Genomic DNA, 288,358 nt, shown 5'->3' with positions numbered 1-288,358 from the left:
AGAGGGCACTTTTTACCATATGTGGTGGAATTGTAAAAAGATTAAGGAATTCTGGGAAATGATATATAATGAACTAAAAAAAATTTGTTTAAAATAACATTTGTCAAAAGACCAGGAGCTTTCCTTTTAGGAATTTTAGGTGCAGACATACAAAAGGACACAAGAAGACTATTCATGTACGCAACTACAGCTGCAAGGATGTTACTTGCCCAGTGATGGAAAGAGGAGAAGATGCCAACAAAAGCAGGCTGGCAGGTGAAACTATTAGACTATGCAGAGATGGCGAGATTGACCGGGAAAATCAGAACTTCAATAGGGAATGGGACAAATACAAAATGTATTTAAAGGAACACTGTAATCACTTGAGCCCTTTGGCGGGCTTTTAATAACTCCTGCAGTGTTACAGAGACTTTGGATATTTTGGAGGAATTTTTTATGTAGAGAAATTATAATATGCAGTTGACTTAGATATACTAGGGACCCACGGAGGGGAGGAGGGAAGTCCTAGGATTCAGAAGAATCTTGTTTAATTTCAGAATATCAGTGTGTTAAATCTGAGATTTATTTTGTAAAATGAATAAAAAATATTTTTTAAAAAATACGAATGGAATCTTCCATAAAAATAGCAGTGGGGAGGGGCATCACACCAATTAGGAACGTGGGAAGCTGCCTCGTACTGAGCCAGACCATTGGTCCGCTGAGCTCAGTACTGTCTCCAACGCAGGAGAAACTATTCTCTTCCCATTCCTAACTGAAGATGCTGGGGGCTGAAACAGGGACCTTCTGCATACAAGCAGGTGCTCTGCCACTGAGCTGCAGACGTTCCCTCGATATTATGCTGCTTCTATCTTTCAGGTGTTCAGATCTTGCATCACAGAGCCCTCCTTAATGATTGTGATCCTTTCTTCAAAGACTGACCCTGCATATCCAGCCATAAAAAGAAAAGCAAGAGAGCAGGCTGCTAAGCAATCCAGGCTCTGGAAATTGGAACCTCAGGCAAGCAAATATCAGGCATGTCATCTCCTTAATAGGTTGGTCTCACACTGCAGAAGGGCCCTAGTAGTAGTAGAGCATCTGCTTTGCATATAAGGTGAAAGCGTGACGCTCCACCGTTATTTTTGCTATTGGATGCTGCGTGTTGTTTAAGTAATCTTGTTACAGTATTGGGATGTGGTTTTTCGGTGTGTTGTTATATATGCTACTGTTCTGCTCTGTTATTATGAAATCATTGTTATTATTGTTTAGCTTTGTTATCACTTTTTTGCTATGTTATTGTTTTGGTATGTTATTATGAAGCTGTTTTTGTAATGTCTGCTTGAAATGATGCATCCCTGTTTCTTTCTTGTAAGCTGCTTTGAGTATGGTGTGGGTGTGGAAAAGCAGCATACCAATAAAATGATTGGAAGAATGAATACGGAAGGTCTCAAATTCAATCCTTGGCATCTCCAGGCTGAGCTGCCTGAAACCCTGGAGAGCTGCTGCCGTTCAGTGTAGACAATACTGAGCTAGATGGACCAATGGTCTGACTCAGTATAAAGTAGCTTCCTATGTTCCTAGCAAGAATTTCGCAGCCTTGGCTAACCATGTCTAAAATGTGGATAATAATAACTGAAAATAGTAACATTATTAAGATGACATAAAGCGCTGCTGAAATTTTAGAAGATAGGAGATCAATATCATTGTGCTTTTTAATTAGCAACAAATATTAAAAAGCCCTGATCTAGCTAAGGTTAATTGCAACTAGCCGCACATTCCTATACATGTCCACTCAGACATGTATGTGTCCAATGGGATTTACTCTCACATAACTGTGCATAGGATTAGGATTGCAACCTGAAACCCTATCTTTGCTTTTACGTCTGCACTGAATTTCTGCTGGAACTTTGGCAAGTGAAAGTGGCTGTATTTCATTTTTAACTATGTGTGTTTTTAGATGGTTTTACATCAATTTATATTAACTTCCATGTAGAAAACAAACAAGTGACTACATTCATGACCTTGTAGAGGCTAATCCAATATTTTGGAAGTGGAATATAGGGACACCAATTGCATAAATTTTTCCTATATGTAAAGCAATCCCAATAACAGGTAGAGCAATCCTACGTTTTCATTACGCAGGGGCCGGAGATTGTGCCACTGCTATGCTGGTGGAACTGCCACCACATCTAATGCAAGCTCAGCTGGAAGAGGAAGAGGACAAACATAAAATAAAATTAAAAACTGTAGGGGGTGGGAAAGGTAGACATTCCCCCAGTGCCCCTGGAAACATTGCTACAATTGTTGGAACTGCACTGGCAAGAAGGTTCACATGCCACCCACCCACAGAGGCAGCTAACGAATTCACTGCTAGGAGGAACAACCTTCCTACATCACCACCACACAAGATCATAGAATCATAAGAGTTGGAAGAGACCACAAGGGCCATCCAGTCCAACCCCCTGCCAAGCAGGAAACACCACCAAAGCATTCTTGACATATGCCTGTCAAGCCTCTGCTTAAAGACCTCCAAAGAAGGAGACTCCACCACACTCCTTGGTAGCAAATTCCACTGCCAAACAGCTCTTACTGTCAGGAAGTTCTTCCTAATGTTTAGGTGGAATCTTCTTTCTTGAAGTTTGAATCCATTGCTCCGTGTCTGCTTCTCTGGAGCAGCAGAAAACAATCTTTCTCCCTCCTCCATATGACATCCTTTCATATATTTGAACATGGCTATCATATCACCCCTTAACCTTCTCTTCTCCAGGCTAAACATACCCAGCTCCCTAAGCTGTTCCTCATAAGGCATCGTTTCCAGGCCTTTGACCATTTTTGTTGCCCTCTTCTGGACACGTTCCAGCTTGTCAGTATCCTTCTTGAACTGTGGTGCCCAGAACTGGACACAGTACTCCAGGTGAGGTCTGACCAGAGCAGAATACAGTGGTACTATTACTTCCCTTGATCTAGATGCTATACTCCTATTGATGCAGCCCAGAATTGCATTGGCTTTTTTAGCTGCTGCATCACACTGCTGACTCATGTCAAGTTTGTGGTTTACCAAGACTCCTAGATCCTTTTCACATGTACTGCTCTCAAGCCAGGTGTCACCCATCCTGTATTTGTGCCTTTCATTTTTTTGCCCAAGTGTAGTACCTTACATTTCTCCTTGTTAAAATTCATATTGTTTGCTTTGGCCCAGTTGTCTAATCTGTTAAGGTCATTTTGAAGTGTGATCCTGTCCTCTGGGGTATTAGCCACCCCTCCCAATTTGGTGTCGTCTGCAAACTTGCTCAGGATGCCCTCAAGCCCATCATCCAAGTCATTAATAAAGATGTTGAATAAGACTGGGCCCAAGACAGAACCCTGTGGCACCCCACTAGTCACTTCTCTCCAGGATGAGAGTACACTAGTCACTACTCTCCACGATGAGATCACACTGCGGCACCCCATTAGCTCTAGTGGCACTGCCAGCAGCTACACTGCTACAGCTGGTCCCCAAGCATATGTGGGCAGGGGTTTGAAATCCTCTTATGTCAGGGCCGGCCTAACCATGAGGACCGGTGATGCAACTGCCTCAGGCAGCATGGTCCACATGGGCATCAGATCTAAATGTAGAGCTTTATTCCACCCTTGTTGCTGATGTAGATCTTCACTCACCCCTTCTTCCCTAACCAGGGGGGGGTGGTGGGGTGGGGTGGTGGTGGTGAGGACACCATTTGGTGGTTCACCTCAGGTGCCAAAATGCCTTGACCCGGGCCTGCCTGATGTGGCTCACACAGCCATTGTTTTGGAACACAACGGACAAAGGGAAGGAAGAGCATCCCACATGGCATACCGTAGCACTCACATCATTCCCTAAGCAGGAGCTCTGCAAAGTGTGTGTGTTCCTGGGATAAAGGTTCAAGGCCCACCTAGAAAGGAAAGTGTCCTTTTGCTAAAGAAGGGCCCTAGGGCCCTGAGGCTAACTGAGACTTGCAGAGCAGAAGGCAGGGAGACGAACAGTAGGTGAAGCCAGAACCAATGACAGGCAGAGTCAGTTAATCCTAGTTTTGTCCCCATCCTCCTCCCTGTTGAGTTCTCTAAGGGGAACATCAGGACAAAGGACAGGGAAGTTGACAAGCAGTGATCCCAGTCCCAGTAAGCAGGCAGGCTGCTGGGAGCCACTTAAGGGCAGACTGAAGTTGGTGGGGCAGCGCCAGCCTAATGAACCAGCCTCCACCAGTTTGGGCACACTACTTGCCGTGACCCTGGGCTCTGACTCCCCATCATCAGGGGAAGAGGCTGTGGATTTAGATGACATATTGGATTGGGAGAAGAATTTGACCTCAGAGCCAACTTTGATATCCCTTCTTCTTCAGGAGTCCTAGCGCCAGAGGAGCCCATGATTCCAGCGCCTCTCCAGCCAGTCAAGCTAGCTGCTCAGAGGGAGCCCTCTTGTTTTCATAAGGCTCGAGCAACATCTAGGCCCTACTTGCAATACAAACTGGACAAGGAAGAATATTAACATATAGCAAAGACAGTTTCAGCAGTTATCCATTGCAGCATGTGCCGTCCCCGTCCCCCCTTACCTTGTTTATCTGCATGGGGTGGTCTGTCCTTGTAAGAAGGGAGTGGGGGTTGTTGTGGGGTTTTGCCTGGAATCCCAAGGCAAAGTACCTGCTAGGGTTCTAGGCAGAGAAGTGTTAGCAAGCTTTTCCTGTGTGTTGTTGGAGGTGGACCACTTTAGGGAAAAATAGCCTTTCTCCTTAATTCCATTCTCCCTTGGGATTTCAAAAGTGAGGGAGCGGGGACAGAGAGTGTGTGTCACACGCTCTGTTATCTGAGTCACAGTCTCCCTGTGTGGGCTTTATATAATGGTAATAGTGTCCTGTGAATGATTGGGTGCTGCATTGCACCATATTTTATGCAACACTGTCATGGCAGCATGGACAGGACAGTTACCATGTTTCTCCAAAAATAAGACACCGTTTTATATTTATTTTTCCTCAAAAAAACCCACGGTGGCTTATTTTCAGGGGATGTCTTTTTTATTATTATTAAGTATGGTAGTTTAACCTACAAGGTTAAACTGCCTATCACTATGGCTTATTTTCAGGGTATGGCTTATTTTCGGAGAAGCACGGGAGCAACTGTTTTTAAGTTCCGCCCCCTCCCAATTGAAGTCAATGGAAGGGAATTTCTTCTGCTCAGTCCAGGGCTGGTCTAAAATTGTGCTCTCAGCAGGAGTGTGACTGTGGTCTGGAGTGGCCTAGTGTACAATCTACATTCTCCTCCTCATACCACATTCTGTTGTCCACAATTACACCCCATGGGGTTTTCTGTTGTGACATCTGTGTGTATCTCACTCTGTTGGCATAGCTTCTGTCCAATACTGTGGCCCGCTCAGAGTCAGAACACCCCCAGATATGCTGGATTGCTTCAAATCATTTTCATTTCTTGGGGGGGGGGGGAAGAGAATAATGTGACAGACTGTTCCTTGATACAAATCACTACCTCCAGAGCACCAGGGCGCGCGATCTGCTCAAGACGGCCCTGTTGGAGTTATTGTCAGACGTTCAGGTCAGGTAAAATTAGGCATCACTAGCTCATGCCTTCATACCATTCTAGTAGAAACCTGGCCCGCCAAGGCTTGCCACATACAGCTACATGTAGCCTAGGCAGATATCCAACAGTCATGGGTTTAAGGAAAACTTTTTTAAATGATTAGAAAACATGATAAGCATGACATGTTTGCGGAAGCTTTTAATCTTTAAGAAATTAGCATATTCTAATATTTCTGTTGGAAGCCGCCCAGAGTGGCTGGGGAAACCCAGCCAGATGGGCGGGGTATAAATAAATATAATATAAATAAATATTAATATTATTTAGTCAGGGGATGGGGGCCTTAGGGTTCGACTACCATCGTTTAAAATGGTAGCTATGATTAATAATGAAAGATGAATGATGAAAAAAATGTCCACCATCCTGATATCTGAGGCCAACTTAAAATTTCTAAGCAACTTTAAATAAACTACAATATATTTATTTTTGTATTTTGATGAGTAATGGCCCGTTTCCTGACAGCTGTAGGCCTTAAAATGCAAAACCTGACATTATAGTGATGATGTATTTGTTTTTTTGCCAGCAAATAATGGTTCATTATTCAAGTGGGAAGTTTTGCCATTATTAATAGCAATCACTGTTAATAGTATTAATAATAGAAGTATAAGCAATTATGGAACATATTTTAAATAAAACCACTTCAACTTGAATTGGAAGTTAAGCCTGTGTATGCTGCTAACCTTGGTATTCTTCAGGATGCACTACCTTCATAAACTACCTTCTAGAACAGTAGTTTTAATTGCTTCTTCTGAATGTCTAATTTATTGTTTAGAGGCAATTTCACTCCACCTGGCAGTGCATTCTTAGCATGTGTCACAGGACCAAAGCCAACCAGCACTCACCTCCACCCCAAATGTTTTTTATCGGTAATATGGGCATGTGGTGAAGTTCTCCAGTCACAGAATTGTAAGTGTGCTTGGAGGCAGTGCTCTTCGAAGGAGTCACGCTGCAAAGGAACTCTTACAGAATCACAGTGTGCCATAGCCCCCATTTAAATGTAGAAGCAGTGAACAAACTATAATTAATAGGGCCGTTGCAAAGTGTTTTTGACACTGGATAAAGCCAGCTGATTAAACAGAGCTTCAGTGAGCTCATTTTTTCCAGGTTGTTCAACAGCCTCCGTGCACAACTAATCTTTTGACTGGAAGATTTGCTTTGCTGCTCTCACCTTGCCACACCCAAAGGAACCACTCATTGTGTCTATTTCATTAGCATACTGGAGACTATCAGCATACTTATGGCATCTCATCCCAAGAGTCTGGATGACGTCATTTGGCATCTTAATGCAGGTGTTGAACAGCAGGGAGTAATCCGAGGACAGGATTATGTTGCAAGGAGTGATATAGACATTATATCATAGGTATAGATGGGAAAGTGGTCTTTCGATGGCTATTTGACAAAAGAACTCCATGTTCGGAGGCAGTGTACCTCCATGCCGGATGTTGAAGATGGGTAAGAAGCAAGCCATTGCAATCATAATTTGGCCTGGGGGCTTCAGAGGCGCCTGACTAGCCATTGCTGGAAATAGAATATCCGACGAGGTGACCCTTGATCTGACCCAACAAGGCAATTCTTACGTTTTATGGCTTGTTTTTAGACTTGGCCTAAGTTATACTTCCATGAGTTAAAATATGAATCTTTCGGACTCAGAAGCATGCAAGCGCATACTCTTTGGACTGTGCTGTTCTGTGTATGCTAAAGGCACAGTACTGTAATGCAAATTTGCGATCTCTTTTTTACTGGATTTGCAATAGTGCAGGCTGGATGTCGCCAGTATATGAATAGGTACCTTGGGACTGCTCTGGGGATCATAGGTCAAAGTTTAGTGATGTATGTAGTTGTCTCACTAATGGGTCTTATTGATTATTATCCACAGAAACAACAAAGAGCTCTGACTCCTCCCTCTCCCAGCAGATGCCGGCAACCAAGAAAAACTACCTTGGCCTTTGAGCTCTGAACAATTTGTAGGACAGTCAAGCTCTCAGTGTAGATCGACACCAAGACAGTGTATAGATTGCTGCAACTGGGTAAGTGGGAAATGATAAATGGGTCTGATAAATATCTCCATAGCAATGATACCTGGGAGCAAAAATGCTAAAACAGAATAAATGTTTGGATAAAGTACAGTACTGAAGGGGAGCGAGGTAGAGCCTTGTGGGACTCCACCACATAGTTCAGCCGGCTGAAAACAAGACAGGAATACAATTGCAGAGGCTCTTCTCTCAGCTCTCTCAATGAAACTTTGATGTTACAATGTAAAGTGCTCCTTGCCTAAAACACTCTCCTAAAACAGTTTTGAAATGTCAGTAGCTGTGCTCAAACTTGCAGTTCTAAATTTCAGTGAATGCTTTCAGCAGCTGCTTGCAGGATGAACGCCCTGGTATTCTGCTTCATCTTATTGGTGTGGGCCAGGGGTCAGCAAGGTTTATCTTGCCTGGGGCAGATCGGTTCCACAGAGATCCCTTTGTGGGCTGGATTGTGTTTGTGTGTGTGTGTGTGTGTGTGTGTGAGAGAGAGAGAGAGAGAGAGAGAGAGAGAGAGAGAGAGAGAGAGAGAGAGAGAGTGCACACACCTGCAATTTTCGGCATAGATTTTCGGCGTAGGCGCAGATGCGATTTTTGGCACAGCGGAAGTGAGTCCCCACACCGCGCTGCGCCGGTTTAGCACAGCGCGCAAGTGGGCAGTTCAGTTCAGGGGTGGTTCATAGGCTGATCAAACAACCTCCGTGGGCCGCTTCCAGCCCATGGGCCTTAGTTTGCTGACCCCTGGTGTGGGCCATGCCTCAGACAGCAGTTGCTAAATTGTCCTCCAGAAAAACAAGATAGTGGCCAGGTATATTTCCGCTCCTCTAAATGTGCTTCCTTTAGATATTGAAGTCAGATCTACTCACTGCTTTTATAATTAAGGTGGCTGTGTGTCCTACTTTAGAGGACAGCCTTCCATTTTGAAGGTTTCTTCTGCTTAAGGATTGATTGTTTAAAGATTGATAATAATCAAGTCCTGTTTGAAAATCAGGAACACTAAAAAAAAAAAAAGCAGCAGCCTTGAAGTACCCACCAGTTGTTAGCAACACTCCATCACCAGACTGAGCAAGCACACAACTCATTTGGTGTCTTTTCTATTACGAGGAGCTATATCTTGTATTTCTATTTAAACTGAAGCACTGGTTTCTAAATTTGCACATATTGTATGCAAATTGGTGTCAACTCATCCTCTCTCTTTTTGATGATGCAAATCCTCTTTTTTGGCAATGCATGGCTGGCCATTCTGTTTATAACTGGCCAGGCAGATGCATGACTGACACTGTAATGATTACTTTAACCCAGGGGTCCACAGACTTACCGCGCAGCGGGCCGGTGCCCACCGCGCCGACCGCGCGGCGGGCCGGAGGTCAGGGGAGTGCGCACGCAGCGGGCCGGCCGGGGAAAAAATCGCCGAAAAACGCTTGTGCACATGCGTATGGGCCTCCCCCGACCCGGAAGTGCATCGGAAATGACCTCTTCTGGGTCGGGAGAGGCCCATACGCATGCGCACAAAGGATTTTCGGCGATTTTTTGCCGATTTTTAAGATCGTCGCCGAGCCGCGCGCCGTAAGAGTGGGCGGCGGCGGCAGGGGTCGTCGCGGGCCGGATTGGGAGGGCAATTGGGCCGCATCCGGCCCAGGGGCCGTAGTTTGGGGACCCCTGGTTTAACCCATGGAAATCAGCAAGACTCATTGGATCACAGCTAGCTTTCTGAGAGGCCCCCCACAGCCAAAGATCACTCCATCTGCATTTCCTTCCTCCTTTAATGTTCCAGCTAGCACTGATCCAGTTCCAGCAAAGCAGCCTTCCGAATGATTGGAATAGGTACAGTATGCTGTGGGAGGTTGTAGGTTCCTGTTCACCCCTTGCAAAGGAAGATCGCAACCCGTTTCAAAGGAAATTCAACAGTGACTAAGGTCAAGGTGTTAAAAGGTCCAGCATTGCTGAATACCGATTATAAGATCTATGCTAACATCATGGCGGAAAGGCTGAAGCAGGTTCTGAATAGAGTGATCGGTCAAAATCAACAGGGGTTTCTACCGAAAAGGAAAATGGCTAAAAATATAAGAGTACTTGTAAATATAATTGAATTTTTAGATTGGCACCCGGGGAAGAAAGCTGCATTTGCATTTTTGGATGCAGAAAAAGCTTTCGACAACCTGAGATGGGAGTTTATGTTGAAGGTACTGGGGAAAATAGGTATAAACGGGAGCTTTGCGAAAGGAATTGAGGCAATTTATAAAAAACAGGTAGCAAAATTAATAGTAAATGGAAATTTGTCTGAAGAATTTGAAATTGGTAAAGGGACTAGACAGGGGTGCCCACTCTCGCCTCTATTATTTATTATGTCAATAGAATGTTTAATTAAAGAAATTAAAGAGGAAGATGAGATTAAAGGAATCAGAATTAAAAAGTATACGCATAAGATAAAGGCATTTGCGGATGACATCATAGTAATGCTAGAGGATCCTATTGATTCGATAAGTAAAGTTAAACAAAAATTGAAAGAATATGGGGAAGTCTCAGGATTCAAGGTGAATGTTAACAAAACTAAACTAATGGTCAAAAATATAAGGAAGGAAGAGGCAGAGGAATTAGAAAAATTGGCAGGGTGGAGGATAACCAATAAAGTAAAATATTTAGGCATAAATGTAACTCCTAATAATATTAATTTATTTGATGACAATTATTCGAAATTATGGAAGGAGATAATTGAAGATTTAGAGAGATGGGGGAAACTAAATTTATCATTATCAGGGAGGATTGCGGCAATAAAAATGGCAATTTTGCCGAAGGTTCTATTCCTGTTCCAAATGCTCCCAATAATAGGCAAGAAAAGTACCTTTGAGGAATGGAGGAGAATTATAAGTAGATTTGTTTGGGCGGGGGGGAAACCCAGGATACAATACAGACTGCTAACAGAAGCAAGAGAAAGAGGAGGATGGGGGATTCCCGACCTAAGATTATATTATGTGGCGGCCAGCTTCTGCTGGATAAAAGATTGGCTGATTTTAAAAGACCAAGAACTCCTTGAACTGGAGGGATTCAGAAATATTAAAGGGTGGCACGCCTATCTGTTGTTGGAGAAGAAAGGCAGCCAAAGAGAATTTTCAGATCACATATTTAAAAAATCATTATACCAAACATGGATGGAATTTAAAGATTGGGTGGAACCACAAAGTGCTTGGTGGGCATCCCCAGTGGAAATGATGGCTACAGGTACTTGTGGAGGAAGGGGGAGGTGGCCAACTTATCAAGAATTATTAATAAAAGAAAATGATCAATGGCACTTGAAAACATATGATAAGATCAAAGAGTTCTGCCAAAGCTGGTTACACTATGGGCAGGTTCAAAGCATTTTTAAATTACATAAGGAAAATGGTTTCCCGGAGAGAGAGTCCAAGCTCCAAGAATTAATAATCAAAGACGGGGAGAAACCATTGGGGAAGATGTATAAATTCCTACTAGAAGAGGAATTAAAAGATGAATTGACCAAGAGTGTCATGATAAAATGGGCCATTGATGTGGGGAAAACGATTTCGGTAAACCAATGGGAGAAACTCTGGAGAGTGGACTCTAAATTCACAGCATGTATGTCTATTAGGGAAAATATATTAAAAATGTTCCACAGGTGGTATGCCACACCAGAAAAAATTGCCAAATTTTACAAAGTAGGGGATGGCAAATGTTGGAAATGTAAAAAGAAAATTGGAACTTTTTATCATTGCTGGTGGACCTGCCCAGAGGTGGCCAACTATTGGAACAAAATCTATGAAAAGATAAAAAAAATGCTAAAATGCACTTTTGAAAAGACCCCGGAAATATTTTTGTTAAGTCTCATTCCCTCCACTATACCCAAAGATAGAGTGAACATTCTTTTATATGCATGCGCCGCGGCTAGGATTCAATTGGCAATGAAATGGAAAGGAGATGCAATACCTACAATTCAGGAATGGCAGGAAAAATTACTCGAATATTTGAAGATGGCTAAATTGACAGCTATAATTAGAGACGTACCCAGGCAGAGAATTATGAACGAATGGAGATATGTACAGGAGTATATGGAGAAAGAGAATCTAGAATGTAATTTAATGATGTGCTTAGAGTAAAGAAATTGCAAGAGGAGAATTCAGGTTAGTATGTAATTATTAGTTATGTATTGTGCTTAGTTGTAATTTAGAATTCAGCAATGGACAAATAATATATCTAGAGACGCGTGTCACAAATAATAGGAAGCAATTTTTATTCATTTATCTTTATTTTTCTTTATATATTTTTTTTATTTCATTATTATTATTATTTTCTTTTCTTCTTCTTCTTTTTTGTTCTTTTTTCTTCTCTTCTCCTCTCCGTGCTTCAGAGTCTAGGCATTTTTATGTATAGGTTAGAAATAATTTTTCTTTTTCTTTTCCTTTTTACTTTTGATGTGTTTTGTACTTTGGAAATCTTTTGAATAAAGTTTTTTTTAAAAAAAAAGGTCCAGCAAAACTTGTGCCGGGGGGGGGGTATTACAGGTCAAGACTGATACCAATAGTACTTGGTTAGAATGTCCTTGCTCGAGATATGCTTTAAAGGACATATACACACAGCTTAATTGAAACAAGGTTTGGCTTTATTAATTTCCAACCCCTCCTCTTTTACGTCTCCTGCTGGTATTTCTCATTCCTCGCAGGGAAATATCCCTCTTCTCCTATTTTCCGTAGTTGACCGAAGAAGCTGCAGAAGTTGGAGATTTGGCACACACTTCCTAGATCCCTTTCCAGCTTGTCTAACTGAATTTTCGTATTAACAAGTGCAATGCCAAGCCTGCAGGCGCTTGCCAAGTTTCAGCCAGACAGGAATATTCACAACAGGGTAATAAACACCTTAAGATGAGATTTAAGATGAAAACATAGACAAAGCCCAAATATAATACTGATAGATAGATAGATAGATAGATAGATAGATAGATAGATAGATAGATAGACAGACAGACAGACACACACATTTCACAAGCCAGGAGAAGAAGAAAAAAGGCCCTGAGCCCATTGCAGGCTAAGGGCCTGTTCAAGTTATGGCCAAGGTACCAATTTCTCCAGCACCCCCCTTAACTTCGAAGCCCATTCGTATATTACTGTTCTCGGAGGCATGTCTTCTTCTTTTTCTCCCTAGGACAATAGCATTATACTGCAGTTCTGGATTCTGGAGTTGATTAAGCCCAGTCGCCTTCCCATCTGAAGAAATGGCACGGTAATCAGGACAGAGGGAAATATGTATATACTGTAAGCAAAGTTACAGACTTTAAAGCTCACAAGGCATGCTGTGTGTGGATAACAAGGAACAGCGGGCAAGTGTAAGCAAACAAAAACCTTTGGCACAGTTACAACCTAAGGGCCGTCTTCCCTGCTCAAAGGAGCAAGGCATGATTTCTTCACAAGTCCACAAGCTACAAAGATCGTCGGCCAGTCAGAAATTTCCTCTGGCATGTTCTCTTATCAGCCACCTATTCCAGACACATGCTTTTAAAATATGAAGCGTTATGCTTCCGGTGGTTAGCGCTACGACCCAATAGATTCTGTTGTACAGTGTGAAGAGAATGAATGGCGAGCTAAGGTTTTTCTGCTTCAAAACTGTTCTTTTAAAAACAGAAGCTGGATGACCATCTGTGAGGGATTCTTTAGCTGTGGTGGTTGGACTGGATGACCCTTTGGGTCCCATCCAACTCTACAATTCTATAATCTCTTTTCAGCCATTGCATCTTCACCTTCAGCCCTCCCACCTACCCTTTGCATCACTACATCATTGTGCACAGGGCCGGTGCTAGGGTTTTTGCGCCCTAGGTGAGATCACCTTCTGGCGCCCCCCCCCCCAGGCGTCTGCCTCCTCCCTGCAGGCCTGGACCAGCCTTCAACCCCTTCCCTTCTCAGCGCCCCTCCCACTTACCTGCGACGTCAACGGCTGGGTTGCTCTGGCCGCCCTCGGGCTTCAGCCACAGACCCCGGGGCGCAACAGCAGCTGCTCCCGCCTACCCAAGAAGTAGAGCGCGGCGCTGGCACCTGGAGCAGAAGGCCCGGCTCTGGCGCAGGCGCACCACGGGAAGGGGCTACTCTCGCCCCACATAGCCGGCGCCACTGCTGCACCGGCGCCACTGCTGCCGCCCGCCCTGGACACGGGTAGGTGGCATCAGGGCGCAGAGTGAGTCCTGTGAAGCCAGCAGCGCTCCCTGTCATGCCAGCGCCCCCTCCATTTTGGCGCCCTAGGCAACTGCCTAGTTTGCCTTAATGGACGTGCTGGCCCTGATTGTACATCATTCTGTGCCTGGGCATCTCCATGTCTGCTGCCCTGTGCACACCCAGCCAAGTAAGGCAAATAGCTGATAGTTAAATTTTTATTGACAAAAGCACGCATTTACAGCAGCTCCTGAGATGCACCAGATACACAAACACACATGCTTCTAGCTTTTATAGAGACGGCATTAACTTTTCCAGGTTTGTGCCTGGAGAAGCAGTTGAAGCAACAGTGGGACCAGCCACCCCTGCACCCCCCCCCCCAGCCTCCAGGGTTATGTACCCTCACCTGATGTTATGTGCATACACAACTTGAGACTTCTCCTGTATGGAAGTTGTCACTGCACTTCCCTCTTCAAGTCCCTCCTGGTTCTAGGATGCGGCAGGGCAGGGGACAGCGGGAATTCAACCAATTGACTGAACAGCTTCTTCCTCTGCTTCCGACACATTCTGTGCTCCCGCAGATGACTACTGAGACCCCCCTCCCTGACTCCTGCCTTGCAGGTGGCACCAAACCCCATAAATCACTGGCCTCTTCTCCTGGGTCAGTCTCCGGCCCCTCTGCCTCCGTCACACACCTGCAAGAGGCTCCAAATCTGCTTCATTTGCAAAGGATCTAACTTGAGCCACCGAAGTTAACTTCATGAACTCATTTTTAATTACAATTTGGGCCCAGTCAGGCCTCGCTATAAATTCAGGAATTAGAGAAAGGTTAGATCTGTCTTATGGGCTGGCTAATTAAGAGTTTCAGCAGCTCTGCTCTCTAAAACATTGATGCTCCCGGGCTCCCAAAGTGGCTCAGGCCTGACAGTGCATGTGTCTGACTTAGGCTTAATTGCACCTAATAAGCTTCCCGATAAGATATGTCAGATAACGAGAGTGCCTTGCAGGAGCATTTACATGTCATAAACTCTGACATGGAAGGTGACATTCAGCGTGGTTCTCTCACGGTTCTATGCACTTGGGCATTTACATTTGAATCCCATCTTGTTTTAACCCCAAACCTTAATCTAAGCACATGTGGGAACAGTAAAGATACATTGTTAGAACTTGGAGAACCCAATTTAGGAAAGAAAAGCTGTTCTTCTAATTGAGTGACAGGGAACCTTGGGCGTGGAAAGGACTGCCATTTCTTGTCAGGCCCGGCTCACCCATTGACTCTAGTGGCACGTTGCACCAGGGCGCCTGGGCAATCAGGGGATGCTGAGGGGCACTGAGGGGCGCCCCAGCAAGTGGGGGAGCTGCGCGGCGGCCTCCCTTTTCCCTCCACCAGCCGCACCGGGAGAACAGGGAGGTAAGCGAGCGGAACAGGGGCACTAGGACCCTGTTCCGCTCTGCAGCGCCAGGGTCATCCCTCACCCCGGCGCTGCATTTCATTGGTAGAGGCGACACCACATGGCAGCACCTCTACCAATGAAACGCAGTGCCCTGTTGGCAGGAAGGAAACGGCCGTGGACGCAGCAAGCGCCGGAGTCATGGGAGACGGCCAGGAAGGCCTGCTGGGAGAAGGGAGGAAGGCCGCGCAGAGCAGCGCCGCCCCCTCCCCCACTCAATCTGGCATCGGACAGGCAGGCGGCCTCCAACACAGCGCGGCCCCGCTGTGAGGCACGGGGGCCGCCGTGAGGCTCATCCCGCCGCCTGGCATGCCAGGCAAGAGCTTTCATTTTTTAAGGGGGGGGGCGCCCAAGGGATCCCTGCACCAGGGCGCCCGATGACCTTAAGACGGCCCTGTTTCTTGTTAAACCTACCCATCTATTTTGATCATCTTCAGAGGCCTCCTGTGTGTCCTAACGTCCCCTAGAAACAGCCTTAGTTGGGACCAGGGAGAAGGTCTCTCCAAGGGCTCTGCCTGGCCTTTGGATCTTCCTTCCAACAAAAGCCTGTCCAGTTGCCTTTGAAATCTGTCTAGGATAATAGTGTGTCTTCTGAGGTCCTTCCCTCACGACTAGAGGGGTTTGTGTGGGGTTTTTTTTTTACAGTACACAATCCATGCACCCAGGACTCCAGCCAGCCACCCTGGCTCTTAGCCAAGGTCCAACAAAACTCTCAGGTCATCACTGTTTTCAATTGGTTTGTGCTTTTTGGTCAGGTTTTGATACAGTACTAGGCACATTGTGCAAAGGCTGCAGTGCACTGCTAAGAGCCCACTTCCCCTGGCTGTGTTGGAAAGCACCTAGGATAGACGAGAGCTTCCATTCATAGGATGCTAATAGACAGCAGATTTCCAATTGATCTTCTGAATGAAAACTCTTCTGTGTTCACTATTGGCTGCTTCCACTTCATTCAAGCAGACTGCATGGATGCATGTGCAGTTTACAGGTGTTTTCATTTACAAATCCAAAAAGTAATAAAGAAGAATGGGGTTGTATCGCTGCCTTGTTTCTCCTCTGAAGGCCCAGAAGGGAAGGTGCCGTCCGCGCTCAGGCACAGTGCTGAGCCTTAATTGCTAATAGCAATTCTGCCTAATTAGATAATTAGATTAAGTAACCAATTAATGGAGATTGTTGTTAGACAAGAGCAGGTGGTGGCTCGAAGGTGATGGGAAAGTTGCTTCTTCTCTGTTTTATTGCACCTGAAGTCCCAGGCCCTTCTGTAACTTTTCACTTATGTCCTCTTCCTCGAGGATTCTTTTGTTATATACTCCAGGCAAAGAACTCCCATCTCAGAGTGGTCTCTCTACTCACCTCTGCCATCAGAGTACTACGGACTTCCTCAACTTGGTCTTGGACTAGAATTTCCACCACTCCCCTCCAGCATGGCCTCTCTCCATCTTACTGGTTCTTCATACATTCATAGAATTATAGAGTTGTAGAGCTGGAAGGGATCCCAAAGGCAGGGGCATAGGAAGATAGGGGCGGTTGGGGCAAGCCGCCCCGAGCAGCGGGCTCCAAGGGGCGCCATCGTGGGCGCCCGCCCCAAAACGCCCGCCCCACCCCCGGAATGCGTGGGTGAGGCGCACCACGCCCTGGAATACACGCTGCACCCCTCCGGGAGGTGCGCCCCAACCCCAGAACGGGCACCAGCCCCGCTCCCGGTGCCGGAGCATGAAGCTCCTCCACTGCCCAAAGGTCATCGAGTCCAATTCGCTGCTTGATTTATATAAAGCTTTTGACACAGTTTTTTTTATGAGCAAGTTAGTCTATTATTTTAGATAATGTGGTACTTTTTCATTGTGGCTGCCCAAAAGTGCCCTAAGTGTGCAAAAGGTATAAAACCCAAGGGTGTGCAACAAGGCTAGTTTATGCAGAGTAGATAGAGCAAGAAAGGAGAGCATGGTCCAGTTAGGTTGGAGGGAGCCCATACCATCTCGTGAGTCCCCCCGAATGTCTGCAGGGAGGGGTGGAGACAGCAATCTTACTAATATTCACAATGGCAGAGAATGGCACAATGCTGTGATTTGTAGATGGTGGTTACAAGCCACCCAGCGTTTCACATTTCCCACAATGCCTCAGTGTAATGCAGTGGTGAGGAACCACCAGCCTGCCTGCAGGCCTATTTTAGGACAGGCAGGAGTCCTAATTTGGCCAATGTGGTAGCTTTCCTTAAGCCACACCCACCTGCAGGTGAAGACACAGCTCCATGCCAGAAGTTTGTAGGCTGATCAAAGGTCCTTAAAAAACAACAACAACTATGCCTTTGCCTAAGCAGTTTGATTTCAAACCACCCTAGCAAAGGGAGTGGGATTTGCAGGCACCAGCAGTCAGTGGCTGCAAACCCTTGTTCCTGTGATGGTGTGCTCTGAAGAGCAGCTTTATGGGGTGGGACTTGGAGTCATGAAACTGCACAAGAGAAAGAATTCAGCCCTTCTTCCATAGCGCTGCAGCCCTGATCCAGAGGTGCATGTGTGTGGAGGGCCAGCTTATTGGTGTTTTCAAGGGGGGAAAGGAGACATGTCAAGAGAGCCAATGATGGCTAGCCGAGTTTGGCCCTTGTGATTATGGGCAGTGGTGTAGCGTAGGGGGAGCACAAGGGTGGTTGCCCCAGGCACAAATTTGTGAGGAGCACAAAATTTCAACACCAGGTTCTGTCTCAATACAGATGCGCACTTCCGTTGCTGGGCTCTGTTGAAAACGGCTTCTCCGTGCAAACCAGGAAGTGACCCCTCCAGACAATGGGATGACTCTTCTTCTCTTATTTCTGCAGCTGCTATCTCCTGGGTGAGGCAGGCACTGTTAGGCAGTTGAATGCGCACGCGTACTCTATTTCCCTTCCTCCCACCCACCCCTTCCATGTGGCTCTGGGTGCTGGCAACCCACGTTACACCACTGATTATGGGACGCAGAAAGGAGAGCGTCCTTAGCTTGCATTCATAAGGGTTCCAGGTCTGGTCCCCAGCACCCTTCATTTCAGAGGATCTCTGGCAACAAGCCTGAGAAAGGCTCCTGTGTGAAACCATGAACAGCCTCTGCTGCCTGCTGGACTGGATGAAGCCATGTGTCTGCTCATCTGCCTGTGTATAATTTCAGTTTGGATGCAAGTGCCACTCTGTTAAGATTACCACCGGCAACCCACCAAGTGCTAATGCCACGCAGCCCTCCTTCATTTAAATAGGTCTTGTGGGAGAAACTCTGCCCCCAGTAGAGTGTCTGGTGCTTTGCACCCCAAGCCACACTACAAGGCAATGAGCTGCGCAATATTCTCCCCACAGCCCACGCTCTTTATTCCTGTAAAAATAAACGCTAAGGAAGTCTGCTCAATCTGCAGGGATGAAATTTATTGCCCTTAAACAGGCAGGCATGTCCAAATCAATCTTTCCTGAGCTCTTGTGAGAGTGCTATTGAAATGAAAATGATAAAAAGCTATTTCCTTAAAGATTCTCTAAAAACGAACTATGAATAATGATCCATGTGACAAATTCATTGGCCATGTGTCCCCCCCCCCACCAAGCCCTTTCTTGTGAGGAAGCGCGCCGTGGTCGTCTCTTCCCAAACCATGAAAATCCTTTATGTTCGTTCTCAAGGCTAGAAGAGTCAGACAGGCTGACTCCTAAGCACCCCACCCTATCCCAAATGGGTGCAATGTGTTCTCAGATCTGCTTTACAGACACATTTTTTCCTCCTCCCAGCTGGAGCAGATTCAGACTACATTAGAAGAAGTCAAGGATGTAGCTGGAGCCTCTGGGCTAAGGAAAGGCACCGTCTGAATGTAGCTAATTGGTCCTTGCCAGCTAGAAAATATATATCTCTCTCCCCCCCAACACATCTACCTTTTAAACTTCTGCATTTTGCAGAAATTGTCAGCAATTGCCTTTTACTGACATGGTGGCCAAGAACGTTTGTTCGATTTGGGGTCAGTGTGTGCCTTTGTGATATCAGAAGTGCCCGGTTGCCCTTTTGAAAACCAGTAGAATCCTATGTATGGGTTGCACCAAAGTGATCAGTACTTAATTTGTGCTTTTAAATGGCTTAAGTTGCCCTCCTTCTTATTTCTTGCCTTCTCACCTGTATTCTATGCCCCTTGCTCTTTCTTTTTGCCTTTGTCTTTCCCCGTTCCCCACAAACTAGCAATTGCTGGTTCCCAAGTGCTCTCAGCAAAGCTTCTGGTTACTTTTGCCAAAGCTCCTACTTGATTCTCATTGTCCATATTGCGTCTGCCGCCTGAGATGCTGCCGCTGTCAACAATCTCTCTCTCCCTCTTCCTCTCCTTCTGGGATTCTTTGTTCTTGCCCTTATCTAACTCCTCCTTCCTCTCTTCTACATGCTGAGCTCAATCCTTGTGCCAGCTCCTGGAGCCCCTTACTCCATCTGCTCCTGTTCCAAACTTTTACCGCCTATCAAAAAGGATGGTGATTTTATCCCTCTTTGAGTTGAAATGTGAAGGCAGCTAAGCTCCTCAAATCAGATCAGGACTCTCACAAAGTCTTGCGTCACACACTTGCATTTTTTCTGCCATATCTTCATTTCTGTCCACTAGAGCCCTAAGTTTTTCCACCCGTATCTGGGTTCATGTGTTTGTTTGTTTTTAAAACAAACACAAGAAGTGAGGCTCTTTAAATGATGGCTGAGGAACACACAAGAGTTATGGGTGGTTTTTGTTATGTACTGAGCTGAATCCTAGAACAATAGGATCCAGAATGCAGCAGTCTGATTGGTCCGCAGGAGCCACACAATCCAGCTCCAGGTAGAAGTGAATCCGCAACCGGATTGGCCTGCAGGAGCAGCCAATCAGGCTGCTGGCAGAAGTCAATCCGCAACCTGATTGGCCCACAGGTGCAGCCCTGAAGTAGCCAATCATGCAAGGCCCATTGTGTAAATAATGTATATAAGCAGACATTTTGGGGGGGAAGAGCCATTCTTCTCTTCTTCCTCTATTGCTACTACAAGCTGAATAAACAGCATAAAATTCAATCTCGACTCTGAGTATATTTCAGTTTTGTTATTCTTAAAGCAGAACAGTTCAGGATTACACATACACACACACTCCAAAAAAACTTCCTTTGATTTTTGGTTTTTTAAAAGTATCTACTGTTGTGCTTCAAACTCCACCCCACCCGAGCCCTTCAGCATTCTGCAGGCAACATCCAGGACAGGAATGCCTTGTAATACCTATTGAAGGACATACCAACACAAACAAGTGCTGAGAAGCTAAACTGGTTGGTGCATTAAAAAAAGAATACAAGGAAGAATACACACTAGCTGGCCACCTCTAAATTGTTTTAAGATAAGAAGGAGACATATTCCCACTCTCTTCTCCTTCTTGAAATACTGTATGATACAAATATGGACTTTTGGAGTTTTAGTTGGCCTAGTAAAGGTATTGGCGTAATATGGATTAGGGATGAGAGTGAACCCTTCTTGCTTTCCCCTTCTTACTTTCCAATTTGGCAGGCTTAACCCATTCTGCAGGGGGCCTAGTGCCTGCAAATTCCGCCCATTTTTTCCAGAAGCCTTGCTGCAAGTTGGGAAGGGGGAGATTCCGCAAAGGCAACGCGCTTGCAAGGGGCAGCAGGAAACGGGAAGTGCCACTCCACTCTGCCGCACTGCCTCTGCTGCATGATCTCAGCAGAAATCAGCGCTGATTCCAGCACTGCTTCCGTGAGCAAGCAGGGCACCCGCAGAAACACTGTCTCGGGGATTTCCATCACTTGCTTCTCTGCACCTCACCATTGGGGCGTCCCCATTTGAGGTGTCATTCAGAATCTAGGAATTGGGTCATATATTCTCATTACAGTTCTAGAAAAAAATAAACCAAAAAAATGATTCTGGTTTTAGAGGAAACAGCTATTTTGGAAGGAAAATTTGATGCCATTCCATACATTTAAGACTGTCACGGTCCGGTCGGCGGGCGTCAGGACCAGAGGCAAGATGGTGGTGAAGAAGCAGGGTCGAAGGCAGAGGCGAAGGTCCACAGGGCACGAAGCAAGGCGAAGGCAAAGCGAGGGTCCAGGAACAAGAAGCAAGGCGAAGGTCCACGGGGCAGGAGCAAGGCGAAGGCGAAGCAATGGTCCAAGGAGCAAGGAGCAAGGCGAAGGATCCAGGAACAAGAAGCAAGGCGAAGGCGAGGCAGGGGGTCCAAGAAGCACAGCAGCAACAAGGCAAGGGTCCAAGGAACAGGAGGCCAGATGCAACCAGGCAGGGATAGCGTTGCTGTGGCAAAGAGCTGAAAGGAAATGCTGGGCTTTTATCCCTCCCAGCTCCTGCCACCAGGTGCAGTGAGATCTCAAGTGGCCTCACCTGTGTGGCCACGCCTTGCTTCTCCAGCACAAGCTGAGGCATGCCCCAGTCCTGCAAAGCACTACAGGCCCCAGAGCCTGACTCCTGCCCATACTCCTGACAGTGCTTCCCCCCATAGGGAAACGGGGTTCCACCCCCGGTCATGGCCCAGGCTTATCTGGGAACTTCCGATGGGAGGCCCGAACCTTGGCGGGTGCGTGCACGAAGTTAACTGGTTCCCAAGCTCGGTCCAGGGACAACTGAACCTTATCCCCAACCTGGAACGCAGGCCCCTGCCACCGCCGTCGATCCGCTTGTGCCTTATAGTCCGCTTCAGCCCTCTCTGGGTGCTGTACCAGGTCGGCTTGTGTCTCCTTGATGTGGGAGACCCGATCATTGGCGGAAGGCACGAGAGAAGCCGCGGGGGTGCAGGGATGATTGCGTGGGTGGTACTCTTGGAGGGCCCCAAGTTCAGGAGCCGACAAGTTCAGGGGGCGACGTCCGGTGCAGTGACGTTCCAGGGACAGCCGAGCCTTATCCTCCACCTGGAACGCAGGTCCTTGCCACCGCCGTCGATCCGCTTGCACCTTATAGTCCGCTTTGGCCCTCTCTAGGTGCTGTGCCAGGTCGGCTTGTGTCTCCTGGATGTGGGAGACCCGATCATTGGCGAGAGAAGCCGCGGGGGTGCAGGGATGATTGCGTGGGTGGTACCCTCGGAGGGCCCCAAGTGCAGGGGCCGACAAGGCATAAATGCGGCCAAAGGGTATCTCTGCTCCCGGCTGCAGATCAATGGGGCAATCATAAGTCCGATGGGGGGGGGCAAAGTCCCGGCCCCTTTCTTCTCAAACACGTCCACCAAGTCCCGGTAGGGCTCCGGGAGTATCCGGACATCCAGAGATGCTATTCCGTCAGGGGCAGTCCCCTGTAAGGTGGAAGAACTAAGGGCCGGCTGGTGAGGCGTCCCCGGCGCTGGTGGCAATGGAGGTAACACTGGGGGGTGAGCGCAGACATCCTGGCAGAAGGATGATGAAAAAGACAGTGTCCGCTGCGCCCATGAAATGGCGGGGTCATGCCGGATCAACCAGGGACTACCCAGGACCCCCGGGAAATTAGGCGTCTGGATCAGGTCAAAGTAATAGTTCCTGATGTCGGGGTGCCACTAACATGGCCAGCGGGCAGGTCTCATGGGTAACGGGGCCGGAAGCGAGGGGAGTTCCATCCAACCCAACCACTGGAACCGGCGAGGCTTTCGCCACTGACGGCACTTGGTATTTTTAAGCGAAATTTATGTCCATGAAAACGCCAGAGGCTCCAGAGTCGATCATCGCCTCCAGGGTCAGCGTGCCTCCCTGGGGAAGGAGGAAGCAAACAGGGAGCAGGAAGTGGGGTGCACGAAGGCTGGGTCCTGACTGAACCCCTCCTAGTTCAGCCGGGGCCTGACGTTTTCTCGGCGCGGACCTCTTCGCCGGGCACTCTGCTGCGAAATGGCTCCTTTCCCCACAATACAAGCATAGTCCAAGGATCCGCCTCCGACTCTTCTCTTGGCTAGAGAGGGGACAGCGGGCTGCGCCTAGTTGCATGGGCTCCTCTTCCAATCCCCCTGCAGCGCTAGCCCCCGGAGGGTCCCTGGACCCGCATTCAGAATCCCTTTCAGAAAGGCGGGTGTCAATATTAATACACAACGTGATAAAGTCTGCCAGGGCTACCGGGGAGGTCACCCGCGCCAGTTCGTCTTTGATGCGGGGATGAAGTCCCTGATGAAAATAGAACCGACGGGCTGCCTCATTCCACTGAGTGTCCGCAGCCCAGCGCTGGAACTCAGCGGCATATTCAGCTACCGGACGGGCCCCCTGCCGGAGTTTCTACAGGGCCATCTCCGCCGTCTGAGCACGATTCGGCTCCCCGAACATGCCTTCCAGGGCGGCAATAAAATTGTCCAAATGCCCCAGCAGAGGGTCATCGGCCTCAAGGTATGGTGTAACCCAAGCAAGGGCCGGGCCCGTGAGCAGACCCACCATAAAGCACACCTGGCTCCGTTGGGTTGGAAAGTCCGCAGCACAGGTGGCGAACAACAACCGGCACTGATTTACAAAACCCCACAGGGCGCCACGCTCTCCCCCGAACCTCTCTGGCGATGGGACGGGGGGAGCCCGTCGGGCTGGGGCTGCAGCAAGGGCCGCTCGAAGTCCTTGCACCTCCCCCTGAAGTGTAGCTACCTGCGTGTGGAGGTTCAGCAGCACAGCGGTGAGGTCTGTAGGCCAGGCTTCGTCCATCTTGCACCCTGGCCGGGACGGGGTTTGGCCACAGCAAACTGTCACGGTCCGGTCAGCGGGCGTCAGGACCAGAGGCAAGATGGTGGTGAAGAAGCAGGGTCGAAGGCAGAGGCGAAGGTCCACGGGGCATGAAGCAAGGCGAAGGCAAAGCGAGGGTCCAGGAACAAGAAGCAAGGCGAAGGTCCACGGGGCAGGAGCAAGGCGAAGGCGAAGCAATGGTCCAAGGAGCAAGGCGAAGGATCCAGGAACAAGAAGCAAGGCGAAGGTCCACGGGGCAGGAGCAAGGCGAAGGCGAGGCAGGGGTCCAAGAAGCACGGCAGCAACAAGGCAAGGGTCCAAGGAACAGGAGGCCAGATGCAACCAGGCAGGGATAGCGTTGCTGTGGCAAAGAGCTGAAGGGAAATGCTGGGCTTTTATCCCTCCCAGCTCCTGCCACCAGGTGCAGTGAGATCTCAAGTGGCCTCACCTGTGTGGCCACGCCTTGCTTCTCCAGCACAAGCTGAGGCATGCCCCAGTCCTGCAAAGCACTACAGGCCCCAGAGCCTGACTCCTGCCCATACTCCTGACAAAGGCACTCTTGTGCTACTTTAGCTGCTATGAGTCATCGTCCCCCGTCCCCCCACAGAGTCCTGAGAACTGTCCTTTGTTAAGGGTGCTGGGAATCACAGCTCTGTGAGGGGTCTCCTAAGAACTCTCAGCACCCTTAACAAACTATAGTTCCCAGGACTCTTTGCAGGAAGCCATGACATGCTTTATATTTAAATGCTTTAAATGCACATTGCGGATGTGACCCATATGTGAATCACTTTTGGTTTCCACTTTTGGTAGTGGAAAACGATTGTGCAATTTTTATAGAGACAAAGGAACTAGACTTATTTGTCCTTTCTAGGAAGTTCTCCAGAATAGTACGTGATAGCCTTCCTGGTCATTGACTCGCAAACTTTGTATTCACACTTCTGTAACATCGGTAAGCAACTTTCACAGAATTGTTAACGGGTGCTGGGGGGTTTAATCAGCATTTGTAAATCAATGAAAAACACATTGTTACAGTGAGCCTTTCTGTATTCTTACGTTTCCACTGTATGGAATAAAAAGAATTGTTTTGGAACATGCACGTCTGTGGACTATTAATAAACCTGAACGGACCTGAAAATAAAGACACATAAACCTAGTCCTAGATAAAAACAGCAAAATGAAGTATGAGGTAGCCAGATCATTTTCGCTTCCACTGGAATAGCCCCCATTTGCATACAGAATGCTATTAAAACAGAGCAAATCAAAGTAAGTCACTGGAACGCTGTACTGTATGTCGGTAAGGGGGGGGGTTGTAAAGCAGGTTACTCTGAAATTATCGCAGGAATACATTCAGTAGCAGTTGCATTCACTTATTTCCATTTTTCAAAGGCTGTATTAATAACGCGGTCATATTTTAATGGGCCAGATCCATCCTACTGTGTGGGGGGTGTTTTTTTCTGAGCAAGAGCGCCTGGAATTATTTTGACCCCTCGGGTGGCATATACAAATCCTGTTCACCGCAGACGCCTGCCACAACTTCCAAAGGTACATGCAGAGAATTTCTCTAGTTCCCTGCTGGCCTTGAAACCTAATTTCTAGCACGCTGCAGTTTTTTATTTTATTTTTATCCCCCTTCATTAATCATATTTGCTTAATAACCTTGTTGCATCTCAGCAGAGCAGGAAACTGACAGGGTCGCGTGAGGTAATTGTGAGGTGGCTCAGCTGGGGAGGAGAAGCGGTGGATGTGCTGTCACTCTCAGCCGCCGCATATGGAACAGATCCTTACTTGATTTGCTTTCCCGAGCTCGCCCAAGAAGCTATGTGGCAGGTTCCTGTTTCTAGCAGTGCCTCACTCTGCGCCCCGTATAATAGAGTTGCCAACAGTAATATGGGAGGTTTTTTGGGGGGGGGGGGTGATTGACAATTGGGGCTGAGCTGCGGTGTCTCACCAGGGATAATCAGGGTTGACACAGTAAGAAAAGATTACACATAGATCTCATCTATTCATTAGTTCATTGTAGGAGGAGGAGCTGCTCATTAAATGAAATCACAGCTGCTATCTATTTTCCCCGATATATCCCTGCAGGACGAATCCTGTCACCTCTGCTCTCTACAGGAGTCTCATGAGCGAACTCAGGTTATTCCAGATCCCTGCGTTTACACAGATGAGGATGGATTCTGCATTCCTTTTGTGTTCCCCCCCCCCATTTTGTGCTGTTTCTTTGCTCGAATGGCATCCTCCTTTCACTGTTCCATCTCTCTGGCTTCCTAGATTATCATTATTGCAGCACAGGCAGCATTATGCTTATAAATCTTTTTTAATTCATCTCGTTGCAGCATGATGCTCTGCGAATAAGGGCTGTAAAGTACTCTGCACAGTAAAAGTGTCACAGAAATAGCTGATAAATAATGCCACCTTGCGTGTTCTTTTCATTAACAGAAAGGGAATAATTAAGTGCAGCCACCTATGCGAATGCAATAAATAAGTAAAATTGCTGCCTTGTTGTTTCGATAAAGGCAAACCCGCACATAGATTCTGAGAAGGTTCAGCAATGCTGTTAATGTACTTCTAAACTTTTCTGCGCAATTGTGTGGAAATGCTGGTTCTTCACATATATCCCCAGAAATCCACACTACAGTGCACACATATATATATAGACTGTGTGGTCTGCATGGCCAACTTGTAAATTTAATTTCACTTACTTATTAGATTTATATCCTACCTCTCCTCCAAGGAGCCAAACCACCAAAGGTCTCTCCATCTGTTCTGCTGAAAGACCAGCAACTTTTGACTTATCCTCTTCTTGAAATCTTTCCATGCTGGCTGGTTATTACAAGAACTCTGGAAATGAGAAATAGTTTGCCCTGCCCTGCCCTGCCCTGCCCTCCTTCCCTCCCTTTTCCTTTTGTGTCATGGCTTTTAAACTGAAGGCCTGAGGGCTGGGCCTGTCTTTTCGTGACATTTGTGCACCACTTAGGCTGAAGAGCACGGTAAACATGCTTCAGATAGATAAATAAAATAAAACAACAGAAAGGGAACGAAGCATAAGGCCACCAATGCCAGAACTGTGCTGCAAAGCAGGTTGATCTGTCCAGCCAGCCATCTCCTGCAGACCAATCCATGCAAAGAGCTGCCTCATGCCGGATCACAACAGTGGTCCATTTAGTTCAAAATTGCCTACCCACTGACGGGCAGGAACTCTCTAGGGCTTCAGACAGGAGTCTTTCCCAGTCCTGCCTGGAGATGCCAGGCATTGAACCTGGAACCTTTTGCATGCAAACTGTGTGCTCTGCTGCTAAGCTATAGCTGCAATCACAGAGCAGGGAATGAGCACACCAAGGAGTGAGCTCCAAGGAGACTCCGGCAAGCGCACCAAACAGTAGGCTGCAGGAAAGTGTAGGAAGCAGGCTGGGGGTGTAGCATGAAGGCTAAGGGGTTGAGGGCAGTGCCACATATGGTGCTGAATGTACATTTACTAAAATGCAAGTAGCAGCTGCTGGAGGATGCTGATAATTGTCAGCATCACCTCAGCCAAGGAGGAAGAGTTTAATCTTTTCCTCCCCACCTGTGGTCCAGATGAAAATCTTTCTTTCAAAGTGGCTATTTGCAGTGGGAGGGGGTGGGTGGGAATCTCACTGGTGTCCATGGGGAATTCTTCCCAGGGCCAAACGAAAGAATAGGGTGTAACTACAAGCCTGCTCACTCATCTGCACTTGCTGTTTCCCCAACTCCATAAAATTAAACCGGATGAGAACTGTTTTGCATTTCACATTTTCCTGCTTAGGGACTTGGAATTATGGTTTTCAGAAAAGTATCTGAAGCGAAGCATCCTCAGCACCCTTAAAAACAACAGCAGCAACAATTCCAGGGTTCTGTGGAGACAGCTAGGTCAGAGAAACTGTTTTTGGGACCAGTTTTGTTTGTTTGTTTGTTTAGCAACCTTTATATGCCGCTTGATTGTAATAACACCTCAAAGTGGTTTCCAAAGAAACAAAAAAACTATAACATTATCAGTAATTTTAAAAAACCAGTTAAAAACAACTAATTAAAACATTCAAAAATAATTAAAATCAGCAATAAGCTAAAAAAACCCCAGATTAAAACACACTGGAATCATTCTATGCGTCTGTATCATAGATGTGACCTCAAGTACTATTTTGTACTTGTCCTACATAATAATTTTTTTATTTAAAAAAAACCCCAGCTCAGTAGCAAGAAATTGTGCCAGGCCTCTCAAAGGGGGATAAGTCATTCATCCGTTTCTCTGAAACAGCATATTATGATGGATGCAACTGCCAGGTTACAGCTAATGGATAATGTGATATAAAACATAATTACTTGAGTGTAACAAATTCTTCTAAAAAGCCTTGTGTCCATAGAAACCTTACCAAAGCCAGTGGATTTATTGCAAACATTCAGAGAGAGTGGGAAAGAAGAAGCACCGCTGTATCTTGTCAAAGAATAAAATAGTAAAGATATGTGCAAAGTATGTTATATGAAAAGCAATTAATATCTGTTCTAGTTCTCCTGGCAGGATGCAGAATCACAACAATTAAACCCAAATGTGTATGGGAATCTTAGAGCACCAGGCCAATGTCCTCAGGGTTAACCAATACATTGCATGCCAACAGATATGACTGTAGCCCAGCAGCCACTACTGAAGAAGAGTAGAACATAAGGGTATGGTAAGAAAAGCCCTGCAGGATGGGGCCATAAGCCCATCTAGTTCAACATCCTGTTGTCAGGCTGGCCAACCCCAGATGCTCATGGGAAGCCCGCAAAAAGGACCTGAGCTCAACAGCACTCTTGCACTTTGATTCCCACCAGCTAGAATTCAGAGGCATACTGCCTCGACCGTGGGCATCTTGCAATACACAGGTTTGCTATCGCTAAATAACTGGCCCTTGTGGGGCAGAACACCTGCCAAACGGTTATGTGAATCAGCCATTGGTTATGTAAGGCATGTTTTTGTGCTCTTCGGGGATCTAAAGGTCACAACTCAGACAGCCGTTTTTAGTTGGCAAGATGCAGGTTGAGTGAGTGCCGTTTGGGTCCCCCTCCTCCTGTACTGACCGGATTGCCTGAGCCACTCTGTGTACCAGTAGCTTCCAGCAAAATAGAAAAACACACACCAAAACATCAAACATTAAAAACTTCCTGATATAGGGCTTGCCTTTAAATGTCTTCTAACAGTTATACGGTTGTTTATCTCCTTGACATCTGATGGGAAGGCGTTCCACAGGACAGGCGTGACTACTGAGAAGGCCCTCTGCCTGGTTCCCTGTAACCTCGCAGTGACCTCGGCACTGAACGATGGGGGTGGAGACACTCCTTCGGGTATACTGGGCCGAGGCCGTTTAGGGCTTTAAAGGTCAGCACCAACACTTTGAATTGTGCTCAGAAACGTACTAGGAGCCAATGGTAGGTCTTTCAGGACCGGTGTTATATGGTCCCGGTGGCTACAGACATGCTGCAAATGCAGACCACTGCTAAGTTTCATACACAATGCACAGAAACATAGCATTTAATGCACATTCAGCATATCTATTTTACATGCTTCTCACTGTTTACCTTCCAAGTCTCGGACTGCAGAATCTGGGACCGGCAGCCGTGTGACACCGGAAGTTGCGTCAACGTAACTTCTGGTGTCGCTTTGCCCTTCTATGGGCACCAAAAATGGCCACCGCCGGCTTTGAAAGTCGCTTGTATGCATGTCAGGAAGTGCGTCACGCAACTTCCGGTGTCGCTCCGCCCATCTATGGGCACCAAAAATGGCCGCCGCCGACACCGGAAGTCACATCCATTCACTTCCTGACATGCGTAGATGTGACTTTTGAAGCCGCCGGTGGCCATTTTTGGTGCCCATAGAAGGGCAAATCAGAAAGAAAAAAATGGTCACCGGCAGGAGAAAATAACGGAGAAAAACGGGAGACAAAGTGATACGGGGGACCACCGGGAAAAGGTAAGTAAAAACAGGGGTTTCCCGGGGAAAACGGGGTACTTGGCAGCTATGCTTCTCACCTGCTTAGGGTAAGGTTACCAGATTTTTTTCAATGAAACCGGGGGCACATTAATTAATTAATTAATTAATTACTACACATTCGGGATGTTGATGCTGCATGCGATGGCAGTGGCAGAAGGGCAGCCGCCGCCTTGTCCTCAACCACCACTTTCCCCCTTCCTCCGAGGCTTCTATCTCCTTTTTTCTTGAGCCTGGGCAGCCCCTGAGTTGTTGGTTCTTCGGTGGTGGTGGTGGGGAAGCAGTGCGTGGTGGGTCAGGCAGAGAAGGAGGGCTGAGAGTGGCGACGGCTAGGCTCGGGCAGCGCGATGCCTCCCTTCCCACCAGAGCATCCCCAATCCCATTCCTACTTGCGTGCAAGCAGGAGGGGCAGTGAACCCCCAGCTGGAAAGGGAGGCTTCCCATTGCCTAACTGAGCGATCCCTGCCCCCTCCTGCTTGCACGCAAGCTCTGATAGGCAGCGTGAAGCCTCCCTTCACAGCTGAGAGATCCCCGCCTGTTCCTGCTTGCACGCAAATAGGAGTTGGGAGGCTGCTCCGATAGGCAGCATGGACCCTCCCTTCACAGCTTAGTTGCTGGGGTCAGGGAATGTGGAGGCAGCCCAGAAGCTGCATCTTAGAGCCCCTGCACCACCATCATATGTGGACTTCCGAGCAGCTCCTGAAGCCAGCCAGAGCCAACTGCTCTGGGCTGCTGAAACTGCCACTGCTGTGTTTCCCAGGGACATTAGATGAAAGCAGGGGACATTTCAGGGATGGAATTTGTCCAGGGACTTATTCACAAATCCGGGGACTGTCCCCGGGGAACGGGGACATCTGGGTAACCCTAGCTTAGGGAGCCTGGGTAGGAAACATTTAGTCTAGCCTATTTGCTTCTGTCCAGAAGGCTTTAAGTGCCCTCATGCCAGGCAGCTCATGAAAAGACTCCTGTAGGAACAGGAGAGCCTAGTGTGGTGATTTATTTAGATGAGGGCACTGTTAGAGCGCAAACTGATGCTCCTGCAGGCTGCAATTCTAAGCACACTTCCCAGGGACTAAGCCTCACATGGAACTTCGTTCTCAGTAGACAAAGTGATCCACGGCTTGTTGTGAACTGCTCTTGTGAACAGCTGGTGTTAATGGTGCAATTGTTGGTCCGTGACTATGCATAGATGGCTTAAAAAGTGGGGTTGGATAAATTCATGGAGGAAAGATCTACCACTGCCCCGTTTGTGAACTTCCCAAAGGGATCTCATGAGGAACAGGATCCTAAACTAGGTGGACCTTTGATCTAGCAAGGCACTTCTTTGTATCTGGTTTTCACTGGAGTGTAATATAGGTGCTTTTCTTGCCTACGCTCAACTCTTTCAAAATGTTTTAGATGCAGTTAGATTTTAAATGTTTTTATTTACTGAATGTTTTTAATTGTATAGTTCTGCTGCCCTGGGGTCCTTTGGGTAGAAGGGCTGGATAAAAATTTAAGAAATGAACGAACTGGCTGCATTGAATTGCCACATGTGTGTGATACAGAGAAAGCCTCTTATCAAGCTGTTTGGCAAATGGTTCTCTGCCAAATCCTTGGGCATCACTCTCCTCCCCCGGTCCCCAATTTGGTTGCTTCCTGGGCTACAAGTAGAGCAAAGCATCTCAATAAACAGTCTCAAGAACTTCTTGTGTTCTTGTGATTGTTTGCAGATGCCACAGATATGTTAGGAGCACTCTTTTTTAACAGTTTGAGCACACCACAATTAGATCTCAAAACACCCAGAAAGGCAGAACAGAGCGCTTCCATTCAATGCCAATTCTCACATTACAAAATTTCCCAGTACAGTTACAGCAGTTTATTCAAGTGTAACGAAATAAGCACATGTCATTTCTTCCAGCGGTATATGCTAAACTAGCTGAAAATGAACCAAAACCATACTTCTATGATCCATTTCTAGGACGTGCCTACCTTGCACACATTTAATAAAACCCATCTCACCCCTTTCAAAAGGGGGTGTTTCTCGAATTAAAGACATACTGCCATTCGGTTACTGCACTGTAAACTCCAATGTACATTGCAAATGGCATTTTAATTATAACGAGGCACGTGTTTTAATGAGGCAAATACCTTATGTAGAACCAAGGGGCTTAATTGAAGACTTTGAGGGAGCTGGAATGTAATTGCTCTTAATGGCTCATCACCAGCTACCTGTTGTAAGCTGTTCCCTTTGGTAGTGGCACATTTAGATTCCTTTAGATTTTGCAGGGAAAGAGAACCAGGAAGAAAAAGCTTTAGTAGACTGTTTCTTCCAGGGGAGCTGACTTGGGCCCCTTGTTATGGGTCCCCAGTGAGCATGACCTCATGCGCACCTTCAGATCTCGGCACCTGACTTCCAGTGGCACCAGAAGTCAGGTTCCGAGAACTCGCGAGACCTCAAAAAGCATCTCCGAGGCGAGGTCTCACGAGGTCTCAGACATGACTTCTGGTTCTTCACGAGGCACCAGAAGGGGGCCTGGTGCTCAGGCACCCAGAGCCCCCTGTAGTTGGCGTCCCTGGTTTCTTCAGTATGCTAGGCGATGTATAGAATGTCAAAGTGGCATGTTCCCTTTCTGCTGTAATAGTCAACATATGGACAGTGGCACACTTTTGCAGTTTTCATAAGGGTGCTCTCCCAAATTTCTCTGCGCAGCACCATAATATCTAGAGGTTTTCAACATGTGGGACATCATGTTCATGGCACAAGTGTCCGTGCAGCTGCCAAACAGTCCTCATTCAACACCAGCATTCAACATTTGACAATATTTGCTTTTTGATGTCAATACTTGGTATTTGATATTTGTCAGCATTGGACAGCTGATATTTATTTCACAATTGACATGTGACAGTATTCATTGTTTGATCGTTGATAAGCGATGGTATTTATTGTGCGGCAAAATGCTTTTGTTTTCAATTGAAAATAATAAAACAGTAAAAGTCACACCCTAGGAACACAATTCTTCTGAACTTAAGGAATTCTAAAGCCCATTGCATTCAAAGGGAGAAAGATAAGCGCCAGTTTCATTATCCTGTAGAAAGCAGTGGGGCTGAGATGTTCCTGAAATGGCTTGATCATACCCCAGTGTTTTAAAGATCAAGAATTCAAAACTCAGATTATGAACTCCACTGTGCCCATGTTCTTTTTGTTAGGGTATGGCAATCAAAAGGCAAACAAGAGCAAATGAGCAATATGGCAAAAAGAACAATAGGAAAGTTAACACTAGAACAATACCAGGATATGCCTGTTGCCTAAGAGTGGGCTGAGCATAATGGTCAGCCAAATGTCATGTGATCTCTGCCTCCAAGCAAGTAGAGATTGGGGAGGTATCTCTTAGTTTCACATTTTAATGCACTTCAGTCACATCTGTGCCTCTCCTTCTAATAAACTGGCCTTCACTGACCTGGCATCCTCCAGTGCTTTGGGCTCCAGCTTTCTTTGGCCCCAGCCAGCTGATGGAAGTCGTAGTCCAACACATCTGGAGGGCACCAGGGTTGGTAAAAGCTGCCATAAGCAAAGCAGACTGTGGCTATCTTTCAAAATTTGTATCTGGATTTTGTGGTGCAGTTCTTAATCCAAAACACATACCACAATAGAAATATTAGTGAAAGTAACTAAGTAAAAGAAGTATATTAATGCTTTAAAGGGGGGCAAGAAAATGGGGCCCTAGGCTATAGCTTGTTTAGCTTATACTGACTCCACCCATCTGTCTGGGTTGTTCCAGCCACTCTTAAGGTTAGAAACTTGAGGTTAGGAAAATGGGACAGGATGAGAGAATCTGAAAGTGGCAGACTTGTCCATCTCTACAAGGATGCGAACCAAAGATCTGCCATTTTTCTTCAGTTCCTAGGATCTAAAGTAACATGGCTGTTGAACTTAACTGCATTTACATCCATATCTTCCTCCACATACTGTAGCTCAGAGTGACATTTAAGCCTCAAACCAATCATTTAAGTCTTCAGTCCTGGGAAACAGGGTTAGGCTGATATGTCAAACTAGGTTTCCTCCTCCCGTACCAAAACATGCTAGCCGCAACACCATGCTAGTGTTCCCTAGACAGGAATAGACCTGTTTGTGCAAAATAGAGATACCAGCAACAGTTAGCTAGGATGCTTAAGGGAGTCTGGGCTAAAGCCCAGCATTTCCTTTCAATGCTAGGGCTTTGTACAGAGTATATGAAGTGAGACATTAATGTGTTTGCAATGATGCCTCCTGCTAAGGAATAACCTTCCTGTCTTCAACAGCACTTTTCCAGACATTGCTTGTATTGTACAGCGATTTTCCCTCCCCATCCATACTTATTCATAAAATCTGGTAGGAATTACCCATTCCCCATGCTAGCTTCAACAATATGTCTTTAAAATGTTTAAAGGCTTTGTTCTGGTGGCTCTTTGTGCATTCGCGTGTTCAGACCCAGAAACCTCCCCCCGAAATAAATTCACACATGACTCAAATTTTAGTTTTGGTTTTTGGCAGAATTTAGGCCACAACTTTATTGATTACAGAAAGTGAGTGGTTGCATAGGCTCTGTTTCGACTGGCTCCCTGCACCCTTGCAGGTAGCGCTGACCCAGGGCACCAGCATAGGTCAGCCAAGGGTGAACACCTGGATAGGCGGAAAGCTGGGGACATGCTATGTCCACCACCCAGATGTCCCCCTGGAGTCAGGCACAGGCACAACCCCCTCTCAGAACCATTTGAGTCCCTGGATTCCTTTAACGCAATACCCTTTCGCATAGGGATGACGAGAGCATTCCCCCATCCCTATCACCTGAACTAGAGCAACCTTACAAGTTGTGACAATTTGCTACGCGGCAGGCGAAACCCAAATGGCACCAGCCAATCAGCCAAGTGGGGAAAATTCCTGCCATGCCCCTGTCCCAACGACAGGCGACACACGACGGCATAGCAAGGTCAAGCGCAACAAAGCCCTAAAAGTAGGGAAAGGTGGGCGGGTGTTCTGAATGCACGTGCCAAAAGAGGAAGCTCTGGGTCAGGTGCATGGGTATATATAGGTCCCTCGATCCATTTGGACTGCACCCCATTGGCCAGATTGAACCCAACTGGCAAGAGCCAGTGTGGTGTAGTGGTTAAGAGCGGTAGACTCATAATCTAGAGAACCGGGTTCGCGTCTCCATTCCTCCACATGCAGCTGCTGGGTGACCTTGGGCTAGTCACACTTCTCTGAAGTCTCTCAGCCCCACCCACCTCACAGGGTGTTTGTTGTGGGGGAGGAAGGGAAAGGAGAATGTTAGCTACTTTGAGACTCCTTTGGGTAGTGATAAAGTGGGATATCAAACCCAAACTCGTATTCTTCCTCCTCCTCCTCCTCCTCTTCTTCTTCTTCTTCTTCTTCTTCTTCTTCTTCTTCTTCTTCTTCTTCTTCTTCTTCATTGAGGGACCTATCAGTCGGGTGTTGTGGCTGACCAATCTTACCCACCCACAAAACAGGAGGTCGGTTTCGAAGTCTCAGCACAACACATGCCCTCTTTTAGGGAGGACACGGTTTTCAGGGAGCACAAGAGAGGGCAAAGACAGTACTCCTGCCAGCACGTTTCCACTGTGCTGACTTTGCTGCTCCCTCTTTCCATCCTAGAATGCTACAGCGACTCAGCTGGATGGAGGTCACCATGCCATCTGCAGCTGGTCTCTCCCTCTCATCACTGGACCCCTGTGGTTGCCTGAAGGAAAGGAAATTTGGAAATGCAAACTATAACTAAGTCACAATGTGGTAATTAAAATCAGGCTGCAGTGCTAAAGATGGTTACTTAAAAGAGAAAATACATTTAGGGTGTGTGCATGTGTGTAGGTGATGTGCCAAAAATTTCTCCTGAGGTTTTTTGTTTTGTTTTGTGTGTGTGACCATTCTTCATTAATTAAGGAGGAAAAGGGAGAGAAAATGTTGGTAAAATTTGCACGAGTGTGGTGACAGGGTTTTTATGCATGCCTTTCAACGTTTTCCAATGCAAAACTGGGGTGCACATCTTCCAGGATGCGCTCCCAGGCATGTCACGTGACCTGCACCTCACTCTCACACACACACCCCAACAAAAGCACTTTGGGGAGGCAAGATCTCATGCAGGATTGTTGCCCCCAAAAAAGACTTTTCAGGGGGAGACCACAGTGTGCAAGCACACAAGATTACAGCACCCAAAATGGCCACCAAGATCTCACAATAAAAAAAATAGGATTCCCCACTTTTCCTAGGGCACTTGGATGGTATGTTTCATGCACTTAGCTGAAGGGGACTTGCGGGTGCCATTTCTTTCATTCCACAAATCATCTCTCCAGTGCCCTACCCCCTGCAGCCTTCCTGGGTGCCTGCACTTCGCTTTAAAGCCCAGAGGGAGACATCATGAGGTAACTCCTCCCATGGGCCTTTTTCAGAACAAGAAGTATGGACAGCCAGGGACATGGCAGAGTGCTGGATAAATGTTTACTGGGAAGAAACACACACTGACTACCTCACAGTGATAAGGTTAGCTCAAAACCTCACAGTCACCGAAATTCTGAGGACATTCTAAAGCGCCGTCAGATTGAGATTGAGAACATGCTTCTGACCACCAATTGCTGGAAACCACAGGAGGAGACAGTGCTCTTGTGCTCAAAATCCTACTTTGCAGGTTCCCCACAGTCTGGCCACTGTGAGAACAGGATGCTGATCTAGATGGGCCATTGGCCTGATTCAGTGTTACTCCATATACTCTTATATATTCATATAATGTTGCTTCCCTTTTCCTGAAAAAAGAAGCTCTCCCAGAAAACGCTGGCCTACTTTGCCCAGGAGTGTTTTGTCATGATGCCACCATCTTTAATCCCCGGCTCCAACCTCTTCTCTCCCATGTCCCTTCGCCTCACACACCCTAAGAGAGAAAAAGAGAACTCTAGGTTGGAGCCAGTTCTTGTCTCTTTCTTCCCCTGTCATTCCCTTTATTGCGCTGCTCGTGTCTGCTTGTTTGCTTGGAGAAGAAGGAGGGGGGTTGAGATTGTGCAAGCCGGAGTTGCTAAGCAGCTGCCTTTTTATTTTTTATGGCTGGAAGTCTATTGTCTCCTTTGTTTCCAGCGGTGCCAATGTGACCCAGGTGGCAACACACCTGCCACTCACGCCTGTCCAAAGCAGCCTGAAAGAATTCCAAAGGCAACGAGACTGAAAGTGACAATTGGGGGAGGGAGGAGAACTGCGGGGACTTCCCAGCTTGGAATATAAGCAGCACACCCCACAGAATCCCAATCCAATCCAGGGCTCTGGATGTGGAGAGAGCCGAAGATAAAATCCAGCATTATAACATTAGGTCTGGGTGGCCACAGTGAGAACAGGATGCTGGATTAGATGGGGCCATTGGCCTGATCCAGCAGGCTCTTCGGTTATTACGTTCTCAGTAGAGTGACCTCCCTGTGGAATGCCCTCCCTTCAGATGTCAAGGAGATAAAGAACTACAAACTTTTAGAAGACATCCGAAGGCAGCCCTGTATCGAAATTTTTTAAATGTTTGATGTTTTATTATGTTCTTATATATGCTGTAAGCAGGGCTGGTGCTAGGGCTTTTTGCGCCCTAGGCAAAATCGCCTCCTGGCACCCCTGCGTCCCCTCCATAGGCGGGCGGAGCGCAAGCCAAAAGGAGAGCTCAGCGCCCTCCCGCCTATGGAGGGCATGCTGTGAGCTCTTCAGCGGCGGCGGCAGCAGCAGCACCCATAGCTGAAGGCTTCAGCTACAGGCGCTGCCGCAGCCGCCACCACCACCGCTCGCTCGTTGCAGCCGCTGAGGAGCTCACAGTGTCCCCTCCATAGGCGGGAGGGCGCTGAGCTCTCCTTTTGGCTCGCGCTCCTCCCGCCTATGGAGGGCATGCTGTGAGCTCCTCAGTGGCGGCTGCCGCGAGTGAGCGGTGGTGGCGGCAGCAGCAGCACCCACAGCTGAAAGCTTCAGCTATGGGCGCCGCCGGCGCAGCTCGCTCATTGCAGCCACTGAGGAGCTCACAGTGTCCCCTCCATAGGCGGGAGGGCGCTGAGCTCTCCTTTTGGCTCGCGCTCCATAGGACCTCCATAGGCGGGAGGAGAGCGAGCACGCGCCGTGGGAGGGCGACGGTGGCGCGGCGGTTTTGCGCCCCCTCCATTTACGTGCTCTAGGCAACTGCCTAGTTCGCCTAAATGGACCCACCAGCATGAAGCTCCGCCACTGGATGTGGTTCAAGTTCTTTAATGTATCAATTTAATTTACTTCTGAAAGATTGTCTACTGTATTCCTATGGAGGCGAGAGACTCACAGCACATGCGCGCACACACCCCAAACACATGCACACACAGCTGTAGCTCTGGGAATCCTGCAGCCAGCCAGACACAGTAATATTCCCCCATGTTTCAATAAGCACCTTTCCCAAAATACCATTTAAGGACTAGAGACATAGGCTAAGATCCTCTACAGCTGATGGAGAGCTCAGAGGGTGAGGTTGGCCTGCTCCTTGGGCTTGTGGGGACCACTTCAGATTCCAACAAACATTGGCTCACTCTCCATGGTCAGGAGATTATGTGCCAAAGGCAAAAAGCTTGCAATGGTGGAGTGGCATTCAAAAAGTTATAAATGTAAGGGGTGATTGCACATATCGGGCTGGCTACAGGCAATGATAGGGCCAGGATGATGTGCAGCAATTTCAGACAGCCATCGCCGCCTCCCATGTGCAGTAAGAAGCTGCACTCAAACTCAAAGCCTGAGAGTTGTTTATGGATGTTTGAAGCACCCTGAAAATGACTCTACTCATCACCTGCATTTTGCTCTGAGGTGTTCTCCTGTACAGGCTGGTACTGCACTTCAAATTCCTCCTCCAATTGCAAGAAAGTTTTCCTTCCCTGCAAGAAAAAAAAAAGCTCCTGCTTTTCTGCTTCATTCTCAGGGCAATTTCTTTTATCATTTTGGTGGGTGTGAGGCTGAGCTTACCTTATCATGGCAAGATAGCCATGGGTGGCGTGTGTTTTCGCTTCCATTAAACATTTACCTAGCACTCCTGGCTGCCCGTACTTTCTGATCTGGGGGAGGGGGGGATGTGGGAGAACTTACCTTGTCAGGATGTCTTCCCCGGAGCAGTAACTAAAGCACAAGAATCTGGGGAGGCTGGCAACCAAGCACCTGAGATCATTTTGCTTTCTAATTTTTTTTAAAGGGAACTGTTTCCTTTTACCTTAAAAAAAAGCCTTAAAAAATAAAAACAAACAACAGTCAAGCACACATAGGCAGCCCCCTTGCTTTCCTGTTTACAGAAAAAAGCGCAGCCTAGGATGTTATAGATTTATCAAGAAGTGTTGACACCTGGGAAGGCTGCGGAATGCAAATCACCAGAGAGAGGACTTGTAGTGTGAAAGAAAGGACACTCACAAGGCTCGTCGGCCACCTCAGAAGTAAAAACTCTGCACCCCATCCATAAGGATTTCATTGAAATGTTCTTTACTCTTTGATAATGTTCAAAAACAATTTATTTTCCCATTAACCAATGGAGAATGGTTGGGGGTGGGGGTGGGAAGTGAGATGAAATTTGAGACATAGCATTAGTAAAGGCTAAGCTGAGGAGTTAACCATGTTGTGTGCTGGTCAGTGCTGTGCTTACTGGCAGTGAGTTAATTAACCAGGTCTGTTCTGTAAACTGAGGGGCTGAATTATGTCTCTACTAGGAAGAGAGATGACAGCTAGGCAACTAGGCAGCTAGGCAACTTGCCACAATTCAGTGTAAGAGATTCATAGCTGCCAAGTTTTCCCTTTTCTCGCGAGGAAGCCTATTCAGCATAAGGGAAAATCCCTTTAAAAAAGGGATAATTTGCAGCTATGAAGAGATTTGAATTTGTGGTCTGACCACAAATAACCCCACTCAGGTTCCTCCTCCTGGCCTTCCTCTCATTACTGTGGATGACTCTTTTCTTCACAACTGCTCCCCCTTGGCCTGCTTGTTAGAATTTAGCTTTCAAAAAAATCAATGAATGGGCGCCGCATATTGACACATTCTGGTTTGATGACTTCTGCTAAAATTGTAATCGTGAAAAACGGGTGAAGTATAAAAATGCCATCTATAAAAAAGAGCAAACAAGAAGAGGCCTGCTGGATCAGGCTAGAGCAGGCATAGGCAAACTCGGCCCTCCAGATGTTTTGAGACTACAGTTCCCATCATCCCTGACCACTAGTCCTGTTAGCTAGGAATGATGGGAGTTGTAGTCCCAAAACATCTGGAGGGCCGAGATTGCCTATGCCTGGGCTAGAGGTCCATAAACTCCAGCGTGCCTATTCCAATCAGGTGCCTCTCGGAAGCCCACAGGCCTGATCCCTGCCTCTTTCATTCTCAGCTTCTCTCCTGCTCTCTCACGTTCTTCTCTTTACCACCATTCCTATCGACATAATGGTATGTTGTGAATGACACCCTAGAACAGGCATCCCCTAACTTCGGCCCTCCATGTGTTTTGGACTACAATTCCCACCTTCCCCGACAACTGGTCCTGTTAGCTAGGAATCATGGGAGTTGTAGGCCAAAACATCTGGAGGGCCGAAGTTAGGGGATGCCTGCCCTAGAAGCTCAGAAAACAATTTAACCCCCACATACATAGGCAGGTGATTAATGGGAAGAGGGCGCCCCAGCTTTGAAATCCCCTCCCTGGTTCATTTAGCACCATCATTCATGCCACTTGGGCCCTTCGGTTCTGTTTCCCTAAGCTTTTCACTAAAAGCACCATGTACAAACTAAGGAAACTGTAGCTTTGCTCCCAACAAGCCAGGATCTGTAGCCAAGGTTTGTTCTCAGCTTACTGATGATGGTTTGTTGAGGCAAAACAAACCATATTTCCCAAGTTGCACATAATTCTAAGGTAGGCACAATGATTTGTTTCCTCCATGTATTAGCAAGGAGGTGCATTTTCAGAGGACCATCTACCAAGGTTTAGACAGCTCATTCAGAAAATGCAGCCAGACAGATTTGCTGGGGCCAAAAAGCTGGGGCCAAAAAAAAGGTAGCATTGTGTGATCCTTTCATTGATTAAATGTAACATCTCTAAGTTGGTCTGAGGCACTGGGGGGACAATTTGAGAGCTGCCTCTTTGGTGCTGTGGCAGTTGCCTTGTGAATATGCCACACAGGCAGGCTTCGTGCTATTTCTTTCACCGTTTTCTGTTCAGTCAACAAGCAAATTTTGCCATGGTAACCACTCTCGCATAAGAGACATTCACAGCAGTGCTCCACTCTGCTTGCGTGCATCTTCTTTGACTTGGCCGAATCTTTCCATTGGCTGCAAGAGAGACAGAGGCTTTTCTTTCTTTGCTTGCTCTTTCCTTTGCCTTTCTGGCCCTTTTCATTGGAGTGCACAGCTGGTGACGCTCAACTTTAATTTTGTGCTCACCCGTTTACACTCCCTAAGGCTGCAACCCCACTTATTTGGGAGTGGCGACAGCCAATTCTGTCAGTTTCAGTTTACTTCAGCTTCCCAGTCTTAAATTCAGTTCTCCATGTTCCTGGAGCAAATTGCAACTAACCCACCCCCCAAAAAAAATTCCCCATGAAAGTTCACCAGGATTTTAGTGTGTCTTTCTCATAATATGCACACTTTTTGTACGTTGTTTTGCATTATATGCATATTTTTTGCAAGCAATTCCCCTTAATATAACACATTTTTATTTCATAAAAAATTATACACTGCTTGATTGTAGGGGAAAAACCTCAAAGTGGTTTATTATTCTTACTAATGTAAGCATTTCTGTGCACATTTCACCCATAGATAGATAGATAGATAGATAGATAGATAGATAGATAGATAGTAAACAATGCTTGCTTGCAGAACCGCATCACAAAATTCAGAGAAGTGTGGATATTGAAGGATAATTGTGTTCCGGTTCTTGTATTGTTTCAAGAAGTGAAAATTAGGCTGTTTCTCATTAAAATGCAAACAAAAGTGACTCTCTCCCCCAACTCTATCTGGGAGTGAACTCCCACTTGGATAAATGCAGCTTACCTGTGAGCAGAGGTTAGAATTGAGCTGCAAAGCATTGCAACTCTGCTTGCTCCACTGGGGAGGAATGGTAGCAGAAGGAGCCCAGTCTGGAGGACCTGTTGCTGTAACAGGTTTGACAGCAGGCAGATGTAGCCTTGATTAATGTCCCAATGAGAGACTCCTCGGAACTGCACACTGCATAAACAAAGAGATGTAAATTAATATGAGTACTATAGAACTATTACCTGATTAAATGTCCTGGTCAATTAATTGGTTCAATCTTTGCCCATTTCAGCAGCAGCACCTTTGAAGGGGCATTCCTCATTCTCCTTTACACACTTGACTCTTGCAGTATTATTATTATTAATATTATTATTATTATTATGACTCTTGCAGTATTATTATGAGTATAGCATCTAGATCAAGGGAAGTAATAGTACCACTGTATTCTGCTCTGGTCAGACCTCACCTGGAATACTGTGTCCAGTTCTGGGCACCACAGTTCAAGAAGGATACTGACAAGCTGGAACGTGTCCAGAAGAGGGCAACCAAAATGGTCAAAGGTATGTTTAGCCTGGAGAAGAGAAGGTTAAGGGGTGATATGATAGCCATGTTCAAAAATATAAAAGGATGTCATATAGAGCAGGGAGAAAGGTTGTTTTCTGCTGCCCCAGAGAAGCGGACACGGAGCAATGGATTCAAGCTACAAGAAAGAAGATTCCACCTAAACATTAGGAAGAACTTTCTGACAGTAAAAGCTGTTCGGCAGTGGAACTTGCTACCAAGGAGTGTGGTGGAGTCTCCTTCTTTGGAGGTGTTTAAGCAGAGGCTTGACAGGCATATGTCAAGAATGCTTTGGTGGTGTTTCCTGCTTGGCAGGGGGTTGGACTGGATCAGGCATCCCCAAACTGCGGCCCTCCAGATGTTTTGGCCTACAACTCCCATGATCCCTAGCTAACAGGACCAGTGGTCGGGGAAGATGGGAATTGTAGTCCAAAACATCTGGAGGGCCGAAGTTTGGGGGTGCCTGGACTGGATGGCCCTTGTGGTCTCTTCCAACTCTATGATTCTATGATTCTATTAGTACTTCTTTTTTAAAAAAAATAATAATGAATGAATCTGCTGGCTATTGGGGGGGCTCCTTTTTGATATAATGTATTTAAATGAATTGGCAGTTAAATGTTGCAGCCCTAAATGGAATAAATGAGCAGAGCCTTACTGGACCAGACCAAAGGTCCTTTTAGTTCATCATCCTCTTCTCACAATCCTCACGGTGACTAACCAGCAGCCTATGGGAAGCCCTCAAACAGAAGCTGATAGCTTTGGAGTCCTTATGGTGGGAAATGGAGCAAACCTCAGTACACATTCTTGGCACCTTAAGAAACCTGGAACTGCTTCCCCCTCCCTCCCTCCCTCCCTCCCTCCCTCCCTCCCTCCCTCTCTTTTCACTGAGTGTGTGTGGTCAATTAAAGCAAAGCAGTCGCATGCCCAGATTAAGGTTACCAGATTTTTTTTTAATGAATCCGGGGACACTTTTCAACTTCCTACTAAATAGGTGGATTTTGTCAGGAAACGGATTTGTAAACCCGGGGACTGTCCCTGGGAAACGGGGGTGTCTGGTAACCTTAGTCCCAGGTCCTGGTTTTACATACCCGCAAAGCCTTCGAAAGTGCATAGAGAGATGGTGCAATGACATGTGGGCTCATTTAAAAATACAAATCTCTAGATAGAGTCTGGATGTGTTTTCAAGCAAACCTAGGAGTGCTTAACTAGAAAAATCAAGGCTGGGGGGTGGGGCAGAAGGCATCCTCTCACTACCAAGGAAATAAATAAAATGGTGTGGTTTTTTTTTTCAAAGGCCACCACCTGAGTTCTAAGGGATCACTCAGTGGTGTTGTTTTTCTGGGGATCAAAGAGAACTAGTGAGAACTTCAGCAAAATGCTGTTCTTCAGGACTCCTGCCATTCTACCACCCTCCTTCCCAAGTTTCTCTCCCTTCTCCTGCCACAGCCAGTCAGCATTCCATTGCCATTCAGCATACTCAGTATCTCACTGGGCTGTACCGTATTAGGTTGCTCCCCCTACCTTTTTTTTGTACCCCTGCAAAACCTGGGGTTCCCCTGAGCCTGTTGGTACTTTGTGGATAACTTGTGTGTGGATACTGCAGCCTCTCTATTGCCAGGCTTTTGGTCCTTGAAAAACCATCAATGGCCTTTTAAATGTGTTTGTGGGAGGAGGGGGCGGGTTCTCGGTTTGTTTCTGTGTTTGTTTTATTATGAATGTTGTGTTTTCATTTTGTAATTTCATGTTTGAACCGCCCTGTGATCTTCAGACACATTTAATAAATAATAATTAAAAATAATAATTTTGCTGCTTGCTCAAGCGATGGCACTCTCCTCTGAACATCAGAAACAGGAGGGAAGTAATTATTCTAGGATGATTTACCAATGGTTGGTGGACCATGAGAGTCTTAATCTCAGGGTCATGGGTTCAAGCCCCACGTTGGGCAAAAGATTCCTGAATTGCAAGGGGCTGGGCTAGATTACCTTTGTGGTTCCTTCCAACTCCAATGATTCTATAACTCTATTAAAACATGGCACCTGCAAGGTTTAAAGGGGGCCCATACCTGGAGCTGCATGCTGATGTTCTGATAGGTCGAAAAGGCTGTAACCCTGAAGACTTACCTGTGGGTACTCAGTGGTAAAGGAAAGGAGTTTACAACACGCCCAGCAGCTTTTAGTTCTCTGTTCTTAGACCACATGCTCAGTCTCTGGGAATCAAAAATTCTAAGCAGGTTCCAGGGCTCACCCGTGACAAGCTCCAACTCCAAATCAAGCCCCGCTGATAGCACTATTTGATTTGTCAAAAAGCAATATTTACTTGGGAATTATTGTACATACAGTCGAGCAGAGGCTATGTCAATATTAAGTTGTATGCAGCTGTAATAAGTACAATGGATTCTGGCTACTACTTTCTCACACCTTCTCCATTTTATTGACATTTACTGACACTTAACTCATTTACTCTGGGCATGAGGTCACAGTGGAGGGGCTGGCCATTTGTCTTCCAAATTCCATGCACTTTTAGCGCTGCCTCTCCACCTCTTCTCTAGCTCTGAAAGGACTTTTGCAAGACTCAAAACAAAACAAAAAGAGTAACAAGGAATCACAACCAGCCTGGCAAAGCGCCGTCTGCATGAAAAACAAAACACTTAAAAAAAAAACACCACCTGTGGACATTAACATGGCAAAAGTGTGAGGCTACCGCCTTTCTGTTTAGCAGGACCCTGTGCCTTTGGCAATTGCATACCTGCCAAGTTGCTGTCAGAGAAATAAGGGAACGGGCCGGAAATAGCAGACCGGAAGTAGCGCTGCCGCCATTTTGGAACTGGGCAGAGCAGCATCAAAACATAGCTGCCAAGTTTTCCCTTTTCTCGCGAGGAAGCCTATTCAGCATAAGGGAAAATCCCTTTAAAAAAGGGATAACTTGGCAGCTATGCATCAAAAGTCGCTTCTGAGCATGCTCCGCCCAGTTCCAAAATGGCCGCCGCGCCAGAATAAACCGGGGGGAAACAAAAAAATCCGTTTTTTCAGCTAGGAACAGCTGGAAAAACAGGGATTTCCCAGGGAAAACGGGAGACTCGGCAGCTATGCAATTGCATGACAGGCAAACAATCAGTGGGTGCTGCTTCCTCAGCACAAAGTTGCAGTGATGTGAAAGGTTTCACTTGTTCCTATGCAGCCGTGAACCCAGACAGAAAATGCACCAGTCTAAGTAGCTGCATCTTGCAAATAAATAATCTCTTCTGGCGTGTGCACCATAACACCGAATCTGATCACGGCCCTAATTCAACATTCGGCTGACTGCAGGCAGAAGATCTCAGGTGCAACCCAGGTAGAGAGGGAAATGCTCCCTCTTTTGACACCCTAAAGAGCTGCCTCTAGTCAGTATGGATAACAGTGTGTTAGACAGACCAATGGCCTGACTACAAGGCAGCTTCCTAGTCCTGTAGGAATTCCTTTTGTGCAGATCTCCTTGAAGCTCCGTCACTCCCATTCCTGCACAAGGAGAATTCTCAGCAGGTTGTTCCCATTTTGCTCTATCCAACTTGTGACTGAGCTGAGCTGTGGACCGACCTTTACCTTCACTCAGGAGGTTATTATGTGTGAGTATGTTGCCAGTGACTCATCCTTCTCCTTCCTCCGTGGAAGATAAAGGTCAACCACAAGCACAGTCATCATCATGTGTGCTCCATGAACATACGCTGTTGTTCACATACCTGCAGCCACAAAAGGACAACACCCCCCATTTGCTGACAATGCTGCTGGCAACAACCCCCTTTGGGTGTGCATCAATTTTCTTGGAGAAAATATTACGTTCCCCGTGTGTTTCAAACAAACTTCTTTGGGGGAATCCAGCAACAGAAACCACTGGGGTGGGGGGAAGAATTCTATAAACATGCATCTATCTTTGGCATACTTGGTTATCCTTGGAGGGCAAGCTGCACAGAATGAACTGAGACCTTGAAAGGGAGACTGAAACGTAACACTGCTGAATTACAACTCTGAATTACGCTGAATTACGATGCTTTGAATCAAGATAAAGGTGCTTTTAAAAATATCACACTACAGTGGTACCTCGGTTTATGAACACAATTGGTTCCGGAAGTCTGTTCATAAACTGAAGCGTTCATAAACTGAAGCGAATTTTCCCACTGAAAGTAATGGAAAGTGGAATAATCTGTTCCAGACGGTCCGCGGAGTACTTAAACTGAAGCGTTCATAAACTGAAGCGATCTTTCCCATTGAAAGTAATGGAAAGTGGATTAATCCGTTCTAGACGGGTCCGCGGAGTACTCAACCTGAAGCGTACTTAACCCGAAGTATGAGTGTCATTGGTTCCAGAAGTCTGTTCATAAACTGAAGCGTTCATAAACTGAAGCGAACTTTCCCATTGAAAGTAATGGAAAGTGAATTAATCCGTTCCAGATGGGTCCGCGGCGTTCGTAAACCGAAAATTCATAAACCAAGGTGTTCATAAACCGAGGTTCCACTGTACTTAGCTTTCCAGTGCCGGGATGTCTGTATTACCTGAATGGCAGCGGCATGCATTTTTTTTGTGGTTTTTGTGGTTTTTCATTTATTATATTTATTGTACTTTTATTGCATTGCTTTTCTTTTGTATCCATATTGTGGGGGTTTGGGGGGGGGCTTAGGCCAACAAGCCGTGTGTGCAATTGCATGGTTCCAGGAATGTAGTTAAAATGCACTAAAACCACTGTCCATTTATTTTTGGCTAAAATCTGAAACACCAACTTTGTAGGAGCAGTTTTGTGGTCTGAAATAGCCACACAGGGCTGGCCCCCCTGCCCCTAGCCAACCAGGCAGGGACAGCTGCTGCCATATACGCAGGGGCACTAGTGATCCTGCTTGCTTTGCACCATCGCCTGTTGGTCCAGTGGGTGTCTGACTCAGGGACTGTTTGCAAAATCTTTAAAAAGAGAAAAGTTCTTGAGCTATTTTTAGGGAACTTCGTCAAAATCTGCACTGCTGACACGAATTTCCCCCCAGATGTTTCAGTGATTTTCATCTGGACACAGTTTCCAACGGTCTAATCCTGCTTATGTCCAGAAAATTCAGGACGTATGGCAACCCTACTTCTTTTGTCCACCTATATCCTGCCTTTCTCCCATAATGGAACTTGAAGCAGAATACATGGGATTCCCAGCTGGTTTGCTGCCAAGCCACTGACCAGACTCAAACCTACTTCACTTCATCTCTTTTGCATATCTTAATCTAAATATAAGGAACAGGGAAAGAAAAACCCTAAGTGGCAACTACCGTACAATCTAAAAATGTCTTGGGTGTGTGTGGAGTTATTACTTTGGCAGATTTACTTTAGGAACAAAGCACCACAGCAGGAGACATTTCCCTTCTTATCACTTTGAGGGCCCATTCTGTTTGTGAAACGAGTACACAATGTAGCTCTTAGTGTTCCTCTTGACCTTCGAACTGTGGCCTTTTCACTTGACCTGCACTCTTGTAAATCCAAGTGGCAAACAAAGAGCCCGATTCTGGCTCCACCGCATCCGAGAAGACGGTGCTCGCTGTGAGTTCAACGGGGACAGGATCGGGCCTTGTACACAGGCCAGCTGGCAGAAAGCACGTCTGAACAAAGCTGTTGCCAGAAGTGTTTTGTCAGCCACCAAGGAAGAAGTACAAAGGGTGTGAACACATGGCAAAGCCTCTGTGGGTGACTTTAGCTGCATGCTTTTTTAAATAATAACAATAATAAGCCTTTAGCTGCCTACATGGCAAGCAGTGCTTTCAACTAACAAGGTGCCCAGGTGGATTTGACCAGAGGGCATTGCTTTTACTATTCTGCAAAAGTCGAGGTATATTGTTGCACACCACCCCAATCTTCAAGTGGCATGGCTGGAATTTTCCCCATTTGGCTGATTGGCTGGTGCCCATTTGGATTTCGCCTGCCGCGTAGCAGATCGTCACAACTTGTAAGGTTGCAGATAGGCTCTGGTTCAGGTGATGGGGTGGCAGGATGCCCTAGCCCTCCCTATGCGTTGGGTATTCCGAATCCACGGACTCGTGGTTGGTCTTCCCTGTGAGGGGTTGTGCCCGGAGCCTGAGTCCAGGGCACATCTGGGTGGAAGCCTAGCAGAGCTCCTGCTTGCCACTGTCCCAGCTGTTCACCCAAGGCTGACTTATGGTTGGTGCCCAGGGTCAGCACTACCTGCAAGGGTGCAGGGAGCTAGTAGAACCAGAGCCTATGCAACCACTCACTTGATTGTAATCAATAAAGTTGTGGCCTAAATTCTGCCAAAAACCAAACCTAAAATTTGAGTCTTGTCTGAATTTATTTCGGGGGGTGGTTAAAAGGTCTACACACGCAACTATCACTCAGCTGACTGCTGGACAGTAGAACAGCAGCCTTGTTGTTTTTCAAGGTTCGATCTGAAAGTTTACTGAATATTGGAAAGGATGTAGGCTTGTTTAGCTTGCTAGTGAGTTTATGTTTTCGCCACCATAAAGGTCAATCTTGCAATATTTCCAAGTGCACAGACCATAGTAAGGAACCATAGCTGAGTGATAAAGCAGCTGGTTTGCCTGCAGAAGGTCCTGGCATATCAATTCCTGGCCATAGCTGCCAAGTTATCCCTTTTTTAAAGGGAAATTCCCTTATGCTGAATAGGCTTGCTCGTGAGAAAAGGGAAAACTTGGCAGCTATGTTCCTGGCATCCCCAGTTGAAAAGACCAGATTGCAGCATGATAAACGTATATACCTTTAAATATATATAGGAACCTGCAGGTTCAGCTTTCCTCCTGGAGGCATGGATCTTCCTCTCTCCTAGTGCAGACCTGAGAGTTGAGTGCTGCAACTCCTCAGTTTTGACAGTGCATAACTGGCTACCCTAGTTGTGATCCTGAAAACAAATCCCGAGCCATGCATAGGGTTAGAGAGGCTGTCCCTGTCTCTCATTGCCATCCGTGGCCTAGCCATTTTTGTGTGCCTGGCTTTGGTTGATGGACCTTGGGGAGGGCCAGATCTGGGGGTGAGGGGGGCATGGAGGGAGGAGTGAGTCTGAGGGGATGTAACAGCTGGAGAGAGAAAGGTTTGCCCTTCCACTGGAGGAAATGGGAGAAACAAGCCAGAAAGCTTTCGCTTCCTGGCATTAGATTCCTAGCGTTAGATTCAAACCAACGGTTGTGCTCTTTTGTTTCCTAACATGCTTGCTAGCCAACTCGAAGCCATGGTTTGTTGTTGCCTTGATGGTGATCTTCCTCTTCCTCTTCTTCATTAAACTTCTATACCACCCTTTGCCCGAAGATCACAGGGCGGTTTACTATACAAAAACACATGATTACCTACCATAATCATGAACTACACCAATGGCACCCCCTTGTTAGGGAACAAAAACCTGGTTTGGATGTAACAGGAAGCCAAGGTTTCCTGGTTTGTTTTCCTAGCTCACACCAGTTGTGAAAGTGACTGGGGAGTGTGCAATAGCACACTCCTTGTTCCTGACAAAACATGGTAAACCAGAAAGTTTGGCTTATCATTATAAACAGACATGGCCAAAGTAGACAGTACTGAGCTGGAAGGAATGGCAGTCTTGACTTGCTGCAAGGCAGTTTCCTATCTAACACCCCCATCATTTACCACATCAAAACTGTCTGCAATTATGTATTCAAAGGGTGTTTTTAGAGACATGGAATAAACGTTTAATGAATCACAAAACTCAATGCTTTATGGGCTCGCTGCCGTTGTGCATTTCTCTGCATAAAATGCAACTTTATGCGCTATGTACTTTTCTTAGTCTTTACCCCCCACTCCAGAAAGTGGGATCCAAATTGTATCCTATTACAAATGCAATCACGCGAAGCCTTTTTATTAGTAATTCTATTTTCCCTCGAGCAAAGAGTAGAATGTGAATGAATTGTCAAAGATTGCTTTAAGTGCCTCTGATTGAGGAGATGATCTCCAAAGTGCAAGGAGACAGAAAAGAATAAAACTAACAGCTGCTATATTTAACATCAACTTGCCTCCGGTTCACACACGCTCGTTTGGGATGGCTGTTTTGCATTCATCAATCCATTTCATGTGTCACGTTTTGAAATGTGTGTACAATGTCTGTGCACAGGGCAGTCAGCACCCAGCCTCTTCCACAACTTCCTGAAATGTAGGGTTGCCAAAGGGCCAATAAAAAAAAGGCCTGCCTGTCCCTATAAAAGAAGTTGGAAGCGCAGCAATTAGCAGGCAAAGCTTGCTGGAGCTCAGTGAAACAGTAGCCCCGTTTGGACATTTTCCACGTGTAGAGGCTAAGCAATGGAGAAGGGAGCAGGGGACGACGCTGTGTGGCATTGGCCATACCTCCTGCGTGTTCACATGTACTGCCCGCAAGTGGGAAGCTTGTGCATGACCAGCTACTCACATAGAATCATAGAGTTGGAAGAGACCACAAGGGCCATCCAGTCCTACACCCTGCCAAGCAGGAAACACCATCAAAGCATTCTTGACATATGCCTGTCAAGCCTCTGCTTAAAGACTTCCACCACACTCCTTGGTAGCAAGTTCCACTGCCGAACAGCTCTTACTGTCAGGAAGTTCTTTCTAATGTTTAGGTGGAAGCTTCTTTCTTGTAGTTTGAATCCATTGCTCCATGTCTGCTTCTCTGGAGCAGCAGAAAACAACCTTTCTCCCTCCTCTATATCAGCGTTTCTCAACCGCTGTTCCGCGGCACACTAGTGTGCCGCGAGACGCTGGCTGGTGTGCCGCGACGTGCGGCGACGAGAAGGGCGATTTGCATTGTCACGTGCCTGGCGGCCGCCAATAACCAACGCTGACCCGCCGGAAAGCAATATTTCTCCTCCTCTTTCCCAAAGCTCAGTGCAAACGAGCCTGGCGGCCGCCAATACGCAACACTGACCCGCCGGAATGCAATATTTGGCAAGTGTTTCTTACAGTCATAATTATAATATAGGGCGGCACAGAGTTAAATTTTTTAACTTTTTTAATGGTGGTGTGCCTCATGATTTTTTTCACGGAACAAGTGTGCCGTGGCCCAAAAAAGGTTGAGAAACACTGCTCTATATGACATCCTTTTATATTTTTGAACACGGCTGTCATGGCTACCTTCTCTTCTCCAGGCTAAACATACCCAGCTCCCTAAGCCGTTCCTCATAAGGCATCGTTTCCAGGCCTTTGACCATTTTGGTTGCCCTCTTCTGGACACGTTCCAGCTTGTCAGTATCCTTGAACTGTGGTGCCCAGAACTGGACACAGTATTCCAGGTGAGGTCTGACCAGAGCAGAATACAGTGGTACTATTACTTCCCTTGATCTAGATGCTATACTCCTATTGATGCAGCCCAGAATTGCATTGGCTTTTTAAGCTGCTGCATCACACTGTTGACTCATGTCAAGTTTGTGGTCTACCAAGACTCCTAGATCCTTTTCACATGTACTGCTCTCAAGCCAGGTGTCTCCCATCCTGTATTTGTGCCTTTCATATATTTTTTTGCCCAAGTGTAGTACTTTACATTTCTCCTTGTTAAAATTCATCTTGTTTGCTTTGGCCCAGTTGTTTAATCTGTTCAGGTCATTTTGAAGTGTGATCCTGTCCTCTGGGGTATTAGCCACCCCTCCCAATTTGGTGTCATCTGCAAACTTGCTCAGGATGCCCTCAAGCCCATCATCCAAGTCATGGATAAAGATGTTGAATAAGAGACTTCCATGGGATAAGGATCCTTGGTCAGGCAAGGGTAATAAGCAGCTGCCCATGTACAGACTTTTCCTGTGCAGATTCATGGACATCTAGGAGGTAGGGACGGGGAAGAAATTTGATTCAGTTCACATTCAAAGGTGTATGTACCAAATTTTCACTTTCTGAAACAATAAGGGAACCTGAACAGCCGCCCTTCGCTGTTTGCACTTCTCCGAATTCTGCCATTGCAGTTCTCCATCCATGTGATGCGTACAAAATGCATGTACTCGGGTATTGTGTCCATACAAATGCACATATTAATGAAAATAATATGCCAAAAAGCATCGTATTGGGGGAAATTGCTTTGCAATGATGTGTACACCAGGCAAAATTGTGTGCAGTAATGTGTACATTAGGAGAAATTCACAGATGAATTTCCCAGAGGATAATAATAATAATCACAAACTGATGTGAAAAAGTGGGGAACTGAATTTAAGATTGAGGAAAAATGAGAAACTGAGAGAAACCGAAATTGATGCATTTGTCTATCCCTCTTAGGAAGTGGAGCCAGTAGTGTGACCTGCTGCCCCTTCTGCACATGCAGGGTGTACACGTGGAGAACACCTGCATAGGGCTTGTGTCATCCGCTCCTTACTGCTGTGAAAGAGTCAGCTTCAGGTGCCAGCTCACAGGTTTGCACCCTTGTTGTGGCATGGACCCATCTAAAGAAACCTATTTTCTAGCTTGAGGTGCAGGGTAATCTTAAGCCAAGACAGAATCAGAGATGAGCAGAGTGCATGTTATGTACTGAGCTAAATCCTAGAACAATAGGATCCAGGATGCAGCAGTCTGATTGGTCTGCAGGAGCCACCCAATCCAGCTCCAGGTGGAAGTGAATCAGCAACCTGATTGGCCTGCAGGAGCAGCCAATCAGGCTGCTGGCAGAAGTCAATCCGCAACCTGATTGGCCTGCAGGAGCAGACAATCAGGCTGCTGGCAGAGGTCAATCCGCAACCTGATTGGCCCACAGGTGCAGCCCTGAAGTAGCCAATCACGCAAGGCCCATTGTGTAAATAATGTATATAAGCAGACGTTTTGGGGGAAAGAGCCATTCTTCTCTTTTTCCTCTATTGCTACTACAAGCTGAATAAAGAGCATGAAATTCACTCTCGACTCAGAGTATATTTCAGTGCAGATGAGGATCGTCTGGCATGTCTCTGAGTGATTTCCATTTACAGTGGATCAGAAAGGCCTTCTCATATCCCAATCATTTAACAGTAGTAAGCATACAAAGGTTCTTCTTCTTCTCTAAATTGGGCTGCTAAAACAAAAGAGCTTGGCAAGAAACCAGGAATATGAGCTCCTTTCTGGTTAGGGTTGCCATGTGTCCTACTTTATAGAAAAGAAGGCAGTCTTCTATTTTTTGAAGGACTGTCTGTCCCCTGTTTGAAGGTGACCTCTATTTGAAGTCTGGTTTGAAGATAAGGAACCATAACAAGGGAGAGCAGGAGCCTTGAAGTTGTTCGCGAGGCATTAGCAGCACCTGGTCAGCAGACTGAGCCGATGCACAAGTCACCTGGTGTCTTCCCCAGTGTTTCTATTTAAATTATAGTAATCTTTTTTAAATTTGCTTGTCTGTACTGTACAGTATATAAATTGCCATTTGCGAATGGTTACAGCAATTGATGTCATCTTTTTGTTTTGGTGATGCAAATCGTCCTTTTTGGCAACGCTTAACTGGCCACCATCGTTCTGGTGTTGAAAATCTGAGCTGAGAATAAGCTCAGAGGCATACTCCTTCTTAATTTTAAATGTATTTTCTGCACACGCACAAGTCCTGCAGTCCTTATTCTGTACCTGGCACTTCTTGATGGACCTGGGACAGTGTTTTGGAGCCCATGGCAGGATGGTGTCCTGGGCCCCCTCTTACCTTGCCGACTGGATGGGCAACCAAAGTTGTGGCCACTATCTTGATATCCACCAAATGTAAAACATTCCATGTAATACACTAAAGCATTTTTTTAAAAAAAATAAAAAAAGCTTAGTTTAAAAGCACTTTCTAGAACCTCAAAGCAAATTACAGTGGTGTGGCACAGGCATCCTCCTGGACACCTCAACCAGAAGGACCAGCTCCAAGAAGGACCCCTTTGGCCCTTAATGAGCAAATAATGTATAAAACAAAAGTAGGACAGGGGGCAGATGGAAAACAAAGCAACACCCCAAGCAATCCCAGTGCCAACTCTGTTACCTGAGTTATTAACACTGAGGACATTAGTCTAAGCATATTAATTAAACATCAGGGACCTTAATTTAATGGAGCATCAAGCAGAATGTGTCAGACCCTCTTCCCAACTGGGGTTTCCCCTGCCTCAGAGGGAAACCTCTCTTGGCCTTGCTCATTTCCACAACCCCCCGCAAATTATACATACATATAGCAGGCGAGGGCTGGAATTCATATCAGAATGATACAACAAAGTGTTGGCCAGGGTAGGAAGCACATCTGAATTCTGCTTCAGGCAGCAAATTTTCTTGGGCTGCCGCTATACAGAAAAAAATGCTTTAGAAGGCTGCCTGGGTGGTAAGAAGAAAGAGCTGGGAGACTCTGAAGACCCAGCCCCAATTCAACCCCCTGCTGCAAGTGAAAGGAATCTAGTCACCACATTCCCACAGATCAGCATATGCAACCCAGACAGTTTTTACTGGTGTGAAGCTTCACTCCCATCTCGTAACACCCTGTCTCGACTCACATCAAAGCTCCAAGCCAGGAGGGCACAAACACCGCGCCCAAAGTTGCTTTAAATAAAAATAAAAATCATTACAAATAAACAAGACAGACATTTGAGAGACAGAAACAAACAATGACTTGCCTATTTGGCATCATTATGGTTCACAACTTAAGAAGAAGAAAAATGATGCAGAGTGGAGAAATGGTTATTGCAGAGAGATAGAAACAATGTGACGAATAATAAGATCATGATTCCGTGGAACCACAATGGAGTGTTCAGTAATAAGCCCTGGAATGAATTAAATCCAGAAACAAACACAAATTTAACCCTAACCCTAACCTGCCAGCCACAAGTTTGTCTTTTGACATAGGTCACAGATGGTTACCATGTAGCTGCTCAGACCATAGGTTTGGCCTTACCCCTGGAAACCCATAAATAATGAGTGCAGATATTACAATAGGTAATACTTCCTCAAACCAGGTATCGAGGGGAAAGGTCAAGTTAGTCCTCCATTCCTGGGCAGCGGCTAGTAGAGCGGCGACAAGCAGAATTGTCATCGGTGAAGATGGACAGCAAACAAACTGTGGATCTCAAGAGGCCACTGTGCCCACTTTATCTGTGGTTTCCTGCAAAACTTGCCTGGGACCCTGGAGGAGAACTACAGCCAGTCTGAGTAGGCAGTACTGGGCTACAAGGGCTAATATGGAGCTCCCATCTCCATTAATAACATTTAATACTTTGGGAGAAGTAGTTGCAACATCTCACAGGTGGCAAGTACAGGGACTCATAGAAAAAAAATTTCAGCCACAGGACCCCTGAGTTCAAAGCTTGTGAATCCGTTTTAAAAGTTGGGGTGGCCTGGGAAAAACTTTATGGGGTGTGTATATGTGTACGAGTGTGTGTAGGAGAGTGGGAGGAGGGAAGAATTAGAGCACACGTGTTGCCTAAACCTAGCATTTTAGAAATTGGTCATCATCATAACCCCCTCTATTGTCAATGGCTGGAGGTGCATGTGGGACCACACAAGAAGGGAGGTATCAGCAGGCGGTATCAAGTTTTGCAGGAAACCACAGATTAGAAAATGAGAGAGAGAGAGAGAGAGAGAGAGAGAGAGAGAGAGAGAGAGAGAGAGAGAGAGAGAGAGAGAGAGAGAGAGAGAGAGAACAATTCACATTAACAGATCCAAAATCAGCACTATTTCACCACTGCAAAATGGATTAAACACCCAATCATGCACTTAATCAGGTCTCCTGATACCTTATGGTTGTTCCTTTCTGTCTTCCCCCATGTCACAAACCAATCAAAGTGAAGCAATTCATATCCAGAGTGCATGATTCAATACCCAAAACACTTACCCTCTAGATACAGTGAAGAGAGGGCTGCAAAGACTTTCACATTTGTTGCAGCATTATTTATTGGCAACTCACTCTGGACTCAGCCATGGAAAGACTCTTAGAAGTTCACAGATTTAGCATTTAAATTGAGCGTGGCCTTCTCCAGAGGAATCATTTAAAAGATTAAGTAGGAGCAAGGCTTTGGGATGTGATTATTTACAGTTAGTCTATAGCCAAATTAAGGGACTACGGGGTTTTAGTGCCACTCTCAGAGTACTCACAACCACCCCAAAACACCCTCATGTAAGGCCCATCAAAGTAAATGGATTTTGGCACAAGAGAACAGATTGAGAATCAAGCTCTGTACCCTGCTGTAAATTACAAAGTGGATTCTTTTCCAGTGTAAATTGATACCAGGGATTTCAGCAACATTATGCCAGTTTGTCCTTGCTGAGGAAATAGGCCGTAATAAGCCTGTGCTTATTGTTGCAGTTGTCTTTCATCGCAATTACTGTCCTAAATCAGAGGTGCCCTTGATCATAGGGCACATATTACAGCAGTTTACCAGATATAAACATTTAACATCTATACTGAGCCACTGGGAGTGATCATTAGGAGATTTGAGATGAGCTGTCTGCGGTATGGTGCTGACACCCACCTCTGTTTCTCAGTAACATCTGAATCAGGAGAGGCTATGCATGACCTGAACCAGTGCCTGGATCATAGCTGCCAAGTCTCCCGTTTTCCGTATTTTAAACCGTTTCCCATTGGCAGCCCGGATTGAAAAAAATCCCGTAAATCCCCCAGATTTCCTACCTGCCAGGGAGGCTCCATTTTGGGTCCTGGCGCCGCCCGATTTCCAGTACCCAGACATGGGTAGCATGGCACCGGAAGTCACTTCTACGCATGTCCGGACATGCGTAGAAGTGACTTCCGGTGCCACTCCGCCCATACCTGGGCACCGAAAATCGGGCAGAGCGGCACCGGAAGTTGCTTCTACACAACTTCCGGACATGTGTAGAAGCGACTTCCGGTGCCGTGCTACCCATGTCTGGGCACCGGAAATCGGGCGCTGCCAGCACCAGAAGTTGCTATGCGTAGAAGCAACTTCCGGTGCCGCACCGCTGCTGATCCCGCATTTTTCAGCAGGAGACTTGGCAGCTATGGCCTGGATGCAATGAGGGGCTGGAGCAAAGTAAAGAATCCGAAACTGAACCCTGATAAGATGGAGACTCTGTGGGTAAATGATTCCCAGCTCTAGTAAACAAAGGTTTACTAAAAGGCTAGATACAAAAATAAAAAGTTCCACAACTATATTAAGAAACCTCTATCACATTTTTGTCTTGGCAGCACCTTTTGTGGCAATGGGACTAGTTTAGGGTTGCCATATTTAAAAAGTTGTTGAGCTTTAGGGGTGTGGGGGCAAAGCTGCTGAGCTATTGAAGTTTTTTAGCTATTTTAATGGAAAGACTTCAATTCCAACATGGGTTGCCATATGTCTGGGTTTCCCCACACATTTTGCCAATTTTTGGAGCGGAGGAAAAAACCTGGACACCATTTTCTACAGGCCTAGTCGAGTTTATCTGGAATTCTGACCACCATGTTGTTCACATCTACTTGCATCAAATTCCAGAAGGTGCTTTTGCTTTTAAATGAAACCGATTTCAAAGCTGCACCCAATACACATCCCAAGGATAACAAGAGCAAGCAACTAGAGGAACATTCTGGGGAGAAGCAAGTCTCATTCATTCTGAGACATCTCAGAAATCCAGCAAGGTGGACTGCACAGTCCACTTTAACCTGACTGCAAGTCCTGTGTGGAGTCACCTCTTGAGCCAGTTTTCCCCAACCCTCCAGGTGTTTAGGACTACAGTGTCCATCTACCCCAGAGAGGTTGAGCTGGCTGTGGCTTATGAGAGTTGTAATCCAAAACATCTATAGATAGACTATTGAGGACACAGAGCCCTGAAATAACAGCACACAATCAGTTAAGTTAGAGCTGTCTTGCTATGCCTCTGTTTATAAAGGAGCCTCAGAGATCGGGATCTGTTTTCTGTCCACTGCCACCTTCCACCGTTCTAGTTGCAGCTGCCATCTCTAGGTACATGCTCTCAAGATGAATCTGGTCACCTGAGTATCCCCCGCTTTTTTACTCAGTATCTTGCAGGTACTAAGTTTAGTTTAGTTATTGCTGGAGAACTAAAAAGTCCTCTGAAATTTTCTAGAGAGTGAATTAGCTGCCATTTATACTCCTGATGTTCTTTAGGTGGTCTCATCTCCCCACAGAAAGTAACCTTTCTTTTTCCAGCAGGCATTTCAAGTAAGCTGTATTATGTTTCTCTTCTTCTCTTTGTCAGTGGTTTCTTTTTATTATTGTTTTAGATGCCACATTTATTTGATCGCTGGGTTGTTTCATTGATTGCTCTGCAAACCACTTTGTGGTGGCCTTGCATGGTGAAAAGCGGCCTGTCAATATCAGAAATAAAAATACAGGGGACCCGGGTGCCCTCAGCAGGCCCTGGTTGCGGATGGAGCTGCTCTACTGCTGCCAACGTCTCTGCTGTCAGGCAGTGAAGCTCCAGCCAGTGCTCATATGTTCTTTGCTGCTCTTTCTCTCACATCCTCCCCTTGTGTTTTTCTCTGTGTAACAGTCGGCACAGGGAGATCCTTTCAGAGATCTGAAGTGCAGACAGCGTGGGTTGCTGCCTGCCTCCTTCCACATTCTCACGTGCGCCCACAGCTCTGGCTCTCTGCCACCTGGCAAAGGAGCATTTCGCTTCCTCGTTACTCAGCTTTTGCCCGCAGGGTTTCTCCTAGCCTTCTGCACAGACAGGGCCACCCTCCCTTCATGCTCTTACACCAAGAAACTCAGCTGTGCTCCATCCTGAAAGGTTGAGATCCTTCTCTCTTCGTTTGCTTTCAAGTTCTTTCCTTTCTGTGTTCAGCAGCATATGCTTCCAACATACTGGACGTCCTGTTATTTGTTCTAACTTTCAGAAATAACGTTTTTAAAATTGTGTTTATGTTTGTATCCTATGAAACCTCCCTGCTGAAGAGAATCTGGATGTGCTCAAATGTGGAGCAGCATGTTATACCACAGTTAGGGCATGGACTTCTAATGTGGAACAAGATTTCCTCTCCTCTCTCTGTGATCTTCCTTCCAAATCTGTTCTAGAAAGGTGGGGGGGACCCCCAAAACAGATTTTTTTTAATGGAGGTGAGGAAGTCCTGTAACACAGGCAGAGGTCCATATACTAATGGGGCACCTCTGTTGGATACAACCCTTGACTGCAAAATTCATCCTTGTCTTCTTTAACAACGAGCAGTGCACTCATTTGATGCTGTTTCCTCTGGTATATCTTACAATCTACTCCACTTGGACCAACTGAATTCTGCAAAATTTTCAGATCTTATTGCCCTCCCCAAAGTCACAAACTTGTTCACCTAAGTAGGCTTCATTGCCTACTTTTTACACAAGGTCATATGGATTCTGACTTTTTTACACACACACACACACACACACACACACACACACCAACTACTCTGGGATTTCCCACATCATAAGCTAACTATCATCCTAAGATGGCTATTTTTCTTCCCAAGTAGGGGCTTGGTTTTAATTTATGGATAGGTGAGTCTCAGCATTTAGCTAGCAGCGGGGTTTGCCCATCACACATGCACTTGCTAGGAAATGGAAGCAGGAGGTAGCAGGTATGGAAGTATCAAGTCAATGACAAATTATCACCTAAGCTCCAAGGTCCCTGTACCCATGTGGGGATGTCCTTATATGGATAAAATCCAGGGCTTTTCTTCAACTAGAACTTGTCAGCACCTCTCAGGTGCGTGCCAATGCCATTCTAAGAGAATAAGAGAGCTGTTCATGGCGAGTTCCAGCACCTCTTTTTCTAGATAAATTGCACTGCTAAAATCTATACATGTATATAGGGCTCAGGGAAGTATGAAAAGCAAGCTCTACTACAGAAACTCAGAGTGGAAAGTAGGGGAAATGGCATGAAATCACTCTGAAGAATATCCCAGCATATCCCCCCCCCCAACAAAAGCTGTCAACATTCTACACTTTTGACTATATTGAAAGGAATATGCCAAATGAGACAGGATAAGTATGGAGAGAGTTGGAGAAATCGGATCCTTTATGACTGGCTGGAGCATTTTATCCCGGGGATATATCATGGCTCAGAGCATATGCTTGCGATGGCAGGAATCCAGGTGCCTATGGGAAGCCTGTGAGCAGGGCCTGAGCACAACAGCACTTGCACCTCTTGTGGTTACCAGCCCCTAGTATTCAGAAGCATACTGCCTCCAGCTCTGGAGGATTCAACATAGCCAACATGGTTAGTGGCCTTCTCCTCCACGAATTTGCCTAATCCTCTTTTAAAGCTGTCTAGGTTGGTGGCTGTCACTGCCTCCTGCAGGAGCGAGTTCCATAGTTCAATTATGGAGGTAGGATAGCTTGAAAGTCAGGAACTTTCCCAAGGGCAAGTGAGCTTTGTGGCTGAGGCGAGATGTGAATTCGAGTTTCTTGCATCTTCAGAGCCCTACTCATTGTGGCACCCTAGCTCTCACGCAAACAGAACAGGATTGATCTATGCTGGGAACAGAACTTTCCTGAGGTTGTCCTTGTCTTCCAGGGCTGGCTAAACAATTGTGTGTGGTGCCAGGCATCATTGGTAGGGTCCTTTCCAATGGCTCAGATTTATCCTGGTGTCCCTGTGTGCTAAAGTCACTCCGCTGTGGATTGGCCACCATCACCCTTGCATTGTAGGAGCAACTCCTCCAGGTTCAGGAGGGCAAAGAGGGAAGCAAATTCAGCACCAGCACCTCCCTGCGTACCTCTGAAGCACGCAGGTAAACTTGAATTTTTGCATGAGGGTTCCCCCTTCCCCGCTTATTAACATGCAGCAAAACAAAGCTGTCTGCATCTTCCCCACATGAGCTGCCTAAAGAAGAAGAAGAAGAAGAATTGCACGAGGCTGAGGCTGATTTACAAGCATTGTAGTTATAGCAACAGGCGCTCGAGTTTATGCAAGAGAGCTCTGTGAGACAGTTACACAACCGCCAGCTTCACAAGAAGAAAAGGGAATGTGCTGGAGAAAGTATACAACCAGGAAGGTGACAGAAAACTCTGGCAAAGGGCAAGGCAAAGATTGCTGCTGGCAGGGAAGAAGTCCTTTTGAGACAGCCTGCCCTCCTTTGATTGGTCTCTGCATTAATTTCTTCCCTGATTTTATTGTGTGTGTGGTTTTTGTTTTGTTTTAGCGCAAGCGTCTAGCTTTTTTCCTCTCTCCAGGCTCAAACTTTCATGTCTCTCCCTCCCCACACCTATCCAAGCTCATTCATGCCCCTGAGTAGTGAAATAACCACTGCAGGGAAACGATGCAACCTTCCTACCTGTGCACTTGCGACTGAAAGCATCCTGCAAGTGTGTAACACGCACTCGTTTGGCAAGGCAAGGTGGCGTCCTTAAATTACACAGTGCTGACTTTCTCTTACTCACCGCAGGCAGTTGGGCTAAAGAGCAATTCTCCCTGCCTGCAACTCAGAGTCCCTGCTAGAAAATCAATAGTCATTTGGCAGCATCCTGGCAGTGAACCAGCCATATTGCAAAGTCTCCGGAGAAGCAGCTTTTAGTTCCACGTGGCAAAATAAAAAAAGCACGTTAACAAAAAACCACCTCAAGACCCGAAGAATCCTCAGCCAATTCCGGTCCTGCTCTCTGGTCCAATTTGCTTATTTCCCCCCCTGGGTTCTTGTAAGACAACCCAAAGCCCTGCAAAAGTTAAAGCCGCTTTTTGCTGACCATCACATGTTGGTGTTGGGCAGGCTGAGAAATTAATCCAAGTTCATTTCCTGCAATTTATCAGGGTATTTTTGTTTATTTAAACTGTGTTTTAAGAAATGTATATTCTGTTGGTGTAACCTGCCTTATGGCGAAGGGAAAATAAGAAATCTTATGAATAAATAAAGTAGACCTGAAAAAATTATGACCCACCCAAGCCAAATGCAGCTCATGAACCGCAGGCTTAATAAATAAATGCCATATTTTTACTGCTTCTCAAAACTTGGGGTACTGTTAATCAGCTAGAAGGGCAAAATGTGTCACTGGTGGTAAATTGTACAACCCTGACAGGTAATACTATTCCCTTGAGAATAGGACAATTGAAATTAATCAGAAATAGATCAGTAGGTAGATCAAGATCTAGCAAGAGATCAGCGAGGGTTTCCAAAGCCCAACTTATCAACAACAGCAACAACAAAATCCCCCCACCTAAATCAGGCTACTGAGATGTGGAAGGTCAACCAGGAGTGAACTTTTCTGTGAAACGACTGCAAGCTCAGTTCAGTCCCTTTTCCAGATGAGAGTATGCTCAGGGGTTTCCTGTTCTTTCGTTTTAACTTTGTGTCTAAGGACTCAGCTAGATTGGGAAAGAAAAAGCATGTTATATGTGTTGTATATGCAATTTTTTAAATATAACACTGTGACTCCAGAAGGCGCTGTGGAGTCCCGTCTTTCCCTACCAGATTTCCCTGTATGAGTTTACAACGCATTTAAATGAATTGCTTCTTTGATGTGTCTAGATCCAGCCTAACCGTAGCTGTTTTATACCTCACTCTGGTTGGTGGATCTTGGGGTTCTAGTTGGTAGCTCTTGGGTTATATTTTGGGGTTCTAGTAAAAAAAAGCCTTAAGTCTGCCCATTCCTTATATATGGCACATCTTTTGGTTGGGTTTTTTGGGGGGGGTTGGTTTTTTAAAGGCTTAGAAAAGAGTGCCAAATAATGAATGGCAATGTCAACACCAGAGGATCATCCTATTGCCTGCAATGAGTAATGCCTTCTTGGTGCTAAAATGTTAAGCCCAGATTCATAGTTGATGTTAATAACAACTTCTTCCTTGGAAAAATGCCGTATTGAAAGACAATTTCCTGTGTTGCTAATGGATTTGGAGTTCTTTAAATTCCCTTACGGTTCAACTCGCACGCTTAAAAACAGTACGGAAATAGTTACTTTTCCACACTACCCCGTAGAATGCACAACCAACACAAGTTTGCATCCCTAAAGCAGCTCTGTGCACACTTACAAGCAAATCTCAAATGGTGGTGGCAGCAGCAGGGAGAAAGGCACAACTCTTTCCCCCCAGGGTGTTGCTTGTGATAAGGGGGAATATTAAGACCTCTAATCTGTTTCCAATGTGGAGGTTACAGGGGGCCATTTGGGAAGGAAACCCTGCCAGGAAATGTATGGAGTCTCATTATCTTTTATCTTACTCATGCAGAAAGTTTGCAGAAATCGGCTGCTCAGCCACAAAGGAGCTTTCCCAAAGAATTATGCAGGCCGTGTGTGCATGCTTATCAGGGACTACAAGAGCAACTCTCCATCAGCCAGCTGTGGGGCCTTGCAGAGATAAAGCTATCCCTCTGCCCGGCGCTGACTTTGCGGATAAATCATCCTGTCCCCTCTGCGCCATTACGCCTAACCTCTGCTTGGCCCTCTCCAATTGTTAGACAATTTCGCTGCAAGAGCCAAAACAAATGAGCAAAGCATCTGCGCTTTTCTCACGTTTCTCCAGCCGTTACTGCAAGGGGGGGGAAGTGGAAGGGGGGAGAGAAAAAGCAGCTGCTTAGCTTTGAAGAACAAGGTAGCCCCGTTATAAATGGGCCTATGCAGCTTTTAATGCGAGGCAATCCTACACCTGCGCGCACACAGAGCCAAGGCAGGTGGGAAGGGAACATGAGACGAGCCTGGCAAGGAAAAGTGTGGGGTTCAGGTCTCCCGGATCCCAAGCAAGGTTCTTTTTCAAGGCGCAGAGCACACTCATAATATATCATGATTATCACAACCTTCAGAGACCAATTCATCAGCAGAGAATGCATATGCATTATTTCTGCGATAACACACGTACAAAGTTGCCGACTCTTGAAATAAGGTTTTTAAAAGCCAGGGTCTTTGGGGATCATAGATTAGCAGTTCCAGGAATTGGGGGCAGGGGTGTCAGGAGGCAAGGAAAGCTCTGCTCATCTAAGGCAGCCTTTCCTAACCTGGTTTCCCCCAGATGTTTTTGGATTGCAGATGCCATCCTCCCTGATCATTAACTCTGCTGGCTGGGACGGATGCGAGTCCAAAATATCTGGCACGTGCTAAACTACAGAAAACTAATCCAGGGCTGTTGTCTTTTTAAAATTCCACTTTCCTCCAAAAAAAAGCTCCTGTTGACTACATTGTTCTTCCCACCTGTGAGTTTGGAGCAGCCTGAGAAAGAGAGACTGGGGTCTCATCCACATTTCTGCTTGCCCCATATAGAAAGCATGGAGGATCCAAAGAGTGTCCCACTTGCTCCACTCCTTTCCCATGGAAAACCCGTTCTTTAGTGCTCAATCAGAGCAAACGTCAATCTGGAGAAAACCTGAATTGCCATTTACTCAAACTGAGAGCTACAATACAGACCTCATGGGCTGGAGGTTTCCCATTCCCATCTTAAAACTGAAGACACTGCTTGTGTTCCTCTTGCATGCTTCCAGAAGAATCTGGTTGGCCATTGTGAGGACAGGAGGCTGGACTAGATGGGCCATTGGCCAGATCCAGCAGGTTCTTCTTATGTTCTTATGAGGCTGAAAGCAAGGTCCTCCTCCTCTGGGAAGCTGTTGTCCAGTTCCAGCTCTAGGGTGATCATGGGGGGTGGGGGGTGGGAAGGTGGTGGAACATGACACATGGCTGGGAAATGGTAAAATTTTAGGGGTACATCTCTTTTTGCTACTCTGGTGTTCACACCTGAGTTATGCCAATTTATGCCCTGTTTTTCATATCACAATTGAAATTGAAATATTATTACTTGGCTAGGTATACAGCTTCATTTGTTACCTTAAAGCACAGCTGGCTCACCTGTAGCCTCAGCCAGCATGGCCAAGGGCCAAGGATGATGGGAGCTTTAGTCCAGCAACACCTGGAGGGCCGCAAGTAAATTACCCCTGCCTTAAAGAGATGACAAATGTGGTGAAGGAGAGCAGCCACAAATGCAGTTTATACTGCTGGTCAATCACATCAACAATGGGGATCCTGTGGCTCGCCCTCCAGATGTTGTTGGACTCCTACAGCCATCAGCCCCAGCCAGCATGGCCGTTGGTTAAGGGTGATGGCTGCTGTAGTCCAACAACATCCAGAGTGCCGCAGGTTCACTATCTCTAAACAGCACAATGTTCTGCCAAGTGGTAGGGAGAATGGTACCATTTCCAAATTTCTGATCAGGTGTGGATGTGTCACAAACGTAGCCTCACTAATTGCCAGGATCATAGAATCATAGAATTGTATCATTGGAAGGGGTTCTGAGGATCATCTAGTCCAACACCCTGCAATGCAGAAATATGCAGCTGTTCCATACGGGGATCGAATCTGTAACTTTGGCAATATCAGCACCATGTTCTAACCAACTGAGCTATCCAGGCTCTTGGTTATGGATATTGTGGATGAATGATCTGCCTAACAGCTGCATCTGCATGTGCACTTTGGGAAGTTTTCACTTGCTGAAATTATTATTATTATTATTATTATTATTATTACAGTGGCGCCTCGCAAGACGAATTTAATTCGTTCCACAAGTCAATTCGTTTTGAGAAAGAATCGTCTTGCGAATCGCAGTTTCCCACAGGAATGCACTGAAATTTCTTTTTCTTTTTTTTGCCCATAGGAATGCATGAATTAAATTTCAATGCATTCCTATGGGAAACCGCGATTCGCATGATGAATTTTTCACAAAATGAATTCGTCTTGCGAGTCACCATCAGATCGCAAGACACATTCGTCTTGCGAAAAATTCGTCTTGCGAGGTACCACTGTATTATTATTATTTATATACCGTCCTATACCCGCAGGTCTCAGGGCGGTTCACAGAAATTGCTGTCTGTATTGTGTTCCAGTCTTCTTAGCCATCCAGGTGAATTTTCCTGGCTTCCCAGAACAAAACACAGAAAAATATGTTCCAGTCAATAATTTAGCGTACCTAGGTGGCAACATAATTATGTTAGCACAGTGCTGTAGGCCTCTGTCTGGTAGCACAAGATGCTATGAGTTTCTTAACACGGGCTGTATTTAAACACATTGGATCAATTTGAATCAATTTGACATGTACACACTACAGGGCCTGGCTAGTTTCAAATCAATTAAAGTCCTTATGACTTTATGATTAGAACCCCAAGGTTATAAAACATTAATGTAAAACTCACAGTTTAAAGTGGAAACGTAAAATCCCAGAGTTATGCTTCGCAAAAAAAAAAAAAATCACAGGAATCATTATATAAGCTCTGCTGAACAAACAAGGTAAGGGCATTAGACTGTAAATTGTGTATAGTTGGATGTAGGCTTTTTTTTTTAATAAGGAGAGGCTATAATTAGGGTTTGCTGGACAGTTAAATGAAAATGAGGAAGTGCAGTTAACTAGAAGCCTTCAGCTGAAAGGCAGAAAGTGGAACAGAAGCTCCAAATCAGAATGTTAACAATGGGGTCGTTTGTACAAATAAACACAGACATTCTTGTTGGTTTTTACTAGAAAAGTATAATAGATTTGGGGTCATAGTCAGCACGGAAATAGTTTTCTTGAGTCCAAGTTGTGGTGCTGGGTGAGGTGTTGGGTTTGGACCAGGAAAACCTGGGCTCGTATCCTAGCTCAGCCATGAAGTTCATAACACACACACACACACACAATTTTTAACCTAACCTTACAGGATTGTCCTGAGGCTACCTTTGGAGATATACACTCCAAGGCATACAATCCAAAGCTCATAAAATCATAGATTACAGGTGGCCTGCAGGCAACATCTAGTCAATCTGCCCAGTGTTCCATGTGATCAAAACGATGGCAAGTATGGCCAGTGGTCAAGGATGATGGGACCAGTAGTTCAACAACATCTGGAAGGCTGAAGGTTCCTTACTCTTGCCATGTCACTTGGTTTGTTCATGGTTTGATCTCTTTTTTCAACTGGTAGCTTTCAGCAGTGGATCGGCACCCTGCTTTTGGTACTCTGGACTTCATTAAGCCTGTTGACCTAGGGAAGGGGAGAAATCCAGTTTTGCATCTTAATGGGAAACAACCTAATTCACACTTCTTTCCAATAAGTGAACCGAAACACCTATCCTTCAAAACTTCCCTCATCCAAATTTTATGAAGCAATTCTCCAACCAAAAAAAATCCATATATTAGGAAAGTGTGCATAAAAATGAATATGGTAGTGAAAAATGGCATACAAACATGCATTGTAATAGGGGGAATTGCTAGCAAACATGTGCTCATTACTCAAGACTGCATAAAATAATTGTTTATTGGGAGAAATTGCTGACCAATTTTCATGCGGATTTTTTTTTTAATCGCAAATTGTTGCAGAAATGTGGAGAGCTGCATTAAAGAATGGAAAAGTGAGAAACCGAGGGAACCAAAATTGAAAGATAAGTCCATCCATAAACTGACCTACGGCCTTTGGATGACACTTGGACCTACTTTGTTGGGTGGGTGGGTGTTAGAGCATAGGCTTGTACACATGTTACACTGAACACAGGGTACAAATTGTCTCTGGACATGTGCCTGCAAGTGTTTGTGTGAAAGTGTGCATACTTCTTGATTTGCACATCTCAACTATTTGCAAGCAACAGGTACACAGGCCATACACACATTGAACTTTACACGTGAACCATGCTCATGTAATCCGTTTTGTTCCAGTTGTGAGCCTATGAATGGAGAGTATTTGTGTGAAATTCACAAAATGGGCAAATCACAGCTAGGGATGCAACCTTTTTCAACCTGCCACTGTAGCTGAAACTTTGAAAACAGCCTGCTGTACAGACATTAGCAGGTGATAATGCTTCCTTCCATGCTAGGAAATGTTTAACCCACTGTGCTGAACAGGACACTGCAAGCCAGGCATGTTTTTCTGATAAGCCAGCAATCCGAAACACAACCAGGCTGCATTTAAACCATTCAATTGTATTTGTATCCTGCTCAAGCTTCGGGCAAGATCAGGCATCCCCAAACTTCGGCCCTCCAGATGTTTTGGACTACAATTCCCATCTTCCCCGACCACTGGTCCTGTTAGCTAGTAGGCCAAAACATCTGGAGGGCCGCAGTTTGGGGGTTCCTGGGCAAGACAGTGGGATTACACACACACACACACACACACCAGAATAGATGATGATGATGATGATGATGATGATGATGATACAGTGGTACCTCGGGTTACAGGCGCTTCAGGTTACAGACACTTCAGGTTACAGACTCCGCTAACCCAGAAATAGTACCTCGGGTTAAGAACTTTGCTTCAGAAATTGTGCAGCGGCAGCAGGAGGCCCCATTAGCTAAAGTGGTACCTCAGGTTAAGAACAGTTTCAGGTTAAGAACGGACCTCCAGAACGAATTAAGTTCTTGACCCAAGGTACCACTGTACTTCCCTTTACCTCTTGCCTGTTACTCTCCCTAAATGGCAAACCTCAAAACTGTCCTTCAGTGTATTTCCACTTTGCTGCTCCAAAGTACCGAGACAGTAAATCTTTAGAAGTGCTGCTGGAGAGACAGGGCCAAGAGTTATGCTCATGCACCTCTAAATGATTACAGTTCAATGTCTTCCTGGGATATGGTGAGTGGCAGAAGGGGAGGTTATTTGGTCAGTGCAGGTACAAGGGGGGTCATTAGTGTGCGAGAGCATGGCAGATAAATGGGTCAATTTGGATTTGCTACTCAGCCTGACAAGATGGAATTGCTGGTCTTATACTGCTGCCGATAATTAGCTCTTGCGACTGCCTTTTAGAGCATTGGCAGGCTATAGTTCCTCTGTTAGATGGTGATGGGTGTTTTTGTTTTAGACAGAAATTCTCCTTTTATGGATGGCCTCCTTTAACTCCATTAGCAGTCTGCTTACTATACTTACCCCCCCTCCCTTTAACAAAACTAAAGGAAAGCTACCTTCTCTTTTAGGTACACGGACATGGGCGTACCCAGGATCAAAACTAGGGGGGGCAAGGGGAGGGGCCAAGGCACGGAAGGGGAGGGAACAGCCCACAAAGTGGGCGGGAACAGCGAACTCGCGCTCCGCCGGGCTGTGCCCCTCCCTAGCAGCAGGGCTGGTGGGCGGAGGCGGAGCCCAGCCCAGCGGAGCGCGAGTTCAGCGTTCCTGCCCGCCGCGCCGCGCTCTCTGGTTCCCCGCCGCGCTTGGCCTTGCCAGAGGGCGCGCCGGGGAGCTGGAGGGAGGGTGCGGCGCGGTGCGGCGGGAATGGCGAACTCGCGCTCCGCCGGGCTGTGCTCCGCCTCTGCCCACCAGCCCTGCTTCTAGAGTAGGGCAGCTGCCCTAACTTGCCGCATGGTGGGTACGCCCATGTACACGGAGCTATTCATTTGGGAGTCTATACAATTCTATACGTGTCCACTCAGAAATAAGTCACACTGAGTTCAAAGGATCTTACTCTCAGGCAAAGGGCTCGTCCACACTTCTGCTTGTTCTGCTCCTTTCCCTCAGGAAATCCCGCTATTTACCAGAACAAATGCCCATGTGTTTCTCTGTGGATTGATGTGTGTTTGTTATGTACTGAGCTGAATCATAGAACAATAGGATCCAGAATCAGCAGTCTGATTGGTCCGCAGGAGCCACCCAATCCAACTCCAGGTGGAAGTGAATCCGCAACCTGATTGGCCTGCAGGAGCAGCCAATCAGGCTGCTGGCAGAAGTCAATCCACAAACTGATTGGCCCACAGGTGTAGCCCTGAAGTAGCCAATCACGCAAAGCCCATTGTGTAAATAATGTATATAAGCATATGGTTTCGGAAAAGGGCATTCTTCTCTTCTTCTCCTTGATGACTATGAGCTGAATAAAGAGCATGAAGTTCACTCTCGACTCCGAGTATATTTCAGTGTTCCAATTCAGCGGTACCTCACCCCAGTCTACTTGGACCTCCTGTGCTGCCTCTGGCATCCCCCCGAGGTCCATACAAGGGCACAACGTTTGAATATTGAATATGGGAGGGGTGGCCAAGCAGCACCATCAAGATATGGTTGAGCCCTAGCTCCCATCAGCCGCCCTCAACTAACATGGCCAGGGATTATGGGAGCTGGGAGTTTTCTTTTCTTTTTGCAGCAGGGCAAAAGAAAGATCGACCAGACCCGTGCCTACAAATCACAGGACAAGTGGAAGAAAACACAGGAAAAACAAAAAGTGTTTGTGAGCCTTCTATCTCTGTCGCCTTATACCTATTAAATGCACCAGAAAGCAGTTGGCAATATGGGCTGGGATATTAAGAATAAAACAGCAGCAGGTTTATCTCAGATGAACATTGTGTGTGTTTGTTGTCAAATGGGGAAATCGTGAATTTTATTTTGAAAAAAGTTGTGGAGAGAAGGTAGGAACTCGCCATCCCAACTGTAGCCGAAAACTACTCTTTTTTTTGTTAAAAATGCAACCCTTTTAGAGAAGTTAGTTGCAGAACAGATGGGCATATGTCTAAGAGGATTTAGTTGTTTCGAGGATCAACTCATTTCTAAGGTAACACCTGCCCTTTGGGGGGCAAGCTATAGCGCTTGGCATTTTAGGGAGTCTGCAATTCAGTCTTATATTGCTTCTGCCATATGGTTTTACTTCAAACAAAATGGCATCCGGTCCCTCCTTACTTCCTTTGTGTCTAATGCACAATTTACAACGCACTCTAGGGGAACAGGCCAGGCTTTCAACCAAGCTATCATATTGTAGAGGGAACCTGGAGTGCAGCACAAATGTTTTACAGAAGGCAAACAGCCAGCACACACGCACACACACACCCTCCCCCAGGATATATGGAATACATGCAAAATATTTTTAATTAAAAAACGAAGCAATTCTTGTTGAAGATAAACCAAACATCTGCTTCAGAACAAAAATAAAGTAGAACGTTGAAGGTTTTCTTCAGATTTGGCTATGAAATCTGAAATCTAGATGCCAAACTTCAACTTTTTGTTGTTACTTCCCCCCTTTCCCCCCCCCTCTTTGCAGCTAAGCAGAGCCCCACTGAAGCCTGGAAATGGTTTTACTTCTCTTCCAGTCCAAACATAACAGGGCTTCAGAAATCCCTGCACTGGACAACTCAGTTCTCTGTGTGTTGGCTACAAGCTGAGAAGGAAAAGTCAGGTCTATCGATTTTATTTACTGAAGCATATTCAAGGTGGCTCACAATAGCCCAATAATCACAAGTCATAAAGTTAAAAATAAAAAAATAAAAAGAACTTGCAGGTCGCATTACCTGGTTTCTTTAATAATCTACACATGAGGGTGTGCCATTTGTCACAGGCACTTTTTCACGGCAAGTGTGTACACTGGGAATGCTCACACTCCACCCACCTTGGCAACAGCTGCTGACCATCTTCAGGCTTCCTGACAGGGAAGGAAATGTCTGCATCACTGCCATCTTGGTGTTGCTCTCATCTTGCCTTTGCTAGGCAGAGGGCCTTCTCGGTAGTGGCACCCGCTCTGTGGAACGCCCTCCCATCAGATGTCAAGGAAATAAACAACTACCTGACTTTTAGAAGACATCTGAAGGCAGCCCTGCTTAGGGAAGTTTTTAATGTCTGATGTTTTATTTATTTATTCTGTTGGGAGCCGCCCAGAGTGGCTGGGGAAACCCAGCCAGATGGGCAGGTTATATTATATTATTATTATTATTATTATTATTATTATTATTATTATCATTACTGCAGCACTGTTGTTGTTGCTGCTGCTGCTGCTGGGGAAATTGTATTTTATTAAATCAAAAGATTTTTCAAAATCACCCTTCAGCCTCATAACTACCGGGGCAGTAAACTAAAATAATCATACCGAGATAAAATGCAACAATACCCAACACTTAAATTGCCCTGGGAGATAATAAAAAGATGTTTAGCCTGGTGCCAAAATGGATTGTCATAGAGTCATAGAATTGTAGAGTTGGAAGGGACCCAGAGGGTCATCTAGTCCAACTCCCTGCAATGCAGGAATCTCAAGAACTCATGAAAGATGGATGTCCAACCTCTGCTTTAAAACCTCCAAGAAAAGGGAGTCCACCAAGTCTCGTGGAAGGCCGTGCCACTGTCAAACAGCTCTTACTGTTTTTCCGAATGTTTAGTTGAAATCTCCTTTCTTGTAACTTGAAGCCATTGGTTTGGGTCCTACCCTCTGGAGCAGGAGAAAACAAGCTTGTTCCCCCTTCCATGTAACAGCCCTTGAGATATTTGACGATGGCTATCATATCTCCTCTCGGTCTCCTCTTTTCCAAGCTAAACAAACCCAGCTCCTTCAAGCGTTCCTCATAAGGCTTGGTTTCCAGACCTTTTATCATCTTGGTCACCCTCCTCTGCACATGTTCCAGCTTGTCTATATCCTCCTTAAGTGGTGGTGCCCAGAACTGGACAGAGTATTCCAGGTATGGACAAGACGTCATAGCTGCACTTTTCCCCTGCCTTATCTCAAGACATTGTGGTGCAGGGAACTGTGGGGTTGTTGGGGTAAGCAATGAAGGGCAGCTGAAATTAAGAGTTCTGAAATTTCACTATGGGTTGAGATGCTCATGCAACATAAACCTTTTTGCCCCTGTGCTTAAAGAAGTACACCCCCCAAGCCTTTTGTTGCAAACGATATGTGCAGAGGTGCTTTAAAGGGGGATGGAACATAATTCACAATGTAGACTTCTTTTTTAAAAAATAAATAAAAATAAAGCCTGATAAGTGAGAGAGGTTTTTGGTTAATGTACAGCTGAGCATGGCAAAGGAAGGAAGGCTGGAAACTGGAGAGGCTTGAGCAAATGTTTTTACAAGCTCCCTTCGAGTGGAGTTCATGAGAGATTCCTGAATCCTGGCTTGCTGCCAGCAAAACACTAGTATATTTATTAGGGAACCTGCTGGCTTACCAGGAAATTACAGACCAGTTAAATACTTTATACAGCTAAGTAGTTTATTAAGGAGCTATCAGAGATTATGAAAAAGGGAGGGTTCTGGAAAGCATAATATTGTGAGCCTAAAACCAGGAGGGCCTCAGAAGGAAGAGGGAACGACTCCACTCCTATACAGAAAAGGGAGGTTTTTCCAGTGAAGCCTGTGCCAAATGAAGGGGAACAGTCAATAATAAAGAATAATATGGGCAGGTGGAGAGTGGCTCAGATTAGTCCCATACCTTGGGCTAGCAGATGCCAAAAAGCCAATGCAGATAAATGACAAACAGTGAACCTTGAGCCTAGAAATGAAATGATTAAGCGCTGCCCGGGAGGAATGGAAGACCAGCCCGAAGAACAATCAAGGTTATTGCAGGGAGTAAAGTCACCGTGAGGGAAAATACATGTTTTGCTTTGTGGGCTTTGTGCGAGAGACGGTAACAATATACGGTACCTCATTTGCTTGTGATGTTCTTGCTTCAATTTCCCAGCCGCCCCCCCTTTTTTTTGCTACTCTCTCGGCAGTGTGGTGTTTATTTCTATGCCTTACCAGCAACTGGAAATACCTCCTGTGATTTGGATTCTCCCTACCAATCCACCCTTATATTTGCAGCAATTCTCTCTTGGTGAGCTGTACCTTGGTACAGCGGGATAACTATTTCCACACTGAGATTTCTTCTCACCTACCTGCCCCATTGCTGCAATTTGGCCAGGTGATCAGGGCCATTTCTGGCGGGTGGGGCAAGCTCAAAGGGAGCCTCAAATTTAGGCACTTGCTGTCTTATCTTGTTTTTGTGTTTGATAAGTTTTGCAACTTGCTTTTATGCCTGTCAGACCAGAATGTGACGCTCTTTTAGCTTGGGGCAGCAAATTGGTGCATTTGCCCTGAAAAATGCTAGAAAATGTGTGTGTGTGTGTGTGTGTGTGTGCGTGCGCGCTAAGAAATTCAGATAATTTCTCACCTTCCCACTACCCCATTGTGCCATATTTTGTTTTTATGTGTCTTCATATTTTTTTTAATTGTTAGGGGCCTCAAAACTTGAGGACTATGCTTTTATGATGCCTAGGGCCTCTGGGCCTCTGAGAAGGCATGTGTCTGAATCCACTAATAGGAGGAAATAACAGCTGAGCTGGGCTGAGGAACGTCATCCCCAGACTTGCTCAGCTTCGGCACTGTTAGCGTATCCATTCTTTACCACAATGCTTTTGTTCACCACGGGGATGTGGGATCGCATCCTTCCCAGTGTGGTGTAGTGCCAGTGTGGTGTAGTGGTTAAGAGTGGTAGACTTGTAATCTGGGGAACCGGGTTCGCGTCTCCGCTCCTCCACATGCAGCTGCTGGGTGACCTTGGGCTAGTCGCACTTCTTTGAAGTCTCTCAGCCCCACTCACCTCACAGAGTGTTTGTTGTGGGGGAGGAAGGGAAAGGAGATTGTTAGCCGCTTTGAGACTGCTTAGGGTAGTGATAAAGCAGGATATCAAATCCAAACTCTTCTTCTTCTTCCCAGAAAGAAAAGCAGAGGACGATACTGGGATAACCCATAGCTGCCAAGTCTCCCGTTTTTCGCGGGAAACCCCCTTTTTAAAGCCGTTTCCCGCTGGCAGCCTGGATTGAAAAAAATCCCCTGGATTTCCTACCTGCCAGGGAGGCTCCATTTTGGGTCCTGGCGCCACCCAATTTCCGGTGCCCAGACATGGGTAGCACGGCACCGCTGTTGATCCCGCATTTTTCAGCAGGAGACTTGGCAGCTATGGGATAACCTCTCCTGACTTCTTGGATCATGACCCCTTCACAAGCTATGGGCCTTTTACAAGCAGCTATGTTGACTACAAATTCTAATTTCTGTTGCGCCACACACTGCCTAACCACTTGGCAAGACGACAGGGATTACTAAGAAAATGCATGCCAGAGTGCTTACCCCAAGCCAGTTTGGTCAGCTGCGTGACCTCAACGTATACACACATGAAACTCTCAAGTACTTGATTTATTATTACACTGGGCGATTTCCAACTAAGTCATACTGAGAGCAGACCTATTAATGGACCTAAGTGGGTTTGTTATATTTTCATTTAAGATATTTTTTCAGGACAGAAACCTGTTCAGAAACCTGTTCAGTGTGCCTTGCAGTTTAAACAACAAAAGAGAAAGACAAGGATATAAAAATTTAAACTTAAAAACTGCAACTCAGCAGCTCAGAATTTTTTTAAAGAGGCCTAGATAAAATATGATTCAGTCCAGCCAGTACCCAGCTAATAAACATCACACCTAGAAACATCATGTCTTTGGGACCCTCCAAAATCCTGCAAAGCCTGCAGCACAGAAATGTGATGTGGATCTGATGGAAGGGAATTCCCTAGCCATGGAGCCATCATTGAGAAGCACCTCTCTCACACACATGGCCACTCACGCTATCAACTAAGTTACTTAAGTCTATTTCAGTGGTTCTAGTCTTAACTATTATTGAGTATCACCCATTAGCTTTAAATCCTGCCTTTCTTCCATGATGGAACTCAATGTGACATACACATAGGTTTCTCAGATAGTATCCCACTGGGATGGACAGATCCATCAGTCCATGCCAGTTCTACATATGCTAATTTAGAAGTCCTTTCCATCCTATTTCCACGTTGTTCTGCCCCCCCCCCCTTTAAGTGCAGAAATTCACATTTCTGGGTTGTGGTTTATTCCAAAATACACCCCTTTGTTTGCATTTCAATCGAAAATATGCATTCTTGTACTTACTTAAAAATGCACATTTTATATGCATTTTGGTTCTTCTTTTGAACTGAAAACTACATTGCAAAATTTGAAGAAGCATGAAAGCTGAAAAATAACTGCATTCCAATCCACAAATTAGTTACAGGAAGTGTGAATCAGATCGTTTTGCTTAAAAGTACTGACAAAACCAAACCTTCAGGCATCCATGGTCTCCTATCCAAACCCAAACATACTTAGGATATGTTTGCATGACTGCTTCCTCCGGATCCAGTGTGCTTCCACTGCAATTTTTTGAAGCTGCAATCACATCATGTTGGCCACAATCCATATTGACCCTGTAGTTTCTTGACAAATAAGTGTGTGTGTGTGTGAGAGAGAGAGAGAGAGAGAGAGAGAGAGAGAGCATAGAAAATATATATACAACACATCCCCCCAGAGAAGCTGATGCTGTTTGCCTTTGTTCATGTGAGGATGCAGCCAGCCAGTGGTGCAGAGAGTTTGCAAGCTGTTGTTATGGAATCCTCGAGCTGCTGAAGAAATCCTGTAGGGAGTTCATGCTGTCAAGAGTTTAAGTGGAACACAGGCCCCATTCTGGCCCCTCTGCACAGTAGGGAATATCACTCTGTGATAGTAGAATAAACAGAACTGCAAAGCATTCCTTTGTTAAACCTTCCTCTGGCGATAGTTTCCGAATGCGTGTACAATCCTTTCCAAAATATGTGTCGTGTATTTATTACTGCTGCACTAGGTAGGGGCACCACTATGCCAGAGGAATTCCTTCTTGCACACAGTTACCAGCCGTGCTCTCCTGAGATCAGCTTAGGGCTCGTCCCTCTTCCATTTGCCTCGCACGTTCCCCCAGGAAAACCCACTCTTTACTGTTGAATTGGAACAAACGGCAATTGGGTTTTCCGCAGATTGCTGTTTGTTCCGGTTCAGCAGTAAAGACCAGGTTTTTTCAAAGAAAGCTGCAGAGCAAATGAGAAACTGCTTGGATCTGTGCCTAGAATGCATGAGACCAGTGGAAAACCTCTCAACCCTGTGCTTTTTCAGGCACGGGTCAAGTGGAAGCATGAACGAGCCCTTGGTGTGGCTTGGTCATAAAAGATGTTAATCTACAGTTGCTCAAAGCAACAGGTCACCTCAGCCATCAGGTCACAACCTGTCAGTTGTTAAGAGGCTGAGAAACTTGTTTACTCCATCTTAGCTGTGGGTCAGGACATCAGGAAAGGAGAACTGGGCCAGAGAAATGGGTACATTTTGCAATGCCAGTCTCGTTCTGCAAACATGAGGGAGACATGGGGTGTTCCTGTGCAGGCTGTTCAGCACCTGCCTACCTTCTGTCCAGTGCCTGGTGTTTTGATAACAAAAACCAGTATGCAGATGTGGTGTGGAATTGTGACACTGACCAGTTGTGACAGTGACTGCTCTGTGCTGGTCACCAATGACAAAGTCTTTCAGCCTAAAGAAGCACGGTTCTTCACCCCCCCCCCTCCACACTACCTGATAACAGACAGGAGCCAGTAGAACAATGGCTAGGATAACAGACAATGTCAAATGTTTGCTTAAACTAGTACACTGAGTCAACAAAGATTGTATCTAGTTAAAGAGGTAACCTGTTCACGTTACAGCTTGACCGCGGAAAAACTATTTGGGAAAAGCAAACTTTCCCAAAGGTCATTTGAGGATGGTCATGGCACAGCATGGTGATGGTGTTGAATTAACATCTGGGTCACAAAAGAACTGCAAATCTTTCTAGACTCAACATGAGAGAGTTGTAAATATCTAAATGTCTCAACTGCTAAAGCTACTGCATTCCCTCACCCTCTGTTTTAAAGACTGGTTTTTAATTGGTGAGTGTTGGGTAGAAAAGAACAGGGTGATGGCAGGGTGCAGACTGGGGAAATGAGGTTTAAACCCCATTGCAGAGTGCGGAAATAAGGTTTACATAGGATGACCCAACTGCCAACATGTTTGCATCCCATTCGTTAGCTCAAGAGAAAGTGGGAGCAGCAAACACACTGACCTTTACAGAGGAAGCACAAGTATATGCTGATTTATTAATCCTGCATAGAGTAGCTTGTGCATGGAACACATGAACAGTATATATTTTTATGAGCAATATATTCCCCTCATTCCCTTTACATTTTTTTACTCTTGGTTAGGAACAGTTCTTCCTATCCCCATGAACATTGCAAAACCCATCAAGGAGGAAAGCCACCCACAAGTTGCCCCATATATAACCCAAGAGCAGCCCTAACAGGTGAGACTGAACCTTAATAATAATAATAATAATAATAATAATAATAATAATAATAATAATAATAATTTATTATTTATACCCTGCCCATCTGGCCGGGTCTCCCCAGCCACTCTGGGCAGCTTCCAACAGAAAAATACAACACAATAATCTATTCAACATCTAGTCCAGCCTCCTGTTTTGCATTGGGACCAATCAAATGTACCTGCGAAGCCCACAGGCAGGACTTGGAGGCAAACCCAGATTGGCCTCAGTGTAATGTGTGAATCCTGTGGTGGTATGGTGTCTGTACCTCTTTGGCTCAGCTTTTTCCTTCTACCCAAGGCTGCTGAAGGAGATGGAGTGCAAGTGAGCCTGGAGTGGAAGATGAAATCCACTTGATAAGATCCATAGATCCTTTTCTCTCCCTATTGAAGACTGCTGTGATTAAAAGGACATTTGGTTGGCTGTGTTGCCTCTGTTGGCATATCAGTTCAAAGGCCCCCCAGGCCAGCTAATTTTGTAAATATGAGTGTTGCACATTTCTTTTGAACAGATTGTGTGGTCACTTGCTGGGGTTCCCAATGAGAGACTGTCTAGAATGAGGTAATGGTATCCCTACTGGCATAAAGAAGTGTCTCACTTACTTTTTACTAATTTAGCATGAAAACCACTGTATAAAATAAGAGATTGCGCAGTGACTAAAACACAGTTGGCCTTGCTGCTTCACAGCTGTCAATTTCACTCTTGCTCCCCCTCCCCTCAAAAATCTGTCTGTTGCAGACAGAACGAGCTGTTCACCAGGGACAATTTCTACGGTAAGAGCTGCAAGTATTCTAAGGCTACTTCTTTTTCTAGAAAGAGACACATCTAATGAGACTCTTCCAAAGCCTGAAATGTTTCCAGCCACATCTGCACTCAGCCTTTATTGTAGGACATGGTGATTGTTCTTTTTAAGCCAGCTTTTATGGGTCATAAATTCTTATCTTGTGCTCTTGGATGTACTTTAATTCTTTGTCTGCACTTGGGTGCACAACAAGGTTGATCAAAGAGAGCTCTTCTAGCTGTATTCCTATGGTTTTGGAGGACCTGAAAGTGAAACATAGAGATCTTTATCCAAACAGAGAAGAGGAAGAAGAAGAAGAAGAAGAAGAAGAAGAAGAAGAAGAAGAAGAAGAAGAAGAAGAAGAAGAAGAAGAAGAAGAAGAAGAAGAAGAAGAGGCCGATAGGAAAGAGACATTTATTTGCACCCCATTCAGTATGCGAGAGACTGTTCTGAGCTAACCATAGTTAAAACATGCCACAATTTAGGGTACAGACAATACACCAAAATGAGGTTAATCTAAAATGGAATCAATCTTATCATGGCCACATCAGAGGAAAAGAGGGAAGTGGGAAGCAGATATGCTTAAGGCCAAGCTCATTCTTGTGTCACTGAACAGAAACATTGAAAGATCAGAGGTTCAAGGGGGAAAAAAATTATACACAAAAATCATTAACCCATGAAATTCACTGATAGGATAATGTCCACTATTGTTTTGTTATTGTTTTTAAATGGAGCAGGCAATAGTTAGTAGCTACTGTACTAGATATGCTTCCAAAAGTTTCATTTTCAATTACTGTCTTTTGCTCACTGATTACTAGAGTCCCTAAAACACAGGGCTGCATATATTCTGGAGCCCTTCCAACCTTGCCTCCAGATCCACTCTGCCCAGGTATGTCAATGCGGTTAGAATTGCTTGCTCCCTGCCTGTTTTGTCCATCACAAGACCATTTGACCCTTTGCTAGGAATGTTAGAAGCTGCCTTATATGGAGTCAGACCTTTTAGTCCATCTGGTGTAGTGCAGCCTACACAGGCTGACAGTGGCTCAGCAGAGTTTCAGGCAGGGGTCTCTCTCCCAGAACTACCTGAAGAAGCCAGGGGTTGAACCTGGGACCTTTCGTTACCTTTGTGCTGTAGCCCTCCCTGCTCCTACGCTAAACTCATATTTTCATTACCACAATTTGGATTAGTAGCTTGATGCTAGGAGAGGCGGAGAGGGAGTATGCGCCCATGGTGCACCCAGAGACTCTGCATGCTCATACATGCTTTGGTACAGTACGCATGCCCTTGTAAACTGGGTATGTGTCCCCAAGATTAAATCAAAAAGGAACCCCCTGTTTCCTGCAAGCAAAGAGCAAAAAGCAACTCAGAGCAACGCTTCCTTGTTCCAATATGCTGGCAATGAAATCTTAGGAGAAGTGCCTAAACCCTGAAGTCATGTCTGTCAGGAAAGCACCTGAGCATTCACATATACTGTGGAGTAATTGCTAAGGGGCTGGGCTATTTTTTTCCCTCTTGGTATTTTACAGCAGTACAAATAAGAACTAATTACACTGAACCCAAAAAGCAGTCTAACTGACAGGGACAGTTTAGCCTTTGAGGGTTGAATATAAAGCTCCCATCTATGGCATGAGAAACGCTTCGGCTCAAAGGGAGCTCTTCCTGCTACCAGAAGCCAGGCACCATGAGTGGCTGGCCCTGGCAGCCTGCAGTTGCCCCACGTGCCTGGCGTGTGTGTCTCTCTCTCTCTCTGCCTCACCTCATCTTCCCTCTTCTGCTTCCTTCCTTCCTCGTATTTCTCCCTGTGAAAAAGGCATTCTCCCCTTTACCTGTCATGGACCTCACTCTGTTATCGTGCAGCCTCCGACCCAAATTCCTGCTCCCTCTCCTTCATTGTGGATGCCTGGAGAGCCTAAACCAGGCATCCCCAAACTGTGGCCCTCCAGATGTTTTGGCCTACAACTCCCATGATCCCTAGCTAACAGGACCAGTGGTCGGGGAAGATGGGAATTGTAGTCCAAAACATCTGGAGGGCCGAAGTTTGGGGATGCCTGGCCTAAACAGCTTGCTTTGAGAGCCACAGAAATGGCAGCTCCACATTTAAGAAGGGAGTGTCTATTTGAGGGGAAGACAAACATGCAGAATGACATAACAGCATCACGGGATGCAATGCATCTTCTTGGATTCATCGCTGTCCTCTTCCTTGCCCAGCATCAGAGTTTCTCTGGTGAATGAACCAATGAGCTGCAAGGAAAGGAGCAGGCATGGCTTGTTAGCAGCTGCACAAGAGCAGTCCTAGGAAAGTCTGCCAGCCAAGTCCCATGGTCGCATCCAGTACTGAAAGATGTTAACAGCAACAACAGGGTGTAATTGCCTGTCAGGGCTGGAGTCAGACGCAGGTCGGCACAAAAGACGCAGGCTCGGTTGTCAGTGAAGTTAACTCTTTAATTCAAGGAAATGGCATACAACTCTGCAACACTTCCCAGTAGGTCTTGTCCCTATGGAGTAGTTGCCAGGACTGAAGGTCCCTGCCTTCCACCCTTTCTAAGGCTCCTCCTCTCCCAGATGTTTCCCAAGCAGTCTCAAACTGTGCCTGTACACCTCTGGCCTCTGTTCTGCTCTCTTCATTATTCTGCACATTCTTGGAGACCAGGAGGGAAGGGAGCTTGTCACAGCAGCAGCAGATTCTTCAGCAGCCTCTGCTTCCTCCTTGGAGTCTGAACTGCTCCCTGTCACAGGCTCTTCCTGCTCACTAAACCTTGCTGCCCCTTCAGCATCCAGCCCTCTCATCAGCGTCCCACCACCAATCCCCTGGCTCTGAGCCTTCCTCTTCTGAGGTTTCCCTTGAGGGTTCCCCGACTGGTGCCTCCCACCACTCCTCTTTATTCAGCCAGTTCCTGACATTGTCATTATCTTGGGAGGAATCCTCAAGCAAAGCTTCGTTTGCAGTGTTGAGGACATGCGTATGCTGAAAGTGGGAGCAGTGGGAACAACATCCTACAGAAGCCAGATGCATCTAAACCAAGAGGATGGTTAGTTTCTCAAGGACCTTCTAAAATGGGGCAACAGCTAGTGGAGAATTTCCTGGTTTCAGCGGGGTGGGCAGGTTGAGCAGGGGGTGAACAGCTGCAGATTAAATACCATCTATCAGCCTGCCCTCCCTGAGTATCATCCCAGCCAACAAGGAAGCCAGAGCTTGCCGGATGGCTTTTGCCAGCTAGGCTGGGCATGAGTCCATCTTACAGTGGTCGCTTGCCTGCTGCCATGTAGACATTCCCCGTCAGTTGGCGATACCAAATGTAGCCAAGCCAAACAAGAGAGAACAAGACTGGTACTCAAAGAAAAGAAAAAAACCTGGCTCTGCGTTTAAACTGAATGGCCCTAAATCAAGTTGAAAATGAGTAATTTTGTTTGCAGAACGGAAATGGGAGAGCTATTTGGTCTGAGCACTGCAAAATGTTAATGTTTCTGTTATGTTTAAGGCTTTGTAGATTTTCACAGAAGCTTGCTGGGCAAGCCTGGGCAAGCCTACCTGGAAATAAGGCCCATTGAGCTCAATTAGATAACGTGTGTGTGTGTGTGTGTGTGTGTGTGTGTGTGTGTGTTGCAGGATTACAGCCCTAAGAGCATTTTCACATAGCTTGAACCACACAAGGTTGGTCCCTCTCTTCCCAATCCACATGCTGTGCTTCTAAATCACGTTCCTCCACTGCTGTCCACACAACAGATCGAGGACAAGGATGTCTTCCCCTGATGATTCCCCCCCCCATGATGAATTCCTATTCTTTTACCTGCAAATGAGTCATCATCTGTGTCCATGCAAAAGCTGCTTGAATTGTTCGCACCCCAACAGAACTGCGGCTCTTAGTTTCAAACAGTATGGAAGCTGGCTTGAGAGAAGGCACATCAAAGAGGAGTATTTCTCTAAAAGTTACAGGATACAGATGGGTTTCAGCTAATGCCATTTGAAGCCAGCTTAGAAAACCAGTGGCAGGAGCACACAGGAGTCGCTGTGAACAGTAAAGTGAACACACTCTTAGTCTTTGTAATTCTGGCTGTTGAAATGTCCCGGGACAGTGTGGTGTTGTGGTTAAAGTGTCAAATTAGAACCGGGAGGACCCAATTTCAAATCCTGATTCAGCTGCAGAGTTCACTAGGTATTAGTGGGCCTATCTATCTATCTATCTATCTATCTATCTATCTATCTATTTTCTATTGCCTAATCTGAACATGTAGACACATTTGCCATGGGGCGCAAAGTAAACAGAATTAAAAATCAAATTCCACCAGCAAAGGTTCACATATTCACATATGTCTAATTATGGGTGCAATTCAACACTAGGCCTACTTGGAGGAGACATACTGAAAGTAGTGGACATGACTAAGGTTTATTAATTTAGACAGGTGTATTCTCAACAACAGCATCATCACCATCATCATCATCAACAACAACAACAAAAGTTAGTTGAATTCAACCCCGTGGGTATAGAACCAGAGTCAACTACTGTGGCACAGTGATTATTCTTATGTGGAGCGAGAAACATGATGCATCACATTAAAATAACTGGAAAAAGAAGTGTTTACAGTGGAAAATGCGCCCTCCAACCGAACTGTCATTAAGAGCAGGAGCTGGTGTGCTTTGGGTGGCAGAAAGAAGCAACTGCCACCAAAATCCTTCCTAGTTTACCAACAAGGCCCACATTTCCCCCCACCTTCTTTCTCACTCAGTTGTTCCCCTGCGCTGACAGCAAGCAGAATGTCTAATGGTGGGGTAACTTTTGTCTGCAGCTGCTATACCTAATTGTCCAGCAGCAAGCAAAATATAATGCTAAGGATTTAATTTCCTCCAAGTTGCTGTAATGTGATACATGGCATAGAAGGCATACTGGTTTGCGCCAATGGGAAAACATGAAGAAATCTCCCATAAGGGAAGGGGGATCACGTTTACATCACATTAGGGCAAAGTCTCAGTTGTTTAACGCTTTCTGAAACATGGAAAATTGTATTAAGGATGTGAAAATTCCCCTGAAGGGGAAAGAAATCTGTTATGGGTCTAAATTTGAATTGGGTTTTAGGTTCTTCCAAGCTGTTTCCCATCAGCCACCGATTTGTATTACGTGACTTTGAAGAGCAAGAGGAATGGTCTCATTCTGCAGAGACAACAATGCAACACAGGAGGAGACCTGGCTTCCATACCTGGCATCCTAAGATGGTGGCCAGGACCCCAGCAGGGCCTACCCTACCAGTACTTACCCCTGCCCCAGGCCCCAGCTACATTGGGTAGCTAAGCCTGGAAGTATCTGCTTTAATTTCACACAATGGCCCCAGAATGAAAAGACATTGGGCACTTTTGGGCATTGTGGAAAATTGAAATGGCAGCTCTCAGCCTGTGCCACTGTCAAATGCAGGGAGGGGGTAAGGAGAGAGACTTTGCTCAGGACCCCTCAAATCTGGATTCAGCCTGGATTCATGTGGAGAATAAGGCAGAAGGCAAGGGTCGCAAAGTGGGATGCTATGGGAAATAAAAAACGAAATCTCCACGGTCTGAGATTGTGTTGGATTCATCTGCACACAACATGAAAAAGTGTAAAAGTAGTGACTCTGATGCGAGAAGTCGGAGATAAAACAGTTAGTGGGCTGTGACTACTGATAATTTCAGAAACCCGCAAGCTCATGGCTTCTTAGTTAAGGCTAGTATTTCCTGTCTATCCACCTTGCTTCTTCTGACACATATCTCCCACATCAATGCTGTGGTCTCCATTCTGAAGGTGCTAATTTAAAAAGGCAGCAGCGCTTAACACTAAGAACCACAGCACTTGCCTCTCGCACAACTGTGCGCACTTGTGTACAAGTCCCCTGAGCACAAAATACGCATGCGTCAGATGCCACCTTGGTTGCAAAGGGCATGCGTGTGGCATGTTCAGGCACAGTGAATTAATTCTACGTTATCTCTTTAAGTGCAAGACAGCTTGTGCACTCCAGCCCCACCCCCCCCCAAAGTCTTTGGAGCCCCCTCTAGACAGCTGTATATAACCATGTTAATAACCCTGTTTCTTTGCCAACACTTGTGTGGAGCCAGTAGCTAAGAGACAACACATCTATTCACTGCTTGCCACTTTAAAATAGAAACCAGAATCTTATACTGTACAGTGGTACCTCTGGTTAAGAACTTAATTCGTTCCAGAGGTCCGTTCTTAAGCAACTGAGGCACACGTTCGCTAATGGGGCCTCCTGTTGCGTGCGCCTCTCCGACACGCAATTTTTGTTCGCATCCTGGGGGCAAAGTTCGCAACCAGGAGCAGCTACTTCCGGGTTAGCAGAGCTTGTAACCAGAGGTACCACTGTACCTGATAGAGATGATTCAGGAGCAGGGCAGAGCAAAAAAAAAAAGCCCTTGCATTTTTCAAAAGGCCTGAGGGAGGCCTGAAGGATATTGCTACTGCCTGAGTGCTGGAAGAAAGACCTGCTCCCTCCTTCAAAGGCCATTTCAACCTGACCTAGGGGGCAGGGCCCACAATTTGAGCAGCTAAAAGAGGCTCCTGGGAGGCCACTGGAACATTGCGTTGGGGCAACTGGATAAAATGTTTCAAAATGTTTTAAACCATTACTGTATAATTGTGGCTCCTCTGTTTCGTTTTTGTCAGGTTGGTGTTGGTTAAATGTTTAATAAGGGGTTGGCCGTTATTTTAATTTGGGTATATCTGTAAACTGTTGATTGTTATTGTTCCTATTGTTGCATCCTCATGAAATGTTGCACCATTGACTACACAGTGCATGATGGGCTGTATAAATATATCCATAGGATCTTGTTTGCGGAAACCAGCGGCAGAGAACCAGCAGCAAGAGCCTCTGTGCCTCAGACTCTAGTGTAGAGGAGTCGATACCATCCATGGCCCACTGTCTGAGTGTTTCCCAGAATCTCACATCTATCTGCAGAAAGGGGTACCCAATGATTTCAAAGAGTTATCATTAATTTTTTAAAAACCAAAACCAAAACAGGACATTAATGAAGTTAAAATTTCTCCCCCTAGGTAAGGGCAAATGTTGGAAATGTAAAGCAGCTCTATTCAGGAAGCTGTGCCTTCCACGCGTTCCTCATTTCTTGCTCTGTGTTCAGTGAAGTCACATGAGGATATCCCAGAATTATCTGCTCTGCATTTTGGAGAGGTCATAGTCCACCCTGGGAAAGGGGCAAGCAGGCTCTCCTGTGGTAATATGCAGCTGAAGGGCCTGCATTATGTTATAAGGCAAAGTCCACAGATTAGAGGTCTGCATGGCTATGTGCCACTGCAGGGAGATGAGGGAGAGCTAAGGCCTATGCTTTTATTGTGGTAGTGCTGGATCATGTAAATCGCAGATTCATAGAATTTTAGAGTTGGAAGGGACCCCCCCCCCCAGGAATCTCCGCTGAAACATCCATGACAGGTGCCCATCCAACCTCCAAGGAAGGAGAGTCCACAACCTCCCAAGGGCGTCTGTTCCACTGCCGTACAGCTCTTACTGTCAGAAAGTTATTCTGAGGTTTAGTCAGAATCTCTCTCTTTTTTTGTAACTTGAAGCCATTGGTTCGAGTCCTACCCTCCAGAGCAGAAGAAAACAAGCTTGTTCCCTCTTCCATGTGACAGCCCTTGGGGTATCTGAAGATGGCTATCATGTCTCCTCTCAGTCTCCCTTTATCTAGGTTAAACATACCCAGCTCCTTCAACCATTCCCCATAAGGCCTGGTTTCCATTCAGTGTGTCCCCCTCTCCTGCCTTCATCACTGCCCACCACTGCGGACCAAGAGATGCATGTACCAACCTCACTGCTACCACACCTGGGTAGCCAAGAATAGCACTTTTTCTTTCTCCTCACTGCCTCTCTGACCCCAGGGCCAGCCCACCTACAAGGCAAGGGGGCAGGATCCGCAGAAGCAGCAGATCCTAATGTAGATCTTTATGGTTTTATCTGAGCCAGGTAAATGCACTTTACCCCCAGGCCTGAGCTTCCCCACCCTCCTGGGTTAGGTGAACAGGATCAACACCTTCTCTGGAAAATGATATGATTAAAAAGAGAGAGATTTTATTATTGACCCATATGCAGTCTTTTGTTTTGGAGCTAGGCTAGGAAACAAGCAGTTAACAGTATGGTTGTGGTTCCGATTAGTTTTTAGATTTTCCAAGTATATTCTTGGAAACTTTTTTCTTATTTTGTGAGAAGAGTCATTTTGGTGGAGAAGGCGAAAGTGTGGCGGCCGGGGGGGGGGGTAGACTCTCATTTAAAAAAAGAAAAAGAATAGAGCAAGCTGCAGAAAATCCATCAGTTCAGCTGGCTGCTCCCCATATGTTCCATGGAAGTCAGCCAGTGTGTCAGATATTCATTCATTTTGGGCGCTAAATATCTTTTTCATTTCTGAGCAGCTTCAATTTTCTCCATGTCTCAGGGAATAGTTTATGAGGAAATAGGACCTTGAGGGTGGACAGATGGAGAAAAATCTCTTCTCCTCACACAGCTGATCGCTGCAATCTTTCATCCCCTCAGCGCAGACTCACCCCGCTAGCATACAACTCTTCCTTCTGAAATAGTCTCATATCTGAAGGGGGTGCAAATGGCTCCCCGTGATTGATTCAGAGTGTTTTTACCCAGGCTACAGTCAGTCAGCTCAGGCGGATCCAGGCTGTGACCCACAACACACAAAAGCCTCCTTGTGTGTTGCTCAGCTTACGTTTGCCACACCAGAACTGACGTTGGTCAGCCATACAGGATATGATCTCCGGGCTGCATGTTGGCAACTCACTAGGGACATTGCATGTGGGGCTGTTGAGGCAACCTTGCTCCTGTTTCATTTGCAAATTTGACAGTATCAGACTTGGACTCAACAGCAACTAGAGGTGGCTAGCTCACTTCAGAAGCCGCTTTTCTTTCTCTAGGCACTATTCATCTTGCTTTGACTCTTCATCAGTCGTTGGGCATGAGCTACACCCACTCAGTTTGGACCTTTTCCTCTTTTGCTGGGGTCAAACTTTCATTAGCTCCACATCCTAATCTTCTGCATGGTTTGGTTTCCGAACCCATCTCTTTCTCTCTTTTTCATAATAAAAAAAAAATCCCCCGTCTCTTCAGTTCTGTTTTTATTATCTGTGCACCTCTACTGATAGGTTACTACCATATGCATCGGACCAAAGTGGATTCTGGTCCATGAAAGTTTATGCCACAAACCAGTTGCTCCTCTGATGCCATGAGAATCTTCTATGTTTAACAGCAAATCACTTGGCAGGCTGACTCACTGAGATACATTGGACATTTAGAAACAGAGAACAGTGAAGAGCAGCAAGAAAGCTACACCAGGTGTACGATCACCACCCAGGGATCACCCTGGCCCACCCCAAAGACTGTCAGGTGACTGGATACCGTGTTTCTCATAAAATAAGACACCGTCTTATATTTATTTTACTCAAGAAAATAAGCCTATGGCTTATTTTCGGGGGGTGTCTTATTATTATTATTTTTACTAACCAGTAAGTTGTTGCTGCTGCTCAAATGCTGACAAAGCACCCAGCAGCGCGCGCCGCATGGAGCCCCGAGCCAGCGGGACCCACTGAAGCGCGGACAAAGCGCCCGGCAGCGCTGCGCAGAGCGCCCCGAGCCACAGGAGGAGGAGGATTCAAAGTGCTACAGAGCACTGCTGGGTCCCGCTGGCTCGGGGTGCTCCGCATGGCGCTGCTGGGTGCTTTGTCGGTGCTTCAGCGGGGCCCGCAGCACGCACCGCGTGGAGTCCCGAGCCAGCGGGACCCAGCAGTGCTCTGTAGCACTTTGAATCCTCCTCCTCCTCCTGCAGCTCTGTGCGCTCTGTGCAGCGCTGCCGGGCGCTTTGTCGGCGCTTCAGCTGGGTCCCGCTGGCTCGGGGCTCCACACGGCGCGTGCTGCGGACGTTGCTGGGTCCCGCTGGCTTGAGGCTCCACGCGGCGCACGCTGCTGGGTGTTTTTGCGAGGCCCTCCAGAACTGCACTTAGCACTACGGCTTATTTTCAGGGTATGTCTTATATTTTTTCAACGCATGAAAATCGTGCCATGGCTTATTTTATAGGCACGTCTTAAAATGTGAGAAACACGGTAGATACCACAGCACCAGCGAATGAAAAAATTGGAGCACAGTTGCTAACTGTCCATGAAAAACTGGCCTGGCCAGAGGGTTGTGGGCTTTAAAATAAAATAAAAAGTATCTGGGCCAATTGCCAGGAATTTAGTTTATTTTAAATGCCAGACAACTGGCCTGGCTGCGACATTTCTGAGTAAAGCCAGATTTTTGAAATCTGCCATCACTGTCATTTACACTTAGGCACGCTGTAAAAACTGTAGCCCACACATCTGCACTAGATTGCAAGGTTCTTGTGTGTCCTGGCCCAACCACGAGACAAAGCAAGGCAATAAAAGGATGCTAGACAATAGGAGGATCTTCTAATGCTCTCACTTGGGTGTCATGTGAATGAGAAGAAAGCTGTTTGCTGTTTCATGCCTCACTATTGCATGTTTGCTGCCAGGGAAGTGGAGCTTGCGGGATTTTCTGCATCAGGCGCCAAAAGAACTTGGCTGGCCTTGGGTACTGTGCCCTGATTTGGGTTGGAGAGGGGCGTTATTTGTTGCGTAGCCTCAAGGACCAACACGTCTTTGGCTGGCTCTGATTGTTGTGCTCAGTTCCAGTGTACCAATACTCATAGCTGGGGTCCCTCCATAACCGTCTGGATACAGGAAACAATATGGTGCCATGGGGACTGCTCTCATAGCTCCATGACGGATTCTGTCTGACTCTGTCTCCATCCATATTCTAGAACTTTTGACACTTTAAGCTTCCAACTCTGCTCACTGGTTCCTTTCTTATCCGTGATGCCTTCCTGCTATGGATAAGAAGCATGGCCTCCTCAGATCTATCTGCATGGCTTTCTGCAGCTCTGATTGCACAACATGTAACTGCCCCTGTTCCATTTTCATGACTTCTCCATCTTTGTGAATCTCTAGACATATTTTTTTTTTAAGTGGGTGAAGACAACAGCAAATGCCACACCTTCTGACTAAGCCCTGGGAGATTGTGGTTCAGATTTCAGTGCAGGCTATTGAAGTCATCCTTGATCCAGACCCCAAGGAAAATGGGAAAGGAATGTGCCAGACACAAAGAAGTAGGTTGGGGGGGGGGGAGAGATAAGCTCCAGTGCTGGATATAGATTCCTTCAAGTGAACAGAAGGTGTGATCACAAAACAAATGTTAGTGAATGTTAACAGCAACATACATATTTTCTTCAGATGCCTCCACCAGCATAATTTACCCCTGCCTGGTTCTGCTAGAAGGCCTGTGAAATCCATGTGAATTCTCACAGGGGTGCCCCAGCCATGCCCTCTCTTTCTTTAATGGTCCAATTTACTCCACAATTGCTACATCATCACACTGTTTGGGCTTTTATGGAGAGATGTGCTTTGATCCAATACAATGTGCTCCACTCTGCAAATATGTTGCACTACTGATGAACATTGATGCTCATTGGCCCTTCAGCTGAATTTTTAACAAATCTAAGCAATGTTAGCTTTGACCTACAAAGCCTGCTTAAACGGCTCAGGACCAGAATACCTCAAGGATTTCTTCTCGTCATATGAACCTACCTGGACCCTGAAATCATCATCTAAGGCCCTTCTTCGTGTTCCTCCTCCATGAGAGGTCCAGAGGGCGGCAACATGAGAAGCAGTCTTTTCTTCAGTGGCTCCCCATTTGTGGAATGAAACAATCCTTTTCAACCAAGCCTTTGGCTGATTAACATCCAATGCCCTTTTAAATGTGTTGTGGGAGGATGGGATTATTGGTCTTTGTTCTTGTTTTTATGATGTCTTTTGTGTTTCTGGTATTGTGTTTTTATGTTGTGAACAGCCCTGAGATCCGCGGATGAAGGGCGGTCTGCAAATTTAATAAACAATCATCCACAATGTTAACCAAGTTCATTCATTTAAGTCTTACGAACCTGAAAGATTTATCTTGTCTATGTCTGTCTTGAAAATGAATCTGGTGATGGCTGTGAGGTTTAAGGGAAGGGCTGTAGAGGGTTTTTGTCCAGAGATACAAACAGCAGGCGTCTTTATCCCCATTGTATACATGTCCAACCAGTTCCCCATTACCAGACTGAATTAAGTCCCCCGACTTCCAGCCACTCAAGCTTAGGAATGTCAGCTTCAAAGCTTGAGAGCAGCTATAAATCTCTCAGTTCAGTGGGAGTCATGGCAGCCTATGCCTTCTCCTGTCTGTTCCCTCTCTGGCCTTTTTTGTCCACCACCCTGTTCTCCTTTCCACCTGACATACCTGATCGATTGCAGTAGGTTGGGGAGATTAGTAGATGACAGGGCTGTGGCAGGAAGAAGCAGCAGAAGCAACAGTTGCCTGGGAGATTTAAAGCTATGTGTTCTCCAGCTTTGAATCTGGAAAGCCTGGTCAGTTTTCAGTGTTGTAAGAACACAGGAAGCTGCCCCATGCAGAATCAGTACATTGCTCCACCTAGTTCCATATTGTCAGCACGGACTGGTAGCAGCTTGCCAGGGTTTCAGAAGGGACATTCTCAGCCCTACCCAGAGATGCTGGGGATCGAACCCAGGAGCTTCTGCACGTGAAGCAGATGCTGTATCACTGAGCTACTACAACTCCCCTAATGTTGTGCCTTGCTGCCATGAGTTGATGCTTATCTTTGGCCTTGCTGCCTCAAAATGGGTCGGAAGCCCCCAGCCAGGGTAAGACAGATGCTGTGAACTAAACGGGTCCTGAAAATTTGAACTTGCTTCTGCTGGCTTGAAGTAAGCTGCTTATAACGACGGCTGCGAGAATGTTTCTAGCCCAGAGATGGAAGGAGGGAGAAGAGCCGAGCAGAGAAGAATGACAGACCAAGTTAATGGAATATGCAGAGATGGCGAGACTGACGGGAAAGATCAGGAACCAGGAAGATCAAGTATTTCTAAAAGACTGGAATAGTTTTTTTTATCATACTTAAAAGACCACTGTAAACAGTTAAAATCATTGGCAGGGATACAATGACACTTTTAAAGCGAAATGAACTTTGGAAACTATGAATATATAACAGATAACGGTAAAAGATGTAGAAAAAGAAAAAAGAATATATTTTATTTGGAAATGGAACCCAGGGAAGGGAGGGAAGGAAGTCCGAAGGTTGGAAATAACCTTTTTATTTTAATGTTTTGAAATGGTTGAAGTTAAATTGTATAAAATTAGTATGCAAAACTAAAAAAAAATGAAATAAGTTGCTTGTGCGAAGCAGAGAATAACTTGTTTGCTTTGAGAATAGGATGTCCCAAGCCAAAGACAACTGTTTGCTTTGTAGAAGTCCTGCATACATCCCTTGCTCTTACTATAAACAAATTGCTTGCTTTTTTACAGGCTCAGCACAGTGTTGATGGCATTTTTGTGCTGCTGCTGCTGCTACTACTACTATTTTATACCCCACCCATTATTATTATTATTAGTAGTAGTAGTAGTAGTAGTAGTAGTAGTAGTACTCTTAATGGCTGCTAAAAACGTGCTCTTTTTTTGACTCCTGCCTTAGAATAGTCTCCAGTGGCTCCTATTTAACAGACACAGGGCCTGTTTTCTCACTTGCCGGTGATGGAACAGACACTCCAAGCTGAGGGAAAACCAACAGAGTTTTATGCAACACTGAATATACAGTTTCTGGGGGGGATATCAATGTACCAATGCATGTGCTTCTTTGATATCCCTGATGTTTTCAATCTATAGCAGGGATTCCCAGACTTAGGCCTCCAGCTGCTGTTGGAGTACAACTCCCATCATCCCTAGCTAACAAGACCAATGGTCAGGGGAAAGTAGGAATCTGAGCTAAGTCCGTTGTATGCATGTAGGCTTTGTTTCATCTGGGGAGGAGGTTTTAGGGAAGAGTCAACATGGTTTCCTCCAGATGTTTGCTGCACAGCAACTTCCAGCAGCCCCAGATGGCATAGCCAATGGTCAGGAAAGGTGGGAGAATGACTCCGCCTATGTTCTGCAGGGCACTGCATTGGCAACTGCTGGCTTAAGTCCAAGGCTTCGTAGAAAAGGCAGCCTAGCAACCTGCACCTGCATAATGAACAGGGTTTTGCCATCTAGGCTGGGGCTCTGGTGCTACACTCAAAGAGGTTCACAGCATTAAAGGATAACCAACCTTTCAAGGAATCGACTGACATATTGCATGCAGTTTGCAGAACTGTAGATTCAGGTTTTACAGCCAGCAATTAGGAGCCAGCAAAAAAGGCTGGGGCCCTGAATCATTCCCTTTGCGACAAAGAGCAATGTGTATCTAATCTGTCTAGGCAGAGCATCCCATTTTCAGTCTTTTTAGCACAGCACTGAGAATACTATATTCAGCCTAACAGAAATTCAAAAGTTAAGTTTTCCCTGTTCAGAATATGACAGATTGCAGGGAGCAACAATGGAGTGATTGAGAGCCTCTACTAATCACATCAATTGATATAAATTACTTTGTCAGCTCCACCATGCAGCTGCCTGTAGGATTTACACCTCATTAAGCTTCCAAGTGCTAAATGAATCAATAGGGCTCAGTGCTACCATTTTTAATTAATTGTTCTAGTAATAGGGCGAAAGGAACACAGGGGGAAAAAATACAGTAATAACCAGAACTTTGCTTCCTATAACTCTGGATAAGTTTGTGGATGCTGAAATCCCCCCTCTATCAATTTAGAGAATATCCCCGGAGAATATCAAGCAGCAAATAATAAATGCAAATAATTGCTGCTCATTATTGGCAGAGGTCTTCTGAACATATAAAGTGCCAAGTAATCCCTGTATCATTTAGGGCCAGGCTATGGCCACGGGCAGCCATACCTAGAACCCGGTGGGTGGGTGTGCGCGCGCACGCGCGCACATGCCCCAGCCTATTGCCCCCACAATCAGGACAGAGAAGGACAGAAGGCTGTTGCGAGATGCATCCGCTGCTAGATTATTAGATTCAATTATTTCAGTGGGTTTACTCTGAAGAAAGCATACAACCCCTGTGCTCTTAATCTTCAGGGCTTGGCTAATCAATTGCAGGCGCCTTCTAGTTTTTAACTGCAGATCAACGTTTTGCAAAGAAAACCAGGGGCTGTTCGGTACAAGGAAGACAAATATCCCAGTAACTTTAGTGCTAGCACACACACACGCACACACCTCTGTCACGCTAGCAGGAATATTTGATGCAATCTACAAATTTGCTGCTGGAATGTTTGTGCTTGTCTGTGATTATCAGAAGCACCTAAATATCTGAAATAGAAGCCTCTGGGGAGTCCCTTCTCCTATACTTAGGTTTTTGGAAGTTACTTGCGGTCCTTCAGTGATGAAGTCATACCTCGGTTTAAGTACAAGTACACTTCGGTTTGAGTACTTTCAGTTTAAGTACTCCGTGGACCCGTCTGGAATGGATTAACCCACTTTCCATTACTTTCAATGGGAAAGTTCGCTTCAGGTTAAGTACAGACTTCTGGAACCGATTGTGTACTTAAACCGAGGTACCACTGTATTTGTATTGTTGGGGTGTGTCTAAAAGATCTTATGGGGACTCCTCTAATCCAGCAATTTCGATGGTAAGGTGAGCTCACTAAAATGGTCAGGCTGGTTGGACCAGTTTATCCTGGCAGGTTTTCTCACATTAGGGAGATAGCAGTGGCAGTTGTTGTTTCCAATAGCAGGAAGAGATTTGAATGGGCTAGAAAGCTAGGAAGATGACTCATCTGTTCATTCGTCCTCCACCTGAGCACCTGGATGGGTGAAAGAACGACACAGAGCCCTGAGTTCCTCCTTGTAGGAAAAGGTGCTGGTTGTGCCCCGCCCTCCAAGAAATCAGACGGAAAGCTGCCAACTCTGGGACTTTTCTTGGGATGCTTAATCTGATGAATCTCCATCTATGATCAGCTGCTATACCTGTGTAAATAAACCATATATGATAAAACACCACTAAACTGCTGGGGATCTCATTTCAAAAGTAAACAGCTTAGGTAAACTCTGCACTCTTGGCGTTTTTTCCACTGGAAGAATTGGGGTGTTTGTAGCAATATGTCCTAGAACAGGGGTAGGCAACCTTAGGCCCATGGGCCACAAGTGGTCCATGGGGGTTGTTTAACTGGCCCAAGAGTCGCCCCCGAACCGAGCCGCCCGCTTGGCGAGTCCCCGCATGTTGTGCTAAACCAGCACAGCACAGCGCAGCACGGGGACTCGCTTCCACAGTGCTGGAAATCGTGTCTGCGCAGACGCCGGAAATCATGTGCACGCTCACTCATGTGCACAATCTGGCCCACGAAGGGATCTCCACTGGAGTGAACCGGCCCAGGCAAGGTAAACCCTGCCAACCCCTGTCCTAGAACTAAAGGAGAGCCAGTAGTCTCACGGAAAGCTGCTTGCCTGATTCTTGTAATCATCTTCTGTGTGCCAGATGTTTGCCAAAGACTTCTCTGGGACTCATCTTCCCTTACTGGTAAAATAATAGCTGCAGCTGTCTAATATATATGTGTGTGTATATGTATATGTATATATAAAGATTTTGCATATCTTTATACTGAGTGCTTCTAAATCGGGAGGTTCGCGCACACAGCTTGAGTCATATTACAGAAGAATCAAATTGGGGTTCCGGTGTAAAGTTAACTAATTATTCAGACAATGCCAGTATAGTAACGAAAAGTATTCAGCAGTGGTTCCAATTTCCTACTAGCAGGGCTCACAAATGCAAGGGCTCACAGCTGCTTCTCCTGTTCAGTATTTGAGATCAACAGAGTCAGCTCAATCTTTCATCAGGACTATGTGAGAAATTGAACCTTAGGGCAAAACAAGCAAGTCCATCAGCACTAGCATTTCTTCTTGCCCAGGAGACTGGCTTCCTCTCTCCTTCCCCATGTGCCCTAACACCCCTTCTCTGAGCCAATTGGCAGCTGCAGAGGGGAGGAGACAGGCAAGTCCCATGGTGCTAGCTGGAGTTGTGTTGGCTCCCTCTTATGTTGATTATTATTATTTATTCATTACATTTATATATCACCTTTACTTTCCAAGGAACTGAAGGTGGTGTACATAGTTTTCCTCCTCACAACAACCCTGTGAGGCAGGCTAGGCTCAGAGATGGTGACTGGCCACCCAATGAGCTTCGTGGCTGAGTGGGGATTTGAACCCTTCTCACCCAGGTCATTGTCCAACACTCTTATCCATTATGTTACACTGGCTCTAGGGGAATAGCTTAGCCTTAGTTGAATCTGGCCCGCTATGCCAAAATTTTCCTTGCCATTACTCAGCTCACACATTGAATGCTTGCAGTAGCCTGTAAAATATAAAACCTTAAAGCCTTAAATGGCTCATGACCACAATACATCAAGGACCGCCTCTCTCCATATGAACTTACCAGGACCCTGAGATCATCACCCAAGGCCCTTCTTTCTGTGTTTCCTCTACAAGAGGTCTGGAGGGTGGAAAACGAGAACAAGCTTTTTCTGCAATGGCTCCCTGTCTGTGGAATGCTCTCCCCAGGGAAGTTCGCCTGGCACCTTCATTATACACCTTTAGGCGCCAAGCAAATACCAGGCCTCTATGGCTTATTGATATCTGATGCCCTTTTAAATGTGTTGTGGAAGGCGGGATTATTGGTTTGTTTCTGTTCTTATCACGTATTCTGATATTTTTATATTGCAATTTTATGTTGTGCACCGCCCTGAGATCTACGGGTATAGGGTGGTATACAGATCTGATAAATTAAATAAATTAGATGCCCAGGGAGTCCTTTTGCTCTGGGTATAGATTACCACAAGCAGTGGGGCAGAGAGGAACCCAACAACAAGGAAATGCCTTAGGGGGCTGCTGGGACTGTTGGGTGGTTTCCTCATCTATGAGTAACACCCTGACATTTGCGAACACGTTTGTGGCATTCATAGCTGACATTTCTAGGGGCACATAGAAAACATAGTATGGACTTAATGTGTATCCTAGACCTAGAGTATCAAACAGATTTTGCTGGACAGCGCTCTTTTTCCCCTGACCATTGGCCATGCTGGCTGGAACCATTAGTGCCTGGGGGTGTGTGCAAGGTTGTCCACACTTGGTCTGGCCCATCAGGACTCTTCTTGTTCAGTTCTTATGCAATCAGCCCCATCCTTCACTTTTTCCTTCCTTGTATCTACAGTGGTACCTCGGTTTATGAACACAATTGGTTCCGGAAGTCTGTTCATAAACTGAAGCGTTCATAAACTGAAGCAAACTTTCCCATTGAAAGTAATGGGAAGTGAATTAATCCGTTCCAGATGGGCCCGCTGCGTTCATAAACCGAAAATTCATAAACCGATGTGTTCATAAACCAAGGTTCCACTGTACATCGTAAGGCCTTGAAGAGTGATTAGTTCTTTGTCCTGTTGTGTGGGCAATTGATAATTGATCATCAGTAAAGGCCATCATAAAGTATGCATTATTGTTTAGCATATCTGCCTAACTCTGATATTGATTGCAATGTCTGCTTGTTTTGTGACCCTTAACTCACTGAATCCAGCTACCATCACAACAAAGGAGGCCGCTACCCAACCTCCTTTTTTAGGAAGATGGCAAGTTACCCAAGTTTTCACACGATGAACAAGCAAGGATTTGGACCATCATTTCCAAATCTACAATATGTATGGTTTTAGATATGGAATATATGCACCAACTCCATACCGATATCTAGTTCCTTGCAATGGGTGGGGAAAATATTTTGTTTTTGTTTCTTTTAACAGAGTTTATATAATGCTTGATCGTAATAAAATCTCAGAGAAGTTTTATTTAGAAAAAAATATATTAAAAGGATCAAGAATTATGCAGAAGTGGCTTTTATGTTTTGTGTGAAAGATCACATAAGACACGAAAATGGTCAGTTAATGAAACATAAGCACTGACTGAATGCAGCTTACAGTGACTGGCGAAAGGTCACTCAGTGAGCTCCACGGCAGATCACAACTTGAACCAGGGTCTCCCCAGTCCTAGGCCACTGCAATCACTATAAGAATCTGACTTCCATGGTGGTGCTAGTAGTGGTGAAAAGGTGCCCACACAACACCCAGTTTTACCTGCTCTTGAGAAAGTTAGAGACACTATCTGATGTTTTCCACACTACATCCAGGCCTGTAAGGACAAAGGCAGTAAAAACAAACATGCTTGACCCCGTTTTTTCTTTTTAAAAATGTTAACCTTAAACTGTTTTAGGCAAACGTTCATCCTTGCCAAAATGTCGCTAGTTTTCAGGTTAAATTATAGGTGGTTTTGCTTAAATACAATAAATAATGTTTGGCAGTATCGATTCCCCTTTGTAAATGTGGGTTTTAGAACATCACCCGCAGGGAGTAATAACACCCCCAAGAGAAAACCCCACCAGACCATCTCATAAACTCTAATGGCTTTGGAGTCTCCGATAACAGAATTCTGTGTGGCAACGCAAGCAAGGAACCTGACACTGAAGAGTATGAACGCCATGTTCTTCTGTGGAAAGTCACTTCACACCTCGATTACAGCTTCTGCCAACCACTTCAGATGTGAAGTATAATGTTTTCTCTGGCGAGAGGAGGCCATTAGCACAATAAGCAGTTATCACTGAGACTGCGAACTGAGCAGTACCAAGGGAAATCACCTCACAGTGTGGAGGCTCTGCAGATTTCTTGTTTTCATGCCACTCGGAGGAGCCATTTCAAGTGATTCAAACACATATGCAGATAAACCACCCCTGCTTTGGTTGGGTGCTGACTGGGAACAGCTGCTCAAAGATACTGTATGTGGGTGCCAAGTTAGGACATCAAGATGTAAAAAGGGAACTTCTTGGTAGTGGCAAACTAAACTGTGGAACTCCCCCACCCTCCCAAAATATATCCGTCTAAAACTGAGTGCGAGTGTTGTTTTATTTAGAAACCTTTCACTTAAGAGAGATATTCAGTTGTGGTTTTAAGATAATTTTGAGTTTAACTGTAAAGAGCTGCAAAGGGTTTCCCCCCCATCTCTCATATAGGCTTTATCTGTTTGCTTTGAAAGCCATTATCTTAAAGTGGGCTAGAGTTTTAACTGAAGTCCTGAAGTCACTTACTGTAATGCAAGTCCAGCTGAACTTAGTGGGATTTACTTCTGCATAAGGTGGCAGAGAAGACCAGTGGATATTATTTCAAGAGCTGCCCTTGCCCCATGCAATTGCATAGGGAGCTTCGTAACACAAGAGTTTTTCTGCTGTGCCAACCTCCCTTCAGTTAAGTTTTCAAGCAGTGACCGTGCCAGTGTCTGCATGTGTGAATCAGGCCTAAAGTGGTTAATAAGACAAAATATGAAAATGTATAGAATTGTGTCTAATGAAGTCACTCCATTAATGCAAGGACTTCCACCTATGCAATGGGACTTCCCTCCCCCAATTTGTTCTTGGATTCCCGCAACCCTTGGGAGATTGGTGGTGTATGCGAGTGTGCAGGAGGAGGCATTCCCATTGCACAGATAAATGTTATTTCACTAACAGGAAGATATCATTGGATACAGTGGTTGATTGATCTAAGGCTAGCATTAGTATTATCTAGAATACTGTAACACAGCATTTTAACTGTTTATTCTAAATGACAGAAGGGACAGATAACTGAATGTGATTACTAAGGCGCAGCATGGGTTTCTCAAAAACAAGTCATGCCAGACAAATCTCATGTCTTTCTTTTTTGATAAGAGTTACAAACTTGGTAGATCAGGGGAATGCTGTGGGCATAGTGTATCTTGATTTCAGTAAGGCTTTTGACAAAGTCCCCCCATGTTATTATTGTGGAGAACTGGCAAAGTGTGGGCTGGATGAGGTAGCTGATAGGTTACCACACCCAAAGAGGATTCACTAATGGTTCCTTGTCATCCTGAAAAAAAGTGACAAGTGGGGTGCTGCAGGGTTCTGTCCTGGGACCATTGTTACTCAGTGTCTTTATAAACAACTTGGATGAAGGAACTGAGGGGATGCTCATCAAATTTGCAGATGACACCAAACTCCACCTCAAGGGCAAACTACACACCATGCATGGTAATTTAAATGCCAGCATTTAATATTGTGGAAGGCAGCTGGGAAGCAGGTGGGGAAAAGGACAGTGGGGAATAGGACAAGGGGAGGACTGCTTTGCCCATTCCTCACCTGCAGTCTGTCTGCTAGTCCTCCTCTCCATGCCCCCCCCCCTAGTCATAGACTGTGTCAGTGCACAATCTCTGCTCTGCTCTTTTCATTTCTCTGCATGTTCTAGAAGACCAGGGGGGAAAGGAGCTGGTTACAGCAAGAGGGGGAGACGCCCTGGCTTCTTCAGCAGCCTGCCTCATCTCTGCCTCTTGGGCCCCCTCCTCTCCTCCTCCTGGTTCTGGACTGCTGTCTGTCACAGCCTCTTCCTACTCACAAAACCCTGTTGCCTCTTCAGCTTCTGACACCTCCCCCCCCCCAGTCTGCTCCCTCTTCTCCCTCTGACCACTCATCATCGTCCCACCACCAATCCCCTAGCTCTGAGCCTTCTTCCCTTGGGCTTCCCTTTCGGGCTCCCCAGCTGGAACCACCCACCTCTCCTCTGCATCCAGCCAGTCCATGGCAATCCCAGTTGCTGGAAACCCCAGGAGAGAAAAGTGCTATTTTCTTTGTGTCCTGCTTGTGGGCACCTGGGTGGCCCCTGTGAGAACAGGATGCTGGATGAGATGGGCCATTGGCCTGATCCAGCAGGCTTTCCTTATGTCACTGCATGGCAGCTGCTTCTCTTTGCTTGCCCAACCCCATTCCAGATGTATCTGCCATGGTACATCTGGACACACCTGAGAAAAGCAGCAGGTAAGTAACGCTCTCCCACCCTTTGCTGAAGAATCCCGCACCCCACAACAAAGCACCAAGTCTCAAAAACCCTATTAAAACCCCTGATTTTATTTCGTTTCCATTGTATCCCGGCTGTGCTAGTTCAACGTACGATGCTTCAATATGCTGTAATTATGCTCAAAGAGCAAAATTGACTTCCTTATATTTCTTTTGCTGGTAAAGCCCTCGCTGGAGGGACTCCCCTTCCCGGGGCACCTGTGCTGGATGCTATCCTCTCGCCTGGCCTCAGAGCCCACCCCCTTCCAGCTCTGCAGGAACAGATGGAACAATCATTGCACTCATTCCACAGTTTGCCCCCCTGCTGCTGCCTGTAAGCCTTCTGCAGTTGTAATACACATAATTAGGCAAGTCAATGGCCAGTGCAGCAGATTAGAGGGCGGAGCTGCAGCCAGCAAAGCAGGCAGGCCAATTTATCTACTGTAGTGAATGGGACAGTTTCCTCTCAAATTACTGGGGGAGGGGGGGAGAGTGTGGACAGGAGGCAGAAACCAATTATGCCACTCTTAAGCAGGGGCAGGAGGGTGTCTTTCTCCAGCCTTGGCCACTGCCAAGGAAATATTTAAGAGTGGAATTTATGGGATTAGTTCCTCGCTTGGCTCACCGGTGATTTATGCTTACAAGTCCCATTAACATTTATGACTCACTCACTGGAACCGTCTTGCTGCTCCTGCGTAATTAGATGGCACGTTGTTCCGTCTTATCCCGGTTACAGGTTGAACTGCACAACTCCTGCCTTCCTGGGAGCAACGTCAGCCTCACCAGGAAGGCTACGTCTTGGAGTTAATGCACGCGCAAGAATTGCAGCATCAAAGAGGTGGCTTGCTTGGCTGAAACACAATGGCCCAGAACACACAAAAGAGTGTGCAGTGCTTTTCAATATGCAATGGTTCAGTGCTTCTCAATGGGGTTCACACATCCAGAGAGCCAGTGTGGTGTAGTGGTTAAGAGCGGTAGACTCGTAATCTGGTGAACCGGGTTCGCGTCTCCGCTCCTCCACGTGCAGCTGCTGGGTGACCTTGGGCTCGTCACACTTCTCTGAAGTCTCTCAGCCTCACTCACTTCACAGAGTGTTTGTTGTGGGGGAGGAGGGGAAAGGAGATTTTTAGCCGCTTTGAGACTCCTTCGGGTAGTGATAAAGCGGGATATCAAATCCAAACTACTACTACTCTTCTTCTTCTTCTTCTTCTTCTTCTTCTTCTTCTTCTTCTTCTTCTTCTTCTTCTTCTTCTTCTTCTTCTTCTTCTTCTTCTTCTTCTTCTTCTTCTTCTGCGACACCAGCCATGACATGATGGGAATGGCTGGATCTGACAGAGGAGGAGGAGGAGGAGGACCCTGACACTGGAGGTGGGGACAGTTCAGGCAGTGATGGCGAATAGGGCCAGACATCCTGGCAAGGGAGGAGTTGGTTGAGTCAGTCCCTACCCCACCTCCAGAGAACAAGCTTCAAGGAGTAGCCAAAGAGCTGGCTGTCCAATCAGTGGAGCCAGCTGAACTGGAGATGGAGGGGTGGGATCAGGTCCCATTGTCAAGGACACACTATTACCTGTGCCAGCACAAGCCAACCCAGCACTCCCCCCCCCCAATCCCCATAGTTTGCTTGCAAGCTTGGTCTTTTTTGCGAAGTATCCTAGAATTCTGCTTATGGACTTTTGAGCCATGTACCCTCTATTCTGGGCTGATGCTGAGACTGTGTGCTGACTTCTTAATAATTTTATAACAATACTTTTATTATTTGGACCCCCCCCCATCTAACTGGGCTGCCCCAGGCACTTTGAGCTTTTGGTGTTTCCTGGAGTCCAAGAACTGCGTCCAAGTGTAGAAGCTGGGACAGCCAAGGCCTTGAGTGGTAAGTCATTGGATGATGTACACCCATCCCACTTTTCTCAGATTGAGTTTTGTACGGCTGCAATTTTGCTGTTGCTGTGAATGCCTCTCTCCTTTCTTTCTGCAAAGCTGTGAAACCTACAGTCCTGGAGGGTCCGGGGTCAATGTCTATACAGAAAGACAGACAAGAGCAATATTGAATAATAGATCATAATATACTAGGCTAAAATTGGTGAAGTGGGTGAATGGTGCTAGGAAAGAAATCAGCAGTGCTTCCACAGTGCAGAGTGCATTCTGTGATGCAATGTGAAATTCCAAAGGTTCAGGTTGTGCTGCTTTCCTGCTTCCAGTGTCCATTCACAGCAGGTGTGTGTGTGTACACACACACACACACACACACACACACACACACACACACGGGTAATAGGTTTTGAAGCTTTGCAGATCTCTCTCTCTCTCTCTCTCTCTCTCTCTCTCTCTCTCTCTCTCTCTCTCTCTCTCTCTCTCTGAGCCCCAGTTCCTATGACTATGATAACTCTGTTCTGTGGGAGAATAAAAATGTGGGGCGAGTATTGTGGTTGTGAAAAGGTGTTTTCCTAAAATCAGGGACATGCACTCGGGACTAGGGAAATGAGGAAAGTAGAAAGCAATCAGCATCTTTCAGAAGGCAGAGAATTGGGGTTGGGTTGGGGAGAAGCATGCTCAGCATCCTGGAAACTACATTAGCTGAAGGTCACATAATAAATAGTGGTGTTTTTGCATAGCTCTGATACGAGCACAAAGGATGCTTGGCAGAAATGTCAGTCTTGTAATATTAGAATTTCCTATTTTGGAGGTGCCATGACAAAACCACAAGTCACTCTCTCATGTTTTGAAATGGAAGCTGCCTGCAAGTCCAGCGCCCACCTAAGATAGGCTGTTGCCCGAAATGGAGCCCAGATGGTACATAGCCCCTTGCTAACGTCTAAAATGTTTTACAGACACTAAGTCCCGACTTCACCTACTCTCCTCTCATGGGGCCACTTGCTGCGTGTCAGAGCTGATTCTGATCAGTTTCTTGTTAGATTTGTGTGCTGCCTCTTCTTTCCTACTGTGACAAAGGCTTTGCTGATAATAATAATAATAATAATAATAATAATAATAATAATAATAATAATAATTTATTATTTATACCCCACCCATCTGGCTGGGTTTCCCCAGCCACTCTGGGCGGCTTCCAACAGAAAAATAAAATACAGTAATCTATTAAACATTAAAAGCCTCCCTAAACATATAAAGGCTGAACTTAACAGAATACTAACATGGATGTGCAGATGGCATCAAAATATATGTTACTGCAGGGAATGCCATCATGTGGCACAGTATTACCCTTAAGGTCTTCCCCTGGCACCAACAATTATTGTTATTATTTATTGAATAATATTGACTACCGCCCTATACCGTCTCAACAAAGCCTTGAGTCCTCTTGCACACTGCTGCTTGGTTGTGAGATGGTGAACGTGGTTACCTTTTCCTCCCTAGAAAGTACATAGAACTGAAGCTGGACGTTACAAGAGTGACACTCTTTCCCACTTCCACCTTCAGCTCTATATGCTTTCCCAGGCCCATATTAATACTACCGGATCCAGTTTTTACCCACATCCCCTACAAAAGCAACATGTGTGTGCTTTCTTTCTGTCTCCCCTGTGGGGGGGTCCAGGAGAGGGGAGTAGTACCAGAAGAGATCATAGCTGCAGTACTTGCTCAAAAATCCAAAGGTGCCCAAAGGCCTGTGTTGGTAACCTGTGTTAGTGACTGCAAAACTAAAAGACAAGCTTTAAACATACTAGTTACAGGTAGGTAGCCGTGTTGGTCTGACATAGTCAAAACAAAAAATAAAAAAAATTCCTTCCTTCAGATATCTGAAGAAGTGTGCTTGCACACGAAAGCTCACACCTATGACAAACTTAGTTGGTCTCTAAGGTGCTAATGGAAGGAATTTTTTTATTTTTTGTTTAAACATACTGTACTGTGAGATTTCAAACAATGAGCAGTGGCTTTAAAAAAAAAGCATCCACTGCTGTCTGAGGCTTAAACAGTAATTACCACCATCTTTTCTAGCTATTGGTTGGAATGGGCAGAAAGGGCAAAAAATGCTTGTTGCACGTTGACTCTCACAAGTTTCTGGGCTCCTCTAAATACATCTTATGGGGGCTTAGATTAATTTCTCCTGCTTAAGAGTAGTACAACCTACAGGTTAGTAAACTTTAGACTTTTACAGACATTTTAAGTTTTTACAATAGCCCCTGACCTATGCATAGTAAGGTTTAATGAGCTTATAATATACTACAAATCCCAGAAAGCCCAAAGAAAAACCTGATATGAATATCCCAACTCAGCATAGCTGCCAAGTTATCCCTTTTTTACAGGGATTTTCCCTTATGCTGAATAGGCTTCCTCGCGAGAAAAGGGAAAACTTGGCAGCTATGCAACTCAGTCAAGTTCCAAAATCAATTTTGAACATTGCTTTATACCAAGTATGACCATTGATCCAACTAGGATTGAAACTGGGACCTTCTGCATGCAAAGCAGATGCTCTCCCCCTGAACTATGGTCCCTAACTACCCATGCACAGCACTGGATCTTTGACCATTGAATTATCAGCTGAATCCTATGAACCATGAGGGGAGATCTGCTTGTCCAGTGTGGGATTTTCTGCCTCCTCCTTCCTACTGCAGCCTCCTCAAAGCTGCTCCCTAGGGTTTGGGAATCCCTCCAGAACTTCACCGGATGCAGCATAGGAGGTTGCCACTGGGTGATTTGGGGGGGAAATGGTCAGAAATCAGATTGTTTGATCCAATCCTTTCAAAGAACTGCAACAATTGTAAGAAAGAGCTACTGCCAACCACAGCAACCCAGCGCAACACAAAAATACTTCCCCATGTCATTCCATGAAGCACCCCCAACCCTGCGTGATGTGGCTGGGGAAAAAGTCTAGGGCATGGGTAGGCAAACTAAGGCCCGGGGTCGGGGTCCGGCCCAATCGCCTTCTAAATCCGGCCCGTGGACAGTCCAGGAATCAGCGTGTTTTTCCATGTCCTTTTATTTAAAATGCATCTCTGGGTTATTTGTGGGGCATAAGAATTCGTTCATTCCCTCCCCCCCAAAAAAAATATAGTCCGGCCCCCACAAGGTCTGAGGGACAGTGGACAGGCCCCCTGCTGAAAAAGTTTGCTGACCCCTGGTCTAGGGTGCTCTCACACACATTGCTTCCATGAATATGTGGAGAGGAAGCAAGCACCCCACAACATCCACATGTGAAGTTTGAAAAGGGTAGTCTACGCATGTTTCAGAGTGTGTGCCAAAGGTGTATACTATTTTGTAGACACATAACCCAAACTTTTCCTGGTGCAAATTCATTTTCCTTCCGACAGCAAAGCATCCAGCTAATGACACAATTCCACATTCGTTCCACTCTTCTGTCTTATCTTTTCGCTGCTCTGGAGAGCCTTCTGCCTTATCTCAGAAACAAATGGCGTCCAGGACAGCTTTAAGCAACAGAGCCATTTATCTGCCTGACATGTGTTTCCCTGTTTGTTTTCTCTAGCCTTGAGACACCAGCTTTGACAATATTTAGCTGTGTCAACCGTGGCAGGCTGCTGAGCCCACTCACTCCAGAGATATGAATCAAATTCTTTGGTACATTCATCATATACGGGAGTAAATAGAGGCTCATCAGTGGTTCCCTTATCTGATATAAAATGAACTCTACATATCTTTCAGGGAAAGGAGTCAAAGGTGGGAAGTTGTCTTTTTAAAATAAAAAAATAAAGTTTTGGTCAATCTACAGCAGGCATCCTCAAACTTCGCCCCTCCAGGTGTTTTGGACTACAATTCCCATCTTCCCAGACCACTGGTCCTGTTAGCTAGGGATCATGGGATTTGTAGGCCAAAACATCTGGAGGGCCGCAGTTTGGGGATGCCTGATCTACAGCATTACCCTTCAAGAGTTACCCTTCAAGAGTTACTAGGCACATGTCCTCCTGTCCTGTTCCCTTTATAAAGACTTAAGGAACGAGATCATTACTCCACTCCTTCTGACCATCCCAGGGCGCTCAACCATGGCCATAATGCATTTCCTTCTATCAGACCTAAATGACTAGACAACAGCTAAAGTTGCTAGCTTCATTGCTGGGGCAATTAGAATAAGGGCCACCAACTGACTGATAATTCAGAATTCTAATTTGTGCTTTTAACAAATCTTTTATTGTACACAATGTACCATTTTATTGTTGCTATGGCCTTTGGCTAATGTGAATAAAGTTTATTATTGTTATTACAGTATTAGGCAGAAAACTTTTCCTTCAGAATTTCAGTTCTGTCATGAACACACTGAGCGCATTTAAGTGAAAAACCTGTTGATTAACATGCTGATAATCAGAATACTGAAAACAATTATTCTGTTTACATTGTGTCACACTGATATACAGATGCTAAGATATCCTCCTTTTGAGGATTCATTAATTTGATCCTTTTGGGGACTTCCTGTTCAGTCTGACCAATTTTTTTCTATTTTCTGAACAGATCAAGCAGGTATGTGAACTAATTATGCGAATCAGCTAACATATACACAGATCACCAACCAAGGATAAGACAAACTGTACGGTTTGTTTTTTTGCTTTGGGCAGCTGATTGACAGTTTACAACATTCAAGCCCGGCAAAGAGTGGGAAACCTCCAATTATTCGGGTTAAAAGTAACCCACAGCATTCTGAAGTGGCTAACCACACTCCCTTAAAGTTTTTTTAATGCAAATTAGGAAACATTCATTTATTTAAATGTTTATTTGGTCACCTGATCACTTAGGTTTGGGGTAAAGAGCCATGAAATAAAGAATGGTATAAAGTGTCAGTTAGCATTTATTAACATGAGGCAGAGACCCTGACTGACTTAACCTGGGCTCCTAAAAGGCAGCTCAAAGATAAAAGCTCTTGCAATGTTTGCAAAAGATGCTGAGGTTCTGAAAAGCCTTCAGTTGGACAGATTCCAAGTAAAGGAAAAACCTCTCCAAATAAGCTTTGCTGTTTGAACACGGACAGCATGGTTAAAATAGGTCCAGATATTGTAACGGGACACACAGAAGGTGGTCACTTTCCGTATGGAACAGAACAGAGCATCTTCACGCTTCACACACAGGTCGCAGCAGAGCAGGCTTCTCCACAAAGCAGCGCAAAGAGATGCATCAGGAAGACACAGGTTTAGGTGCATGCATCCTCCTTCAAAGTTTGCAAGTTTTACTAAGGTAAACAACAGAGGAGCATACTGTAATGCATCAGCTATGGAAAGTATGCAGCTGTCCGAAGTGTATATATGAATTTGAGTACCTGAATGGATATTATTTATCTATCGTAGGAGTGATCTAAAATAGCATACTCCACTCCCTCACAAAGCAAAGCATGGGGAATGACAGTGTGAGGAAGATGCGTGAAGGGGACCCTTTTCGTTTCACAAATTTATACACTACTTACGAGTGCAAATGCAAAAGTGCAACAGCTTTCAAGTGTGACAGTTAAAGCACTGGGAGAGAGGGTGGCTGGCTGACCATAAAATAAAATAAAAAAACAAATACAGACGACTGAACTCAAAACACATCTGCAATAGATTATTGTAGCCACTGTTTTGGAAATAGTTGGGTCTTTTCCCTTGCTAGCTTTAGCTGGTGAAAGCACCACAGCAGCCAACCTTGCTTGTTCATTTGGCAGGTATAAAGATGGTTGAACAGAACAGGGCAGGAACAGAAACCTGCAAGATTAGAATGCCAGGAACAAAAATATCAGGAACACAGACTTCCCAATGGTAGTGGGGGGGGGAGGCAAATGTGAGGCACGGACTTCTAGCTGCTGGTGGGGGGTGTATCGAGGCATTTCCTCTTTCTTAACAATGTCAGAAGGTTGAAACACACACTACAGGCATCCTGTGAGTGCCACTGAAAGCTGCAACCCCACACAAAGGTCCCTCCCTTTCCTCTCACAACATTTAGAAACACTTTGCTGCTGTGTTGTAACATCACCACAGTCTTGTCCCGCTCCACATCGTTGGCTACCACTGACAGGAATGGAGGAATGCACGCAATGGTGTCATGGCACAGGGTTACGTGCTGGTCATTGTTGTGGGGGAACACACCTGACAGAGGGTGCTATTTTCAGAGGCAACCTTATGTCGTGCATCACCCAGGCGTATCACCCAGGCTGAATGGAAGGGTATCATTGCACACTAGTTCTTGCATTCCATGTATTCCCAACACTTAAAGGGGAAGCGGGATTTTATCTCCACCTACTGAAATTTCCTGAGCATTTGGTGGGCAGGGCGGAGAGAAGAAAAGGTGGAGAGGTCAGACTCCAACTCTGCCAGGATGAAGTTAGAATGGAGTAACCTACACAGGAGGCAAGACAATGCTTTGGACAGAATAAAGAGATTGCTTTCGCAAACATAGAAGCTGTCAGTTCTCAGAGAGAAACAGAGCTGTTCTGAGAACAGAACAGGCAGGCTCCCTCCCCAGCTGGCAGCCACAAAATGGAAGTGCAAGTGTGAAGAATGGGACACTATAAACTTTTGCAATATAGGTTTCTTCGGAGCGCCGCAGTGTTGGGATGTATGTATCATATACACAGACTTGTACTTCTTTTTCAAATCTCCACAACAATTCAAGCATGTGAAAATGTACTGGCATAGTCTGGAGAATTTATTCTGCCTCTGCCCACCACGGTGGCAACATATTGTCAAAGAAAGGATTCAGTGGGATTCAGGATGCAGAGCTCAAGAGATGTGCATACCGTTCGGACATGGATGCAGAAGACACATACAGCTCTGCCTACAGTTAGTTAATGAAGCTTAGCTACCCAAGAGCGAAGCAAGAGGGTAAGTTGGTAGTTCAGGCAAAAGTCTAAAAGGCAGAAAAACGCAATATATACTCAGCTCCATCGTTGAATGGTGGAGCATCTTTTGGTGATTAAGAGTTGCAGCTAAAAAGAATGTATTGCTCCTTTCGGACCAGCACCAACCACTAAACCCACCTTTCCTCCATCCCAATCACATATTAGCAGCGCAGCAGGAGTACAGATAACCTGAAATCAGATGTTCACACTTGAAAGGTAAAATATATTCTGACCATGTACATGTTCAAAAAAGAAAGAAAAAACACCATACACAGCCATGTATCACAGATTATTATTTTTTAAAAAAAGATGAGAGCAATCCCATGTACTCTTACCTGGCAATAAGTCCCAATAAGTTGTGAGAAAGTACAGGATCAGGCAGCACTGGCATTGATGATATCGCGCATGCAACTACTACTGAAGCACATCTTATTAGATGCGAGTGCCTGTGATGACCAAGCCTCGTGCTAGTTGCTGTACAATGGACACTTCGAAATGGTTAAATTGAAATAAGGAGGACAGTAATACCCCGAGTGGAAAATTTAGGAGCTAGGAAACCCTGATAATGAAATACAACATTTAAATATACATTTGAACTATAAGCAATCTGCAGAATACAAATCAGCAAGCTTCATCCATGTTTGATCATACCTTTTGTAATACTACTAACCTTGAATGATGCCACTTCAAAACTAACTCCAGGGAATAGGGAGTCTTGTTTTATTTGCCTGCAGAGGAATATTTGCTGAAGTGGCCTTTGGCTGTTAAAATGAACCACAACAGCCAGCACTGCAAAAACCACAAACCCCTAGCCCACCCCATCCACATTTCCTTAAGAAGCTTCATTTGTGCTGCCAAGGAGCAGAAAAGCGCTGGGCTTTGGAGTCACCTCTAAGAAATGTCTCTTTCCATTATGATCCGGCGAAAGTCCTTGAGGCTGAGCCGTGCAGCTTGTTCCTGTCTCTTCTGAAGTGCTGCTGCTGCTGCCACTTACAGAAGGCAAAGCTTCAGGCTGCTCCGTAAGCCTAATTGCCGCCTGCATTTGCTTTCCTAATTCCTCTATCAGTTTCCCGGGAACAGATGTAGATTGCAAAGGAGCCTTTGATTTTTCATTACTAGCATCTAACGTCAAAGTGCCTATGTCTCGCCTTAATCCATTACAGTCAATAAGCAGGGCTGTCCTCTCCTCTTGGAGTGTGCTTTGTAAAGGATTTATTTTCCCATCTTCGCTGGCTGAGGACTCTTGTTCATCTGAATCGGAGTCTCCTGTCTCATATGATGAAGTGCTGCTTGAGCCCTCAGAGTCACTCGCAGCTCCTTCGGAGGGAGGCAGCTGCGGCTCGGAGACATCTGTGCCAGCAGCTTTTAACTCCTTTTCTTCCTCTTGCACGAGAAGTGCCGCTGCTTCCAGCTCGTCAAGCTCGAAACCTAATTTGGCCTTGCTCAGCTCTGCTTTCTGCACGCATTCGGCAAGGGCTGCCAACTTCTTTGACCTTTAAAAGGAGGAGAGAGAGAGAGAGAGAGAGACCGAGAGCACATACATTTTGGTTACACTCTGTGCGGCTGACAGATACAAAGATTATCAAAACCAACAAACCTCAGTGATGACAAAACTGTAACTGGGTTTGCCCAAATTCCCAGAACATGCAGAAACTCACTATGCATTCCATTTAGCTCTTTCCAGACCCTCAGCACCACATTACATATAAAAGAACATTTCTATCTGAAGATTTGATTAGCTGATATCCCTCAAGTCATTGGGACGACATGAAGCTGTACATCTCTCTAGCCTAGAGCATTCACAACACTTTAGCAAAGTGCAAAAGTTATGCCAGAAGATGGAACAGAAGGAAAAAGAAGAAGGAAAGTAATCTTCTCTTTAAGTTGAGTTCCTACCACTATTAAAACTGGTATCGAGCCTAATATCAGACTGGGGGGGGGAACGACACACTATTAATCTGCAAGCGTGTATGTCGCTAGTGACTTGGTCTTGGAAACAAATATCTGTGGGCTCTATTTTTAATTGGATAGGAAAATGTGCCCCACACCTTCTCGTGTTTGTATTATCTATACGAGAAAGATGTCAACCTGGTCTCTTTTTACCACCACCGCCTATGATAGGATAAGGCAACCCAGTCGAGTTCTGTGGTAAACCTCATGCACATAAATCACGATAAGCAATAATTTGTACAGTCTTGCGAATGGTTTTGTTCCTCTCGGTTAGGAGAGACTGCAAAAGGGGGAGTCTGAAAGGTAAATTCTCACTGCTCAAATAGGCTCCATTTGACACAGCAGGTTTCAAAGGTTGCAACAGAATCTCAACTATACGCTCCGAGACACCGTAACGTAACAGACGTAACTTGTTGTTAATGAATCAAGTGCTAACTCAAGAAATGGTAATAAATATTACAAGAATACTCCCATTTCAAAAGCGCTACTGAACTGCCAAAGGCCACTAATATGAGAAGTCTCCAAAGCCACTAATAAGAGTTAATACTGTTAAATTAAAAATTAGGAGCTGGCTGCCCACCTCTATGGACACAGTGATTAGCTTCCTTTTCTGTGAGCAGATCAATGCATGAAACAAGTGCATGTTTGTGCAGGATGAGCTGTTTGTGTAAGAAAACAGGACGATGTGTCAGAACACTTTAACCCTGCGCCACAAACGGAGGACGCTTCGTTTCATTTGACTTTTTAAAAAAGAAAAAAGAATCATGGGGATTAATTTAAACAAATGGCTTCAATAAGTGTTTAACGACGGAACAGTAACTAATCTGTAACACTTAAATTAAGGGATCCTTACTGGTATGCCTGCAAGTGTTATTTCCTTTTAACAGAGAAGGGTGCTCTATGCTGGCTGAGTGCTTTTCAATACTTTTACAGAGGTCAAACGGAGCAAAACGGAGCTGCAATTTTGGCCTTCGCAGAATGCAACTATCCACTTTCCGCAGAACCGGAGCTGTGCTCATTCAGTTACAGTCTTCCCCATCTCACAGCAGAGCACCTCTCCAGGGTCTCAGACACTACCATAGTTTGTCTCTCTCTGCCTTGCTACCTGAGATTCTGTAACTCAAAGCACCAGGAGCTGAACCTAGGACCTTTTGGATGTGCTCTGCTGCTGAGTTACAACCTTGCCTTTAATAGCCTTATAATTGGGGTTGAGCTAAAACATTCTCCTGGAACCTTAAAAAAAATAAAGATGTTGCTTTACTTCTTGGAATGGAAGCAATTTGGGAAAGGGTTAGAGCATTTTTTTTAAGGCAACTGCTTGTCCCCATCTTTACCACACACTTTAAAATAAAATATTCCTATAGGGGATTTTTTTTTAAGGCATGCACTGTGTGTTATACTGAGTAATTATCCCCCCTGGGAAACAGAATATAAAGATCTTTAAAATCATTCAGCTGAGAGAACAAGCACTTTAACTTTCGCCTCACAGGAGTTGTGTATTACATTATCAGCTGCTCGCTCTGGTGTCATTGTGTCATGCCTCGCAGGTTAGCAGGGTTTGGCAGAGGAAATGAAACCCAGTCAGTTACGGCAGGATTTATAGCAGACCTGCTGTTGCAGGAAGTGGTGAAAAGTTGATTGATAGCCTGAGACAAAGCTCTACTGCAAAAAAAAACACAAAAAACAAAACAGGATGCATGTCTGCTATTTATACCTGGCTTCCCTTTCTTCCTCCTTGATCCATATTTCATACAACTCTTTTGCTTTTTTGTTCTCTTCATTGTGCGAAAAGAAAAGAAAAGAGGGGGAGCCTTCTAGGAAAGGAAATATTTTTTGCATTCTAGCAAAGCTGCAGACTTCCCCACTTATAATTCCCAGGAGAGGTGACTTCTCCTAATTATTGTCCCATAGCAAAGTTCTTTTAAAAAAATAAAAAAACAGCCTCACAACCAACAGCAGAATGCCTTTGCCAACCTGCTGCCCTCCAGATGTTTTGGATTGCAACTCCGAGTAACATTTTGAAGACACTTGGCTGGCGAGGGCCGTCCTCAAAGTCACAGCATTTTCGGGCAAAGCACCTGCTTTTGGAGACAGTTGGAACCACATGTGCATGAGGCTGGTCGATAATCCGTCTTTCTCAAAGCAGGAGGTACAGTCATACCCCGACAACCGAACGCTTCGACTTCCGAAGGTTTCGACTTCCGAAGTCGACAACCCCGGAAGTTTTGTCGGCGCATGCGCAGAAGCGCAAAATCACGTTTCGTGCGTGCGCCGACAGCGCGCTTCGACAACTGAAAACCTCAACTTACGAAGACGGCTGTGGAACGGATCATCTTCGTAAGTCAAGGTACCACTGTTTTTAGGCAAAATGATAGCTCAGTCAGTAGAGCAGGAGATTCTTAAACCTCAAGGTCATGGGTTCAAGTCGCACACTGGGCAAAAGATTCCTGCATTGCAGGGGGTTGTACTAGATGACCCTTGTGGTCCCTTCCAACCCTACAGTTCTATGATTCTACGACCTTTTAGCACTGTGGTTTAAAGTAGCTGTGTTTTAGTAGCTGTCCGCCTTCTTTCTTGACAATTTGGAGAGACGGTGCCATCTGTTCATATGTCATGGAAGGCATAGGCTGCATCTGTCTTGTCAAGCCACTTCTATTGGTTCACCAACCCTAAAAAACAAACCCAGGCACCTCTTTCCCCTCTGGCATGGCACCCTGCAAGAAGGTCTTGGTGCTCAGGTGGGCAGGGTATAAAATAAAAATAAAAATAATTATTAGACAGGGACAGAGCCTTCCTGTTGCCTGAGCGCTAAGGCCTTTTTCCAATGGTGTCATGTCAGAGGGAAAGGTTTGCAAGGCAAGTGGATAGCTTTCCTCTCCATCCCAGTCCTGGGCTGGGAGAAGAGGTCCCTCTGCTGATCAGCAACAGAATGGAGAGGCTGTCTGAATGTGTGTGTGTTTATTGGATTTCCTAACCACCCTTCACCATAAGGTCCCAGGGCAGGTTAAAGGTAAAGGGACCCCTGACCATTAGGTCCAGTCGTGACCGACTCTGGGGTTGCGCGCTCATCTCGCATTATTGGCCGAGTGAGCCGGCGTACAGCTTCCAGGTCATGTGGCCAGCATGACAAAGCCGCTTCTGGCAAACCAGAGCAGCACATGGAAACGCCGTTTACCTTCCCGCTATAGCGGTTCCTATTTATCTACTTGCACTTTGACGCGCCCCCGAACCGCCAGGTTGGCAGGAGCCGGGACCAAGCAACGGGAGCTCACCCTGTCACCCGTTGCTTGGTCCCAGCTCCCGCCAACCCAGCAGTTCGAAAGCACGTCAAAGTGCAAGTAGATAAACAGGAGAACAAATAGCTTTGCTGAATGTGCATGCGGGGGATGGGGGGAGTGGTATTCTAGCACAGAAGCAGCACAGCACACAGCCTTCAAAGAGTCATATTAGAACATAAAACCAAAGGTTGCTTTTTCCTTTTCCTTTTTTTTAAAGGTTAGCAGGACTTTTAATTCACGGTTTACTAGGCTTGGAGTTCTTGACAAAACTGGTGGAGTTGGGGATGGAGAGGGGAATTGTCACCCATCACTAACCTCAATTACCACACCGAACAATATCCGATAGTTGCGGGTGTTGCAAAGTCACATACCACCGAGCAAATCACAACAACAATGAATGTGCTAGCCGGGGGGGGGGGGATGCATTCTCCCCTCCCCACAACCAAGAAAATACTAGGCTTTGAATTTCTGGGAGGGTGCTATATCCCCATCAGAGAAGCGCAACATGGAAGGAAGGCATGCAGCCAAGGGGAAATAAACGCTTGCCACAAACTTACACAAGCACAAAGGCCCCTCAATTCTACACATGCAGGTTTTTTAATTTTGTTTTTACTCCCCGTTCCATGTTCACTCCACAGCACAGAATCGTAGAGCCGGAAGGAACCCAAAGGGGAACCTAGTCCTGCCATGATTAACCAGTTGTTTTTTTGTTGTTTTTTTGCAGCCGCTAGAGAAGAACATCTTCATCCTCATCTCTTCTCTTTCATGAACCCAGCCTTGCAATTCTCAGGGGTGAGACACCAATGAGCAACAGAATGCCCTCCTGCAGAGCCGTTTCCTACTGATGGCTTCTAAATAGCCACTTGCCTGTGAAGAGTTAAGAACTGCCTTTGGAGGAGCAGGCAGAGGTTTGTTAAACAGACGACACAGCTGGTTTTGCAGGCGACTAAACTGTGGATTTATTTGCAAGGCTGCCCTGTCCTGCAACATTGCTGACGCCAACAGCAGCCAGATGAGCGGGAACGAACTCTGAGAAGCCAGAATGGAAGGGAAAAGTACACACACACACACACACACACACACACACACACACACACAGGCAAGTTAAAACTGCTGCTGCAACCACTGCCCAGTGTTGGCTATACACAATTTACTTTGCTGAACCAAGATGGCCTGAGAACAGACTTCAGGAGACACCCCCAGCTGCAGAACGACCTTCCTATTTAATCTTGTATTAGACTCTGCTATCTGATTTGGGAACAAGAAGACCACACTCGGGTGAAGAACTGTGCAACCGTGCTTTGTGGAGTTCTGATAATAAACACAATCGGTTCCCAAGTGAGGGCAGCAGTTATGCAAGGACCATGGGTTCCGGAGCAACTAAGCAAAGAAGAGGATTATTCTGGTCAGATTCCTGTCTCCTCCCTACAATAAACATTTTAATTCCATTTGAAGGACAAAAACAACCCAAACGTTATCAGGGCTCGTCAGTCAACCCAACGGCAGTTTTAGTCCTAGATTGAATATATGGACCACCTCAGAGGGAAAACCCATTCTCTCAATGAAAACTGTGAAGTCTAATTCGGCTGGCAGACTAGCCCCTCAGAATGATCTAGCCGAACTGCCCAAACACCTACGGTAAATTGGGAGGTGCAACGATGCTCACAGCTGCCTGCAGGAGCTAGACATAAAGTGTCAGATCTAAATCTCTGCAACTATCTCCCAGGACATGGCTAAGATAAATTGAATGCGATGTTGAGAATTGCCTCCAGATTAACATGGCTTGGTTCTTTTCAGTTTGATGAGTGACTCGTAGTGTGTCTAGCCTATTTGTCCAAGAATTTCTCCAGAATACACCGAGTTTATTGAATTGACTTGACTTGAATAACCTGAACACACAGACACGAGTCCAGCAATGGCGATGGGTCCAGGCCTTCCATCAAATTCCTGGACTATTCTGGAGCAGTCCTAACTCACTGGGCAAACAGCCGCATATTCCAAGGTGGGGTCCTCACCCCCCAAGTAAGGATCGGGGGCAGCTGGGGCGTGTTTTATCCTAATTCACTGACAAACAAAAAGGTTACTTCAGCATTTGAACAGAGTCCAGCTTACGCAGAGTCCTCCTCCGTGCCTCAGGTGAGCAGGCAGGTGGTGAGCGAGCTCTTTGGAGACTCCAAAAGGTTACAGAAAACGAAATGTTCAACTTCTCTTGTAAATAGCAGTTGTAGGGGAGGAGACTGCACTTCATCAGCCCGGCACAAGTTCAACGGTAAGGATGAAGGCCCCCCGGCATGGACGGAGCTCCAGCGGGCGCAGGTGGCACTTGGTAAGGATTTGGCGGTGTTGGGAACAGTCCTGGAGCCGGATAGGACCCTGTGGGCGGGGGAAATGGGGCTGGCTGCGAAGGCCCCCATGGTCCAGGGGGGACGGCGCCCCACGGCACTGTAGGAGCGGCCCCCGGTGCCTGGGTCGGAGTGGAATACGGCCCTGGGGGTGGGTACGGCACACTAGGCGCAGGGTACTGACCCCCCACAGCGGGGGCCCACCCTCCTCAGAGGTCCCTCTGCTGATCAGCAACAGAGTGGAGAGGCTATCTGAATGTGTGTGTGTTTATTGGATTTCCTAACCACCCTTCATCATAAGGTCCCAGGGCAGGTTACAACAATATAAAAATACAGACCCTGTATCAGTTAAAACAATGTACCATTAGAAGAATAGGGAGGATCCTTATATATCTCTCTCAGGTGTCAAAGGTCGTATGAAAGCTATACAATGAAGGTGCTAGACCAGGGGTTGGCAACGTGTGGCCCATGGGCCAGATGCGACCCCTGAAGACCGTTTTACCGGCCCCCAAGCCACCCCCTAACCGAGCCGCCTGCTCGGTGAGGGCCCCCCTCCCGCGCGTGCTGCACTAAACCAGCACAGCGCAGCCCAGGGACTCGCGGAGTGGCGCCAGAAATCGTGTCTGTGCACAGGGCCGTCTCAAGCACGTCGGGCACCCTGGCGTCGTGGTGTGGAGACCGCTCCGGCGCCCCCGCCCCGTTTCTTGGCGCGACTGGTGGGCGGGCGCAGCGCACAGCGCGGTTTCCCATTTACCACCACTTAATTCTGTGGTTAAACCACTGAGCCTAGGGCTTGCTGATCAGAAGGTTGGCGGTTCGAATCCCCGCAACGGGGTGAGCTCCCGTTGCTTGCTCCCAGCTCCTGCCAACCTAGCAGTTCGAAAGCACATCAAAATGCAAGTAGATAAATAGGAACCGCTACAGCGGGAAGGTAAACAGCGTTTCCATGTGCTGCACTGGTTTGCCAGAAGCGGCTTTGTCATGCTGGCCACATGACCTGGAAGCTATACGCCGGCTCCCTCGGCCAATAATGTGAGATGAGCACGCAACCCCAGAGTCGGTCACGACTGGACCTAATGGTCAGGGGTCCCTTTAATTCTTCAGCCCACGCTCTGATCCAAGCAATGCAAACCTTGGAACATCTTGCCATGGTCCAGCACTATGGGAATGACTCCTGCATTTGCACACTCTGCTGCCCGCTTCCCGTTGCTCCACTTAATTATTTTGTGACCCCCACATTGGCAAATTATCATTTGTGCTTCGCCTGCAAAGTAGGAGTGACTAATTAAGCTGAACAAACAAGGAATGGTGGTAGTCTGCTTGCACAGAGCTTGTCGTCTGGGAGCACCAAACCACTGCTTGGCGTTATATGTTAATCCACCCACTGTGTCCAAGACAAGAAACCTTCTGTTTAAATAGGAGCTTAGGCGTGAATCTAAGGGGAAGAAATTAAATCTGTATGCACCAGAAACACAGAATGCACCACGGACAGAGTCGCTCTCAGATGATGCAGCTTGGGCATCGAAGTGGGAGAAGGTGCAAACTCTGGCATGCGCAAAGAAACCACAGAGCAACACCCACACATTTCAAAGGCGTGCAGTCGTGTTATCAGAATGAATATTACATGTGTTTGGCTACCAGCCAGATCGGCAAGCTTCAGAACTCCAAAGCATTAGAGCAGTTCACAGCCCTGGCTTCCAGCCAGGCACACAAATTACTCACTCAAAAAAGGACGCTGGCATTTATTTTCAAAGATATGGAAGTCATTCCTTGTCTCCCAACTGGGCTGAAGGAGATAGTTCCGAGGCCGTATTTGAAGTAGAGATGCATCATGCAGCCTACGCCAAAAAAAAGAGCCAGCGCTTCACATCGCACAAGGATCCCTTACAAGGATCCCTTTCCCTGCAAGCAAAACTGCTGCTGCTTAAAAAGGAATAAAAGCGCAACTACAGAGCCAAGTGGCTGGAGTAAACATTCTGACAAAGGCAGTTAGACATTGTCAAGAACTGTTCTTTAGGCTGTAGTCCCTGGAAAGAAGAATCCTTGTCAGAACAAGCTTCCTGACGTTCTGGGAGTTTCTTGATGTTGGGCATGCCTTCCAGCAAATGCGTTCCCCAGGCAAACAGTTGCCAAAGAAAAAGTTTCCCTGTTCCAGTTTCATGGCACCTGTTTTTCTGTTTTTCTAAAGCTTCCGTGAAAACAGTCACCCACAGTGACAGCGAGAGCGTTCATCCCCTTACAGGCAAATCTTCAGCTCTAATTGTACCACTGCTGCTTTTCTCTCTCACACCCCACACCAAACTTTTTAACTCCTTTTATTTCTTGCTTCAAAGGGTTCATATCCTGCTCCCAATGGCACCTGCACTCTCAGTTTCAGCTCTCTCCCCACCCGCCACCCCCTCGGTCTACTAGTTAGCTGCTCCGTCTGGAGAGATCTTCCCTCTACCGTATCTCTTCCCACAATCCTCCTCTGTTTCCTCCCCTCTATCCCTTTTGAATAAGACTATTTTCTCAAGATAAGCAGTTCTACTCCCGCTCCCCCCCGCCCCGTGATTTAATTGCTCTCTCCACAGAGAAGTACCAACCATCAAACTCCCTTTGAGAAACAAACACTTACAGCTTGGAAATGCTTTAAGTCTGTTCACCAATTAACAGAATATTGCTATATTCTGGCTTCCGGTCCGTCGCGCCGGTGAAGAAGGACGCAGGGACTTCGTGCTCCGAAGTCCCTGGCCTCGCGGAGGGGGGGGGGAGTCCGCAGAGCGAGCGGACTCCCCACAAAAACATCGGGAAGAGCGTCCCGGTGACTCACCTACCCAGCGGCTGCTCCGTTCGCAATTCCTCCGCTGCCCGAGAGCTCAGTAGAGCGATCGAGAGCCAGCGGAGTGGAGTTGCGGGAGCCATTTTGGGATCCAACTTACCTCCTAGAAGCGAAGCTCCGAGTCCTTACCCGGCAAGCGGCGGATTCTTCCAAGAAAATAAAAGATTTCGTCAAAGTAAGTGAAATCTCCATTTGGACTTTTGGATTTTAAAAATATTAATCCGGAAAATAGGGAGAGATTCAAAAACGGAAGTCGATCTCTTCCTAATGGTTAATTAAGAGGCGCATTAAATATTCCAAAGCCGAAAGGAATACTTTGTTTTTTGCACCCAAAAGAAACAATGACTTTTTACCCCTTCTCAAACCCCGGAGCCGGCACCTCTTGAGGAACAGCAAGTGCGCAAAGGGGAAAAAAATTTTGACAGCTGTCAAAGCTGTCAAAAGATAAGAAAAATTTATAAAAACTCTTTGAAAGTTTAATTGGCTACAAGATCACATTAAAAGAGAAGCATCTGGACTTATGAGATGATTTACTGTGGAAAAGTTAAAGACAATGGAAGGAGCAGCCAAGATGGAGGAGAGCGTGTCTGAATGGAAATTTCCAGTGTGCTCTGCCCCCTAATCTCCTGCCTGCTTGTGGTTAAAAGAAGGAATGAAAACAATGTATTCACCAAGCTTCCAGGAGGCAGTCTTGAACTACTTGGGAATTTTGAAGGACATTCATAGGACATTGCAATACTCCAGTCTAACATGTTCAGAGACTTTGGTTCAAGATCAGGACTCAGAAGATAATGCTGAAAGCCAGTTTGAGATCAAAGAACAAGAAGTGGATATTGTAAAAACTGAGTTGGACTACAAAAAATATGACCTGGAGGAAGTACAACAAGGACTTGGAAAGGAAAAAGACAGCTGCAAAGAGCAACAAAATGAAATAAAGACTCAAGAAAAGAAGACCCCTGGAGGGACTGAAATTTGGGGATGTGTAACAGAGGGAAAGGAAAGGCAGAAAGAGGGGGGGGCAGAGGCCTGGATTGGGAAATGGGAAAGATGTGGGGTGGGAGAAAAAATTTTAGTTAAGAGATATTTAGGCTGAATGAATAACGGTTTCTGAAATCTTGGCTTGTTAAAGGAAATGCTGATCCGATTGGGGGAAAGGTACCGGAGGGGGGAGGGGGGCGAGTAAAAGTAAAATGTTAAGTTTTAGATTAGAAAAAGGAGTAGATAGAAAAAATGGAGTTTTCTGGAGGGAGAGAAGAATGGCTGGGGAAAGGAATTTTAGATTTGTATTAAATGTTTATGTTTTGTTAGGTGCCTGGGCAGAGGGCCACCTTTCTTCCTCTCCCTACTTGGAAGCACCTGGTGGCAGGGGGTGCTCTGAGGGGGGAGGGGGGGAGGGAAACCCAGACGTAAAAATGGATCTCCTTTGGAAGGCCTCACCTCATGGATGCACCTCGTGGCAGGAGGTGACCCGTGGGGAGGGGGCATGAAAAAGGAGGAGGATAATGTGAATATTTAAAGGAAAATATTTTAACTATGAATAGAAAATCCGCCATAATTATGTTAAGAAACTAAGAAGACCAGGAAGAAGAGATCTGAGGAACCCATAAGTACAATGTTAAGTTACAAGAATTGGTAAAAATCTTTTGTTTGTTTTATATGTGTCTGTTCAAGGAATGGCTGGGGGAAAATCCAAACCATGCTACTCTTCCGCACCTGGCCTCCTGGTGGCAGGGGGGGGACTGGGAGTGGAGGAGTGGGGGGGAGGACGAACTTAGCCTTAAAATGGACCCCTTCGGCTCTCAACGCCTACTGGTCTTACTGGTGGTAGAAGTGGACTGGTGGGGGAAGGGAGGATGGAGGGACAGAATATATATATAATGTTATGTTTTGTTTGTGTTTATACAAAAAACTAATAAAAAATATTATAAAAAAAGAATATTGCTATATTCTGGGGTGGGGGAAGGCTTTAGGACAGGCATCCCCAACCTACAGCCCTCCATATGTTTTGGCCTACAACTTCCATGATCCATAGCCAACAGGGCCTGTGGTCAGGGATTATGGGAATTGTAGTCCAAAATATCTGAAGAGTTGAAGGTTGGGGATGCCTGCTTTAGGACAAGCTCATATATTGGTGTCCATTAAGATACTGTAAATTCACAAAAAGGGGTACTTGTAGCTGGGGGGTGGCTGGGAGAGACACACTGATATTTTACAAAGAATAAAGGTAAAGGGACCCCTGACCATTAGGTCCAGTCATGACCGACTCTGGGGTTGCGGCGCTCATCTCGCGTTATTGGCCGAGGGAGCCGGCGTACAGCTTCCAGGTCATGTGGCCAGCATGAAAAAACCACTTCTGGCGAACCAGAGCAGCGCACAGAAACGCCGTTTACCTTCCTGCCGGAACAGTACCTATTTATCTACTTGCACTTTGACGTGCTTTCGAACTGCTAGGTTGGCAGGAGTTGGGACCGAGCAACATGAGCTCACCCCGTCACAGGGATTTGAACCGCTGACCTTCAGATCAGCAAGCCCTAGGCTCAGTGGTTTAACCCACAGCGCCACCTGGGTCCCGCCTTTACAAAGAATAGGTGGTAATAAAGAAACTTAAGTCTTGTTCAAATATCTCCTGTGTCAGAAGATGTCATGACCCTGATTCCTGGTCTTTAGGGGATGAGGATTCCCAAAAACACCCCCCTAAAATGAGCCATTTGTGTCTGTGCCTTGGTCTGAGGATACAGCACTGCCATGCTTAGAGTTGGAGGGCTACATCACAGGATAATCATCACCACAGGAGACCCAGTGAGACCAGAGTCTCCCTTGCTCAGTTAGTGAGTGATGGAGCTAGCTGGGGTCCTTTAACTGAAAGGGCACCTTCCTGGGGGACTGGGGCTTGCAGTAGGGATGCTGCTGCTGCTGCTGCTGCTGCTGCTGCTGCTGCTGCTGCTGCTGCTGCTGCTGCTGCTGAGCCTGTTTGGTACATGCTGAAGCAACATCAGATTTCTGCTCTCCCATAGCACAGTCTGGACCCTACTCTGCCTTCAGCCCAAGCCAGAGTCGTATACCCAGCCAAAGCCTGACCTTGACAGATATCAAAGCTCACCTCCAACAGAAAACATATTAAGTCTCCCATAAACTTGTTCCACTTCCTCTGGATCTAATACTTACATGTGCAAAATATAGTTCAAAAAAGTTTGTTGTGCACTGCTAAAATTCCCTGCTTAGTATCTCACCCAACAGCTGGAAAACCAAGTTACTCATCATCTTTGCAAAGGGGCAAATCTATCTTGATCTATCATGAAAGGGAGACCTCCATCGTGGGCTCCAGTGGAAGTTCATGTTATTGGTAACATATAGTTCTGCCTCTTGAAATTGCTGGCTTTTTGAGACAATGGGCTAGTGTCCAACTGGGTGGAGAATTACTTCAGTATTGCTGCAAAAACCAGGTCTTCCTTAAGATAACCTCCCAGGACACAGAAGTGTTGAATAACTATGACCTAGTGGCTAATATCACCTTCATGGTCTCATACAGGAAGTTGGAGGGGGGGTTATTCCCCAGCTCTGCTAACCAAGGGCAATTTTAACTAGAAATTCCCAGAATGGAACCTTGGGCTTTCCATATGCAAAGTACATGCTCTGTCATTCAGCTGCAGCCACTGAAGCTGGCAGAGATCAGTGTGGCAGTAATCGCCAATCTAGCCTTTTTGTGTTGTTATTGCACACCCGCCCCCGCCTATTTCCTTTAAGTGAACAGACTGCGCAGTATGATGAACCAAGTGTAAGGAATATACTTGCCCACTTACAAGGAAAGCTTATTAGCCCTTGTGATCTTTGCCAAAGGAGCCAAGCACAGTGGAAGCAACTTCCCAAGAGAGACCCGAGGGAGGGACAGGGGGGGCGGCAGACCCCAGCTTGATAATCATTATGCAGGGAAGAAAAAAGGCGAGATGATGGGAAGTGAGAACGTGACCCTCGGCAGTTTAGCTAAGAGATATATATGTAAAAGAGATGCCTATAAAGCAAAGCATAGGTAAACGTGCCCTGAAGTTTCAAAGCTCTTTTGATAAGCATTTAATTTAGGGAGATTAAAGTCACTCAATTTAATTCTCCCGTGTGATTAATTGAGCCTTGCGATTACATTAAGGTGTGCTCGTACAGTAAGTACATTTGTAGTAATGATAGCTTATTATTATGCCAAGAGTGATCCTACATAAACAAGCATAATAAGGCTTTTTTCAAAGTGTTGTGCATGGTAATTATCAGTTGTCATAGTGCCAACTGCTTAAGGAAAATGTTTAATTGCAAGCTAAATTGATCGTATGCATGTTTTTATTTAACACACAGCTTCGGGGAACAGACAAAAGCAAGGGAAGGCAGCATCTCAGAAGTTGCCCACACACCTGGAGTGACAACTGATAGGGAATGCTACATTCCTTTGCTGGCGGGCCCAGTAGTCACCCTGCTTTGTTTCTGTTGTTTCTGCTAAATTTTGTCCAAGAAGTTCTTAATCCTCCATGATTTGCATAGTCTTTGAACATCAGATGACAAAATAATTTAGTGCCTTTTCTTATTTTATACAATCCCAGCACAGCACATCTAAAGAGGCAGGGCAGGTTTTGATCTAACATTTTTCACTGCACAATGGTATTTGGGAAGGAAGCCTGTGAAGAAGTGCAAGTGCAAATAATGATGTCACAATGCAGATATATGCGCAGGTAACATTTTCCATTTGCTTCCATTCCAAAGCTGGGGGGGGGGGTTATCATGTTTGAATCTGCCTATATAGAAAGATAACCTTGTCTTATATATATATATTTTAAAAAATCCTTCCAGTAGCACCTTAGAGACCAACTACCGTATGTTTGTCATAGGTATGAGCTTTCGTGTGCATGCACACTTCTTCAGATACCAGCCTTATATACTGGTTCATTGCCTCGATTTCTGTAGTTGTTGTTGTTGTTGTTGTTGTTGTTGTTGTTGTTGTTGTTGTTGTTGTTGTTTTAAATGTAGCTCAACAAGCATGGTCTAAGACAGGGGTCAGCAAGGTTTATCTTGCCTGGGCTGGATCGGTCCCGAGGCGATCCCTCTGTACACTGGATCATGTGCATGCGTGAGCATGTGCACCCACAATTTTCAGTGTCTGCGCATGCACAGATGTGACTTCCGGCACCGTGGAAGTTTAGGACAGCACACGAGTGGGCGGCTCGGCTCAGGGGCGGCTCGAGGGCCGGTCAAACAACCTCCGTGGGCCTTAGGTTGCTGACTCCTGGTCTAAGAGCTTTCTATCATCTAGGTTTATTGCATAGTAAAAACATAACTCCTTTTTTATTTTTTATAATGCATATTAAGGAATTCTCAGTATCCTTTTGAGTATGAGCATACCAGCTGATGGTTAAAACTTGCACATACAGATCAGAGACACAACCTTGCATTCAATGATGGGCTGTGCAAATCCTACCAAAGTGAAATTTGCTTACAAAACTACTTGCAGGAATGCAACATCAGGACAACCCTAGTACTTAGGAAGGTTTCTTATGCACATATATCCATATATCATGCCTAATCTGTAAAGTGTGTGTGTGTGTGTGTGTGTGTGTGTGTGTGTGTGTGTGTGTGTAGGCAACTTCTACTAATATCATGCACTGATGTAACTGCACACAACAATACAAATTGTAAGACCCAAGTAACATGCCACTGAAAGACAACTATATTAAATTCATTTCCCACTGTAGTTAAACATCTTGGCAGGATTCACCTACAGAGCAAAAGATGCCTATTTGGTATGGTTGAGGCCAAGATCCTAAATACTCTAACTCACCTTTCAACTAAATTGGCTTCTAAGGTCACTTGCAAAATGGATATAACTTAATCCAAGGGTATCCAGTCTCCATGCTGGAGTTGGAAGTTACCCTTTGGAGATCCACTGTACTGGGGCTGTGTAGGTGGAGAAGAGAATGGGGAGAGATTTTGCTGTCTTTAGCAGAATGTGCATCATCTCTGTGAATTAAAAAAAAAGCCTTAAAGGTAAAGGTAAAGGGACCCCTGACCATTAGGTCCAATCGTGACCGAATCTAGGGTTGCAGCGCTCATCTCGCGTTATTGGCCGAGGGAGCCGGCGTACAGCTTCCAGGTCACGTGGCCAGCATGACAAAGCCACTTCTGGCGAACCAGAGCAGCGCACGGAAACGTCGTTTACCTTCCTGCCAGAACGGTACCTATTTATCTACTTGCACTTTAACGTGCTTTCAAACTGCTAGGTTGGCAGGAGCAGGGACCGAGCAACGGGAGCTCACCCTGTTGCGGGGATTCGAACCGCCGACCTTCTGATCGGCAAAGCCCTAGGCTCTGTGGTTTAACCCACAGCGCCACCCGCGTCCCTTGAAAAAAAGCCTTAGTTCTTCCCAAAATGTCCAAAAATCATGGAAACTCTTCAAAACTCTCAGGCTATCATATGATTAAGCAGACAACAAATGTATGTATTCAATGTATACCAGGGGCTAGCGTGCACTCACATACAAAATGACACCACATTGTGGTCATCTGTACAGCACACTGGTTTTACAAGGAAGTGTTACAGGTATTTGATTTCTATGTACCCTGCAGGTGACCAGCCCAGGAGTTCCTGCATTAGCAAGAGAGGGAAGGTTGGCATGCTGAACCATAGGATGTGTCTGATCACTTTGCTTCTCCATTAACTACCCTGCCAAAAAAGACTTAACAGCTTTTAGTAGAACAAAGGGTTGCAAAGTGACCCGTCAGAATTGCGGAGCTGGATGCTTAAAATTCAGGGTAACTGCTTCACCTACAAAGAGAAAGCTGGCTAGACAGATTATTTCGCACACACGGTGAAGGATGTCAGAAGAATAAATCTACCTGGAATCTGGCCTGCTTACCACCTGGGTGCAAAGATCGTGCTTGCTCAATATTTCTGGATGTGCACCTGCAAGTCCTCTGCCTTCTCGGGTTTTAATGCTGTTGCATCAGGATCTTGCCGCCCTCTCACAATTTAAACCAGCCTTCCGCAATCTGGTGCTCTCCTGAACTTTTTGGACCACAACTCCCATCAAACACATAGAGGCACCCCTTTCTCTTTCAAAAATGGGAGTTGCCATTGTTAAAGGCTTGCCTAGAGTTTTCGTAAGCTTCTGCAAAGATATTTAGGATGGTTTGGAGGTCATCCTCTGAGCGTGCACACCCTACGTTGTCACCAGCATACTGAAGCTCTATGACGGAAGTTATGGTAACGATACTTTTTGCTTTCAGCCTGCTCAGATTGAAGAGCTTTCTATCTGTTTGATATATGATTTCTACTCCGGTGGGGAGTTTCCCATCAACAAAGCTTACAGAAGATCAAAAATGATTATGAGGCTCTGGGCAGGAAGTTGAAGCAATTAGATGCACAAATTGTCATCTCTTCTGTCCTCCCAGTTGAACGACATGGCCCAGGGAGAGAGGGAAAAATAGGGGAAGTGAACAACTGGCTTCGCAAATGGTGCAAACAGGAACGGTTTGGATTCCTAGATCACGGTCTGCAGTTTCTTGAAGATGGACTTCTGGCAAGTGATGGACTGCACCTCACAAAAGTTGGGAGGAATGTTTTTGCCACGAAACTCAAAAACCTCATCAGGAGGGCTTTAAACTGACTTATGTGGGGGAGGGAGACAGTGGTCCTGAAGGTAGGAGTCTATCAAATGCTGAAGATGATCATCCAAATGTCAAGGACCAAATGGAGCAAGCAGCATGCAGACCTAGTGGTGGGACGAAAATATCCTTAAATAAGAGACATGGGGGAATGATCAACGGTCTTCAATGTCTGTATACTAATGCACAGAGCATGGGAAATAAACAAGATGAACTTGAGCTCTTGGTACAGCAAACTAAATATGACATAATAGGCATCACTGAAACCTGGTGGGATGAGTCTCATGACTGGAATGTAGTAATAGAGGGATACAGTCTATTTAAGAGAAATAGACCAAACAGGAAAGGAGGAGGAGTAGCTTTATATGTTAGGGATATGTATACCTGTGAAGAGATCCAGGATTTAAAACTTCAAAGCCAAATTGAGAGTATCTGGGTCAAAATTAAGGGAGAGAAAAACAACAGTGATCTCATTGTGGGAGTTTACTATAGATCCCCAAGCCAAACTGAGGACACAGATGATGCCTTCCTGGAACAGATGGCCAAGCATTCCAAAGGAAGTGAGATAGTAGTAATGGGGGATTTCAACTATCCTGATATTTGTTGGATGTCAAACTCAGCCAAGAGCATAAGGTCGAACAGATTCCTCACTGGCCTTGCAGACAACTTCATTGTCCAGAAAGTGGGAGAAGCAACAAGAGGATCAGCCATTTTAGATCTGGTCCTAACCAATAGAGATGACTTGGTTAGTGGGGTAGAAGTGGCAGGATCATTAGGTGGGAGTGACCATGCTCTTCTGGAGTTTATTATCCAGCGGAAAGGAGCAACCAAGCATACTAAGGTCCAAATTCTAGACTTTAAGAAAGCCGACTTCAGAAAACTTAGGGAAACGCTGGGTGAAATCCCATGGACAGTAATACTAAAAGGGAAGGGAGTTCATGATGGTTGGGAGTTTGTTAAAAGGGAGATATTAAAAGCACAACTTCAGGCAATACCAATGAGACGGAAACATGGAAGGTGCCTAAAGAAGCCAGGCTGGCTATCTAAAGAACTTTTGACTGAGTTAAGATTTAAAAGGGATATGTACAAAAAATGGAAAAGGGGGGAAATCTCCAGAGAGGAATTCAAACATATAGCCAGCACGTGTAGAGACAAAGTCAGAAAAGCTAAAGCACAGAATGAACTCAGGCTCGCCAGAGAGGTTAAAAGCAACAAAAAGGGCTTTTATGGGTATGTCCGTAGCAAAAGGAAAAACAAGGAAACAGTGGGGTCACTCAGAGGAGAAGATGGTGAAATGCAAACAGGGGACAGAGAAAGGGCAGAACTCCTCAATGCCTTCTTTGCCTCAGTCTTCTCCAAGAAAGAAAACAACGCCCGACCTGAAGAATATGGAGCAGATGATTCAGCAGGGGAAACACAGCCCAGAATAAGTAAGGAGGTAGTACAAGAATACTTGGCTAGTTTAGATGTATTCAAGTCTCCAGGGCCAGATGAACTACATCCAAGAGTATTAAAAGAACTGGCAGAGGTGATTTCAGAACCACTGGCAATAATCTTTGAAAATTCCTGGAGAACAGGCGAAGTTCCAGCAGACTGGAGGAGGGCAAATGTTGTCCCTATTTTCAAAAAGGGGGAAAGAGAGGACCCAAACAATTACCGCCCAGTCAGCCTGACATCAATACCAGGAAAGATTCTAGAGCAGATCATTAAGCAAACAGTCTGTGAGCACCTAGAAAGAAACTCTGTGATCACTAAAAGTCAGCATGGGTTCCTGAAAAATAAGTCATGTCAGACTAATCTGATCTCATTTTTTGACAGAATTACAAGCCTGGTAGATGAAGGGAACGCTGTGGATGTAGCCTATCTTGATTTCAGCAAGGCCTTTGACAAGGTGCCCCATGATATTCTTGTAAAGAAGCTGGTAAAATGTGGGCTAGACAATGCTACCATTCAGTGGATTTGTAACTGGCTTACTGACCGAACCCAAAGGGTGCTCATCAATGGCTCCTCCTCATCCTGGAGAGTAGTGACTAGTGGGGTGCCACAGGGTTCTGTCTTGGGCCCAGTCTTGTTCAACATCTTTATCAATGACTTGGATGATGGGCTTGAGGGCATCCTGAGCAAGTTTGCAGATGACACCAAATTGGGAGGGGTGGCTAACACCCCAGAGGACAGGATCACACTTCAGAATGACCTTAACAGATTAGGCAACTGGGCCAAAGCAAACAAGATGAATTTTAACAAGGAGAAATGTAAAGTACTACACTTGGGCAAAAAAAATGAAAGGCACAAATACAGGATGGGAGACACCTGGCTTGAGAACAGTACATGTGAAAAGGATCTAGGAGTCTTGGTAGACCACAAACTTGACATGAGTCAGCAGTGTGATGCAGCAGCTTAAAAAGCCAATGCAATTCTGGGCTGCATCAATAGGAGTATAGCATCTAGATCAAGGGAAGTAATAGTACCACTGTATTCTGCTCTGGTCAGACCTCACCTGGAGTACTGTGTCCAGTTCTGGGCACCACAGTTCAAGAAGGATACTGATAAGCTGGAACGTGTCCAGAAGAGGGCAACCAAAATGGTCAAAGGCCTGGAAACGATGCCTTATGAGGAACGGCTTAGGGAGCTGGGTATGTTTAGCCTGGAGAAGAGAAGGTTAAGGGGTGATATGATAACCATGTTCAAATATATAAAAGGATGTCATATAGAGGAGGGAGAAAGGTTGTTTTCTGCTGCTCCAGAGAAGCGGACACGGAGCAATGGATTCAAACTACAAGAAAGAAAATTCCACCTAAACATTAGGAAGAACTTCCTGACAGTAAGAGCTGTTCGGCAGTGGAATTTGCTGCCAAGGAGTGTGGTGGAGTCTCCTTCTTTGGAGGTCTTTAAGCAGAGGCTTGACAGCCATCTGTCAGGAATGCTTTGATGGTGTTTCCTGCTTGGCAGGGGGTTGGACTGGATGGCCCTTGTGGTCTCTTCCAACTCTATGATTCTATGATTCTAAGTGTAGGATCATGGCAATGAAAATCATGAATAGTGTTGGGGCAATAACGCAACCCTGTTTAACACCTGATCCCACTGTGAATGGTTCACTTAGTGAGCAATTGTTATCTGTGATTGTTGCTGTCATATGGAGAAATGTACTAAGAGGAAGGAATGCAAATCCACACCGTGATCAACTCCCGCCCAGGAACCAATGTCCCCACTGTAGAAGGATGTGTAGGTTCAGAATTGGCCTCCACAGTCACTTACAGACTCATTGTTAAAACCGTGTTTATGGAAGACAACCTTACTCAGCTACGAGGGATCGCTAAAGAGAGTGTTTTCAGATCTCAAGGAAGGGGAAATCTCTCTTGTTGGGGCAAGTAAAGAGCTACCAATGATAAACTAATACTAATATTAAAGCTCATTTTTACATCCAGACAGAGCCATGGTGTTTATTTCTGCACTAAAGTTCTAAAACATTTTAGTGATGAGGGAGTTAAGACCACACAGCTTGGAAATAAAAATTTCTATATAATTTAGGGGCAGTAATTACAGACAGATGAGAAGGACCGACATCAATTTAACTATAGAAGGTGCAGAAGCCATCAATTTAACTATAGAAGGTACAGAACTGAAGTATATGAAAAGCTCAATTATGCTTCAATAAAATATAGACAATACCACAGATGGAGTGTTGAAGCAGCCCCTCTCATTCAGAAACAGCCAGGGTCAACAACATAACAGATAATGAAACAGAAAATTCAGCCACTTTTTAAAGGGAAGAACTCCATAAATGAACCAACAGGACCATTTTATGAGCAGCACTTGAGAGACAAAAATGCACACACACACACACACACACACACACAGAGAGAGAGAGAGAGAGAGAGAGAGAGAATATATCAGGCTTCAAAACTCCCTATGTTACTGAAGCATTTCTTTTCAAAAGGTAAAAGCCTTAAAAGGTGTGCCTGGAGAGACAGATCTTCAGCAACTACATTTTTAGCATACATGGATTTGCAGATACGCTGTATTTCAATGTGCTTCATCACAGCTTCAAGGTTATTTCTAATTAACATCTCAGGTTGACATTAACTACCGGTAGCTTCAAAAATAATAGATGTAAATTTAATCATACACGTACTATGTGCATTTCTCTGTGTGCATGCACATGTATGTGTGAATGCGCTCTGCTATATTTATTAGGAACTGAAAGTACGCTCAGTACAGAAGACTTAAGATACAAACACAATTGATGCATTCTTCTGTCCCCAATGCAGGTGCCTGTGGTCCTCTGTTCTGCAATTTCACAAGTCAGAATCATAGTCAATACCAAGGGCTACTACACATACTGAGACCCGGCTCCGGCTTCCTTGCGAACACATGCAACATGATGTGTCCCATGGTAATTAGCTAGACTCAACAGGAACTTTGCCTAAAGGGTGGATTAGTCTTTCATGGTATTGTGTACACAAATTATACACCATCTGAATACCACTGGTTTTATAATTGCAGCTTTTGCTAAGTGGCTGTGTAAATATCATAGCTGTGGAATCTTGGAAAGGAGAGCTCCTGCATCTGTTCATTATGCTCGGTGCAGTGATGCAATGCCCTCTCGGTACATGCCAGCTTGGTCTAAAGGGGATGCCAACAGCAGTGGTCAATCAGCAAAAAACCAGACTGTGCTGCACTGCTGTCGTCAATGGTATACAGATGCCATTTACCACAGGGAGCTTCCCCCAAAGCATTGCAAAGCTACTTCTGAATGGTACATCATTTTCTCTAGCAACAAACTTGGGTGGTGAAGTGTCTATTCAGACTGGAAGTGAAATGGGGCCACCCAGTGCTTTTTTCTTTAAAAAATGTTTAGGGGGTACTCTCATTTTGACTCAAGAAAATCACCATTGTATTGTTCAAATACAATGGTGTCCAGTAAATGGACAAAAGTACAAAGATTCAAAAAAATGTTTAGGGGTATGCGTACCCCTGTGTAACCTCCCCCCAGAAAAAAAACACTGGGGGCCATCCAAAAATACATACTTTCCTACATACTTGGGTACTCTGTAGATATGCCTACGTTTGTGTTTTTGTTTTGTTGTTTTTTAAAAGTTTAAAGATACAGAAAACTCCAGTATGAGTTCCCTTGGGGTATTGCTGACAACAGCTGAGCCAAGAGAGAGAGAGGAGCAGAGAAGATTGGTGGATCCCCAAAGAAACGAGAAGTTAGGCAGACTGTTTGAGGTATACTTATTAAGTCTACATTTGAGAGCAGTTAAGACAGTGAATGTTAGGATGGCAGTTACAAACATTGGTTGTTGTTTTTTAAAGCATTATGGGAGGATCATCGTTCTGCCCGGACACTGAGGTCCAGTGCCGAGGGCCTTCTGGTGGTTCCCTCGCTACGAGAAGCCAAGTTACAGGGAACCAGGCAAAGGGCCTTCTCGGTAGTGGCACCCACCCTGTGGAATGCCCTCCCACCAGAGGTCAAAGAGAACAAAAATTACCAGACCTTTAGAAGGCATCTCAAGGCAGCCCTGTTTAGGGAAGCTTTTAATGTTTGATGGATTTCTGTATTTTAATATTTTGTTGGAAGCCGCCCAGAGTGGCTGGGGGAACCTGGCCAGATGGGCGGGGTATAAATAATATATTATTATTAGTATTAGTATTAGTATTATTATGGGAGAGAAAATGTGTGTTCCTGACCCTGACACCTCACATCCTGGTGAATTTGAGGGGTGGGGAGTAGAGAAGATACAGGGAGGTTTCAGAAAAAAGAAATTATCCAGAACTTTTTACATACTCCCTCACTTCAGCTTTACAGCAGAAGGCGCCCTGTCACAGTGAGAAAAAGAAGTGTCATTGATCCCTTCCCATTACTGAAACATCCCTCATCCCAGTCAATACTAGAGAACTCCTGTTTCAGGCTTTTTGTGGCCCTGACACCACCACCTGCCTTCTTAGGTGCTGGGAATAAATACACTGCAACTGTGGCGCAGCTCCCATTTGCCCATCTATATTGCAAACAGAATTGATAACAGAATTGACAAAACAGGGGCAAAACCCTTGCCAAAAGAAAAAAATGGTGAGCATAAGGCCCTCCCGTTCAGGTGTATGTAAAAAGCCAAACCGAACTCCTGCCCCCGAGAAAAAAGCTGGATTCTGCGAGCAAGGGTCCACCGTTCCACTTGCCAGGCAAGTCACGATGGGTGCTCTGCCACCCTGCGTGAAGCGTGGAAAGTGCAAGCCTTCCTCCTGAGACTGAAGCTGGGGAAGGGGGCAGGGTAGCATCTTCACAACTGTGCTGTCCTTTCTGAGGCACTCTGTGCGCTGAAGCCGAATGGTAGGAGAAAACACAAAGCAAAGAAGCAAAGAAATACTTTTTCTGCTCGTGTGACAGGGAAATGCAGATGGGTTCTCTCTTGTTCCTGAGAATTCCACAACATTTTGGAAAACAGGGAGAAGCTAGCAGTGTCACTTCTGTGCTGAACCTTGATAGCTGCATTTAAACAGCACTACCTTTCCAACAACAACAACAACAAAAGGCTTGCTTGAAATTTCTATTTAGTCACTAGAACACTGCCATTTTAATTGAGGCACAACAGAAAGCAGGGGATCCAGAAGGCCTTGCACCAAATGCTACAGGTGATTTGAATCAGCCTGGCTGTCGGGACCCACTTCCCATCTCCAAAGTGGCATAGCAGCTTGGCCACAACGCTTCTTGAAAACACCTGTCAAGGCACCCCTGGAGAGAACACGTGGTGAGTGGCTTCCCCACATGCCACTGTGCGCCTCACGCACCAAGGCCATTCCCTGGAGAGCTCTCCTCACGCCGAGAGGCTCATGATGAGGCTGTTCAGCTGGAGAGCGCTGGAAAGGCTGCAGTTCAAGCGGTGCAGAGCTCCAAGTATTTGACATCTGATGCAAACAATTGCATCTGTCAAATATGCACATTCACTTTCTAGTGTTTGTCAAAGCCAGAGAGAGAGAGAGAGAGAGAGAGAGAGAGAGAGAGAGAGAGAGAGAGAGAGAGAAGCCCGCCAAACATTCCTTTCGACAGAAGCTATCGGCAAGTGAAAAGGGTAGCAGGAAACAGAAGGTACGGATATTGAAATGGCCCAATTAATGGACCTGGCTCTTCCGGTTCTGGGAAATGTTTGTTGTTGTTGTTTTAAAGGAAACATTCACAGCCTTATCAGAAGCAGAAGGGGGGCGGGATGCAGGCTACGACAGTGCATTGCAAATAGCATTACTTGCATACAGGAAGCCGGAATTAAATTACTACGGTAGCGCATCTCGGGGCAAATGACAGTTCCTCAACAGGGCAGGATAACAAGCAACAACACAGTAGATGTGAAACCTCCTCTGGTGGTTATCAGCTGTCAAAACAATGACACGGCCCATTCCACACTGTACACAAGAGGTCTTGCAAGGAAAAAAAAAGCAGTAACAGAGCAAAGAGCCCAAAGACGTAGCTGAGCATACAGATTCCTGTATGGACTATGAATAGACGACATTTATCCCAATTATAGTTTTTCTCTATTAGGGGTTCCCCCCCCCCCTTTCCTTGAGTTGGTAAGGTGAAGAGATACTGGTAGCAGGAAAGGACGAGGTGCAAATGAATGCTAGAAATGAACTTGGGTGTGTAAACAGGAATGAGAATATTTCAGAGGAACCTATCGTTATGGTCTCAATATGAAATGTCTGGGTTCATACTGGAAGCCAATTTTCTCCTTCTCTGCGAGCTGAAGTGACAGCAGCCCATGGAAGAGGGAAAATCCAGTTTTCTTCAACATACTGTGACAGGGAAACCCCTCTCACCCCTCACAAAGGGTAGCAAAAAACAACAGGACATCACACTCTTTCCGAGGCAGATCTTACTTCAAATGAAACACGTGATATCATAGAATCATAGAGTTGGAAGAGACCACAAGGGCCATCCAGTCCAACCCCCTGCCAAGCAGGAAACACCATCAAAGCATTCTTGACATATGCCTGTCAAGCCTCTGCTTAAAGACCTCCAAAGAAGGAGACTCCACCATACTCCTTGGTAACAAATTCCACTGCCGGACAGCTCTTACGGTCAGGAAGTTCTTCCTAATGTTTAGGTGGAATCTTCTTTCTTGTAGTTTGAATCCATTGCTCCGTGTCCGCTTCTCTGGAGCAGCAGAAAACAACCTTTCTCCCTCCTCTATATGACATCCTTTTATATATTTGAACATGGCTATCATATCACCCCTTAACCTTCTCTTCCCCAGGCTAAACATACCCAGCTCCCTAAGCCGTTCCTCATAAGGCATCGTTTCCAGGCCTTTGACCATTTTGGTTGCCCTCCTCTGGACACGTTCCAGCTTGTCAGTATCCTTCTTGAACTGTGGTGCCCAGAACTGGACAGAGTACTCCAGGTGAGGTTTGACCAGAGTGAAATACAGTGGTACTATTACTTCCCTTGATCTAGATGCTATATTCCTATTGATGCAGCCCAGAATTGCATTGGCTTTTTCTTAATGCCAATTCCAAAGCCAAATACAGTCCATCACCCCCATGTTTTGCAGGTTTAAAGGGGGAGGTCTGGCTGCGAGAGCTACAGCAACAGTAAACTGAGCAGCCCTTCATTATCCACCCCCCTGGGGTGTGAGCCCATGGACAGAGGAATATCTGCCTCTCTGCCATTTCCCTCCATCCAGTAGCGCTGTCCCTCTCTGCAGCTGCGGATATGGTAGGGCTTTGGTACAGCACCGCTTGGCTTTTCTCCTTGCAGCAAAGTGAGTACAGCGCCAGGCATGAGGAAGGCTGGAATGCAGCAGGCTGACTGGTTGAAGCAGCCTTTGCATAGAGGGCGAGAGAAAATTCATGGATGGATGGATGAAGGGAGGAGTGAAAAGGCTGGAGGCAAGCAGAGGCTGGAGGCAAGCAGAGGCTGGAGGTCCCAGAGGGAGAGTGGCTAGCTGGTGTGCGGGGAGGACCTGAATGTAAAAAAGAAAATGAATGAATGAATGAATGGGGAGGAGGAAGGGATGTCCCCATTCAGGTAGTGGTGCCAAAAGTCTGACTAGGGATTGAACATCATCTCTTCCTCCATTAACTCTGAATGTGCAGAACTTCAAGCATCTACACAAGATGCTAAAGGAACATAAAATGCTACGGTGTGGCATTTATTTTCATAATCTGGACAGGAAATCTCTTAAAGAAAACACACCCGCTGAGAATTTATAGTCCACACAGATGTGTGCTATGAAGAGGAGCTGAGTGGGAGAGGGACCTGGAATATTAAATGATTTTTTTAAAAAAAGAAACCATACCACTCCAGTTTTGAGAGAGAGGCAGGCTTTTACTCGTGCTTTGAAATGGCTTGATATTGCCCCCCCCCCCCCAATTGTCAACAAAGTCCAAAGCCTGGCAGCCAATCAAAGGATGCAGCGGGAGCGATGCCGGTTCCTGGCAGTGGGCTGGTCACTGCTGGAAGGAGAGTGCTGGACTAGACAGACCCTCCACCTGAGCCAGAAAAAGCACGCCTCACGATTCAGCAGTGCAGCAGAAAAATATTAATAACGAAACAGATGACTCATTCAGTGCACATGCACACACAAAAAGTACAAACTCTAATTAAACTACAGTTATGAGCATTGGTTTCGGGAATAAATTTTGTTTTGGAATAGTCTTCCACAGGCATCCCCAAACTGTGGCCCTCCAGATGTTTTGGCCTACAACTCCCATGATCCCTAGCTAAGAGGACCAGTGGTCAGGGATGATGGGAATTGTAATCCAAAACATCTGGAGGGCCGAAGTTTGGGGGTGCCTGGTCTTCCATCTAACCAAGGGTGCAATTAAGTTGTGACAGCAGCAAGGCCTAAGCCAGGTCCCTCCAATTCTCTAGGAAGCAGAAAGGTGGGGAGAGATTTAAAGAGCAACACTACTAAAACTGTTCTTTTCCTCCAAGTGAGAGTCACTTTCAGCCTCTTCCACTTTTAAAGTGCTGCACTTTAAATCCCACTCTCTACTTTAAATTGGATTGAGCATCACATCCAGCATGACCCTTAAGTGTGCATGTAGGATCTATGTGCATGTGTGCAGATACATGAACTTCCCAAGCATATTCCACATCTTTCCTATCAGGACATGTATGAGAAGAAGCTCTAGATTCTCAGGCGTATGTTGACAGGTATGTGTCATGACAGACTAAGCAGTAAGAGCTAACTCATCAGCTGACTTAGGCTCCCTTTTAAGTTGAGAAGTCGGGAGAAACAAGCAGTAGGCTCTGATTCTGTTCAGACAGAGGGGAAGTTCAAATTGCCACCACCATCCCATTGAGACTTTTGCAAATTCCTTTCCAGAAAAAATATTGGCCAGTAGGGGCACTGAAGCAGATTCTGGACAAAGAATCATGTCAAAATGACACACAAGGCTTGCATGTCAGCTGGTGAAATATAGGAAAACTTATTTCCTTTCTAGGACTGACCATGATTTAAATTGTAGCTGTGCTCCCATGACTGATGCCATGACTTTCGTGGTAGGTAACTGGGGAAGGGCAGGTGGGGTGGGGTGGGGGAGTAGCCACAACAAAAAATGTATTTTTTTCTGTTCCACGAACCTGGCATAATCTTGCTCTTTTGGGGTTTACAAAACGGAGTCCTACAAAATCCCAAAGATGCCTGACAAATGGCAGGAGGTTCCTCCCTGTTCTCTCTCATCCAATGACACAAACCTGTCTATCGTAATATATTAACACACGGTCGTTCCTCTGGGCATCTGCAGGCTGTCTCAAGTCCCAGGCATTAGCTTACAGCGACTCATGGCAGCATGGGGAATCCTTGTAGAAACAGCTGGCAGTGAAGGAACAAAATCCCCATTCCCCACTAGATTATCATTTCAATATAACATCAAAAGGACCATGAGAAAGGAACATTTGCCCTTCCTTTCCGTTTCTGCTCACCCCAGTTAAGCGGCTGATAGTAGAATTGCTGCCAAAGGGTGTCAGCTACTGACAAGGCTGCGAACAGAACAGAAAGATGCTATTTGCATGGAGAGAAGCTTCCCCTCTTTGATCACAGCTGCAAGCCGCACCTGCTTAAAAAGGCAGTAGCTACACAGGCTACATGTCGTCCCTGTAGTCAAAACAGAAGGAAACAGCAGAGAAGTGCTGACTGAAGAGAGATGACACGAATCGCTGACCCCCCTTCCTGCAAGCTGATAGCAAACTGCCGCAACTTCAGAGAAATCAAAGCCAGAACCCAAAGGGAGTGAAGAGCTTTGCTTCCATCCCCTCTCTCTACCTGTGGCAAGGTGCATCGCTCAGACACAGCCGCAAGGAACAGGAACTGTGGGGAGAGGGAAAGATGATGGAATGAACAGCGGGGAAGGAAGAGGAGAGATGGAGCATCAAAAAGGAAAATGTGAGCAAACAGCTGGGAAGGGAGCTTAAATCCTCCCATCTACCCCCTTTAAAAGCCATGTCATACAGGGTTGCTAAAGCACATAATAAAGGGCACTTTCTGGCATCCTAGACTCGTCTCTCGCTCCTTCCAGCCTGCAGGGCAAACCCTATTGTTGTTCAAAGCCCATGCGCTGTTATACACAGCCTCACAAAATGCTCTTGGTGCAGCTGCTGCTTTTACAGATATATTATGGTGACAGGGTGTAGATATGGTGCATTGTACTTCAGGATAGAAAGGGAAACTAAAAAGGGAAATAAATGGGTAGATCGGGATAGGGCATTAAAAAAGGGGGTGGGTATTATATTCAACTAAGTTATACAGTACCTACAGTAGACCCGTAACAATTAATGGAACTAAGTTAGTCGTGCCCATTCCTTTCAATGGGTCTGCTCTGAGTAGGACCAACATTGGCTGCAACCCTATGCAATACTGCTTAAATGGTTCGAAGGGTTGGTCTAGAGGTGGATGATACAGCATCCTTACTGAGGCTGAGTACTTGGAAGGGGAAAGAGCTGTGAGCCCTGGGCAGGGCACCTGAAGTTCCATCAGGGGTTTAATACACGAAATCAATATGTGAACTAGAATAGCTCACAGGTGCCATTCATTCACTCCTCCCCTGCCACAAGCAGAATAAACACTCCAGAAAGCCAGAGTGAAATTTGGACCATCTTGGCTGTGAGTTCTGTGGGATCTGCTCCCCTGTCTTGCAAGCCTTTCCCCCCTGGCCTGGGAGGGTGGGGCCTTGACTGACTCCAGCTACAAAAGCTGAGGCTGCTGAACAGACTCTCGGGCTAGGGTGCTGTTTGGGTGGGGGTTGTTGCTGTTGGTTTTTTTGTATCTTTATTTGAGATCTTGTTATGGTTATCTGGAAATTGTTCCGTTTGGTTGTGCATTTTTATGTTTTGTTTATTGTTTGCAGCTACTTTTGTTACACCGTATTGTGTATTTTTTCATGTCGTAAGCCGTCTTGAGCACGGTTTGAATTATGGAAAGGAGGCAGACAAATAAAATTATGTATGTATGTATGTATGTACACGAACCAAACCTGGCCAGCCACACCTCCCAATATGGCCTTGCAAGGCTGTTTCAAGGAAGCCATTCCCAACACCTGATCTCATACATTATGACATCAAGTGGCCAATAGACAAGCAGTCCCACTAACCTCTCATATTTGGGACAGGCCCACGCAGAGCTTGTCTGAGGCTCAGGGTTGGAGTCTTGTTCTTGGCATGACAGCGTAGGTCTGGCATGCCCCTGACAGGGTCCCCCTGCTGGCTTAGCCCTCTGAGGCCCAAGGCCAGCATACCCTGCTGCCCCTCCCTCTTCGCAGGCCTGCATTTGGCCCACCAAGGAGTAGAAAAATATCAACCAAAGAACATTGTTCACCCTTGATTTGCCATTTCATCAGAATCCATGACTGTGGTTTGTTTCTCCCTAACATGATCACTATTCAACCTTAAAACCATGGTTTGTGGCTGGCTTGTTTAGAACCCTGGGCTCAGAACTAGTGGGAGGCTGAGCTTAACCACAACTTCATTGTTCATTTCTTCTGTAAAGCAGGAGGAAACTGGGCAGCATACATTCTGCTCATGTACAATAAATCAGGATAAACTACAAACCCCGGCTTACTGTGACATGTGGATGTGGCCAGCTTTCCTTCTCTTTCAGGTGGGATTCTTTCCAGATCCTCCTGGACTCCGCTGATAACAGGCCTGATCAGATCATGTCAACGGACTGGCCAAAAGTCACTCAGTTAACTTCATGGCGGAGAAGGGCTTTGAATCTGGGTCTTCCTGACCCAAGACCAATGCTCTGGCTACTGACTCTCATAGATAGCTTTAGAGAACCACCACAAAAACCTAGACATGCACTTACCTAGCCCCCTTTGTACACTAGCAAGTCAGGTAGAACACAAGCTTAACAACACACTCTTAAGGACAATTGCTAGGCAGATGAAAAAGGCAACAATGCCTTCTATCAGCCAGGGGCTTTGAAAACTACCCTATCCATGACCAAAGGCCACCCAAGCAATAAATAAAGGACAAGCTTAACACAGCATGTCTTCTCCAAGGCATAAGCAGATGTGATGCGACGTCCTGAAAGTGCTGCCAGCTACAGCGATGTTCTGCTTGTAAGCTGCGCTAAGAGGGAATTACAATAATTGAGCCTTTGGGTCATGGAGGGCTGAGCTGCCGCTGCAAAGCCATCACAGGATAAAGCTGAGGCCTTCGTGGATTGCACTATATGCGAAGCATATCTGTCACTCAGAGGCAAACCAGCACTCTGGGGCTGCTGCAAAAGCGACAAGAGTGAGAGGCATCACCAAGGGCATACTCAAAAGGATTTCATGCAAATCACTAAATCGCCTTTGGTGCACACATTCACAAAATATGCGTGCGTGCACACATGTGAAGAAAAGATTCTAAGTCTACATTCAAGACTTCAAATAAGAGAGTTACTACATGGCCATTATTTTGAGTGAAACAACCTATACTGAAAGCTACATACAGTGGTACCTCTACTTACAAATTTAATGCGTTCCGAATACACATTCATAAGTCGAAAAAATTTGTATGTCAAATCCCATTGGAATGCATTGGGAGAAAAATTCGTAAGTCGAAGCAACCCTATCTAAAAATTCGTAAGTAGAAAAAATCCTAACTAAACTGCATCCAAGATGGCAGACGGAGCTCCGTTCGTAAGTAGAAACATTCGTAAGTAGAAACATTCGTAAGTAGAGGTACCATTGTAGTTCTACGCAGACAAACCTAGACTGAAAGTGAAAAGGTCCAGATCTAGCCAAGGAAAAACATGGAGCCAGCCTTGGGAATACATGCTTCTTCCGCCTCTGCCAAGAGAAAACCCACCAGCCCATTCCCTTCCCTGCCTGAATTTTAGTATTACATGGACCCCAAAGCTAACCATGGAAAACACTAGTTGTGTTTCCTCTCAAATGGGGTTCAATGTCCCATTTCACCCTAGATTAACAGCAGAGACATATACTGCTAAATAATAGTGAAGGCAAGGAAGGGAAGGGAAGAGGGGAAGGACACGGTCCCAGGCTGGTCTATGGTCTATGAACAATAAACATGACACATGCACTGGATCGATGTAACCAGCCGTCATGAAAGGAAATACGAGTTCCATGCCGTGTTAGAATCCGTTATTACCATAAAGAGAGAAAAGGCTACTTTGAAGGTTTAAGCCAGTGCACTCTTCTCACTGATCAGAAAAAGAGAGATATGCTTCTGTCCTGGAGCATGAGAGCTAGACGAAGGAATACGATTTTCCTTCAGCGAGGGGCCAGGTCATCTTAAATCACTCCCAAGGGAAAGTATGCTTTCACTGCACCAGCTTTGGTGGTCTTCTTGAGCCAAAGCAAATGAAAAGCCAGCCTCTGCACCCTCACCTCAATTTTTTGCAGCTCATCTATTACATAGCATACCTGCCGCCTTTCAAAGATTTTCATAACTCAAGAGGGATTCCAGAGGCCCAACAAATTTATGTAAGTAATGAGGAGGGAGAGGGGGGAATAAAAACCAAGCACTTAACGGAAGGGCTGGATTTTCTTTATCTATGACAGATGCCCAGCATTCCCTAACCAGCATTTAGTGCCACTTCCTAAATACTTGACCAAAAAGAAAAAAAGGGAGGAAAAACCCCTGACAAATTAATTTTAATTCTATTGTGAAAACTAAAGCAGTAACAAGGTTGACAGCAGGGGATGTTATAAGCTCGCTTAGCAGGAGGATCAAGCAAAGTGGTGACACGCTGCATGACCTCAGGGGTTAAAGATGCAATTTTCCATCTGGCCGCATCTGGCTTTTCAACATAAAATGTTGACGACACCTGCCGAGATGCCTGTATGAGCTGCCTCCGCTGCTCTCTACGTATCCGCTGCAACCTGGGAGAGCCTATTAACAGCTTCCCCCTTTCGTGTTTTGCAGATTTGTGCAATATGGCTCACCCACCCCTAATTGCTGCACTGCATACAAATAGAATGGTTTATGTGGAATGCATATAAGGGAATAATTAAAGCAATAACTATTAGAAAATTACTGGGCATGCAGTATTTGCTTTATGGTGCAGCATATGCTAAGTCTGATACTGCCAAATGCTTTCTTGAAATAAGCTGAAGGGAGGAGCTGAGAAGAGAAGAGAAGAGAAGAGAAGAGAAGAGAAGAGAAGAGAAGAGAAGAGAAGAGATGATTAGCCACATGCCATGTCTCAGACTTAAGGATGTTTTCCAGGGGGGAATATTACCATATTGACTCAAAAGTAATGCACACCTTTTGGGGGGTCAAATCACATCATGAAAATTAGGGTGCACATTATTAGATTTGATGGCACATTTACATTTGCCAGGAAATACTTTTTTGGTTTAGAAAACTGAGGTACGCGCTAAGATTCAATGGCGCATTAGAGTGGCGTAAATATGGTAATCTTTGCTCATATTTTACCACAGCAAGCAATACCCGACGTAACTAGAAAGGATATGGATTAGTATTGCCACAGGGATACAACTTAGCACAGAGGGGACAAAAATTTACTGGATCAAACTGTTTTATTATTATTTATTATTATTATTATTATTATTATTATTATTATTATTATTATTATTATTATTAAAAACACCCCACTACTATTTACTATCCCACCACCCTCTCCACTTAGCCAGAAACTGTAGTCCTGGCATTTTCTCATTCCACCAGTTGTGTCACCATGATAAATTACCTGCCCTCTTAATCTCTTTTTCAGTTCCAATAATACCATGTATTTCAATACTTTCATTCACTTTTATCCTGCAAATAGATCGTAGCTGGGTACTGGCATGGAACAAACAGACCAGAGATTTGTAGTTAAAAGCTGAAGGTAAGATAATTAATAAATCTTACTTATAATATGTGTTTCCTTGCAGCTAGGTTATTAGACTTGGTTCCGTAGTTGATGTTATTGTTGCTTAATGGTATTGATTTAAGATGTCTGGGTGCTTGTTTTAGTTTCTGTGGCCACACAAATAACCATAACCAGCTGCCCTTCGTAAGTCCACCTCAGTAAACTCACAGCCTTGTTCAACGAGCTTTACTTGACGTCTTCCTTCTGGTCAAGGTTCGCAACCCCTTTGGATAACCTTTCAGGGTTCTCCAAGGTCCTTAAACAGTCAGGAACTCGCTGCTTCCTGCAGTCAACTGACACCTACAGCCACACTGTTCTCAGTTATACCCCAAAGCTGTTGCTGGGAGCCTTCCAACTCCTCTCTTGCAGAACTTCCTCACTTCTGTCTTCTGTGATTTCAGCCTCTAGGCTGATCCCATACTCTTCAGGGATGCTGCTGCTTCAGGTTCTCACTCCAGGCTTCCTTAACGTTTCTTCAGGCTGCCCAAGCACTGAGCTTGGCTTTATATAATTATGGGCCAATAGATTTGAATGGAATGTCCGCTATGGAAGTGAGAGCTGGACCATAAAGAAGGCTGATCGCCGAAGAATTGATGCTTTTGAATTATGGTGCTGGAGGAAACTCTTGAGAGTCCCATGGACTGCAAGAAGATCAAACCCATCCATTCTTAAGGAAATCAGCCCTGAGTGCTCACTGGAAGGACAGATCCTGAAGCTGAGGCTCCAACACTTTGGCCACCTCATGAGAAGAGAAGACTCCCTGGAAAAGACCCTGATGTTGGGAAAGATTGAGGGCACAAGGAGAAGGGGATGGCAGAGGACGAGATGGTTGGACAGTGTTCTCGAAGCCACCAACATGAGTCTGACCAAACTGCAGGAGGCAGTGGAAGACAGGAGTGAGTGCCTGGTGTGCTCTGGTCCATGGGGTCACAAAGAGTCAGACATGACTAAATGACTAAACAACATAACTGACTGCTTAGATGCTACTGCCCCGTACATAAAAGTTGAAACCTTGCCTGCACATCGCTGTAACCTTATAAACAGTGGGCAACTGTGACAGTTTGACTGCCAAATGGCAGGCTGACAGCAGAATTCATATGCTATGTACTATGTATATATTATTTGGCTCTAGCCAGGAGCAAAAGACAAAGGTTTTCTTCTTCACACAGTTATTTTGCATTCTCATTTTGTATTTTTATGTTGTGAACAGCCCTGTGATCTTTGGATGAAGGGTGGTATACACATTTTAATAAATAATAACAATGATGATGATGATGATGGTGATAATTCATGAATCTCAGTGAGAAAAAGATTCAAAGCCCAGTGGTGGCAATTGTATTTGAAACCATGGAGACAAGACTTGCAAAAGACCCCATAGTTTAAGCATATCCCTTCCATCACTTTTTCAAATACTTTTACTTACCCTCAGCACAAATATGCTTATCCATATTTAGCCATGCCTTTCCTTTCTGCCACAATACTCTTTTGCTTCCAGATTTGCAAGCAATCAAGATTTTTGATTCAGAATAAATGCCTACAGATTAGGAGCCTTTATGCAAAATAAAGACACTGCGTAATCTTTTTTTGTCAGAATTTGGGAGTTCTTCATACACAATATGAAAAGCCTACAATATATCTCCTCAGCTGAATGAGTTTGTATTGTACTTTGCAAAACGCTGCTTAGCAATTTTACTTTAACGTGGTTAAGCCATTTCCCTGGTTCTCAAAATTGTCACAACACAGGAATTTTTTTTAACACTCTCAGCCTGCTTTGTGTGTGTGTGTGTGTGTGTGTGTGTGTGTGTGTGTGTGTGTGTGTACACAACTTGTCTGAAGAAAGCAAATCTTATCATCAATGTAGAATTCAATTAAAAGTTTCTGCTTTTGCCTTCCAAGAAAACAGTGCCATTTGCAATAAGGAATTTGAATACTGGATCAATCATGCCAAAATGCTTTCATCAAGAGAATGACAAGACATAAAACTTACTTGGCTTTTTGAATCCAAACACAGTAATCTGTGATATAAAGGTCATTCAGAATATATGCAGGATCATTTTCTCGAAAAATCTTGTGAATATCTAACAGACACTTCAGAACTGCACTTTTGCCTGTAAGAGAGGAAACCATATGAACGCATTTACATTTTTCATCCCCACCAGCCAGTCCTTATAAAACTCTACTTGAAAATTTGGGTAGAAGTTGACCGAACACCTTATCAGTAACATGCTATTAGTTGCAGCAAATTATCCCTTTAGAATAAATCAGTGGTTCATGAAAACCTGAGAAGTTTGCCAGCATAGTAAAACCCCTGCTTACATGTCAGAATTAAGGAAGAAGAGCAAAACTTTAGCAGGCTGGTTCACACATAATGCAAAAACACTTGCCATTATATACAAACCAGAAATAGCGGTTTAAAACAACCTCTGGTTTGAAGGTGGCTCGTTTAGGAACTGAAGGAAGCAAAAGAAGAGGCAAAGCCTCAAAATGGTACTCAAATGTAAATTTTCATCCAGTAATAATTGTCCTTGCAGGGTGTAAAACAATTAAATGTTTCTCCGAAAATAAGACACCGTCTTATATTTATTTTTCCTTAAAAAAACAAACACTATGTCTTATTTTCAGGGGATGTCTTATTTTTTTCCCCTCCTTCTCCTGCCACGGCCGGCATTGCTGCTGCGCCTATCACTATGTCTTATTTTCGGGGTATGGCTTATATTCCTTGAATGCTTAAAAATCCTGCTATGGCTTATTTTATGGCTACGTCTTATTTTTGGAGAAACAGGGTGTACTATGTGTTTTGGTTGAAGATAGCCTTCCTCAAAGTCACGTGGTAAAAGGTTCTCCTGTCAAGGCAGCGTCTCTCTGGTGTGTACCTGTCCCCAATTGCTTCAAGAATTACTTGCAACTTGCAGCAGATCCTGGTTGTAACTGAGGATTTAGTTCAGGGTTACCTCCCTGACCAACTGTGCTGTGATGGGGCCTCAAACAGGAAGAGGCAGCTTTTAAAACATGGGTGCCATTAAAAAAAAAAGGGCTTTGCAAAAGTAGAAACTAGCAAGCTGAATTTTGTCTACTGGCATAACCAGTGGAATTGCTGCAAAACGACTGGACACATTCCCAGTTCCAAAAAGGAGGCAGGCAGCGACACTACATGCCTTCTGGAGCTTCTGAATTACCCGAAGAGCACATTACAAGAATCAATCCCAGTAGTTACACAAGCATGTCACAATCTCTCCTTTCAAAGTTGGGTTCCGTAGGAGGGTGAGTGTAGGCAAGAGGGGCAGCAGCATTATTATTAACATCATTACTGTTACTGTTTATGAGATTTATGTAGTGCCCTTCATCATAAGATCTTGGGGCAGTTCACAGGATCCAATGGAAAGGGTGTGTGAGGCTGCAGGTATGCGGACCGCGAAGAGCTGGCTTCGCCAAAAGTGTAATTAGATGGGATGTGTACATCTGATGTGTCTCTTCTCTTCTTAGCGAAGAGGAGAGACTGTTAAGCAGAGAAGGAATTCCTTGCAGGGTGAGAGGCCTCTAGTCCCCAGGCAGGGGGGCAAATTCAGCCCCCCCCCCCCAAGTCTGTCTGGCACTTAGGACTCTTCACTTGTCACATCCCCTCCTCATCCCCATTTGTTCTCCCACAGGAGGCTTACTTCTTGCCCTCCTTGAGTATTTTTGCCTTGCTGGAATATGCCCTTGAATTCTTGGCTGTGTACGTATGCAAGTGTGTGCCAATGCTAGACCACTGTACAAAGGGGGGGAAATTGCCTCTGGCCTCATCCACTATTGGTACTATTGGCATATGGTCCCCCAGAAAGTTGCCCAGATGACAATGTGGCCGTCAGTCTGAAAAAAGCTCCGCAGTCCCGCCTTAAAGGGGCAGGAGAATAGAAACTTGGTTTTTCCATTACACATTGAGAGTAAAGGCTACATCTTCTTTCAGGGTTTTTTTGCTTGTCAGCGCAGGTGCCTAGATATTAATGAAATGCTCAGTTTCTCATAAGGTAACAAGACCAGTTCCTGCAATTTGGCGGACTGCTGCTATTACAGGTAACGCACCATCTCAAGACTGCTGTGGGCAGAAAAACGAAGCAAGCTTTTAAAGTGAATGAGAGCCCAGTTATACAGCTACGTTAAATTGATTTCTGAAGCACGAGACCTCTGCACTGAACAGCTTCAACCCACTTCTCCACCATCACTTCCTGCTCTCCAGAGGATTTTTCTTCCGCAGAAAGCAATGCTAAAAGTTCAAATATATCATGAAATGCTCATGGGCCGGTGGGGAGAATACAAACCTACGATTTGTCAGCATAAGCACCTGAATGAAAGTGGGGTGGGGTGGCAGTTTTCAAAGACTTTGAGCCTTGTTCTCCCTTGTAACTCCACATCAGAGCCTGAAAGGGATAAGGAATGGGCGATGTGACAAATCAAATGCTCCTTGGTTGTATTCGACTCAAAACTCCCTCTGCTGTCCAAGAATCCATGACTTGGAATATCTCCAACTGGGAGAGATTGAGACGGAACAGAATAGGTAAAAGGTCTGCAGAGAAGGAATGTGCTATAAAACAAAGTCCAGGGCTCCCTGCTGTGCAGGGAAGAAGCAAGCTAGTGAGAGAACACATGCACAAAGCTGCAAGTCAATTACTGGCCTAAGAACTAACGAGAAAACTTTGCTCTCTGTTGGGTTAGAGCTATTATGCCTGCCCTCTTCTCCACCCTAAAGCTTACTGCTGGAAAGTTGTGGAAATCAAAATTTGGCCTACATACTTCACATGAGAAAAAGTAAATGTTTGAATCACAGGCATTATTCCTAATTAGACACACTGCTTGAAGTTACGGTTTTTCAGATACATTGCCAAAGAGGCATCTAAAACAGCCGTTAGCAGAATCTGGAGGAGCAAGACTATTCAGATACCAATATTCTAAAAGCATAGCCTATCACAACTTTGTGCTCTAGGGCTGCATTCAACCCTCATTTACTCAGCTGCAATTATTGGCCATAATTAACATTAAGGGCCATCAATTTCAAAGGGTCTCCTACAAGCAGAAGTTAGTTGAACACAACCCCTAGCCTTTCATGCAAGATCCTTTTCAACAGGGAGATTTATTTGTTTACTTGTAGAAACATCCTGCTTTTCTGAAGGCTGTAGAACAGGTTCCCAGACTGCCTCCCATCCAGGCACTGACCAGTCCCAGAACTGCTCAGCTTAAGCAGAGTTATTGCCTCATGTGCCTTTGCAGTGATGCTAAGGCTAGTCCAAATAGCTTCTAGCCCAGTGAAGATACAGATCATCGGGATTAAACCCCATTGAAAGTGATGCAATGCACCATTACAGCAAACTTTAGCTAGGTTTGGGGCACAGCACTGGGCCACACTGCAAGTTAAACAGGCTGTTTTTAAAATACAGCCAGAACCTACCACACGTCTCTAAAAAAAATGAGAACGTATCTCCCCAAAATCAGCACTGTGGTGCAGAGAGTGTCCGTCGTCGTTCCCCGGACCCTCTCCTACTGAGAATGCTCAGTCCTCCTTTTGGTGTGCCATTGACCTGGGTGTTTTTGTCTCTAAATATTTTTGTACTTTTGCGAACACCGAGGTTCATCCAAGCCTGGTGATCCACTCCTCTTGTGCGCAGATGCTGCTCTAGCTAAAGAAGGATTCAGAGAGAGTGGCTTTGCGATTAAGAAGGTTGGCAACCAACATGAACGTTTTCCAAATGTTGTTAGGCTACAACTCCTACAATTCCCGCCCACCGGCTGTGCTGCTGGGACCTTGTTGGCTATGCCAAGACAGGATGTATTCTAAAAAGATATCGGGGCAAAACCACCAGCTTGGTATCAACACATTCAAAGAAGTAAGATACCAAACACTTGAGGTGAATCACCAGGCTGGTAGCTACACAAAGTCATGCAACAAGCGAGGTATGTTTACAGGTTGGATACGTTCCATCTCTGGATCAGGAGTTTGAACCAAACGTTCAGCCAAGATCAAATGCTGCTGCTATGTCTCTTTTAGTAAACTGTTGGAACTCAAAACACATTTTAATATTTTGTTGCCTGAACAATAGAACCAAATACACCTAAGATTTCATTTCCTGTTACGAAAGCTCATGAACCATGTACGAAAGTACACCCTAAGCCAATCAGTATTTCAATGCAGCAAGCTCCTTTAAAATAAATGGGATTTGCTTCGAAGAAGATGGATTTGGGTCTAGTGGAAGGATATACAGTGGTACCTCGGTTTAAGTACACAATTGGTTCCAGAAGTCTGTACTTAACCTGAAGCGTACTTAACCTGAAGCAAACTTTCCCATTGAAAGTAATGGAAAGTGGATTAATCCGTTCCAGATGGGTCCGCAGAGTACTTAAACTGAAAGTACTCAAACCGAAGCGTACTTAAACCGAGGTATGACTGTACAAAGAACCTAGGGAGAATGGGAAAGTGAGCCAGAGCACATACCTCACCTACTTTTATCAAAAGTAGTAGCAGTAGTAGTAATAATAGTAGTAGTAGTAATTTATTTATACCCCACCCATCTGGCTGGGTTCCCCCAGCCACTCTGGGCAGCGTCCAACAAAATATTAAAAATACATTAAAACATCAGTCATTAAAAACTCCCCTAAACAGGGTTGCCTTCAGATGTCTTCTAAAAGTCAGATAGTTGATTATTTCCTTGACATCTGATGGAAGGGTGTTCCACAGGGCGGGTGCCACTACCGAGAAGGCCCTCTGCCTGGCTCCCTGTAACTTCACTTCTCACAGTGAGGGAACCGCCAGAAGGCCCTTGGAGCTGGACCTCAGTGTCTGGGCTGAACGATGGGGGTGGAGATGCTGCTTCAGGTATACTGGACCGAGGCCGTTTAGAGCTTTAAAGGTCAGCACCAACACTTTGAATTGTGCTCGGAAACGTACTGGGAGCCAATGTAGGTCTTTCAAGACCGGTGTTATGTGGTCTTGACAGCTGCTCCCAGTCACCAGTCTAGCTGCCACTGCTAGCTGTCTAGATCAAACACAATCCTTACATGTGGAAACAAACTAAATACGTTCTTCCTACCGTAGCTGAAAGCATGTTTTAGCTATACAGGTTGCAGAAGAACATCTACAAAATTCATAAAATGCATCTGTGCTACTTAATTAATCTATTTTTACACCATCTCTCTATTCTAGTTTACTAATTATGTCAAAAGCCATTTTAATATTTCATGTCCTACTAACTCGCTAATCAAATGCTTATCAAATTCAACCGAGCTTGTACATGCTGCCTTTTAAAATAAGATCTAACAAGACATGAGAGGAAGGCAAAGTGTTAACATGTCAATGTCCTGCTGATCAAAGGACATGGAGCCGTAATGCACTAACATATTTTGTTCCCAAGACAAAAGTCTGCACACACACACAAAAAGACAAGCACATGCTCAGGGACCTGGATTCTTTTGTAGTGTTTCCCTAGCAACAGTGAAACTTTTAAAATTCTAAGTTTAAATAGTAATTTAGAGGTCTGGCACAAGAGCTGCAATGAAAGGCGTACTGCCTCCCATATAGCCACTGTCTTTGCTACTCATGTTTGCTACTTGGCCTGAAGATTACAGGGTCATCCACTCTCAATACTGTGTGAGTTCTTGTAGGTTAGTCAATTCAAACGCCTATCCTAAGTCCAAGCACAGACAGCCAACAGATACCACTTAAGCCTTTTCATCGAAGAATACTGAAGTGCAGTTTCTATAACATGACTAATGCAAAATATTTATCCCATCTTGCTTGCACTTCTCACCCCAGACCACCACTACAGTCCTAACCTTCAGTAGCAAGAGAGGCCTTCTTGTACTCTTAAGAATGCAAGGTTCCCATTCAAAAATGAAGTTGTAGCCCACATGGCTGCAGAATGGTGGTCCCATGTTTCTGGAACACCCTCCCTAGGAAGGTGTGCGTGGCTCCTACAATGCTGTCTTTTAAACAAGCTTTGAAGACCTCCTTATTGCAAGCTTTTAAAATCAGTATTTGGGACTGTGATGAATTGTTTTCTGTCTGTGTTAAAACTTTTCTTGTAATCTTTTTTAGGATCTCAACTTCTTTTAAAAAACAGGTTTCATTTAAGTACTTTTGTCCACTCTAGGGCATATTGCAAATGTCAGTGGTTTATTCCTCTAATTGTAGATAAATGTGGGCATGATTACACCCATTACTTATAGATACGACAGGCTTTCAGTGCACAAGTATTGACATTTTAATGCCAATTATTACTCACTTCCACTCATAATACTACATTCGTAGTACTTATCTTTACACACCATTATTAGGACTATTATTCCAACTTATTTAGTCAAATAACATGTCATTAAGTTCTCTCAAAGCATCTGGAAAATCATTATCGATCATGCTACGCACTCCTCCTTTCGCCAATGAAATAATATGAGTGGACGTGGTTAAGAACTCATTTTTGTCAACTATACACTCAAGCCCAAGTTATTTAAATTCCAACCACAACTCCAACAATCATTCAACTGAGCCAATCACATTTCATCTTAACAATGGTTTCCTGGGTAACTTTACACAATCAAAGGAAAGCATTTCCCAGTATGGAAAGAATTAAATCAGTTCCTTTTTTACTTTTTACAATGCTTATAAAAAAAAAATCCCCACAACCCACAGTTGAGCATTGTGAAGAGTAGAGAGACTGGGAGACTCAAACGGGTACAGTGATATTTTGGTTCTACCTAGTTCATTCAACAGAAGGCTTTGCTCACTGTTACAGGTGGCTTTCAACAACACATTGGGTGGCACTCAACTAAGCATTACTCAGAAGAGACCTACTGAAATTAATGGAGCTGACACAGTCATATTTATTAATTTCAAGAGGTCTACTCTGAGTAAAACTTAATGGCGTATCACCCACTGTCAGAATTTGCTACAAGCCAAATGGTCCGAGACATTTCCATTCAGTGCATATTCAGGATTATCTGTAGACAAATGATCTCATGAGCCTCAACACAGGGACAAATCCTCCTGCACCGCAGACAACGGTTGCTTGCCTTGCTTTTGTTCTTGTTTTTTAAACAGGCAAGTCATGTACCATGACATACACTACGGTTTGTTGTTGTTGTTTAGTCGTTTAGTCGTGTCCGACTCTTCGTGACCCGACGGACCATAGCACGCCAGGCACCCCTGTCTTGCACTGCCTCCCGCAGTTTGGTCAAACTCATGTTCGTAGCTTCGAGAACACTGTCCAACCATCTTGTCCTCTGTCGTCCCCTTCTCCTAGTGCCCTCAATCTTTCCCAACATCAGGGTCTTTTCCAAGGATTCTTCTCTTCTCATGAGGTGGCCAAAGTATTGGAGCCTCAGCTTCACGATCTGTCCTTCCAGGGAGCACCCAGGGCTGATTTCCTTAAGAATGGATAGGTTTGATCTTCTAGCAGTCCATAGGACTCTCAAGAGTCTCCTCCAGCACCATAATTCAAAAGCATCAATTCTTCGGCGATCAGCCTTCTTTATGGTCCAGCTCTCACTTCCATACATCACTTCTGGGAAAACCATAGCTTTAACTATACGGACCTTTGTCGGCAAGGTGATGTCTCTGCTTTTTAAGATGCTGTCTAGGTTTGTCATTGCTTTTCTCCCAAGAAGCAGGCGTCTTTTAATTTCGTGACTGCTGTCACCATCTGCAGTGATCAAGGGGCCCAAGAAAGTAAAATCTCTCACTGCCTCCATTTCTTCCCCTTCTATTTGCCAGGAGGTGATGGGACCAGTGGCCATGATCTTGGTTTTTTTGATGTTGAGCTTCAGACCATATTTTGCGCTCTCCTCTTTCACCCTCATTAAAAGGTTCTTTAATTCCTCCTCGCTTTCTGCCATCAAGGTTGTGTCATCTGCATATCTGAGGTTGTTGATATTTCTTCCGGCAATCTTAATTCCGGCTTGGGATTCATCTAGTCCAGCCTTTCGCATGATGAATTCTGCATATAAGTTAAATAAGCAGGGAGACAATATACAACCTTGTCGTACTCCTTTCCCAATTTTGAACCAATCAGTTGTTCCATATCCAGTTCTAACTGTAGCTTCTTGTCCCACATAGAGATTTCTCAGGAGACAGATGAGGTGATCAGGCACTCCCATTTCTTTAAGAACTTGCCATAGTTTGCTGTGGTCGACACAGTCAAAGGCTTTTGCATAGTCAATGAAGCAGAAGTAGACGTTTTTCTGGAACTCTCTAGCTTTCTCCATAATCCAGCGCATGTTTGCTATTTGGTCTCTGGTTCCTCTGCCCCTTCGAAATCCAGCTTGCACTTCTGGGAGTTCTCGGTCCACATACTGCCTACGCCTGCCTTGTAGAATTTTAAGCATAACCTTGCTAGCGTGTGAAATGAGCGCAATTGTGCGGTAGTTGGAGCATTCTTTGGCACTGCCCTTCTTTGGAATTGGGATGTAGACTGATCTTCTCCAATCCTCTGGCCATTGCTGAGTTTTCCAAACTTGCTGGCATATTGGGTGTAGCACCTTAACAGCATCATCTTTTAAAATTTTAAATAGTTCAGCTGGAATATCATCACTTCCACTGGCCTTGTTATTAGCAGTGCTTTCTAAGGCCCATTTGACTTCACTCTCCAAGATGTCTGGCTCAAGGTCAGCAACCACACTACCTGGGGTGCACGAGACCTCCATATCTTTCTGGTATAATTCCTCTGTGTATTCTTGCCACCTCTTCTTGATGTCTTCTGCTTCTGTTAGGTCCTTACCACTTTTGTCCTTGATTATGGTAATCTTTCTACGAAATGTTCCTTTCATATCTCCAATTTTCTTGAACAGATCTCTGGTTTTCCCCATTCTATTGTTTTCCTCAATTTCTTTGCATTGCTCATTTAAGAAGACCCTCTTGTCTCTCCTTGCTGTTTTTTGGAAATCTGCATTCAGTTTCCTGTATCTTTCCCTATCTCCCTTGTTTTTTAAACAGGCAAGTCATGTACCATGACGATACACTACGGTTATCTCTTTTAACTGTTGCATTTTTATTATAATTGTTGTAAAGTGCTTTGATTTTTTAGAAATTAGAAATATTTTCATAAATAAATAACTTCTGAAAACAAGACAGTAACAGCTTAAACCTGACTTTTAAATTCGATTAAAGGCAAAGGACCCCTGACAGTTAAGTCCAGTTGTGAACGACTCTGGGGTTGTGGAGCTCATCTCGCTTTACTGGCCGAGGGAGCCGGCCGTTTGTCCGCAGACAGTTTTTCCGGGTCATGTGGCCAGCATGACTAAGCTGCTTCTGGTGAAACCAGAGCAGCGCCGTTTACCTTCCCACCGGAGCGGTACCTATTTATCTACTTGCACAAGGGTCGGCAAGGTTTACTGGCCATGGGCCGGATCACTCCCACGGAGATCGTCTGTGGGCTGGGCTGGCGCAGCGCAGTGCCAGAAATCGCATCTGCGCATGTCCGTGGCGCTGGAAATCGCGTCTGCGCATGCCCAGGTGCTGAAAATCTTGCCTCACAGAAGCGATTTCCAGTGGCTGGACATGCACAGATGCGATTTCCGGTATCTGCACATCCGCAGACACGATTTCTGGCGCCGTTTGGCAAGTCCCTGAGCTGCACTGGTTTAGTGCAGCGCGCGGGGGGCGGGGACTCGCCGAGCAGGCAGCTTGGTTCGGGGGCAGCTTGTGGGCCAGTAAAACGGCCTTCATGGGCCGACCCCTGTACTTGCACTTTGACATGCTTTCCAACTGCTAGGTTGGCAGGAGCTGGGACTGAGCAATGGGAGCTCATTCCGTCGTGGGGATTCAAACCACCAACCTTCCAATCGGTAAGCCCTAGGCTCAGTGGTTTAGACCACAGCACCCCCCGCGTCCCCATAAAAAAATTGATTAGACTATGACAATTCAGTATAAAATAGATTTGCGCTGCAATCGTACTCGTGTCTACTCAAAAATAAGACTTACTCCTAGGCAAATGCTGCAGCCTTAAGAATGTTTATAAACAGAAATAAAATGATACATTAAATTCCTAAAAAGATGCCCCATGAATAAACCTAGAGTCCTTCTATAGTAAAGTTATCCAGAACTATGCTTTTGTGAACAAATGTATTCACCACACACAAATACCCAACTAATTTGCCATAGCCAAACTGTAAAGATAAAACTTAAATATCTTACCAAGTTGTAGTATCGTAATGGTGTCATTTAAGGCCCGAGTCACTAAACTGAAGTGTCGGTAGAGTGGATAACACATAACTCTTCTCCCAAAGGACATCAGAACTTCCGAAATGCTAGTAAAACTCTGTGTGTGGAACAAACATTTTTAAAGGCCAGAATTACAAGTGGAGAAAACCTGTTTACTTCCACAGTAGTTGTAAGGCAAAAGGAAACAGCAGGTTCTTACTTTCCTATGAAATTACAGGTAGTATTGTCTTGCCAGTGAAATTCCCACATTGGAAAGTCCCAAAGCCTCATCTACAGGCCTCACACCATCATCCCCACAGTTCAGCAGGCCACAGGGCATATACCCTGATTAACCGAAATAAGCACGGCTATTAAGTTAACATTCTAAAAACGTCAAGGAGGAATATATTTGCCAATGTCCTGTAAAACGCAGCAAATCACCTGCCCCTTCTGTTCTGGCCACGATGGCAGAGCAATTATCGGAAGCTCTTATTGAGCAGAGTCTAACTTTCGCTTTACTTGACTGATGCTCTCAGCACAAGGACCTCTATTGATTTTATGTTAACTAATCTAAAATATCAGGCTTCTTGTCATCTAACCGGGGAATTAATATATCCCCGCAGCCTAAAAGGAAAAGAAATACCTTCCATCCATTAAGTTTTACCATTGGGATTTATTCATAAATGGGCCCGCTCCTATGAGAGACTCCGATTAATTCACATTTGCACGATACTCATAGGGTGAACTTATATATGTATTCTCTTCCTTCCTCCCACGCTACAATTACCTTGGTTCAAAGAGAACACAGCTATTCCTTAATACCCTTTTCAAATTAAAAAGGAACAACACATTAGAGAATGGAGCAGTTTCAACAAGAGTCCTTTTGAAAGAGCAAATATGTTTTGCCATTCTCCACTAAGAGTAAAACAAAGAGTAAAACTAAAATATGGGCAAAATGCCTAGGAAGAGAAATCTTCTTAACTGTTTTGTAGCTAGCTATCTCGAGTTGAGGCTAATCCTTCCAGGACAGGCCATCTCCCCAACTCTTGAATCTAAGAACTTGGAATATGTGACAGGATTCCCCTTCAATTTATTGGCCCACATCCAGCCCAAGCAGTCTAGCACCTGAATTGCCTTCTGTAATTCGGATGGCATGAATAGATGGAGCTGGATATCATCTGCATACTGAGGACACCCCACTCCAAATCTCCTAATGACAGCTCCCAGCAGTTTCAGTGAAGATGGTAAATAGCACAGAGGACAAGATGGAACCTTGTGACATGACTACTTTCTTGAAACAGCCTTGAAGGTAGGAGTGGACCCAGTGTAATACAGTGGCCCGAAAGGAGATAACTAAACCTGACTAAACATCAGGGAAAACTTTCTGACAGTAAGAGCTATTCAACGGTGGAATGGTTACCTTTGGGAGGCTGTGGACTCTCCTTCCTTGGAGGTTTTTAAGCAGAGGTTGGATGGCCATCTGTCATGGATGCTTTAGCTGAGATTCCTGCATTGCAGGGGGTTGGACTGAACTGCCCTTGGACTCCCTCCCAACTCTACAATTCTCTGATTCTATCACCCCAACCCCCCATCTTCCAGAGCCACTCCAGAAGGGTACCACTGTCAACAGTATCAAAAGCTGCTGAGAGATCAAGGACAATGAGCAGGCTCACACTCCCTTTTTCTTGCTCACACTCCCTCTTTCTCTCCCAGCAAATGTCATTGATCAGGGCAACCAAGGCAGTTTCAGTGTCATGACCAGGTCTAAAACCAGAATCGCCCTCTCAAGTCCTTTGTCCCCAAAGGGGATATTCACTCCTGTGCAATAGTTGCTATAACTGGGCATCTAACACTTTTGGTCTAGGGAGGTCCTCTTAAGAAGGGAAATCCCTGTTTTCAATCTGGTTGTACAGTGGTACCTCGCAAGACGAATGCCTCGTGCAACGAAAAACTTGCAAGATGAAAGCGTCTTGCAATGTTTTTGGTGCCTTGCAAGACGAAGTTTTCTATGGGGGTGCTTCGCAAGACAAAGTTTTTTGGCAGGTTTTTTTGCCACGGCAAACAAGACGAAATTACCGCAAGACGAAGCAACTCGCGGAACGAATTACTTTCGTCTTGCAAGGCACCAGTGTATTCCCAAAGATTGAAAAGATAGTATAACAATACAAATGAAGCTACAAGTAGAGATGGCATTGGGAGAACCAATAAAATACTACTAATAAAAAGCCCACCTAAGAAGAAATATCCACTTCAGAAGGGATAGGGTGAAAGGTAGCAGTAAACCTTTTCCAGATATGCCTCTGTTTAACATGTATTGCCCTATCCATAAACTTCTTATACATTCATCTTACCTCCAACCAGCAGAGAGTTGAACTCAGCTTTCGTATGTTCCACGGAGACTCAACCTGAGAAGGAAGGGTTCAGGAAACCAAATTAGAGCACAACACTGTGTTTGTAAAAAGAAACCATTTGCACAGGAACTAAGAAACTGAAAACTGCAAGATATATTGGTTCAATTAAAGCACATTTTAGATCTCTTCCATATATTTGCAGATACTATCCAACTTCAATTCCCCTCCCCTCCACCCTCCGTATATTTTGGTGTTAGACATTTGAGAACCATGATTCTTTTTTGGGGGGGGGAGATAATTAAGAGTTAATTAAGAGTACCCAGGTCAGTACTATCTCCCTGAACATGTGTGGCATGCCCATTTCTGGACCTTTATTTTTCCTTACCCTCTATGCACTGTGAACATTTTCCATCAGCCAGTTCTCTGGCTTGAGTCTCTCTTCCAAGTCTTACCTATCTACATAAATCCAGGTTTTCTAGGTCCTGGTGCTTCTTCAATCCTCCTCCCACCCAAACCTTCACCTCTAGCTCTCCGTCTCCAAAGATCGTATTCCCAGGTAGCCCACAACAGGTCTCCCCAAACGGGCAGTGGAAATGCCCATGTTGTTCTCAAGTACAGAACTATAGAAGACTTGGGGCCTTGCCTCAAGAACAGTAAAGGTAAAGGTAAAGGGACCCCTGACCATTAGGTCCAGTCGTGACCGACTCTGGGGTTGCGCGCTCATCTCGCATTATTGGCCGAGGGAGCCGGCGTATAGCTTCCAGGTCATGTGGCCAGCATGACAAAGCCGCTTCTGGCAAACCAGAGCAGCACACGGAAACACCGTTTACCTTCCCGCTGTAGTGGTTCCTATTTATCTACTTGCATTTTGACGTGCTTTTTGCCCCGTCACAGGGATTTGAACCGCCGACCTTCTGATCAGCAAGCCCTAGGCTCTGTGGTTTAACCCACAGCGCCACCTGGGTCCCTTACTGTTCTTGCCTCAAGAACAATAATTCTCAACAAATAATCTTTGCTTCCAACAAAATAATGCTCCAGAGTCTAGAAAGCATCCAAGAAAACCTGTCCCCAACAAAAGAAAAAGTAATAATAATTCAACATGTGGACAATGAAGATCCCTCAGCTGTTAGCTGTAAAATCATTTCCTCCTCCTTTCCTCTACTGCTAAATACAGCTCAGCAGAGTTGCTGTAGCAGCATCCAAAAGAGAGAGAGAGAAGAGAATACCTCACACTTTGGACTGTTAATTTCAAACAGCTGCCTGGCAAGCCACCCTAGTGATATAGCATTTCGGTCCTGCGCTTTCAACGCCAGGAACAAAGTCCGCTTTAAAAGCCCTGCCTCCCAGATGACTGAGAAATTCCCTGTAGCTATTCTAGCGGATCCACTTCACTGAAGGGGAGTAGAGGGGAGGAACTCACATTCTTTTCTCCTTCAGTGGCACAGACTTCATAGCAATAAGCCAGAAGTATATCAACTAAGCTCAGATATACTTGATGACAGGTTCTTTTATCAAGCAGGAAAGTTCTGTTGGTGAATTTTCTTAGCTGCTCTTTCTCGTCTTCCGTAAAGGAAACTAAAACAAAAACAAAAAACCACACACACACACAGGTTATTTTAACACACCATATCCATAGCCACAGTAAAAACCACATACTTGGAATTAACAAGGGTAGTATTGATGAGAACCTCTTCGCAAGCCCCAGAACTACTCCTGTGTTAAGTTCAGAATTAACCATTTGGCTTCTGCAGCACCTGCTTGCCTGTATCCATTCAGAATTAACAGAAGTTTCCTTCTGACTTTGCTCTCAACTTGCACCACATGCAGTCAAAAAAGCTGCAACTATTCCGTACTCTCGTATACAGGGACATATGACAATCTGATTTCTGTTCGGTATATTTAATAATAATAATAATAATAATAATAATAAATTTCTTACACCCCACCCACCTGACTGGGTTGCACCAGCCACTCTGGGTGGCTTCCAACAAAAATACAAAGCAAAATATAAAAGAAAAAGAAAACATTAAAAGCTTCCCGAAACAGGGCTGCCTTCAGGTGTCTACTAAATTTATACAGTTGTTTAACTCTTTGACATCTGGTGAAAAAGGCCCTCTGTCAGGTTCCCTGCAATTTCACTTCTCGCAGTGAGGGAACCACCAGAAGGCCCTCCGAGCTGGACCTCAGTGTCTGGGCTGAACAATGGGGGTGGAGACGATTCTTCAGGTATTCAAAGTGTGTAATTTTTTTAAAAAAAATAAACCCACTCTTCGGACAAAAGGGCTCTCTGAGAAGAGGGTCTTCTCGGTAGTGGTGCACTCCCTCCCATCAGATGGCAAGGAAATAAACAACTGAAGGCAACCCTGTATTGGGAAATTTTTTATGTCTAATGTTTTGCAATTTTTAATGCGCTGTAAGCCGCCCAGAGAGGCTGGGGAAACCCAGCCAGATGGGCGGGGTATAAATAAAATAACATAAATCATCATCATCATCATCATCATCATTTTAAAAAGACAGTTCCTGCACTCAGGCTTACAATCTGAAAGGCACAACGCTTAGAGCAGGCATCCCCAAACTCTGGCCCTCCAGATGTTTTGGCCTACAACTCCCATGATCCTTAGCTAAGAGGACCAGTGGTCAGGGATGATGGGAATTGTAGTCCAAAACATCTGGAGGGCCGAAGTTTGGGGATGCCTGGCTTAGAGGAAAAGGGCATGGGGAGGGAGGAAGTTAAAAACAAACTCAGGTACCTGCTTTTCAAGGCACAGAGTGGTGTCCAACTAACTTGTTCCATCACCGCAAGGATTTCCACTTGTGTAACACAACTCCCGTAAACCTCCCCCATCATGCAGCCCCCCCCCAAACAACAACAACACCAGTCACTTAGTTTCCCCAGCCTTTTGGAGCAGCTCTGGGGAGGGAACAGGGCACACCTGGGGAGACAGAGAAGAGGGGCAAAGTCCCATCGTGGAAGGATATATCGCTGCGCTGAGGGAACAAGTTCACTGGATACCGCCCACAAAACTCTTATAAAGAATCGACTCAAATTGAGATAGCTGAGGGAAAGCAAGAACCAGGGCCGTCTTAGTTATATCCGGCGCCGTGGTGCAAAGATCCCTCCCCCCCCCGGTTTCCCAGAGTTGTCGACCTTTTTACAGCACTGGCAGCAGCCTTGCAGGGCTAGAGGAGGCGGGCAGCGGCTGGAGGGCGGCTCCTCCGGTGGGGAAGAGGCAGAGGCTCCGAGCACGGCAAGGCGGAGGCGCAGCATGGCGGAGGCAGGCGATGGCAGCGAGCTGATGCTGGGAGGCGCCGCGTCCAGCCTCTGCCTCTTCCCTTGCGCCCTCCAAAACTTGGCGCCCTGGCACCCCACGCCACTTGCCTCTATGGGCAAGACGCACCTGGGAGGAACCGAAGTTCAGCAGAACTGGGAGGAGTGTCCCTCCTTCCCATCTCTCCCTCTGCTATTGCCAGGCAAAATGTCTGCTCCTAGGTGACAGCTGAGAGAGAGAACACACCAGAGGCAGTTTTGCCTAAAAGCAGAGGATGTGGTAGCAAAGCTTCTGGCAGCAAGGAAGATGCAACACTTAGGTCAGGCAAGGAATGTGGCTCAATGATGGCAGAGCATGCCAAAGCTCCCCAGGATCTATCCCCGGCACTTTTTAGCAGGCCTGGAAGAGCTCCGTTTCTGAAACCCTGGAAAACCACTGCCAGTCAATGGGAAAAATACTAAGCTAGATGGACCGCTGACCTGTCCTATGTCATTTGCCTTAGATCAAATGAAGCAGAACCACATTAGACAAAACATATCTGAGCCTGCTAGTGATGATGATGATGATGATGATGATGATAATAATAATAATAATAATTTATTATTTATACCCCACCCATATGGTTGGGTTTCCCCAGCCACTCTGGGTGGCTTCCAACAGAAACATTAAAATACACTAATTTCTTAAACATTAAAAGCCTCCCTAAACAGGGCTGCCTTCAGATGTCTTCTAAAAATCTGGTAGCTGTTTTCCTTTTTGACATCTGATGGGAGGGCGTTCCACAGGGCAGGCGACACCACCGAGAAGGCCCTCTGCCTGGTTCCCTGCAACTTGGCTTCTCGCAATGAGGGAACCGCCAGAAGGCCCTTGGAGCTGAACCTCAGTGTCCGGGCAGAACGATGGGGGTGGAGACGCTCCTTTAGGTATACTGGACCGAGGCCGTTTAGGGCTTTAAAGGTCAGCACCAACACTTTGAACTGTGCTCAGAAACGTACTGGGAGCCAATGTAGATCTTTCAAGACCGGTGTTATGTGGTCTCAGCGGCCGCTCCCAGTCACCACTCTAGCTGCCACATTCTGGATTAGTTGTAGTTTCCAGGTCACCTTCAAAGGTAGCCCCACGTAGAGCGCATTGCAGTAGTCCAAGCGAGAGATAACTAGAGCATGCACCACTCTGGCGAGACAATCTGCAGGCAGGTAGGGTCTCAGCGTACTAGGTGGAGCTGATAGACAGCTGCCCTGGACACAGAATTGACCTGTGCCTCCATGGACAGCTGTGAGTCCAGAATGACTCCCAGGCTGTGCGCCTGGTCCTTCAGGGGCACAGTTACCCCATTCAGAACCAGGGAGTCCTCCACACCTGCCCGCCTCCTGTCCCCCACAAACAGTAATTCTGTCTTGTCAGGATTCAATCTCAATCTGTTAGCCGCCATCCATCCTCCAACTGTCTCCAGGCACTCACACAAGACCTTGATCAACAAGTCAGGCTATCAGCGGATTCCCTAATGCAAGACCTTTGACAGATGACTAATGCAAATGACATCCCTTCAAGATCTGTCCCAGCCTCGCTTCAAAACTTATTGTAGTTGTCAATTATTTTGAAATCTAGACTGGAAAAAAATTGCTGCCTTTAAACAGTCAATGCAAGTACTTTCAGGTATATCCCTTTGAATGTAAATGGCGTCAATAGTTGAGTGAAGGGGGAGGGGGGTAAAAACACAGACCCAGCTCTGATTCTTTTCTTTTAACAGACGTATGAAACAGCATAGCAATTATCTGAAGAAGCTGAAAAGTAGAAATGCATATGCAGGTTGTACTAAAACTAAAAATCAAAATGTGCAACAATAACTGAACTGCAGACGCGATTTTAAGTTGATAAAGATAAGGAAAGATGTTAATAGAAGGTATATTCTGATTAAAGGACATCTAGAGGAAGAAAAATTTACTTTTCTCCGTGTGAATGTCAGCACGCCTGCAATTTCTGTTGCTGGGGCATCACAGTTTAGCACTTTGTGCATTCAAGTGAATGCCTCAATGAAGATCTAGTTCCATCTAAATTCTTTCAAGGACTAATAATAATACTAACAATAATTTTATTATTTATATCCCACCCATCTGGCTGGGTTGCCCCAGCCACTGTAGTAATACTGAGATATGTCCAAACATATTATCAAACCATTCTCAAATGAAATGAAATAAATACCTTAACAGATTGGAGAACTTGGCCAAAACGAAAAATGAATTTCAGCAGGGAGAAATGTAAGGTTATGCACTTAAGCAGGAAGAACCAACTGCACAAATATAAAATAGGGGACACTTGGCTTACCAATGGTACATGTGAAAAGGATCTCGGGATCTAAGTGGACCACAACTTAACATGAGTCCACACCAGCAAAACAAAAAACTAATGCTATTCTAGGCTGCATCAACAGTAGTGTCTGTTGCTCAGACCAGTGTTTCCCAACCTTGTGCCTCCAGATGTTTTGGGACTACAACTCCCATCATCCCTAGCTAGCAAGACCAGTGGTCAGGAATGATGGGAATTGTATTCCAAAAACAGCTGGAGGCACAAGGTTGGGAAACACTGGCTCAGACCACACCTGCCAGTTCTGGGCACCACAATTTAAGAAGGATGTTGACAAGCTGGAACCTGTGCAGAGGGGGGCAGTCAAGATGACAAAGGGTCTGGAAACCGAGCTGTATGAGGAACAGTTGAGGGAAATGGGTTTGGATATGTTTAGCCTGGATATGAGAAGACTGGGAAGAGATATGATAGTTATGTTCAAACTAGTGTAATTCAGCCCGTTGAGTAAACGGGGGTTAGAACATCCCGGGGTTCGGAGAAGCGCTTGCGCAGCGCTTCTCCGAACCCCGGGACCTGTCATTGCTGTCGGCGGCAGGGGGACAGGAACGAAGGAGGAGAAAGCAGCCCTTTCTCCTCCTTCCTTCCTCTCCCCCAGCCGCCAACAGGAAGGAGAGTGTCCAGCCGGGAGCGGCGGTTGGAGGAGGCAGAGGGGGGGAGCGCACGCGCGTGCAGTCTCTTTGTCCAGTCCCTGTGTCCGTGGGGCACATGCGCAGTAGCGCGGACACAGGCAATCTGAACGCAGAGACACTTGCACTTTATTATATAGGATAGCTAAAAGGCTGTCACATGGTTGATGGTGAAGCTTGTTTTTTCCTGCACCAGAGGGTAGGACTCAAACCAATGAATTCAAGGTACAAGAAAGGAGATTCCAACAAAACATCAGAAAGAACTTTCCGACAGCAAGTGCTGTTCAACAGCGGAACGGACTCCCTTTGAAGATGGTGGGAGGAGTATAATTCTTTTGAAGTTTTTAAGCAAAAGTTGGATGGCCGTCTGTCATGGATGCTTTGAGATTTCTGCATTGCAGGGGTCAGACCAGATGACCCTCAGGGTACCTTTCAACTCTCCATTCCTCCTCGCCTCGTTTCCAACTATGTATGTGCCAACCTAGGACTGCCATTCATGCATATGATAAAATGAGATGAAAGCTTCTGCTATAGTAAATTTGTCCGTCTTTAAGATTCATTTTGCTGTCCTTTAGGACAAGCAATTATAATGACCCAAACCTAATTGCCATGAATGGCAATGACAAAACCTATACTTTTTCTTATACTACACTGGAGCAAGTGCCTCTGGCATGAAAAATGAGGTGCTCTATTTCCTCAAGATCAGGGATGAGGAAACAGTTCCCTCCAGGTACTGTTGAACCTCAATTCCCATCAGTCTCAACCACCGTGGTCCAAAAGATGGGGATGATAGGAGTTGAAGTCCACACAATATCTGGAGGGGCAGTTCCCCCACTTCCACTTTAGGACAATGACGACAACAACAACAACAACAACAACAACAACAACAACAGCAAGTGATCATTATGGTGTAGAAACGTGGCACTCAAGGAAGCAGAATCCATACCAAGAGCTTCACTTCGTACCACATGGACAACCACCTCAGCCTTAATTCATACGATGTTCACACGTGCAACCTGGTCTGGATCACATCAATCTGTGGCCATAACTTTCAGGACCTTTCTGAACACTAACCCTTTTATTAAATCCAAGAACCTAATAAATAAGAACAAGACTTGTGAATTTTTTTTCATTTAGGCAGCAGCAGTGCAACCCCACACATATCTACTCTAAAGTAATTCCCACCAAGTTCCAAGGAAGCTTACTCCCAAGGTATAGGATTGCAGCCGCAGATGCAAAGGGAAAGACCAGGCCTCTAAAAAAAAAAAAGAGCATCATTTTTCTTCTCCTATAAAAGGAAATTGGAGACTGATCGCTAGTAAGCATGATAGATTACTAGGAGACAAAATAAATTACCTCAGAGCATGTAAATGATATATTAAATGCATGTGGCTGCCTACGCTTATAAAGACTGCTTGTCGCATTGTGGAACCAAATAAAAATGAACTGCTGTTAGGGGCAAGCCAAACGTGACTTTTAAAAGAAGTTAAATCCTTTCACCTGACGTTTGGGGAGCAAGGCTTCAGTTTGGGGAGCAAAGCTAACCATATCCTTTCCCCCCAACCCCATGAGAAAAGCCAAGTAATTAGTTAAGCTTATGTAAAGAATTTGTTTGACTTGCTTTGCATAATGGAAATCTCGGCCTGTCAGCAAAAGGAATGAAGCGCCCTCTACTGGAGGGATACTTTGTCACAAAGCCAATAATGATGTAATGATGGCGGCCTGCACCACACTATTATTTCTGCTGACTTTGGGGGGGAGGGTTTCTTTTCAGCAGCCCGGTGTAGGAAGGCTGGAGTAGAAAGAAGCAAAAAGAGATAAGGAAGCAAATAGATGCATCACACGAAAGCTAAAACGGAACAGCTAAGAGCTGTGATATGCACACACCCTATCCCAAAACTTGGAAATAAAGTACATATAACAAATCAAGCAAACCCCAAAATGCAAAAATTATAATAATCAAAAAATCAAAGATAAGCTATTTTATTTTTGTTTTGAATATGACATAAGAAAGTCTGAAAGTGTTGTAATCTAATGCAAGTGGTCTCATGCTTTTGGCTGCAGGTTCCAAGGGGAAAAAAGATGTTGTTAATCTGATATAATCAGCCCTTGCATTTCCTTCTGGAAATATTAAAGCCTCTGCAGTTACAGTGCACTGTTATCAATAAAGAGAATTTACAAAAGCAATCAAAAAAATTTTTAAAAAAATGCCATTTGCTTTATTTAAGGGCCACAGATATCCATTCAAAATGTCACCTATACAATTGTATTACATGACATGGGTGCAATACCTCTTTTGAAGAGTAAATCTCACCACATACCATTACAGCAAGAATTTCTTCTATTATAAAATGAGTCAGGCTCAGATTCATTTTATTATGAAGCGCTGCGATACAGCAGGGAAGACAGGTGTCATGCATTTTTAAACCCCCCTTATTCTTAACAGCCCTTCTTCAGATTTTACCTGTATCAAGGTTACACACTGTAAGAATTATGAGGGACATCACAGGCCCTGTTTCACCTTATTTAACTGCCAGGCGTTATCTCCCACAAATGCTCATCCATTTCCACTAAGTTGCTAAGGATAAATAAATCCATAGATTCTGATTGCTACAAGCCCATCACTCAACCCCTCGCTAAAGACATGGGTACACTGCACACAACCCAGATCGTGTTGTGTATCATGAAGTGGAGAAGCCACACAGCACACAGAGGCAATCAGCTCCTTATGATCTCACACAAGAGGACTTAGGTGCCCACTTTCCTTCAAGAGCTGAGTTATGAAACCCAAGCACAGATTTAATGCTCCTGTAGATGTCTCTTACATGAACTGGAATTCTTCCAACAATGCAATGCAAACCTCTTCGTGCGGCTTCTCCAAGAGAGGTCTGGAGGGTGGCAACACAAGAACAGGCCTTTTCTGCAATGGCTCCCTATTTGTGGAATGCTCTCTCCGCGGAGATTCAGCTAACACCTTCATTATACACCTTTAGGCACCAGGCGAAAATGTTCCCCTTTAACCAGGCCTTTGGCTGATTGACACCCTATGGCCTTTTAAAATGTGTTGAGGGAGTGTTATTGGGTTGTTTTTGTTTTTATTATGTATTTTATGTATTTATATTGTGATTTTATCTTGTGAACCATCCTGAGACCTGCAGGTATAGGGCAGTATACAAATTTTAACAACAACAACAATTTTTCTAATGTGTGCTTCTTATTCAGATTTTGTAACCCAAAATGCCTTCACAAACAAAAGCTAATGATGGTTTGCTTTTTAAATTTCTTTAAATAGCACAGGTTTAATTTTCCTCGCCACAAAATATCTGGCAAGAACAGAAAGTACTTCCACTGTCAATGGTTCAACTATAAAAGGGCAGATAAAGCAGTCCTTAATACTGTCGTTCAGTACAGTTAACAGGAAATAGCAAAAAGACACTTTCATCAGTATCATCCAATTTGATAACGGCTTTTAGTCAAAGCACGGCAACAACAAAATGAACCCAGTTGCTGTTTGACTCAACCACTAAGACAAATGTCAAACAAAAATTTGAATTTGCAAATAGATTTCATTAACTTTATAGGTTTATAAATGTGCAGCGGTCTTAACAGACTGCTTGGGCACACTAGGAAGATACAGTGAAAATGGGTTCTTGCCCCTCTTAATAGTGTTGTGCACTGACTCTTATCCGCTTAAGATATTCTCACTTTGTTGCTAGGCAGACTCTGGGACTGGTCCAGTGTTGTGCAGAAATGCCGCCAGTCACACCACACAGTATATGAGACCAGCTCCAAGGCTGAGAAACCAAAAAGCAGGAAAAGGTTGCCTAATCCTTTCTAAGGGTTCTCAGACTTCTTGTTTGGCCTGGGAGAGTGAAAGGAAGGGTTCTGGGAGAACAAGAAGACCAAAGCAGCAATTCACTCCCAATGGTTCTTTTCTCTGTTCTTATTGTGCCGTAAAATCTCCAGCAAACTTTTGACAGTCCTTTGAAAAAGAAGGGGATGGGTGTTTGCATAGTCCCGCCCTATTTTTTTTTTTTTGCAAAGGAAAGCAAATACCTGGTTGAAAAATACCCACTAAAGAGGCCTGCTGCTGTCCATCAACATCCACAGAAGATTTGGAAAGTGGGGTCCTACCAAGTACTGCCTGTCTGCTCTCGTTCCAAGGATGACTTTCTTGGGAATCCATCTTCTTTCTAGAGGCTGTAACCCACCAAGGCTCATATTTCAACAGATGGTGAATAGTCCCATCTTCAAAGAAGTCAGCACTGGAAAGATAAAAGGATTCCTGCATCATGTTGCCAAATAATCATAATATGTAATCATCATTTCCTTGAACTTCTCAGTAGCATGCAAAGGTTTACACACCTAGAGGTGCAGGACTCCCAGACCCACCTGAAATTTGTGTATCTTGCTACAGAGGTGATGCAAGTGAGTTATATCTTGCTCACTGGAATGGAGGATGAAGAGAAGGGAAGGTATAGACTTTTGTGCAGGTTTAAATGCCTTACAAAGTCGAAGAAGGGGCAGAGGAACCAGAGACCAAATTGCAAACATGCGCTAGATTATGGAGAAAGCTAGAGAGTTCCAGAAAAACATCTACTTCTGCTTCATTGACTACGCAAAAGCATTTGACTGTGTCGACCACAGCAGACTATGGCAAATTCTTAAAGAAATGGGAGTGCCTGATCACCTCATCTGCCTCCTGAGAAATCTCTATGTGGGACAAGAAGCCACAGAGAACTGGATATGGAATAACTGACTGGTTCAAAATTGGGAAAGGAGTACGATAAGGCTGTATATTGTCTCCCTGCTTATTTAACTTATATGCAGAATTCATCATGAGACGAGTAGGACACAATGCAGGCAGCCCCAAGAGGAGGAAGATGCACAGTCCACTAATCCTAGATTCATCTCCATCATCCTCCCTGCCAAGTTCTACAAGAGCAACATTGGGACTCTCCATCTATTGCGAGAGACAATGGAGTGTGTCTCACAGGGTGAAGTCAAACCACTGGAGAATCAAGGCCCCTGCTGTGGCTTGCAGAGATTGGTAAATTGTAACTGCTGCCTCCTGCATTGTTTTTGCTGCATTAGCAGCACGGAAGTGAACTCTCTGGGAGCAGACTGGGCAGTCTATATGGAGGTCCTGGGTTGCCCAAACGATAAGTCTTCCTTCTTGGCCTCACTGGTGTGGTCCAAAAGAAATCAGAGCAATACGTTTGGCACCAGCTTGACTGCAGGAGTTGCTGGAAGGAGGCATACCAGGCACCATCCAACCATCTTAGGGACTCCACTAAGGAAGGGTTTACTCCTCAGCCTTTTCTCCTCCCAAAGATGTCACACAAGGCAGTGGGTACACTGCGACGAAGGGGGAGGAAACAAGCAGGCAGTGTCACCCTGAGCTGCTTGTAAGTAAGAAGACAGGCAGGTGGGAGCTGGATGAGGGGGGGGGACTAAGGTTGGTGGGTAGGGTTGCCAGACTCAATAGTGGACAGGACTTCTGTGCCTTTAATTGCCCTGCTCTCTTTTGAGTCTGGAAACCTTAAAGAGAAACCAGCAGACCCTTTGTTTAATTTCCAAGCAAAGGGTCTGCTGGTTTCTCTTTAAGGTTTCCAGACTCAAAAGAGAGCAGGGCAATTAAAGGCACAGAAGTCCTGTCCTCTATTGGGTCTGGCAACCCTATTGGTGGGGCAGTGCCCCATTTGTCTTAATGAAGCAATCTCTACTGCCAGTATTGTTGACAATACTGGAATAAATGGACCAGTGGTTTGACTTGATATAGAGGCAACCCCTATGTAAGTTATTTTCCCATTTTTCAAGGGCGAGCAGCTGAAATATGCAGCAAAAATCCTGTTTCTTTTCCCTTAGCCAGAGTGGATCAATTGCACCTATTACGCTTTAGAGTACTATACTCAAGATTATTATACTCTATTATGTGGAGTAAGAAAGGTAATTTAAGGGAGTCGTGGGGTTCCTTATGTTCACGATGTTCTGCAGAGGTTGTGTCCACTCAGCTTGAATTTCAGCTGGCCTTTGGCTCTAACAGAGTCTCAGAAAAAAACAAACCTGAATCACATCAGTCACCAGCTTCTGAGGCTATTATACATAAAAAGAGTCTTAAATGCAGCATAAGGTGAAATCGTAGGAGATACGGAAACCACTCATTTCCCATTTTAAAAAATAGTCCTCTTCGATCCACTTTCTATTAAATGATGACAAGATGGTCAACCAGATATTGCAGAAACACGCCATAGGCAAGGACTTACAGGTAATGATCAGGATTGAATTTGGCATCTTCTGCTGCCAGCCTTTTCTCTCTGCGTTCAGCTGCAGAGGTTACGTCTGGATTTTTTATATCGATAACATCATTTAGTTCATCCTACGAAGACAACCACAAAAGATTAAACAAACCTGTAAAGGGGGGGGGGTTGACTTTGTTAAAGGTTTAGGCAGAAAACTTGCAAGGTTCATCTCAAATTCTAAGCTGAAAATGGAGACTCAGATGGTATCAGGGGTAAAGAGAGTCTACACCCAGCTATGGCACTATGCACAGCTATGGGCTGAGTTTGCCTGGCCTCAGTCGTTTGCATTCCAAGTAAACTTTGATTGAATTTATGCAACGAGCTCTACATGAGGCTGCTACTGGAAATGGTCAAGGAGCTTGAGGTCCAAGGGACCCACCTCTGCTGCTATCTGCCCACCCGTGGTTACATCCTATTTGAAAATATTGCAAGCTCCCGCAAGAAGCACCTTCACATTACTCCCAAACAAGTCTGAAAACAGGAGCCTGAGAACAAGTATTTACAGAACCCCACTGCTTCCATAATGAAGAAAGCTGAACAGTTCATTTAACACAATACTTCCATTTCATGCATTGTATTCTTCGCACAGAACTGCGCTGTGTGGATTCTTCCATTTGCTTATACAGAGAAAATCATATATATATTTTCCAAAACCAAAACAACAACAAAAAAACCAAGAAAGCCTGCAGCACCTAAGAACAGACAACACGATTCTAAGATTTATATTTAACTGTCATTTTTCATCGTTACAGGCTGCTAAGCATCTTCCACAAATTTCAATTGAAGACACACTATCTCAGACCATGGAAATCCCCTGAACGTAGGCATCCATCTGTCTCGAGAGACAATGGAGTGAGTATTCGGGGGTGAAGTCAAACCGCTGCATTAGCAGCACCAAAGCGACTTCCCCAGGGTGCAAGCCTGACGACTGGCGGGAGCCTCCGTCTGCTAGCGCCGCCACCGCCAGGAGGCTACTTCAACCTTCCTTCCCCTCTGCAGCAGGATCATAGAATCATAGAGTTGGAAGAGACCACAAGGGCCATCCAGTCCAACCCCCTGCCAAGCAGGAAACACCACCAAAGCATTCCTGACATATGCCTGTCAAGCCTCTGCTTAAAGACCTCCAAAGAAGGAGACTCCACCACACTCCTTGGTAGCAAATTCCACTGCCGAACAGCTCTTACTGTCAGGAAGTTCTTCCTAATGTTTAGGTGGAATCTTCTTTCTTGAAGTTTGAATCCATTGCCCCGTGTCCGCTTCTCAGGAGCAGCAGAAAACAATCTCTCTCCCTCCTCCATATGACATCCCTTCATATATTTGAACATGGCTATCATATCACCCCTTAACCTTCTCTTCTCCAGGCTAAACATACCCAGCTCCCTAAGCCGTTCCTCATAAGGCATCGTTTCCAGGGCTTTGACCATTTTCGTTGCCCTCTTCTGGACACGTTCCAGCTTGTCAATATCCTTCTTGAACTGTGGTGCCCAGAACTGGACAGGTGAGGTCTGACCAGAGCAGAATACAGTGGTACTATTACTTCCCTAGATCTAGGATGAGGAGGAGCTGCCCACTGGAACCGGCCACTTTTGGCTCCATGCTTTTTGGACATGAGGGGGTGGCCCCCGCCCCAGGGTATTGGGGGGCGCAAAAGGGCTCGGCCCCTAGGAGCTAGAGCCCCTGCCTGTAAGGCAGCGGAGGTTTAGGATCAGAGTTTTCCTTCCTTCTCCTAGATGGGCTACTTTCCCCTGAATGATGCTGTGAACACTTTGCATCGGGTCAATTACGCAATGCAAAATCTTGCACAATGTCATTAAGCATCATGAACTCCAGGGGCACTCACGTGGGACTTTAAACAGAAATTCCATGGCGTCAGCAAAAAGTGCACTTACGATCAGAACGCACAACCTTTTGTAATGATTGTCACTTAATCATTGCAAGGGTTTGGATTCAAAGTTCCCACGAACGCAACTCCAGCTCACAGAGTCTTCCTGCTAGACAACCAGAGCGGGAAGGGATTTTTCACGACTCCCTTCTACCCCCTGTGGCGCCTTGCTCTCTGAAAAGCTGCTCCACAGGGTTCTAGGCTATGGGAGAGAACACAGCAGAAAATGGAAGCAGCCTCCCTCTGCCTAATTCAATGGGACCTACTGACAAAGTTAAGGACAGAGGATTTTGTTTTATAGGTTAAGGCTCACATTGCATGGGTTTTTTCAATGGGCCACTGCCCAATCTCAAGGTGGTCCCGAACATATTGTTTGCTTATAACAATGGATGGTATTCAACTAAGTTTCAACCCATTGATTTTAATGAGCATGAATAAGCTGGCCCCAACTTCAATGGGTCTCCTATGAGTAAAACTTCGTTGAAGGCTACCCAATGAATGTTGCCTTGTTGCCTTGACATCACACATTTAATTGTGGGAGCCACCCAGATATCAATGTTTGTGTGTTGGTTTTATTCCATTTCAATGGCAATGCCATGAGGATTTCCTTCACAGATACGTAATGCATTTCACATTTCGTTCTGGATTGGGGACTGAGGGAAGAAACTGTGCCTATTAGAAGAGTTGAGGGGTTTATTGTTTGCTTTTAAATATCCAAACATACCTGAAGACGTCTGAAAACTCCCGATTTCAGATTTCCAAATCCATAGGTGCATGGTGAACCTAAGGGGCTGTCTTTGCTTTCCACATAAGGAGTCTGTTCAATTTCCCAGTCAAATTCTTCTTCTTCTTCTTCCTCCTCCTCCTGATTTGCAGCACCTGAAGTTTTGAGGTCAGGTTGGTGGGAGGAACAAAAAGGTAACAAATCGTCTTATCAGAAAATTCCTTCTCAAATTCCGCAAGGCACCACCAGAGCCCCCAGTTTGGAAACTGGAATCATGCTGCTTCACGCTGCCTCCCAGATCATCCACACAGTGGAAGTCGCTTTGATTAAGAGAATCAAGATGCATAAAGGTGGAGGCCCCAACCATGTCATTTAACACTGGGGGAAAGTGTGCACCTTCGCTCAGGGTACATACGCTATGTTTATTTGTGCAGAAAGACAGAGAGATAACCTTAGGACCCAGAAAAACTGATACTGAGCAAAAGACAGGATTAGTACTTGGCCAACATCACACATAAATCTGCCCCAGTTCACTGTAATGAATTCTACTTGTAGGTTTATAATGAAGTACAGTGGAACCTCAGTTTATGAACACCTCGGTTTACGAATTTTCGATTTACAAACGCCGCGGACCCATCTGGAACGGATTAATTCACTTTTCATTACTTTCAATGGGAAAGTTCGCTTCTGTTTATGAACGCTTCAGTTTAAGTACTCCGCGGACCGTCTGGAACAGAGTAATCCACTTTCCATTACTTTCAATGGGAAAGTTCACTTCAGTTTATGAACGCTTCAGTTTATGAACAGACTTCCGGAACCAATTGTGTTCATAAACCGAGGTACCACTGTATGTGTATATACTCCCAACTCCCCATTGATGCGTCTTCTATTTGCATGCAACTGCACACGCACACCAGGGACCCAGAAGTGGTGCCTGGAAATGGCAAGTGAGGCTAGTTCTCAATGGCGAGATCAAAGCGTGTGTGGGAAAAATATTAGTGGAGTAGGGGGGCTGAAAATAATGCCAATATATTTCACATCTGGCAACCAATGTGCCCCTTTGGTTTCAGATGGAGGCTTAGTTTGGTCAAGTGCAGTGGTACCTTGGTATTCGAATGCCTTATTTGTCAAAAAAAATTGGCACCTGAACGTCGCAAGTGAGTGTTCCGGTTTGCAAATGTTTTTGGGAAGCCAAATGTGGCTTACGGAGCTTCCTGCAGCCAATCGGAACCTGCACCTTGGTTTTCAAACCATTTCAGTAGTTGAACGGACCCCTGGAATGGATTAAATTTGAGAACCAAGGTAGGACTGTATACATTCCAGAGTTAACACTAAGCACATTCCTTCTGGTAAATGAGCCATCACTGCCACTAGAGGGCCATGATTTTGCATCCCAGGCTTTTTAGACTTGTCTACCCGGGTGGCACTGTGGTCTAATCTAAACCAGTGGTCCTCAACCTTGGGCCTCCAGATGTTTTGAGACTACAATTCCCATCATCCCTGACCACTGGTCCTGCTAGCTAGGGATCATGGGAGTTGTAGGCCAAAAACATCTGGAGGCCCAAGGTTGAGGATCACTGGTCTAAACCACTGAGCCTTGGGCTTGACGATCAGTAGTTCGAATCCCTGCGACGGGGTGAGCTCCTGTTGCTCAGTCCCTGCTCCTGCCAACCTAGCAGTTCGAAAGCATGTCAAAGTGCAAGTAGATAAATAGGTACCGCTCCAGCAGGAAGGTAAACGACAAGAAAAACATTTAGCACATAAATTCATGCTTCTCTGAACTTAGAGAGAAAGGGGGGGAGGGGGGAGGGAGAAAGAACCCGTGAGCCATTTTTTAAATTAAAATTGTACAAACCCATCTCTTCGACTAAAGGTTTTGCAGATCTGGATTTCTTTGGCGCTAACAGAGCTGTCAACATGTCCAGCCCATCAAAATTCTCTCCGGGAACTTCCTTGGGAAGATGTATTGTAAAAACCCCTTGAAAGAAAAGGATTGAGTTAACAAAAGGCATTTCTCCATTTATCCGGATAAGCTACTACTAGGGTGTTTCGAAAAGCAATAGCAAAACTGCTGGTCAGACTATACTATTAAAAAAAACCAAAAAACCCAGCCTGCTATCATTTTTGCTTGCATTACTCCAGGGACAGAAGCCTGCAAGTGAAGCATCCCCATTCATTAATGATTTCACACATTCATAAAGCAGAAAAAGAGGAGCACAGGTGATTACAGCTCATTTTCAGCTCCCATCCTAACGTGCAAAAGGAGGATCTGGAAAGATTTGGAAGTCACACAAGTCGCAGTTCCACATCTAGACCTCATATATCTCAAAAAGGCCCCTCTTCAAACAGAATGAGTTGCTTTTGCTTTCTTCCACCACCTCCCATACTGCAAGAGAGAGGCACAAATTAAATACATCTACTACATGTCTTGCTCGATCAGTCCAAAAACCCAAGCTAAGAAGATGGGGAACAGACACAGCACATTCTTCCCAAATTCATAATTTGTCATGCAACACATTCCACTAGATATGGCTGTGCTGCACAAAGAAAATTGTGACATGGGAAGCATCGTCTTCTGTCTAGCAAACGTAAACCATCCCACTTATCCCTATGAAGCAAAGCATTCTGAAACAACCAGGACAGCTAGCTTCATTTTATACTACTGCTAAAAGGGGAAGCAAACGTAACAGCAGAGGAATCTTGCATATCACGCTTTCTTCAAAATGAAGATATTTAATTAAAAAGAAATACAAACCTGTGTCGTCATACGATGCTCTCTCTCTCCCATCCTCTACAATTCTTCCTGGAAGAGCCAATCTGAGAGGGGTGGAATTAAAGGCATTTAATTACATATTAAGGGACCCAGGTTGCGCGTCTAGGGCTTGCTGATCAGAAGGTTGGCGGTTCGAATCCCTGCAACGGGGTGAGCTCCCGTTGCTCGGTTCCAGCTCCTGCCCACCTAGCAGTGCACTGCTCTGGTTCGCCAGAAGCAGCTTTGTCGTGCTGGCCACATGACCCGGAAACTGTCTGCGGACAAACACCGGCTCCCTCGGCCTATAGAGCGAGATGAGCGCCGCAACCCCAGAGTCGGACACAACTGGACATGATGGTCAGGGGCCCCTTTACCTTTACCTAATTACATATCTGATGCAGGGGTAAGGATAATAGGAAACCAGGGACTGGTTGTCAGGCTTTGGAAAACCTCCTTCCATGTAAACTTTAATGCAAAAGAAAGCCCAATTGGAAGCTGTGCAATTTGAGTAAGGTAGCGAGAAGAGCAGAGAATGAAAGCAGAAAGGGACAGATTAGGTAACTGCCGTGTGCCTTGCAGAATGGTGAATGCTTGAGCTTAAGGCGCTATCCCCTCTCAAGTCCTGCCTAGAGTCTTTCCTGCTTTCCCAATATTTTAATAAATAGAGATACCGTAATACTGACGCCTCTTAAGGAGCTGTTGCAAGAATATACAGTCATACCTCAGTTTAAGTATGCTTCGGTTTGAGTACTTTCAATTTAAGTACTCCACGGACCAGTCTGGAACGGATTAATCCACTTTCCATTACTTTCAATGGGAGAGTTCGCTTCAGGTTAAGTACGCTTCAGGTTAAGTACAGACTTCCGGAACCAATTGTGTACTTAAACCGAGGTACCACTGTACTGAGTATGTATGCCAGGTATTTTTAACATTCAAAATAGCACTATATAAATGCCAGATGTGTCATTTACAATGTGCGTATAGAACACATTCACAAAAAGTCTTCAGGGTCAAGTGTAAGCACACTTCTGCTGAAACAAAACAACGTACTACAGCAAGCCTTGGGCTCATACATTCTCTTTCTCCCTCTTCTGCACAAATGAGGAAAAAATCTGAAGCGTTCATTAATGGTTTGGAACAAACCAGTTTCTCATCTCATTTGAATACAGGATATTGTAGTTTGCACACACCAGTTAGATTAATAAGCCGGGGTTGTACCCCTGTGGATAGCAGGATAATTCTCAAAACAAACCACAGTCTGAATTCAGCCAATATGAGATTCCAGAATGCATCCTATATTAAGGATTTTCTGTCTCTCACACACAAATGAGCAAACTTGCCCCCAGAAACACAGGGGGGGGGAGCACGTGACAAACAATACAAGCAATTAAACTCAACCTAATGAAATGATGTTACTTACCTGAGAAAGTATGGTTTCGCATAAAACTTGAACTCCTTCCCTTCAAAATAGACTTCAAACTCTGAAACACGTGCATATGGTACTTTGATTGTTATTGTAAGAAAATCTGGATCCTGACTCAGTTCAAACGCTGGAGTTATCATGCTGAATACTGCTCAAAAGCCAAAGGTGCTGCCTGAAAAATTATGTCATGGAAATAAAAGAATCACCACCTGAGCAAACACAAGAGAATACCAGAGACAGATAAACACCCTGAGTATGATAAATGGATTACTGTTAACTACCGGTACTTTTTCTAATTGTCCATTTACTGGCAGTCTGAAATAGTTTTGAAAGTTTTATGAGGGAAAGGTTCCCTCCCCCTTCAACTCCAGGGTGAGACTCCAGTCTGGCCCACCCCTCATCCTAAAATTGCAGAACCCTGAGGCATTATATCTGGCATCATGAAAAGGTCTGAGGAGTCTAAAGCAAAGGAACACCACTTGCAATAATGTTGGTGATAAAGCAACTTGGTACAGGCCCAGCCATCAGAATCCAAATCCCATCAAAACTATCCAATGTCTTTGGAGCACCCTTCCCAGGCTGCTCTAGCTTCTCAGCGGGAAGTACACAAAGAAACAGTAACTTTTGGGAGATAAATTGTAAGCTATTCGGAAATTCATATTTGGGTTACATGAGTTGTGTGGCAGAAAGCAGAGACACTATTGACTATCAAATCAAAAGGATAGGGTATAACATATCTTTCAAGGGGCTGGGGTTAATGTTTGAAGTGTGTACCCCATGAGAATTAAAGCAAAGGTTGTATTCAAGATTTTGGGACTTCACTGAAAGTTTGAGGGGATATCCTTTGAGGCTTAGGAGCAGTTAAATGACTGGAAGTAAGTAGTTGAAATAAAATAAAATAAATTCTTCTAGTAGCACCTTAGAGACCAACTAAGTTTGTCATTGGTATGAGCTTTCATGAAGAAGATATCTGAAGAAGTGTGTGCATGCACATGAAAGCTCATACCAATGACAAACTTAGTTGGTCTCTAAGGTGCTACTAGAAGAATTTTGTTTGTTTGTTTCGACTATGCCAGACCAACACGATTACCTACCTGTAAGTGGAAGTAAGTGAGACTGAGGACAAAGAGCAGTTGCTCAATAAAAGGTCTGTGGAAGGAGTGTGGGATGCTGCTATTCACAGGGAATTATAATTGCCTCTTTGGCAAAATGGGGAAACACTTTCCTTGGGCTTTAAGGAGAATGCCATCAAGCTTCTGAGAAAACATAAACAAAATACAGCTTTTACACAGCAATCTTGTCAGGAGCATGACTGCATCATAGCCTTGCGGTTGGGAAGATTAGAAGCTAATACTTTGAAGAAGACACTAGATGGAAAATGCTGACATGACTGATATGAGTAATCAGTGAGAGTATGTTGGAAAAAACGATACAGAGGGAGATGCAAAAGTTCAAGTAGATCTGAAACAAGAGTTTATGAGAGCTAGGGAATGGAGTCACAGCACATGACAGAGTGAAAAGAGCTGCTGGGCGCAGGATAGATTTTATGATGACAGGCCTATTTGCCAAAGATGAAGGAAAGTAGGGCACACTGCAGAAACAGATGATGTTATCAAGAGTGTTCATGAGTTGGAGATGTTCAATCAGGCTCTGGAGCAGCTGGTGAAACGGTGGAGCTAGAAGAAGGAAACAGTACAATACACCCATGTTCACGCACCTTTAGTATAGTAGGTCCCATCTGCACTATACAGTTAAAGGAATATCACACCACTTCAAAGAGTCATGGCTTCCCCCAAAGAATTCTGGGAGCTGTACTTGGTTAAAGGTGGTGAGAGAGAGTTGATAGGAGACCTCTGTTCACCTAACTGATCAACAATTCTACAGGAATTCCTGGAGGATGCTCTGAGGCGGTGGACACCTACAGTTACCTTCCCCCCCCCCCCCCGCAGCTTGTTTATTTTTGTTGGCTACAGATGCCCTCATCTGTGCCACACATCCACAGGGAGCTCTGAGACATATATGATGCACTAGAATCTCAGAGGACACTCTCCCATTTGCCTGGGCATATGATTTGCCCTGGTTGAAAGCACATTTTATGGTACAGACTCCCAGTTACTTTGTTATTATCATTTGCCATCACACATCCATGCATTTCACAACCATGATTATTTTAACTGAATAACATTATTGTTGGGGCACAGGAAGGAGACCCCTGTTCATGTACATATATAAGCCAAGGGATATCCTAATATTTATTATTATTATTAAATGAATAAATTTGTACACCCGCCTTCATCCAAAGATCACACGGATGTTCACAACATAAAAATAAAATATGAGAGCATACAAACTTTTATTGGGACTTCAGGGATACATGAGCTTTCCTTTTTTTAAAAAAAAAGTGCTTCAAATCTTCTAGCAAATAAAAAAAATGGAACCACTAACTAACCTCAGCATCACCAGCCATTTTTATTATGCGAATTCTACAAATAGGATATGAACCCAATATCACTTTTCCCATTGGCGACTCCCCTTCCCCACACCAGCAACTGATATACAGTATTCAGAGGCATTGTTGCCTCTGGCACCCATCGTGAGTTAGGAGCCTCAAATAAAGCCTGCTTCCCTTTCACAGAGAACACAGCAAACATGTTTCTAAATGGTGAGGTACAACCTGCTGCTTTTACCCACTTACTCTCTCACACACACATCAATGGGCACGCCTGTCGAAAAGCCCAGAGCTAAACACACATGCTGCCCCAACACAGGGTGGCATTAAAGACTACTACAACAAACTCCCTTCCATCTCCCTTTAGCCATAGATAAATGTGTGTATGTGTTTATTTGTGTGTGGATATGTGCGCATGACTGTATATCTGGGCATGTGTGTCTGTACGCGTATTACTGTCGGCTACAGCCTCCATTTCCACACAGCTCCATCCCCGCTCTAAAAGAGTACGAAAATCGCCAGGCTCGGCAACCAGCCCCGGCCAGCACTCACCCACCGACCCGACCGAAGACCACGCACTTCCACACACGCGCTGGCAGAACCCGTCTTCCCCTACCGCCCATGGCCCGCCCATCTCGATGGCGCATAGGCTTCCAATTGGCTGGAGTCTGCTGTCAACAACCATTTCCTCCAATGGAGAACAAGGGTCTCTCGGAGGAGGGCCGCTTGGGAGGCGGGCTACAAGCTCATTGGCAGGAGCTGTCGGCTCGCGCCCATTCACAAATCGCCGAGAATGTGAAAAAAGAGGGCGGGGTGGCGGGGCGAGCGTCACGTGACGGGAGCCCGCGAGCGAAAGGAATTTTGCCATCTCGCGCTTGCGCTCTTGCTGAAGCGCAGCGCCTTCCTTTCGGTTCGCTGTGATGGGCGATGCAAGCGAAGCGGGCAGCTGCGCTTGACTTTCCCTAGTTCTGTGTTTGCCGCTGGCCACGCTGCAAAGAGACATTGCTTTTCCCCCCAGTAATCTCCCAACCAGGTAATAGTAATACTACTGAATGGCAGCGAAGCTGCATCCTCAGTTCCTAGTTCCTTCCTTTGCTCAAAACTTCGAAGAACTAAGAAGCTCCTGTATCCCCAAATTAAAGTCCATATGCCCCTGAGCCACCAAATAAATATCATTTATGTGGTGGGCTCTCTTTTTAAACCCCAACAATCAAAATTATGCTTGGGAAACACTCTTAATGCATGATGACAACGTAACACCATTAAAAAAACTTAAGTAACAGGGCTGCCCATCCCAAAGCAGGCTTTGTTGTTGTTGTTTAGTCGTTTAGTCGTGTCTGACTCTTCGTGACCCCATGGACCAGAGCACGCCAAGCGCTCCTGTCTTCCACTGCCTCCCGCAGTTTGGTCAAACTCATGTTCGTAGCTTCGAGAACACTGTCCAACCATCTTGTCCTCTGTCGTCCCCTTCTCCTAGTGCCTTCCATCTTTCCCAACATCAGGGTCTTTTCCAGGGAGTCTTCTCTTCTCATGAGGTAGCCAAACAGGTTTTGGGCCTGCGTAAATCATACACCCGAGCAAATGGGAAAGGGTCCTCTACAAAATGCCAACCCAAAGTGTCCTACTGGCGTATAGTCAGTTTGTGGAAATCTGTAGGGGGGGGGGGATAAGTATCTGGTGGCATCCACCCCCCAACATGCTTTGGTTCAGCTCAAATCATGTAGCCAAACAAATGGCAGTGTGTCCTCTATACCAGGCATCCCCAAACTGCGGCCCTCCAGATTTTTTGGCCTACAACTCCCATGATCCCTGGCTAAGAGGGCCAATGGTAAGGGATGATGGGAATTGTAGTCCAAAACTTCTGGAGGGCCGAAGTTTGGGGATGCCTGCTCTTTACAGTCAAGGGCAACCACGCAGACAATGATAGCCAAAATATGTAGGAAAAAATAAGTAACTGGGCATGTCTCCGGTGCAAAATATGCTTTGGGCTAGCACAAATCATGTACCCAAGCAATCAGGAGAGTGTCCTCTACAAGATACCAATAGAACAGGCATCAAGCTATGAGTGTATGATCTCTGGTGTCCTGGAGGTGTCTTGTGAAAGCAGTAAATGTATTTGATAAAAATAAATGTAATAGAAATGTTTTCCATATTGGAAAAGACTACAGTACTATGAAATATAGGAAGAAAAACTCATGACCAGTTAAGGATCTAAAATGGGGGGGGGGGTAATTGGGTCTGGAACAGAGCTCCCAGAATAAAGGTTTTGTAAGAAGGCAAGAGAGAGGAATTCCCTACCCAGCTAGGTGACGTTAGCTCTTGGCCCAGTTTCCAATAAGTTTGGTCACAATAAAGAAAGTCCACTCTCCAATTGAAATCAGTGGGCATACATTATTTGCAACTAACTTGGTGACAACAGGGCATAAGCGCAACTATAACTGTGGTCCTATGCACACACATTCGAGAGTTAGGCCAACATGGTTATTCTAGAAATCTAGATACTCTGCCACAAGATTGAGCTGTGTGGCTGAAGTTCTAACACAATGGAAGCAAGTCCCGTTGAACTTGCTTGTTCTGAGAAATAATGCAATAGGATTTAGGATACACCTTTTTCTGAACTGGCCAATGTGTTTTAAATGGGGAATATTCCAATATGAAGTAGGCCTTTCTAATTCAGCTGATTGATTGATTGATATAGATCTCTAAAGAGGGGCAGGATTTGGGGAGTGTTATCTGTTTATATGCTTTTTCTTTTTTTACAATGCTACCCTTTTTCTTTTTTGGGGTTATCTGATGGGAGAGGTTGAAAAGCTTTCACATTTGAGCAATGTGACAGGTACAAGTTGTTTTGAAGCACAATGGATATTTTGTTGAGCCTCTGGTACATTTAAATATCCTGCAAAGAAGGCTTTTAAGGAACTAAACAGATATATTTTTCAAGAATAGCTACACCAATGACAAGGATTGAGAGGGTTGTGGGTGGGGGGTTAGACACACACACATAGTGGTCACTGTCAGGCTCCTGGCTTGTCAGTTTGAAGATGCCTTGATACAGTTTGGTTTCATGTGCACTAAAACAGATGCCGCTCACAGGATAACAAAGTAATTGCTGAAAATACATTTTCACATGGTTTCCCAGCCACATGCTGGTGGACTACATGAAAGTACCCTCACCAGTCTCCAAATGTGATGGAAATTATGTTTTTTCAGAGATTAGAATATAAAATATCTCTGAATACTGCTGGGTGCAAGGCAGCATAATTTTTTCATCCTTGCATTTACTAGAAACCAGATTGTGTGTGTTTCTTTTCTTTTTCTTAAGCTCCTTCTCTTCTGTGCCCTGAGGGACACCCTGCTAATCTAATGTTCCTTAACATGATCTTGTTTTCCAGGTCATTGATTTAATTTCTCAGGACTTTATAGGCTATAATAGTTTCACTCATAATAGTGTTATGACCATCCAATGATATCTTTTTTATTTCCAGAGTAGCTCAGTCTTTACCCAAATCCCTTGCTTAATCCCTACAGAGAGAATAGGGAAAGCTGAATTGTTTGATTCCATGTTAATTTTTAGAAGGAAGTCTAGCTACTCTTAAGTTCAGCAAGTTCCTTGCATGAGGCATAAAATATTCTAGAAACATTGCCCTTTATTCACTTTCAGTATTCCCTTCTATCAAATGTCATGGTTGTCTTACAATAAGTGGGGGGAATAAGAGAAGAAATAAGTTATTTTCATTCACTTGCCATAATATTTATAGCTCAATCCTACGCTTAACTTTTAAATAACAGAGCTATCCAATATTCACACTGTGGTGTTTTTTTTGGGGGGGGGGTACACTACAGTTACCCCAGCCAAAGGGCCACCATATTCAATGTGTTCTGAGGTCAGGAAGGAGGAGGAAATACAGTTAATTGCCAGGAATTACAAAAACAGCATACATGCATTCAATTTCCCTGGAAACTCTGCAGCCACCACATGCTGCCCACATACAGAAGAAGGCAATGGGCCTGCAACAACAGTGAAGTGACCCCAAGACACCCCTGGCAACACCACACACACAAGACTGTGCTCCTGTGCCCCCACTCTAGCAGCGTCAGTGGGCTAGCCCAGTGGTGTAGTATGGGGGGGTGCCACGGGGTGTGTGTGCCCCGGCTGCAAAATTGTTAGGGGGAACAAAAATTCAACACCTAGTGCTGCCTATATACAGCTGTGCTGGGCTCAATTGGAAACCGCTTCTCCATGTGATCCAGGAAGTGGCCTCTCCAGACAACGGAGCGGCTCTTCTTTTCTTATCTCTGTGGCTGCGATTTGGGTGACGCAAACACCATTAGGTATTGAATCCATATGCAGACTCTATCTGTTTCCCTCCCTCCCTCCCCCACCTCCCCTCCGCGCAGCCCCGGGTGCAGGCAACCGAAGGTATGCCACTGGGCCAGCCAGCAGCAAGCTCAGTACTGCCAGCCATCAGGCATCCCTACAGGCAGGGAATTGATTCTTCTTATGCTACTCAGGAACACCCTTTCTATATATATAAAAATGTAGGCATTGCGCGCGCAGATGTAACAGCCTTTCACTGTAACCGCTGAACCGTAATGTAACAAATTTGTCCACAACGTACCTTGCCCATCAGGGAGGGATCTGGCATTTTAAAAAATTCAAAAAACCACACCTTTCACACCTAAAATAATGATTAAACACAAAAAGTGGCGCCCAAATTAGACGTCACCAGCAGAAGCTCTGAAGACTCCAGCAGCATCCAATAGAAAGGCAGGTCGCCCACTGCTGCCTGCAAAGCCGCGCCACCAGATGACACCACAAAATTCCACAGCAACCAACTGAAAACAGGCCTTTTGCAGCATAAGGCCCAACATTGCCAAGTGGAGGTAGGGGCCTGCCTAGGGGAGGGGCCAAATAGGGGACAGGGAGAGGTAATGGGTCAGAACAGGGTAGGGGGAGACACAGGGATGAAACCTGCCCTCTTCATAGTATCTCACCTCACCTTTGCAGACTGGGCTGAGTGGAGTTAGGGGCCTGCCTGTGGGGGGGGGGGCCGAATAGGCCGCAGCATAGAGTCAACTGAATATGGGCCTTTTACAGGGCCGTGCCTTTGGGTAGAATAAATGTTATTTCACATAACACACGTTGGTAGGGGAGTCAGGGTTGGGACAGGGCAAAATTTTACAGAACACGTGTATTGGGGGGAATGATTGTGTGCAAAATGAACAGGTCACAGGGATAACCTGGAGGGGGGGTTGGATGGAGGAGAGGAGGGAAATCACAGGGGTAAGTGGGGGGTTAGGGGGAGGAGAGGGCGGAAATCACAGGGATAAGACGGTGTGGGGAAAAGAGGGGGCATAATAGGTCATGGATCAGGACAGAGTTGGGGGATTCACAGGGATGAGGGAGGGGGATGAGGGGGGATCACAGGGATAAGTTAGGGGGGGTGAGGGGAGGAGTGGGGGAATCACAGGGATACGTCATGCATCGACACAGGGTAGGGAAAATCACACAAATAACCCACAGCAATGTGTGGCAGGGCCAGCTAGTTGGAACATAAAACACAACAGAACATGTGCAATGATTACAGTGCTGAACCGTGAACCTTGGAGGCCACAGTTCAAAGTCCCACTCAGCCACGAAGCTCACTGCGTGACTTTGAGCCAGTCATCCACTCTCAGCCTAGCCTACTGCACAGGGTTGTTGTGGGGGGGGGGAGAACAACTGTGGCTGAAGCCTTGAGCTCCTTGGAGGAAAGGTGGGGTATAATGCAATTAGATAATAGACACAGACAGCAGGATGGCTGAAATGGAGCAGGGTCATGGGCTTCATAGAGAAAGAGTGTAACTCAACCCTGCATCCTGCACCCTTTAAGATCATACTCCCATGAGGTCGTGTCTGCGGAAGTAAGATTCTCACTGGGACTAAAGTAGACATTACTCCATATTTGTGACTGCCACCAAATCCAACCATCACATAGCTTCCCGCTCCCATAGTCTCTGGGAGAACATATTAATGCCCTGACATCATAACATGGAGCTGAGGAAAGGAAATAAACCATGTTGTGATATCAGAAAATGGGTGTCCTGACTCCTGTCCTAAGTCCTATCTACCACAGCCAGCATGACCAATGATCAGGGATGATGCGAGTTGCAGTCAGACCACCTTTGAAGGCCCACAGATCCCCATCTCTGTTATGGAGGGGGAAGAGGGAGCTAAACACAGCCCCCATTTTCAGTGGGAGCTGCCAATTCAGTGTAATGTCCTATATTTTTTGTGGTGACATGAAAAAGTCATATATTTCTCATCTTACTCCTCTGCAGTAATAGACTAACAACCTAATTATGGGATCAATCATCTTTATCAGCTGCTTTTAAAAAATGATGTATCGGTAATGCCTTTTACACTGGACTGATTCCCATATTAAATAGTTTTTTCCATCCTATTTCTGACGATGACAAGATCATTACTGTCAATTCATAACTAGGCTGATGTTACATCACTTCACCTGCTTTATGTTATTGGCTGTAATCCACAAACCAGAGAAGTTGGTGTACTTTGCTTTGAAACAATTAATGCATGTTTTGTTTTATTTTTCAGGTACGGAAATTATTCCTGCAAACTCTTGTCCTGGCCCTGATAGCTTGATCTGCAGGCATTAGCAGCTGATGTTGCTTATTCCCGTGTTATTAAAAGTTCCACGTACTGGTACAAGTAGCAGTTGAAGGCACAGGAGCAGGTCAGAGTACTTTTTCTGCTCAGTTGGCAGCTCTGTGTCAAACACATGAATTGCGAATCCCTTCAGATGTTTTTTAAAGGTGCTAATGAATCAAACCTATGTACTAAGAAACAACATTTAACCACTGATATACATTGCAAATGGAGTTGCCCTTCTCTGTGTCCAGACTATGGTGGAAGAATGAGTAGCTGGGGGAAAAGGACAAAGGACCTTCACATTGGCTGCATTCATATTGTGGAATAATTTGCCCCAGTCAGTTAATTTGAATGCACATGATACCCCTGCTATTTGGTGAATAATTTTCTGTTTTGGCAAAGTTCTGCGGTGAACTTTATTTTCTTTTCATCTCCAGTGTGTGTTTCCACTTTGTTATTATCCAATGTTAGCCATACTCAGAGCAGACCCCTTTCAATCACTGGACAAGAAATTTAAGTCCATTAATTTCCGTGAGTCTATTCTGAATATGATTGATGTTGGATATCACCCATTGTATCTTGCGCACTGGATGAAGTCGGTTTATCCACTAACCTGGGAGTAAGCTCCATTAACGTGTTCCAGCTGTGACAACAAGACACTGGATCCCAAACTTTTTAGAACTCACAGGGGTGGATTTATGGTCGCCTTACTTTGACAGCAAGGGTGAAGAACCCTTCAGTTGTTGCTGGACTCCAACTCACATCAGTCCCAGGCAGCACGGCCCATCGTCAGAGATGGTGGGATATACAGTCCAGCAATATTTGGAAGGTCACAGGTTTCCTACCTCTGATCCAGGGGACTCATATGCTCTGCTGTCAGATTAAAAGTATTTGCACAGTCTATTGCAGTGATGGGCAACCTTTTGAGCTTGGTGTGTCAAAATTCGCCAAAAAACCAAGCATAACTCGGGTGGTGTGTCACTTCGAGAGGAAAAAAACCATAATTTTGCTTTATTTATAGTTTAAATAACAAAAATATATAAGTGTGATATATAACTGTATTTAAAATAAAAAAAATTCCTTCAGTAGCACCTTAAAGACCAACTAAGTTTTTATTTTGGTATGAGCTTTCGTGTGCATGCACACTTCTTCAGAACATGCACACGAAAGCTCATACCAAAATAAAAACTTAGTTGGTCTTTAAGGTGCTACTGAAGGAATTTTTTTATTTTACTTCGACCCAGACCAACACGGCTACCTACCTGTAACCATAACTGTATTTAATAAACCAAAAACTAATTATTTAACCAAACCAAACCAAAAAACCCTTATTTATCACAAAGTGACCAGAGTTGTTGAGCTTTTTGGGGGGAGCTGCTGACCAAAGTTTTGGATGTTTTTTTGGGAGGTGCAAAAGTTGCTCTGCTTTTTTTGGGGGGGTGCCCCAAAGCTGACACGCTTTTGGGGGGGGAAGAGAACAGAAATAAACGACAAATAATACCTTCGCTGGAACTAACATGCAGCACCGACATAGTCTGCCAAAGTGCCAAAAAACCAGCACAGAACAGGTTAAAAAACAAATGCTGTTACACCCAATCATAGTCTGCCAAAGCGCCAGAAAAAACAGCACAGAAAGGGTTAAAAAACCAATCTCTGGCTACCAACAACAACAACAACAACAACAAGGATCTGGGTTTTAACAGCGGAGACGAGCTGTAGCGGAGACAAGCTGTAGGAGGAGCGGGAGAACAAAGGGGGGGGGGACAACAACAAAAGCGTGAATGGGCCAATGGGGCACGTGCCAGCAGTGAGGGCTCTGCGTGTCACAGGTTCGCCATCACTGGTCTATTGAATGCATATGCAGTGTGTAAATAAAAATGCAAGTGATGTCATCGTTGGTTTTCCCAGATACGGGAGATCACTAAACGAGGACGGTATGTAATGTACAGATGCAAAAAGAGATGAAAAGTATCCTATGCAATTCACCATACTACATGCAAAGATCCCACTTGAATCACGTTATGTTTATACTGGGCGTGAACTTGGTTTGCTTTGTTTACAGAGAGAAACATCTGGTTTTAGTTAGCTTTCCAGACAATGCTGGCCAAGCATTCTTCAAGCCACATAAAAACAAAAAAACGCAACCGTCAACACCCCTCCCCCATATATCAGTTGCCCCTTACAGAAAGAGGGAGACATTTCAGTGCTCTTTTGGGACAGGGCAGATTCATAACTATCAGGCCAAGCTCCTTCCTTTAAAAATGTCACCACTGAGACAAATTGAATCTAGTTCAGAGAGAGCAATAAAATTTCTTTTGTCCTAAGGCAGGTTTGTGCAACATAAAGGCTGTATTCAGATAAGTTCTACCCAGAGCACATCCAGTGAAATGAACGGATGTGAGTTAGTCATGCTAGTTTAATTTCAGTGGGTCTACTCTGAGTAGGACTTACACTGGGTACAACCTACACCCTTCGGATTATGCACGTGCCACCAGCCTAGGTTATTCATCACAATGCGCTTGAGTGGGCGATAGTTAAGCCCTCTGCTTTTATGTAATGCTCAGCCTGGCTGACATTCCTTTCAGGAAACAGTACAGAAAAACGGGGGAAAGTGTGCCTGTGCATGCGTGCAGAAAAAAAAATGTCCAAATTATTACAAAGCATTTGTGGGGCAAAGATTTCACGCTTGCACTAGCCTACCAGCACTTTCAAAGGAGACAGGAGTGGTCTCCGCATGAGCAGATTAAACTCCCGTGGTTTACAGCACAATCCTGTGCACATTGATTCAGCAGCAATTGAAGCAAATAGTCACTTCATAGCAGGGGGTTTCTGAGGAGGGGAAAGAGAAGACAGAGTAGGGCCACGGAAGTGTTGTGCTACTTACTGCTCATGCCTCTGTTCTTTGTGGGAAAGAATTGGAAACATCAGGTCTTGGCCCCCAGGCCATAGGGATTCTCCACAGGCCACATCCCCTCACCAGCCTTGCTTGTGTGTTTTTGCCTGACTGGATTGCGTCCCGGAACTCTGTTCATGCCTCTTGTTTGCCTCAATGGAGGACAGTAAAGGGTATGGGAACTAGCCTATTGCACAAAGGGAACATTTACATGCATTGCTCTGCCCATCATTGGCATGTGGCCCCTGGAAAGTTTCTCAGAGAGCAATGTGGCCCCCAGGCTGGGGTGGGGGAATCTCCGTCTCTGCCTGTGAAGAAGAAGATGAAGAGGAGGAGGAGGAGGAGTTTGGATTTGATATCCTGCTTTATCACTCCCCTTAAGGAGTCTCAAAGCAGCTAACATTCTCCTTTCCCTTCCTCCCCCACAACAAACACTCTGTGAGGTGAGTGGGGCTGAGAGACTTTTCAAAGAAGTGTGACTAGCCCAAAGTCACCCAGCAGCTGCATGTGGAGGAGCGAGGACTCGAACTCAGTTCACCAGATTTCAAGTCTACTGCTCCTAACCACTACACCACACTGAGGATGGGGAGCCTGCAGGGACTGTGAGTGTAGGTTACTCCCACTCTTTTTTTTTTTTAGGATTGCTGTGAAATATTGTGTGCAGTAGCTGTTTGGTGTGCTCAGTATATATCCTGAAAGGCAAAAGTAGACATGAACATTTGGCCAACTGTTGCAGTGGATGGAGTGGAGGGTGTTTGCTTTTGCCAACAGAGAGCTTTCCTGCATGTGTGGATGACCTTTGTTCTCTCTCTTTGAGAAAGATGAGGGGAAATACACCCAAACTGGAAAGGGTGGGGTTTTCCCCTGGTTACTGGTAACCCTACTTGACAACTCACTGTTGCATGTTCTTATCTTGTATTTCTTCCAAGGATAATTAATTACCATAGTTCACTTGAGCAAATCATATGCTCAGCTCCTCTGAGTAATGCAGCAAGTTACTGGAAAGAGCCCAGATGTACTCAATTCTCTGAACCAGATTTAACCACCAGACAGGACACTGGACTCAGAGGTGTAGGAAGGTCAGGTGGTACGCATGTGGAAAATTTCTTGTCACCCCCCCCCACACACATTGTTTTTTTTTTTAATTTTTTTGTCCTGCAAAAATGGTTTTACGTTATTTCATATTTTCTTACAGAGGAATGTGGATTCTGGGCTACAGATAACAAGTAGGCGACTATGGACAGATACTTAAATCTACAGGATGGATTGTGTTTGGGCTTGTGTTATTTTATTTATATTTATTGTTTGTTTGTTTGTTTGTTTGTTTGTTTAATAAAGTTTATTTTAAAAAAACCTGCAAAGTGGTTTAAAAACAAAACAAAACACCACAGCAGTAAAATCAAGAAAATTAACAATTCTACCTTAAAACATACAAAAGCTAAAATATTAATATTAAGATTACTTCAACTTCCTAAGAATCTAGGTATGCTTGCCTAAAGAAGAATGATTTTAGCAGGTGCCTGAAAAGAGTCTAGCAAAGGCACATACTTTGTTGCAATAGGCGGGGAGTCCCAAAGTGCAGGTGCTGTCACAGTAAACAATGCAGTACAGATATTATGTGGAACCTGTAGTAGTGCTTGAAACTACTGAAGGGGAGGTTTTATTTATTGTGATTTCACCATGCTCTGTATTATCTGAGCTGTAGAAATTACATGAATCATATAATGAATCACATAATATAGCTACAGAGACTATCATGCCCTGTTTCTGAGTGAGATGATCTGATCCAGCAAATCAGTTATTATGTTATTGTCAGGGTGCAAATCCTGCTTTTGTTAGGTGTTGCTATGAGGTAAATTACCGTAGTATCACTCAGCTTTGGCCTTTTATTTTTAAAATGGGAATACAGTAGTCACACAAATTGTGAACACTGTAGAGAGGAGATTTGCTCTCCATTTCATTTCTTCTAAGACCCCTAAATCCTTTTCAAAGCTACTACTGGTAAGCCAGGTGTCCCCCATCCTATATCTGTGCAGCTGATTCTTCCAATGGGCGTAGCCAAAGGGGGGGCAGGGAGGGGCAGCTAAATCAATAAAAATCAATTAAAATACATAGCTGAGGTTCTGACCTCCCCAACAAAAGGCATGCGTCCCCCAATGAAAAGCCTGGCTACGCCCATGATTCTTCCTGTTTAAGTGTAGAACCTGACATTTGAACCTATTGAAATTCTTTTTTGTTAGTTTTGGCCCAGTTCTCCAACCTGTTAAGGTCCTCTTGAATCCCGATTCTCCCACTAACTACTACTACAACAACTAATAATAATAATAATAATTTATTTATACCCCACCCATCTGGCTGGGATGCCCCAGCCACTCTGGACGGTTTCCAACACTACTACTGTACTACTACTACTACTAATAGTAACAACACCACCACCACCACCACCACCAAACATTTATAGCAACAATCAGACCCAATATAAAAAGTCACAATAACTTTAAAACAATTTATATAAAATAAAGCAATAATAAATTCAATAAGCCATTAGAATCCAATAGTAAACAGTAACAGATATGCAGTTTCTTCTGTGATTTTCATCAGTGCCTAACTAACCAACTAACTAACTAAACACCGGTTGCGGGATGTTGGAGGGGGAAGCAAGCAGCAAATTCTGAGAGGCTTTTCCTTTCGGATTATTGGAAGAGGTGCTATTCTGCATTTTACGGTAGGGGCGACCCTCTCGCTCCTCCCACCCACCCCCTTCACTCTCTCGGCCGCCGCAATCGCAGCCGGGCTTAGTGTGGCGCTGCGCGCCGCCAACTCTCTCTCTCTCACTTTCGCGCGCGCGCTTACAGGAATGCCTCGGGCGGCGAGAAAGGCGCTTTAGAAGATGCCCAGGCTGGAGCCAGCTTGCTGGCGGGCGGGCGGGCGGCATGGCGACGAGCGGCGAGGGTGCGTCTCCCCTTTTGCGGGGCTGCTGAAGCTCTGAGGCTACTGCCGCCGCCGCCGCCGCCCGGCGCACAATGAAACTCTACTGCAAAGTGGTGGCCCTAGCGCTCTGCCTGGCGCTCCTGCTGCTGCTCTACCTCTTCGTGGGCAGCGACGCCGACGACCCGCCTTTGAAAGCGGCCGCGGGGGGAAGCCGCCCGGCGCGCGCCTCTTCCTCCTCCGGCCCCGGCGGGGACTTCGCCGCGGGGCGCTTCCGACCCGTCCAGGCTGCGGAGCGAGAGGAGGAAGAAGAAGAGGCGGCGGTGGCGGCGGCTCAGGTTTCCAAGAGGGAGCCACGTCTCCACAGAAAAACGGGCAGGCGCGGCGCTGCCCGAGGGAAGTTTGCGAACGTGAGGTAAAGCCTTAAAAATTAGGCATTTTAAAATATGCATTGTTTTTTAATGCATTTTATGTATTTCTCCACTAATTGCATTGTCTTCTGCATGTTCGTCGGTAATGAAACACTCTAGCGATCTGTTTTTGGCTGACATGGGGAGTTTGCAAAGATTGGAGGGGGGTGTTTCTTCAGTGTCATGTGGTCTCGCCACGCTCCCGACTCGCTCGCAGCCTCGGATCCTGAGCACCCCGCGAAAGTTTCCTTGGATTGCAAAGGGAATATAAATCGGAAGGATGTTCGGGATTACAGCTCTAAGGGGCTGCTCTGCAGGGCGCAGATTAGCAGGCGGACCTGATGCGCTTTCTGGGTACCTAAGGATGTGTGAAAAGGATGTCCTGTCTGTCTCTCTGTCTCTCACTCAAGCACACACGCTTGATATATGTAGCATGCACCCACACTTACAAGGAGCAACGATTGGTCCGGGCAGTGCCAATTGTATCCCTTTTTACACCTACCTCACATTGCTCAGCTGCCTGCCTGCCAGTTTTGTAATTTCCTCTGGGCTGCTTCCCCTTACCTTTGGGGTTGGTGTAGCAGAGTCGCGCTGTCTGAATCGTGCTCCTGTTGTTGTTGTTTAGTTGTTTAGTCGCCTCCGTCTCTTCGTGACCCCATGGACCAGAGCATGCCAGGCACTCCTGTCTTGCACTGCCTCCCGCAGTTTGGTCAAACTCATGTTCGTAGCTTCGAGAACACTGTCCAACCATCTCGTCCTCTGTCGTCCCCTTCTCCTAGTGCCCTCAATCTTTCCCAACATCAGGGTATTTTCCAAGGATTTTTCTCTTCTCATGAGGTGGCCAAAGTATTGGAGCCTCAGCTTCACGATCTGTCCTCCCTTCATGGATCAATGCCCCCTTCATGGATCAATGCCCCCTTCATGGATCAATGCCTTGTTGTGGCGAAGGGGCTTGAATAACTCAGAGAAGCTATGAGCTATGCCATGCAGGGCCACCCAAGATGGACAGGTCATAGTGGAGAGTTTTGACTAAACGTGATCCACCTGGAGAAGGAACTGGCAAGCCACTCCAGTATCCCTGCCAAGAAAACTCCATGGACAAAGACAACAGGAATTGTGCTCCTACTTTTCGGGAAAAGATGATAAGGCTGTTGACACATGGTGCTGCGCACGAGTGCAAGGAGTAGCACAGATGCTCATGTGAATGGAGTGTATGCTTGGTGAATTTGAAAAGTCAACGCAAGGACTGAACTCCAAAATGCGGAGTACTGATGGAATGAATGCACTGTGACTGCCCATGCGTTGAATGTATATGATCATGCGCAGTGTTGTGCAGAGATGGGACACAGTCCTTTTCCTGCTCACTGCTTAGGTATATTTTGCTGAAATGAATCTATACGTACCACACAGGACAGCGCAAGATGCTTTGTTCTATGGGATCTTACCATAGTACATGCCAAGGGAGGAATGATGGCTTTTAAAGTTGCACTCCAGTTAAAAACCCATTTACTGAAACGAGAGATAAATAATCTGCCGCCTCAGCCAACAGTGATGTGAAAAATAGCCCTTTCCAGAAAGGCTTCCTGGATCAGCAGCTGAAGTCAACCTCACTTTTAATTCATTTTGTAGAATATTTGTGCCTTTCCCTGTTTAGGTTTGCCTTATGTTTGATGGTTTTGCTACACAGCCATGATCTTCATTCTACAGGTGGGCAGAATGTACACTTGTTACTTGGGAAGGGTGGTATACGTCATCTTCAAGTATATACTTGTCCCAAAATAAACACTGGCAGTTCATTTCACAAATGCTACTAACACATGTTTCTGAATGTTACGTGTGAATCAGCTTGCAGTTCCAAGTGGAACTTCTTTTATGTCTGCTCACTAGTTCAGCAAATTTCCATTCCCCAGAGCAGAAAAACTTCTGGGGTAGGGTTGCAGGAAGAAAAAATATTGAGATTTCCCAGTTCAGTTTCTCTTCCTTGGTTTTATGGGTTTTATATGCATTTCCATTTCCATTTTCTCATTATTCTTGAGCCTGGTGAGTCGATTGATGGCTCTTTTAAGATAAGCTTCCGGCAGAATTTTAAACAGATTCTTTTTTTTGGGGGGGGGGGGTTGGAATTGTATTTTCCTTGCCTGGTTTTCTTTTGAAATAGTCATGGCTAGACTTATGAAGATAATGTTAATATTAGACACAAGAACATGGGCTATAAAGATTTTTTAAAGTATTTCACACAGGCCAGTTTCCAACGGGAAACAAAAACATTATTGTCTGCCGCACGATGAAAATGTTTGGAAGTTAAATGCACCTTTCTGTATCTATGAAGTCCAAGTAGATGAGTCATTAGAGAACTGTGTTAGGGGTCGCCCCTCTAATAATAATAATAATAATAATAAAGCAAAGGTGGGGGGCATTTGGATATGGATAGTGGTTCTAGCAGAAGGGGAGCATTTCCCCTTGAAAATCATGCACATAGCTCCCAATTTGCTATTTTAGGGGGAAATGTAGGTTAAAAGCTATTTATGCTGTCCCCCTCCCCCCTCCCCGTCACACAATTTATGCTGTCCCCCTCCTCGTCCCACAAGCATGCTCTAGTCTAGTGCATCAAAGTGAAGGAGAGGGGGCCATGTCAGGTGTGTGGCTGTAATGTTGCTGGCAGAATAATATGAAGCTGAATAAGACACCTTTAATCCAGACATTTGATTAAATGTGTGTGAACTGCAGTTAGGAAAACATATTGTAATTTACTTTAAAAAGAAAAATGAAAAAAGGTGAAACTAAAATGCTGTAACATAACAACTTTTTAATTCATGGAAGTATAGATAATTGCTATGTGGTGTCCCTGAGCTGGGATGGGAACTGCTCTCCCATCCCTTTTCTAGCTCAGTGTGACCTCATCTATCAAACAAACCCTGTGTGTCTTTGATTCATGATTTCACAGAGATGTTCTGAATGAAAGACTGCCCCATTCTCCGAGGTCTTATTCTTCACCCTATTAAAGCGGCTGGTTTCTTACCAGCATTGTATCTGATTGTGAGCAAGGGATGTTTATTGTGACCGGGAGTGGATCATGGACTGAATTCAAATGGGTGTATTAAGGCAGGCTTATCTTCCATTAGCAACTATACCTCCTGAAGTTGTTTTTCTTCAGAGCATATCTCTTGAGTTTATCGTGGACAGTACCAAACGAATGAGAAGCAAATGTGGTTAAAAACTCGCTGTGAATGGATAAGCGAGGGTGCGATAGTTAATGCTGGATATAAAAGGCTACAAGGATATGGCACAAAGGCCCCTATGCCAGCAGAATGTGACCCAACTGTGCTGGCTGGGGCTGATGGGTCTAGAACACCTGGAGGGCACTAGCAGAACTGTGCGAATACCCTGGGGCAACACTATGGCACCTTATCCTTCTGTACCAAAGCAACTGTGCCAATGTAGCACTAGAAAGAGGGTTACGACGCAGTGGCTGGAACTGGGGAAGAGACAGACTTGTGCCGTCCCTTGAATGAAAGATTGGGTATACATAACAGAGCAAATAAATAAACAGTGCACAGGGGAAGGGCCACAGCTCATTGGTAGAGCATCTGTTTTGTGTGCAGAAGGCCCTGGGTTCAATCCCTGGCATCTCCAAGTAGGCCTGGGAGAGACTCTTGCCTGAAACCCTGGAGAGCCTCTGCCAGTCAGTGTGGACGGCATTGAGCTAGATGGAACAATTGGCCTGACTCAGTGCAAGAGAGCTTCCCATGTTCCTTTGTATATATGCCTGGCCCCAGGTTAGGAGCACTTAGGAGAGAACCATGGTAATGGGTGAACCGGGAGGTGGAGCACTTCTTTGCACAAGAAAGGAGCACCTGGCGATGGAGTCCATTGCTGGCTCCTGTCTCACTCAGGTTGTGTGCCTCCCGTCACAAGGAAGCACTGACAAGCAATCTCTCTCTCTCTCTCTCTCTCTCTCTCTCTCTCTCTCTCTCTCTCTCTCTCCCTCCCTCCCTCCCTCCCTCTCTCTCTCTCTCTCTCTCTCTCTTGATGACGCTGGAGCACATTGCTAACACTTCTCTGCCTAGAACCCCAACAGGCACCTCTGTTTGGGACTCCCAACAGCTAACAGTGACCCCAGCCCCTCTGCCAGAGCTGGGAATGATGGGACAGAGCACCCCACACAGGTAAGCAAGGGAAGCAGGGCGGGAGGGAATGTTCTGCAAAAAGCATATCTGCTGCAATCATATGTCCCTTGCTCTGTGTGAATATTGTCTCTTGCCCAAGCTGTGCAGCTGCAATGCCGTTCAGAGCGGCATCTGCTACATGGGGCAAGTGCTCACCCACCCCACTCCTTGCTGGCAAGCTCTCTGTCTGTGAATGCAAGGCAATCCATTCCAGCCACTGCCAGCCAAAACACTCACCATTATTTTGGCCTTGCAAGATCACCGCCCTGATGCATGGTGGAGTAGAGCAAGCTGTTGTCATGTCTACTGCAGTCCCTGAGGGCAAAGGAGCATATGAGACCCCAGTCACTGTAGACTGACGCATGAGCACCCTTGCTTCCTTTTCTCTCTCACCTCCATGCATTTATCTATTGTGCACCCAAGGCTGCTACTATTCCTGCCTGTTTTGATCATTACCCTCTCTCTGCCTTCCCTTCCACAGGACCTTCTCCCACACGCTGCTTTGTGCAGACTAGGATGGGATACCTACCTTGTGAACAGCACTAGTGGCCAGGATGCTCCCAGGCAGCTTTGACAGCTGCGTGACACCTGCGAAGGTGCTCACAACATAGCGCTGGAGCCACGAGGGATGTGGCTACCGCCCGGCCTTTAAAAAGCCACTGCACCAAGGCACAGGAGCCCTAACGCAGCGATTGGTTGGCAACCCTACACAACCCTGTGTACCTTTCTCTCTCGGGATTTCCTCCACCAATAAAAGCTATGACTTCGCCACACGACTTTGCTTCTTTCTTGCCAGGGACCCCTTTCCCTCGCGAGTATGACCTTTGCTCCACTAGCCTCTGAGAGGGGGAGTGGATAGCAAGGTGAATGATTTCTGGGCTGGTGGCTCCTCCATGCTGTGCTGACTCAGGCTGGTTTTACTGTGAGGGGGCAGCAAGCACAAGTGGGGTGGCCGTGGTCAATTAGGAGTGGTGAAAGAATTGGTGACAGAGAGAGAGAGCGCACACGAAAGGAAAGGCAAAATAGCAGGAGAGGTTGACCACACGGGCTGCCAGGGGAGAGGAGTGGACAGAAAGGGCTGTTTGTGCCCTATCTCATGCCTCCTGATTGCTAAACAGTGCCTGCATGGCTTGATTGTGACTGAGTAGTAAGCAATCCCTCTTTGCCTTTTGGAGTGGCTATGATTGGTGGGCGCACTGGTGGTCTTGCTGCCGATGTTGAGGATGCTTCTGTTGAGATCAGGGTGTTTCTTTCATCCTGTTTGGGGTGACTGCAGGATAGACATGGCGCAGGAGTCGTGGCTGCATCTCCCTCCCCTGGCACGTCGGAGTACAGGACTGCTCTCCCAAGTCACCCCTGCATAAATGAATACAAATAATCTGTTCCAAAGTTTGATTTTATCTGGGTGTTATTTATTTGCAGAAATTTCAAGTGCTACTTACGAAGTCTCTGTTGGCAGGCGCCGTTCATCAGTGGAAACCTTCAGAATAAAGAAGCAGGGGCGCGGATTTTTTCAACTCTCCCATCTTCTTGTGCTGTGAGAGTTTTCCCCAAAATCTTTATGGAGCAGTAGTTCATTCTGCCCAAAGATCCATTGATTAAAGTGAGAATAATGCTAATGAGGGACACGGAGAAATATATCCTTTCAGTTATTTACAGTTTTCATATCAGTTAAATATGTATATTTATATACTAGGGAGGCTGTTGTATCTTTAATGGAAGTTAATAGTTTTAACAGATCTGAACCCTAAGCATGGTTGGGGAACCATGTGGCATGCAGGCCAAATTAGGCCCAGCACATGTCCCAGGTTGGCCCACGGGGCTATTTTCCCCAAACCACAAACATCTGCCATACACCTAAAATTGTAGAGTAGGGAGGGGCCACGAGGGTCATCTAGTCCAACCCCCTGCAATGCAGGAATCTTTCGCCCAGTGTGGCACTGGAACCCACAACCCTGGGATGAAGAATCTCATGCTCCACCAACTGAGCCATCCAGCCTGATCAAATGATTGCTGTGATAACAGCTAGAGCAGTGTTTCTCAACCAGTGTGCCTCCAGATGTTTTTGGGACTACAACTCCCATCATCCCTAGCTAGCAAGACCAGTGGTCAGGAATGATGGGAGTTGTAGTCCCAAAACACCTGGAGGCACACTGGTTGAGAAACACTGAGCTAGAGAACCCCTTCCATTGATTGCAGTCAGTGAAGCAGCAGGGATGGCAACAGGAATACAGGTGGGGAAGAATTTGGGGCTAATTTGCTTGAACGTGGACTGGAACTCATTTTAGAGCTGGCTCAGGAGCAGCAAAAGTAGTGACTCACTCTTTTTTGGCTACCATTGCACTGGCTTGTTGTCATACCTTTTTCTGGGTAGCCGAAGAACGCAAAATAATTCTGCTTTGTGCTGGAAGGAACGAGTACTTGGTGGCCCTCTGCAATATATTTGCGTGGCACTTTGCCTAAAATTGTTCACATCTGGCTCCGATTTGGACTCCACAGCATATTGTATAATAGTCCCTGGAAGCGTCCATGGCGTCTCCCTTTTGCAGTTGTTTAGATGAGTTTCAGTTGCTGCAGGCTGGAGATAAATGACCAGAGTTTGCACAGCTGTTTATCCAGTGACCTGTTCTTTAGAATGCTGGCCATCCAGGCTAATTTTAGTTTGCTGGGCTGAGTTTTGTGGTAAATCCTTTAGGGAGCAGTTGGATATATTAAAAGATATACATTTGGTGGTTGCTAGATCGGGCTATCCCTTTATTGATGTATTCCATAGGGAACTTTCTCTCAAGAGGAATGTTCCTGGCAAACTTGTTTATAGGGGGATTTTTAAATACAAAAAGGAGTAAAAGAGCTTTGTCTTCAGCAGAGCTTGTGGCCTGGACGAGGTGTTTATCGTTCTGTATGTTTGGCTGAAAACCTGCTGATTCTGTTGCTACTAAAAATGACAGTCAATTGCCTATTTTAATTCGGATTTTATTGCATTCATTGAGCTATTTATTAAAGGTGCTCCAAAAGCCCATTGAATGAATAAGAACAGAATGAACAAATGCATGTACCGGTAGTTCTGCATAGAATTGGCCTTCATACATATTAAGGATTGCAATGCTAAGTACACCTAACCTAATACAGTGAGGCATGCATAGGATTGTGCTGTATGTGTCTTCAACCTAACATTTCAGTGAGATTTAAGAAGATGAACATTATATAAAGCATAAGGATGCCACCTTGAATCAAGTCACCCTTAATCGCATGGTTACTGCTCGGCTGAAAGGTTTCTAGGGCTGCCTTTTGGCAGATACCATAAGAGCACTGTTTTGTCTGGATCTGGAATAGTTCGAGACTGACAGGAACCAAGCTGTGCTTAAGGACGGAGTGTGGTTTATCTAACCCTCCTGGCAAACAAAAACATTGCCTCATGCTTGGTCTCTTGCCACAGAGCACACACTAGGTGAAAATAATCTCACAGAGTTGCTGGCAGCGGTTGGTCCACCTGGGGGGCTGAAACAGCTTTTATGGCCCTTCCTGTTGCATATTTGGTGGCCAAGTATCAAAGTGATATTCTTAGGAAGTGCTCCTCCAGGTCTTTAAGCAACGTTGTTTGAAGTGCTTAACACACAACTGCTGTCTGTTGATTAGGCTAGCAGCCAGTTTGTATCTTAGGAGATACTGCCTAATAAAGATGCTCTTCAAAGCCTCGTTTGTGTAACTTAATTCTTACCCAACCACTATTCCCCCCCATTATTTTATAGTTTGTCTGCTCTACTTCATCTCCCAATATACACCAGTATAGGCTCTTGTTTATGGGATGCAATAAAAGGAGCACAAAACAATAACCAAATATTCCTGTTTATATAATTTTGCTGAGTTTCTCCTCCAAGGCTGTTCTTTGCTAGTTATGTCAGCTGGCATTCCAAAGGAGACTTAGCAGCCTGGTCTTAATCATGCTTATTCAGAAATCTCACTGAGGGCCAAACCACCTGTCCTTGTCTTTCTCCCCTCCCCATGCAGCACTAATGGAATATGAAGGGGGGTGAGGGGAGCGGAAATCTGAAAATGAACACAGAACCAAAATATTAAATTCTCCTTCCGCTGTGGCTGATGGTTGCTCCTGTTTCTTTTGGCTCCCTCTTATTAATTGCATTTTTATTGTGTATTGTCTTTTTAATGTTTCAAGCTGCCTTGTGAAAAAGCAGTCTTGTATTTACAAAATAAGATGCTCATACCCTCCCCCAGAGCACCCCTTCCATAGTCTTCATCCCACAGGGATGCTATTCAGAAGGAGAGCACCTAACCTGGTTCAGGTCTCCAGTGTCCATTGGAGTACCTAGGGGTTGACCACCTCCAGCGGCACAGGCCCAGTGGGGTGCAGAAAACGTGCCTCTCCACGCTGGCTAGGAGCCAGCTCACCCACACTCTTTCTAGGCCATTCCTCTGCAGCTCTGGGTGGCTGGGTGAGGTGTGCAGGCTCCTTTGAGTGTCTCAGCGGCAGAATCCGGTTATTGGCGTAGGCTGTCACAGTAGCCCTGCGGAGTCATCTGAGAATTACCAACTCCCTCGTGCTTCGGGTACTTACTTGGAAACAAGACATAGATGTGCAGAGAATGGAGGTTATTCCATAGGACAGAGCTTTCTAAACTTTTCATGTTAGTAAGTAAAACCTTTATTGGCATCAAACAAACTCACAGACAAAATAATAAGAGATTAAAACTGTCACTGTGGCAAACGCTGTGTTAGGAGAGAGAAGGGAATAATCCGCTATCCGCTCTCACGACAATGGGGCTTCTAATAATTCAGACGACTGCAGAGTACAGCGACGAGAAAATAGTAAATTAAGATATTGAGCCACCATCTTGGTGAGGGCCTGGTCCTTCCCCAGCAAAAGAAATTGTAAGATTTCCCGCTCTGGTCTCCTTCTGGGGATGCCGAGCCGGTCCAGGAATTGTTGACGAAGGTCGGCGTAAAGATTACAGTGAAAAACCATATGTAGAAGGCTTTCCACCTGAGGGTCATGACACAGACAGAACCTCTCGTCCTTCGCCCTGCCCGAGAATCTTCCCCACAGGAGGTTCGATGGATTTGCGTTGAACCTGGCCAACGAAAATGCCCTTCTTTCTTGTGGGTTCAGTAGGAAGTCAAGATAATTAGGTTTTGTTTCATGAGCCCACGGGAGGTGGAAAAGAAGGGGGGAACATGTTGTGCCTGCTGCCGCTATAAGATCCTGTCTCTCAATGTCCCACAACCTAGTTAAGACTGTGGCTTTGGCAGATTGTAAGGACATTGAGCGGAGGAATTCTACTGAAAGCCCCAGTTGCTGTACCTTCCTGTTGAAGTGTTGTATCCCTGGGGGGAGGAAGGTGTCCGAAAGCATTTCCTGGAGGAAGGGATCTCTGTCAAGGTCGAGGCAGATTTTTAGCCAGAATATAAGGAATCTTGCCCAGGCGACAGATTCCACCTTGTGTTGAGCTCCCTCTAAACATAAAACTGCATATGGGACGCATCTTGGAACAGAGAAAATCTTGTAGAGGAAGGCTGATTGTAAGTCGGCAGAAGCTCCTGACTGTAGAAAAATGAAGATGCCATATCTAGGTTATTACAGGAGTTTGCTAGTACAGAGCAGTTACTTGAGAAGCTTCGTTCTGTTTTAGAATGACCCCTAGGGTTAGAAAGTAAATGCCCTGAGATGAATCAAAGGACAATTGCTTTTAGACATCACGGAGTTGACCCGGAGAAAATCCATATTTAGACTAATTTAGGATAATTTTCCAGGTGTCTGAAAGCAGCTTTAAAAGATACATTTGAAAACAGGCTTTTATCTCCTTGTATTACGTATTGCATTGCCAAAGTAAAATAGAGAATTGTGCTCTTCTGCTGTATAGTTCATTGGGCATTGTGTAACTGAACATTTGATACCTACAATCCAAAGTGTTTCATCAGAGATTTATATAAATCATTTTGTACATACCCTGTGCAAACCATATAAGAATTATTTATACTGTAGGTATTTATTTTCTTGTGTTTGTTACTTGTGCACATATAGTGGCTGAGGTGAAACTTTTCATGTTGGTGACATACTTTTTAGACGTGCATCCCTTTGCGACACAGTAATTCAGTTTTACTTAGTGAACTAACCCCTTTCCAGCCTCGGGAAGAGCACGGGGAACGTTCATGTGACACACCTACACACTGCAGCCAACACACTAACGTGTCACAGCACACAGTTTGGAAAGCTCTGCCACAGGACTTACCTCTGTCCTACTTCTCAGGTGCTGAGTCAAAGCCAATTTAGCAAGCGGCTGAATGAACTCGTATGTTCATTTTAGTTTATTCCTCGTGTTAACCCCAAAGGCTTGTGGGTAGGTAACAGAGAACAGAAATCTTAAGATATCCCTTCTTAATTTAGCTTCAGCCTAATTAAAATAGTCAAAAGTGTAACAGATGTTAGGACCTGCAGGTTTCTACCTGGTTCTTTGCTTCCCAAACACCAGATGGAAGAAGAGGGCAACATCAATTTATCAAACAAACAAGCAAAAAAGTAGAAGGCCAGAAATAGTGCAGGCACAGCTCATTTATACATATATTATTATTATTATTTTAAAAAGCAAAGCTGATCTGTAAACAATATGATTTTTATACTGCTCTACAATAATGCAATTCTCACAGTGGTGAGTGGGAAAAAATACATTGAAGCTTGTTGGCATGTGCCTGTCTCAAGATACAACGGATTGCGCCTCTATGCACTGAATGCACCGAAGTGACCTCCCCAGGGTGCAAGATCCATGCGCCTCAGCCTCTCTGATGTGGTCCAAAGGAAAGCAGAACAATGCATTTGGCACCAGCTTGGCTGCAGGAGTTGCCAGAAGGAGGTGTGCAAAGCGTTATTCAACCGTCTTACGGACTCCTCCAGATCTGTGCAGGGTTTAGCCTTTTCTCCAAACACCCCAGAACAGTGAAACAAATAGTCTGCAACCTGAAATGCAGTCGTTTGGTGCCCAATTTTCCCCCATCAAAAGGGTTATCCTCTGTATCAAACCCGAGGGGGAAAGCATTGAGAGTGGTATTGCTCAGAGGGTAACATCATGTGGGCAGTGCAATTTAAATTGGAATGCAAAGTGCTGCAAACACAAAATAAACTCAGGTGTGGACAAGTCTCAATACTTCCTGCTTAACTCTTTGTTGTTTTGGTGACAAATTACATGCTTTGTTAATCATGCTTTCAAAAAAAAGTGTGCTTAGCCTTTTCACTTTTATTTTGAAACTAAAGCAGACCAGGGGGCCTAGTCCAATGCCATGCCCTCAGTCAGAGGCCTATACTTGGTTTCCCACCGTAAATCACTCCCCTCAGTGCTATTGTATTTGCCCTTGAAGGTGCTATTTGTGACATGTGTGTGTGCGTGTGTGTATGCGTGTGTGCCGTGGCCAGTAAATACTGTTTGTTGTGTTAGCAGCGGTTGCCAAACTTGGCCCTCCAGCTGTTTTTGGACTACCAACTCCCATCACCCCTAGCTAATAGGACCAGTGGCCAGGGATGATGGGAATTGTAGTCCCAAAACAGCTGGAGGGCCAAGTTTGGTCACCACTGTGTTAGAGGTACTGCTAGACTGTGGCAAGCGCATGTTAAATTTCAAAGTTGTTACTGTGTTTCGTAGTTGCTGAGGGGAGCCCTTAGTATTTTTGTGTGTGTGTCCTGGTGTGGTGAAGTGGGTTAGTTTTGTTTCTTATGAGATAGGCAGAGCGGCACTGGCTGCTTTGTGCTACATCTTTTGTAGAAGGCAGAGTTGAGAGCTGTGGCTATTTTGTTGTGGTATTTTGTAACTGCTGCATTTCGGCTTCATATAGATAGCCAAACAGATAGGCTTCTAATCGAACGATGTATTGTCCCATGTGTTGTAAACTGATTTCACAGTGTCTTAAAAGTCAGCAAATGTGTTTTACCTGCCAGTACAAAAGAGGGTGATTGCTCATCCTCTGGTTTTCAGCTGGTGGAACGCCCTACCGCAGGAGATCAGGGCCCTGCGGGATCTGACATCTTTCCACAGGGCCTGCAAGACGGAGTTTCTCCACCTGGACTTTGGGCTGGACTCAATCTAACCCCCCCCCTTCATTTATTTTTATTTTTTATGGAACCCCTTATATGGGATTTGTCTATAAATTTTCCCTCGGTTCTTTTGCTGGCCCATGTAGGACCAGCATGGATAGTTGGCCCCGGTGAATATTTGACATTTTCTCTCCTTATGGCTTTGATCTATAGGCTACCACTAAAATGAGGCTGCATTTTAAGCTGCATTTTAAACTGTATTCTAACTTATACATATTTTATATTTTAATCAACTGTTTTTTGTTTTGTTTTGCTTTTTTATGTTTTTACTGTATTTATATTTAGTGTTAGCCGCCCTGAGCCTGGTCTTGGCCGGGGAGGACAGGGTATAAATAAAAAAATTATTATTACTATATTTATTATTAAGTTCATTTTCAGTTGTTCTCAGTTTTGCCACACCTCAGTCAAGCTAGCTATACCAGAAGTCATGTTTTGGGGGGCATAAATTAAACCCATAACAGTTATTGGAACCTAATCTTAGCAACCTTTTCTGATCTTCCCTGGCTTAGCACCAAAGCTTGCCTTGCTAAAAAAAAATGAGGCGGTGGAGTGCTTGCACGCTGCCCTGCGAAGTCCTCTGAGGGTGAATTCCAGGGAATCCCCCTCCAGCCTACTCAGCCCTGACACAAGAAACATGGAGTGGCAAGAAAGGCGGCATTGTTGAGGCTGACAAAGGCAGCTTTGTGGGTGGAACAGCTTTGTCTTTGTCTTCTCTCTCCCATTATCTCTCCGGATCATCCTCTCTCTGCCCCTGTCCGCCACCCTCTGGTTTTACTCTCCAGCACTCCCAGTACTGTACCCCCCTCTGTTACAAGTCAGTTCCTTACAGCTTCTCTCCCATCCATCCCACTTCCCATTATCTTTCACAACCCATCTTCTTCTGTTTTAGGAGAAATGGCAAGCCTGGTGAAGTGTTGGTTGCTTTGTGCTTCACGGAAAGCTGCGCTGTTTGCAGCTGTGTGGGCATTTGTCGGGTTGCACTTTATGCGGTATTCCTTGTATTCTGTAATTTCTGCCTTTCAGTGCATTGTTGCACCGTGAATTGACTTTTCCTTGCTAGAATAAAATGATCATAGAGTCGTGGAATTGTTGAGATGGAAGGGACCCCAAGGGTCAAATAGTCCAATCCCTAGCATTGCAGGAATCTCAGCTAAAGCGTTCATGACAGATGGCCACCCAACCTCTGCTGAAAAACGTCCAAGGAAGGAGAGTCCACAACCTCCCAAGGGAGTCTGTTCAACTGTTGAACAGCTCTTACCATCATAAAGTTCTTCCTGAGGTTTAGTTGGAATCTCCTTTCTTGTAACTTGAAGCCATTGGTTCGAGCTCTACCCTCCAGAGCAGGAGAAAACAAGTTTGTTCCCCCTTCTATGTGACAGCCCTTGAGATATTTGAAGATGGCTGTCATATCTCCTCTCAGTCTCCTTTTTACCAGCCTAAACATACCCAATTCCCTCAACCTCATAAGGCTTCATTTCCAGGCCCCTGATCATCTTGGATGCTCTGCTCTGCATAAATTCCAGCTTGTCAATATCCTCCTTAAATTGTGGTGCCCAGAATTGGACACAGCATGGGCGTACCCAGGATCAAAACTGGGGGGGGGGCACACCAGCCACGCCTCTACCCCCAGCCACCCAATTGGCTGGCTGGCAATGACGTGGCCAGGATCCCCCCAGGAGGCATGGTCAGTGTCCACGCCCCCCAGAGGGAAAGGGGCCATTTTCCAGACATTGCTGAGGCAGCGCGCTTGTGCTTCTGCCTCGCCCGCTCCTTTACCGGCAGCGGTGACTAAAACGAGGCAGCAGCAACGAAGCTGCCTCCTTCGAGAGAAACCTGGACCTGGACCTGGGCTAACTTCAGCCCACACTACTTCAAGTCACAGCGAGCACAGCACAGAAAGTGCTGCCCCACAATGCTTCGCGGCACCTCATTTGCAAATTTGCAAATGAAGTGCCGCAGAGCATTGTGGGGCAGCACTTTCTGTGCTGTGCTCGCTGTGACTTGAAGTAGTGTGGGCTGAAGTTAGCCCAGGTCCAGGTTTCCCTCGACGGAGGCAGCTTCGCTGCCCCTGCTGCCGTTTCGCTTCAGCTGAGCAGGCTGAGGTGGAGCACAGCTGGCAGCATCGTGCTGTGCTCTCTCTTTTTTGCTTCTAGGGGGGGGCAGCTGCCCCCCCGCCCCGTGCTGTGCCTATGGGACACAGTATTCCAGGTGTGGTCCGACCAAGGCAGAATAGAGTGGTACTGTGACTTCCTTTGATCTAGACACTAAACTTCAGTTGATGCAGCCTAGAATAGCATTGGCTTTCCCCCCTGCTGCATCACACTGTGGACTCATGTTAAGCTTGTGGTCCACCAGGCTTATCACCTGTTGACTCCCGAAACTAGATCCTTTCCACATGTAAGAGTCCCGGTGCTTTCTCCATTAGTTGTTTAAAAGGAAGCAAAGCTCTACAACCCCCAGCCCTGGCAAGCCTTCAGGGCTTAAGTTGGCTCCAATGCCAGCTCTGTGGCACCAGACCCAAAGAACCTGCGGCCAGGAAGATGCGAAACCCCCTTTCTACCTTCTAGTCCTTCAGAAGCAGAAGGAAGCACATTTCCACTCTGGGAAGATGCCAGGGATAGTTTCTCTGCGATGCGCATAGTTATTTTATTCCAGACTAGACCAAACTAAACACTATGTTGAGTCCCTTAAAAATAAAAATGCAAATAGCATCAGTGGGTGTGGGAGTGCAGGTAATTTTCAGTATCCCAGCAGGTGGAAAGGGGGAAATTATTTATTACATTTTATTACCAACCTTATATCCTAAGGTCCTAGGATGAGTTACAACAATTAAAACACAGCAGTACACAAAAACATTTTAAGGTAACTTAAAATTACAGGGGGAAAAGGTGGATCCGAAAAATTAACGTAGATGATTTAACCCTTTCTTCCCTGATGCAGCCTATTGAGATCAGTGCCGGTTTTTCTTTCCCAGCAATTCCAGGAGTTCATTGTGCTAGGATGCCACCTTTGATTATTCAAGGCTATGCATAGTGTTAGTGTCCGTGCTTAAGGGCTACATTGGTGGCACGAAAACACTCTTAACATCGCAACATCAAGGTAATGAACAGCTGGGGTTTTCTACCTGCTTCGATTGTAGCACGCAGGGGCGAGCTATATCAAAGCTTTCATTTTCTCTGTACAGCTTGATTTAATGATGCAATTAAGAGTAAGAATAGGAGAAGTAGGCAAAAAGCAGTGCCATAAGAAAGGGGAAGGAGCACAAACTATGCAAGCAGCCAATTATGCACTTTAATAATTCAGCGGGTTTTGCACTAATTGGCTGGAAAGTAAATACTATTTGCATAAGTGTAGTGTGCCATTATTTATCCACTGCAAGAAATTGAGCTTTAATTAAGACAAAAGCCCGTGGACTTTTCAGCAATTAATGAAATATATTGCGTTCTTGAACCAGTCAGGTACCAAACGCTTGTGTCCCTTAAGGCGCGAGAAGATTTATGTTGCAATACAGAGCAGCAGCTATTGCATGCAGACTTCATTTTAGTTTTGGTGGGGGGGAGAAGGGGGGGATCCATTCCGCTTACAAATGAAGTACCCTAGTTGCAGGACTGTTTATATCCTTGCACCAAGGGAGCCATGATTCTGTGTTGAGAATAAGTTGTTCAGATGGATGATGTTGTTTTGCATAACATAGTTCCAGAGAGCATGATCGCTCTTTGCAGTTCCACGTAATTTTGAATTTTGGAGAAAATGGTGGTGTGGAGCAGGAGGAAGCATTTGTAAGTAGCAGAGAGGTGACAGAGAGGGTATGAGGGGGGGGGAGTGTGATAGAAAGCCATGGAAGAAGTAGCTATGCTGGGCATATTAGAAACCCTGTCTTCTGAACACTGAGGCCTTCGGTTTACATTCACTTTGTTTTAGGGGTAGTTTCTTAAGAGTTCCCACATTCTCTTTTTGTACATTGCATCTCTTCTTTCTTCCCCTCTTGCCCACTTACAGGCTGCTCCCATTACAGGGATGGTTTTATCTCAGCCGCTCAGTCATTTGTCACATCTTGTTATTCACGAGTAAACGATGGGTAGCTAATCTGTGGAGCGAGCAAGTACAGTAGTAATTTTGAGAGCTAGGCAGTTGGCAGAATGAGGATTGGAGTGAACAAATGACTACTATTTAGGCATAGGGAATCAAATACAGTGGTGCCTCGCAAGACGAAATTAATTCATTCCGCAAGTCGCTTCGTCTTGCGATAATTTCGTCTCGCGAAGTGCGGATTGGCGCGGCGAAAACAAAAAAAACCACAAAAAAATCCGTCTTGCAAAGCGCGGCCATAGAAAATTTCGTCTTGCGAGTCACCAAACACATCGCAAAATGCTTTCGTCTTGCGAGTTTTTCGTTGCGCAAGGCATTCGTTTTGCGAGGTACCACTGTAAGTAGGATGCAAGTCAGAAAGGTTCCATTGGGAGTAAGCATGGACCAATGGTACCAAATAGTATGGGAAACAGTCATATTAGAAAAACTAACCAATAAACTGAAACTGACACAGGGACAAATGGAAGAAGAAGAAGAGGAGGAGGAGGAGTTTGGATTTGATATCCCGCTTTATCACTACCCGAAGGAGTCTCAAAGGGCTAACATTCTCCTTTCCCATCCTCCTCCACAACAAACACTCTGTGAGGTGAGTGGGGCTGAGAGACTTCAGAGAAGTGTGACTAGCCCAAGGTCACCCAGCAGCTGCATGTGGAGGAGCGGAGACGCGAACCCAGTTCCCCAGATTACGAGTCTACCGCTCTTAACCACTACACCACACTGACTCTCAGGTGAAGGCGCTTTCACCCTGGTATGGCTCCTTTTTTCACGTATCACAGCCCAACAAGACAATGACAAGAATCCACCAACAGCATACAAATCAATAGGGCTAACCTGGTTCAAAAACACCCACCCACCCCACTCACATATGAAAACACAGTTCACCACAGCCAATCACAAACAAACAACCACACCCTAGGCCCACCCCAACCTCTCTCACCACCAAAGGAACACAAGCAAATAGCAAAGAGAACCTGCACAAGCGACGCTGACACAAAACCCCACACATACATTAAGTAAAATAGAAACATCGCCACTCGACCCCACCCCCACCCACCATGGCCCCCTCCACCTCTTCCCCCCTTTTCTTCCTAATGTAACTCTAATGTCTCAACAAATGAAACTGATCTGTAGAAAATGTAACTTGAAAAAGGAGGCATTGCACAAACTTTTGTAAACCAATAAATCTTTAATAAAAAATACGTTGTTTTTTTTTAAAAGAAAGGTTCCAGTGTTTTTGTGTTACGTCCTCCTCCTCCTCTCATGGTTGCAGGAGTCACTCAGCAAAGAGCTCCGGAAATTCACTCCAAAATCTCCTAGAAACTTGTGCCTGCACGTTTGCAAGCGTATCTCTGCAATCAGAAAGGGCTGCTGACCAGATGTGAGAGTCCATTCAACATTTGGCACCGGTGACGATGCTTCCTGTAACATTTGAAGCCACTCAGGCTCTTACTTGACAGCCAGAGTTACATTTCTGAATTTGCTATTTGAACCTGAAACTAAAACCAAGCTATACATAAGGAAACAATTGTGATGGTGGAAGGTAATAAAGGAAAGCTTTAGGCACCTTAAAACTGCTTAGGTAACATGATTAAAATTACCCTGGCAAGCTCTTCGGATCCAGTCTAAGATCACAACTGCCTTGGAAAGTGGTGGACACTCCTTCCTTGGATGTTTTTAAGCAGAGGTTGGGTGGCCCTCGGTCATGGATACTTTAGTTGAGATTCCTGCATTGCAGGGGGTTGGACTAGATGAGCCTCGGGGTCCCTTCCAACTCTACAGTTCTCTGATTCTTTTTTATATTCATAGTATTGTGCTTATTTAATATAAAACCTCCAAAGATGATGATTTTTGTCTCACTTTAAATGTATATATTTTTAGGAGACCAAAGGACCAGAAGCATTCTGCAGCCTCGCTCTCATCTCCACAGTGGATGCATCTTGCGGTTGTAGCATGTGGTGACCGGCTGGAAGAAACTCTCGTCATGCTGAAATCAGCAGTTCTCTTTAGCTACAGGAAACTCAAATTTCACATCTTTGCTGAGGATTCCCTGAAACCCGAATTTGAGAGGAAAGTGAGTCCCCTGCACTATTTTCTTTCTTTCTTTCTTTCTTTCTTTCTTTCTTTCTTTCTTTCTTTCTTTCTTTCTTTCTTTCTTTCTTTCTCCCTCTCCCTCTCCCTCTCCCTCTCCCTCTCCCTCTCCCTCTCCCTCTCCCTCTCCCTCTCCCTCTCCCTCTCCCTCTCCCTCTCCCTCTCCCTCCCTCTCTTTCTTTTTAAAGAAACACCAACCAAATCTAGATCTTTGATTATAAGCTTGCAGATTCACTTGGAAATGCTCTGACAGCCACAAGTTAATGAGCGGATAAACTCTCTTTCTAGTAGTAAGCCCTCAATAGAGCTCTGCCTGAGTAAGAGCTTTGTTTTAATTTGTTTGACTTTGTAGCAGCAATAGCATTTCCCACCAAAACAGCCTCCCAGGAATTCTAATCCCCTCACTTTCCCCCTTGTGCTTTTCAGCTACAGGAATGGCCCCCTTCGTACACAAAGAAGTTTGAATATAATGTCTACCCAATCGCCTTTTCAGTGGGAAATGCTCAGGAATGGAAAAAATTATTCAAGCCATGTGCTGCCCAGCGGCTCTTTCTCCCGGTAAGGCACTTGGGGGGAAGGTCACCACCCTGGCCCCACTTACCTAGGAGTAAGCCACGTCAAATTCAGTGGGACTATCTTCTGAGTAGACGTGCTGAGGACTGCAAACTGCATTGGCCTTAGAAATGTTGAGAAATGTCCCTCGCGCACAAATTGAAACGGTCTGTTTGCTTGCGGACCTGTCAAACAGCTCCTCCTCTCCCACCCGTCTTTCCAAAAGCCCAACAAGGTGCCAGTCTCAGTGATGTTTTGTTTTATATTGGGGAGCACTTTAAAAGCCCCCCTTCTTAAGGCCCTGGCAGGTGAGGGTTTTGCTCCAATCCAACCCCCCATCCAAGCCTGCTGCGAGTGACCGGTGCTTCCTTCCCAGTTAATGCTTATTTGTGCTCAGTGTTCAGGTTTTTAACATCATGGCCCTAGCACACACCTGCTGTTTACTGGTGCATGCAGAGAAGCAGACAGCAGGCAAGACTGAGGCGCTTTCAGCTGTAGCAGGGCTGGGTCAGAGGGTGACAAGCAAGCTGGCAGTAGCCAAAAGACCACCTCCTTCCCATACTTGCAAGGGTTCCATATATGGGCAAACTCAAAAAAACTCAGACCCAGGGGATTCTGAAGCTCGTGTCAGGTCCCCGGGGATGCTCTTGCAAGATCTCACAGGACCTTCTGAGATCTTGCGGGAGCATCCCAGACTTGGCATGTTGAGAGGGCCTTGCTTGCCAAGCAAGGTGGAGAGCTTAAAAGCTCCTTTTTTTACACTGAGTTTTTTTGGAGCAAAAAGAACTTTTAAGCTCTCCGCCTTCCTTGCATTTAATTTGCAGTTTTTTCAGTCAGCGGCCCTCAACCATGTACAATTGAAATTGTGCAAGTTAAATGTGCATAAAGCATGATCGCACTGTATTTTCGGGAGCCACCCTATATTTTTGTGATTGAATTTTTAATTGCAAGTTTCGAAACTGCATTTTAAATTGTGGAAACCTGCCCTGGTCCCTTAGGGCGAAATAGTTGTAACAATAGCTAGTCTCTTAACAGTGCTAGCCTGATGTAAAGATCTGGGACCACACATCATAGGAACCGGAGCCAAGACTTAAGGCTAAGTGGCAAGGACCTAGGCCAGAGAGCACATAACCCAGGCTGTTCTTTCCTCCAGCACTGATCTAAAACCTACTGTGATCTGAAACACTCTGTTGTTGAACAAAGCACTGCTGTGCTTCTGAGGCCATGCACTCTAGCAAGATTGGCATGACCCCTGCTGTCTCTGGGATTGATGTGCGGCGAATATTTGACACCTAGAAAAATGTTGTACAGTGTGTTCAGAGTATGTATTTGGAAGCTTCCAGTTGGAGCAGAGGTTTCTGTCTTCTTCCTCTCTTTAATCCATCTGAGCCGGCTTCTTAGCCCCATGTGCACACATCAAGGCAAAACAAAGATGAGTAAAGGCCAAACAGCATTCTTTTTAATCTGGCCAGTTCTGATGTTGCTGCTTGCTACACTTATTTGGACTTGCCTTGTCCAGCTTTGCTCTGCTGCTGAGTTTCTTTGGGCCTTCTTTTAAAAAAAAATATGTATGGAAAACAGATGCTCCACCACTGAGCTACAACTCTTCTGCACAGCCTTAAGTTTAACCTAAAACTATTGTGACAAACCTGCAAATTCTCTACCTTGCTAGCAGGCAGATGCTCCAACTTCTCATTAGGCATAGCAAGCACGCAGCAGCAGCAGTTTTACATGTGATTCCTGCCCGAGCATACAAAGAACATCATGAAGTTATTAACTAACTTCCTCACTGCATAACCTGGAACTGGAGCCTTATCAAGAAACACCACCTGGGAAGACTTGTAGACAGCACCGGTCGTTCCCAGGATGTATCTCAAGAGAACCAGCTGGCTCATATGTACTATAGAGAGCAAAAAGGTCCCAGAATGTTGGCATTCTGCAACCAGAGATGTTTTCTTCGAAGAACCGCAGCATCAAATTACAGTTTCAGCCCATGTCCTTGCTGCTTGTTGCTTGTTTCAAGGAACAGTTCCCTAGTTTTGAAATAATAGTGTTAGTTGCCAGTCAATAAAAAGCACAGTTTGTTTCTCTCCATTCCTCCAGTATACTGTAATAAGTACTGTGTTTTCTGACAGACATAATATGTTATTTTCTCACAACATAGCCCTTATTTTGGAGTTCTTCAAGTGGCAACCCTATCACCAGCCCATAGCTATCATATGTAAAGATGGGAGCAAGTTTTGGTCATGTCTGCCTTTTAAGCAACAAATAGTTCTCTGTCACAGACTGGTTGCCAGTGCGTGGAGTTAAAAGGGGGGGTGTGTCCTCTGCTTATAGCAGCTTTGTGACAGGGGAAATATGCTTTCTTCTATCCCCACAGCACTGCAACAGGGCAAGTCACAGCTACTGACCATCTCCCATCATAAATCTGCTAAAGGCATACCCTAAAGGCTTACCCTCTGACCAGGAGCCAGGAACCCGTGTCACAGGACTGTTTTAATTTTAGCAAAACCTAATTATCTCAGAGTTTCTTAGCTCTTGCTTGGCCAAATCTTTGATTAACTGGATCTCATCCAAGGAAGAGTTGGGCCATTCTAGGAGGAGTTTCCCTTAATAAACCCATGCTAAAACACCTTTCCCTAGATTGCCAAGCCTTAAAGTTCATCCAACGATATTTGGCTAGCCTCAAATGTTGGTGCATTTAAAACAGGGCAGGGAATGGTGATACTGTATTGGGAGAGGCCATGATAAATGGCAGTCGTGACTTTGCTAGAAGTTTTCTAGATTCTGCTGCAACAATACATATGTGTTGGAGAGACTGGAAAGAATATGTGCAAAATTATGAAGGTGCGGGGAAAGCTGTGAAAGAAGCGCAATTTGTAGTCATAATTGTGCGGCAGAGGTGACATCATTGTCATAAGTGGAGTAAAGCACATTGTCTTAATTGAAGCTTTTCAATTACAGTGTCTCCTGTATAGAACGCTAACTTACTCTACCAGTTGTGGAGCATGTGCCGCAGATCAAAAACAAAGCCAAAGATAAAGCAAAGTTTTTAAAAAAACTAAAAATGCCTCTCCATAACCATTAAATAGGCTGGAATATTTTCTCCAGAATAGGTTGTCTAAATTATTTATTGATGCATTCCAATATGCTATATCAGGGGTGTCCAACCAGTGGATCGCGATCCTGGTAAATCGCTGGATCCTTATCGTGTACAAAAAGCTATGGAGAAAAGCTTAAAAACTCTGTGCAATCTTCCCCCCCCCCAAAAAAAACTCAACCACTCTGGGCACTTCTCTCCTAAAAAAAGCTCAGCAACTCTGGGCAATCCACCTACCCTACACATGCTCCTCCTCCCTCCAATGACTATGGTTAGGTCACTGCCTATTTTTTCATACTGGGAGTAGATTGCAGTCTCTTGGGAGTTGGACCTTCCTGGTCTATAACTTCCAATAAAACAGATATTAATTTTATTTAAGAGCCAAAGTACTGATTACTTTTTTTTGTTTGTTTATTCCAACCCTTTTCTTTCTGCCCAGCCCCCACTTTCATGCTTGGAAGCTTTGGGCAATAATATCTTGAGCACCTAATTGCAGAAGTGGAAAATTGCTCTTATTAAATTTGAAATTCAAATACTGAGACCTCAAGGGTAATCTAATGACAATCAAGGCTTTTCCTCTACTGAATATGTCCCATGAGTGTCAAAGTAAATGCGGGCACACACTTTGAGACATGCTATTTTTATACCAATTTAAAAGCGCACGGGTTTGTGATATGTCACATTCTCTTCTTCCAAGGTGGTATACATGGTACATCCACTCTCCCCATTGCAGGTCTGGGGAAGAGTGGGAGACTTCCCCAATGCATTGCATAGAGTGGGAATTTCAACCACGGTTTCTTCCCACACCTGAGCCATTCTGCTGGCCATCGAATAAGAGTTTTGTGGGAAAGAAGGCAAAAAAAGGGAGGGATTTTCTGCATCCTTAGAAGAGAAGGAAAGTAAGATGGGGACGGGACTACTGTGCTGCTTTTGAAGAAATATTGAAACCTACCTACACAAGTGGTTTTTTTTTAATAATGCAATTACTGAAATTATGAATGGATACGTACAGAACCAAGTGTCCACAAGAGGGCACACTGTGAACAAGAATCAACAGCCTGATTGTTATTATCCCTTTCGATATATCCAGGTAACTCGCGCATCAATCTTATCTCTCATTTCCAGCACTTTGAAAGTTACTTTGAAAACCCACTGCCAGTCAGAGTAGACAGAGCTGGGTAGATGGACCAGAGTTCTGAATATGTTCAAATAATTATCTTTTTTTTGCTACCGGTAATTCTACATTCAGACCACACAGTGGATTCTGGCCATTTAGCAAAGTTCTTTTTCAGAGTAATTCATGTGATCAGGCAAGCGATGGCAATTATCAGAAGGGCAGCCTGAAAATATGAAAATCTTTATCACATTGTGCCTCTCCACAGGGTGGTCTTTTCCTTGCCTGAAATGAGGACCACCATTTAATAACCCACTGCCCAGCCAAGCTGTTACCTGGTTCTATGAGTTGGCCCCATCCTCTCTCAGTACAAACTTAAACTAGTCTTGTCCTTTTAGTAAAACATATTTTGTTGCTTATATTGATTTTGTTGCTATGAAGCTTCATGGTGTGAGATTTACTTCTATTATTTCCTGTTAGTTGTTTTTAAAACCAAACTATAAGACAGAAATGCTTCAAATGAAAACCAAGAAACGTTCCCTGTGGCAAACCCCTCATTCCATCAGCTTCTCATGCTCCCTAATTCTCTTGAGTGCCAGAACATAGTAGTTGGCTCAGTTCACCCAGTTGACCCTGAGGAGCTTATTTATATTGAATGTCTCTATACCGAGCAGGAATTTGGATCAAAATGGTGTGTTCTTTTGTGTCTTGCATGTATACACAGAGTGAGTGAGTTCTTGGCCTGTAATCTGTCTTTTTTGGCCTTCCTGACTTTGATGTGTATTTGTTTTTCCCTACACCCTTTACCTTCCAACCCCAAAGACCATTTTAAAAGATGTAGATTCCCTTCTATATGTGGACACAGATGTCCTATTTTTGCGACCCATTGATGACATCTGGGGCTTCCTGAGAGCATTCAATTCCACCCAGCTGGCTGCCATGGCTCCAGAACACGAAATACCAAAGATTGGCTGGTACAGTCGGTTTGCTCGCCACCCATATTACGGAGTGACTGGGGTAAATTCTGGAGTCATGCTGATGAATTTAACCCGTATTAGGAATGCCCAGTTCAAGGTAAGAATGGCTTTTGATTTTGTTTCAGGGGCGTAGCCAGGATGAAAATCAGGGGGGCAAGGGGCGGGGGCAAGGGGCGGGGGAGGGGCCACAGCGGGGCAAGGAAAGCTCCCTTCTCCCTTGCCAGCTTTCCCTCCTCCCGCCCCGGCGATCGCGGAGGGGGAGGAGGGGATCGCAGCAGCCCGATTTCGGGCTGCTCCGACTCCCTCCTCCCCCGCCTCGAACGGCAGGGGTGAGGGGGCGCCAGGATCAGCCCAAAATTGGGCTGCTCCGATCCCCTCCTCCCCCTCTGCAATCGCCGGGGCAGGTGGAGGGAAAGCCCCAGAGCCGTGCAAAGCGGTTGCCTGGATTTCCCTCCGCCCGCCCCACAGCCAGCCGGCTAGAAGGGACGTCTCCCTTCTCCCTTGCTGGCTGTGGGGCGGGCAGAGGGAAAGCCAGCCAAACGCTTTGCGCGGCTCTGGGGCTTTCCCTCCACCCGCCCCACAGCCAGCCAGGGAGAAGGGAGACGGCACCGGGCAGGCAGCAGGGCAGGCTGGCCAGCGGCCCTGCTTCTAGGGGGGGCAATTGCCCCCTCCTGCCCCCCTGCCTACGCCCATGTTTTGTTCGTTTGTTTTGTTTCGGAAACACTTTTCTCTCCCACCTCAGCTGGGGATTGGTTTCCACTCCTGCGTGTATAAAACTTCCTCATGGTTTTATATACAGTGGTACCTCGGTTTATGAACACAATTGGTTCCAGAAGTCTGTTCATAAACTGAAGCGTTCATAAACTGAAGCAAACTTTCCCATTGAAAGTAATGGAAAGTGAATTAATCTGTTCCAGATGGGTCCGCGGTGTTCATAAACCGAAAATTCGTAAACCAAGGTGTTCGTAAACCGAGGTTCCACTGTAAATGATTTCCCACAGACTGAAAAACTAGCTTGGACTGTTGTTTTCCGAGGAATGTGCCTTGACTGACAGAATCAGTCCACTGGCTTCTCAAATTGGCCCAGAGTAGCATAGCCAAATGATAGTTAACTCGAGAGGCTTGTCACTGTAGGTCTTCAAATGCTGTCACACTGAGGACATCATTTTGTCACTACTGCTGGTGCATTTCACATCTTCCGTTCCACCGGATTAAGAATGAGCAGTATCCAATTAAATCGTTGCGTGCGTGGTGAGCGCGCCACCGAAATTCCTCTCCGTCTGCTCCCTTCTGCACCTCACCCTCCAAATCTAATCTAGGGTTCCCCAAACCTCTGGGGCAGTTTTGGGCACAGTGCAGTGGGAGAGGGAGGAAGTCACAGTCTTTGAAGTCATTCCATGTGTGCAATGATTTAATTGCATACAACTGCATATTCTTCAGGCAATGTTCCTGCCAATTATTGAGTACCATCATCTCAGAGGACTTCAGGTTTCATTCATGGATGCAAACCTTCCCCCAAAAGATTGTATAACCTTCAGATGAGACCTTAGTACTGGGGATCATAGGAACCTGCTGTTTGTCCATCCGCATCAACTAGGGAACAGACTCCCTTGGAAAAGTAATGGACTCTCCTTCCTTGGAGGTTTTAAAGCATAGGTTGGGTGGCCATCTGTCAAGGCAGCTTTAGCTGAGATTCCTGCATTGCAGGGGCTTTAACTAGATGACCCTTCCAACTTTACACTTCTAAGTGCAGTATTTGCTCAGACTGGCAGTGACATTTCATAACACCCCCTGTTAGGGTTGCCAAACTCAATAGAGGACAGGACTTCTGTGCCTTTAATTGCCCTGCTCTCTTTTGAGTCTGGAAACCTTAAAGAGAAACCAGCAGACCCTTTGCTTGGAAATTAAACAAAGGGTCTGCCGGTTTCTCTTTAAGGTTTCCAGACTCAAAAGAGAGCAGGGCAATTAAAGGCACAGAAGACCTGTCCACTATTGAGTCTGGCGACCCTACCCCCTGTTCAGTTCTTTCAACTGGAGATGCGAGATTGAATCTAGCCCTTCATGAAAAGTACATGTTTTGCCACTGAGCTATGGCATCTTCCTGTAAAAGTGTTAAAGCTACAGTAAAATAGCAGAGCTGCTCTGGAGGCTTTTTCCAGCACCCAGTAGGGACCACCAGCTGACCCTCTCTGGCTATGAGCCAACTTTCTTCTCTAGGAAATGGTAAAGTAAATGGAAGGGCTCATGTGAATGTTGACATAATAAGAGTGAGCAAGTGTTCAAGCTATGTTGCTTCACGTTTTCTTTAATTGCATGCATGTAAATCATGATACCACTTGGGGCACAGAAAAAGGAGGATAGAACCCATGCTTCTGAGCGCTTTTGGATTTGATGGCCTTTCAGGGTCAGCCAAATGAATGGTCAGTTGAGGATACAGAATCACCTTATCTGAAGGTAGAGCTTGCATGCTGGCAGTCGACACGGTTCCCCTTCGCTGGCTCCCTGTTCCGGCATGCAGAGCAGTTCTTCCTTTCTGTTCTGTTCGGTTCCAGGAACGCTGAGAAAGGTTGCTGCTCAGAGCTGCTACTCCTGCTGTGATTTCTGCTGGTTTCTACTTTTCTTTCTTTATCGTTTATTCCTGCCTTTCAGAACAGCATGATACCAACAGGCTTGACATGGGAGGAGATGTTGTACCCTTTATACCAAAAGTACAAAAACTACATAACTTGGGGAGACCAGGACTTGCTCAACATCATATTTTACTTTAATCCAGGTACACGATGCACAGACTATATATTATAGGCATGTGTAGATATATGATGATGATGATGTCTCATTGGAATATGTGACAGGGTGGTGTATAGACTCTGCCTCATTGGCCTGTGCTACCAATCCTGCAGATGAGAACAGGTTGTGATTGTTTTATTGACGGAAAGTGATAGACAAACACTTGCATTAAATAAATAATTTCCCCTCACCCACTTCATGCAATTTGCATGGTAGCTATAACCGTGCCGCGAGCTGTTAGCTGTTGCGTGGCTCGAGCCCAAAGGCAAAATATTGCCATGGTACTATAGAGAAATGGAGGGCCCTGGAATGACCATCTTGCTGTGTGAGTAGGGCCAGGAACTGATTGCTAACCACACATATTTACTACAGTGAGTAAATGGCTGGCTTCTTAAAATCTGCATGTGTGGAATAGATTTGGACAAATTAGCCCATCTCCCTGATTCGCATAGGTTTGGGGCTCATGTTGTTGATTCCCCTTTCCCTCTGTCACAGACTCAAGGAGGTGGCTTCCGATTTCACCAATCTTCCATTACCTGCTATGTTTGAGCCAAGAACTGTGATTAGTGTTAACTATGGTTTAGAGCTGGGGTCGGTAACAAGTACGGTTTAGTGTTGCATCCAAATGCAGCCATGGACTCTTCCACATGCTTACTATTCATGTCATAAAGTATTTTCTCATCTGTTACTCCACAGGCCCTAGAAAATTTCCAAATTCTGCCATGCCTTCTGTTCCTCCTCTCTGCAAAACCCCTCACTCCATATTATGTAACCAGGGAAAAATTGTATTGGAAAAGCAGACACATGATTCGTTTCCAAATTGTGTAGCTTTCCTTATTTCAGAATTTCTGATAACATTTTGAAGGTTTTGTGTTTAGTGCCAAATTCTAGATGTTGATTAATAATTGTTGTCATTCCCCCCCCCCATTTTTGCTCAAATTGGGCTTCCTAGAGTGTCTCTATCTGTTTCCTTGCCAATGGAACTATCGACCGGATCATTGCATGTATGGCAGTAACTGTAAAGGAGCAGAGGAAGAAGGTGTTTCTATTCTCCATGGGAACAGAGGTGTCTACCACGATGACAAACAGCCTACTTTCAAAGCACTCTATGAAGTGATACGTGATGTAAGTGTTGCCCCGCCCAGGGAGACAGTCTCATGCCATGTTTTCACATGTGATATGGTGCATCTAGTTGAATTACCTTATGCCATGCATTTCTGTTTTCATGCAAAGAGCTCAAAGCAGCATAAATGGTTTCTTCCCCCACTATTATAGCCTCAGAACAAACCCTGTGTGATGGGCTGTTTTCACAGCAGGCAGTTCATTGTGTAATAGCAACACTTTATTTTTTTTATTTTTTAGGGTACTTGGTTAAACATCATTAACAAAGCATCTTTGTGTGTGTGTGTCCCGTTCAGGTTCTGTTCCCCACCTCACCCCCACCAGTAGTTCAAAAGACCCCTTATTTAACTAAATGGAATGGTTGTGTAACTTCCCCAGATGTAGATCATGTTTCTGTTCCACCTGGGTTATGGCCCTTATAGATTGCTCATCCATTTTTTCTAAACTTCCTTCTAGCCATTTCATTCACCATGCTCCACAATCTCCTCTCTAGGAACCAACTTTGCCGCTTTAACTCCTCACTTTCCAAACAGAACTGCCTTTATTGCCTTTTCTTTTCTATCCGCCACCCTCCCCGGCAAGAGAGGAGAATCATGATCTGAAGCTTATTGAGTGGGAAACTTGAGTATTTAAAACTATTCCCACACACAATGGACCCAGTGCAGATAGACCCATGTTCTAGCTGCAGTGCAGCCCAGTTTTCTCACCAGCCTCTCAGCATGCAGGCCTAGATTCAAAAAAGTCCGAACGTAGTTCAGTATCTGCAGTAGCTTGAGATGGCATCACACACACCACACCAACTTAGATGGATTGTCTGAATTTGTAAGTACCATGGTGGTAAAGGGGGAAGGAGGAATGAGAGCTATTGATGGCCTTTTTTTGGAGGGGGAGATGTTCAGGTTAAGATCTTTGTGACAGAGTGAAACTGTGTGTGTGTGTGTGTGTGTGTGTGTGTGTGTGTGTAAAATTCAATTTCTGGTGTTTCACATTGCAATCCTGGGATAGGCCCTTGCCTAAGATCCTGGACACTATTTGTAATGGTGTTGGTAGCTTCCTCACGAGTAAGCAGCTCGAAACCCCATGCTTGGTTTTTACAGGGTTTTATTACCATATATACATATGTACAAGACAGAGCATCAAAAAGCATGACTGTACTAATCTGATTCAGAATCCGGAAGCGCCTCCCTTCGTGACTTCCGCCAGCATAGCCCCCTGGGCACCCTGAACCTCCTCTATTGGGCCCTCTTCTTTTCCCCCCTCCTCTGTTGGGGTGAGGGTGCTGGTGGAGCACCTTCTCCACTAGAGCTGCTCAGTTGAGGGACCGGTGCTGTAGCTCCTGGAGCCTTCCCCTCTTGAGTGCTTTGTTCTGCCCTCTCCAACTCTCCCTCTGGAGCTCTCGTCTCCTTTACATCCCTAAGGGTCTGCATCTCCTCCTGATCCCCAGTCCCACCTTCCAGAGGAAGCTGCCAGGCGCTAGGCTCTGGGGCTCTGGCAGCGTCCGTCCGAGAGCCCTCACTCCAATCCACCAGGCTCTCCGCTGACCCCTGGTGGTCCCCTGACACTATTGGTCTTTTTTTTATAATAAATTTTATTCAGTTTTCCAATTTAACAAATTAAAAAATAATAATCTTTTATACAAAACATCTTATATTTTCCTCTTACATCTTGCTCTGCCGAGCTGTGACTTCCCCCCCTCCCTTCATGCGGGTATCTTGTTAACTCCAATTTTTGCAGTTCCTTTTTAACTTTTTTTTTAGTCAGTTCGTAGGATTTATTTCAATCCTGCAAGTGTTTTTAAAGATCTACAGTTTTTCTCCATATAGTCCACATATTTACTCCAGTCCTTTTGAAACCTCGTCTCTCCTTGGTCTCGGATCTTGCAAGTCAGTCTAGCTAATTCAGCATAGTCCATCATTTTCATCTGCCACTCATCAATTGTAGGTACTTCCTGTAATTTCCATTTTTGGGCTAACAATGTCCTAGCCGCGGTTGTCGCATACATAAACAATACTTGATCTTCTTTTCTAATCTCTCCTCCTATTATTCCCAACAAAAATGCTTCCGGTTTTTTTGGGAAGGTATATTTAAACATCTTTTTCAGTTCGTTATATAACATCTCCCAAAATCTTTTTACCTTATCGCATGTCCACCACATATGATAAAATTCACCATCTCTCTCTTTACATTTCCAGCATGCTTTATCACTCATTCTATACATTTTAGCTAGTTCGACTGGTATTAAATACCATCTATACATAATCTTATATACATTTTCCTTCAAGGCAGTACATGCTGTAAATCTTAAAGTTTGATTCCATAGTTTCAACCACGCGTCATATTCAATATTATGCCCAAAATCCTTTGCCCATTTAATCATTACCTCTTTTGTCAACTCGTCTTTTGTGTACCATTCTAGCAACAAATCATACATTTTTGACAGAAGCTTTGTTTTGCCTTCTAGCACTTCCATTTGGAATTTGGACCTTTTGTCCTCAAAACCTATTTTCCTATCTTCTCTAAGGACATCATTTATTTGATGGTATTGTATCCATCCTGTTAAAACCCCTTTAATTTCTTCATAAGATTTCAGTCTCCAGCCTTTTTCAGTTTTTATCAAAATTTCCTCATATGTGGCCCTCCTCCCCTCCACCCTGACACTATTGGTCAGTTAATTGATAGAACTGAGCTAAATAGACTAATAGTGCAATTTGGTGTAAAGTTTCTTATATTTTGATCAGGAAGCTTGGGTGGGGGGAAACAACTTTTGGAGCAGGTAACTGCATAGAATAGGGTTGCATGAGACAGGAGCACATCAGCAGCATGTAATGTTGTACCACAGCGTGTCTTGACAGCCAAGCTCCCTGCCTCCACAGTAAAATCTATAGGAAAAAACTCAGCAAAGCAATGATTATAATAGTTATTACTTGTCTGTCTTTTAATCCTTTTTCTGTTGTTCTTTAGTTTCCCTTTGAAGACAATCTCTTCCAATCGATGTACTACCCTCTCCAGTCAAAATTCCTTGATACTGTACACACTTTATGTGGCCGAATTCCTCAGGTTTTTCTGAAACAAATCGAAAGAACCATGAAGAAAGTCTACGAAAGCCGGGTGATCGTCAACGTTGGGGCCAACTTCAGATTATAAGCGCAGCAATATATTTTGATACGGTTTTCATATTCTTATCCAGTCCTCCTAAGGTACATTAGGCTATTTTAGGCTGCAATCCTATACACACTTCCCTGGGAGCAAGTCCAACCTAACTCAGTGGGGCTTACTTCAGAGTAGGCATGTATAGGCCTGTGCCATCGGACAGTTTGCAGCTTGAGCAAAAGTGCCAGTTGGGGTATTCGTTTATTGGTTTGGTTTTAATGGTGCACACACACACAATTCACGAGGTTGATGATGATGAGAGTGGACATGGGTGAAAGTCTAGGGATTTCACTGGAAGATGTCGGGATTTTTCTGCAATTGATTGCTAAAGCACGGAGTCTGGACGTGTAAAAAATTTTTAAATTTCAGCTGCCCAGGAAAATGAATGCCTTGAAGTAGGTAGAGACAGATATTGGGTGAATCCTGAATTTCTGTGAGAAGGTCATCTTCTTCTTCAAAGTCATTACTTCTACTTGAAAGAAATTCTGTTGACTATGCTTACAGGTACCAGTATCACTTAAGTTTTACAGTGGCAGAGGAAGGAAATGCATTAACTTTTCCTCACGTAATGAACTTGTTGCTCTTATCTCTCTACTTCCTAAGACTGGTGTGATGAGCCTTTGGCCCTGCAGATGTTGCTGAACCACAACTCCCATCATCCCTGACCATGGTTGCTGGGGCTGAAGGGAGTTTTGGTCCAGGAAGATCTGGAAAGCCAAAGGTTCCCCATGCTTGTCCTAAATCTTATCAGCATTTTGGACCTTGATACTTGCCTCATGAACATCTTTCCTCCATGGTGGTTACCAAAGCTAGTGTGGGAAGTACCAATGAAATACAAAAGTTTGTTAAGTTAACAGACTAGCACCAGAGCCAGCTACAAGGAAACAGTTTTGCAACAACAAACACACAATCACAGCAATCTATCAACTGAGCATTAATTAGGATCAGTTTGTAGGCTGCTTCCTTTGAGCCGAAAATGAAACTGAGGGAAATTCATCCTGGCTGTACGTTTACATTGCACTGTTATATTTGAGACAGAGCTATCTATCTTCTCTACAGCAACAGGGGAACTTGCTGCTGCAGAAGCGCACTTGGTAGATTGTAGTTAGAGGTCACAAGCCACTTGGAACATCTTCCCTGCAAGCCCCAATGGGTGAATTGAAGATGCATAAAACCCTTGCTCAACTCCTGTGCATTTGAAATTCAGTGTGGCTGTATAAGGGGCAGTTTATGAACTGTGCAAAAATTAGAGGTGGAGTGGGAGAGATGTTAGGTTAGTAACAGATCTTGAAACAGGCTGATGGCTTTGTCTTTTGGGTTTTTTTAAAGTAAGCTGTAAGTAGATTTCATACTTGTCTAGGCTGAAGTCAGCCTGAGGACTTGGATCCCTTCCTCTACTGCTAATAGCAAATGCCTACTAATTGCCATGGCACCAAGTGCAGACTACCTGCTTTTGGTTGCTTTTGCCATGCCAAGACCCCACTCCCCCAGAGACACATTTGTCCTCAAAAGTATATTATGGATACCAGTACTGTATAAATTTATAGCGTCTCATTGATTTGGGATACAAGCCCTCCAATTTAGCAGCCGTCTTCCATGCACAGAAACTGTTAATGACTTCTTGCTACACAGAATAAATAAGGAGCTGCTCCACTGTTCTTTCTTGCACACAGGGGATCCTGTGTAGGAAGTTCCTATGTGTGGGTAACAAATGAGAACAAATGGTAGAATAAAAAGGCGATAGAATAGATTCATCTATACCAAGTGTTGTCCATGTGGAAGTTGCTGCAGTGGCACAGTGCAGTACAGCTAGTCAGTCTGCATTGCCGCACTGCCTGTGCACATCTTGAGGCTCATTCAGACCTGGAGAAGGTGAGCAAGCCATTTCCAGGGTCAAATATATGCAGCCATTTTGTTTAAAGCATCACCAGCATTGATAGGGCTCTGGCTCAACCACCCTCACTAGTGGATGCAAAGTTCAATGGTGCAAAGAGGAGCATTTCTATGACTACAGCACCAACAGCGGCAAAGGAACGAGCAGCGTTGATAGTGCAATATACGACACTGTTATAATAAGTACCAGTGTTGTTCCAGCACCGTCTCTTATCATTTCATAGTGTATTTATTACTTCCTGTGGGAGAAATAATAACTTACTTTCTCTCTGCCAGTGTTTACGCCACTAATGAGAATAGCAGGCACTGTTGGTGCTATTTCCTTGCCACATGTAGGTAAGGTTGTATATAAAGGACAAAATGGGAAGCCTGATTAGCTAGTTGTTAAGGTGACATGGGACTCTTTGGTCATGGCGCAACACAGAGTTAAGCGTCCCTACATTCATTAATCTTGATGGGCTTAAGCACGCTTATGTCTGTGACAGATTGTGCCTCACTTTCCTGGCAACAGATGAATACAGCTGTTCTTCTGAAGCAGAAGTGCAGGTTTCCAGTGCAGTAACAGCCCCATTCCTGAGGGAAAATGCAGAAAACGCAGAAATGGGATTGCATCATTCCACCTGTAGAATTTGAAGCTTACAGAATGTTTGCTGTAATTCCCCCCCTCCCCCCTCAACCACCCCCATGCATACTCTGTGCCTCCCCCCAAACCGTTTCCTGAAGGTTGAAGAACCTTTCAGAACAGATTTGGGAAGAGGAAGTTCCGTCATGCAATGAAAAATCCTTCCAGTGATGGAACATTCACCATAGCGCTACTTTGAATATAACCTCAGGTTACTAAGCAGCTGTCTTTTGGAGATGTCTGGTGTAGCGTATGGCTTCAGAACAAATTCTGAATATGTGCAGTTTCTTTTGTGAAAGGGGTTCCTGTTACCCTACATATCTTTTAAGATTTCTGTGTGACACCCGAGCGCATGCCCATGTTTCGAGCTCTGAAAGGATCTTCAGTGTGTTCTGAAAATTCTGAAGGCCGCCATGTTTCAGGTAACATGGCCTACAACACAGAGGGAGAAGTGTAGTACAAGTAACTGCTACATACACAAACCTAGCATTTGATTCAGGCCAGTCTGACAAATGTGTGCGGTAATCTGATCTCGGACTCTGGAGAGGAGGACAAGTATGAAACTTCTGCTGAAATTCGGTAACGAATGCTGGTCATATGCCTTCTGCTTTCAGAGTCAAGCGTTTAAGTCCTTCTTGTGTATTCAGATATTGAGTTCCAATTTCATGATTATGGTAAAGCAAAAGGGGTAGGTTAGGTAATGAAGGAAGCAAAGGGCTTGAGTTGGGTATGGAGCAGGGATGGGTGTGACCCTCCAGATGCCAATGGACTATAACTCCTATTTTTCCTGACCATTGATAATGCTGTCTGGGGCTGATGGGAGTTGGAGCCACCAATATCTGGCTGGCAACAAGCCCTCTGCCCCTGTTGCAGAAGAAAACATTCTCACTCCTGGTGCTTGATGGATTTTCAGAAGCTGCAATGTTTTTTTGTATTTTTGTTTTTGTTTTTTACAAGGAAGCGTATTTTCTCCAATGTCTGCCTTTGGTATATGAAGGATTTGGTTTAACATTAAAAAACCATTCTGCACAATATTAATGGAATTATGCAAAAGAAATTGTTTTCCATATGCATTTTATTTGGCTTGGGAGGGTGTAGCCGCTAAAGTTCTTAAGGGGATATATATTATATAAATGTTTACTTTTTCGCATAGTAATTTATACTTTGCTGCAATTTATGGCACTATATCACATTTCCGTTTTTAACAATAGTTTGTTTTTGCAATAGTTTGTTTTTGAAAGACTTTTATTAACATTATGCCATACCCATTGCTGATTTCTTTGAAAAGTGCTTCACTTATTATAAAATACTGGACATATACAGTTGTACCTTGGTTCTCAAACGGAATCCATTCCGGAAGTCTGTTCGACTTCCAAGCACGTTAAAAAACCAAGGGGCGGCGTCTGATTGGCTGCAGGAGCTTCCTGCATTCAATCAGAAGCCATGTCAGACGTTCAGCTTCCAAAAAACGTTTGCAAACTGGAACACTTACTTCTGGGTTTGTGGTGTTCGGGAGCCAAAATGTTTGGGTCACAAGGCATTAGAGAACCAAGGTACAACTGTATAAACCTCTTCCTCATCCCCATGTAGTATTAGTATATTCTCAACTAGAATAATCTTGCCGGAAGAGTGTTTTCCACCTATTGTGATTTAGAAGGAGGAGGTGTCATCAGAATGCTTACTAACCAACCCAGAAAAGGTCACAGTTTTAAAATATTTGCAGCAAATGCATCCATCTATTCCAACCTTGTTGTGCATGGGCTTGTGATGAAGCCACAGTCTGATTGATTCACCACCTACCTACCCATGAGCTATTCATGATATGATGAGCTCACTGTGCATTAAATGCAGTCAGTGAGTGAGCAGCAAAATGCTAAAGTGCTCAGTGGTGAGCACATATTTTATGTGCAGAATATCTCAGGATCACAGGTGACGCCTTGAAGAACTGTCAGCATAGGTGGCACAAGGCTAGACAGATCAATAGCCTTACTTTATATACATTCACACTGCATACCTCCAGGTGCAAAAAAAGACAAACCAGCATGTTAACATGTGGCGCAAACAATATAATCTAGCCTTGCACTCTTTAAATCTTACCTATGGAAATAATTAAACGTACAACCCTAAGCATCCTTATGTATGCAGATTTAATTCAGTTGGAGTCACTGTCCAGTCTTGGGCAGAGTTAGGCGTGGTTCTTGCTTTCAAGCTTAGATGTGCCTAATTGTGCTGTCAGGCTGCAAACATGCTTATGATTTCAGCAACTGCCCAAACCTTATCTCAAAGAGTTTGGCCATTCAAGCTCAAGAGATCCTGTCGAGGGCAAAATAAGCTATTTAGCATTAAGCTAGTGCATACCCCATCTTGATCTGGGTAGCGTTCCTCCAGTTGCTTTAGTATACTCAGCTAGACTCTCTATGACCTCGCTGGATTCCAAACCCCCAAGTACGAGTTGATGGAGGTTTGCCAAGCAAAAACTCCTGCCTTCCCATTTTCCCTGGTGTAAAACACAACACCTTAATAACTGTGACGCCGCAACACTTTACATAAAAATAACCCCTACAGTCCATAGGACTTTTGAGTAATATTTTTAGGAATTGGGAAGTTCAGTCATGAAGTCTAGCATAAACTTTGTAAGCACAAATTATTTGAAATAATTTACTCAAGAATAGTAGTTGAGCAGAACTGAAATATTCAAGGTGTGTTTTTTTAAAAAAAAAATTCTGCCAAGGTTGATCAATCCATTAGAGAGCCCTGGTCTTATGTAGCTATTTGATTGCATGTGGAAAAATGATACAGATTTCAATGGAAAGCGAAAAATGCAAATTACTTTGTGTATGTATAGTTGCATAAGGTATGTCTGTAAGGAATTGCAATCAGTGTCATGCTACTTAAGTGTCTTGTATATTTGTATTTGACAAGTGCACCAAATTTTTATAGCTCCTAAGGAGATGATTGCAGTGCATTTCTAAGTCATATGCAATTTTAGGCTTACCGTGTAATTAAATGAACTTTTGAGCAAACCTCATATTTGAATAGCCTCTTTCTTTTTTTCTAGGAAAGAAAATTAAGTCTTCCAATAATCAGGCTGCCTATGTGTATGCAAACATAAAATTGTCCTATCCAGAAACTCCCTCTTTTAAAATGGGACCTAATTCTTGATTTTAGTCGTTACCTGAAATATAAGCCATGAAAGTGTTAATAGTATAAGCAATCTGTGCTGTAGAACATACAGTGAAAGGTTCTTTACCTGTCGGTTACTAGAGAGTGTAAACAAACGAGTCATAAGAAAGCGCAGAAGAACAGAACGTACAAGCAGAATGCATGATGTGTTCGAAATATAAAGCCTTGCATGTATTTCAGGCTGTAGCACAGATTCCCCTCTTTATATGGAGGAAAAGTGTGAAGTGTAATCTCTACACTTAATCCCTACCTGGGGACCCATCAATGCTACAGACAGATTAGATTTTACATGGGGGGAAAATGAATACCTGATTTCTCTGATGCCACCAGCCAGTATGCTAGACAGAGCCCTTCTCCAATTCAAAACTGCAGGTAGAACGTCCGTGGCCAAAAACAATATTCCTCCCTTCATTTTTATTCCTGCTGCTATTTGGATCGGCATTCGCTCATTACCTTCTGGCTGTCCCTTTCGCTGTCCACTGTTTTTCAAAGGTACGGGGCTGAACAGAGAACGCCATAGGGTTGCCTCTAGACAGGTCCAGACTTGTGAGACTAGTGCAGCGTGTACTTGGCTATGTCCCATTTAACTGTGGGACATTCTTGCATTGAGATTGCCTACAAATGTTAATCAATACTTATTTACCTATTTAAAATGCCAAGTACTGGAGCCTGCACTATCAATATCCATAACTTGTCAAGGACAGCACGTCCCTTGGGCGAATGAGCATTCAAACCTTATTCAATGCTTTTGTTGTCAGAACTGCAAGACGCACACTCTAAATTTGGATGAGTTGGGCAAGCAGCTTGCACAGTTGTGCTGAGAAAGGAAAGACCTTGAGCAGATGAATGTGTATCTTGGAAGGGGGGTGGGAGGAACAACATGGGGAAGAACAGAATACCCAGTTTTGTAGGATAGCTAGATGGAGGAGAGAACCTACGCTCACATTTGCTATTGTTACTTCAGAGTAGTCGGAGATGGGGGAACTTAGCTTGTGGCCCTCCAGAAGTTCATAGATCATGGAAGGGATCCTGCAACTCCCTGCAATGCAGGCATAGGCACCTGGGATCAAACTTGCAACCTTGGTGTTGCCAGCACCATGCTCTAACCAGCTGAGCTATCCAGCTGTTGTTGGACTCCTAAATTCCAGAAAACGTAACCAATAGTCAGGGGTTGTGAGCTGTAATCCAATAATATCTAGAGAGTCACAGATTCTCCATCCCCAATGTATTTTTTTTTTAAAAAAGCAACTAGCTACACACACATCACAGAAAGATGCCCCTAGAGAGAGATTCTAGGCAAGTAAAGCCGTGTGTGGGTGTGGAATATTGGCCTAGTAACCCTGCACCCCAGAGCACCAACCAAGCAGATGGCACAGGTTGGTAGTGATGGGTTGTTGCTATGCCCTTATTCTCAGTAAGGTGATAAACCTGTGTCTGGTGTGTTCCACTTTTAATGTATGAGCCCAGAAGTGATGTCTTATTGGACGATCCTCTATACAAAAAGAAGACCAGCATGTCAGAGAAAAGGCTAGCTTGGAATGCATTTTCCCCAACATCTAGATTTCTACATGCAGGGATTTTTACTGTATTTTTTAATATAGAGAGAGGAGTGTTTACCTGAAGTGAGATACAGTTTTTCCACCTCAGTGTCTCCTTGCCCAAAAGAGTACATGAGAATGGACTGGAGAATTAGAAAGGCTCCAATTTAACTCCTCTCAAATTATGTACATCTCCTTGGGGAAGCTCATCTCATAGTTTGAAAACCACTGACCCAGATCGAACCATCTATTTCCCCCATGTATCAACTATATTTCATTTCCAAGGCAGCCAGTGTCTTAATTCCGCTAATAGTATATCTTACTTTTCTCCTAGTCAGTGCTAATACATGATACACATGTATCACTTTGTTTCTGTTGCAACCTATGGCCAATACAAAATTGATACAACTGCATTCATCAGGATGAGATTTAAAGCTGCTAAATTGTACGGGGTGCACAGCAGTCCATTTACCCTGGACGGAATTACTACAACAAACTGCCTGTATTGGACAAGTTATGGTTGCTGGAGATGTAAATAAATTGCTTATATGAGCCTTTTTTCTCATTACACCATTGCATCTTCTATCATTATATTCCATGTTTCTGTATACAGGTCATAGATGTGGGAGACAGCATTAAAAACAGTGACAAGAGAAGAAAACTGTTAACAGGTTGTGTTCAGTGACTTCTCACCTTGGAGCAGTCCCCCTCCGCTATTGCCTCTAGGAGCTGACCACATAGTTGACAGAGGGGACTGTCCATGTCTTAGTAGCACCAGCAGCCATAACGGCACCCTTCACCATAGAATCATAGAGTTGGAAGGGACCCTGTGGGTCATCTAGTCCAACCCCCTGCAACGTAGGAATCTCAATTAATGCATCCATGACAGGTGGCTATCCAACCTTCTCCACAACCTCCTGAGGGAGACCATTCCACTGTTGAATAGTTCTTACTATGCTAGGAACAAAAGGTAAGAGTCAACGTGAACATACAAGGGTGAGTGATGGCTGATGCTAATGTCTGCACTCAAAACTACCAGAGCTGGGGAGGAAAGGACACATTGTTCAACTTTTGTGACAAACTGAAGATTTCTGCTTTTCATGATAGGCGCAGTAGCAATGCCAGCCGTGGCAGGAGGAGGAGGAAAAAAATAAGACATCCCCTGAAAATAAGCCATAGTGTGGGTTTTTTTGAGGAAAAATAAATATAAGACAGTGTCTTATTTTCGGAGAAACACGGGTACTAGGGGGTCAGACCTTGCCATACCTCTGTGACTCATCTGGATCACTCGTTTGGGCGGTCCATCTGCTTGCCTTTCTTCACTCTGGTTCCTACCTCACTTTGCCCTGGGCTTCCCACCTGCATCTCCATCCTCTGAGTGTCTCCTCCTCACCTCACCTGTATGTCTTCTCCATCCTTCAGTTCCCTCCTCACCTCGCCTAGAGCTGCCTCTCCCTCCAGATCCCTCCTCTCCCCACCTTACCTGGGCTGCCCACCCAGTGGTCTAGCTACTACCGGTAGCAGCTTCTCACCCTGTAGTTTTCAGCACCATCTGTCTGTGGCCAATAAAACTGCAGTGTGGTGGCATCCTTATAAATTTATATATTATAGATAAGATGTCAGTTCTGAACCACAGGCCCAAGGAAAAATGTCAAAAACAGCAGAATTGTGTAAACTTAAATCACAGTATGCAGAGCCTCGTTGCCTTTACATACGCAGAACCTACACTGCAACAGTGAGTGTCAAATCACCCCCAGAAATCAAGCCACAGAATGATCTCATCGGTTCTGACCTTTGGAAAGTCCCATTGTCAGCCTGAGAACTTTTCAGATTCTTAATAATAGCTGCTGTGGTAGCTAGCTGGGCTGACAGATGTGAGTTTGGTAACCCACAAGGAGATCAATGGGGCCTTAATCCTTACTTTCCAAATGTGGCTCATGGATCGTGACTGAAACTGGGCCTCAAAAAAATAAGATGAAGAAAATGATCACAGAATACGGCTGGTTGCTAGGTTCTCATTGAGTTTCGGTCATGAATGTGAATCGCTGGGCTCCAAGCAGTGAACCATGGGTGCATTATGGGATGCCAAGTAAAGAAGAGTGCGAACTTGTTACAGAGTGTCAATTGCGAATCCCCCAAAGTGGAACCTCCTCAAAACAAATGCTACCGTAAAGTACTGTGTACTTTTGTGCCAGGAACCTTACTTTTGTGCCCTCATAAGCATGTAATAGACAATATCCACCTGGTGTTCAAAGTCTTGGAGTAGGGTAGGGAAGAGGCCATGATGAGAGGTGGGGGGGGGATAAACATCAGAGGGGAGCCAGCTAGCAGTCGAGATGCTAAGGTGAACCAAAAATGCATTGCTGGCTAAGTTTCAAAGAAAGATTAAAGGTGTGTTTGCTATCACTCCCACCATCTTTTCTACACAGCATCATAATGGCAGCCTGGTTGTCCAACATCTTCTGAGGATGTAGCTCCATCATGACTTCTCCCCCAAACAGACACAATTCTCAGCATGCAGTTGTTGGTGAGGGCTTAAAAGGAGACCTCTTTCCGTCCATTGAAGCAGTTAATGAAACCCAGACAGATCTATGGTGTACATGCCTAACATTGCTCATTGTTTGCTGTTGGGTTTGCTGTTCCCAGTTGGCCCTGGAGAGATCTGAAGACACAAAAAAGAATGCTGAGGGAGATTGCGAAGGGCAATGCAGGTAACTGCTGCCCCTCCAGTGGAGCTTTCTTCACCCATATTTATGGCGCAGAGGACTCTGGAGAGTGGGAAGGTGCCCCTTTTTTTGCTTTCCTTGCTCCTGAAATATCACTGTACAGAGCAGAGGTTTCAAGAAACAACCAAAACCCTTCACAGCCAGCATTCCTTTCATTCTTCAGCAAGGCCTTTGACAAGGTGCCCCATGATATTCTTGTAAAGAAGCTGGTAAAATGCGGGCTAGACAATGCTGCCATTCAGTGGATTTGTAACTGGCTGACTGACCGAACCCAAAGGGTGCTCATCAATGGCTCCTCCTCATCCTGGAGAGTAGTGACTAGTGGGGTGCCACAGGGTTCTGTCTTGGGCCCAATCTTATTCAACATCTTTATCAATGACTTGGATGATGGGCTTGAGGGCATCCTGAGCAAGTTTGTAGATGACACCAAATTGGGAGGGGTGGCTAATACCCCAGAGGACAGGATCACACTTCAAAATGACCTTAACAGATTAGACAACTGAGCCAAAGCAAACAAGATGAATTTTAACAAGGAGAAATGTAAGGTACTACACTTGGGCAAAAAAAATGAAAGGCACAAATACAGGATGGGTGACACCTGGCTTGAGAGCAGTACATGTGAAAAGGACCTAGGAGTCTTGGTAGACCACAAACTTGACATGAGTCAGCAGTGTGATGCAGCAGCTAAAAAAGCCAATGCAATTCTGGGCTGCATCAATAGGAGTATAGCATCTAGATCAAGGGAAGTAATAGTACCACTGTATTCTGCTCTGGTCAGACCTCACCTGGAGTACTGTGTCCATGTCTGGGCACCACAGTTCAAGAAGGATAGTGACAAGCTGGAACGTGTCCAGAAGAGGGCAACGAAAATGGTCAAAGGCCTGGAAACGATGCCTTATGAGGAATGGCTTAGGGAGCTGGGTATGTTTAGCCTGGAGAAGAGAAGGTTAAGGGGTGATATGATAGCCATGTTCAAATATATAAAAGGATGTCATATAGAGGAGGGAGAAAGGTTGTTTTCTGCTGCTCCAGAGAAGCGGACACGGAGCAATGGATTCAAACTACAAGAAAGAAGATTCCACCTAAACATTAGGAAGAACTTCCTGACAGTAAGAGCTGTTTGGCAGTGGAATTTGCTACCAAGGAGTGTGGTGGAGTTTCCTTCTTTGGAGGTCTTTAAGCAGAGGCTTGACAGGCATATGTCAAGGATGCTTTGATGGTGTTTCCTGCTCGGCAGGGGGTTGGACTGGATGGCCCTTGTGGTCTCTTCCAACTCTATGATTCTATGATTCTTCCCCCAAATAATCCCATAGAGTTACAATTCCCATAACGCTGAACAAACTACAGTTCATTGGATTATTTGGGGAAACCCATGTGCTTTAAATATAGTGTTTGGATATTCATTTGCTTTTACAGAGCTTGAGTAGTTCTGTTCTCTCTTTTCCCATACCCTCCATTATATTTTATTTTATCCCTTATTCCCACCTCCATCCTCAACAAATACCGGTATCCTACAATTCTGTGTCTCTGCCCTCGGTCATAGATATTAGGTTAAAATCCTAACGTCACTGACCTGGAACTAAGCACCACTGAATTCAATAGTGCTTCCTTTCAAAGTAGCCATGGTTAGACGGCTGCTGTTAAATGGCAGATAGACAGTAAAGGTAGCCATGGTAGTTCATAAGAGGAGGTGGTGGATTTAAAATCCACAGTTGGGCAATACATTTTTGGGGACCAACCAAAATTTCACAAAAGAGGGACAAGCTTTAACGTTTTTCATAACTCTTCATAAGGCAAAATGTTACAGAAGGTACAAAAATTAGGCTGAGGTAATAGTCGTGAGGTTCAGTTTGTAGACTCAATTTCAAGTTGGAGATTGGAAGCTGAACAAATCCCTCCCAGGTGCTAGAGATATCAGGTTACACCTGGGATTCTGAGATTAAGAAGCAAAGGCTGCTCCCCATTTCTGATACTTAAAAGTCTGGGTTGTGGTTGTCCACATAGTTTGCCCACATTCTGGTTCCAAACCTTCCCCAAGGCACAGATGAGAAATCCACGATTCTTGCATACCGGTAGGTGTAACTAGGGCGAGGGATGTAGTCCTCAGGCAAAAAGTAGAAGCAAAGTCCTTGTCTTTGATGGTTAATGGGAGTCCCCAGAGAAGGTGAGTTATCTTAATTTTATTTTGTCTTTATAGGCTCTGTTGCTGTCAACATTCCCTAAGTTGTGAAAGTTCACAGATCTTCCTGGGCTATTTCTTTTTTATTATTTAAATCTGTTTGTTTTAATTTGTGCAGGGATACTTTCAAATATGCAGAAACTATTATTTGCGGGTGTGCCCATTTTATTTCCAAATCTTTATTCAAGTTAGCTATGCAGTGGGAATGCTGCTAAAAAGGTGCTGGTTAATATGACAGTTACAAAACCTGGTTTTGTTTTGTTTTAATTAGGTGGGGGAAAACCTGTAATTCCATAATGTTCTCATACACAAAAGTATTCCCACTCCATGGTCTGAACTAAGCAAATCTTTAATTCACTAACATTTTAATAATACATTTTTGCACCCTGGACAGCAATTGTTCCTCTCCTTGTTGGACATTACTGAAGCATAATATGCGCTGTCACCCGGAAGAATGCAAAAGATGGATGAGCCTTGTCAGTTACTTCATGGAATGACAAATTAGCTCTGCCCTCCTGAAAACTGGGGAGATGGGGTGGGGAGGTTTTCTCCAACAGCCTGGAGGATGTTTGAGAAACTACTCCCACTTGAATTGTATGATAATAACCATTAAGATGGTTCAACAAAGAGAGGCTATCATCTCAAGGTGTTATCTCTAATTCTATTCAGAGACAGTGATATATATTAACACTTCAAGGACGATTCATGGGTGTCCCGCCCCCCCCCCCGTTTACATCAGTGGTACTACATTTGTGTTAAGGGAAGAAGTGGAGCGGTTTGCAGCCGCTGCGCTGCACATGTGCAGCATTGCTGCACATGCGTGCTGCGTAGCAGTTTGCCAACAGCAAGCCGCTCCAGCGCCATGCGGGGATGGTGCCGAGGTCCTGTGCTCGCGGCTGCAGCCACAAGCAGAGGAACCTCCATTCGTGACTGCAGCTGCGACTGGAGGGTCCTGCGCAGCACTGGCGCCGTCCCTGCGCAGCACTGGAACAGTTTGTCGGTGCCACCACTGCACGGCGCACATGTTTGAATACACTATATTTTTAATACGCTAGTTGTGATAGTTTTATGCCCATTTAAATTGTCCATAGTTATATTTTATGTTTCTAAAGTAACAGAATGACTTCCAATCTGGAAAAGAAAAAAGAAGTGCTAATGTAGCATTTTTTCTGAAAATTTCCGTTTCCCCCCGAAAAAACCTGGGTTTTTCCTGAGCTTCAAAATTTCCGGAAATTTTACATCTCTAGTCCCAGCGCCGTCCCCGTGTGGCGCCGGAGCAGTTTGTTGGTGCCGCTGCTGCGTAGCGCGCATGTGCGGCATTGTCACACATGTGTGCTGCGTAGCGGTTTGCCAGTGGCAAGCCACTCCAGTGCCGTGTGGGGAGGGTGCCGGTGCCGTCCCCGTGCGGCGCTGGAGTGGTTTGCAGCTGCTGCACAGCGTGTGTGTGCGTAGTGCACATGCGCCGTGTGGTGATGCTGCACATGTGCGCTGCGTGGTGATGCCCCGCCCCCGGGTGCCACTCCGGGTGCCTGAGCGGCTTCCTCCCCCCCTAAACAGACAGGGTCTCAGATGACGTCAATAATGTAGTCTACTATAAATGTGGTCCTACTATAATGGACTGTGGCCAGCCCCTAAACTGTGTGTATATGTTTGTGTGTGTGTAGCACGTCAAAATGCAAGTAGATAAATAGGAACCGCTACAGAGGGAAGGTAAACGGTGTTTCCGTGTGCTGCTCTGGTTCGCCAGAAGTGGCTTTGTCATGCTGGCCACATTACCTGGAAGCTGTACGCCGGGTCCCTCAGTCAATAATGGGAGATGAGCGCGCAACCCCAGAGTCGGTCACGACTGGACCTAATGGTCAGGGGTCCCCTTTACCCTTTATTATGAACTCAGAGGTATGCAATCTCCATGGTGCTGATCATAAATGTGTTGTTTATGTGTTCAGTGAAATGGAAGGTACTGTGATATAAATGGGGCTTAATTTGATACTGGGGTGCACTGGAGCTTAATCCAGGAACCTGTTTTCTGGGCCAGGCAGAGTCTTTAAAAATGCAAAATAATGGCCTTCCATTTATTATTGATTTTAAACAATCAGCACATTCAGGATTGACAGTGGGATTTACTTATCAAGGGATAAGAGCAGGATTTACATTCCAAGGGTACTTTACTTTATCTCCGTCCATCACAGGCCATAAGCTCCCATGGCTGTTATTTTAGAAATTAAGCACTGGGTATATAAGGTTATTAAAGCCTATCACCACAAATCAGAAGATGTGGCAGCAAATCTGTGTCTGGCTAATACCACCACAGGCTGCCTTGGGACTCTCTTTATGCAATGTTATTTCATACAAAAAAAAAACTGCTTATGGAAAATAGACTGGCAGGCTGATAGCCAGACTAGAACCGTTCTGATGACATATTTCTGTTTACAGACTGACTGACTGACTGACTGATACAGTACTGTATATTCAACCTGAATAGGCAGAGCTGGCTCAAGAAAGTTTGGCCCCGGAGGCGAAGGTGTGAGTGAAAATCTGCAGCAAGAACAAGGGGTGGTGGGTGGAATAAAAAACTGCACTGGGATCTGCTGCCCCTGTGGATCCTGCCACCTGAGGCAGTCACCTCAGCTTGCCTCATGGGTGTGCCAGCCCTGTGAATCCACTCAAGATTTACAACCTCATGTGCCTGCCAACGAGGCCTGAGTCTGATGTAGTGAGGGAGAAATAGTAATTTATAGAACCCTTGCTTGCCTTTATAACTGTGATATGAAATAATCCTCTTTCCAGCCCATGTTATAGAATTAGCTGGATGCTGTAGCTGCTATTCATCAATCTATGGCCTTTCAAAACACATGGGGTGTTGTCTATTTATTTTATTTTACTCTCAATATATTATGTATGTTGTGTTTTATGCAGCAAACCTTCCTGTGGTCTATTGATGAATGGTGGTATATAACAAAATCTATCTCTGCCCATCAAAGGCCATTACACAACGAAAACAAATTACAAAAAATACTGTGGGTACCGGTATGTCTATGTGATGAGTCTCGCTACTCAGCACCATTCATGAAAGTGAACGAATTCCAGGTATAGAATGATGCAAGAACTGAATGAATTTCAGCTGCCCTCAAGTTTTACAACTTTATAGATTGTCGAAATAATTTTAGCGCCATCCAGCGTGAAATTCCCTCTTCTGTGTAGCCCCGTCCTTAATCTGCAAGGCGATGCGCCATTATATTCTGACGGTTGTTTTATTTCAGCTCACGCAAATAACCGGGACGAGCACATGTGGGTGCTTGCTTCGGGGGGCACCGAAAGGGGAAACACCCTTGTCGGTGAGGTGGGGTGGAGAGGGGTCGTGTCTGATACAGGGAGGCCGGGAGGAGAGAAGCTCGTTCTAGTGCGTAACGCCCGACGCAAGCCCGCACCCAAAAGCGGGAGAGGTGCCTGGAGAGAGAAAAGCCGCACGTCTGCATCTCAGAACGTGACGCAGCCGGGAGAGTGGGCGGGGTGAGCCGAAGGTGAAAAGCGCGCCTTCCGACCAATCCCAAGCCGAGCTGCTTTGCCGGCGATGCGGCTCTTCCTGCTCGGCTTGTTTGCCCCACCCCCTGGCTGGGCGGTGACGTCATGTCGGCGGCCCCTCCCCCGCCTCCTCCCCTCTCGAGCGCGCCCCCGCCCCGGCGGGAAGAGGAGAGGCTCATTTCGGTGCGCTTGCGAGAGGGCGTCGGGGGCGCGCACGGCGACGGCCTGGGCGCCATGTTGGAAGGTTGCTGAGCCCGGCCGCCGGGGTTTCTGTGTTTCTCTCCGTCTCTTTCTCGCTCTCTCGTCTCTGTCTGTGGTGGAGGCCGTCGCTCCCGCGGCTGCTGGTGCCTGCTTCCCGTGAGGGCCCGGGGGGCAGGAGGAGGAGGAGGTGGTGGTGGTGGAAGAAGAAAAGGAGGCAGCAGCGGATCATGGATATCGAGAGGCTGCAGGAGGCGCTGAAAGGTGAGGGCTGCTCGTTTTATTGTGGGTTGGGGGGGTGACCCCGGGGTGACCCCCCCTCAAAAACATGTAAGAGGTTGGTTGTAAAGGAAGCCCTGAGGGAAGAGAAAGGGAACGGGGCGGCGGCAAGATGACCTGTAAAAAAAGGAAAAGAAAAGCTGTGTGTGGATGTGGAGATAGTCCAGCCAGAGTCTGATCAGTCTTGCTTTCCAGGCCCCTAATTTCTGGGGTGAGGGTGGTGGTATGGGGATCCTGAAACGACCCAGAGGTTTCTATCTCTCTCCGCCACCGCCACCGCCTTCCTTCTATCTTGATTCCCCCCTCCCTTAAAAAGGCCCTCTCCACGTGAACTGTTTCTTCTCCAGTCCGTGGCCCCCAATGGATTCCCCGTTTCCTTTCCCTTTCCCATTTCCTGTTACAGTACTTTCTGCTTCCATAACCCCCCAGCCCCACCTCCAACCCCACCCACAAGAAATCTCTGGTTTACACTGGCTACAGCTTTCACCTCACCTGAGGCAGGTGGCCTAGTATGAGAAACCGGCTTTGAAAGAGAAGTTGGATATGAACTTTCCAGTCATTGAAGTGTATTTGTTGTCCTTTGGAGGCCTATAAGGCCCTGGCCTTTTGTGTGTGGGAGTGAGTGTTTCTTTTGCTCCTTTCTCCATTTCTCTTTACCTTTTTGCAGATTTTGAAAAGAGGGGGAAGAAGGAAGTGTGTCCTGTACTGGATCAGTTTCTTTGTCATGTTGCCAAGACTGGAGAGACAATGTGAGTGATTTTTTAATTGACTAACAGCTTCTTGGTGTGGTTTTGAACATGACAGAAAGTTAGTAACCAAGTGTTTTTCCATTATAGGAATACTTGATCAGTTAAGTTTCTACAGAATTCTACACTAAGAACTCTGCAATCTGAGTTTCTCAAGTTTTTCTGTTCGGGTAACTTACTTCCAGACTTAAAAGTTGCTGCACGTTCATTGAAGACTAAGAATTATCTAAGTCCCTGTGGTTCCTTATAGTATCACTTGTCAGCCTTAATTGATCCTACTGAGTACATTAAGCCTGCTGTTTTTTTCCTTTTAAGAAGACAACCACCCACACTTCTGACCTCTGCTTTTATAGTCAGAAACCAGAAAAGCATGTGTTTTGCAATCAGTTTTTGGAATTGCGAGTTAATGAAAAGTACAGACATTGAGTCTCCAGCCTCTTCTAAGTTTGGTTCAACTTTTCACACAAGCAGCCCCAATGTGATGCTTCCTGCACACAGCTGTACACAAATGATGACTTTCTGTTCTTTAATAGCTTTTGATTCACTAGCTAGCATAAGATACTGTCCCGTCCCCCCAACGGTTGTAATTGTGCATTGATAGTTCTACTTTAGTTACCAGCACATTGGGAATTGTTCACACAGTAGCTGGTTTGTGTTGCATGCATCTTGATCCAGTAGGATACTTAACCACACTTCCCAAGCCTTTGTTGGTCACCTTCAGGCCCAAGGCAAATATCTATGCTTTTCTGTTGGTCTGCCTTTCTCCTCCACACCACTTCCCTCTAATCTCTGCAAAATCAGGGAGCAAATCCCTCTCTACTAGATAAGATATCCACGACTGCCTCTGCATAGGTTTTTTTTTAATGATTAAAATGTTTCTGAGTGGAATTACAGTTGTTTATTTGTTAAGATGAGAATGCCTACTATTATTTGAATTGCTCTTATTTGTCCAGGAGGATAATTTATTGGCTTGGCAGCCCTCCTTCTCTAATCAGCTCTTTGAAAGGACATTTATTCCTTCCAGAATGGCTAGCCATGTGCCTGGGAACTACAGGACTGAGATTCCAGGTAAAACCAAGTGCTTGGTTTTCCCAGATCTCTCAGAACAATACTTATTTCATACTTGTTCATATCATCCCACACAACCAGGCAGTGGCTTCTGTTCTGGTGGGCTCCCTTGTATCTCTGTTTTATCTTGTACCTTAAATGATAACTCTCCCAACTTCCAGCCCTGCCCACTACATCAGTTTCCAGAAGCAGTGGGGTTGAATTTGAATCCCTTCCATTTAGAGAGTGTGGGTAGTGGAGATTGGCATAGTGCTGTGCATTTGTAGTAGTCTAGGGTGCCAGCTGCCCAGAGCGCTGAACGATGCTCCTGGGCTCTCCTGCTTCTCTTTAAGCTGGTGTGATGCAAATCCCTGCTTCTTATATTACGTACTTGTGGCACATGTGTCTGGCTTGAGGCAATGTGGTCAGTTGTGTGTTATTTAATATATAAGTAACATTTATTTATTGGTATATAGTGTCATCACTCTGCATGGTCCTTTATAAAGTACACGTCCTTGTCCCAAGGGGGTTACAGAATAATTCAGGACAAAGAGACAATAGAGGAAGAGGCTGTAATTGATAGTAGGATCAAATAGAGGAGAAATAAATATTTATTTCCATTACACATATTTAACACTCTAATGTCTAATCCCATACCCTGCTATAGCTAAGTTTATGCCCAAAGGAGTCTCAAAAAATGAGTTTTGAGGAGGGATTTGGTGCATCTCCAGTGTTCTGGGAGGTAGTTCCATTCATAAGGGTAACAAGAAGTAAACTGGGAAATAATTTGATGGTGCCCAATGCAGACAGTGAAGAGGTGTGGGGCAAGGCCATGGTAGGATTTGAAGATAAATATGAGAAGCTCGTGCTGGATACCAAGAGAGTACAGGAAGTCAGGATAGGAATTTAAGGAGGAGCTTTATGTTGTCAGAGCAACAAGAAACGTGAGGGTGGGGGAAGGTGAGACAACAGAAGACTAGAGAGGTGGTTAGGACCATAGGAAGCTGCCTTATTGCATAGTACACTGACTTGACCGACTGTGGTTTTCCAGGGTTTCAGGAAGCAGTTTTCCCCAGCCTTTCCTGGAAATGCCAGGGATTGAAACTGTGTCTTTCTACATGCAAAGTTTGGGCTCTGACTCTGAGCTGCAGCCCTTCCCTAAGGCTGCAGTAGAAAAGATGAGGAAGCACAGTTATTTAACACACTTTTTATATATCTTAAGTTTTTCTTTCCTGTATTTTATTATTATTATTATTATTATTATTATTATTATTATTATTATTATTAAAGTTATAGACTGCTTATATACTTCTCTAGAGCTTCCCTGACTTCCTTATTGTCTCACTATTTAGCATGAAGGGGAAAGGTCTCCAGTGTGCACTGTTAGCAAGTGCAAATTTTCTTGCTCCCAAGCTATCCTAGTGGGGGAGGGTAATGCAAGATGCAGGCTTCAGCAAGGAATGTTTATTTCAGTGAGCATCCTTTTAGAGTTTATATCTAGCTTACCAGAGACGCTTTACTTCCCTTTGTGACTGGTTTCTAGGGAAAGCTGACATCATCAGTTTTATTTGGCTCTTTGAATTAAAGGGTTCAAGCTCAATAAGAAAAGAAAGTTGCTCATGTCTTACTCTAATATATATTCAAACTAAACTACAAAGACATTATTTTTCTATACTTAGCTGCACCAGTTTAAACTTCATTGTTTTGTTTTTTGTCATCCTTCCATTGTTAACTTGACAGTGTCGGTTGCAGGATCAGTTTAATGCAATGGATGCCAGACAATTATGCCTCTACTCACGTAATGAGTCTTCATCCCCCAGGCATCCTTCCCAAATCTTCTCCCGTGGCTTCGAGAACCTTCCAGAGCAGAATTGTATGGATTTAGAGAGGAGGACAGGGAAGTCCCATTGCAGAAGCAAGAGTCCTAGAAGCATAGAGTTGTAGAGATGGAAAGGGGACCCAAGGGTCATTTAGTCCAACCGCCTGCAATGCAGGAAACTCTATTTAAGCATCTATGACAGATGGCCACCCATCCTTTGCTTAAAGCCCTGCAAGGAAGGAGAGTCCATCACCTGAGGGAGTCTGTTCTGTTCCACTATTGGAACAGCTCTTACTGCCAGAAAGTTCTTCCAGATGTTTTGTTGGAATCTCCTTTCTTGTAGCTTAAATTCATTGGTTTGGGTCCTACCCTCCAGAGCAGGAGAAAACAAGCATACTCCATCTTCCATGTGACTTCGTCACCCTTCTCTGCACATTCTAGCTTGTCAAAATTGTGCCCAAAATTGAACACAGTATTCCTGGTGTGATCTGACCAAGAGTGGTACTATTGCTTCCCTTGATTGGAACAACATACTTCTGTTGATGCAGCCTAGAATAGTATTACCTTTTTTATGCTGCTGCATCACACTCTGGATTCATGTTAAGCTTGTGGACTACTAAATCTCACACATTTTTGGATATTGTTGTTGTTGTTTAGTCGTTTAGTCGTGTCCGACTCTTCGTGACCCCATGGACCATAGCACGCCAGGCACTCCTGTCTTGCACTGCCTCCCGCAGTTTGGTCAAACTCATGTTCGTAGCTTCGAGATATTAGCCAATGTTTATTAAAATTTGTGTCACTATGATAGAATGGAACAATGATTGTGAAAGCTTGCATACAGGCAACCCTTGATTTGTGCGGGGTTATGTTTTGGGTCATTTTGCGCGACGGTGGAGCATGTATAAGCTCACCCACTATGCCTCTTTCCTGCCATTTCCATGTTCGCAGCAGTTCACACGTGCACCGTCACTTGTTATTTGAACGCACACAAAATGGTCATTGCCTGTATTTCTTACTTATATACTTAGAATCATAGAATCATAGAGTTGGAAGAGACCACAAGGGCCATCCAGTCCAACCCCCTGCCAAGCAGGAAACACCATCAAAGCATTCTTGACATATGGCTGTCAAGCCTCTGCTTAAAGACCTACTTAATAGTAGCCTGCATCCTATGTGACATTTCTTAACACATTTTATTTGTACAGTATTAGCTTTAGTATCAGAATTAGTCCTCTTTGACAGTTTGGCTTTAGAAAGTTCATATCTAGCATCTTAACATTTTGGTAACCTTAGACTATATTAGCTTTCAGGATAAAATGCCAGGACATATTTTCAGGATTATTGTTGTACCTTTTTAATGAATATTAGCCTGTTGGTTGAAAGTCCACCGTAGTAAGAAGCACCAGTATTGAAAATGTAGCTGTTAATTTTTTTGTTTTATTTTAAGAAACACTTGATAATTTCCTGAAAGAAGAATTTCTGTTGTTGGTTGGCACATACACAAATGATTGTATACATGTCAACCATGAAAAAGGGTTGTATAATAAAGTGGTGGCAAACTGTGCCTCATAGACCATATATGCTCCTCAAGACAGTTTTAGTGGACTGCAAAGACCACACTTTTCTTTTTGATTTAATAATATATATATATTTGGGGGACGTGAGTAGTTTGTGGCATTATTTGTGGGTCTTACAGTCTTGGTCGAGTGCCCCAGTGCTATTTTGTGCTGTCCTCTTGTTTTCATTCAGACTCCCCAAGAGTCTGCTCTGATTTCAAGTGGTAAACTTCTGTATTCACAGGTATCTTGAACCCTCTTGAACACTGCACACTGTCGGTCGTAGCTTTGTCTTTGGCTGTTTCCAGTAGCTGCGATGTGGGGAGGGGGCAGCTTGTAGCCCCATCATGGCAGGATTCCATTCATTCCCCTTTCCCTCCTCACCATCTGCTTCAGCAAGCAGAGACATCCCCTTTAGCTGCACAGGTGGCTGCATTTTCTCCCCCTCCCCCGATTTCTTTAGTGTAGCCACCAATATCACCACTGTTGTGGTACCAAAGGAAAGGTCGCTTTTTACTTTACCAGTGCTCATCAGGGCAGAAGGACTACAGAGACCTCGGAGCTTATAAATCCGAGGTTACCATGCATAGTGGCCATCCTGGGACCTCCTTGAGACTTGGTTCTTGAACCTTGAAGATATTGACAGGAATACAGCCGGTAAAAGTGAGGGCAGGGAAGCATAGAGAGAGTAAGGAGGCAGAAAGTGGGGAGGAAGTAGATCTGTCCCTCTTTTGCTAAGAGGTCTGTGTGTGTGTGTGTGTGTGTGTGTGTGTGCGTGTGCGTGTGTGCGTGTGCTTGCTTGTTTCCTTCCCCCACCCCCTGTGTGTGATGTCTATGTGCTCTGTCGGTGGGGGCATGCACACATGACATAAGCATGTTGGAATGAAGCCTTTGAAGGTGAGGCCTGTACCTTGAAGTGAAACAGGCTAGGGGCGAAGGCTTGTAACCTCACTGAGAATTGTGTATCTGTGCAAGGGTTCATAGGATGAAGATGTGCAGTTCCCTTTCAACAGTGAATAGGAACGCGTTGTGTATTATTAGGTAGTACATTGAATAGGAGTATGGCCTGCTTTAACAACAGATAATGCACTTACTGGTTTCCATGGGTTAATCAGTTAGGAAAAATGATTGTTCTGGAAACTTGGTGGAGGCATAGCAAAGCTTGAGGCAAGACTTTTTCATAAAGCCAGTTACTGTCTTACACACAGACGTCACATAATTAATGCTTCATTGATGCTATTGGTTAGACTTGTACAATACATTCTGTTGTGCATTCTGCAGACATTTTGAAGGAAGATAAACAGATAGTAAATGTGTATGTTTTACTGTGGTGTTAAGCCATAACAACAATTCAAAAAAGTACAAAATTTCAGTCATTCTGTTTAGTTTATTTGGTCTTCAAACTATAAACAGCAGGTACAATATAGTGTTAAGACAACCGTAGCAAAGATGCACGCAGTATGAATGCACACATATTGTGCCTTTAAAATAAGAGTATAACAAAATTCATGAGCAATGAAAAGTAGTTTAAAAATGCAGACATCTTTAACTCTGAAATCATTCAGCTGTGGTCTAGTTTTAATGGGTACAGCAAGGGACTTTGCTATATTTTCATCAATTTTGGGGTTAGTGTCTGTCATTAAAATTGAAACATAAAATTCATCTGAGTTCCCCAAATATAAGGAAAGTACTGGGGAGATAAAGTAGGAGTTTATATGGTAAACATCACAGTATAGAAGAGCATTGGCCAATGTTTCAGCTGAGCCACTTTCACAAGGACAAACTATTAAATGCCAGAACAGCATGATAAATCAACTTTTCATAATTGCTTATGGTAAAACAATGGATTTTTCATTTCTTATATATAGTAGTGAATTACAACTTGAATTCTAAAGAATTCAAATTATAATGCAATAAAATACAACATAAAATATAAAAGCAGCTAAAATACAATTTAAATGTATATGAATTTAAATGTGGTGGACATGTCTTCAACCACAAATTCATATACATGTCATTGACCACCTGAATGAAACTGGTTGGTCACTGCTTGTCTTCAGATCACAGTTTGCAAATCCCTGTTGTAGATCAAGGTATAGTGGTGAGCAAACCCTTTTTGCTAGAGCTAATGAATTTTGGAAATTAATAGCTAGAAATTTAATGCAGTAGTTTCTTTTTCTAACCCAGGTGTCAGAAAATGGGACAGTGAGTAGCCAGTGGTATTAAGTTGGTTATTAACAAGTTTTAGCCAAGAGCAAGCATAATTAGTAAGCAAAGCCAGGGATAGGTAACTCAAATGGGTTGAGGATAAAGATAGGTGAGGCAGTAACATATTGCAAGGGATAACACTCATGTTTCCAAAGAAAAAATGCCTGCCTCAAGTTGTGCTTCCAATGTAGTTTTACATCTAGCTGCACAGAAGAAGGATCTTTTTCAAAAAGTGGTTTGCCTGTCTCTAAGGGACACGGGTGGCTCTGTGGGTTAAACCACAGAGCCTAGGGCTTGCCGATCAGAAGGTTGGCAGTTCGAATCCCGTTGCTCGGTCCCAGCTCCTGCCCACCTAGCAGTTCGAAAGCACCTCAAAGTGCAAGTAGATAAATAGGTACCGCTACAGCGGGAAGGTAAATGGTGTTTCCGTGTGCTGCTCTGGTTCGCCAAAAGCAGCTTTGTCATGCTGGCCACATGACCTGGAAGCTGTACGCTGGCTCCCTCTGCAACCCCAGAGTCGGTCACAACTGAACCTAATGGTCAGGGGTCCCTTTACCTTTAAGAATCAATTAAGCCCTAGTACCATCTGGTTTGCCAGAAGCGGCTTTGTCATGACCTGGAAGCTATATGCCGGCTCCCTCGGCCAATAATGCGAGATGAGCGCGCAACCCCAGAGTCGGTCACGACTGGACCTAATGGTCAGGGGTCCCTTTACCTTTACCTTTATCCAAAGTTGGTAATCTTGGTAACTACTTTGACTTCATACAACTTCAAAACTGAAGGTATATGCTGTTGTCCTTAAACCTTAAGAGCAGTACTTCTCTAGGAAACGTACTATGATTTTTTTAAAAAAATGAAGTACTTTTCACCCACTGTTTTAAAGCAATAAAATATTTGCAAGCAATTAACCTTCATAGGTATCTGTCCAACTTTTTGTTTTTTAAAGACTATGTATGGAAAAAGACTCACCCTCTAAATCAGTTATGTAGACACAGCCCCCAAAATTAACTTATTCCCTCAGAAAGGATAGTAGCTCTCTTACCTCACTTGCATTACATTTGTGGAACATTGTAGTTAGTGTTGGACTGGGACCTGGGAGATGGGGGTTCATATCTCAGTTATGAAGCTCATTGGGTGATCTTGGATTTTCAGCCTAACCCTAAATCATAGGATTGTTGTGGGGATAAAATAGGGAAGAGAGCAATCTATGCAAGTATGAGCTCCTTGAAGGAAAGATGAATTATAAACATAATAAATATCATTTGCCTGGAGGTATGTGGAGGGAGTGGGGGATGCTAACCTTTCCAATTTCATAAAGCTTCCTTTGTTGGAAGATTCTCACATCCCATGAATGACTAGGCTAGTGTGACTATTTACAAGACTGCATTTAATTATTGTTAACTATCTTAGGCAAGCTAAAGTTCATATGTGAAAGTAGATGAACAGGACTTGAGCTGCCAAGTGTTGCAAAATCACGCTCCCTAGGAGTACTTATTAGACTCCCAACTCCTTTCAGCCTTTGCCTATATGATCAGTGATCAGGAATGAAGAGAGAGTTGTAATCTTAAACATTTGGTGGGTACCATTTTGGGGAAGCATGCAGCACATGGTGTAGTTTAAATTTGCCTGATTTCTTTGGCAGTGTAAACATTATTGCTACCAAAACTGAAGTTTGGATCACATCGAGATACCACTCTGCTTTTTGGACCATATTGGGAATACAGTAGCTCCGTTGGTGGAGCATGTGAATCTCAGGGTCATGGGTTCAAGCCCCACGCTGGGCAAAAGATTCCTGCCTTGAAGGGGGTTGGACTAGATTCCTGGCGTCCCTTCCAACTCCATGATTCTTAGGTCCCATGGTAGCATGTAAAACTTCACATATTCAATAAATAACAGTAGTGACCATGTGGTTGATGGGGGCAAACAAGGTAAAGGGTGTGTGGTTTTTTGTTTTTTGTTTTGCTTACTTTCACATCGCTTCAGATACTTTTGTATTTGATGCAGAGTAACTTTACTTCTTACCATGAACATTTTTTTAGCTGAACTGTTGGAACAGCTTCCATTATCAAATTGTTGGTTTCTGATAATGAGCATATGCTTTTTAAATGTAATTTTTTAAAACTTAAAATGCTGCCAATTTGCTGCTAGTGAACCATCAGTGCAGTTCTTCTAAATTGAAGGCTATGCGTGTGGGGAATGTATAATCTGTCAGTCTGTTTTATCAGCCACATTATTTCAAGGGAATGTGTGAAAGGCATGTCACATTTTGTGCTTTTTTTGCACTAGAGGATTTCCTTGCACATAAATGAGCCTCAAGTGATAGATGCGTCAAAAAAGCGAACAGACCCAAAGCTTTTGCTGCTTTTTCAGAGCTGGTTGCTGTACCAAACACTTGTGAAAATTTGTTTTGTGAAATTTTTCATTTTGGCTCTTAATTCTTAATGAGGAAATAAGAGCATTGTAACAAGTTGTTCTAATTCACACTGCTTTCTTTAAGTATAAAGGCATTTTCACAATCTTTGAATGAAGTTCTTGTTTGTACCGGAAATAAAACTGCATGCCTGGACATGTCAGTGAGTTGAAGCTCTTCCCAATTTTATGTTCCTTGTAGTTGCACATATTGTGTCTAGTGTGACAAAACACAAAGCAATCGGAGCACCTATCGTGTCTGCTAATCTAGTTGCATGCTAATTCATTCTCCTGCGCTTACTTGAGTCTAAGAATGAACATGAACAACTTGTCTATCTGTTTACTTCAGTTTTTTTAAACTACTGGTTTGTTTTTTTACTACCATGTTGGACTTTCAGTGTACTTTTCAATGGCTGCATATCCAGGTAGGTCAAAATTAACTGCCAGTGGTGGGTATTTGTCAATTTTACATTTATCTATGCTGCCCAGATACTGTTGAGTGCTGTTATGAGTTAAGATATTGTGAGAGGACACCTTAATAGTGTCGTTTTGCCTTTTTTTGAACCCCCCCCATCTTATTTGGAGGTTGGGGGGAGGAACCAGGACATATTGGGTGGAGGAAAAGGAGGAGTTCTGTTGTGCAAGTGGAAATTGTTGTGCCTAAAGTACAACTTCATTGGATACAGCCCTTAGTGGTTTTCCTTATTTATTTAACACTTCTTTTTCCCATTAAAAACTCAAGAATAAAATGCAGCACATAATAATAATTTTCACTGCATTTTACAAGAAAAGTTTCTAAGCAACTTATAAAACATTAAAATTCAAAAATGCCCTAAAATCTTTTTAAATACAAAATATTAAGAGTGTTGATCAACTGACAAGACAATAACAATGAAAAATATCCTTCCCTATCCTAGTTAAAGATTAAAAGAAATCCTACTAAAATCAATTTGCCTTAATTCCTAGTATTGCTTATGTTGAGATACTATTCTTCCTTATATGTACATAACTCATGCACAGGAAGATTGTTAGGCATGTGCATGCAGTACAACAGGCCATCTTATGATCTGGGAGGTCTGCACATGCTTCCTATGTGCACTAAGAGGTTCTCTTACAATCAGGTAGTATATAAATTTAGTTTAAAAAAAATGAAATCCCCATTTTGCATTTTTCTTGTCAGCCATGTTACATTATAATTATTATGTTTTAGTAGCTGTTGTTATTTATAAACCATCCTTCATACAAGGATCACAGGATAGTTTACAGTATAAAAACACAAAATACATAACATAGTAGCAAACAGAGCAATAACACACACACACACACACAGAGAGAGAGAGAGAGAGAGAGAGAGAGAGTGAGTGAGAGAGAGAGAGATATTAAAAGGCCATCAATTGTTTAATTAGCCAAAAGCCTGGGAGAAGAGGGATGCTTTTGCTTGACACCTAACGATAATAGCTTGGAGTATACATTATCATTGTCATTTACTTGCCCTTCACCTTAATGTTCCAAGGTGGTTTGCAACAATTCAAACACAATATTAAAAGACAGTTCAAACAACTTAAACCTGATCATGCGGAATAAGAGGATTGTATAGGGATGGGGGAAGTATGCACAGATGTTTCATTGTCTGGACTTACATACTAGAAGGGGTGTGTGTGTGGAATAGAGCTCTTTTAAGCCCAGTGGGGATCCTTCCACACATGGGCAGAGATTATCATTAATTATCACTCTAGGTACTTTACAGCATTTTGTTTGCTCTTATCCTTCTATTGGGTCTGTTTATGCATTTTATGAAAGCTTTAATCAATTGCAGTAATTCATAATTAGGTGTAAGAGAAATTACCACAGAACATATGCATATTACTGAAGAAATTAGTAGTGGTAATGGTACTATCCAAAGCTCATGGATGGGGTTCAATTTGAAATGATCCCACATGCTGCAAACACTGTCTAATCAGTGCCTGTATGTCTGTGATCCTGACTATTCTTTGTTCCAGAAATCACAGTTGCGCTCTGATGTTTTCAGCAGCTAGTGTTAATTTTTAATCTGACCCCTCAAAATATGTGGTTTTCTCAGATAATGTATGGTAGTCATGGGTGGCGCTGTGGTCTAAACCAGTGCTCCCCAACCTTTTTATCACCGCAGACCAGTCAACGTTTGATAATTTTACTGTGGCCCGCTGAGGGGGGCGTTTATTGTTTATATTTTATTTATATTGTTTTGATTTAATAATTTTAATTTAATTGTATTTAATGATCCTTAGGCGGCCCGGTACCAATTGATCCACGGACCGCTACCGGTCCGTGGCCCGGGGGTTGAAGACCACTGGTCTAAACCACTGAGCCTTGGGCTTGCTGATCAGAAGGTCAGTGATTTGAATCCCTGCAATGGGGTGAGCTCCCGTTACTCAGTCCCAGCTCCTGCCAACCTAGCATTTCGAAATTACGCCAAAAAGTGTGAGTAGGGAAGGTAAATGGCGTTTCCGTGCGCTGCTCTGGTTTCGGTGTTCCAGTGCGCCAGAAGCGGCTTAGTCATGCTGGCCACATGACCCGGAAGCTGTACGCCGGCTCCCTCAGCCAGTAAAGTGAGATGAGCGGCACAATCCCAGAGTCATCCGCGACTGGACCTAATGGTCAGGGCTCCCTTTACCTTTAAAATGACACTTGTTAAGGTGGTTTAGAAGTCTGTCAATTGGTGGGAATATGTTGGAACTAGATGATGTAAAAAACTTAAAACTTATCTAAAGATATAATAAGCTCCTGTAAGACCTCATGAATGCAAACGGGGTGGATTCTCCCCCCCCCCTTCCACCAATCAGTGTCTAAAAGACAGTTGAGGATTGTTACAAAACTGAAGACACATTGAGGATTCAGTCTGAATGGAAAGGCTTGATTGCTAGAGTATTGGGGATCTTGTGATAAACTATCCAAAGCTGTCAATATAATGGAGTAGTTAATGGAGCCTTTGTTGTGGCTGTACTTCTGTCTCTTGCTATTTTACAGATTTCCTTTGGCATATTTATTTTACTTGCACACACAATCCGTAATGCTGAAATTAATAGGAAGCCCTCCTTCGCACAGAAACTTCTGCACATCATAGCACCAATGTAATTTTTTAAATCAGGATGAATGAGAATCTAATCTTTAGAATAGATGGAAACGAAAGCAGTTACAGTACTTGATAAATGAGACTCAGTTCCCTTTTTCTAGGATGAATGAATGACTACTAATTATGGTGCCAGCCCAATATTGTTATAAGTGGGAAATATGTCGAGCTTTTCTAAAAGATGTATTTGTTATACATCTTCTAAATGGGGCTCCAGGGGCTCTTATGTAAGAGGCAGATTGCTACAGCTAAAGATTCTTCCAGACCGCTCACTGGATCACTGCTTTCTTTTAATGCTGTGTGTAAAATTGTTTACACAATATCTTGTGTGAAGAATATAATACCACAAATTATATTTGCTAAGATACTTTGAAATCCTGAATTCACAAAAGGTGGTCAGTAGTCACTGCCATATAATTCAACTTAAGTAACTGTTGCCTGCCACTCTCATAGACAGCCACCAAAAGGTGAGGGACCCCTGACTCTCCCAATTCTGCATGGATCACAGTGAAGCCGGTTCTCTCACTTCAAAGTAACTTTTAAGGAAATGCAGAGCAAGCATGATTGCAGTTTCCAATCTTTTCTGATTGCTGGTACAAGTCACTCACTTTGAGTGATGGCAGAATATGACAGCTACCATGAAAAGCCAAATTTTGGGAATCCCTGCCTACAATACAAAGTAAACATTCAACAGATCAAAGTTTTAAAAGTTTTAAAGATATACATGCTGTATACCTGCCTTGTAGAAGAAGCTGTGATGCAACTCCTACCACTACTGAACAGGGAAAATACTTTACTGTATCTGCTAGTGAAGACAAAAATACCTCCCCTCCCCACAAAAGAAAACACCTTTAATGTGTGGTGCCCATCTTATTCCTGTATGATGCTTTCATCACCCCCACAAAATAGCCACAGATGTTACTGTAGTGATATACAGTTCCCTGTCAAATATATCCACAAAAATACAATCTTGGTGGTAAATAACTCTTTAGACAAATTGTACATATTATTTATCTGAATAAATCAGGGGGGGGGAGTTAGAAATGGATCTAGTGGCACAGTTGCAAAATATCAGCATTCAGATAGTTCAAATAAGGTAGGGAATAAATACTATTAAATGTTGGAATTATATGTGCTGAAATATGCTTGGCTTCTCTGCTACATTATTTTCATTTTTCTTCCATGGAACTCAAGGATTACCAGGCAGTCTTCCATTCATGCATTGACAAAAAATAGATATGCTTAGCTGCTTCATCACTTGCCTTCTGACTATGCCCAGAAACACTAAAATTAGTTCTCTGTTGGTGTTCATTTAGATCTAGATGGGTGGTTCACAGCAGTTCTTGCTTCATGCTTCCAGGGTTCTGCGGTGTTGATTATAGTTTGGTAGTACTTAATGTCTTTTGATGTATTTTTCAGCTTTTAGGTAAAAACAGGTAAAAAAGGAGAAATAATAATAAATAGTCGGCAGACATTTTAAATTGCTTGCACATTATGGGTAGCTAATTTTGAAAATACAGGAAATTAATACAGATCATGTGACTTGCCCAAAGACTGCCACAGTTACTCTGTAGCAGAAGCATTAGTCTTTTTACCCGTCTTTCACATCCCACATCCAAACCTGACTATTCATTATCTATACCAGTGATGGCGAACCTATGACACGCGTGTCAGACGTGACACGCAGAGCCCTCACTGCTGGCACGCGCCCCATTGACCCATTCACGCTGTTGTTGCTTCCCCCCCATTTGTTCTCCCGCTCCTCCTACAGCTTGTCTCCGCTAGAGCTTGTCTCCACTACAGCTTGTCTCCACTGTTAAAACCCGGATCCTTTGTTGTTGTTGTTGCTGCTGGTAGCCAGAGATTGGTTTTGTGCTGTTTTTCTGGCGCTTTGGCAGACTATGATTGGGTGTAACAGCGTTCGTTTTTTAACCCGTTCTGTGCTGGTTTTTTCGCGCTTTGGCAGACTATGTCGGTGCTGCATGTTAGTTCCAGCGAAGGTATTATTCGTCATTTATTTCTGTTCTCCCCCCCCAAAAGCACAGTATTTTTGGGGCATCCCCCCAAAAAAGCAAAGCAACTTTTGCACCCCCCCAAAAAAACCTCCAAAACTTTGGTTAGCAGCTCCCCCCAAAAAGCTCCACAACTCTGGGCACTTTGTGATAAATAAGGGTTTTTTGGTTTGGTTTGGTTAAATAATTAGTTTTTGGTTTATTAAATACAGTTATATATTACAATTATACATTTTTGTTATTTAAACTATAAATATCGCGAAATTATGGTTTTTGTCTGAAGTGACACACCACCCAGGTTATGCTTGGTTTTTTGGCGAATTTTGACACACCAAGTTCAAAAGGTTGCCCATCACTGATCTATACTGTATATGCTCTTCTTCACCATTGTATGAACTGTATTTTGCATAGGCTTTACCCTGAATCTTCTCACTTACCACAATCTGTATTAAGTTTAACTTTAACCATTAAAACTATTGCATTCTTCCATGTAAAAATATATAATAGAAGATAACTGAAGAAGATATTAATGTAAAGCATTTTAGGTTATTTTCAGGATTATGAAGAGCAGATCTGCTGTACTGACATGAAGCTGATAAATATTAGTTATCTGGAAAATTAGCATTGCCAATAACAAGTTGCAAGATCTAACCAAGTGAAAGAAGCGTCCCAACTTTTCATCTTAGGGACTTGTAAGGATGGCAGTAGGGCTTTTCCCATAAGATAAAAGGCAAATAAGAACAACTTTTCGGTCTGTAAATTTTAAATGAAAAACTCTCCTACTGCCACCTTGTTACCCCAATTGCCTAAAGAATGATAGCAGGGTGACAAGGCTCATTGTATGTGCAGTGAAACTTTGAATTTTCTATATGCATAGGATAGCATCATGCATTATGCATGATCTGGCCAAACTTGGGGATAACTCTGAAAAGCAAGTGTGGTACACAAAGAATTTGTGCTAATTGTTTTTGCATTAAAATATAGCCCTTGGTTGCTGAATAAGCTACTGTACTGTTTTCCGTGCATTCCTCTGAGAGGCTGGTTGCAGCATTGTTGTGATGAAGCCATGGTAACAAGAAGAATGAAAATGTCAGTAGGCAGAATCAAGTTAAGGGTGAAAGTGGCCAGCAAGGAAAACAGTCTCTCAATCAAACTGATAAAACCACTAAGCTGGTTTAAGCTCATGCTGGCACTGACAATAGCTAAAAGTTTACTATCTTCTAATCGGTTTTTGTAGATGTTAGTGTTTTGAGACCAACTGGATTACTTTTGATGACTTCTAAAAATGCATGTTCTAAAAATATTGCTGCTTTCTTGTAGTTGAGTCTTGTGCTGCATAAAATTCAAAAGTTTGCAAGATCACGTGCCCTTGCACAAGTGCACCACAGGTATTGGCGCTACCCCAGTAGAGCACACCACCAAGGCTTTTGCATGAGTGCAGCAACCTGGGTCGGTTCACATGTGGACAAAAAGTGGATAGCCTGCCTCTTTCCTTGTGGGACTGCAAGTATGCTGCCAAACACGTGCCAGCTGCTCAAACCAGGCATTTATTTTAGCTTTGAAGAGGCTGGAGTATCCTCCTTCATACTAGTTGCAGAGACTTAGGAGCCTTTTGATTCTCAAACTGCAAGGGAAAAATCACTAGGCATGTACTTGCCCCAACACTACCCTTTCCCTTACAGCTTGAAGGAGATAGAGCAAGGATGGGGAACTCTGGTCCACAAGATTGGCAGGTGAATATGGTTCTGGGGAACAATCAGCTGTCATCACGGGTGCTGTTTCGCCAACACAAAAAACTTAGAACATATTTAGGGGGTTGCAGGTAGAGGGAGTCTTCGCCGACTCCAAAGCTTGAACCTTATAAGTATAGCACAGGATAACCACATGGGAGAATGACAAGTCATATCACCTGTTGGAGAAATTGCCGGATTAAGTAGTTCATCAGCATTCACCCAAAGTGGGTCTAAACCAGGCATCCCCAAACTGTGGCCCTCCAGATGTTTTGGCCTACAACTCCCATGATCCCTAGCTAACAGGACCAGTGGTCAGGGATGATGGGAATTGTAGTCCAAAACATCTGGAGGGCCGAAGTTTGGGGGTGCCTGGTCTAAACTCTGGCACAGCATGAATGGCATTGGATAGGTATGCTTCACTATGCCACTGATCTCCAGAACAGATACAGCCAGAAAAAATAATATTGGGTTGGTTCACAACATCTGATAGAAGTTAAAAATAACCGTCTTGATTGCTCATCTGCTTAGCTCTGAAAAAGGTTCAGTTCTGACTCACGCTTTAGAAATTAAATGTCTCATTTTTGTTTGTGAATAAATTACATACAAGGTAAATACACAGGTTTCTACATGTTGAATTGCCAGTATACATGAAATTGCTTTTCAGCATTAAAAGCCTAAGGCAGGTAACTAATCAAGCTCTTAAACATAAGTAAGTGGCAATGGGGAAGATATGAACATAAAACCTTTTTTTTAAAAAAAATACTTCTGTTCCTAAGTGTTTCCTGCAACTGGATAGCGCTTTTTTTCTTTTTTCTTTTTGCATGATGAAAGACCAAATTAAATTCAGCTGCCTAGTTTGTCTTCAAAATAGGAAACCCTCCTAATTGGTTCCTACTAGATAAACACGCTAACAATAGTCTTGCTTGACTACCCACTGCAGAGTTGTCACTATTGAATTTTCAGCTTTCAGTTTTAATGCCTTTTAGCTTCTTTAACATAAGGCCTTTGGTTAATATATTGTACTATGAAGGTGGCAATATCTTCAATAGGTTCCATTTTCTGTACTTTTACAAGAAATAGCTTTGCTAAACAAGCTAAATTTTGAAAGCTGTGATTTCCATGACAAAATCTGCATATTTCTTCAGAGTGTTAAGCAAATCACATGAAAATTGAAAAAAAAAACATCTTCATCTAGGTCTTGGACTCACAGCTCAGATGAGCTATGCAAAAGTCCCTGAAGTGTGGTTTCTAGGGTTCTTGGAAGCTGTACATTCCCTGAGGTAGCTATTGAGACACAGCTCAAGGAAAAAACATCTGAGATACTTAACAGAGTCCTTAGAATTAACATGGTTTAGTAGTTTAGTTCACTAACACAGGACATGAAATCTGATTGCAATAGAATTAAGGAACCAGAAATAATTTCCAATTCAAAATTTTCCAGAAAGCTCACATCACAGCTTGCATTTCTTCTAGTACATGTGACCACCTAGTGCCCAGAACTTGGATGAGAAAGACAAAATTTGAGGGCAGGTACTTGTTTCTAAGTACATAGAAAGGTTTAGGGGCTTTTTGAAAAAAGTAAAACTTAAAACTGTTTCATCTTTGAAGAACCTCCAATGTCTATTTTTAAAACGACGTTCTTTTTAAACTTGGGTGATTGCAGAAAGGTAACAGGCAGGTAGTATTTATTATTGGATATATGATGTATGAATATGTATGTGCACAATGCAAAACTGCTTCCGTATTGGTCTACATTAAAAATTGCGTAATAGGTATGACTAACCTGTGGCCCTGCAGATGTTGTACTTCAGTTCCCACCACCTGTTTAGCATTGGCCATACTTGGTAGGGCTTGTGGGAGTTGGAGGATCACAGGTTTTCAAACTATGTTCTAAAACATTTGAATCTTACCCTTGAATGAGTCAACTAACTTTTTCTTGGAGAAGACACATTGATATTACTAGATCTAGGTTAGCTGTGGTCATTAATTTAAACGGTTCTATTCTGAGTAAAGGTTAGCTGAACACAACCTCTTGTTTTTATCTGGCCTTCATTGTCTTTTATCTCTTCTTAGCCATAGAGTGAACAGGTGTCAGGTGCCTGCCCTTATTATGCATCTCAGATGCTCACTTCTCTGTATGAGTCAGACTCACCAAGTGGCAGTGAGCAGCAGAGGTGGAAAGAGAACCCCAAAGATTTCTTTCCCTATGGGTTGGCCTGCTCAAGTGAAAGTGGATGAATTACATAATATACTTAGGGTGGGGATTGGTGGGGATATGCTAGGAACTAGAAGGAAAGACGCTGGAAGTGAATTGAGGCATGGGTTCAAATTTAGCAATCCATAGTTTAAAAGCTAGCCCTACCCTCACAAGAATAAATTGCTCAGATATCTGGTCAGGTGATTTTCTCTCTCTTTGTAAGTACTGTATGCTTTGGGCTTTAACATTATAAAATAGAGACAACAAATCTTCCATGTTTTCTCATATGTTAAAGAGTACGCTTTGTGTTGGGCTAGCAGGCACGATTATTTGAGGATACTTGCAGGCATTATGTTTGAAAGTCAACAGAAATCTAATTTGGGCCATTCCAGGCACAAGGAAGTAGAATTTCTGTGACATAATTCGACAACTGGTATCTAGATTAGCTGCCAGTTGCAAGTGTGATACTGGAGATTTGAATCCCTTATGAGAATTGAAAGTGGTTTTCAGTGAGGGATTCATTAATCCCTCGTTCAGCCCTTCTTTCCACTGAGAGTAAGGACGGTCATGCCCCTCTGCATACCAACTGGTCCTCAGTTGGACAAAATTCATGCATCACTGGAACAACAAAAGAGCTGCTTCTCTGAACCTGCTCCTAAACTACTCTGGTAATGCCTGAATGGAGGAACCACATGAAAGGTCAAACAACTTTGTGTATTGTTCATTTGAATATCTGGAGTAAACCAAGCTTGACTGGGGGGGGGAATGAGTGGTGGACAAGACTTTTATTAGAAAGCAGAAAATGTCCTTTGTCTTGTATCCCCCTCTTTGTGCTCTGGATGATGAATGCTTTTGCTGTTCAGGATTGAGGCATCTCTGCTTTCAAGTCTTATTTGAGCCTTGTTTTCATCTGATGTTTGACCTTATTTCTCTTAGCAAGATTTATTACTACTACCCTTTACTGGTTTGGGGGGGCTTAATAACCAAACATGCCCTGTTTGTCAATTATTTAAATTTGGTTCTTATGGCTCAGAGGTATTTTTATTTAATCACTGCTTGGAAGGCAGCAACACTCACCACTATACCCAGGTTCAGATCTAACAATCCATAGTTTAGAAGCTAGCCCTACCTACACAGGATTGAATGAATGGCTCAGATACCTGGTCATGTGATTCTGTCTGTCTGTCTGTCTGTCTGTGTCTGTCTTGTTTCGCCTGCAGGTATTTTTAAAGCTAACTGCTGTGCATGTTTTATTGCTTTAATATAAATATGGTTAGCATGTGGGTTTTTTGTGTGTGCTGTTAAGCAAGCTGCGTGTGTTTCTTTTTTTTAGGATCCAGTGGTCGCAGTTCAAAGGCTATTTTATTTTCAAATTGGAGAAAGTGATGGATGACTTCAGAACTTCTGCTCCTGAGCCAAGAGGCCCTCCTAACCCCAACGTGGAGTATATTCCCTTTGAGGAAATGAAAGAACGTATTCTGAAAATAGTCACTGGCTTTAATGGGTATGCAATCTTAGATCAAACCTCACTTGTTGTTCAGACTGCATGATTTATTATCAAATTTAGACATTCTGTTTCTGTCTTTCATATTGTAGTAATTTTCTGCCATATGTTGAGCAAAATGAATATTTTCTATAAATAAATGTTTCTTGGCAAAGTTCAAACCATTGTGGTAAGCTTTCTGAATTGTCCTCATGCAAAAAATCACTTGCTTACATTCTTTCAGTTCATATCAGGCTCTTCAAATGTTGCGCCTTCTAATTTGCATGATAGCTTTTAAATAACTTACTAGATGACTAAGTTCCATGTGAACCTACAGTGAGGACAGAATAGGAATCTAAGCTACTAATTCTTCTAGTTAGTATTACAGGTCAGAAATCTATGTGTTCTTTTCTACTACAGCTCCAACTATGAACCTAGCTTCTGAAATTCATTTGGTTTTAGTTCATAGGAACAAATGCAGGAAGCTACATTATACTGAGCCAGTCAAGCTCAATGTGGTCTGTGCTGACTGGTAGTGACTTTCAGTCTGGGGAACTTCACAGTCATAGAATCATAGAATTGTACAGCTGGAAAGGACCCTGAGGATCATCTAGTCCAACCCGCTGCAATGCAGGAATACAGTGAGGGGGGAAAGTATTTGATCCCCTGTTAAATTTGCCCTCTGATGAAGAAATGATCAGTCCATAATTTTAATGGTAGGTTTATTGTAGCTGTGAGAGACAGAATAACAACAGGAAAAAACCCAGAAACTCAGAAGACAAAAGTCAGAGATTGATGTGCATTATAATGAGTGAAATAAGTATTTGATCCCTTTGCAAAAGATGACTTAGTACTTGGTGGCAAAACCCTTGTTGGCAATTACAGAAGTCAGACGTTTCTTGTAGGTGGCCACCAGGTTTGCACACATCTCAGGAGGTATTTTGTCCCACTCCTTTTTGCAGATCCTCTCCAAGTCAGTAAGATTTCAAGGCTGATGTGTAGCTACTTGAATCTTCAGCTCCCTCCACAGATTTTTGATGGAATTAAGGTATGGAGACTGGCTAGGCCACTCCAGGACCTTAATGTGCTTCTTCTTGAGCCACTCCTTTGTTGCCTTGGCTGTGTGTTTGGGGTTATTGTCATGCTGGAATACCCATCCTCGACCCATTTTCAATGCCCTGGCTTGAGGGAAGGAGGTGGTCACCCAAGATTTGACGATACATGGTCCCGTCCATCGTCCCTTTGATGCGGTGAAGGTGTCCTGTCCCCTTTGCAGAAAAACACCCCCAAAGCATAATATGTCCCCTTCCATGTTTGACGGTGGAGATGGTGTTCTTAGGGTTGTAGGCAGCATTCCTCCTCCTCCAAACATGGCGAGTTGAGTTGATGCCAAATGGGCAAATTTAGCAGGGGATCAAATACTTTCCCCCCCTCACTGTATGAAGCTGTCCCATATGGGGATCGAACTTGCAACTTTGGTATTATCAGTACCATACTGCAGATTGAACCTGAGACCTTTGGTATGCAAAGTGGGTGCTCTACCCAGCGAGCTACTGCTCTTTTAATGTTTAGGGAAGTTTTAAATGTTTGATATTTTATTGTATTTTAATCTTTGTTGGAAGCCGCCCAGAGTGGCTGGGGAGACCCAGCCGGATGGGCGGGGTACAAATGATATTATTATTATTATTATTATTATTATTATTATTATTATTATTATTATTATTATTTTGTGCCTGTTTTTATGGCTTGCATGTTCAGGTGCAGTGCGGACAGAATGCTGACTTCATGTTAAGTGTGGTTAAGAAATAAGGAGACAGTCTCTGGACTGCGAGTCTCTTGCCCTTAGCTGTGGTTAAGCAGTTTTTGATACTACTAGGCACAATTATGATTAAGGGGGATGTCCTCTAACCTCCTCCAACCTCAAACAATGGGGTGATAATGGTTAGTCAACCCCAGAGTAGACCTATTGAAGTCTGTGGACTTGAGATCTATTGAAATAAATGTGCTTCTCTGGTTAAATGAAACCCAGACTAATGTTGGTATCAATGAGCAGCATAAACGTGGTTAAGGGGTAGAGGTGGAGAATGTTTTGTGAGGAAAGAGCATGTTCCCAATACTGTCTCCCAGTTGTTAGTGCAGTTACAGTGGTACCTTGGTTGTTGAACTTACTCCATTCCAGGAGTCTGTTGACTTCCAAAACGTTTGGAAACCAAAGCATAGCTTCTGATTGGCTGCAGGAAGCTCCTGTAGCCAATTGGAAGCTGCAGAAGCTGCGCCAGATGTTCGGCTTCCAAAAATCATTTGAAAACTGGAACACTCGCTTCCGGGTTTCGATTGTTCGGGAGCCAAATTTTTCGGAAGCCAAGGCATTCGAGATCCGAGGTACGACTGCATCTTGGAGCCACGTCTCTGTATCAATCATTTGCAGCAATATATTAAGCATCTCCTTGAACAGTATTTGTTTGCTTGAGGTGGTCAGATGTTTGTGGCAGTTGAAGCCAAGTTAAAACTGAGCTTCTCGACCTGTTCTCTGATTTAGAAATCCTACATCAGTGTTAAATTTATTCCACCACACTAGCATCGAATTCTGTCCACCAAGAACACCATCATATCCAATTAACATTGCAGCTTCCTGGCTAAGCAAATCCAAATACCAAAATATTTTATTGTACATTCTAATTGGTATCCCACTGGTTTAGCTCAGTACTGGAATTATTATCTGCCCTTATTTAATAGACGAATGGATCTTAAGGCATCCTATAATGTGCAAACTCATAAATGCATGAGCCTTTTTATTGTTCAAAATAGGACTGTCTTGCCACAAGACATGAAACAGTGGTTAAGAAAAATTCGTGTTATATTCTAAAGTATTCTTTGATCTCTAAATTCAGAAATTTTAACCAGCTGAGGGAATAACATTCCATAAAACATAGCCTAGAAGAATGATAAAATTCAGAGCATTTGGAACTGTCTGCAGCTAACAGTGTAGGATTTAAAATAAATATTATAGGGTACGTTTTTCTAGTTTTTTTTCGTGAAAGGCACTGACATTCTTTGCAATCCTTCCAGAAATCTAAACCCATAAAAATAATATTTACATTAGGATTTTGGGAGTTGTACTGTGCCACATACCTTAATAATTGGACATAAGTTCTTCAGTTCTTGTACAATTGAGATTTGAGATTTATATTTGAGATTTATATGGAGAGAGAGAGAGAGAAATGCTTTGAGTGATTTAGTGTGGTAGGATTTAGACAAATGTAACAATTTTTCTTGCTTTTATTCAGGCTGCAAATAGCTGATTGCCAAGCAATCAGCTTGGCTTACACTTTCAAAGAACTGTGACATTCAGACTGCAGTCTGCTGACATCTTATGACACTTAGGAGTCCAAAAGACATTAGCAGTTTTGATAGACCTAAATTCCATTTCCCCTATTAAACTTTGGAGGAATTTTGTGCTGTCTTTAGAACTACAGTAATACCTCGGGTTACGAACGCGATCTGTTCCGGATCGCAGTTCGTAACCCGAATAGTTCGCAAACCGAGCGCGATGGGCGCCGCCATTTTGCGCATGCGCAAAGCGCGCGATTGCGCGTGGCTTATGCGCGCGCGCGCGCGACGAAAACACTTCCGGGTTTGCGCAGTTCGTAACCCGAACTGTTCGCAAACCGAGGTGGTCGTAACCCGAGGTACGACTGTACAGTGGTACCTTGGTTCTCGAACAGCTTCGTTGCCGAACAAATTGGCTGCCGAACGCTGCAAACCCAGAAGTGAGTGTTCCGGTTTGCGAACGTTTTTTGGATGCCGAATGTCCGACACAGCTTCTGCAGCTTCCGATTGAGTACAGGAAGCTCCTGCAGCCAATCAGAAGCCGCGCCTTGGTCTTCAATTGGTTTCGGGAGTTGAACAGACTCCTGGAACTGATGAGTTTGAGAACCAAGGTACCACTGTATAAACACCACTTGCAATATTAGTAAATTGCAAATATTTTTGGGTCCAGTGATTCTGACCTCTGTAGTATCATTCTCTTCAGGGTCCATTAATTTGAGAATTGTGTTGGCACTAGTATATAAACCTTTGTCATGTTCTTTTTTTAAACCTGGCTTCATCCAGCTCTCCTTACATATTATTGCTTACCTTCTTTTAAAAATGTTAATCTCAAAGTAGAAAGGGGGGAAATTCAATTTCCACTAGCCTCATAGCAAGTTTTTTTGGCGTTTTATGTGGTGGGTTTATTAGGCTCAGATATCTTTGCACATGTTTTTCACAAACAAACAAACCAAATACCTGTGTGGTGGAAGAGCTTGTTTGAAACCAGTATTTTGTCTTTTATATCGTTCTTTACCGTACCATTTGTGCCTTGAAGCTTACACTGTTAGCTTATTATTATTTATTTGTTTTTTTAAAAAAACCCTAATGAAAACCCTGGTCTGCTTTTCACATTTATTTAGTGTGAGGTGTATATGAGATTTTTAGGCCTTACCATTTTCCCACTAAGATTTTGAACAATCTTTCAGAAGAAACAGGTGATGAGGATGTTATCTAATTTATGGTGGTGGCACCAGAATAATGCTTACTGGTACATAACTCCTGATCATGTGAACCTTTTCTGATTACCTTGAGCATCCTGAGGAATTCTGAAGTGAATTCATTGGCCAGCAAATGAGTTTGTGATGCTACAGTGCCATCTATTGTCCATAAAGCCTAGCACAATCCTAGAGGTACTAAATGGGATAGTGTTGAATTTATGTGTAGTTAAGCACTCAGTGGACAAAATTATCAGGGTTGTTCCTTTTCCATTAATTAAATTTTTTAAAACTTGTTTGTATTTTGTTCTAGTATCCCCTTCACTATTCAGCGACTCTGTGAACTGCTGACAGATCCAAGGAGGAATTACACAGGAACAGACAAATTTCTCAGAGGAGTAGAAAAGGTAATGTCATCTTATGGCCAAAATGGCAGTTGTACCATTTAGCAAATATCCTCAGGATGGTTGTGTTATGGTCAACAGTAATTATGGTCAACAGTAATTTTACCCCAAATGAGTGGTTGTCTTTAGCCATTGTTTAGAGTTCGCCATTATTTGCCTTCTACTATTTATCTTAGATGGTTCATTCATGTTCAATATTCTCATGTACCAAGTGGTATGGAGGAAGTAGCATGTGACTCTCAGGAGCAAGCCTGCAAAAAATTATAACACTTCATTAGCAAAAGCAAGATCTGCCCTGGAGTGTCAGGCCTAATGAGCACAGCAACTCATCTCCAGCAGGTCTTGCCCCCATGAAGCAGTTGCTCAGATTGAAGGTCTCCACCTCCCCACAGTTGCCTGTCCCCTCCTCTCCAGGGTTTTCCCCAAGCAATAGGAGACTGTGTCTGTGTCTTCTCTGCCCTCTTCATGCCTCTCCTGGTTCTGGTAGACCAGCAGGGAGGGGAGCTTGTTGCAGCAGGAGACACCCTCGCCTCTGCCTCTTGACTTCCTCCTTCCCCTCTACTCTCTACCACAGACTGTTCCCGCTCACTAAGCCCTGTTATGTCCTCAGTTTCTGACACCTCCCAGTCTTCTCCCTCTTTGTCGTCCCACCACCAATCCCCTGTCGCTGAGCCTTCGCTGGGTGGGCCAGAACCACCAACCTTCTGGTTAGTAACCAGGCATACTGGTCCATCGTGCCAATAGTGTGGGGTGGAAGATGAATGTTGCTTACTCGTTTGAAGAAGCTAGCCAGAAGACTTTTTCTCAATAGACTTTATTTAAAAGATGCTGTTCAGGACCTTGCATGGGGCTCTGGTGTTCATTTCTGGAAGAAGTGTATGTTGCAAAAGGCACAGTCACTCCATAGCAAGGATGAAAGCCAGAAATACTTTCCTTTGTCTAAAAAAACCTGGCCTCTTGTCTTTTTTTTGTCTTCCAGAATGTCATGGTTGTCAGTTGTGTATATCCATCTTCAGAGTAAGTGTGACCTTGTTTTCCGTATTTTGACTATGCACTGCATAAAGAAGTGCTTTCTTTTATCTTCCCTGAATCTTCCAGCAGTCAGCTTCATAGGATGTCCATGAGTTCCAGTGTTATCAGATGGGGAGAAAACCTTTTCTCGACTTTCTCCATGTGTGCCATGCACAATTTTATAAACTATCATGTTGCCTCTTACTCTAAAAAAGACCAAAAAGTCCCAAACGCTGCAATCTTCCTTCATAGGGGAGTCCTTCTACCCCCTTGTAATTTTGGTTGCCCCTTTTCTGAACCTTTTCCAACTCTTCTTTGGGGTGGGGGGCAGAGGTGAGACAACCAGAACTTTACACAGTATTCCAAATATGGTGTCTCACCATAGATTTGTATAATGGTATTATGATACTGGCAGTTTTGTTTTCATTGCAAATGGGCGACTTGCCACATGAAGCTGCTTGCATATTTGCATGCGTTTCATCTTTTGTCTTGTGGAGGGCAGCATTTTCAGGCCCAAAATTGATCCCAAAGCACATAACGTGGAGAGGACAGACATTCAAAATGTAAAAATGCTGGTTGGCAAATAATTGCACAGTTTTGATATATGTGTGTTAACATAAGGAATGAAGAATACTTAAGAGAGTTCTGAAACTCTGGAGGTTTTAAAAAAAACAACAACAACCAATCATCTTTGTTAGAAGCATTCCACAAGCAGTTCGCAAGACTTAACAACACTTTCATTTCTTGTAGGAAAAACAATCCCAATAGTTTAAACAGGATGAATGGCGTGATGTTTCCTGGAAACTCGCCGAGCTATTCTGAGAGGTAAGAGAAAGTGCTTAAGGAAAACAGTACTCTGAAAAATAAAATCTTATGATCTTTTTGATCAGTCCTTTATCCTGTAATGCCAAGGTAACCTCTGTGAAGGACCAGGTTTATTCATATATAAATGGTCCAGGTTTATTGGTGTCCCTGAGAAAATCTCTAGCAAGATGCCTTTCTAGGCCTATTCTTTTTACAGCTTATTTAGATTCTCGTAGATTGAAAGAAATGTAGAACTCCATAAAATGGTTTGACATGTTGAAAAAAATGATCAAAATTTAAATGCAATTAGACAAGATGAATTGGGGAGAAAATTTTCAGATTTCGGAATAAGAAGTTAAAAGAATGGGAAGTGGCTTCATCTAATAATACAGTAATAGCTCTGTGAACGTCTGCCCCATCAAGTGTCCATTTCGGCAATACCGGAAGTACCGGAATGGGTTACTTCCAGGTTTGCCACTGGCGCAGAAGCACAAACCGCTTCGTGCACATGTGCAGTGCAGCGTTTTGTCGAGCGTCCCTTTCACCGAGCATCTGGGGCTCCAGAATGGATCCTGGACTCAAATCAAGGTACCACTGTAGTATGTTTGGCACTCAAACATTTTCTAAAACATTTCCATTGCTTCCTGAAATTAAGAGATCCATGCTGCAATCTAGACTCGCTCATTAGGTGGAAGTCCCATGCAGTGCAATGGAACTTACTTCAAAGTAGCTGTACTTAAGATTATGCTTTTAGATTCTCCCTGCTTTCATTATGTGATCATATTCAAAACTGTCCAAATACAAGCATGTAGCTATCTTCCTGTCAAAATAGTATGAAGCAAAAGAACCTCCTTGTCTTGAACCACAGATCCAAGAAGTCTTGCGATTCAGTAGCAATTTGTTTCCTAAGATGTAAAAAATTCCTGTTTTTGCAGATCCAATATAAATGGTCCTGGAACACCCCGACCCATCAATCGACCAAATGTTTCTTTGTCACCTCCAATGACAACGAACGGTTTACCAGACAGCCCAGAAAATAAAGAGTCAGGTCTCTCACAAGCAGAAGAGAAAATTAGCAGGTTTGTAAGAGGAGTATTTGGTTGGTTTTTGTGTTTCCCATAGACAGGTTTATAATTTTCAATCCACCTTCCATCAGTCAGGCTGTATGTATGTTTTCTTTGGATCTCTTGACATGCTTGTGCTCTGAGCTGAATATTTCGATGTACTCCGTATACACACACAGATTTCTTGTGGACATGGGCTATCCCTAAAGTTGAACCTGTTCCATAAATCGCTAGATCAGAACAGTAGGATGCTATTTATAAATAATGTACCCCAGAGTGACCCAGTTGTTACCATGAACATCAGTAAGGCTACTCAATTACGTCTGAGGATAGTGAGGAATTTTATAAAGTGTAAACTGAAGAACTAATAACCTTAACTATTGAGATCCACATTTCCTAGCGGAGTTTTATTGGTAGATAGTCCTGTCATAGAACTCAATGTGGAGATGTGACACCACAATCTTGCTTTTATCCTTTATAAATTATAATAAACACACATTTGAGCAGAGTAGCAGATATTGAAACGACCCAAGGAGACTAGTACTGTAAAAGCCATATGCCTCTGCCTGCCTGTTGATAAGAGATATGAAGATTTTTGTCCACATCAATTCTTCTCTTTCAGTGAAACGTCGGCATCTGAACCCGAAAGGGTCCAAAGCAGTTCTGTAAAAAATAAACACCCTGACGAAGATCCAGCCGAAGTTGAGGAGCGTGAGGTAAAAAGACTTAAATTTGACAAAGAGGAGGAAGCTGAAGGGACCTCCAACCAAAGTGGCTCCAGCGATGTTTGTTCAGCAATGGTAGAAGAGACCGAGACACCCTCTGAATCCCAAGAGAAAGAGAAAGAAACAGTTTGTGAGAGGCAACATTGTAAAGAAGAAGAGGAAGAGGAGGAAGGTATATCGCTCATTGAATATCACTATTTCATATAAGAAAATTTCTTTGTACTTGGGAATATGGCTTGAATTCAGAAACTCCCATCAATCTACATTTGAAGATGCTTAACATTGAATTAAATAAATAACTGGGGGGAAGAAGTGAAGGAATGAGAGGATCTTAATGTTGGTCTTGTTATGTGTGGTAGTGGAGAAACCAGTATCCATAGAGACTGCCCCTTAAACTCTGTGCAGAATCTGTTGCATTCAGTAACTTATCCAAAATTGCAGGTAGCTCAGCTCATGCCAGAACACAAATTTGAAGGTATGTTTGTAGATTAGGTTTGGGAATATGCGTCTAAAATAGTATTCCCACAAACCTTGAGTTCACCCAGGTATGGTCTGCTACTTGGTCACCCTGATGGAGATTTCCCCCTTCTTGGCCTTAAGGGCAAAGAGGATGCTACGTCACAGTGGAGTTGAAACAGATTAATTCTTGCTTCTCCTTTCCTCTGTTGGGTAGGTTCAGAACTGACTCTGCCATTAGGCCAGGGGAAGTGAACCACCTCAGTTGACAAGCTGCTATTAAATCATAGCAAATTGTCCAGGACTCCCTTTATTATAGTTCTATCACTGAGGGGCAGTGCAGAATTTGCTTGCTCAGGCTACAAGATACCACGACTCATCTCTGGTTGGGCGACTCAGTGTGTATATGTGTGCTGCAGGAAACTCGCAATTTACACTGGGGTTACGTTCCGAGGCACCACATGTTTAAGTGAAATTGCATACATTCGTACCTCGTTTTGCGTTCCGGAGCCCTGGTTGCTAGCCGAAAAGGACACGGCAAAGCGCCATGTCTGCGCACGCACGTGGAACAGTTTGCGCTTCTGCACATGCACAAGAGACAAACCCGGAAGTAACCTGTTTTGGTATTTCTGGGTTTGCCGCGGACATTCGCCGGAATGGATGCCAGACAAGGCGGACGTTCGCGGAGGTATTACTGTATATTTGAAACACCAATGAAAAAGCTTGCAAACACCCTGTTCTGCCCCCACCCCATTCTGCCCCTTTTTGTGATGTTGCTGGGTCACTTCTGGGTTCGGCCCAATGCTCGCGGTCGCACGCATATCAGACGTGCCTAAAACAGTCGCTGTGCTAATTGGTTCCTTTGCGGCAGAGATTATGACAATGGATGCATATGCATGGATTGGGAGGAGAGAGCTTTATTGTGTGTGTACTGTACACAGTCGCTACTTTGGTGAAGGAAAATAAAGAATAATTTCTGGGTATAACAACTCTATATTGCTTGGGTTGAACTTGAACTCTCGATACTTAACGCTAAATTCTAACCCTATTCCAGAATCCCTCATGACGCCCAGAGAGATTATTCCAGAAAGAAAAGATCAAGATAAAGACAATAATACTTCCTTAACTGTGAAAGAAGACGTTTCTGAGGAGAATAATCAAATGGAGGAATCTGATGAGACTCAAGCAGAGAAGGACTTGCCTTCTGAAGACAGTGAAAGCAGTGGGTCTGTCAGTAGCAGAGCTGGCTGCAGTGAGACGGAAGAATTGGGCTTGTATGCCAGTGAAACTCCTGAAATGGCGGCAGAGACCCCTATGGAAAACAGCGATGAAGCCACAGAAGCTGCAGAAGAACCTATGGAACAGGATTGATAATTTAAATACACTTAGAGGCAGTATTTTCCATAAGGCTCTGGTTTTACACTGTATAAATAATTTTATGTAATAAAAGTGGACCTTTAGTTTTACAACAAAAAGCAGGCTGTAAATTGAACTTGTCATTGAGTTAAATCCTGAAGAGCTGTACTAATTAAGAACTGTGAAATAGCTCCTTTCAGGTCCTGCTTTACCGCTGAAATTTCGGTATGGTCAAATCAGTGGTCTGTGTATAGTTTTTTTATTTAGAATTAAAAGTTTTTAAACTGGAAGGTAATTATAATTTTGACAACTTTTTGGAGATTACCATGCTTAGCGATCTGTACGCAAGGAAGCTTTTGTCCCATCTTGTCTCTTCTCCCCCTCGCCCCCTCCAAGTAATAATAATGCTATAGCAAATATTTTTCCTCTCTTTTGGTTACAGTTTCAACATTCAACTTGTGAATTGTAGGCTTCTTTTTGGTTTTCAGGTTTTCATTTGACTGCATTGTGTACTTTTTAAAAAAGCTACACACCTGACACACAATGCTTGAAAACATGCTAATCTAAAGAGAAACTATTATCTCACTCTTAAGATGTATGGTGTTGTTGTTTTTTAATGGAAATATTTGAGCTCATTTCACAGAAGGCAACATTTTCACCTCCGAATAAACCAAATAAAATTTGGCCTGCCTGGTATCCTGAAGATCCGAAAGCCGTTGAAAGTACCCGGTTTAAATACATTCCAACAGAACTGCTGTAGCAAAACACTTGCGTACATTTCTGAGGTGCCTGAATGAAAAGTTTTAATTCTGAGAAAATGTGTTGAGGACAGCCTTCAGTTTTAGCTTTCTGTAGGGGGAATGCTTGCAAGCCTGAGGAAGACAGTGTCTCTGAACTGGAGAATTTTCGGCCTTTCTCCGATAGCTTTTTCAAAGTAGGGAGATCAGACTGGAACAAGAGACTGCAACATTTTCAAGACTATTCCCCTAGTTATGTACCTGAGGTGAACGGCTGACTAGCGTTTGTAGGCATACATAGGAACTACCATAATTTGTACATCATTTTGAAAGTGCACTAAATATTTTTAAACATGTTACTTTGACAGCCAGTGTTAACCCTTTCTTTTCCAAAGCCAGCTCAAAGCACAATGACTGCTTTAAATTCTTCATATTGTCTCTCTCTCCCCCCACCCCACCCCCCGGCACCAAACATGTAAAAAACATTCAAGATGCAAACCTCCAGTCTCATTTACTGGCTGCCAAATTTATACCTGTTTCTTCAACTGTACCTTTTTGATATTTAGAATTTTTAAATTTCTGTAAAGTAGATTTTTTGTAGATTGTAAAGAGTGCTCACTGCCATTGTGAAACGGTATATAATTGTATAATTTGTGTGTAAACTGAATGCTTGGGCTTTCAATACAGTATTCATATAAAGCAATAAATATTAATGTTATAAAATGTTTGAGTACATTTTAATCAAAATATAAAAGGAACCCCCCCTTTTGGAGGTGAAGTCACATACCATGGAGTACAAAAATAACCATCAAAAATGCATGCTAACAATTCTTGTACTTCCACGGTGTGCTTCCTTTTGGAGAAGGGTGGGACTGAATTCTGTTTGTATTCCAGAATAATTTGGCTGAGCTTGCATATTTATACGGTGGTAATAAACTGTGCTGTCTTGTCAGGTTCAGACAAGGGGATGCTTATGAATAAAGTTCAGTTGCTGTTCTGTATACAAAGGAAAAATCAGTTATTCTCCATTTCCTCTTCTGCAGAGGGTTGGGTGTGTGTAATAAGCATTAAGTAGCACTAAAACCAAACTTAGAAATTAGAATTTCTTTCCAAAAGTCCAAGGCTATAAAACATTTTTCTCCCCTCACCTTCCCTTTTTTGCTCTTTTTTTTTCCTTCAGGGATATTTTGCCAATGAGAACAAATTTTACGTTTTAGAGATTTCTGATTTTTTCTTTAGATGTTTGTTTGTGAAAATATTGTTAATAAACCTATTCTTTAAGCACCTGTGCTCTTTTGACATTGTTATTTTTAACAGAACCCACTGATGCCAGATTTCAACTGTCTTGTAAATAATGAATTTATAAATGTACTAATACAATGGCAGCAGAGGCTTGGAAAATAAATTCTTAACAGCGCAGTGTTGTAAATGTCTACTGAGAAGTAAATCCTGTTGACTCAAATGAGACTTTTCCCCCTTCTAAGATGGCAGCCTGAATTGAGTCCACCCGTATTAGTTAGATGGCGGAGCTAATTTCAATCAGCCTGCCTTGGACAGCACAGTTGAGATTTGGTTTCAAAGGCACAATTTAGTTGCTGACTCCATAGAAACCTGGGAGCTTGCATTCATTGTCAGTGCTTAGTCTCTGTTGATTTCTGTTGGAGTCCATGAGTTCTGCTGTCCAGGCGATCCCCATTCTCTTCTTTGCAGGATTTGGAAAGTGCAGTACAACGTTCCCTGGAGCACTTCCTCCTCCTCCAAGAGAATAGATTGCCCGGGCATCGACACTGGCAATTCACAAAGATGGCACCTTGTTATTGAGCAGTTCCATTCAATCCAGGGACACTTGCTTCCAAGTAACTGTTTACATCTGGAACAATTCAGACCCCTAATTGCAATGCTTATTGTTGGGGTGTGGCTGTGTTCTGTGCAACTTAAATTAATCACAATGAGTGACTATGGAATGTAGCCAAGCCACAAACACTATTGCCCTATTAAAATGCAATGACTCCTCCCGACAGTAGACAGCCATGTAAACTGCCTTACACATAATTCATAATTCGTGTGGAAAGGGGAAAAAAAGCCGTGATCTCTGCAATTGGGAACAAATCACAACATATCCTGGCTGAGATATTTCTGTGTGGTGTTCTTGACTACCACCTTATATAGGAATGCTGAGGACACATCCCAAGTTAATTGTTTCTGACTTTTGGTGATCGTCTGCATTGCTTCCAAAGATGCTGTTGCACAAGCAGTCCAGACTTTGCTTGTGTAACAGAACTTCCTCTCCCCCCTTACAGAGGGCCTTCTCGGTAGTGGCACCCGCCCTGTGGAACGCCCTACCAGCAGAAGTCAAGGCAGTGAGTAACTATTCTACTTTCAGAAGAGACCTGAAGGCGGCCCTGTTTAGGGAAGTTTTTAATGTTTGATGCTGTACTGTTTTTTAATATTCGGTTGGATATTCAGAGTGGCTGGGGAAACCCAGTCAGATGGGCGGGGTATAAATAATAAATTATTGCAGCCTCAAAACCTGCTCCAGAGAGTTGGGGGACTCTCTAAAACAGGTTTTTGGGGGGGGGTGTTTGCAGAGGTAGAAGTAGTCCCATTACACAAGTAGAAGTTGTTGGCTTACAGCCCAATATGGGTTGCAGTCTTCCAGGCAGACATGGTCTACCTTTGAGGCAAGGTGAGGCGACCCCCTCTGCATTGCCCTCCGCTCCTTGGAGACCAAATCTGCCATCACCTCAGCAGCCCCTGCCCCAATAGGAAGTGCTGCTGTCCTCCTCCCACAATTGTTCCCATTTCAGATCTTTATTCTCTTCCCCCCTTGTTCCTGATGTAGTTCTTCACTCACCCCCTGTTGCTGTGGCATATGGAAAAAGCATCACCAATTCAAACAGGACCATTCTGCCCTCTGCTGGGAAACGGGGCTCTCTTCAGCCAGAGAGGTGCCTTGCTATTTTTGGTGACTGCATGTGTTTTCAGTCAGCAAGCAGTTTTGAAATCCTGACAGTTCAGTCAAAACAATATAATTCAAGGGACTTAAAAGCAACCACAACAGAGGAGTCACAGGGAGCATTCAAGGTGTGTGTGTGTGTGTGTGTGTGTGTGTGTGTGTGTGAGAGAGAGAGAGAGAGAGAGAGAGAGAGAGAGAGAGAGAGAGAGAGTGCAAATGCTTGTTTTATTAGAGGAGCCAAAATATTTTTGGAAGAAAGGGGTGGGGTGGGGGAGAATGCTGGAAAGGAAAGGAAAGGAAAGGGTTATACTGGCAAGGGAGAAGCAAAATGGGATAAGATGAAGCCCTTCGGATGTGAAATAAAAATTTCCAGACCAAAAGAAAAAATGCAAACCTTCCAGGAAGGGTAAAAAGGTGGGAAAGGGGGTCTCAACAAGTAGTCTCAGTTATGGGGAGGCAGACACAATCCTCCCCTCATCACTGATCCAGAAAAGCAGTAAACGAAAAGACCAGCTGAAATGGCTGCCAAATATTTCACCTAATTCAATATTACACCCCATGGCTGCTAATAACGAACTGGTGGCTGGGAGTGTCTCTCTCCAGGACGGTCTGTTTTTGAAACCTTTCATGGCTCAAGACCTGGAAACCTGAAAAAAGTGTCTATTCCCACATCGTTGTTTCTCTGCACATAGGTCACTCACTGTTGTTATTATTATTTATTGTTATTTACAGTGGAACCTCGGTTTATGAACACCTCGGTTTACGAATTTTCAGTTTACGATCGCGCGGACCCATGTGGAACAGATTAATTCACTTTCCATTACTTTCAATGGAAAAGTTCGCTTCAGTTTATGAACGCTTCTGGAACCAATTTCACCCATGCTTCAGGTTCAGTACGCTTCAGGTTGAGTACTCCGCGGACCCGTCTGGAACGGATTAATCCACTTTCCATTACTTTCAATGGGAAAGTTCGCTTCAGTTTATGAACGCTTCAGTTTATGAACAGACTTCCGGAACCAATTGTGTTCATAAACCGAGGTACCACTGTATTAAATTACTACCCTGCCCTTTCTTTGAAAGGGGCCCAGGGCAGCAAAGACTAAGAAGTTTTGAAAAATCTCAAAACGTTAAAAACATTATTTGTTTTGTTTCTTTGTTCATTCCAGGTGAATGAATGAATATTCAGAATTTCTCCATATGCTTTCTTTAAAGAATTGTTGTTGTTTAGTCATTTAGTCGTGTCCGACTCTTCGTGACCCCATGGACCAGAGCACGCCAGGCACTCCTGTCTTCCACTGCCTCCTGCAGCTTGGTCAAACTCATGTTCGTAGCTTCAAGAACACTATCCAACTATATCGTCCTCACCTTAAAATGCTTGCTGAAAAAGGAACGTCTTTGTTAAGCACATTCTCAGTTGAGAGGGCCTTTCACAGGTACAGTATGGGCCACAATATATGAATGTATGGTGGGGGTTTTTTTTGTAGCTGCAAGCTGTGGATCTGAACCACAGGGGATCACTAACATCTAAAAACAATCACTTACCCTCCCAGGCAAAAATTTCAAGGCTGTCAGTAACAGTTTCTTTCAGCCATCAAATACCTGGGTAAACAGGAATATTTTATTTTATTTTTTATTTTTTCTATAAGTGGGGAGCCACCACCGAGAAGGCCCAGTCATGGGTTCACACCAACCCATGGTTGTAGGCTGATTGTAGGGCCAGAAATGGTTGCTGTTAAGGCTCTCCGCTAGTTACCTCTACTGCCTTGGGTGAGCTGGATGGTGACTTGGAAAGAGGCTCTACCTTCCCTGTTCTCCTTTAGGGCTTTTAGGTATATGGGGGCAGGGACGTGGCAACATGACACGCCATAGAATCTGCTTGCTTCCTGGAAGTTGTAGTCTCTGCCTTATAGATTACTAATGTTGCCAATGGAAGTTCTCTCTCTCATCTGAAGGCAGCCCTGTTTAGGGAAGTTTTTTAATGACTGATGTTTTAATGTATTTTTAGTCTCCTGTTGGAAGCCGCCCAGAGTGGCTGGGGAAACCCAGCTGGATGGGCGGGGTATAAGTAATAAATTGTTATTATTGTTATTATATTATTATTATTATTATTATTATTATTTGACTTTTTGTGTAGAAATAAATTCTCAGCACACACAAAAATAAGTTTTAAAGCTTTACTTGCAGAAACTTGGCTTAAACTTTACAAAAACAATAAATGGCACATTGTCTCAGTTATAAAGTTCTGTTCTTGCACACATTGATCCTAGCATAAGGCACAGGAGCAAATCTTTGCCAAAAAACAGCATTTTCAGCTAAAAAGCAAAATAACTCCTGCTTTTCCAACTTGCTGCATTTTGGTCAAGGCCCAGGCAGATCTGTGCCTGCCTGCTTGCAAAATGACTCACGACTCTTGAGTGCTGTGGGCTAGTTCATTAACATAAGTAAACACTTTGAAACTCTATCCATAAACCTGTGACTCAAGTCATATGGATTAGCTCACCCCACCTTTTCAATGGAAAACTACAAGCCTTCATCCTTCGTTCAAACATTCTTCACAGTAACTTGAATACAATACAATTATAATTATACACCATTTTAAGTAACATGAAATAATTTCAACTTGCCCTACCTGCCCCTGCCCCTATTCTGACATAGTTGTTGAGGTTACTCAGCAATGAGGTTAAAGAAAAAAAATTATTGGAGACAATCTAGAATGCTGAGCTGGGAGGCCAGACTCAATCCCACTTAGCCGTGAAGCTCTCTGCCAACAATAGGAATTCAGTGCTATTTTTCTAGAAAAAGAGGTGCCAGAATTCACCATGAACACCTCCCCTAGTTCTCTTGGAATGGCTGGTACCTATTAAAGACTGGAACACACCTAGGATATTTGCCTAGGTTAATTAACTCTTCACTGGCTAATTGCTGATGCTCAGAAGTAGGTCCACACATTCCAAGACACATGGCTCATGATTATATCCTCAAAGTCTGACACACGGTGTCTACACATAAACACTAATTAAACCCCTGAACCCCTTGCATAGCTGCCTTTCTAATACACACTGAGACCGTCTTATATCCCAGTAATAACATACAAGTTCTAATTAAATCCTAATATTTAGTATACCTAAACATTTAGAACCACAGATCTACTACAATGTTTTCTCTATTTATTTTTTTCCGTTTCTTTGCTCCCTGCTGCAGCAATTGAAAATATTAAGTGGTGAACAAGCTATCAAATACTGTAGGGAAATAATAAATAAAAACCGGGAAAAACAAAAATTGACAGACGCTTCCATTACTACCCGAGACCCACAGAAAAAGTATGAAATATGAATAGAATAAATGAAGTTCCCCTGCTCAAACACATTGATAGGACTCCGCAGGTTTCAAGCCCTGCACTTGAAATTGGTTCCTGCCTTTGAAATGGTCTTGGTATTCATGCCAGCTGGGTAGGAACACAGCTTAGACTGTGTACTCATTACCATTTTACTCTGGCTATGGTGTGCTCCTGTTGCTGGCTTTTGAATCCTTGTACACACAGTCTTACCCATAGCTGCCAAGTTATCCCTTTTTTAAAGGGATTTTCCCTTATGCTGAATAGGCTTCCTCGCGAGAAAAGGGAAAACTTGGCAGCTATGCTTACCCACAATTCAGTGCTATCCTGCTGTTTGGTGCATTTTCCTTCAAAGCAGCTTCCAACTGTTATAAGAAAAAACTGCTCCTTTTCCCTTATGGGGTACCTAAGAGCCCGTATAGAGTCCTTACATAGTTTCTCTATCGGTAGGAGAAAAATTAACAGAGACCAATCAGAGAATATCAAGAAGCAAAGCCTGATCTTTATTAAACTGTTGCAATGGGGTGCTCACACCCCCCCACGCAGGAGGGAGGAGGAACCCAGAACATTGGTGTGCAAGCTCTTATACAGTGGTACCTCAGGTTGCATACTCAATCCGTTTTGGGGTGCAATTTGCACCCCAAAAAGTACGCAGCCTGAGCAGCGCTTCCGCACATGCACAAAGCGCCAATAGAGCACTTCTGCGCATGCGCGTGCGGCAGAACCCGGAAGTAAACACTTCCAGGTTCGCCACATTCTTAAGCCGAAAGTACGCAACCCACAGTGTACTCAACCCGAGGTATGACTGTATAGACTTTTGAAATTGCCCACCCTGTAGCCCAAGGCCACCACCCTGAAACATCATACATACATCACAGAAGGAGGTGGTCAATAGCAGAGGAGGCGGTCTACAGCAGAAAATGTGTCTGTCAGAGACCTGATAATGGTCACTGATTGCATTTTATGGGCAGACTGGCCATTATTTTGTGATGGTAAATACTCAGTTCCTGAATCTCTTACGCATATTGATAGTATGCTCAGCTTAACAGATACTTGCCAGACTGTATTAGAAAAGAGAGGTGTAAGCCCCTACAGTTCAAAGACAATTAGAAAGCTTTCCCCATTTCCTTCTTCCTTGCAGAGAAATATTTGAGGTCAATTTGGGAGTCAAAATAGCTTCAGAATTGTTCTCCTGTACTATTTCAGACGCATGATTTATATACTTATGTATGTGTTTGCCTGGTACATTTATTAACATTTAGTTTATATCTTAGACCTTATAATTCCCATAATGCAAGCAAAAGGAAAACTTGAGCCATTGCACATGCACAGATGAACAGTTTCAGGGAACCAGGCAGAGGGCCTTCTCGGTGGTGGTGCCTGTCCTGTGGAACGCCCTCCCATCAGATGTCAAAGAGAAAAACAGCTACCAGATTTTTAGAAGACATCTGAAGGCAGCCCTGTTTAGGGAGGCTTTTAATGTTTAATTGTTTTATTTCATTTTTCTGTTGTAAGCCGCCCAGAGTGGCTGGGGAAACCCAGCCAGATGGGCGGGGTATAAATTATTATTATTATTATTATTATTATTATTATTATTATTATTATTATTATTATTTCATGAATAGGAGTTAATGGCAATGTGCAAATATGCCTTGGAACACAGCTAATGTGTGCATAGCCTATATGTCCATTGAGCCCAATATGACATGACAGTTGTGGTTCTCGAGAATTTTCCACAGAAGTCTTATCACTTGGAGGAGGGGATTATTGGGTTGCTCTTGTTTTTGCTTTTATTATGTCTTTTGTGCTTTTATATTGTGATTTTATGCTGTGAACCGCCCTGAGACCTGTGGGTATAGGGCGGTACACAAATTTAATAAACAATAAGATACTATAATTGCTCCCTAAGAACATTTTACTGGAGGCTGTGAGGACTCAACTTTGGGGCTTCCGGCACAAAAAACACCTCGTCTACTGCTAAGCTATGGCTCCTCCCATAAAGAAGTAGGGGGAAGGCCATAGCTCAGTGGTAGAGCCCTGTTCAGGGAGGCTTTTAATGTTTAATAGATTACTGTGTTTTATTTTTCTGTTGGAAGCAGTCCAGAGTGGCTGGGGAAACCCAGCCAGATGGGCGGGGTATGTATAAATAAATAAATAAATAAATAAATAAATAAATAAATAATAATTATCTGCACTGCCTGCAGAAGGTCCCAGGTTCAATCCCTGGCATCTCCATGTAAATCTGGGAGAGAACCCTATATAAAATCCTGGAGAGGTGGTGTCTGTCAGTTGTCTGTCAGGCATCCCCAAACTGCGGCCTTCCAGATGTTTTGGCCTACAACTCCTATGATCCCTAGCTAACTGGACCAGTGGCCAGGGATGATGGGAATTGTAGTCCAAAACATCTGGAGGGCCGAAGTTTGGGGATGCCTGGTGTAAACAATACTGAACTAGATGGATTAATGGTCTGGCTCAGTATAAGGCAGTTTCCCATGTTCCCGACCAGGGCCGTCTTAAGCATATCTGGCGCCGTGGCGCAAAGATCCCTCTGGTGCCCCACCCCCCATTTCCCAGAGCTGTCGACCTTTTCCCAAGCCTCTGCGGGGATCGCTCTCCTCCCGCGGGGGCTTGGGAAGGAAGCTGCACGCCTGCCGGCCATATAGTTGGTGGGGCGCAGCTGGCGGGTGTGCAGGAGGGAAAGGGGAGACCGCCGGCAAAGCCGCGCAGCTCCCCCACTCGCTGGGGCGCCCCTGAGAGGCTGGCGCCCTGGTGCAATGCGCCAGTAAACCCAATGGGAAAGACGGCTCTGTTCCCAGCTTTTCAGTAAAGAACTGAGATGTTGTCACAGCAAAAGAAATGTGGGACAATGCAACTGAGGACCAGGAGCAAAGTGTCTCTTGCTGCCGATGAATGGCAGGAGTACAGTGTGTCGTCTGGCAATGCTTATTCAGCCAAGCCATTGACAGGTTGACATTAAACAGCCTGTAAATCAAGAACATCTCTCTGATTTTTTACAAATAACCTGTCTGGTGCCTGCGCCTTTGTGCACTCCCTTGGGTGACGGCTGGATGGCTTAGTAGCAGCTAATTATTTAACTAGAGGAGAAGTTTGATCTCCGTAATTGTCTGATGGTATCAGGACGGTGTTTTGTGTCTCCCAGCAATTCTCCAGGGAGGTCTGTGTGGCAGCCCAGCAAAAGGCACACTGTAATTTGCTAATGCAGAGTTTGGTTCCGCAAAGCACAGAAATAAGTGCTTGCTACTTGTTGTTTAAATAGGTGAACTTATTAATTCCGGCACTCCGTTTAAGATGGTGAGTACTGTAATAGTAATAGGTACATTCTCAACAAAATCTGAAGCTAAGGGATTAGCAGGGCTTTGGTAATACTGGCAGCGTTATTTTGGAAATGCCTGAGAGGCAGCCATGCAAATTTGTATTTAAAGGCAGCCATTGCTAAGGCTACTGATAGACCACTTGTGTTGTGATCCGTCTCCCTCTTTTTTTAAAAAAAATGAAGCAATGCAAACAGCAAATAATGGGTATTGGTCAGCAGAAAGTCAGGATGTGTATAAGGCAGAAAATAATAGCAGCATGTTACCAGACTTCTAGAGGACATCTGAAGGCAGCCCTGTTTAGGGAAGCTTTTAATGTTTAATAAATTATTGTATTTTAATACTTCTGTTGGAAGCCGTCCAGAGTGGCTGGGGAAACACAGCCAGATGGGTGGGGTATAAATAAATAAATAAATTATTATTATTATTATTATTATTATTATTATTATTATTATTATTATTAAATAACCTAGCCAAAAATATGTTTGAGTTACTGGAGGTCTAGGTTCTCTTCCCCCTCTTTTATGGCACCATTTATTACAAACTACTGATCTAGAGTAGAAAATATTTTTTATTTCAGCAGATTTCGTTCCTTTGACTTGTAATACTGTGCTCAATTATGTGCTTGGAAGCTCCACCGAGACCAGCACAACTTAGCTGTACATGGAACCATAATGAATGTGCAGGTCTGGATTGATTGCAACAGAGTAAATACAGTGCATTAATACATATGTTTCTGGGGATAAAATGCATCTATCTATCTATCTATCTATCTATCTATCTATCTATCTATCTATCTGCTGGATGGACAGCTTCACATGCTTTTTTCTGGTTCTGGATATGGGAGCTAAATTTACATAATAATAATACATCTGGCTGGGTTTCCCCATTTCAAGTATAGGCTTGCCATACGTCAGGAAAATTCCTGACATGTCCTGGTTTTTGAGTGTAAAAATGGCGTCGGGGGACAATTTCGCTGAATCGGCAAAGTGTCACGGAAAACCCAGATGTATGGCAATGCAATGGAAGAAGCAGCGGAACCACTGCTTTGGTGGGGGGTGTTTCCCCAAAAAAGCTCCACAACTTTGCGGGTGTCAGAAATTTTACATGGCAACCCTAAAGTTACATCCCCACTTCCAAAAAATTCAAACTACTATAAGCATGTTCTCTGGTGAGTAAAGTCTGGCACTGTGATTCATTCAGTACTTTCAGAGACTTTCAGAGATTTTAGTTTGTTAATCTTTATGTTTTGAATTATTCTGTAAAGTTTCACATTGTAATTGTTTTTGGCCATCGTGTTGCTTTTGATATTGTTGGAGTTTTTTCCTACAGCATTTCCCCCCTTCTTCTGCAAACCTTGCACTTCTCCCAACCCTTCTGATACCTCCCTTTCTGCGTGAGTGCTGCTGTTCTGGCTATGTAAGAGCAACACTCACCCCTGAGCACTGTGAAATAGATGAAATGATGCCTGTAAAATTATTGATAAGAAATTCAACAACTTACTGACTACCGGACAGTTTTGCTATCTGGGTGCATCACTCCCATGTGCCTAAAGGGGTTAGTAGGTGCTTTCCTCATTCATTTGAACAGCTTTTGCGGGACAACCCTAAAGTTACATCCCCACCAATGACCAGTAGAGGGAGCACCATGTTTGGAAATTGGAGGAAGAGGGATTTGTTATGCAAAAAAAAAAAAATCCACAAGGAACATTGAGGCAAAAAGACATTTTCTGCCTCCTATGTCCTAAACCCAATAAAGTGTGTAAAAAGTATTTTTTTCGGATTACCTGGCATCATGCAATTGATGCCTTTTCCCCGAACCCCCTCATCTACCTATGCCAGGGTCAGCCCAAGACATTTTGACACCTGATGCAGACTCTCAAATGATGCCCCCTCCCCACCAGGGAAGAAAGAGTGAGGAGATACCTACATCAGGAGCAAGGGAGGAAGGAAGATTGACATCAGGATCTGCTGCCCCTGTAGATCCTGCCGCCTGAGGCGATTGTCTCATCTTGCCCCATGGGTAAGCCGGCACTAACCTATGTGCAGGTGACAGCTTTTCAGAGAGCTGGGGAGCAGTATCTTGGCCTCTTGTTAACATGCACGCCTTGCCAGGTTTCCCGGCAATTACTGGCGGTGCAGACATTTCTAGAACTTCAAGGTCTGCTCGTTCCAGAAGCATGCGACAGAGCTTGCCACAAGATAACCGTGTACCTTTTAGTGCAACTGTTGTGGGTGCCCTGTGCCCAGTGCACTTTTGGAACTTTTTAAAAAACTTATTTAAAAAGTACACAACAGAGTGGGATCCATTTACATGACTGATCACTGCGGCAGTTCAAAAGTGGGTGTATGCAGAGTTAATCCTCTAAGTAACACCCTGCCATTCCAAAACATTTTAATTTCCACATTACTTTTCTTAAAGTGTCCCTTAGGAGCGTGGAAATTAACTAGATCAGAGGCTGATTACAACGTGGTTTAGCAAAACACATTGACTTGCATGAGATATTTAGAAGTTGCTGCCACGAGGCCTTAGGGAAATGGGCCAAACCTCCTTCCCCTCTCCACCTTCCCCCAGCCATACTTCCCTCCTTTATTACATGTGTACAGTATATATTTTCAGTGACTTCATACAAGCATTTAAAGCATATTTAAACCACATGCCCCCCCCTCAAAGAATACTGGGATCTATAGCTTACCCCTTCACAGAGCTACAGTTCCCAGTACCCTTAACATAACACAGTTCCCAGGATTCTTTGGGGGGGGGGCGTCATGTGCTTTAAATGCATGATGTTTATGTTGCTAGTGTGTTGTTTTCAGGCAGAGTGAATCAACAGTGTGGGGAGAGACTCCTAGCAGAAATCCTGGAGAACCACTGCCAGTCAGTGCAGACAATACTGAACTAGATGGATCAATGGTCTAGTAGTATAAGGCAGCTTTCGATGTTCTTGTCCCCTTAAGCCCAGTCTTGCTGTCCCCTTAGTATGTTTTAAATGTTTTCATTTTATTGAAACCATCTCCTGTCCTTTCCTTTTTAAAAAAAACCCTCTAGGCAGCTCATAAGAAAGGAAAAATACAAGAGAATTTTAAAAGCAACCAGCCTTAACAGCCATCTGCACTATACGTTTAAAGCAGCATCATTCCACTTTAAAGAGTTGTGATTCCCCCCTCCCCCGAAAAAAATAATAATAACAGAAACTGAAGTTTGTTAAGGGTGCTGAGAGATCTTGGGGACTCTTATTCTCCTCACAGTTAAAATTCTCAGAGTGGTTTAACAGTGAATCGATCTTCGCAGGAAACTCTGGGAATTGTTTCTCTGTGAGGGGAATAGGGGTCTCTATCAGCACTTCCAGCAAACTATAGTTCCCAGGATTCTTTGGGAAGTGGGGAAGCCATGATTGTGGCATGTGGTATGATACCACTTTAAATATACAGTGGTACCTTGGTTTTCGAACATAATCTGTTCTGGAAGTCCATTCGAGTTCCGAAATGTTCAAAAACCAAAAACCAAAAGCGGAAGCCTCACAACTGAAGCCTCAATATGGAAAGCTCAAAATGGAAGCCGTGTTTCCTGTTTGAGTTCCAAAGCACTTACTTCTGGGTTTTCGGGGTTCGAGTTCTGAAACGTTCAACTATGGAGGCGTTCAAAAACCGAGGGACCACTGTATAGTAAAGGCAGGGCCTCTATTATAAATCTGTTTAATTATAAACCTGTTGATTTAATTTCTTGGTTCCTACCAGAGAAAGCCTCAAAATGACCTTCAGCGTGCTAATGCAATTCAGCACAGACACATTGCTTACAAAACAGTAACAACACACTAAAAGTATTCACCCACAACAATCAATTTAGGATTGAATTATCTTTCCCACACAACCCCATGATGAACATCAAAATTTAAGCCCAAATAGCCACAGAAACAACAAGGCCCACATGTCTGGGAGAATGAGGATGTTTATCTACAGGGCGAGTCTTCTAAAAGAGGCCCTATGGAACAAGTGTACTCTGTATCCACGGGGCCTCTTTTAAAGGACTCACCCTGTACTTTACCAGACAAAGCTGGCCATTCCTGTGTGAGAAACCGGACTCCATTAGTCAAGGTTCAAGATGCAAGGCGCATGTTCCACCCCATACATTTAAAGCACATGCCTTAAAGGAACCTGGTGACCATTGTTTTCCCCTCTCAGAGCTACCATTCCCAGCAACCTTCACAAGCTACAGATCCCAAGATTCTTTGTGGGAAGCAATGTGTTTATAGAATCATAGAGTTGGAAGAGACCACAAGGGCCATCCAGTCCAACCCCCCATGCTTTAAATGCATGGAGTAGATGTGACCTGAAACTACTTGTGTTGGATTAGAGCAAGGCCGGCCCACCCATGAGGCAGGGTGAAGCAGCTACCCTGGGTGGAGGAAGATGAAGCGGCAGCGCCCCCAAGGGTGCACCAGTGGAGAAATGGCTCTAGCAATGGCACCAGTTTCTGCTCTTCAGCTTCCCACGTATGGCTTCCCAGAGGTGGGGAAACTGCGGCACATTCCTGTTTTGCCTCAGGCGGTGAAATGGGATGCAGCCTTACCTTTCAAGTCCCGGGTTGCAGAATCCGGGACCGGGAGCCGTGTGACACCGGAAGTTGCGTCGACGTAACTTCCGGTGTCGCTTTGCCCTTCTATTGGCACCAAAAATGGCCACCGCCGGCTTCAAAAGTAGCTTCTACGCATGACCGGAAGGGCGTCGCCACAACTTCCGGTATCGCCCCGCCCATCTATGGGCACCAAATGGCCGCCGCTGACACCGGAAGTCGCACCTTTGCGTAGATGCGACTTTTTAAGCCGCCGGCAGCCATTTTTTGTGCCCATAGAAGGGCAAATCAGAAAAAAATGGCCGCCGGCAGGAGAAAATAACGGAGAAAAACGGGAGACGAAGTGATACGGGGGACCAGTGGGAAAAGGTAAGTAAAAACGGGGGTTTCCCGGGGAAAACGGGAGACTTGGCAGCTATGGATGCAGCCCCTCTCTGGATCAGAGCCAGCACTGCAATGGCGTTAAGAGGTGGAACAGCTTCTGTTGCTCCACCAGAAAGGCTTGCCTGTCCACAACCTCGGTTTCCTCAGGCTTAGACATCTCTTACTTTTGCAGGGGAAACTTGCCTCACTTGTCATGCCGGTGAAGTATCTTCGAACAGGCGCAGGAGTGTGTAAAAAAAAAAACCCCTCTGAATAATGGAAAAGCAGCATTCAATCACCAACTCTGCCTTATACAGGAGCAGCTAATGAGATAAACCTTAAGGGCTCTTCTCTAACACTTTGGAGAATTTTTAGCATAAACACAACCAATGTGCATACATTAGCTGCTTTGAATAATTAATGGGCAGAGTGTAACTATATGAGTAAGGTAAGATCCTTAATTGTTCGATGTCGAGATGCATACTTATCGCTTAATGAATAAATGAAAGGCCCCCTGCCTCACAGGTCTGGCTGTTGTGCCGCGCAAAGTGTCGTAAACAAATATCAATTAATATCAGCTTAACATGCGGTATCTCAATCTGATGATCACTCTCATGGATTTATAATGGCTGTTCAGGGACCAGTGCGGGGCGAGCGCTTGGCTGAGAGTGAAATGCATCTGTTGGGTGTGCGGGTTGAGAGCCAGCCTCACTCGAGGAAGGACATCCAGGAGGAACGAGGAGGACCAGAGCAAGTTTGGAAGACCCATAGCCTCCTTGATGTTGCTGAACTATAATTCCCATCACCACTGGCCATGCTGTCTTAGGCAGCTGGAATCAAGTAACCTGTGGAGGGACACAGGTTTCCTCAGGAGTGGGAAAAATGGGTTCGAAGATTGTTTAATGGGCTGTACTTTCAGTGGCTGATACAGGTCAGCGGCTACACTGGGTGAGCAGTGAAAGGAATGCAAGTTGTGAATGGATTGTATGGTGGGTATTATGCAGGTGAAGGAATGGCTGGGTAGTGAAGGTATCTTGCTTGCTTATTCAGCACTCTTATCATTATAACGCCTGAAAATCCTTGTCCTCATAAAAATCGCCATTTCAATATGAAATTTGGCGTGACTGCTCAGGTTTCCGTGAAATGACAGACTGTATAAAGACCTCTTAGTTGAACTCTATTAAAAGGTGCAGACCCTCCAACATTCCTCAGGTGAATTTAGGGACACTCCCCACCAACTGACCGGCCCCCCGTTTTTTGTCCCCTCATAGCATTTCCTATCAGAAGAAGGGCAAGTGACGCCACCACTGCGCCCATGGGACTCGGAAGTAAGTCCCAATGAGTTTAATGGGATTTACTGTCCAGTATTCTCCCGATCATTCTCACAGTTTCCATTATTATCATTATTATTGTTGTGTATTGAGTCAAAGGATTTTATATCTGCATTACTATTGTCTGTATGTGCTTTAGGGTTAGTAACTGCATTTTGGTTCCAGAAGGTACAGCTACTATTGGTTCATTTAAGCTGCTGTATTTGGATCCTCTGTCTTATTGGTTTCCTCCAAAAGGCAGCACAGTGATTGCCTGATATTGTTCCCTCCAAAATGTATCCCTTTCTAGCTAGTTCCCTGTCCCTATAAATGTAGCCTCTGCCCTCAGAGTCAGTCCTGTTTTGCCCTGAATAAATAACTGTTCTATTGAAGATGCGTATCTGGACTTCTTAAGCCACGACACAACAATTATTATTATTCTATCCTGCCACAAGGCAGCTTACAGTTGAAATTTTATTTCATTCCATTTATCTGCGGAAGGTGTTGTACACGATCCCTTCCCTCGCACATTTCTTCTTTATGGCAAACTGTGAGGCAGGTTAGGCTGAAAGGTTGTAATTGGCTCAAGTTGACAGAGGTATATATGGGTACATATACTGAGGTATATATGTGTACATATACAGAGGTGTGTGTGTGTGTGTGTGTGTGTGTGTGTGTGTGTGTGTGTGTAGCAAGTTGAAACATGTAAGAAACTTCCTGATGTAGAATAGGATGTCCCTATTTTCACTGGAGAAATGTTGGAGGGCATGGAAGGGCCATGTCTGGTCTCGGGCTGCCCACCAGGCATTGAAATCAGTAGGCCTCGGCCTAC

General features: G+C 44.6%; 3 protein-coding genes and 1 long non-coding RNA gene across 8 annotated transcripts; 2 read left to right on the top strand and 2 right to left on the bottom strand.

Annotated features, from left to right (window-relative positions):
- Positions 1–100,640: 100,640 nt before the first annotated feature.
- SHQ1 (SHQ1, H/ACA ribonucleoprotein assembly factor) lies at positions 100,641–180,627 on the bottom strand. 4 transcript variants are annotated; one of them, XR_015948278.1, is made up of 13 exons: positions 180,547–180,627; positions 177,543–177,717; positions 176,126–176,187; positions 175,226–175,348; positions 173,371–173,525; positions 170,729–170,841; positions 168,597–168,727; positions 159,624–159,778; positions 158,204–158,257; positions 155,847–155,970; positions 145,683–145,803; positions 110,021–110,843; positions 100,641–102,605 (listed from the first exon to the last, which is right to left on the bottom strand). XR_015948278.1 is itself a non-coding variant. In XM_088662388.1 (13 exons), the coding sequence occupies exons 2-13, from the start codon at positions 177,683–177,685 to the stop codon at positions 107,710–107,712; spliced, it is 1,788 nt and encodes a 595-aa protein (XP_088518514.1). In that variant the 5' UTR covers positions 177,686–177,717; positions 180,547–180,627; the 3' UTR covers positions 107,312–107,709. The 4 variants fall into 4 exon arrangements, 3 of the variants coding, with proteins under 3 accessions (XP_088518514.1, XP_034962516.2, XP_088518513.1); XM_088662388.1 differs by lacking the exon at positions 100,641–102,605 and adding an exon at positions 107,312–107,712 and having other exon boundaries at positions 110,240–110,843; XM_035106625.3 differs by lacking the exon at positions 100,641–102,605 and adding an exon at positions 178,640–178,801 and having other exon boundaries at positions 109,631–110,843; positions 180,547–180,614.
- An 11,650-nt stretch (positions 180,628–192,277) lies between these two features.
- GXYLT2 (glucoside xylosyltransferase 2) lies at positions 192,278–229,660 on the top strand. Its single transcript, XM_060271352.2, has 7 exons — positions 192,278–192,882; positions 211,106–211,298; positions 211,742–211,873; positions 216,904–217,155; positions 219,708–219,831; positions 220,798–220,970; positions 223,929–229,660. The coding sequence occupies exons 1-7, from the start codon at positions 192,563–192,565 to the stop codon at positions 224,109–224,111; spliced, it is 1,377 nt and encodes a 458-aa protein (XP_060127335.2). The 5' UTR covers positions 192,278–192,562; the 3' UTR covers positions 224,112–229,660.
- On the bottom strand, positions 222,052–230,288 carry LOC148686969 (uncharacterized). Its single transcript, XR_015948277.1, has 2 exons — positions 230,124–230,288; positions 222,052–224,030 (listed from the first exon to the last, which is right to left on the bottom strand). It is a non-coding gene; the product is annotated as an uncharacterized LOC148686969 (long non-coding RNA).
- Positions 230,289–239,870: 9,582 nt separating this feature from the next.
- Positions 239,871–272,943, top strand: PPP4R2 (protein phosphatase 4 regulatory subunit 2). 2 transcript variants are annotated; one of them, XM_035106620.3, is made up of 9 exons: positions 239,871–240,024; positions 240,925–241,006; positions 260,427–260,597; positions 265,416–265,509; positions 266,486–266,523; positions 267,268–267,342; positions 268,257–268,400; positions 269,008–269,282; positions 270,621–272,943. In XM_035106620.3, exons 1-9 carry the CDS (start codon positions 239,886–239,888, stop codon positions 270,935–270,937), a joined length of 1,335 nt encoding a protein of 444 aa, XP_034962511.2. In that variant the 5' UTR covers positions 239,871–239,885; the 3' UTR covers positions 270,938–272,943. The 2 variants fall into 2 exon arrangements, with proteins under 2 accessions (XP_034962511.2, XP_034962507.1); XM_035106616.3 differs by having other exon boundaries at positions 240,015–240,242.
- The last annotated feature ends 15,415 nt before the right edge of the window (positions 272,944–288,358 follow it).

This window comes from Zootoca vivipara, chromosome 2 (genome assembly GCF_965207765.1).
Source record: "Zootoca vivipara chromosome 2, rZooViv2.hap1.1, whole genome shotgun sequence".
NCBI classification, from domain to species: Eukaryota; Metazoa; Chordata; class Lepidosauria; order Squamata; family Lacertidae; genus Zootoca; species Zootoca vivipara.
The sequence above is the reverse complement of the archived record's forward strand: the minus strand, read 5'-3'. Positions and strand labels throughout refer to the sequence as shown.

Excerpts from the sequence above, each read along its gene's own strand:
- SHQ1 (XM_088662387.1), bottom strand. The coding sequence starts at position 177,685 with ATGATAACTCCAGCGTTTGAACTGAGTCAGGATCCAGATTTTCTTACA. Across the intron at positions 173,526-175,225 it reads ACCTTTAGTCGAAGAGATGG|GTGCTGCAAATCAGGAGGAG; the intron begins GTTTGTACAATT and ends TCAAAACTTCAG. Across the intron at positions 170,842-173,370 it reads GAGTTTTCAGACGTCTTCAG|GATGAACTAAATGATGTTAT; the intron begins GTATGTTTGGAT and ends TTGTCTTCGTAG.
- GXYLT2 (XM_060271352.2), top strand. The coding sequence starts at position 192,563 with ATGAAACTCTACTGCAAAGTGGTGGCCCTAGCGCTCTGCCTGGCGCTC. Across the intron at positions 211,299-211,741 it reads AACCCGAATTTGAGAGGAAA|CTACAGGAATGGCCCCCTTC; the intron begins GTGAGTCCCCTG and ends TGTGCTTTTCAG. Across the intron at positions 217,156-219,707 it reads TTAGGAATGCCCAGTTCAAG|AACAGCATGATACCAACAGG; the intron begins GTAAGAATGGCT and ends CCTGCCTTTCAG.
- PPP4R2 (XM_035106620.3), top strand. The coding sequence starts at position 239,886 with ATGTCGGCGGCCCCTCCCCCGCCTCCTCCCCTCTCGAGCGCGCCCCCG. Across the intron at positions 241,007-260,426 it reads GCCAAGACTGGAGAGACAAT|GATCCAGTGGTCGCAGTTCA; the intron begins GTGAGTGATTTT and ends TCTTTTTTTTAG. Across the intron at positions 269,283-270,620 it reads AGAAGAGGAAGAGGAGGAAG|AATCCCTCATGACGCCCAGA; the intron begins GTATATCGCTCA and ends ACCCTATTCCAG.